The sequence below is a fragment of the Equus asinus genome, chromosome 3 (assembly GCF_041296235.1).
Source record: "Equus asinus isolate D_3611 breed Donkey chromosome 3, EquAss-T2T_v2, whole genome shotgun sequence".
In the NCBI taxonomy this organism is placed as follows: domain Eukaryota; kingdom Metazoa; phylum Chordata; class Mammalia; order Perissodactyla; family Equidae; genus Equus; species Equus asinus.
In genome coordinates, this window is record NC_091792.1 from 102,475,171 (window position 1) to 102,722,094 (window position 246,924).

The 246,924-nt window shown below is 38.4% G+C and overlaps 3 protein-coding genes and 1 pseudogene across 14 annotated transcripts; 2 read left to right on the top strand and 2 right to left on the bottom strand.

Moving 5' to 3' along the window:
• Nucleotides 1–19,102: 19,102 nt before the first annotated feature.
• Nucleotides 19,103–113,522, bottom strand: USO1 (USO1 vesicle transport factor). Of its 2 annotated transcripts, XM_044766152.2 has the most exons (25): nt 113,382–113,522; nt 88,554–88,640; nt 88,413–88,477; nt 81,247–81,323; nt 64,857–64,957; nt 64,338–64,440; nt 64,130–64,185; nt 59,309–59,429; nt 49,997–50,175; nt 45,717–45,857; nt 44,249–44,337; nt 43,697–43,851; nt 43,074–43,285; nt 41,625–41,645; nt 35,237–35,347; nt 34,795–34,913; nt 34,465–34,646; nt 34,060–34,181; nt 31,063–31,201; nt 29,666–29,829; nt 28,990–29,079; nt 26,258–26,356; nt 24,561–24,668; nt 20,687–20,902; nt 19,103–20,144 (listed from the first exon to the last, which is right to left on the bottom strand). In XM_044766152.2, the coding sequence occupies exons 1-25, from the start codon at nt 113,445–113,447 to the stop codon at nt 20,055–20,057; spliced, it is 2,913 nt and encodes a 970-aa protein (XP_044622087.2). In that variant the 5' UTR covers nt 113,448–113,522; the 3' UTR covers nt 19,103–20,054. The 2 variants fall into 2 exon arrangements, with proteins under 2 accessions (XP_044622087.2, XP_044622088.2); XM_044766153.2 differs by lacking the exon at nt 41,625–41,645.
• Nucleotides 113,523–113,635: 113 nt separating this feature from the next.
• Nucleotides 113,636–191,628, top strand: G3BP2 (G3BP stress granule assembly factor 2). 11 transcript variants are annotated; one of them, XM_070505635.1, is made up of 13 exons: nt 113,680–113,987; nt 150,429–150,588; nt 151,766–151,885; nt 173,721–173,839; nt 176,794–176,875; nt 177,670–177,843; nt 178,644–178,734; nt 179,439–179,541; nt 180,054–180,234; nt 185,726–185,828; nt 187,526–187,654; nt 188,220–188,338; nt 188,695–191,628. In XM_070505635.1, the coding sequence occupies exons 4-13, from the start codon at nt 173,745–173,747 to the stop codon at nt 188,965–188,967; spliced, it is 1,350 nt and encodes a 449-aa protein (XP_070361736.1). In that variant the 5' UTR covers nt 113,680–113,987; nt 150,429–150,588; nt 151,766–151,885; nt 173,721–173,744; the 3' UTR covers nt 188,968–191,628. The 11 variants fall into 11 exon arrangements, with proteins under 11 accessions (XP_070361732.1, XP_070361737.1, XP_070361736.1 ...); XM_070505629.1 differs by lacking the exon at nt 113,680–113,987 and adding an exon at nt 181,238–181,336 and having other exon boundaries at nt 150,472–150,588; XM_070505631.1 differs by lacking the exons at nt 150,429–150,588; nt 151,766–151,885 and adding an exon at nt 181,238–181,336 and having other exon boundaries at nt 113,636–113,987.
• LOC123284146 (translation machinery-associated protein 7-like) lies at nt 172,103–173,348 on the bottom strand (annotated as a pseudogene).
• A 12,063-nt stretch (nt 191,629–203,691) lies between the features above and the next one.
• On the top strand, nt 203,692–234,856 carry CDKL2 (cyclin dependent kinase like 2). The gene is made up of 14 exons (XM_014865129.3): nt 203,692–204,218; nt 206,458–206,656; nt 212,806–213,000; nt 215,252–215,430; nt 216,551–216,663; nt 217,888–218,027; nt 219,867–219,955; nt 221,810–221,945; nt 222,817–223,106; nt 223,702–223,795; nt 227,065–227,188; nt 227,423–227,529; nt 231,634–231,722; nt 232,738–234,856. Exons 2-13 carry the CDS (start codon nt 206,489–206,491, stop codon nt 231,697–231,699), a joined length of 1,701 nt encoding a protein of 566 aa, XP_014720615.1. The 5' UTR covers nt 203,692–204,218; nt 206,458–206,488; the 3' UTR covers nt 231,700–231,722; nt 232,738–234,856.
• Nucleotides 234,857–246,924: the final 12,068 nt, after the last annotated feature.

The following is a 246,924-nucleotide window of genomic DNA, read 5'->3' on the forward strand; positions in this document are numbered from 1 at the left end:
AATGAATTAAATATAATCCTTGATGCTTGTTCCTTTTATGTTTGTGTAAGAATCGTGATTATATTTTCAAAAATATCCTGTAATGGCACAGAGTACAATAAAATACAGATCCCTCTCCTCTTTCTGACAGATGAAGAGATAAGGGTTAAGTGGTGGAAAAGTTGGAACTGGATAGTTCAGCATTTCCTATTTCGTGGATTTGCTCACTAAACCCTCACTAGTGTCAAGACTGGGCGTGGCACTTCATGCTAGTCCAGAACATGGGGAGATTCAACAGGAAGTGCTTTGGGGACACCACAGGGCGTCTAAGGACATGGTGAGGCACCAGGGTTATCTGACACTCTCCATGCCAGTCTTTACCTCTTTTGGAGGCAGTATACCTCTTTGAGAATCTATGAAAACCTGGATCTTATACCTTCATGTGTACATTTTGCATAAAAGTTCAAGCAGACCCTCTAGAAATCCATGGACTTCTAGGATTCAGCCTTGCTGCCCTATAGAAAGACCCACTACTGTCCATGTCTCTACATGTGAAACAAGTTTTGCTCAAGTCAACCCCTCTCTCACTGTCTCAAGTGACCCATCAGGTACTCTCTTCCCAGCCTCCAGCCAGCATCCTGAGTGGCCTCAGCAAAGTCAGCTTCCTCGCTCTCTTTAAATGCCAAGAGTGAGGTATCTTAGAGCAGCCTGGCATATGGAATTTCTGCATGAGATTTCCTTCATTCAGACTTGTGAAGAGGAGGAAGGGAGAAAAGGAAGGAGGCAGAAAAAAGAGAGGCAGCCGTGGGGAACGGAGCATCCCTTGATGCTGACTTTCTTATGATGCTAGGACATCAGGGCAATGCCAATACATTAAATATTGTTACCCCCCACACACACACACCTCCCACCACATCCCAATGACCCAGAAAATATCACACTTCAATCTAACTCCCAGTTGAAATATCTTTCGAATTTCTTGTTCTTCACACAAACCACCTTCAATATCTATATCCTTTTGCCATTTATATATACTGGGCATTTTGTATTTATGAAGTAAAAGATAAATTATTGATATATATTGTGTACATGTCCTTGTAACTTTTTCTTTCCTTTTTACATTATGGCTATTTACAAAGGGATCCTATTCTATTTTAATCTATGGCACTGAATACGAAGCGTCTATAGTATCAAGTTATGGCATTTCCTCTAGGAAAAAAAGCTATAGTAATTGTGTGTCTGCTCCTTGTTGCGGTCCTGCTTCATTTTCTTCTCCCCCGAGCCCCCGACACTTTCTTTCTGCTTTTAAATTGCTTCTGGCCACCACTACATTCTTAGGAAAACAGCTTTTGGGGTCTTGATTGCCTGTGTTCACAACTGGGACACCTCAGTGAAAATGCAATCCTGGCCTCATAGAATATTAGAGTTGGAAAGGAACTTGCAGATAATATTTTCAATCTTTCTCCTACCAAGAACTTTTTTTTTGCCTCTTAGCTACAACCAGCTCTCCCTCCCCCAGAGGTTTGATGTTTTAAGAATTCTGTCAACCAACTGCATTTTGAATCTACTATTTCCTTCATTTTCTTCACTCTTCTTAACCAGATAATCTCTTACTGGACATGTTCAGTTTGGTTACTGGGACTGGCCTTAAAGTGTCATCAATTATGTTCCATAAATTCCTGTGCCAATCCATAGATGGAGCTTCTGATTGTCAGGAAACTGAATAAACACAAAACACAGAACACAACACACAACCACAACACCACTCCCCCTACTTCTCCCCACATCACAAACCAAAAAGTTGTTTGACTTTGAACTTCAGGTTGGGATCATTCAGGGCAGAGTCCAAAGGACCTAAGCCTGAACACCCTCCTGGGGCCATCACAGTATTGCAGGAGAGAGATGATATTTATAGGGGACCCAAGTTATCGACAAAATTAACATTACAATAAATACTACATTGTGGCATAGAATACAAAACTCGCATGAACTTTTAAGATGAAATGTGAGACTCTAGCATATTTTTGAGCTAGGCAATGGCTTTTTCGTTAGGCCTCTAGAAGAATGGCACTCACTTTTTGTTGATGGGTACCTGAGAAGAAAGTTTGGGATTTATCATCACAGTTTCAATTATTCACCTATTAATCACAACCAGCTTAGATGTCTGTAACATATCATCTGTCATTTTGTCAAGGTGGGAATTTTAATCATGTGTTGCTATATGTTGCTGGGTTTTGGAACAAACTACTAACCTACTGAGTCAGTCCAGCTGATCACCGAGCTTAGGCCTCTGGGCTCAGCAATGTTGTTCTCTGTTTCTCACCCATTCCATGGGAGAGACAATAAAATACAGGGTTGTGTGTGAATTTTAGGATTTGTACAAGTGATTTATTCAACATATGTTTATAGATCAATGGTATGACGATATAAGAATGATACAAAAAAAAAAAAGAACCAATTCTTGGTCTTTCCAAACAGGTAGATAGATAGACAGATCTGGATACACGTCTACTGTATATCTAGACCTAATGGCAAATAGGAGCATACATGCCACCACTGCCATTTGCCTGATCAGGATAGACATTGCTAAGCGATCTTGGTGTTCTTTCCTGCTGAGTCCATGTTTTAGTCTGCTCAGCTGCTATAAGAAAATACCATAGACTGGGTGGCTTAAACAGCAGGAATTTATTTCTCATAGTCTGAAGGCTGGGAAACTCAAGATCAAGGTGCCAGCCAGTCTGTTCCTGGCGAGGGCTCTCTTCTTGATTTACAGATGACTGTCTTCTTATTGTACCCTCACGTGGCAGAGAAAGAGGAAGCAAGCTCTCCGGTGTCTCTTGTTATGAGGACACTAATCTCATTCATGAAGACTCCACCCTCATGACCTGATTACCTCCCAAAGGCCCACCTCCAAATGCCATCGCCTTGGGGATTAGGATTTCAATATATGAATTTTAGGGGGACACAAATGCTCGGTTCATAGCAGCCCAGATATGACTTCAGGAACAAAGGACACCTGAGCCTCCTGTGTACCTTCCTCATTGTTTGGTATCAGAACCAGGAGCATATTATTTTAACCACTGATTTTGATAATATTACATCCAGAGCAATGCTTTCTATTTATAAATAATTTTTTATGAGATGCTTTTGTCATCATTATTCACTTAAGTTCATCCAAGGGACTGAAAACCTTTTAGAATATGACGAGATGTCACAAAGGACCACAATATGAAGATTTATGTGGAAATCCCATGAAGTTTGAAAAAGGAAATTTTAGCTAATATACACACACAAGTGAAAAGGTGTGTGTGTTGTAGAGGAGAAGACAAAAATCAAAGTCAAAATCTGGCTTTGTCCTTGAGGCCTGGCTGGGGGTGTAGGAGGGTGTCTGTGGTTGTTCTGTACATGGACTTGTAGACCACCTTTGACTGTCTCTGAGGTCCCAGAGGAGAAGGGAGCTGGGATGAGAAGGCTGAGGTTGGCACTGGCTGAAGAGCTGAAACAGATGCAAGACAAGAGATATGTGGGGCCATGGCTATGATAAAAAGGGGGGTGGTGACAGAGATGGCCTCTGGCCCTTGGCTTGCCCCAAGTCTGTTTGCAGGTTTCCCATTTTATCCAAGACATTGTACACCTTACCAGAGCCACTAACTTGGTGTAATATTTGAGTAGCTCTTCTCTAAGTTGTGAGTAATATGTATCCAGTTGGAAAGGAAGCAACAGACCAAAAGATAAAAGGGTCCTAAGACAACGTCATTCTTCTGTTTATAGAAAGGGGTGCTTGGTTTGTCGGACGAGAGCAGTGACAGCAGCCCTGGGTACAGAAGAAGCTACTATGTGCTTCAGATGCTGGTAAGTAATAGCATATTGCTTTCCTAAAAAAATTGTTACTTTGGGTCAGGATTTCTCGACAGCAGCACTATTGATTTTGGGGGCTGGATGATTCTTTGTTGTTGGGTTGCCCTGTGTAGTATAGCAGCATCCCTGGGCTGTCCCCTCTGGATGCCAACAGTACCCCTACTCCCCACGTATGACAACCAACAATGTCCCTAGACACTGCCAAACATCCCCTAGGGCAAAATTGCTCCTAATTTAGAATCCTTGCTTTAGCTAATTTAAGAGAAGTTCATATTTGACTTGCAGAAACTTAGTACAGTGGCAGCATTTGAGGGACTGGTAACCTTGGAGTGTGTGTGAATTCTTCACATCTCTGTGGATTGAACCTAGATAGTAATGTTTTGAATTGATTTTTTTTTTTTGCATATAATATTCTTCTGTCATACTAGAAAAATTCAGTATTGGGTTGAGTTTAGAAGACATAAAGTTGAAACTAACCATTTGAATTCCAATATTATCCTGAAGGAAATCCTAAAACTAAAAGAGCACCTATCACCAACAAAAAATTGGTCATTTAGGGCATAATGACTAGGATGTTTATAGGCTCTAACTCTTGCCTAAAAAGTTCACTGGCTTTCTTAGCAAGGAAAACAGAACTTGGGCTCAAAGAAAACTTTGCCCTACTCATGTTTGCCTGTGGCACTTAACTATTCTAACGGGGAACTGGTGATGATATATAGGTCAGCAGAGAGAAGGATATAAAAATACTAGGCCAAATGAGAGGATGTTGACCAGTCATGGGGTGTCTTTTTGGCACAGTTGGGCCTAAAAGAGTTCTTTGTTGAAAATGTCCTACCATTTTGTGTCACGTTGATAATAAAGGGGAAAAAAACACAAAATGACATAAAATATCTAGCCCACCTTAACTGTTTAGTCAAAGCACCAGCATGGACACGACTCAGGTGGTGGGTGGTAGTGGCCAGGACACAGCAGGGGTCTAAGGATGCTTCAGGACCTTTCTACCTGGGTACGCTGATATGGACCCATCTCCACAACTCCTTTCCCCAGGCTCTACGTGTGCATCTGAGAGGACAGATGGCATTCAAAATGTAGGCAAATCAGGCAAAAACCAAACCAGTTTCTTAGTTTAGCCCAACTTCAGCCACATCTACCTGTTGCATGTCACCCCAGTCTCAGGCTCCCACCTCATTTTATCCTCTGCAGGAGTCACGTGTACTTTCCCCCCACCCCCAACCCCCAAGAGCCCTTTCAGGCCAAAACTCTGTCAATTAGTGTGGAGCCGCCTGTGTGTTCCAGCCAAGAATGCTTTCTCTAACTTGGTCTCTCTGTTCCTCTACTTACAGCCAATTCACAGATTGAAAGGGAAACCAGAGAATGCTTTTCACAGGAAGGCAGCCGACTTGCTAGCTCTCTGGCCTTCCAGTGTTTTTGGAATGCCAGATATAATGAGACCCACTGCCAACCCAGTGACATGCATCCAGCTTCAGCCAGTGCCTGTCATTCCTAGACAAAGTCCGTCTACTCTGGCTCCTCCCTTGCTGGGGATCACAGCTCTGAGAGGCCCTGTCCTCGCACCCTCCACCCTGTCCAAGATACCAGAGAGAAATGGAGAGGCCTCTGTACCTGGGAACCTGGGGACCAACGTGGGTACGTCAGCCAGATTTTCCCCGACGGCCCGAGTTCTGACTACACCAGGCCTCCCCACAGCAGGAGCCCTTCACGGCCCCAGCTTCCCCACCTCCTCTGCAACCAAGGAGCCCCGAGGAGATGTGTAAGCTGAAGGGCTCAGTGCCCCCTTCTCTCGGGAGGAGACCCACACCCACAGCTTCCTGTGCTGCTGTCTGGGTGCAGAGAGCAACTTTCAGGGGAGGGGTTCAAAGCTCAGGTGGTCCCAGGCACCTCTGGCTTCAGCCCATGGTCAGCCACCCCTGGTGATGCATCCAGTGAACCTGACTATTTTCATTATGGGATGTACCTCAATCACCAACTCCTCTAGAAATGAGGTTTCTCTACAAAAAAGCTTCGACTCTGAGGCCGTTTCTGTTATCTAAAAATAAAACAGCACAACTTCTAAATCATCTCTCAACTGTTCAAGATTGTTTTTTAAAAAGTCAATTTTAGGCAAATTGGGAAGCCATAAGAATTTTCCACCTGTTGCCCTGTCCTGTATTTTTTTTCCCATTTTTTCCTGCACTGGGGATTGGAATCTCCTATTCTTAAATTATGGCTATCAAGACTGAAAAATTCCGATGCTGGTCATTTACACTTTGAATTCCTGCAGTCCTCTTCAGACTGTTGAGATAATCCTGATGTCATTGGTTTCCCACACTTGGGCTGTGGCTTCCAGAGTGACAGAGATAGCCCAGATTGTAACAAACAGGATAATTCTAAATCAGAAAATTTAAATAAAAAAAGTCCCTCAGAAAGGGACTGTCCTAGCAGAAAAATTTTAAAAATACACCAGTTTTCTTCACAGTGAAATCAAATAGATTCTCCCCTTCAAGTGGAAATAGCTTCGTCGACAAAGTGTCTTTAGCGAGTGAATTGCTAGAGATGATCGTGGAAGAGCGAGCGCAAATCGGAAACTAAAATTCTAGCCAAGCAGGCAGGTGCCTGTTATTGAAAAGCTTCAGCAACTACCCAATTTGATCAGTACAACTGATAGAGATTCAGTCAAAGCTTTTAGTGGTGTCTTGTGTGCAGTAAAAGAAATGAAGAACTTAGAGCTGACTCAAAAGGAGGAAGCTGACTGACTTAATGAAACAGAAGTTGATCTACCCTTAAAGTTGAAACTATCCTGTTTAGACAAAGTTGAAAGGACAAAGCATATGACGTGATAGGAACCTGTCTATGAACTGGTTGCACAAATCTTGAAATTGGAAGAAGAATGATGTTAAGCATAGCAAAAGAGATTATTTGGTTATTAAAGCTTAATATATGATCAAGTGGCATTTTGTGGACTTAGTGGAGTGGTGTGCTGGTGAATGTTTAACAACTGGCTCTCTGGGGGATAAAGTCCTGATTGTAGTTTTTGCCATGACATCACTAAACATGGGGTTGGGAAGAGTTGTGCAGAAGCACACCACTATACAGTGTTTCCTTGAAACAGATAGATAGAATAGGCATAAATATCCTCAAGACCGTGGGTAATATTAAAATATAGTAAAATAATTAGGAAGTGATGAGTTTTGAGTATTCATTACTTGTGCTTTTTTTTCTTTCTTCCTTTCTTTTTCTTTTTGGTGAGGAAGATTGGCCCTGAGCTAACAATCTTCCTCTTTTTACATGAGGAAGATTGTTGCTGAGCTAACATTTGTAGTAATCTTCTTCTATTTTGTATGTAGGACACTGCCATAGCATGGCTCAATGAGCAATGTGTAGATCTGTGCCTGGTATCTGAACCCATGAACCCTGGGCCACTGAAGCAGAGCGCAAACTCAACCACTACACCACTGGGCCAGCCCTTATTACCTGTGCTTTAAATACAGTTTATTTAATTCTAAGTTTAGATAATTCAGTTTTTAATAATGGCCGCATTTAAAAACCAGCTCACAAAATTCCTAAAATATTAACAACCAGCTCCAGCACACCACTCGGAATGAAGATTAAATCAGAAGACAAAAAGCAGACACAGGGAAATCTTGCAGTACCAGAATGAGTATATTACTGTATTTCTGGACATAGCACAGAAACATTAAGAAAAGTTGTAAAATGAAAGGATAAATTGAAAACCTGGTGATCACAACTGTAACGTACCACAGGGACATTTCTACCCTGTGGGAAAGCATGTATATTGATAAAGAATCCAGAAGAGAAAGGAAAAGGAAATAGACAGATGGGGCTGTCATCACCAAAGCATATGCTAGAACAGGATGAAGAAATAGGAGAAAAGGAAGAAAAACATGCAACTGGGAGAAAACAGAGCAACCTGGGGGATTTATCTGGCCCCTCTCTGGTTTGGAATAATTCCTTGTACTTTAGAGTCTTAGACATCATAAAAGCTCTTGTAGTAAGAAACAAAATTTAGAAATGTAAGTTAACTCACTTGCTTTATAGACTTGCTGACTTTTAAGAGTTTTGAGAGGAGAAAATTTAAAAGCCATAGGGACAGGAGTGAGGGAAACAAATTACTTTTTTCTTACACTGTAATCTTCTACTCAGAAAAATGGGTTAGCATTTGAAGGGGATCAGAATATGCCACCCCCAAATATGCTGCTTTGGTGTAAGGATTATTTTGAGCTGAAGGCAACTGAGAATCAACAACTATAAGAAGAGTTCTCTGCCTTCCCCTTGTTTGCTAAAAGCAGAGCATAGACTTCCCTTTGTGAAGCTGTCTCCCCACCGCACCAGGAAGAGAAGAGCCCTCTTAGCATCAGACACTGAGAGTCAACCCTGAGACGAGTTTACAGAAACAGACTTTATTAAAATAACCCTTGTCTTCCATTAGTTCTCCCACAAATTTCCTAGTCACTTCTCCACAATTTATTGTCCTTTGAACCCCAAATCCCCTTCTCTCTCAAAGGTAACTCAGTAGCTTTCCAAGCTTGCCTAAAGGCTTCCCTGTGCTTACTTGATGGCAGATGCACAGCCTATTGCTAATATCCATTCTCTTTCCATGGCAGATATCACTAATTGAGCAGGATATGTTTCCCACTGAGCAAAATGTGGTCTCACAATCTCAACTCAGTGTACCAAGTTGTCATAAAACGTGAAACCTACTTGCCAATTCTGGCCAAGGCAAGCCATCAAAAAGACCTTGAATAAGTGAAGATTGCTAAAAAATAAAAATGGAAGAAAAACTTCATGTGGTTATAAGAAATACACAGAAATCATCTAATCTACCACTGCAGAAAGTAATCAGCTGCTTAAAGCTAAACTTATGGCTTCGGGACTTCAAAACCAAAAGCTGCTGCTGCACTGATAGCAAAAAACTTCATCTAATATCCAAGGGCTTGGAAAAGATCCTAATGGTGGTTTTATCTCCATTTAAGGCAATTAGATAAGCAGGCCATTAACTGTAGGCTCAGCTTCTGTGTTTGTGCCCAACAGGAAACATTTGTATTTCAAGCCTTTAAAAAAAATTACCATCATTTAGACATAGTCGATAGATAATTGGTGAAGCCAGTGCAGTAATAAATGCTGAACAGGTAAACTTGCCTCATCTGTAATTCCTTAATAACAGAGACGGAGTTCAGTGTGCAGATATCCACAATGCAACAATCTTCTATCTCTTTCTAATACCCTTCTGACAGTAAGTACAACTTTTTATTCATGTAGATTTACTGTTGTCGCACAATTTGATATTTTAATTTAATCAGTTTGGGAAATTTTAATTATACAAAGTAGGAAGGATAGAAAATAGAGGGCAGGGGCCGGCCCCATGGCTGAGTGGTTAAGTTCGCACGCTCTGCTGTGGTGGCCCAGGGTTTCTCTGGTTCAGATCCTGGATGCGGACATGGCACCACTCATCAGGCCATGCTGAGGTGGCATCCCACATGCTACAACTAGAAGGAGCCACAACTAAAATATGCAACTGTGTACTAGGGGGATTTGGGGAGAAAAACCGGAAAAAAAAAGAAGGAAAACAGAGGGCAAAACCCAAAACTTTCAAGCTTTTTTAAAATGCAAAGAATGATAATCAGATTAGTTGCATGAGGACTCCATTGTTAGGTAATAGACAGTGGTAAAATTTTCAAAGACAGTGAAGACAATGGGTCTATTTTCATCCAAGAGCCCACAAATCACCTCTAAAAATGCTTTCAAATCAATTTGAACAAAGGCAACCTCCTTTCTGAAAGAAAACAAGAAAAAGAAAAAAAAGCCCATTTGGGCATCCAAATTATCACAGGAACATAGGCATTATCACACTAATATAAAGCAAATGAAAGTCAGAAAGAATGGGCGGAAGGGCTGTCCTCCAGTCCCTATCTCATTCCCTCCCCACCTCCACAGCCCGTGGGTTCACACCCTCCCGATTTAAGAAGCTGAAAAAGAATACACATTCCTGGAGTGGAGAATTGGCCCATCTTGGGTCAAGAGTGCAACGCTTAGTCCAATCAACTATAGCCAAGACAGAAGCATTTAGAAAAGGAAAGATAAGGTTTACTTACACAGAGTGCAAGGGAACAGGCTTCCCAAATCAAAACAAAAACAAAAACAAAACATGCAGGTATTTAAAGGAAAAGAAACTCACATTACCAAGGTTATGACTGCCACATTAGTCTGCTCGTGGTGGGAAAACAGCAGCTCTCCCACGTGATTATAATTTTCACAAAGGTTATGACATGTCTTTAGACATCAGCAGAGCAAAAATCAGGGATAGATAAGATTATGTGGATTACGGCGTCTAGGAAATGGTCAAGCCCTTATTGTTTTGGAGATGAGAACCAGTCAGGGTGACTCCAGCCTTTTTGGTTGAGCTCAGGGTACAAAGCTTTGCTCGTCCTGAATTTGATCTGTAAAGTGCTCAATCCCCCTGGAAGCAAGACGAAGTGTCAGCTTTTGCTTCTACAATTCGCAATCCACGCGTACAGCAGCCCACTCCACCTAAGGGAGGCAGATATAGGGCTGCTCTGAACTGGACAGACTTCCAGAAGAAAATGTTTACTGCTGCCTGGACATGCTAAGGCTGGTTAAGCCTAATTACAGAGCCGTAGAAGTCTACACTGCGGATTCCTAAGCCTTCACATTTGACCAGTACTTTATATAGAGCACTTTCATGCCTATTCATAGAGTCAACCCTCAAAACTCTGTGAAAAAAGAATACTAGTTAAAACTTATTCAGCACTTCCCGTATGTGCCATCCAGTCATTGAGCATTTACTAGGTGCTGGGGACTGTTCTAACGTATTCACATATATTAACTATTAATTCACTTAGTTCCCATAACATGCCTATGGACACAAGGTATGATTACTATCCTTATTTTACTGGTAATGCAACGGAAGCACACAGGGGTTGGGTAATTTGTCCAAAGTCACATAGCTTGAAAGTGGTGCAGTTGGAATCTGATCCCAAGTAGGCCAGCTCTGGAGTCTATGCTTTTAACTACTGTCCTACACAGCCTCTCCAGAAATGAGCGCTATTCCAATTTTACAGATGAAGAAATAATCAGTTCGAGAAATTAAGTAACTTGCTCAAGGTCACTAACAGAAGGATAAAGCTGAGATTTTAAATCAAGTCTTTTGATTTCAAGCCAGGTTCCTTTCAATAATAACATAGCAGCAGCAGTAACAACAGTTGACAATTACATACAGCTAACTACGTCCCATGCACTGTTAGAAACACTTAACATACATTAACTAATTTAATCCACAGCTCTATAGCATAGATACTATCGTTATTCCCATTTTACAGAGGAGGAAATTGAGGCACAGAGAGGTTAAATAACTTGCCCAAGGCCACACAGCTGGGAAATGGCAGAGTCAGGATTCAAACTCAGGCAGTCTGTCTCCAGAACCTAGACTCTTAACCATGACTTTACACTGCCTCTCCGTGCTCTACAATTGTCTTCTTCAGCAGGATCAGTAAGGGAAAGAAGGAAGGACACATTTACTGGTTACACTTTTATATACCGTGATTGCTAAAATCACTGCCCTTCCCTGTCAGGTCTGTCCTTGTGGAAAGATGATGCTTTGCATTGACATTAATTTGGCCTTGACTGACTTTGGTCATTGAAATGTGAATGGAAGTGATGCCACTTCTAAGCAGAAGTTCTAAGAGCCACTGCTGTCTCTTTCCCCTCTGCCACGAGACCTGCCTGTCCCAGACAGAAGCTGCTTCTTCAGAGTTGGTCTGGGAATGAAGATTTGGAGCAAAGCCACAGCCGACATACCAAGGATATGAACACAAACAAGAAGTACCCTTGGGTGTTGGGTGTTGTAAGCTATTGAAATTTGGGAGTCATCTGTTTCCATAGCATAACTCTGCCTAAGCAGACTTATGTGTATGTACTGAATATTTCATCTTCACAATAATCCTATTGGGTAGGTATAGTTAGCTCTAGGAAGAAACTAAGATTCACAGAGTTTCAGTCACATGCTCAGTGGTATGGACTGAATGTTTGTATCCCCCTAAATTCAGATATTGAAGCCCTAACCCCCAGTGTGATGGTATTTGGAGATGGGGCCTTTGGGAGGTAATTAGAGTTAGATGCAGTCCTGAGGGTGGGGCCCCCAGATGGGATTAGTGCCCTTATAAGAAGAGACACACCAGAGAGCTTCTCTCTCTCTGTCTCCACGTGCACATAAAGAAGAGGTTATGTGGAGCACACAGCAAGATGGCAGGTCTACAAGCCAAGAGAAGAGGCCCCAGAAGAAAGCCTACCTTTCTATCACCTTGATCTTGGACTTCCCAGCTTCTAGAACTGAGAAATAAAATTCTGTTTAAGCCACCCAGTCCACGGTATTTTATCACGGTAGCCTGAGTGAACTAAAACACTCAGAAATTTAAAAGTGTAGGGGGAAGGGTTTGGACTGAGGTCTGCCTACTCTTCCCACTACTTCAAGTATCACATCCATTTGCTCATCTACATTAAATTTGTAGGGTAAATGGGAAAACAAATCGACATCGGTGCTCACCAGTTATGGAACACAATGTTTCTAACGAGCTCAGTCTGCAGATGAATCACTGATTGCTATGAACCAACGAGTGGAAAGTAAACTGTTTAGGAAGACACTGATGTAATGTAAATGTAATGAACTTTCCACTAATCTTCAGACACTGCTAATTTTACAGAGCTTTAAACATGGTAGGCAATCACAAAAAATATGTTAAATGGAAACTACTTGGTAAGACAGCATTCAGAATATTTTTAAAACCATAAAATGTGCATTTCATATAAATCTGAAAATTATATTACAAATTGGGAAGATTGGTCACTTTGGTGCTTGGGTTATGTATGTAGTCTGTGATATAATTCGTGTCTAACATGAAAGAGTAGGACTTTTCGACACCAATCACTCTGTCTCAGCAAACAGCTATGGAGAACTAAGAAAAGGTTCTATTTTATCCTGTGCCTATGCCTTCTGTACACATGGTGGTGAGGGGAGCATTCCATATTTTCCTGGGTTGCCCTGTGAGAGGCAAGTGTTCCTGTGGTGTGGCACCAGGGAATGGACTGCCTCCAGCCACGTGTTGGGGAGGGACCCGTCCCAGGGTCAAGAGATTGACAGTTGCCATGACCATCTCTTGGAGCGGGACTCAGGGATCTTATTACCCCTGCCTCATTGGATTGCCTACTCAGTATCCCTCCACTAATGGCCCCTTACCCCTATCTTTCCATCTTAGCATGAACTTAATTTTGTTCAAATATTGCCCAACCCCACAAAGCTGTGTGCTCTAAGAGATGCTGCCCAGTCACTCACCACACCCCACGGGTCAAAGGCAATCAGTCAAGGCAATCACTGTGGTCTTACTTCCTTTGATGGTAATTGGTTTGCCAGTAAATGGGTCTGTGAGCCAATTCTGGCCACGAGACTGGAAGATACAAATTGAGTTAAAGATTGGAATACCAGTCCTTCTTCAAACACCATTCTGCCCCACATCAGCAGTAGTCACAGGTTTTGATTGTCAATCAATCTTGTAAGCTACAATAGACTTTATTCTAATACTTCATTTTTCAATTTTAGGAATACAAGACAGGAATACTGAGTGCACAGTACCTTCAGGCCATCAGGAGGCTCTGGGCCTACCCACATACACAGCTTCTTGGCCCCCATTACCCACCTGGGTCATGTATAGCTGCTAAGGAAGTTCAAGGTGCATGGGTTGACTTGATTGGTTTCTCACCAGTTGTCTATCTGGGTGCCACCTTACTGCTCTCCACATGCAGGTGCAGTTCCACAGATTGGAGATTTCACAGCAAACAAGGCAGATAGCTTCCAGCAAAAAGCCTTTCTCTCCAGCTTAACATGGTAATTGACAAGGAAACAGTGCTGTGAGAAGGCAGATCCAAGGTCACTTTCCCAGGTAGGCCTAAATGTCTTTGGCAACTCAGGCCTGATGTTAACCCTTATTCACAGGAAATTGGCTGGGAGCTTTAAGGAAAGGTTTCCAGGCCCTTAAAGGACACAGAAGATAAAGTCTCATTCCTCTGGACATCCTGAAGTTGATGCTTGGAACTACATTTTCCTGGTCCATTTAGTTTCTCAAGCTCCACTCTAAGACATCTATCTTCACAATTTCTCCACTCTCCTCAAAACTCTTCCCCAGTTCTTACTTTCAAATAATATCTTGCTTCTTATTTAACTGAGAAAATAGAAGTAGTAAGAGAGTACTTCTACATCCCCTTCACCACACACCAAACGATTTCCTTCTTTATCCGTACTCTCCACCTCTCCTCTTGTTACCATGGATACCTTGTCTACGCTCCACTCTAAGGCCAGCCCCTCAACCTGTGCTTTAGCTCATTCCCCACTCATCCATCCAAGAACATCACTTTAGCAACTGTAAACCCTCCTATTCTCAAGTTGACTATTCCCATCAGTGTATAGTCGTAGTATTTCCTACTTTAAAAATGTCTCTTACTTGACTTCACATCCTAGTCCAGCTATGGCCCATTTCTCTACTCCTCATTATAGCAAACATCTCAAAGGAGGTTTCTGTCTGTTGTCTTCAATTCTTCTAGTCTTACTTTTCTGAATTGAATGTAACTTGTAATGCAAGTGATCTTAAATGTTACTAATTCATAAACTCAATAAATTTTTTCCATTGAATATTGATAGTTACTATGACTCAAAATTATTAAATGGGGAGAAAGAGTACTTCAGTGTGAGAAATCCATCACTGAAATAGCAACATATTGGCTTACCTTTCAAATACGACCAAACAGATTAAAGAAATCCTCATGTTCAAACTTGAAGAAGTTGTTACTTCTTTGAACCTAATAACTATATATTTTCCCCATAACTGGTTTATTTACTTGCCCTGATACGGGAGGATTTGATTATGATTCAAGACAAATTAAAATATTATCTTTGCAACTCAAGTATATGCTTTGTCATTCTTTTGAACACTAGATGCTTAAGTATTTATCAACAAGAAAAATACTAATTATGCGAGATTAGAAAATTTAAAAGTTATTCAGACATGTGATGTATTAAATGAGGTAATTTACAATGCTTAAAATCTTACTACCTTTATTACATGTTTATTATATATCTTTATTAGCTATCTAATAGCTGCTTTAATAAGCAATCTCATCTGTCTGTGTTATAATTTCTCTTTAAAATACAAACTTGAAATTTTATGATGCTTTCCCAGGCACGAGCATGCTGAATTGTGGCAATAACCTGGTGAGGTCAGTAGGGTAGAAACATTCTTCCTTTTTTTTTTTTTTTTAGAGATGGAAAAGATAAAATGCTTGTGATAAAAATTAGGATATGAAAAGAAGATCCTGAAATCTTGCAGCAATCCAGAGGAATCTCCCAAGTCGAAACTGAAACAGATGTAGCAGTCCAAAAGTACACCTACACAAATACAGAATGGCTTCACAACCGCACCTGTGGAAAACAAGCCAGCCAAGGCGTCTGCAACGTTATACCGTCTCCTAAAAAGCTAACAAAATCTTGGAGTGAATTGAAAATACGACGTTTTTGTGCTTACCCAGCATTTACTGAGCATTGCACCAGCCTCGCTTTATATGGAGTAAGCAGCTGTCAGACAAGGAAACTATTCAGGACATAGAGGTGATTGCTCTTTCCATCAACTTGGGCACCACATACATTTTTATCCAAGGAACCACTAAGGAACACTTGAAGGAGCATGGAAGATTGCCTGGAGAGTAGACTCAGGGGATATATGTTTGCTGTTTAAGACTGCCTGACCGTGAAGGACTCAACTATGATCAATGAATAGGCCCACAGGAAAACTGATTTCATCCCAATATATAAAGGCAGAAATCTGTAATGGTAAAAATGACCAAAATTGGAAAGGAGATATGAGAAAGGAAAAAAAAGAGGTATATGTACCATACCATGGGGATGAGATATTTATTGCTGCATAATATTATCCCAAAACTCAGTGGCTTAAAACAACACTCACTTATCACCTCCCAGCCTCTGGGTTAGGATCCAGGCATAGCTTTGCTGGGTCCTCTGCCCAAGGTCTCTTACAAGGCTGCTAGCAAGGTGTCAGCCAGGGCTGCAGTCATCTCAAGGTTCCACTAGGGCAGGAACCACTTCCAAGCTTGCATAGTGGTTTTTGGACAGGATTAAGTTCTTTCTGTGCTGCTGGACCGAGGGCCTCAACTCCTAGCGAACTGTTGGTTGAAGGGTGCCTTCAGTTCCTTGCCACGTGGCCCTCTCCACCAGAGAAGTACTTGAAAGAGCTAGGGAAAGACTATCAGCAAATTGAAAGAAAATGGACAGATATGAGACCTCCTGAGGGGTTAAATTGTAGCAAGATAAATGAAAAAAGCTTTTTCAAACTAAAACTAGTCACAATTGCTTAGAGTGGACATGGAAAAAACCTACGTCTAGACAAAATGAGCTAATTTGCAAGAAGGGAAACCACATTTTAAGATAGACGTGTGTCATGCCTTACTGTTTTCCCCTCTGACTTAATTTTTATTTTGAAAAGTTATAGAAAATCCTGGTTTCTGAGTTGTAGACATAGAAAAATTCTAAGAATACCTTCTCTTTAGAGTTTCTGGTAGGGAAACAAGTCTCTAATCCACAAAAGGAGCAATTTGATAAAATAACTTGTGTTAAAAAAGAACCCTTTCAAATGACAGAATGTAACTGTTAACAAATACTTTCTTCAGATACTATCTTCTATTTGGTTAGCAAGGCAGAGTTCTCAAAAAACAGGTTTAATTAGGTTCATTAGTAAAGAACTAGTCTGCATCAACAAAATGCTTCGTTAAAGCAGGTTCAAAAAGAATTGTTTTCATTTTCCAAAAATGTAGTAAGAAATCAGTTTAAAGGTCATAGCTTTCTCAGTTTTCCCCTTAATTCCAAGGTGCAAATTTGCTCCAGAGTAAAGATTATTTCACTGTTCATTGAACAATTATGGTTCCTTCCCCACCACTGAACTGCCTAAAGGCTCAGTTCCTGGCTGTCTGCTTCCCATACTCACTCCCTGTAAGAACTTAGCCTGCTGGATGGACTTAAATGCCATCTATCTACTATTTTTTCTACCCCTAATGAGCTCCAAATTTCTATATCCATCTGCCTACTGACCATACCTACTTGTACAAATGCCTCTACTCAGGTCTCAGATTTAGCAAGCCTAAAAACACAACTCTAGCTCACCCCCAAACCTGCCTCTCTCACCATCTTCGACGCAGCAAACGGCACTCCCTTTCCCCAGGAGTTACTCCTCTTGCTCCCCTACTCCCCAGACGCAAGCAATTCAAGCCCTCTCAGGTCTACCCGTAAAACACATCCCCAATTCTGCCACTTCGGGCACCTCCACCTCTACAATGTACTCGGAACTACAACTGCTTTTGCTTAGATGATGGCAATAGCCTCCTACCTAGTCCCCTGGCTCTCTCTCAGCCTCCTCCAGATAGATAATTCCCGACATAGCAGAGAGAATAATGCATGAAATAGGAATCATATCTAATCACTCCTCTGGCTTCCCATCAAACTCAGAATAAAATGCAAACTCCTTTCCAGAAGCTACATAGCACTTGACATTGTCCTATGTACTTGTTCACTGTCCTTCACTCCTCCAGTATGTAAGTTATACGGGGACAGGACTTATTCTGGTCTTATTCACCACTTTATCCCCAGTGCCTATAACAGTACCCGGCACATCATACACTCAATAAACATTCACTGAATTAGTCAATGAATTTTGCTGTTACAGTCAAGATTTTTGTTACAATGAGCACTATGAGGCCCTTACCTGGCTGCAACAAAACTCAAACTTAAGGGTTTGATTTTCAACCAGCATAATTTCAGACTAGTAACTTAAAGCTTTAAACGTAAGCTGTTATTTTACCAAACCCTTCATAGTAACTTTGGGTGATTATCCTTTTCTTTCAGAGGTACTAGAGGTGGAAACCATACATGAATAAAACTTCAAATCAGAAGGACAAATATGTTTTTGCTTTATGATGATTGCTCCATTGTTGTAGCTCTCAATATGTGGAAACAGCCCTTAATGACAGGGCTGACAAATGAGCGGAGGGAAGAGCATGTGCAAAAGCAAAGTGAGTGAAAAAGCAGGATATACGCTGTACTAGCAAGTATCTTGGTATGGCTCTAAAATATACTTGAAGGGAGATAAAGCTAGAGAGCAGCAGAACACAGACTCTTATCCACCTGGCTAAGGCCTGCAAACAGTAGGCACCTACAATCTCTTTTGCTCATATTTGCACTTTAGAAGGCTTACTGTGGTGAACATGGAGATGGCAGAAGGGTCAGGTGGGGAGGCGACCACCAGACTGGAGGCAGAGAGACCAGCTGAGGCAGCTCCAGAAGCAATCCAGGCAAAAAACTACGGCTATGGTTAGGAAGATGGTTCTTTGGGCTCCAGGCTGGAATGTGCAGCTACAAGGCCTCCTCGTGTATTCTTCCAGGCCAGCCTGAGTGACTGAGTTTTGGCAAACCATCACTGATTTTGCAGATGTTTCCTTCTGAAGATCTGTGGTTTTCCATCATCTACGGAAGTCTTAATCTTACTCCTGACCCATTTTTCTTCATCCTTATAACACTAGCCTGAAATGAAGTCATTCACCAGTTGTTCATTACGTGGTGAACTTTAGGAAGACTTCACAGTCTGAGCTCGTCCAGTGACAGTCATGTGGTTCTCTGACGGCAAGTGCCACCTCGGAATGGTGGTGCAGTGGTGGGAAGATGCAGGGGTGCCGTGTGGCATTCACAGGTGCTCTGTAACACACAGCCATCTCCCTTTTCAAGATACGTGAGGACACTTCTCCTCTTTCAAAAGTTTGTGCCCCTAGTGGACTGTTCAAACTATTCCTGAAGCTAACCGGCAGATGAAATACATTATCCCCAACTCTTGTGTCTGGCCTTTAATAAACCTACTTCTTTTAATGGAAATCATTGCTAAGAACTTCAATGCTCAGTTTAGAAACATCCAAACCCTTCTCTAACCACTGCTTCTGCTCCAATTGGCCGCCTCCAATCTTCTGGAATCTTAATCATTAGTTTTGAATGATAAGATTGCTTTTAATATTCAGTTACTGTAATGTACTTTTAGTAAGAGAACTCCTCCACCACTTCCACTTGCCTCATCTTTTATTAAGAATAAAGTACTTTTTTCAAAATCTTAAAAAAAGGAAACATGACCAGGGATTAAGTGAACATAATATCTATTTTTATTACGAAAACATTAAATTTTGACAGACTGCTTCATTTGCTTTTTAAAAATCTACTATCTGACTTAAACGTATTCAGCAAAAATGCCAATAAATTATATAAATCATAGTTTGGGTCTTTTTAAAACTAGGAACATAATATGTTTTACGATACTCAATACTAAATCTGAGTTGTATGAGCTGTTAACTTGTAATTTGTTTTAATGTTTACCTTAAAATAAAACCAGAACCAACCACATGCTAAATTCACTGTTGCAAAAGTTTCTCAGGAACAGCCTCATCCTGACTGTATGTCAGTATCTTTCCGTTTCCTCACTGAGGTACCGAATGCAGCCATATCAGGCATCAAGGCACTCACTCTAAACTGCCCTACCCTGCACATCTTAGGAGTCACACTGAATGGAGGGCTGATGATGTATATTACCCCCAGCCCATGCCACCTTGCCTTTAAATAAATCCATTTCTTTAAAAGAAAATCATTAGCTAAGAATTCTAATACTGAATTTAGAAACGATGATTCCAATACACATTAAATCAAATGTGTTAGTACTTAAAGCCACAAATTCTGACAAGTGAAAATAACAGACACATACAGAACTTATGTAAACAACCAAGGAACTAAGGCAAATAGCACTGCCACCACATGCCTTAAAATGGTATATTTTTGGTGTCTGAAGCTATTTGCAAATTATATTTGGGGACAGTTCAGGAGAATTTCAATAAAAGATGTGTGTTCTACATAAAGTTAGAGTTTCAGGGTTTCCAATAGGGGTGGCATCATTTACAAAATACATCAATAGTCTTATTAGTGAATGTTTTCCACTTGATTTCGAAATCTTTATTTTCTGTGGAGGCAAACCAAAGCACTGTCTTAAGACTTCATCTTCAAAGTTACCACATAATCTCTATCATGCCTAGAGATTTTAAAGCTAGATATCATCCTGGTCCTTTCCATCATCTTCATTTTCCTCATCCTCATCATCCTGGTCTCCGGATTCAAGCTCATCCTCTTCTTCAACCTAAAGGGAAAATATACATTTAACACTATGAAGATTTGTTCACTTCACATTCAACACATGGCGATATACACTCTGTTGATAAATTCTTTATTCCAGTAATTATAAGCCATCTGATTTCCTTGATTTAATGCTCAAGGTTCCCTCTCATTTTTAATATGAGATGAGCTATATAGGTTAACTTGCTCACGGATAGTTATACCTCTCTGCACACAAACCTGAACCAAACATGGCAAAAGAGAATGGCACATTTGGATGGTGAGAGTAATCGATCATCATAGGAGCAATCAAATTAATTCACTTTCTAGGTTTAAAGCCCAAAAGAGAACAGTTAACATAGCTGGAAACTGTGCCTAATCCACGTTGTAAGTCAATTCACTGAACACCGTGAAAGCAGTGTAGACAATATCACATTCATGCACCTACACATCTATGCCTGTAATATAGATACATAGGCATAACATTTCCAGGCCACAGTACAAATTTTAAGAATATATTATAAAGAAACATAATATAAACCATGTTTGGAAACATTTCAATCTTACTGGATGACCAAGTTCCTTGAGTTTATTCGTTAGTGCAAGTATTTTCTGATCCTGATCAGCCAACAACACCAAGAGATCATCTTGTTCTTTCTTAGAATCTGTAATGTCCACCTGGAGCTTGTTTCTCTCATTTTGTAAAATGGCAATGGTACTGTTAGATGAATTCAGCTGCTCTTTAATAGCCGTTCTTTCCTCAGACAGAGCTTTAATTTCATTCTAGGAAAAAAAAGGTGAAAATCACTAATCTAAAATTAGTATTTACTTTCCTAGACTTTTTAACAAATGTGTTCTTTCTATGACAAATCACTGTACTTATTCAATATGAGGAGTTTTGGGCTGGGGGCCTGGATGGGAGGTTTAAAATACAAACACACATACACACGTACGCACACACATCCAGTAACATAAGAATTTATGTTAGGCTACCTAACCAAGATGGTTATATAGACATCCAAAAAATAGTTTTAATTAGCTATTCCTCAAAATATCCTAAGAGATAATACCATTTCAGGTAATGAGAGGAATAAATAAAGACACAAAACATTTTACAGCAGAAGCCTAGTTAGTGACAAAATTAGAACTCAATTAAAAAACATTTTTTTATCCTAACTTCATACATAGAATTACATGGGAAAGAAAAATACTTCAAATAAAATCCATGGCTTAACAATAAAATAATCTGAATTCTCAACAAAATATTAGCAAACTGAATACAATACATTAAAAGGATCATCCACCACAACCAAGTGGGATTTAGTCCAGGGAGGCAAGGATGGTTCAACACCCGCAAATCAATCAATGTGATACGCCACACTAACAAATTAAGGGGTAAAAATCATACAATTATCTCAATAGAGGCAGAAAAAGCATTTGACAAGATTCAACACCCATTTATGATAAAAATTCTCAATGAAATGGGTATAAAAGGAAAGTACTTCAACATAATAAAGGCTATAAATGACAAACCCAAAGCTAACATCATACTCAACAGTCAAAAACTAAAAGCTTTTCCTCTAAGATCAGGAACAAGACAAGGATGCCCACTCTTGCTACTTTTATTGAACACAGTACTGGAAGTCCTAGCCAGACTGACCAAGCCAGTCCAAAACCAGGCAGGAAAAAGAAATAAAATGCATCCTAACTGGAAAGGAAGAAGTAAAACTGTCACTATTTGTAGATTACATGATTTTATAGACAGTCACATGTTGTTTAACGATGAGGATACGTTCTGAGAAATGCATCATTAGGTGATTTCAGCATTGTATGAACATCACAGAGTGTACTTACACAAACCTAGACGATATAGCCTACTGCACACCTAGGCTATATGGTACTAATCTTATGGGACCACCGAAATACGTGATCCATCACTGACTGAAATGTTATGTAATGCACAACTGTACAGAAAACCCTAAAGACTTGACCAAAGAACTATTAGAAATAAATGAATACAGTTAAGTTGCAGGGTGCAAAATATATATACAAAAATCTGTTGCCTTTCTGTATACTAACAACAAAGTAGCAGAAAGAGAAATTAAGAACATAATCCCACTTACAATCACAACAAAAAGAACAAAATATCTAGAAATAAGTTTAACCAAGGAAGAGAAAAAAGTGTACACTGAAAACTATGAGATACTACTGAAAGAAATTAAAGATACAAAGAAACAGAAAGATATTCTGTGCTCAAGGACTGGAAGAATTAACATTGTTAAAATGTTCACGTTACCTAAAGCAATCTACAGATTCAATGTAATCCCTATAAAAATTCCAATAGCATTTTTCACAGGAACAGAACAAAAAGTTCTAAAATTTGTATGAACCAGAAAAGATCCCAAATAGCCAAAGAAATCCTGAGAAAAAAGAACAAAGCCAGAGGTATCACACTCTCTGATTTCACACTATATTACAAAGCTATAGTAACCAAAACAATATGGTATTGGCAGCACAACAGACATACAGATCAATGGAACAGAACTGAGAGCCCAGAAATAAACCCACTCATACATGGACAGCTAATTTATGACAAAGGAGCCAAGAACATACAATGGAGAAAGGAAAGTCTCTTCAATAAATGGTGTTGGGAAAACTGGACAGCCACATGCAAAAGAATGAAAGTAGACCATTATCTTACACCACATAAAAAAATTAACTCAAAATGGATTAAAGACTTGAATGTAAGACCTCAAACCATAAAACTCCTAGAAGAAAACTTAGTATGCTCTTTGACATCAGTCTTAGCAATATCTTTCTGGATATGTCTCCTCAAGCAAGGGCAACAAAAGCAAAAATAAACAAATGGGACTACATCAAACTAAAAAGCTTTTGCACAGCAAAGGAAACCATCAACAAAACAAAAAGACAACCTACCAACCAGGAGAAGACATTGTCAAATCATATATCCAATAAGGGGCTAATGTCTAAAGTATATAACTCATACAACTCAATAAAAACACCCCAAACAACCCGATTGAAAAATGGGCAGAGGATCTGAACAGACATTTTTGCAAAGAAGATACACAGATGGCCGACAGGCACATGAAAAGATGTTCAACATCACTAATTATTAGGGAAATGCAAATCAAAACCACAATGAGATATAATCTCACACCTGTTGGAATGGCTATTATCAAAAAGAGAAGAAATAACAAGTGTTGACGAGGATGTGGAGAAAAGGGAGTCCTTACACACTGTTAGTGGGAATGTAAATTGGTACAGCCACTATGGAAAACAACATAGAGATTCCTCAAAAAATTAAGAATAGAACTACCATATGATCCAGCTATTCTATTTCTGCGTATTTATTGGAAGAATATGAAAATACTGATTCAAAAAGATATATGTACACCTATGTTCACTGCCGCGTTATTTACAATAGCCGAGATATGGAAACAACCTAAGTGCCCATTGATGGATGAATGGATAAAGAAGATGTGGTGTATATATATACACACACACACATACACAAACACACAATGGAATACTACTCAGCCATGAAAAAAGATGAAATCTTGTTATTTGGAACAATATGTATAGACCATGAGGGTATTATGCCACATGAAATAAGTCTGATGGAGAAAGACAAATACCATATGATTGCACTCATATGCGGAACACACAAAAAACCCCAAAAAAACAAAAAAAACCCAAACTTATAGAAGTAGATCACAGATTGGTGGTTACCAGAGGGGAAGAGCATGGGGAGAGGGTGAAATGGGTAAAGAGAGTCAATTTTATGGTGATGGATGGAAAGCAGACTTTCAGAAGCGAGTATGCTCTAGTATACACAGATGTCAAATTACAACGTTCTACACCTGAAATTTAAATCATGTTTATAAACCAATGTTACCACAATAAAAAAAATTTTGACTACAATCTGAAGGGTACAATCACACATTATTTTCCTTTTTCGATGTCTTTTATTTTTATTACTGTTCCCTCATTCCTTTCTTTATGTTATTTATTCTCATTTCTCTGTCACATAATAGGCTGGCAGGATTTAACGTGCTTATGTTCCTTAGCCTTAGGGAAAGCCTACATGTGCCTGCGTATTAGCCAAATTTGTACTCATTTTTTATTGTGATTAGAGATGATTAGAAAACTTAACTATTTTCAATGATTTTTCCTTTCAAAGTACATTCATATACATTCTTATTTTATATAATTGATACCATTATTTGAAGTGGCATTTAAAAATCTCCATTTGTGTCATCTTTAATCATCAAAATAGGAATGCACATGTTGTGAGATAAAATTACACCCCATTAGCTTTCTTCATAAATCTAAGGATTTGAGAAATTAAATGAGAAACATCAAATTTCCTGGAGTTCATTTCATATAACATGCAACAAATAAAAATTTCACCAAAGCCAACCTTTAATTCTTTAGTCTCCTGTAATAATGCTGACAGTCTTCCTTCCACATCAGTAGTTTCTGTGGCCATTCCAGCTTCACTCTCTCCTGGTACAGGAACTGATTTTACCTGAAAGAAGAAATTGGAAAGAAATGCTTCTTTAAAGTTACAATCAATGACATCCCCACAGTGATTTATTTTCTTGCTATTTTGAAGTTTTATTTCCACTAAGAGACCACATACTTCCTTATTGTTTAGAGGCAGTGAGTGCTCTCCCTAGAAAGGTGAGCTCTCCCCTCAGCGGAGGAGGAGGCTGAGTCAGGAGTGGCGTGGCATCAGACCTCAGCAGAGTACAAGGCAGTCTGGGCTAAGCTGCCTCAAGGTCGGACCAAACAAGCAACCAATGAGACAATCTCACGTAGCTGCAACATAGCATTTAATAAGCAGAGAATATTTTTCAAAGCCTTTTCCTCATAAAATTTCTGTAAGTTAAGTCCACACTGTCATCTCAGAGAGACAGGTGGGGAAATTGAGCTGAATGCCATTAACTGCTGAAATGCAAGTATTTTCTTAAATGCTATGGGAAATATTCTTAAATCACAGTTTTTCCATCTTTCCCCACCTTTTTTCTACAAAATACCGAGAAGTGGGGTATTGATGTAACAAATACCTAAAAATGTGGAAGGGGCTTCGACATTGGTAGGGGCTAGAAGAGTTTTGAGGTGCATGTTAGACAAAGCCTAAAATGCCCTGAAGAGACTGTTGGTAGAAATACGGTCATCAGAGGCCATTCCGGTAAGGGCTCATAAAGGAAAGAGGAAAGCTGTAGAGAAAGCTTTCATGGCCTTAGAGAAAACATATCATGAACAGAATCTTGGTAGAAATATGGATGTTAAAGGTGGTTTTGGTGAGGTCTCAGATGGAAATGAGGAACATGTTACTGGAAAGGGGAAGAAAGGTGATCCTTGTTATAAAGTGGCAGAGAACTTGGCTAAATTGTGTTCTAGTGTTTTGTGAAAAGCAGAACTTATAAGTGATGAACTTGGATATTAAACTGAGGGGATTTCTAAACAAAGTGTTAAAGGTGTGGCCTGGTTTCCCCTTGCTGCTTATCGTAAAATGTGACAGAAAAGAGACAAATTGAAGAAGGAATGTTAAGCAAAGGGAGTCAGAACTTGAAGACTTAAAAATTCTCAGCCAATCCTATTGCAATAAATGATAAAGCATACTCTGGTGAAACATCAAGGGTGTGGCTGGACAACCATTTAGCAAGAAGTTACTTCTGTGACTCATGGACCCAATCAACCATCTCAGCAGAAGCTGGACTAGAGATGTGGTAATCCAGGAAGGATCCAGGAGAACCTTCTTGTCTGTTGGCTTAGACCCCTGTGAATTACATGGGCTACCAACAAGGTTTTTGAACAATTTTATACCAGCAGAAAATTTGCCAGCTTGGACTGAAGGGGACAGAGATGGGATGAAATACAAAACATCAGCAAAATGAACCATTAAGTAGCTGATTAAACAGATCTGGTGAGTCTGACTACAACATGGCTGCCACCACAGCCAAGAAGCCTATGTGACTAGAACGGCTAGTGAGTAACCTAAAGGGAAGGTGCTATCTGACAAATCTGCTTCTTTTCCCTAGTGGCTGAGAAATAACATCACAACCTCCTGCTTACTACCTTTCAGAAGAAAAAACAACACAGTTAACTTACAAATGCTTCTGTTTTCTGTAATAGTTCCTGCTTTTCTGTCTGTAGTTTGGTGATCTCCAGAGATTGTGAGTTTAACTGAGATTTTAATGTTACCAGTTCCTAAAAGACAAAAATAACTGAGTCATAACATTAAATAGCATTAATTTCATCAAGGAAATGTCTATTCTCAGGAAGAAATTAAATTATTTCTTTTCTTGGCGCTTCTCTCTAAAATTACAACTTTCAAGTTTTAAAATCTAATTCTAAAAAATTATTCTTGAACTTCAAGCTTAAAATGGAGAATTAGACACGTTTATCAAATACATTCAGCTCTGCTTCCTTCGAGATTCCATGTAAAAAATCATATAGGCAGGGAGAGAGGGAAAGAGGAAGGAAGGAAGAAAAAAGGGAGAAACCCACAAGGATGAAGAGAATAAGAGAAAAGAGCAATAAAATTGGGGAATTTGAGAAAGCAAGTGACACCGTAACTGACTCAGCACACCTGAGAAAGCTGAAACCTTAGCTGATCTCTGAGAAAGCCAAGCTGCTGCCTGACTTGCAATACAAAACTACCACAAGGCTTGGGTACCAGGCCCACCAGATGTCTCTGGAAGTGTGGGTAAAAATGGGATCTAAAACAGCAGGGCTGGTGGAAAGTCTGCTTAGGAACAGACCGCTGGATCCCATCCCAATCTCAGGCATCAGGCAACTCTTCCTCTGGGCCTGGCTGAAGACTAGAGGTTTATCACTTGGAAAGGGCAAAATAGGACATTTTTAGACGAGGGGCCACCAAACACAGATGAAAGTAGTAGTACTGCAATGAAAATAGAGTAATTAATCAAAAGTTTACATATTATTAATGTTGAAATTTCCAAACTTCTTACCCACTCTCCTCCAAAAAAGTACAAAGAAAAGCAATTCTAACAGTGATTTTCATCCAGGGGTGATCTCCCCCTCAATATGTGGCAATGTCTGGAGACACTGGTAAGTGGTGGGATGTCGTCATGCAAAAAGCTCTTTTGTTTCTTAAAATTTTCTATCATGGACATATGTGGCTTTTCTTTGTTTTGTTTTTTCAGTTATCAAAATGAGTTATGTAGACACTAAAATCATGGACCATTTTGTTTTTCTTTTTAAGGATTGGCACCTGGTCTAACAACTGTTGCCAATCTTTTTTTTTTTTTCCTGCTTGATCTCCCCAAACCCCTCCTGTACACAGTTGTATATCTTAGTTGCAGGTCCTTCTAGTTGTGGGATGCGGGACGCCGCCTCAATGTGGCCTGACGAGTGGTGCCATGTCTGCGCCCAGGATCCGAACCCTGGGCTGCTGGAGTGGAGCACGAGAACTTAACCACTCAGCCACGAAGCTGGCCTCGAGTTTTTCTTTTTATACAGTGTTTTACTGTACATTATTTTAAAAACCTGCCATTTAAAATATAACTAATTTTCTTCTATAAAAATATCTAACAAAAGATTCATTGGGAAACACAAAGAGAAAAATTTTTACTTGGGATTTACAAACCAAGGTTGTATATTAATAACTTAGTTCCTTTTAATTTTAATATAGCTCTAGTGTAGGTAGACTTAGTAAAACCCAAACAGCACACTAATCTTCCTCACAAGAACAAAACACTGTGGACGTATACAGGAGACTTGGTAAATCCTTAACAAAAACGATTAAAAAAAAAAAAGTTTGATTGTCGAATCTACTGGGGTGCACAGACATTATCCAAATAAGATATAGTTTCTCTGTGTGCACAGTCATTCTTCTCTCAGATGAGCCATGTCAGTGGGCCAGGACCAGCAGACTAGTGGAGGGAGAAAAGTCAGTCTTAGGTTGGTTAGGCCATCCACTTCTTTCTTTAATATTACTTTACTACTATTTTTTTAAGTAACAATGTTCCTTTTATAAGAAAGAAAGGAGAGAAGCATGGAAGGAAGGAAAAAGAAAGAAGGAAAGAAAGAAAATTTAAAAAGGAAAAAAACCAACCTGTTTAGGGATAATATACTAATGAGCGATCTGATACTTTTCTAGGTTTTTCTTCCAATTACTGCATTATTTAATTCTACATGTAAATAGTTCTTCTCTCTCTTTTTTAGCTCTTTTCTTGAACAAATACATTTAACTTTCTTCATTGGATAGATAAAGATAAATCTGGACTATCCAGTTTAATAGGAATTTATAAATATCACAAATTAACCAAGTGGAAAAAGTTTAATTTGCTTTTCTAGATATTATAAATTACTACAGCAGAAAAAGTTTATTTTGCTTTTTTAGCTAGTCATCTAATTGAGATATATACAAGTTTACCTCCTGTTTTTCCCTTTTCTAATTCTAAAATCCAACATTTTCCTGGACAGCATGGTTTAAACACTCAATACATTTAACTAAGCAATTATCATGGTCAATAGTATAAGAAAATTAGGCATAGATTTTATCTGTTCAATATTTGCAGCTTATAAATATATTTAAATTTTTCTTAATGGTTATTCACTGATGATCTACAAATAATGTGGGTAAGATGCTGAGATCTGTTAAAAGAACAGCATTGAATAATAAGAACACAATAAAACCAAAATACCCTTACTGTGTAATTAAAACAACTTCTGGATTTTCAAACGGCTGTCTTTACTACTAAATTTTGCTTACACCCAACAAAGTAGTTCTAGATTTATGGCACTGAAGGCCTATTATTCGACTATACATAATTAAAACAAGACAAAATAGAACTTGGATCAAGCTGGAAAGTTACCTGTTTTAATTCTGCAATTTGTTCAGAATCTCTAGCTGAAGCTGTCACTGAAGACTGTTCATTTGTGCCAGGTGATGTTTGGGTAGATCTCTATAAATAGCAAAGAAATAAACTATGAAATAATTTCAGCCTAAAGAGATAGGAAAAAACCAAAACAGAACTGTACACATATAAGCTATATCTTGTAGATTACAAAAAAAAAAAAAAAAAAAAGTCACATTGACATTTTAATTTTTATACTCAAGATAAAATTTCAAGATAGCACATATTGTCTACAACTTTTCCATAATTAATAAATTTATGCTTATACCAAGTAATTTATTAAATCTAAGCACTTAGCTGAGGTCATATGGAGAAAGAGCATAAAAGCAGGTATTTATTGAGAGATTTCCATGTCTTAAAAGAGCTTTATACAGAGCCTCATTTAATTCTCACAACAATGAAACAAATATGACCACCACCATTTTATAGATCAGGAAAAAAGTTTAAAGAGGTTAACTAAGCTTCTTAAATTCAATTAGCTAGGAAGCATTGAAACTTCAGTCAGTCTGACACCAAAGTTCATATTCTAAACCTTAATATGATATATTGGCTTAAGGGATCCCGAAAAATAAACAAGCAGGATAATGAGAATTACTCCTGATCTATTATTTAAAATTTTTAAACATTTACTTACCAAATTTTCAATTAAAGAGTCCTTTTCAGCCAGCTGGCTTTGTAAAAGTTCCTGATTACTTTTCAGTTCTTCTATCTCTTCTTGCAACCTACCAATTTCTTCTGGCTGAATGCCATTCATCTGAGCCCCATCATTGTAAGAACCTTGATGCGGATTGTCTTTTCCTATTAGGCATAAAATTTGAAAAGCCAGTAGGAAACTTAAGTTTTTCATTTTTTTGAATTACAAGATTCAAATATAAAAAAATACATAAAATTTCCTTAATTCAATTACTTTGGCAGCACTTTTGTAAACATATTACATCTTTGCAATATAGTGTATTGATAAAAATAGTGAACTGATGATACTTTCAGGGTTTCTGGGAAGAAAAACAGCATAGTCTTATTAAGACTAAATTGCATGGTTTGGTGATCTATAATTAAGAATTATATTAGTTTTAATTCTAATTCTGTCAATTAATGTAAGAGCAAATAAAATCCCTTTAAAAATTTTCACAAAGTAATAGCTTTCTATATGGCCTAAAATAACTGAGAAATCATTATCATAAACACAAGAAGTAACCGAGAGAATTTTTTCCTGAAAACTTCAGTCACCTTCATACAAATAAACTGTATTTCTAAGTGGCTAGCATTCCAGTCAAAAGCATTATTGGATGATACTATTTACAAGCATTTAAGCTCTTACCATGTGCCAGGCACAGAACTAGAATTTTATATATTTCATTTAATTCTCAGATGACACAGATGCTATTATCATCTCCATTTTGCAGATGAGGAAATGAAAAAGTTAGACCAGTCATTTTCAACTGGCTATACATCAGAATCACTTGGGGAGCTTGTAATAATTACTGATGCCCGGACCCAACCCCAATTAATTAAATCAGAAACTCCAGTGAGATCTCAGTATTGTGGTATTTTTTTTAAAAAAAACAACTTGGGGGGGCTGGCCTGGTGGTGCAGAGGTTAAGTGCGCACGTTCCGCCTCAGTGGCCCGGGGTTCACTAGTTCGAATCCCAGGTGCGGGCATGGCACCGCTTGGCATGCCATGCTGTGGTAGGCGTCCCACATATAAAGTAGAGGAAGATGGGCACAGATATTAGCTCAGAGCTAACCTTCCTCAAAAAAAAACACAAAAAACTATAAAAAATAAATAAATAAAACAAACAACAAAAAATAAATAAAAATAAAAAATAAAAAAACAACTCAGGAGATTCTAATGTGCAGCCAAGGTTGAGAATCAATGTCAGATAATCAATCAGATAATCCTCAACAGCAAAGAGCCTGGACTTCGAACTCTGATTAATTTAAGGTTAGAAAAAGACTAGTCCATAAGAATAATTTGTCTGATTTTTGTCCAGCTCTTGGGGACACTACAACAGAGATGCTAGCTATACTTACCTAACTGTACTTTAAGAAGGTTATACTGATCCTTGTGTTGCTGAATCTGAGAAGCTTGCTGTGTAACTGCTGTCTGGAGCTGTTCATTTTGACATTTTAAGGTAGAAATCTGCTGCTTTAATTCCTCAAGCTGCAGATCCTGTGAAAGAAAAATAATTCAAGTGTTTCAAGTTCCTATTAATTAGCTTTAAGATGAACAAATTAAAAATTAGAGATTATTTTCGGTCAGGATGTTAAAGTACTTAACAATTCCAAAATCATTCAATGATTAAGCAGTAATACATTAATATATGCACCAAGGCCAATTAACATGCAGCAGAAGTGTAAGATTTCAAGCAAGGCTCCATTAATAAGCACTACGGCATAGCCTGCAATCTCACTGCAATTATGAGGGTGAGGGGTAGGTGTGGGGGTGGAGGGGTGGGGACGACAACGTGGACCACGACTCCATTTTATGGTCCATCAAACTATTTAAGAAATTTACACCAAACTATTTAAGAAACTTAGTAAGTGTATGTAAAAATATCCATCTATATTACTTTTGATGTTAAAAGACAATTATATAACAGAACATTTAGAAGACTGAAAAAAGAGCTTCCAACTCTCACCACTCTAATATAACTAGTCGGAATTTGATCTATTTCTTAATTTTCTTCTAATTTTTTTCCAGGCCAAGTTTTTAAAACTTGTCATAATCATTCCATATATAATTTTGTAACCTTTACTATTTGATTATAATTCCCCATATTTCTACATACTTTCCACAATCATAATTTTTTAATGCTCATTTAAAATCTAATCAGTAGATGTAATATAATTTATATTTAAAAGCAACACTGAGGTTGTTTCCATTTTTCTAAATGATAAACGTCATTACAATAAATACTTTAGTTCATATAATTGTTCTCCTGAATCTTGGAGAATTTCCTAAGGATGGATTCTCAAATGTCATTCAAAGTATATAAACATTTTACTTTTTTTTTTTCTTCTGCTGAGGAAGATTAGCCCTGAGCTAACATCTGTGCCAATCTTCCTCCACTTTATATGTGGGCTGCCGCCACAGTGTGGCTGACATGTGGTGTAGGTCCACACCCAGCATCTGAACCTGGACGGCCGAAGTGGAGCATGTTGAACTTGACCACTATACCATGGGCTAGCCCCTATAAAGTTCCGGAAGCTTGCTGCCTGATTGTCAAATGGCATTTTAAATGGTGAGACTACTTAAAATTAACATTTCTAAAGATGAGTCATTATAGTAACTGTGTCAAATCACTCTTTGCTTCTTCCAAATCAACCGTATTTATCAGTCCCAAGTGTAGGCTGTAACATTATATTCCATATATTTATTTTTCATTGCTCCAAAAATATTACATTTTACCATCAGGAAATGACTGCATATTTGTGATAAGAGACAGATGAGAAATCTTAATAATGGGTAGCTTAATGATTTAAATTTGGATCATTCAAACATGAAGCTAACTTACTGATTTGCTTGTAAACTCAAAAGCTCAGACTGAATGCTAAATATACCACTACTTTTATTCTTTCTTAGAATTTCACTTTCAACAATACAGATTGTGGGGAAGAAAACAACACACAGGCCGTTCGTATTTAGAGGGTGCTGGCCAAGCTCTTGCTGGCCACCCCTGTGTCAAGCTGTGCATGAGGAGCAGGGGGTGGACGGCAGCACAGGGAAGGGGGTGCAACCTGCCCCACATGCACTGCCACCAGTGTGCTTTCTGTATGACATTGGCATTTTAGCAACCTCAATAATCTCATTTTCCAGATAATAATGCAGCGCTGTCTAGATTCCAATCAAAGTATATAACACAATGAGGAATGAGATGAGAGAAAAAAACCAAGAAATACATTTTGAAGGAACATAATGGAAGTTTTAAGGTGCTTAACACAATGCAAGTGTAGAGGTTCACTGGTATCCTGGAAAGAAAATGTCAATTGATGATTCTGAAAATGTAGTTTCAACTTAACTCATTGTCCACTCTAATAAATCAGCTCCTTCTCTTGTTCTGTCTAATTCGGTACCATCTATTCAGTGTGCAAGACAGAGATCTAAGGATCATATTTGACCCTTCCTACTCCCTCACAGTTGCATCCAGTCATGACCAAGTCCTGCCAGTTTTATCTTCTTTGGTTTCTACTCTCAGGCCTGTCCCCTCTACATCACCAGCACAGCTTTAGAGTCCCAGTAACACACATGTATTTGAATTCTGTCCCACCAATCACTGAGTGACCCTGGACAAGCTTAAATTCTCTAAGTCTCAGGTTCCTCATTTACTCTAAACTGAAGATATTAACTACTTTGTAGAGATAGTGTGAAAATTAAATGAGATAGTGTTTAACATGTGCTTAGTGAGCACCTAGAACACAGTAAACAAAAAATGGCAGCCATCATCATCACCACCATCAGTGCCCCAGTTTCCTCCCTAGCCCACCACGAATCTTCCTTCTTGGGCTCCCTCCCTCTAGCCTTGCCTCTCAAATTTCTCCTTTATTCAGCCACCAAGTGTTCTATGTACATGCCAGTAACACCTCTTGCCTCTCTTCTCTTTGTCTCCTTCTAGGAGCTTACTCCTAGTTATCCTTTTAGGACTCAGCTTCTCTGTTTTCTCCAAGCCCCTGGTCCTACCTGGCTAAATTAGGTGCCTCTCGGTGCTGCCACATACCTTTGATTACTTCTATCACTAGACTCAATGTTACAATATGAGTGTCACAATAATCTATGTATAAGTTTCTCCCCGCATGGGACTGTGACATGGGAACATGTCCGACTCATGTCTTTATCCACATCATCATGCACAATGCTTAGTAGATATTAAGCTCTCAGTTTGTTGAACATGCAGATGCTTCTGAACTATTTAGGAAAATAGTGAGTTTTATTTTCTGTATCCTCTTGCATTTGAAGTCCAGGAAAAATTCTTCCCTAAAGTAGAAAAGTATCAGTATATCATACAGTACACACAATTTATCAGTACATACTTGCTCTCGAATCATATTTTTGTAGTGAGTCACAATACTGTCATGCTGTTCTAATGTTTTCTTCACCTCTTCTTCTTTTTTATCTTCTTCACTAGACTTATAAATAGCTTTAGTTATCACACCTGTAAAAGAAAGCTCATTTAAAACTTATTTTAAACATTTAAAATATTATTTTATTATTAAATATTAATCAGTAAAACATATGGACTAACTACATGACAGATAGGAAATAATCTTTCCAATTTTACTGAACGCCAAAAGTCCTTCAATGGGCTATAGACCAAGAGCTGGGAAAAAACTCTTCTTTCAGGCTTATCATATGATCTGCATTATGTCCAGAACATACAAATATGATACAATCATAGGTACTTTCTAAGGAATATCAATATAACTTTTGTGTCTTACCTTCAAGTTCTTTTACCAGCTTCGTAAACTCATGGTCAAATATCATGTATTCTGGACTGGGAAAGTTTGGCTGGGGCTTCTGAGATGCTCTGGAATACAGCTCATGTTTGCTAATAAAGCCTAGTTTCTCTATGAAATTCTCTTTGCCAATCCTCTTCTCTATTAGTTGTTTTAGTTTTTCTCTACAGAGATAACCATATTGAGACACTTAAAAAAGTCATAACAAAACATAAGAGCTTGATCTACATTATACTTTGGCTGAAAAAGTTTATCTTTATCTCTTAATGACATCAGCAGGTCATTTTCCCTCAGTGCTTTCCCCTTACGTACTTCATGTAGCTCTCAAGAGAGTTATCATTGAAGTAAATCGTAATGCCCAACAGAAGGGCACATAAGCCTTGGACCAACTGCTCTTCTTCTCCAAGATTTTCTGCAATTTGTCCTGTAAGCTGAAATCTTTGTTAAGGAGACTAAAGGTTCATAATATCTAGAGTAGTTCTTCATTTTGCAATTTGAATTTGACACGTATTTCACATAAGAATTTCTACAAGAAATTCTCTATATAGGCCAAGCAGACATAAAACAAACAATGGTACACACATACATACACACACACATACATATACAGCTTAGGCAAGTATCATTACCACCTTAACAGTTTACAAAGTTGCAACACGGATAAAGAGAATTCAAATATTTGGAACACAGAGCTTCCTCTGAGAAGAAGACATAGCAAAGATAAATACATACGTTACTCAAACATAAAGGATACAAATGGAACATTGGCTGAATTGTGAAGAAAATGAGTTACTGCGATGGGACAGTTGCTTAGCCAGGTACAAAGCAACATTAGTAATCCAACTCTTGTCTGTATTTTGCTTCCCTGCAATAGATAAGTTGACAGAAATCTCATTTTATTTTTTTCAAACTTAAAGTTGCCTTAAGATCCCTCCCCATTTGTGTAAACAGAAATTTAACATCTTGTATAAAAGATGTGCCAGGAATCCAGATTCAAAAAATTGAACAAGAGAATGCATTCTTGTGTCCTCTATGTGCTCCATTTCCCAAAATGAACTGACAGCAGAAAGTAGAATTGATTCATGCTCATAAGCATATACTGTGTTATCTAAAATACTTTAGTGTAAAAATCTGGTCTGCTAAGGAAGAAATGTACGATATGGATGCTTAAAAAAATTTATCAATCCTAAAACACCTAATAATAACATAAAATTTTCATGGAAAATTTATCATGTTTTAATCAGAATTTTAAAAACAAATTTCTAATAAAAGGAAAAATTCTGCCTCCTTCAAAAAACATCAAGAAAAATACAAAGAAATAATCTCCTGAATTATTTAGTCAAATTCTATTAGAGAATATATTTTCTAACAAGAATAAACCATGTTACCAACTCAGTGACAACATGCCAGATGATGAGCAATCACAAACATAATGAAGGAGAAAAGATTTATTTAGGGGCCAGCCCCATGGCCTAGTGGTTAAGTTCAGTGCTGCTTTGGTGGCCTTGGTTCTGTTTGTTGGTGGCCATGCTTTGGCGATGACGCACATGAAAAATACAGGAAGGGGGCTGGCCCCGTGGCCGAGTGGTCAAGTTCATGTACTCTGCTTCCTCGGCCCAGGGTTTCGCTGGTCCGAATTCTGGGCATGGACATGGCACCGCTCATCAAGCCATGCTGAGGCGGCCTCCCACATGCCATAACCAGAAGGACCCACAACTAAAATATACAACTATGTACTGGGGGGATTTGGGGAGAAAAAGCAGAGGAAAAAAAAAAAAGAATGGCAACAGTTGTGAGCTCAGGTGCCAATGTTAAAAAAAAAAATAGAGGAAGACTGGCACAGACGTTAGCTCAGGGCAAATCTTCCTCCAGCAAAAAGAGGAAGATTGGCAACAGATGTTAGCTCAGGGTGAATCTTCCTCAGGAAAAAAAAATTATTCAAATTAGCTTAAGTGCCCCAAACCACTAACTATACTGCTGCCAAGTATAGTTAACCAATATTGAAAACTAACATGTCCATCAAAATTAGTTCCTAAACTTTAGCACAACACATTTATGTCTCCCATGTGGGGTATTCTCTTAGCTCATAATATTGCCACTGCCCATATTGTATTACATAACCTGTATTTTTGTTTAAGAAAAACAAAACTTGTTTGAAACAAAGTAATGGAAATTAGCACAGCAATGCATCACTTTGGGGGTAAATTCAGAAAATAGACGAAATACAATTATTCAAAGATCTAGACAAGGAATGGATTTAAAGTAACCATCACTGTGTTTGAAAAATTTCTACCACCCAGACTGTTCTAATTTCATGAACCTTGATGTAAATATCTTTGCCTTTCCATCATCTACTTTCAAGTATATTTAATATTTAATTAAACAAATTCAAACTAGAGCTCTTCCAATGATTTCCCAAGTAAGCATTAATTAGCATGAATTTAATTTTTACATGATGCATTATTTTTCCTTTTTCCTTGCCTCTATGTCATTACTGTGCCCACAATATATCTTCATGTGATCCAAGTAGATTGAAAAGTTAAAAAAACACACAATTATTCTCAATTGACTATGTGCTACAGAGAACTTAAAACTAATTACTCAAGTTATAAATGCAAATGTTTCATTGATTTCTCCTAGATATTATATATATATATATAAGAAGTTTATTATTACTTGGAATACCATTTGCAGGTACCAAATTTACCTAACCTGTATGTACAAAGGCATCCTATCAAAGCACTGGCTGATTGTTTGAGTAAACAAAAATGGAATTAGATTCAAATTTGAATCTTCTAGGATGCCCTTTGGGGTCTAACTGAAGGATAAGAAGAGCAAAGTCAAACAGTCTGGAACCTGTCAGAAAATAACAGGGTATACCCATTTAATATAGCCAACATAAAGTACTCAGCAATGAGCCCGATCAAAACTGTATGAAACCTACAGGAGGAAAATTGAAAAACACTGCTGAAGGGCACAAAAGTAGACATAAATCAACAGAAAGACCATGATCTTAGACAGAAAAACTCAAGATTACGAAGATATTAATTCTAAAGTTATAAAATTAATGTGATCCAAATAATAATACACTAACAGGCTTTTCTTTCCCTTGGACCTAAACAACTTGGTTCTCAAGTTCATATGGAAAAATAAACAAGCAAGAGTAACTAGGGAAACTGTTAAAAACGAAAAAGAGTAATGAGGTGATACTAGCTCTCGAACACAGGAATCAAGGGATAGAAAAGTCCAGAAATGCATCCATCTACAAATGGGAATCTAGGATATGAAAAAGATAGCATATAACCATCAGTGGGTTATAGATAGGCTTTAAAAATGTTGAGACAGCTAGATATCTATCTAAAAAAGATCAGAGGATCCATATCTCATAGATCATTGAAAAGAATGGAACAAAGATTTAAACGCAAAACATGAAACCAGAGAGTATGAGATGGAAATATGGGCAAATTCTTCAAAATCCTGAAGTAGGGAAGGCCTTTCTTAGTATGTTTTAAAATGCAGAAGCCATAAAAGAAAAGTCTGATACAAAAAAAGAAAAAATCCCAAACAAAATACCAAGGTCAAAAGACATTATCAGGAAAAATATTATTTGTAAATTATCACAGACAAGGGTTAAATTCCTTAATATAAAATGAGTTCCTATAAGAGAAGAAATGATTAACAACCCAATAGAAAAATGGGCAGATGATATGAAATATAAGAAAGGAGAGTTCACAGAAAAACTTCAAATGGTGTATAAACATGTAGAAAGCTATTCAACCTGTTAGTAAGAGAAATGCAAATTAAAACTCGCTGAGATAACATTTTTCACCACTCAAGAGAGTGGGCAAAAACACAAGTCTAACGACATGCTGTTGGTGAGGATCTGGGGAAACAGATAATCTAGTACACCGCAATCTTATTTCACTTTGCTAGTGGAAGTGCAAAATGGTGTTAAGTGAAAAAAACCCAAGGTGCAGAACAGTGGATATGCATAAGAAGCACCTGAAGACTACAGAAGAAACAAATAATAGGAGGCGGGGAACTAGGACATAGGTGGGGCCAAGACTTCTTATTGTATACTTTTTATATCATTTTGATTTCTAAAGCATGCATTACCCATTTCAAGTATATACATATATCTATATTTTGTGTGTGTGTGTATGTGGGTGTGTGTGAGGAACACTGGTCCTGAGCTAACATCTGTGCCAATCTTCCTCTATTTTACGTGGGATGCTGCCCCAGCACGGCTTGACAAGCAGGGCTAGGTCTGTGCCGGGGATCCAAACCTGTGAACCCCGGGCCATGGAAGCAGAGTGTGCAAACCTAACCACTACACCACCGGGCTGGCCCTAATATATACATATATTTTTAAAGGACTAAATTCTTAATTCTAAGAGTGGGCGTATGGTGTCAATGAATAGGACATTTGGTTGGGAATTAACCAAATCTTCTACTGTCCTACCTTGTACAAGTTCATTATGCTATGTGGGCCCCAGTTTCCTCATTTTGTAAACAGAAATGGTTAGGTTAAATGAGCTCAAACACAGAGGTTAAGAGGACAGGCTCTGAAGCCAGGATACCAGGATTTATATCCCAGTTCTAAAACTTGACAGACATGAAACCTTAGGCAACTTACTGAACTCTTCTTCATCCTTAAATAAGGGTAATAGTTAACACCTATTGCATAGAGTTGTGGAGTGGATTAAACAGGTTAATACATGTAAAGAACTAACAGTGAGCACATGGTACACAGTAAATGCTCTACAAATGTTATAAACTATTATCAGCCTTTCTAGCTCTGCAATTCTATGACTCTTTACAGGCGGCCTCTACTTTGCTGCATTAACAGAAATCCATGCACACTGAAAACATGCAAAGTGAGGACTGTATAACAATGCTCTTTTGTGCAGACTATATTAGTCTGATGTTCACCAAACCATGATTTATAACAGAGACAAACGGAAGATAATTAAATGCACAAAAATAAGGAGATGGTTAACTAACCTATGGTATATCCATTTGGTGAAATATTACTTAATCATATAAAGTGATGTTGATTTAGTGTTTAATATCATGGAAAATACCTATAAGAAAAGATGCAGAATACAAAAGGGAATCTAACATATGATCACTGCTTAACAGTATAGAAAAAAAAAAGTCTGGTAAAAAAAATTCCACCAGTACTTATCTTTGGGTAGTAGAATGTGGGAGGTTATTCTCTTTCTACTATTTTTCTAAATTTTCCAAAAATTTTTTAAAAAAAACTATTAGCAAGTACAAAAATGCTATAGTATTTGTCCAGTGTACCATCAAAAAATGTTAAGAATAAGATCAATCCAACAAAATCCTGATCAAGCTGCTCTCTCCCTCCAAAAAATAAAATTAGAAATTGGGCATTAAAGGCTATCAAAACATTCTGTCATTGCTTTCTGATCTTCTGACATTCTTTACAGATAAAACAGCCAGAGCAGGTAAAAGAAAGCTACACCCCACTTTCTAACTAAAACTATTCATTTCATTTATACATTTATGTACTTGTTTGTATGTTTGTTTATAGGTTTAAGTCAAGAAAAAGTACATCTCTCTTTCCAGCCCCCCAGAGTGTGTGAACTATTGAGGAGATTTGGAAAAACAAATGAATGCTGAAATTATAATTTCAGAGCATTCTGAGGGTTTAGTTACTAGAAATGACAGATTTGACAGGATGGAATAGATCCACAAACAAAATAATTGAAGCTGGATCATCTTATCTTTAACATAAGCTATTATGTTTTCTTCATTACATTTTCTAAATAAAAATCCCTCTTATTCCTACTTTGTGGATTTCAAGTTTAGTATTTTTGCATTGTTTACTAAAAAATATAAGAAACTAACACTTTAAACTTCTAGTGTTCAAGCATTAAAATGAGGTTCTAAAGATTACGATTAGATTCACTTTCTGGTGGTGGCCTCTGGGGATAAAGAATTAATAGGAAAGGGGCATGATGGAACTTTCTGGGATTCTGAATATGTTCTACATCTTGTTATAGAGGTATATTCAACCATCAAAAATCATGAGAATGAGGAGCCAGCCCCAGTGGCCTAGTGGTTAAGTTCAGCACACTCCACTTCAGTGGTCCGGGTTCGGTTCCTGGGTGTGAACCTACACCACTCTGTTAGCGGCCATGCTGTGCTGGCTGCCCACATACTAAAAAATAGAGTAAGACTGGCACAGACGTTAGCTCAGAGCCAATCTTCCTCAGCACAAAAAATAAATTAATTAATTTAAAAAATTAAAAAATCACCAAATTGAACACTTAGGTCTGTGCATTTTACTCTGTGTAAATTATACCTCCAAAAAAATTCCCTTTTAAATGACTGACTTGTATAGTTATAAAATACTTAATATAAAAAATTCTGCAGGTTAAACCTGCCAGTGTGTCCGTGCGTGAGTTATTAATGTGTTAAATCATGCTTATACATAAAGATACAATTCCTAACAGGACCTCAGTTATTACTACCGACACTGCACAGCTGAACTCATGCCCAAATACGAATATTAAAGTACACTCCTTTTTGCCAAACACTCCACAAAACCAAACCAAACACAAATCACACTCCCCCCTCTATACATCAAAAATGAATCCCCAATGGTAGTTGTAGCTTATGGATTACATCCAGAACACCCATAGTTAATTTAAAACCTTTCAAATTACAATATTATACTTAGTATTGTACATTTTCAGTAACCTAAGTATAATAAGTCATCACATTCTCTCGTATACTGATTAAGTAGAAACAAAATTCTTAACCCTAAATTTCACTACCATTTGAAATGGTTTCAGGGGAAATAAAGAAGCAAGCCTGGGTGAGAAAAACACAAAAAACCCAAACCAAGGAATTCTAGAAAGTGCAAGCATTCCCGGAGGAAGCACAAGTACAGCTTCAGATTCTCATTCCCGTAGTTCTTAGTAACACCACTACAAGGTCCCACGGAGAAAAAAGGCAGAGCCACTTACGAAAGAGACAGCTGCTGACACAGGAAAGTGTGAGTAGAATATAACTTCAAACAAGCAGTTAAAAAAAACAATCGGCAAAACCCAAGACAAAGAAAAGGCCTTGCTGTAGGAGGAAATGCCTAAGCTCAAACAAGTGATACATACCCGTCTGTCGATCTTATCGCCCTGCAAATTATACATTAAAAATTATTCATAAATATTACTGCTTCAGAAAAATTTAAATCTAGAAAAATCCCTCAAATACAAACCCAAGCCAATAATTTGGGAGAGGATAGCTCTACTCTTTTATTAAATAACAATGCATATACATTTTAGAGGAGAAAGGATAATTTTATAGTACTGTGATTAGAGTGGGAAGACATCGCTATCTTAAGGATTTCTCATTATGCATTAATCATAATTATAATGTTAGAGCCAAGTCTGTGGTCATGGTGATTACCAGCTGTGGTGACAACTGATTACTATTTGGCTTATGAAGAGCTGTTTTCAACAGACAGTAACATGAGAATGTCAAATATTCAATAAGTAAGGATATGAATATTTTTGGGTAGTTTTTTAAATCACTAAGAGATAAATGATAAATCAAAGACAAAATAAACTTTCAATAGAAGTAAACCAATTTTAAACAACAAAGGGAGTTTTAACTCCTTTTTCACTACAGTTAATTTTTAAGCTTTCATTTATAACTTCCTATGGATGACACTGATGTTTCTTTAAAAGCTCACAATAAGACAATTCAACGAGTGTGGCAAAATTAAGAGGAACACAGCACATTATCATGGGGAGGAGGTAGAATAATTCTAGTGGATAGAGCAATTTTAGATTTATCCACATTTTTCGCTGTCCCTGAGTGACTCCGAATGTCGACACCTTTATAGTTTTGCTAAAGCGTGAACTTGAATTGTTCAACAGCAAGGCTCATACATGTGGGCAAATCATCTAATAGTAAGTGACATTCCTAAACGCCTGAGCACCCACTCTTCAATGAAGCTTTCTTGTTCTCATTAGGAGTCTAAAGGAATGCAAACATTTTCAGTTATGTTTTTTTGCATCTTACTAGGTAAATTATATCCCTTGGCGTTTTGAGGATTTGAGAGCTCACAAACATCAGGGGTATACTGTTTAACTTATATAAGAAATAGACTTTGTTTTCCATCTTTGTTTTCTGAAAGGAAGACCAGTTGCTCTGGGAAGAGACAGACAGAGGTACACAGCTGTGAACCACTTTATTCTATTCCCTCTCGTAAACTGACTGAACTAAGCTTTGAGCAGAGAGAAAAAATGACACGCAAGAACACTGGCTGATTTAAAACGAAAAAGACAAAAACCACCTTTCTGCTCAGAACATGTGCTTCCATCATGACGTAGACCTTAGGTATTAACTATTTGGCAAAACCATTCTTGTAAGAGTATTTATTGCTTTCTCGCCACAAAACTGTTTCTGGTTACAATGAGCTAATGAGCAGATAAGTCCTTGTCTCTTTCCTTTTTCATCTGCATCTACGAAGGGCATCCTTAAATCTTTGTATCACTGACACAAAAACCTACAGCAGAAACTTTTCCCCCTTAGAGAAGTTTCACTCACTACTTTACCTGTGAAAGGATGTTCGTGCACTGTTGCAACAAAGAAACTGGAGGGTTGCCAATACTTGTAGCAAGTTGAACCCTGAGCAACTGTTCTTTTTGGGTGGCATTTTCTTGCAAAGCATGGGCAAGGGCCACAGCAGCACACCAGTTTGAAAGTGAATCAGTAGAAAACAAACCTCCGCATAATAATTGACCAGCTGAGACGGAATTACCTGTTGCTACAAAGATGGCAGAGAGATGACAAAAACATAAAAATTAATTACGCTGTTTTTCCACATACACAAAAAACAGTATGAAATACTATTTAAAAATCTGTTAACAGTATTAAGCAACACTTTCAAAAGTCTGCTTTTCAAAACAAAATAAACATGACAAAAAAGTACCTTGGAAGAAAAGTAGCAGAACAGAAATATTTGAATACTTTAGGCATCAAATTGATGGTGGCAATATTTTAGTAAATTATTACTTCAATTAAAAACTACATTTGTAAAGCAAATTCAAGAAAACGCCATACTTTAACTATTCTACTACATCTAGGGTCTTTTATCATTTATGATATATCTTACCATTAAAAGCTTGAAACACAATTATTTACTTTTTAAAACAGAAATTAGAACTACATTATTTACCATCAATGGTGGAAGGCAGAAGCGTTGACACAATTTCTCCTTGTCCTTTTTGGTTTTTATATAAGAAACACTGGAAACAATAGAGCACAGCACAGCGCAATACAAACGGCTGCCTTTCATTAACCATGGACATGAGAAGTACTACAATTGCCGGTCTGTTGCATTTAAAAAGAAAAAACAGAAAGAAACATTGCAACTCAAGTACGCAGATCAATAACTAGTCATTTTTGTTGACTGAAGAACCATAAGCAGAACACGAGCAAGTTCAGAATTTCCATCTCCGTTTCACAGAAAAGCTAACCGCAGCTGGGAGAGGCGCAGAGATTGCTTTCTTAGGGCACAGCTAAGGAGAACAGGGGACACTGGAGCCCAAATACTTCAGCTCCAAAGACCTCAAACTCTTCCAAAAATGCCAAGGTATTAATCTTGTCAGATAATTTCTAGTTTCAAAACACACAAGTGAACTTCTTAAAAGAGTAAGATGTGTATATGACATATACTAAAGTAAGTTGTTACTTCCTCAGAGGAATCTCACTATTTCCCCTTTCCTACCTTGGTGGGTTTGAAGGTGCATTTACAGAAGCAAAGTAGTCTTGGTTTACTTGGTAGCCTCGAATAACTTCTGATACAGTATTAATGGTCTGTTAAGGAATTAAAAAAAAAATTTAGAGAAAGTAAGTCAAGGAAGGAAATCTTTTTTCAAAAGAAGAAACTGTGATATCTTTCTGCTTTGTGCTTTTAAATGCCAAAAATTCAGACACCAAAAAAAATCGGTGACAACATTATAATATTGTAACACTTTCTCAAGATAACATTTTAAAACATTAAGTGTAAGCCTCCAATTAAAAATAACACGACCACACACATTTAAAATCTCAAAAAACTAAAATTAATACTATCTTCTGATAGAATCTGTTTCTAGAAAACAAGAAAAGTATGCTTTAAAATATAATCAGAGAACAAATTTAAAATGTAATAAATTAAAAATTCAACTTAAGGATTAAGCTAAAAAAACCTCCAAAAAAATACAATAAAAAGACAAACTAGATCCAGAAACTCTAAGAATCTATTAATAGAATTGCAGAAACAGAACAGAAATGAGGAAATTATCAAGGAATGCAAAAAACATCCTGAGAACTGAAGCACGTACGTCTCTGGCTTGAAACGGCCCAGTGAGTGCCAAAAACAATTGGGGGAAAAATGTCTCCAGTATAGCACAGTAAATTTCAGAAAACCAGAAATAAAAAAAAATCCCAAACATTTTCAGAGAGAAAAAGTAGGTTACATAAAAAAGGGTTAAGATTCAAAATGGCTTTAGATTTCTTAAAAGCAACACTGGAATAATGTTCCCAAAGGTGAGTGTTAATATTTCCAACTCTGAATTCTATACTTAGCCAAACACCAAATTAACTCTGAAGGTAGGGGAATGACATGAAAGAGCTAAAAACATTCTCTTGCCATTTACCCCTTTTCAGGAAGTTAAGTACAATAAGATAATGAACCAAGGGGAAGGGAAAAAGACATGGAATCCAGATAACTAAGGAATGGAAGTCATGAGAGAAAGAAAAGGAAATCCTAGGAGGATGGTGGCTGAAAGCTCCAGGACAAGAGACGTGTGGCAGAAGTAGAGAATAACCAGCCCACACTGGAGCAGGATGAGGGAAGTCGTCCAGAAAAAGGTCTGCGACGGAGAACGATGTGGTAAGCATATGATAGTACGATATGCATAAATACATAGAAAATCAGTAAAATGAACAAAAGAACACTATTATAACTCAAGAAAGAGAAAAGGATACTAAAAGAAAAGATAGAGGACTCTACTTGGGTTAGCAGATAGCCATAATACCTGGCAGCAGATAGGCATAATCATTATGCTAATTATATTTTTGTAGGATCAATAAGGAATTTAACACATAAAAATGGTAAACTATTACTGCTTTTTCCTTGGGCCGATACCTAATTCTTCCTAGGATTCCTGATTCCCCCTTGCACAGAGCAGCTCAGGCTTCCTCTGGTTTACCTCGGTCAGGATGTCAGCAGGAACGCCAGTAGCCATCAGGATGGTGCACAGCTGCTGCAACAGGCCGCACTGGAACATCGCTTTCTGGCAGCTGCTAGTAGCACCGGGAGGGTTGGTGGGAGATACCAGTACACGAATAAGCTGTGAGAGAAAGAGAAAATAAAATTTGTCTTTTAAAGATTTGAAAAATCTTGAGACAAATTTATCTGTATGAACTAGAAAATCCATGTGAAGGATTCGTTCACCTGTCAGCCAGATCTAGGTGCTCCTCCCTTCAGCTCTCAAGCCAAGAGTTCTGTTACAGTACATACATCATGCTAGATGCTTGTTTGCCTCCTTCAGGTGACTGTGAACTCCCACAGAGGAGAAACTGCCTTGCCCATTTTTGTATCCCAAACAGCAAGCACAGTATTTGTAGCACAGTTCACATTCAGGAAATGAATGAATGAATGAGTAACAGTAAACGGTAGATTTCCTATCAAAGCGAGGATGAACTACCCAACTATAGAGCAGGTCTGAAAGCAGAATGGCCTGAGGTGTGATAAATTCCTCCTAAACTGGAAATATTTAAAGAATAGGCTAAAACTAACAATTGCAGACATGGTAGAAGATCTGTGAATTAGGGAAGGGGTTGACCTCGCTGAATGTCAACACTAATTAAATCCCCAAGATTCTATGATCCTATGATCAGTCTGAACTTGAACATGAAATTTCAGAAACACAAAAGTCATCACAAACAAGTGTTCAGCAGTTACATCTTCAGAATAATTTTATCTATTTCTCGCATTTTAAAAACAAGTTATAGGTCTATGTGTCTACAAAATCTTATATATCAAGATCAAATGGGATATGTATGATATTTTATCAAGAGGGTTGATTAATAAATTGATGTCACTAGAGAGAGGCTTTAGGATTACACATTGGTTCCTGTCTTTGGACTTTTCTAGTCACACTTCTGTGAGGATTCTTTTAAAATTTATTCTCCTCCTATTCCTACTTAAAAAAAAATATATATATATATATTTAAAGCAAATACCAAGAGATATATGTCATTTCACTCATAAATATTTCTATATGCATCTCTGATAAGGATTTTAAAAAGCATAATCATCTTGGCATTATTAAACCTAACAAAATCAACAATAATTCCATAATACCATCTAATAGCAGTGGGACATCTTTACTGATAATGTAAATAAAGAAAAGAAATTATCAAATTTCTAGATGACAGAGAAGTAGAAAGGGTAGTTGAAGAAAGAGGGAAAACTTACTCTAAGGAAATAAAGGAAGCCCTAATAACAACATTCAAGTATGTAAAATAGCACAAGGAACAGACTTGTATTTTCCCAGAGAGCAAACCAAGGGGAAGTTTGTAGAAGTTATAACAAGGCAGATATTGACTCATTATATAGATTATGTTTTTAATAATTAGAACTACCCCACAACGAAAAGGATTCTCTCATAAAGCAATGAACTTTCTGAGTCACTGGCAGTATCTGTCCAAAAAATGGCATAGAGGGGATTCCTATAAGGACAGGATGTAGAACCAGTCATAAAACTATCATTCCAGGAAAAAATTAAAATATTTTAAGACTAAAAGTTTTCAAAAACATGCTCCCCCCAAATTTAATCTGCAAAACTAGAATGAAATATCCTCAAGCAGATCAATTTCAATTTTTAGTGGCTTAGAATTCAACCATGATTATAACTGCGATGATGCGTAATTCCAGTTAGGACGTATCTATCCAAACAGAAGTGTTTATCACCAGTTTTTTTTTGAGGAAGATTACCCATGAGCTAACTACTGCCAATCCTCCTCTGTTTGCTGAGGAAGCCTGGCCCCGCACTAACATCCATGCCCATCTTCCTCTGCTTTATACGTGGGACGCCTACCACAGCATGGCTTTTGCCAAGGGGTGCCACGTCCGCACCTGGGATCCGAACCGGGGAACCTTGGGACGCCGAGAAGCAGAACGTGCGAACTTAACCACTGTGCCACCAGGCTGGCCCCTATAACCATTTTTGATGCATTTTCATTTTCATAACAGAGAATTTGAAACACAAGCAACTTTAAATAAAGCTATAAAGAAAGAACACTCTAGTAGGTCAAAAAGAAGGAGAATCTGTGGCCTGTGAAGTCATGAATGCACCAACTACTCAATACTTGAAGTGGAGAATACATTAGAGTGAGTTAAACTCAGTTTGTTAATTTTGAAGTTTATGTTCTCCAAGATCAGTATCTGGTTAGTTTACTGACTTTTTAAAAGTACAGAATACTTAAAGAACCAACTTATTACATAACTAGAATACTGTATTTTTATGTTTATATGCAACACTCTATTCTACATGATTTTTGGTAAAAAACAGTCCTTTACTTTTTAAACAGTGACAGTTTCCTCAAAAATGATTCTTTACATAGTACCCTAAACTATAAAACATGAGTAGGCTCCTTAAGCACTTTTAAATAGTCTCTATATGGCAGGAAATATATAAGTTTTTACACATCAACAGATCCCTGCACTCTTTTTAATCACAATTTGAAAGGTACTTTGCTAAAGGAATTGCCTCTATTAAGAAAGCACTGTTGCGGGGCTGGCCCAGTGGCGCAGCCGTTAAGTGTGCACGTTCCGCTTCGGCAGCCCTGGGTTCACTGGTTCGGATCCCGGGTGCGGATATGGCACCGCTTGGCAAAAGCCATGCTGTGGCAGGCATCCCACATATAAAGTAGAGGAAGATGGGCATGGATGTTAGCTCAGGGCCAGTCTTCCTCAGCAAACAGAGGAGGATTGGCAGCAGTTAGCTCAGGGCTAATCTTCCTCAAAAAAGAAAAAAAGAAAGAAAGCACTGTTGGGCAAAGATATCAAGCTCACCACTTGGGACATTATTTCTAAAACATAATAAAGTCTTGAAATGTGTAATACTGACATGTGAAAACAGAAATGATGAAGTTGGGAGTATAAATAGAAAGATTTTGCCCACGTTCTTCTGTAACATATTTTCCTAACGGTTTTTAGGCATATTCTAAACAGGGTAACTATACAATTTATTATCCAAATTGGGACACTTTTGAAGCAAAAGAGGACACTAGCAGTAATTATAAAACGAATCCTGTCCTGGCAAACTGGGGCATATGGTCACCCTAACTATCAATCAATCTTACATAGGCAATCCTCAGGGCACTCAACAATATTCACACTCAAAGTACTAAAGGGATTAACCATCTAGTTTTGAGGAACACAACTTCAGAGACACAGGCACAATTCAGAGACATTCAAAGACCCACAAGAATCACTAGACAGTCAGTAAGTTAGGAGGTTGCTATACAAACTTTAGGGTTTGGAGAAGGAATTCAATAAAGGAATAAATAAGCAAAATACTTCAAAGGATTTCATAATTTTCCTTGATGCAGAAATCATTTGGGATCCTAGTGTCTTCACTTTTACTATCTATCACCACTAAGCTTTCACCATAAAGATTAAATAAAATCACAGGTGACTTGTCAATTTAACTTCTATTGGACTTAAAACTCATCTATTAATCTTTGGGGACAGGGACTTTATCATTCATTTCTTTTTTTTTTTTTAACATTTTTTTTTTAATTTTTTAATTTTTTCCTTTTTCTCCCCAAAGCCTCCCAGTACATAGTTGTATATTCTTAGTTGTGGGTCCCTCTAGTTGTGGCATGTGGGACGCTGCCTTAGCGTGGCTCGATGAGCGGTGCCATGTCCGCGCCCAGGATTCGAACCGACGAAACACTGGGCCACCTGCAGCAGAGCGCATGGACTTAACCACTCAGCCACGGGGCTGGCCCCTATCATTCATTTCTTAGCATTCAGTTCTTGGCTCTCAGTAAATGTTTACTGAATGAATTTATGTGTTGAACTTAACACTCTGAATATTAAACTTTATTATCAGAACCTCAATTGAAGAAAACATTTTAAAAATTCAAACAATCTATTATTCTTCGGTGTAAAAACCATCAGGAAACTCTGTTCAGATTTGCTTTAAAATAATCCAGTAGGGCAAGAGAGGGGAATAAAAGATAAAACAAAATTGCCAGATGTTAATAATTATTGAAGCTGAGTGATGGGGGTGTGTGTGTGTGGGGGGGGTGGTATATCTCTATCTCTCAGTATAACAGTATTATCTCTTTATTAAAAGCTTTTTTTAAGTCCATCTCAAAGCAACTGAACATGTCGGATTTGCCAAATGCAAGCACTTTTCTTTTCTTTGAAAGGATCACTGTGCGAACTCTCACCACATTTCTGAGTACAGTATACCTGCAGCATTAGGTGCAGATTAGTCACTTTCTGTGCAGACCAGCCAGAGTTTTCATCTCCAACTTCAAACCAAGGTTTCATACTTTGAATATATGAGCCTTCTTTAAAAAAATTTTGATTGGAATTGTTGTTTTTTAACAAGTTTTGGAGCAAAATCAGACAATCTTCTACTACTATACCTGGGGAAAGAACGTAAAATGAAAGTGTTAAGGCTGATAAAACCTGAAGAAAAATTCAATCTCCAAACATTTTAAAAACATAAATCTCCATGCTCAGCATCTCTTCAGTATGGCAAGGGAGAGAACCTGCTCGGACTCCTGACGGCCACAGGCCACAAATCTGCTCTATCGCAGGCCCCCAGTGATCTCTTAACTTCTATGCTCAACATACACTCACCTCAGTAACTCAGGTTTTTTCTTCAAATCTCAGATTAAACATCATTTCTTCAGGAACGATTACCAAGATACAATGACCAGGTTAGCACCACCAACTACATACTTTCACAGTAGCCTGCTCCTTTTGTTACTATGTGGCATCTGTCTTCTCTACCAGATTATAATTCATGGAAGGCAGGATTTGTGAATACCCTACGAGGATACAGTGACCTACGCTGTATCCTCAGCAGGCACAGAGACAAGATATCATGTGTATACACAGTGGGTCACTATTAAATATTTGTTGAATGTATCAATCTGTCTTATTTAATCTCTAAGAAACAGTCGACATTGTTGTCTCTATGTCTCTTCCTTGACACTTCCTCTTCCCTTGGTTTTTAAGACACTAACTACTCTCTCCTGATTTTCCCTACAGATCTCTGGCCACTCCTCAGGCTTCCTATTGTTTATGGTTCCTGTTCTGCCATTTGTCCTTTTCTCTGCTTACAGCACACCACTCTCCAGGGTAGTTTCATCCACACTACAGCTTACACTATTATCACAGCTGAGGCTTGATCTCTCCTTCACCGAGTGCTGGTTTAACCAATGGTCTCTTTCCTCTGTAAAGCACATGACTGACCCTGGATGCTCACAGCTAGTAGGTTCCTCTGTGTAGTACCCCACTTTTACTCCCATTGGTTGAGCTGTATGTTTACAAGAATCAATTGCTTTTTTTCTTTTTGATTAACAGACTTTATTTTTTACAGCAGCTTGAGGTTTACAGAAAAACCGAGCAACAAATAAAGGGAATTCCTATATACTCTCTCCCTCCCAGTTCCTCCTATTATTACTGTCTAGCATTAGCATTAGGTACATCTGTTATGACTGAGGAATGAACACTGATACATTATTAAATTCCACAGTTTACATCAGGGTTCGCTTTTTGTTGTTTGGGCTTTGGCATATGGGTTTTCACATACACATATATATATACGTAAAGTGTCACATCTACCATTACAGTATTGTACAGAATAGTTTCACTGCTCTAAAATCCTCTGTGTTCTATGTATTCATTCTTCTTTCCTACCACCCCCAAATCCCTGGCAACTACTGATCTTTTTACTCTCTCTCTATAGTTTTGCCTTTTCCAAACATCATATAGTTGGAATCATTGAGTATGTAGCCTTTGCAGACTGGCTTATTTTTTCCTTAGTAATAGCATTTAAGGTTACTCCGTGTCTTTTTGTGGCTTGATAATTTTTTATCATTGATTAATATTCCCCGTCTGGATGTATCACGTTCCGTTTATCCATTCACCTACTGAGGGACATCTTGGTTATTTCCAAGTTTTGGAAATTATGAATAAAGCAGCTATTAACATGTATGTGCAGGATTTTGTATGAATATAAGTTTTCCACTTATTTGTGTAAATACCATGGAGCATGATCGCTGGCTCATACAGTAAGAGAATGTTCAGTTTGGTAAGAAACTGCCAAACTGTCTTCCGAAGTGGTTGCACCATTTCGCATTCCCATCAGCAGTGAGTGAGCTTCTCTAGTTCTACATCTTTGTCTGCACTGGGTGCTGTCGTTGTTCTGGATTTTCGCCAATCTAGTGGTGTGTGGTGATAAATCATTATTTTAATTTGCATTTCCCTAATGATATATGATGTTGAACATCTTCTCATATGCTATTTGCCATCTGTATATTTTCTTTGGTGATGTGTCTATTCAGATCATCTGCCCATTTTTTAATTGGGTGGTTTGTTTACTTATTGTTGGATTTTAAAAGTCTTTGTATATTCTGGATACAAGTCTTTTTTCAGATATGTGTTTTGCAAATATTTTCTTCCAGTGTGTAGCCTATCTTTTCACTCTCTTAACAGTGTCTTCTGCAGAGAAATTTTCAATTTTAATGAAGCCTCACTTACCAATTTTCTTTCATGGATCATGTTTTGGTATTGTATCTAAGAGTAAATAACTTTTGTTCACAAATCTACCATGCTATTTGCACTGGTTATTAACTATTATGTAAACTGATAAAATAAGTATGACAACAGAGCTATTCTTATGAAAACTAAGTTTAAGTCTTTGGCAAAACTCAATGAACAGCTATTGTTACGTATGGATAATACAAGTCTAAAAAATAAGCCAAGTAATTATAAAAACCCAGAAAGGTCCTGCACTCCATTTTAAAGAAACCAAAATGCAAATCATACATGATGTATTATGGGTGTGATGTCTGCAAGAAAGATGATGAAAAACTCTTATCAGCAGACCCATATTTAAAGAAAAAGTTCTGGCCCTAACCCAAAAGATTAGTATATAAAATATACATTTAAAAAAATTTATTACATTTAACTTAAAATAAAATGTTTAGGGTGCACATTTTAAATACTTTTTAAGAATCTCTGATTTAACCAGTCCTGATCTCTCTGGATTAGAGGCTTCCTTACCTCATATTGCTGAACCATGTGGATCCTCTCCTCATGAGGAAGAACCACTATATTTGTCTCTTACGCAGGACCATAAATCTCCCTTAAATAAGATCTGCCATTAGGACCATTGGAAGGCCCTGGAGGAAACAGAATGTCAGAGCCCTCACTGTAACTGGAAGGCCTTCCTTCCAGTGTGCAAAATGAATTCTAGAGCCTTGAGGGCCACTATCAGTTACAAGGAACCACTGGAACTTGTCTTAGTAACCCTGAAGACTAGCTAAATTCCACCTTGCTTTAAAATCCCATTTTCTTTGGTCACCTCTGAAAATATGCACCTCTTTGGTCACCTGTGCTCTTCCATTTTCTTATCTTAGAACGTTTTGTACTTCCTCTCCCCTACTTAACCTCCTTCTAAATTTTTTTATGACGCTACCTCAAACTCCTAAATACTGCTTAATAAAACCTACTATCTCCTCAATTTGGTGGTCTAGGGGTTAAAATTGGGTTCTCTCATCACCATGGCCCAGATTCATTTCCCAGATAGGGAACCACACCACCTGCCTGTTGGTTGTCACACCGCGATGGCTGCATCTTGCTGTGATGCTGAAAGCTACACCACCAGTATTTCAAATTCCAGCAGGGTTACTCATAGTGGACAGGTTTCAGCAGAGCTTCTAGACTAGACAGGCTACAAAGAAGGACCTGGCTACCCACTGCCAAAAAAACTGGCATGAAAACTCTATGAACAGCAGCAGAGTGTGGTCTGATATAGTGCTGGAAGGTGAGAGGATGGCACAAAAAGACCAGGCATAGTTCTGCTCTGCAGTACAAAGGGTCTCCAGGAGTCAGAATCGACCTGATGGCACTAATAACAATACCCTCAATTACTTTATGAAATGTTCCTTTTCTTTAAACGTTCTCAAGTGAATGCAGTTCATGTTCTCAATCCCATCTACCTTAGAATCAGGATATGAAATCTACGATCCTCCCAGCCCAGTGTACTTTCCAGAGATCATAGTTCCTCTACCCTCTCCTAAAAATCTCCTGTTCCCTTGAGGCTCAGGTCACCTGGCTTATCATTTCTTACCACTCCTCATTGAAATTATGTAACAAATTCATGGTCACTACTCTTTGTTCCCCGAAAACATCACTGGCATCTTGCTCAAAGTCTTCTTTCTCTCTCCACATTTTGCTGTCACTCTTGATTTCAATTTCAACATGGACCTCTCAGTCCCAAGGGCCTCATCTTCAGAGAGAATTCTCACTCTATTACTAAAAACCTATCTTTCCAGTTCAAGTAATCTCAACATATCTGTTCTCTTGCTTCCTTGAGACTTTCAACTCATCAACAAGCCTTTTTTCTCCCTTTTTCAGGAACCCCCTCTATCTTTACTTCCTCTCCTATCCAGCTTAGATTATACAGATCTTCATTTTTTCCATTCTATAGATAATATGCTAAGCTCTCTTGTCTTACTGTCTTTTCATAGCACCTTCCTAGAAAAGGCCCAAGCCTGTGAAAAATGGCCTGCCTAGCACTTTTCCTACATCTGCACCCAGGCAGCTGACAAGCGATCTGCACTGCTGTAAAATTGTGGTGAACACCCTCAATGGGACCTTTATCCCTGCCTGGTAATCTTCCTAACTACCAGCTCTCCTATTCTCTAAAAGACTATTTTAACCTTCTCCCTAATTCTTAACTGTGTCCTCCTTCTTCTCTCCTAGCATATGACTCTGTCTTCAACTCAACTCCTTATCACCAAATCCGAGAAAGGACCTACATCTTTACCTGTGTCTTCCCATGTTATGACAGAAGATGTGCTGCTTCTCCAATCTTAAAAGCCAATTCCTACCTTTACTCTAGATTCCATTCCTTCCTCCTTTTTCAGGTATTACGTACTACTGGTTGATCATCCTCCCCAACTCCTCACTTTCTCTATTTGCTTAAATTGGTTGCTATCTCTCCTATTTTAAGAAAAAGCCCTCATAGATTAAAGGAGAATTATAATCTAATAATCTCCATAGACGTAGAAAAAAATATTTACTAAAATTCAAGATTCATTCATGATAAACACTCTTAGTAAAAATCAAACTTAATGGTAAAACATCAGCATTCTCATTAAACTCAGCAACTATTCAACACTGTACTAAAGATTCCAATTAGTGCAATAAGACAAAAAAGAAAAGCGGTATAAGATTTAAAAAGGAAAAGAAAAAGATCACTCTTCTTTGTAGAAAATATGACCATCTACACAGAAAGCCCAACTAGAACTAACGGTTTAATCAGGTGGTTGGATACAAGAGCCATATACAGAAATCAAGTAGTCACCAACTGAGAAGGTAATAGAAAAAGATCCCCTTCATATGGTAACAAAAACTGTAAGATCCCTAGGAATGAATCTAATAAAAAAAAGTCTAAGATTCTTTTGCTCAAAATTATAAAACATGACTGAAAGACATAAAAGAAGACCTGAATAAATTAAGAGATATACCTGGGTTCATGGATGGAAAAAGTCAACATGGTAAAAATGACAATTCTCCTTAAATTAATCTGTAAACTCAATATATTTCCAATCTAAATCCCAATGGGGATTTTCACAGAACTTAAATAGCAAACAAGTTTCACTCAAATAAAGGAACAAAAGGAAAAGGCCTATTACGACAATTCTGAAAGGGCCAAGACAGAAGATCTTTCCTATAATCTAATAGATAGGAGATTATTATGAAGCTTTATTAAGAGAGTGTGGTTGTAGCGAGGAGCTAGACAAACAGACTAATGAAGCAGAACAGAGAATGAAGAAACAGACCTCAAATACACAGAAATTTGATTACAAATTTCCTATCATCATTCGAATACAAAATCCACATTAACTGTAAAAGACAAAATTTTAAAGTCTTTAGTAGAAGAAAATGATGGAACCTCTCTTTACGACCTTGAGGAAGAGACAGATTTCTTATACAAGATACAAAAGCATAAACTATTAAAAAAACCAATATGTGATTATATTAAAATTTTACACTTTAATAGAAACACTATAACCAGACTAGGAGAACATAACTGAAACATGTATAATCAACAAAGGATTAGTATCCAGAATATACAAAGATCTCCCGGTAAGCAATGGAAAAGGAAAAATGATCTTCTACTAAAACGGGCAGAGGGGAAAAAAGACAAATAGACAAACACAGATGGTGAAAACACCCATGAAAATATGCTTAATTTAATTAGTTTAAGAAAGGAAATAATATTTCAATGAGATATCATCTCATCTCCATGAAATTGGCAAGCAAGGAGTGACAAGGACGTGAAGAAGCAGGAACTTAAAAACACTGCTAAGGGACGTACAGATTGATGAAAATCACTTAAAGAAGCCATTTGGCAATATCTGGTAAAGATGAAAAAAGTATGATTCTATTTGTAGGTATATAGTGTAGAGAAACTTCAAATACAAGTAGACATATAAAGACTGTTCACTATAACAGTTTATATTAGCAAAAACAGATACAAGCTAATTGTCAACTCAATAAGAAAATAAGAGATCACAGTGGATTTGTCCTACAGAATAATACATAGCACTTAAAATGAATAAACTAGAGTAACAAGTCTCAACATGGATAAATCTCAAAACAGAATGTTGACTAAAAACAGAAGGTTGTAAAGTTATATTCAGGATACTTTTTATCTAGTTTGAGAACATGCAGCATAATGCTATATAGTTTATGAATAAATATGAAGATGTGTGTGTACAAACACACAAATACATGTGAAAAGTATAAAAACATACATGAGAAGGAAAAACAACAAAATCAGAATATTATCATCTTAGAGAAGGAAAGTAGAGGAACACATTAGAATGGTTACACAAAGGACTTGTGTTTTATTTCTTAAAAAAAATCTAAAATGTGTAGGCAAAATGTAAGCATTTAATAGAATTGGACGGTAGGTACACAAGTGTTTGTTATGCTATTTTCCGTTTTCCGTATGTTTGAAATATTTAATATCAGTAAAAAATTTAAGAAGAGAAAAACCATTCCTCGTCAAACTGCACTTCCCGTTCACCTCTCTTCCCTGCCTCTTCTAAATTCCTGGCATGTGTTTTCTCTACTACTCTATTTCCTGCTTCTAACTCACTTCTCTGACACTGCAATCTGGACTCTGAGGCAACCACTTTACACAACTGCCCTCCCCAGGTCACCAAAGATGTCCATGTTCTAAATCCCATAGATACGTTTCTACCCTTAACTTGTCTGATATCTTAGCACCTTCTAGCAGTGCTACCCACTCCCCTGACCCTTCTAAAAGTGCGGTTCTCCTCTTGGCCCTCAGCCTGTTTCTCCTCAGTCTCTTTCACCAATACCTGCTCCTCTAGATCTCATCCCTTAACTACTGGTATACCTTAGGTTCCATCCTAGCACTTCCCTTCACTCACCATAAGGGACTCACCTAATCTTTTTTTAAAAAAATTATCATTTTTCCTTCTTCTCTCCTAAGCCCCCCAGTACATAGTTGTATATTTTAGTTGTGGGTCCTTCTAGTTGTAGTATGTGGGATGCCGCCTCAGCAGGGCCTGATGAGCGGTGCCATGTTCACACCCGAACTGGCAAAACCCTAGGCTGCCGAAGCGGAGTGCACGAACTTAACCACTCGGCCATGGGGCCAGTCCTGTCATCTAATCTTTCTTGTGAATCTAATTTTGTTTCATCTCTCATCTATAGTCTAAAGACTTTCAAATCTTCACCTCCAGCCTGGCCCTCCCTTCAAGATTAATATAGCCAACTCTCAACTGTACTACTATACTTGCAAATCCCAGTTCAGTGAGCGCAAATAGACTCATTTTCTCCTCTGCCCCTAGTGCTAGGCTTTTGGATCAACCTCTCATTAAAAACAACTAAAAACACTGAATTAAAATAAAAACAAAACCAAAAAGCCTTAGGAACAATAAAGAGTTGATAGTTTAGCAGGTTAAAACTGAAGAGAAAATGGATATTTGAAGAGGTAAACAAGTATAGAAGTACCTTTTGGCTGAGAGTACATTTCTTGATCTTGACAAACCTAAAACTTTCATTTTGACAGTCTCATGGGGCAGAGGGAAAATAAATCAAAGCCAAGGACATAAACAAGGTAGGGAAAGAATCTAATAGAGAACTCTCCACCTAATAAGCTGGGACTTCAAAGGGCTATATTCTCAGGGTGAGAATCCAAAAGTTAACTAGTTCTCACACATCTCACAGCCTGGGTTTGCAGTGCCTGAGTGGCCTAGGAAATCTCAAGACTTGAATCTGGATTAAGGTGATCCCAGATAAATTGCATCCCCAGGGCTTGGCAGAAACGAATATATGTTTTCTCTGAAAGAAATTACCTTCCTCCCAGGCTTCAAATTCCTATAAATAATTTCTGTTAAGTACAACACAACTTATAGTCAGAGATAATCATGCACACAAAAAACACTGTACCATGTGCAGGAACCAGCAGAGCAAAAGTACTAGCTCCACAAAGACTTAAAATATTGGAATTATCAGACAGAGACTATAAAATAATTGTTTCTTATGTTCAAAGAAATAAAAGACAAGTTGAGGGCCAGCCCCAGTGGCCTAGTGGTTAAGTTCAGTGCGTTCTTCTTCGGTGGCCTGGGTTTGGTTCCCAAGCACAGACCTACGCTACTTGTCTATCAGTTGCCATGCTGTGACAATGTCTCACACACAAAATAGAGGAAGAATGGGACAGATGCTGGCTCATAGCAAATCTTCCTCAGCAAAAAGAAGAGGATTCGCAACAGATGTTAGCTCAGGGTGAATCTTCTCAGCAAAAAAAAAAAAAAAAGAAAAGACAAGTTGAAAACATCTGCAGAGAAAAGAGAATTATAGAAAATTACATGGTAATTTTGCCAAAGAACCAAAGAGAACTTCTAGAAAGGAAAAATTAAAGAAACTCAACAGATGTATGTTAACTAAACTGATTGTGGTAAACATTTCACAATACATGTAAGTCAAATCATTATGCTCTATACTTTAAACTTAGTGCTATATGTCAACTATATCTCAATAAAACTGGAAAAAACTTCAATGAACACGTTTAATAGCAGATTAAATACAAATGAAAAGAGAATTGTAAAACAGAAAACAAGTCACAGGAAATAACCCAGAATAAAGCCTGGAAAGACAAAAAGATGGAAAACACAGAAGAGAAAGTAAGATGACAGAGTGAAAGTCAAATCAGATGACTGAGAATTAAATCTGCATTTAGGAAGATAAAATGTGGCAGAGCAGTATTTGAAGAAACATAGCTAAGACTTTCCAGAAATGATGAAAGATACCAATCCAGATTCCAGAAGCCTAACAAATATCAAACAGGATAAATAAAAAGGAATCCATACATAACACTCTATAGTGAAAGAAAGAATGTAAAGTAAGAGTCCTCATTTCTCCCTCCAATTGCATTCCCTCCAAGTTAACAATTCAGTGAGTAGGAAAGAATCTCTTCAAATCAGTCTCTTCATACTATACCTCCATCACTGTTCCCCTCCTCTGTAATAATGTCCAGTAGTCTCTCAAAAGCATTTTCAAAAGCAACAATTTTCTGGATTGCTCCATTGCTTCTTGTTAGTGCTTGTAGTAGTAAGACACCCTTATGGAGAAGAAAGATAATGTTTAGTGGAATACAACTTTACAAGACATTTTAAAATTACTTTAAAAACCACAGAATTTTAGAAGTGGCAGGAATTTCACAAGGCCAACTCCTTCATTTCATACATAGGGAAATCGAGACAGAGAAGGTGAGCAATTTGCCTCCCTAAGGTTGTAGATCTCAAAGGGACAGAGCCAAGACTAGAATCCATGTCTACCAATTCCTAATTCAGTTTTCCTTTCACCATATAATATAAATATATAATTCTTGCATATTCATCAATTGTTACATAGCTTTCACCACGGCCTAAGAGAGTTGAGCACAATTATATGTCTCAGGAATGCCTCTGTACATGCTTCACAATAGTAACAATTTGAAATTGTGAATTCAATAATATAAATCAACAAACATCATCACATTCTAGCATAGAAAGTTCAGATATTTTTGTAATTATCTGGCCCCCAAATTGCCAAAACTTGATTCTAAGTTGATAGAAAAAAGATGAGAAATCACGCCTCATGAATGGCATGTCCAGCATGAGACCTCACAGCAGACTCTGCTTCTGATTTTCAGTCTTCCCAGCTCTTGTTAAGCTGGATTTAGTTTATATATTCTGCAACCTCTTTATCATTCAAGAAAAACTCACTGTTACCCATTTCTACCTATTTCACTATCAAACACCAAGTATTTTACAAACCCCTAAGAGCCCAACAATACCATGATGGTCAAACAGATGGCAAATATTTCATGAAAAAAGCAGATATTACTTAGGAAGAAGAGGAATAGTAAACAGACAGTTCAAAAGTCCCAAAGAGGCAAATTATTTGTCAGTACTGGGCAGATAAGTATTCACATAAGACAAAATATGCCTATGGCCTTAGTGAGTTTGTTGTACTCATTTTCCTGTCAAGTCTCTACATTAAGATGAGAGAAAAAGGCAAAAGTGGTTATTTTTAGATGCCAAATTCTCCCACTTAATGCTGCCAACTTGAGTTTAACAGCTTAGAAAGGGAGGAAAGTGGAAAGAACACTGAAACTCTGAGTTAGATAAAGTGAGTTTTAAAAAGGGCTGTCCTACTTACTAGCTGTGTAACTTTAACCAAATTACATAAATTCTGAGTCCGAGTATACCCATGTGTAAAACAAGGATAATAACTTTGTCACAGGGTTTTTATGAGGATGAAAAGAGATAAAATAACTTCCATAGAACCTACTATATATGTATATATACACTACTTATATCTTAAGTTCTCAATACATGTTAGTTTCTTTTCCCTGACTATTAAGAGGTCTAATCAAACACATCTACTGAAACGCTATTAAAAACGAAAGTATACTCACTGGCCATTGAAAGTAAGTAGATATCAACTCCTTACTTTAAAAACTGGTGATTAAAGGGGCTTATTTTTTTATCTTGCCTTTCATGTATGAACTGTATTTCAGGGTAATAAAGTAGACTAGTTGATGAAGTAAAGTTCTTTGTGGAAGATTACAGCTTAATCAATGTGAGAGAACGAGAGAATTATAGAAATCATCAGTTAGCAATTCTTAAAAAAAATAACCGATTCGGGCAATGATCATTAATGGATGATCAAATGTAATGGAGGAATTTGATGTCAGGTTGATAGAGAACTTTGCAATAGAGGGATCTGGCTGTCACCTCCTGAATCAAACCCACTGATTACTAAAAGTGAAACAGTCAGATATTTCATCTTTCTTGATGTGTTGTAAAATTAAGTGCACTGTAACACCTAGGAAATATCCCAGCAAAAAGGTGAACCAGAACCTAATCAAGACCTTTAGAATAAGTTAACGGACATAACAACCAAATGTAATGAAAGAACTTTGCCTGGATCCTGATTTGAAGAAACCACCTGTAAAAGATATTTTTGAGATAACGGGGAAACCTGAATATGGAATAGTTATCTTATTTAAACTGAGGGCTAAGACATCATTGTTAATTCATTAAATGTGATAATGGCAATGCAGCTATATAAGGAAATGTCATATAAATATGACATGTATACTGAAGTACGTAATGGTGAAATTATATTGATTGTTTGATTGTTTTTAAATACTCCAGCCAAAAATAAAAAAGAGTGGTGAGGGGAGGGGTAAATGAAGAAAGTATAACAAAATCATGAAAACTGATGGGTTTAGGGACAAGTTTGTCTGTGTTCTCTCTATTTTGTGTTTACGTTTCTTATCATAAAAAATTAAAAATTAAAGAATGGAATTAAAGCCTGTCATCTAGAAGTATGCCAGTAGTTACTTCCTAGAGTTTTCTTAACCTTTTTGCTAATTTTTAAGCATTAAGTAACATAAATAAAAATGATAGTGTCAGTGCACCTATGATAAATGACCAACTAATTCTCTAAATCCAGGACAGAATCAATGATTCAAATATAAAACAAACTGGGGCTAAAAATCTTTGCCAATATGCTCCCACAGAGGCTAGTCAACATTGACAACTGTTATTAATAGTGCAATCAGGAAGTTGATTAAAAAGAAAGAAAAGAGAATTTTTAAAGAAGGATAAAGAAAGAAAAAGACACAACAGAGGGGGTGAAACAAGTAGTATATCATTCCAAGCAGTCAGAGAGAGCCATTAATTACTGCCAGAGGTGCCAGTTAGCTGCCTCTGACTGCTGCTGTCAACTGTGGTATACTATGGTGCTATATTACATAATGTTATGATAGTAAGAATCCATGAAAAAATTCAGATGAATAGGTTTACTGAAGCCAAAGAAAAGATGGCTGTAAAACATGCAAAAACCAAGAATCTAGATGTTACCACAAAAATTTAACTTAAATCCTAATCCTAAAACTAATCAAAAACAACATAAATCAAGACTAATTTTATTTATTTTATTTATCTCAGATGAAAGTTGAGAAAAAAAGGTTAGGAGCAGAAAAAAAGAAAGTAGAGAGAGAAAGGAAATGATATATTTAAGTACCAAGATAATGCAGTCATGCAAAAAAAATCATATCTGAAAACGAAAATAAATGGTAATGATACTAATGGCAATCCAGGAGGAGGGAACTTCTTTTTTTTAAATGATTTTTTTTTTTTTAAAGATTTTATTTTTCCTTTTTCTCCCCAAAGCCCCCCAGTACATAGTTGTATATTCTTCGTTGTGGGTCCTTCTAGTTGTGGCATGTGGGACGCTGCCTCAGCGTGGTCTGATGAGCAGTGCCATGTCCGCGCCCAGGATTCGAACCAACGAAACACTGGGCCGCCTGCAGCGGAGCACGCAAACTTAACCACTCGGCCACGGGGCCAGCCCCAGGAGGGAACTTCTTTATTAAATGGCTTGTAGGGTATCATCTTATTTATTTTTCAAAGATTGGTACCTGAGCTAACAACTGTTGCCAATGTTCTTTCCCCCACCCCTGCTTTTTTCTCCCCAAATCCCCCCAGTACATAGTTGTATATTTTAGTTGTGGGTCCTTCTAGTTGTGGCATGTGGGATGCCACCTCAACGTGGCCTACTGAGTGGTGCCATGTCCACACCCAGGATCCGAACCCTGGGCTGCTGAAGCAGGGTGCATGAACTTAACCACTTGGCTACAGGGCCGGCCCCATGGGTATCATCTTATTTAAACTGAGGGACGAGAGAAGAGGAGAATAACTTTAGGTTTAAGATACACAGTAATAGTTTAGTCAAAGAAAGATACTCAATATTCCTAGTAGATGGGTCCAATTTAAATAAGACAATTCTTAAAAGAATACTAAGGAATAAGAAATGTCCTCATAAATTACATTACTATTTTTTCACCACTTAGAATACTGTGCTGACATACATCTATGAAATTTTAAATACAAAGCTAAACAAACTACCTATGTGGAGCAGAAGTCAAGAGCACTTCAGTTTTGTCTCTGCTTTGCCACTAACCAGTTGTGAGCTAAGAGCAACCCAAATGGTATTTACCAGCACTGAGGATGGGTAAGAAAGGCACAGATCCACGTACCACAAATACCAAGATGAATAAGACATCACTAACAAAGGGCAAGTCACTTGGTTTCCATGAGTCTTGGACTTCTCAGTATAGATATGGAGAGTGAATTAGTTTGATATGAACTCCTATCTCTAGAATTTAATTAAAAAAAGATTTTTCCAATTGCTATCTAAAGTATTATAGTTTTGATCAAGTTGTAGATAACAGAGAAAAATATTCAAGCAACAAAACAGTATCACATCAATACAAAATATTCAAACTTATACACAAATATTAAAATAGAATGGAAAATAACTGCAGAGCAAATTGTACTCTATAGTTAAATAAAGATTACATGGAAAATCCTTTGAGACATATATTCAGTCAAATGAGGGTGAGTATTCCAAATGCAATGCTTTGTTAAATTTACAGTTAATGTCTAGGGATGTTTCCTCTACTCTTTCTGGAGGTAGAGTTTGGCGGCACTACAACCTTTCAGAAGAGGAGGGAAGAGATCCTAAACTTGTGGAAGGCACAAATTTGAACAGTAAAATCATTTGTCTAAGCCAAAATACTGGATAGGCAGGCAACAAATAATGTGTCCTTTTATATAACTTAAATATGTCTAAAAGATGGGCCATTACCCCAACTCTCCAAATCTAACCTCTTAGGACTCTGAATAAGAGTCAACAAAGATTTTATTTGCAAAGAGAAAAAAAGAGCAGCATTATTTTCAGACTTCTTTTTCAAGTTCAACTTACATCATTACGTATAACTTCCCTGGAATCTGCTAATAAGTCCATCAATCTTGAAACACCTAGAACACACAACCATGTGAAAAATACCGGCAGATAAAAACACAAATAGTGATTCGAATGTAAACAATTTAATAACACATTATGTCAGTCCCCCTATACAGGAAGGATCCTCTTTTAAATCAAACTGACCTAAGATAGATGAGTCACTTACCCATGGGACTGACTAAAATAATTTGCTGCACCTGAGGCCCTAGTTGCTTTAAAAGAGAAGTAAGAAGCTTCACACCAGGCCAGCGGACATGGAAATCAAACTCCTGCAATATAAGCATTTAAAATATTTAACATCTGTAATTCACATTTTTAAGAAAACCACCTTTTTTTTCAGTTAATAGTGGTACCAAAAACTACCAACAGAAAAACAGTTTAGCAAACTTAAAAGAGGTAATTTAAGAAAAGGAAAAAAAAAAAGAAAAGAGTTAATGTAAATTGATCAAGCTGATTAAACTGTTACTGATAGATAAAAAATATTTTGTAAAAACGGAAATAAGAAGCAAACAGTATCTTAACAGATTATAGAGTTCTTGAAACATGCATGTGAATCTCCTGGAATGATACAACAAATTTCACTACCTTGAAAAGGTATGTATATGTTGCTTCCTCAAGAACACCCAAAAAGGCAAGAAAAGAAGCTTATTAAGGGATGAGAAAAATAGCAAGGTTCTTTATTTACCTCCAATAAAGATAAAAGGAGAGTGACATTTTCTTGTTGTTTAATGAAAATTTCTGTAAACTGGCTTCCCAAATCCTCACTCTGTCTTGCGGAGTTTTCTTCTGTAATATTCAAAGATAAAGTACTTCAATATGATGCTGTTATTTTAAAGTATCCTTTTTGCTGAGGGAACTAAGCAAAAATGATTTAACTTTCTTGGACAGTGTGGCTGGTAGTGATATTACAATTATGCTGGAAAGACATAGCCTTAAAATAAATTCCAATGTCATTTAAATACATTTTTATTCTTTAAATGTTTAAAAATATTCAAAGAAAAGATATTTAGATTTTTACATTTTCTCAAGAATATTTTTAGGTTAAACTTCTGATTAGAGTATAAGGGAACTTATTGGGGTGCTGGTAATAGTGTATCTCAAATGTGATAGTTGGTTACACTACTGTATACATCTGCCCAAATGCACAGGACTATACAACCCTAAAGAATAAATTTTACTGTATGTAAATTATACCTCAGTTCCCCCCCCCCCATAACTGAACACATAGTCCTTGCTGACTGTTAGTGTTGCTGTGTTAAATAATTTAATTATAAAATTAAGCCAAACAACTGCAGATTCTTTAGTATGTATTTTTTAACTAACATATATATCCTATAATGCTATTTGGCAATAAAATCAGAATTTGACATTTAATTTTTCATTTATTCTTTAAAAATTTTTATGTTTGTCCTTAAGACTTAAAAGTCTTTAGGTTAAACTATTTGTTTCAATATACTTTGTCAAAAAAAATATAAAGGATCACTAAAACCTGAAGCAACAATTACCAAAGCAAATTATTATTTAAAATCTGCCTATAGTACTATAAACGGCAAATACACTACTCTCCATTCCCTCAGCCAAACCAGACACAGCTAATCCTTTTCGACATATTGCTGTAGGCAGTGAGTGTAAACGAACAGAGCTGGCAGTCAAGACCAAACTTAGTTATTATCCCTCAAATAGTTCTTTTTCAAATGTGAGATTTTAATACTAACATACTTTAGAAATGGAAAAAACCCAGCAGATGACAGGAAAAGCAAAGTAATCTTGAGAGAAATTAAAAAAGACCTAAATAAATATATATACTGTGTTCTTGTATGAGAAAGTGCAATATTGTTAAGATATCAGTTTTCCCCCAGATTCAACAGAATCCCAATCAAAATCTCAGTCAGCCTTTTTTGGTAGAAATTGACAAAGTGATTCTAAAATTGATATAGGAATGCAAAGAACCCAAAAAAACCCAAAACAATTTTGGAAAAGAACAAAGCCGGAGGACTTACACTACATAATTTCAACATTTATACAAAGCTACAGTAATCAAGACAGTGTCATGTAGACAAAAGGATAGCCAAATAGACCAATAGAACAGAAAGTCCAGAAATAGACACTTTAGCTCACAGACCTAATCGTAAGAGTTAACACTATAAAACTTTTAATCGAAAACGGGAGAAAATCTCAGTGATTTCAGGTTTGGCAACGTCTTCATAAATAGTAAACAAAAGCCTAAACTATAAAAGAAAAAAATTGATAAATTGGACTTAATCTAAATTTAGAACTTTGCTCTTCAAAATACATTAGGAAAATGAAAATGCAAGTCACAGACTGAGAGAAAATATTTGTGAAATATATATCATAAAAGACTTGTTTCTAGAATACATAAAGAATTCTTACAACTCAAGTATAAGAAGACAAACAACCCAATAAAAAATGGACCAAAGATTTGAATAAATGCTTCACTAAAGAAGAAAGATATATGGATGGCAAATAATCACACAAAAAGGTGTTCAATATCATTATTCATTATGAAAATACAAATTAAAAGTACCATAAGATACCATTTCACATCTACTAGAACAGCTAAAATTTGAAAAGACTGACCATATCAAGTACTGGAGAGGATGTGGAGGGACTGCAACTCTTATACAGCACCAGTGGGAATGCAAAATGATACAACTACTTGGAAAAATAGTTTGGCAGTTTCTAATAAAGTTCTACACACACCTACTATATCACTTAGCCATTGTATTCCTAGGAATTCACTCAAGAGAAATGAAAATCTACGTCCACACAAAGACTTGTACATGAATGTTTACAGAAGCTTTACTTGAACCAGCTAAAGACTGGAAACAACCTAAATGCCCACCCCCAGGGGAACGGATTAACCAATTGTTGTATATTCACACAACAGAATACTACTCCGTAATCAAAAAAATTGACTACTGATATACAACATGGATAAAACTCAAAATAATTATGCTAAGTGAATGAAGTTAGACCAAAAGGAGAGTGCATACTATATGATTTTATTTCTATAAAATTCTAGAAAAATGCAAAGTAATCTATTGTGACAAAAGCAGATCTGTGATTGAATGGGAGCTAGAAGGAGGAGGGATAGATTATAAACAAACACAAGGAAACTTCTGGATTATGTCCACTATTTTGGTGGTGGTGGTGATGGTTTCATGGGTTTAAACATACGTCAAAACTCATCAAACTGTACATTCATATATGTGCAGTTATTATATTTCAGTAAAGCTGGGGGGGTGGGGTGGGGAAGAAATCCAAGCAGCAATATCAAGTAAGTATTTGAAGACACAATTGAGCTTCAGTGGAGAGGTCTGGGTTGGGCAGATACATTCATGATCAAGAAATGATGTAGCATCGCTAATACAGATAAAGGTAATTTCTCTTTACATACAGAACAGCTAGGGTGTGGAGTAGTCAAATAGTTTCCTGAGAGGCAATACAGTTTTATGGAAGAAGCTCACAAAAGTTTTCGAGTCAGACAAATTAAACTCATATTTGTCCATTTAGTAGCCACATTACTTTGGACAGATAGCCTAATTATATCAAGCCTCAGTTTCGTTATTTGCAAAATAAGTACAATTCTTTCACATAGAGTTTTCTTTGAGGAAAGGCACAGTGCTTGGTAAATAATAAGTGCTCAATAGATAGTAATATCCGGCTCCTCATCATTCCTAAGACAGGGTTTCTCAACCTTGCCACTACTGACATTGATATTGTTGTGAGAGTCTCCCTCTGCATTGTAGGATGTCTAGCAGCATCCCTGGCCTTTACCCACAAGATGCTAGTTGTAATCCCTTACTTCCCCTCAGTTGTGACAACCAAAAATGTCTCCAGATGTTGTCAATTGTCCTTCAGGTGGTGAGAGGAGCCAAACCGCCCTCAGTTGAGAACCACAGTCCTAAGATTTACGACATAAACTATATCTATGTATATGTATTATCAAGGTTTTTAAGTTATACAGAACATAACAATCTTCTTTTGATGATTCTGAAAAAATTTCAGATTCTTGTAAGGTTACCATTAACGAGTATTATCACCAGGATGCAAAAGATGTAAAAAAAATCCCACCTATATATATACATGTATTCTATGATATTCCAAGAGACACGCTTGTCTGTAAACAAGCTCTGTTGATATTTTACCTTATATTTATGTCTTTCTCATAAAAATTACATGCAATGTACCAAAAAAGCAGTTATTTGAGTTTATGATTGTTTGAGTGCTAAAAATAAATGTTGCATATTTTTTAACATTAGCAAACTATTAATTTTTTGCCCTTTCAGTTTGATTTCTCAGATTAACGGTGGCTTCAGAATTGTTTATGAAAGCAGTCACTATTTCCACTCGAGGAAAAACAGGTAGAAGAGGGGATGAAGGGGTGAAAAAAACTACATTTGAAAGCTATCATCATGTTACTGCACAATCATTGATACGTCCAGAGTATTAAAGTGGCAGCGACTAATAGTACCCATTAGGAAGCTGAATACTCAAACATAACTAGAGTGCACTCAAGGGATATTCTCTCTCATGGATCTGCTTGAAGGATTTCCTGTTGTTCCTTTGGGAGCTGATAAAATTCGGTGCCCTGATTATTCACACACCTCTGAAAGTAAGATTTACATAGTAAACTGTGATTTTCAAAGCTCAAAGGTGAATTTATCTATGAATGGAGTTGAAAAAGAAACTTGAACCAGGTAAGTAGCAAGAACTGCACACCTCCCACATTTTTATTTGCAAGTTGACGTAATGATGGAAAGGAAAATTACCAAAAAACTGGAAAAGATGTGAGAATTTGAGAACTGATAAAATGTTTTGAAAATTTCCATCATTGGAATCAGTTATGAATAGGAGCCCCAATTCTCACAGTATGGTAAATGCCATGTATCCAATAAAACATCCTAAGATTCAGTGGGCTAATGAGCGTTTCTTGTTTTAAGCCACTCCAGAACCCTAACAAACCATGACTGTGTGGGAGATGGTACCAGGAACAAATATCTAGCCAAATTCTAATGAAATTCTATAGATAGAAAAGCAGATAAAGAAAACTGTAGAAAAAGCAGCTTACAGGGAACACGTGTCAAGTGAATAGCTCTCCAAATACACGCGAAATCTATGTTGAAAAGGCAAGTAACTTATAATCTCTCCCTAAGAATCATCTCCCTCTAGAAATCATGATCACAGCAATGTGATGACCTAATGATGAATGCTTTGTAGAACTATTTTCCATTTGCATATATTCATATTTGTTGCATCAGACAGCACTAGGGTATATAAATAATAAAATAATGCTTCTGAGGTGTTTATTGCATAATAGTTTTTATTTGAGTGGTATGGATATAGTATATAAACTCAAATAAAGGGGCAAGACAGTAATGTACGTCAGTGAAGGAGGCTGGGTGTAAGACAATAGGGGGGATGGAGAGTATATATGCCCAATCTAAGGGAAGCAGCTCTAGCAGACTGCTGCCATGTGGGAATAAAGGTCATCAGTCTTCAGGTTTTTTTTTCCCCCCTGTGGAAGATTTGCCTTGAGCTAACATCTGTTGCCAATCACCCTCTAGTTTTTTTATATGTGGGACACTGCCCCAGTGTGGCTGATGAATGGAATAGGTCCATGCCTGGGATGTGAACCCATAAACCCAGGCTGCTGAAGCGGACCACGTGGAACCTTAACCACTCAGCCACGAGGCTGGGCCCTTCAGTTTTGTTTTGTTTTTTTTTTAACTGAGCTGATACTGGTTTATAACGTTATATAAGTTTCATATGTACAACATTATAATTTGACTTCTGTATACACTACAGTGTGTTTACCACCAGAACTGAGTTTCCATCCATCACCATGAAATTGACCCCTTTACCCATTTCGTCCTCCTCTCACCCTCCTTCCCCTCTGGTAACCACCAATCTGTTCCCATATTTATGTGTTCCTTTTTGTTTTGTCGTGTTTGTTCCTTTATTAATTTGTTTATTTTTGAGAAAGATGAGCCCTAAGCTAACACCTGCTGCCAATCCTCCTCCTTTTCCTGAGGAAGACTGGCCCTGAGCTAACATCTTTGCCCATCTTCCTCTATTTATATGTTGGACGCCCCCACAGCATGGCTTGACAGGTGGTGTGTAGGTCTGCACCCGGGATCCAAACCGGTGAACCCTGGGCTGCTGAAGTGGAACATGCAAACTTAACTGCTATGCCACTGGGCTGGGCTCATATTATTTATTTTTTATATTCCACATACAAGTGAAATCATATGGTATTTGTCTCTCTCCCTCTGACTTATTTCACTTAGCATAATACCCTCAAGGTCCATCCATATTGCTGCAAATGGCAAGATTTCATCTTTTTTTATGTCTGAGTAATATTCTATTGTATATGTATACCACATCTTCTTTATCCATTCATCCATCAATGGGTTCCTAGGTTATTTCCATATCTTGGCTATTGTAAATAATATTGCAACAAACATAGGGGTGTGTATATCTTTTCAAATTAGTGTTTTCGTGTTCTTTGGATAAATACCCAGAAGTAGAATGGTTACATCATATGGTAGTTGTATTTTTAATCTCCATATTGTTTTCCATAGTGGCTGCACCAAATTACATTCCAACCAGAAGTGTAAGAGTGTTCTCTTTTCTCCACATCCTCTCTGTTATGTCTTTTAAGAACAGCCATTCTGATGGACATGAAGTGATATCTAACTGTGGTTTTGATTTGCATTTCCCTAATATTAGTGACGCTGAACATCTTTTCATGTGCCTGTTGGCCAACTGTGTATCTTCTTTGGAAAAATGTCTGTTTGGATCCTCTGCCAATTTTTTAATCAAGTTGTTTTGTCTGCTGTGTTCTATGAGTTCTTTATGTATTTTGGATATTAACCCCTTATTGGACACATGATTTGTAAATATCTTCTCCCAGTTGGTAGGTTGTCTTCTCATTTTGTTGCATGCAGAAGGTTTTTAGTCTGATGTAGTCCCATTTGTTTATTTTTTCTTTTGTTTCCATTGCCTGAAGAGACATATTCAAAAAGATACTGCTAAGACCAATGTCAAAGAATGTAATGCCTATATTTTCTTCTAGGAGTTTATGGTTTTAGGTCTTACATTGAAGTCTTTAGTCCATTTTGAGTTAGTTTTTGTGTATGGTGTAAGATAGTGGTCTACTTTCATTCTTTTGAATGCGGCTGTCCAGTTTTCCCAACACCACTTACTGAAGAGACTTTCCTTTCTCTGTTGTTTATTTGCTCCTTTGTGGAAAATTAGCTGTTCATAAATGTGTGGGTTTATTTCTGGGCTCTCAATTCTGTTCCACTGATCTGTGTGTGTGTTTTTCTGTCTGTACCACACTGTTTTGATTACCATTGATTTGTTGTATATTTTGAAATCCAGAAATGCAATACCTCCAGCTTTTTTTTCCGCAGGATTGCTTTGACTGTTCAGTCTTTTGTGGTTCCACATAAATTTCAGGATTCTTTGTTCTATTTGCATGAAAAATATTGTTCGGAATTTGATAGGGATTCCACTGAATTTGTAGATTGCTTTAAATAATAGGAACATTTTAACCATGTTAATTCTTCCAACCCATGAGCATGGTATATCTTTCCATTTCTTTGTGTCTTCAATTTCTTTCAACAGTGTCTCATAGTTTCCAGTGTATAGGTCATTCACCTCGTTGGGTAAGTTTATTCCCAGGTATTTTATTGTTTTTGTTGCAATTGTAAATGAGAGTGTATTCTTGATTTCTCTTTCTGCTAGTTCATTGTTAATGCATAGAAACGCAACTGCTTTTTTTGGTTGTACTCTGCAACTTTATTGTATTCGTTTATTATTTCTAATGGTTTTTTGGTGGATTCTTTAGGGTTTTCTACATAAAAACTCATGTCATCCATAAATAGTGACAGTTTTATTTCTTCCTTTCCAACCTGGATACATTTTATTTCTTTTTCTTGCCTAATTGCTCTGGCTAGGATTTCCAATACTATGTTGAATATGAGTTGTGAGAGTGGGCATCCTTATCTTGCTCCTGATCTTAGGAAGACAGCTTTCAGTTTTCACCAGTGAGTATGATGCTAGCTGTGGGTTGTCACATTTGGCCTTTGTTACATTGAGGTGTTTTTCTTCAATACTCATTTTATTGAGTTTTTATCATAAACAGACACTGAATTTTGTCAAATGTTTTCCCTGCATCTACTGAAATGGTCATGTGATTTTTATTCTTCATTTTGTTAATGTGCTGCATCACACCGATTTTTGGATGTTGAACCATCTTTGCATCCCTGGAATAAATCACACTTGATCATGGTATACAATCCTTTTAATGTATTGTTGTATTTGATTTGCTAATACAGCATGATTTGCACCTGTTTGTCAGCAATATTGGCTTGTAATTTTCATTTTTTGTTTTGTCCTTGTCTGGTTTTGTCTTTGTAAAATGAATTAGGAAGCGTCTCGTCCTCTTCAGTATTTTGGAAGAGTTTGGGAAGGGCAGGCATTAAATCTTCCCTGAATGTTTGGTAGAATTCACCACACAAACCATCTGGTCCTGGACTTTTATTTTTTGGGAGGTTTTTGATTACAGTTTCGCTCTCCTGACTCTAGTGATTGATCTTTCAGATTCTCTATTTCTTCTTGACTCAGTTTTGGAAGGCTGAATGATTCTAGAAATTTATCCATTTCTTCTAGGTTATCAACCTGTTGGCATGTAGCTTTTCACAGTATTCTATTATAATCCTTTCATTTTCTGTGGTATCCACTGTACTTTCTCCTCTTTCCTTTCTGTTTTCATTTATTTGAGCCTTCTCTCTTCTTTTCTTATAAAAGTCTAGCTAAAGGTTTGGCAATTTTGTTTATCCTTTCAAAGAACCAGAGCTTAGTTTCATCAACTGGTTTTTTTTTTTTTGTCTTTTTAGTCTCTATTTCATTTATTTCCACTGATTTTTATTATTTCCTTCCTTCTACTGATTTGGGGCTTCATATGTCCCTCTTTTACAGTTCCTTTAGGTGTATCTTAGATTGTTTATTGAGATTTTTCTTGTTTCTCCAAGTGGGCCTGTATTGCCACAAAATTCCCTCTCAGTACCACTTCTGCTGAATTCCATAGACTTTGATATGTTGTGTTTTCATTTTTATTTGCTTCAAGGTATTTTTGATTTCTCCTTTTATTTCTTCATTGATTCAACAGTTGTTCATTAGCATGTTGTTTAGTTTCCACATATCTGTGACTTTTCCAGCTTTCTTCTTGTAAGCTGATTTCTAGTTTGTTACCACTGTGGTCGGAAAAGATGCTTGATATGATTTCAGTATTCTTAAATTTACCGAGACTTGTTTTGTTTCCCAACATGTGGTCTATCTTTGAGAATGTTCCATCTGCTCTTGAGAAGAATGTGTATTTTATTGCTTTTGGATGGAATGTTCTCTCTCTATACCTATTAAGCCCAACTGGTCTAATGTTTCATTTAAGGCCAATATTTCCTTGTTGACTTTCAGTCTGATGATCTATCCACTGACATAATTGGGATGTCAAAGTCCCTTACTATTATTGTGTTGCTGTCAATGTCTCAGTTTAGGTCTGTTAATAATTGCTTTATATATTTTGATGCTCCTATGTTAGGCACACATATATTAATAAATTTCTTTTTGATGAATTGTCCCCTTTATCCTTACATAACATCCACCTTTATCTCGTTATCTTTTTATATTGGAGTCTATTTTGTATGGCAAAAGTATAGCTACACCTGCTTTCTCTTGGTTGCCATTTGCTTGGAGTATCACCTTCTAGCCCTTCACTTTAAGCCCATGTTTATCCTAGAGCTGAGATGGGTCTCCTGAACCCATATTATTGTACTGTTGGGTCTCATTTTTATTTCATCTGTGTCTCATTTTAGTTCATCTGTGTCTTTGGATTGGTGAATTTAATTCATTTACATTTAGGGTGATAATTGATACATGAGGAAAGAATACTGCCATTTTATCTTTTATTTTCTGGTTGCTCTATATTTCCATTGTTTCTTTTTCCTTGTGTTTCTGCCTGTCATTTCAGTTTGGTGGTTTTTTGTGATGTGTTTCTGAATTTCCTTTTTTATGTTTTGTGACTGTGTTCTGAATTTTTCTTTTTGTGATTACCATGAGGTTTGTATGAAAGGTCTCAGAAATAAGATAGTCCTTTTCCTGCTGGTACTGTCTTATCTTCATTTGCCTATGCAGGTTCCGTCCTTTTCCTCTTCCCCTTTTACGTTTCTGTTGTTCCAAATCATCCCTTTTTATGTTGTGAGTTTGTTATCAAATTGAAACAGCTATAGTTATTTTTGAAGCTTTTCATGCCTTTAATCTTTATGCTATAACTGTATAATAACCTATTCTGTTATAGAGTTGTAATTTTTTATTCTATTTATCACCTTACTCAAAGTTTTGTGTACTTTTGCCTTTTTGTTCAGGTATAAAGGCTCCTTCTAACATTTCTTGTAAGGCAGGTCTACCAGTGATGAACTCCCTCAGCTTCTGTTCATCTGAGAAAGCCTTTCATTCTCCTTCCTATCTGATGGATAACTTTGCTGGATAGGGTACTCTTGGCTGACAGTTTTCATCTTTCAATATTCTGAGCATATCATTCTATTTTCTCTTGGCCTGTAGAGTTTCCAGGGAATTCTGCTGACAGGCTAATGGGGGTTCTTTTGTGGGTTACTATCTTTTTTCCCCTGGCTATCTTTAAAATTCTTTCTTTATCACTGACATTTGACAGTTTTAATATAACGTGTCTTTTTGTGTTGGGATAATTAGTGTCCTATCAGTTTCACGGACTTATATATTCAGTTCCTTCTCCAGGCTTGGGAAGTTCTCAGCTATTACTTCTTTAATTAATCTCTTGCTCCCTTCTCCCTCTCCTCTCCTTCTTGGTACTTACTATCCTTATGTTACTTTATCTAATGGAGTTGGACAGTTCTTGTAGAGATTTTTCATTTTAAAAAAATCTTAGTTCTCTCTTCTCTTCTACCTGAATCATTTCTAGACTTCCATCTATGAGCTTGCTAATTTTCTCTTCCATTATTTCCAATGCTTTCTATTGCACTCTTAATCTCATGTATTGAGTTCTTCAGTTTCAGAATTTCTGTCTGGCTCTCTTTTAGAGTTTCAATCTCTTTGGTAAAGTATTCCTTCTGTTCATTAATTTTATTCCTAAGTTCACTGAACTGTCTTTCTGAGTTTTGTAGCTCACTGAGTTTCTTCATGACAGCTATTTTGAATCGTCTATCAGTTAGATCACAATCTTTCATGACTTTAAGTTTGGTTTCTGGAGAACCGTTATTTTCTTTTTGTGACACTGTGTTACCATAGTTTTCCATGGTGCTTGCTGCGTTGTTCCTCTGCCAGCATATCTGAAGTAGTGAAGACATTTCTTATTTAAGTAAAGCTTTGTTTACTTTGATTCTAACAGTTCAACAGATTGGTAATTAGAGGTCTTTTGTTTTTCAGTAGGTGGTACTATGACACAAGTTTTTGGCTTCTTTTCTTTGAGCTTCCTCTGGCTATATTTGAGAATTGGCACTTCCCACCCTCCACTGCCTCTGCCAGAGATGTCACAGTTGCCTTCCTTGTAGCTGTTTGTGACTCTGGAGTCACTAGTGTCTTGCTGCTGCTGGCTTCACTGCAACTGCTGGAGTCGCTTGCTAGGGGCACTGGAATGGGAGGTGCTTCTGCCACATCTGAGGCTGTTGGGTATGCAAGTACGGGGGGCTGGGGTTGTGGGCGCTGCAATGGCTGGAGTGACGCCGGGTTGTGGGTCCCACTGCCACCACCCAGTTCTCTGTGGCTGGGGATGCTGCTGCTACCAGGTTCCCTGGGGCTGCAGATCACAGCTACGGACTGGAATCATGGGCATCGCCTCCACTGTTGCCTGATTTTACCTCCTCTGTGTGTTCCAATCCATTAATCTTCAGATGTACAAATGTGTAGCTTTCTCCAGTGTCCTGGTGTGTTGGACAGAGGAAGCATTGTTGAGTTATGGATGTTTTAGTAGTTGTAGATGAAGGAGAGAGACAAAGGGAGAGTCTCATGTCGACATGTTGCTGACATCACTGTCCTCAGATTTTTTTAAAAAAGAGAAGTCTAAATCCAAAACGTGATGTGAAAGCTCTCAATTTGTAATACTGACAAATTATTTAAATTATTTAAAATATTAAGTGGGTCTAACAATCTTGCTTATAAGGCAGACAATGCTCTTGGGCTAAAAGCTGTGACTTCTAGAGAAAAGCTCAAAATAAAAGACAATGACATTTGGGAGAATATCAAAACTTGTAAGCTCATATAAAAAGGAAGGAGAAAAAAATGTATACAGGCTTGATGGATTCCTTCTGTGAAATACATATATATATATTTTTCGAGGAAGATTAGTTAGCCCTGAGCTAACATCTGCCAATCCTCCTCTTTTTTCTGACGGAGACTGGCCCTGAGCTAACATCCGTGCCCATCTTCCTCTAGTTTATATGTGGGACGCCTGCCACAGCATCGCTTGCCAAATGGTGCCATGTTCACACCCAGGATCCGAACCAGTGAACCCTGGGCTGCCGAAGTGGAACGTGCGTACTTAACCGCTGCGCCACTGGGCCAGCCCTGAAAAATCTTTTTAAATGTTGAAATATTTTTACATGGATTAATGCAGACAACTAAGCTGTGGGTTTAAGCCTTGGTTATTATTTCTCAAAATGCAGTACAGTGTGGCATGTTAATAGGAATCTGATGTAACTAAGCACCTGTGCACAAATGTACTTCAATTAAACAAAGCTTAACAGGTTTCTTTACTGAAGGATTCTCAGCACTTACTACAGTAGTGTAAATTTTGTGATGCTTCAGAGGGGGATATAGTATGTTACATTTATTTAACTATGGACTCCTTTTAATACAAAGAAATCTGGGACTTTTGTGCTACACTTTAAGGAATGCACATTTAACCCAAGAAAAAGTTTAATTCATTGTTTGCACTGAGCACAATGAATATATGCTATATGCTATACTTATTATAACATGTAAAAGTCAATGACCCTTTACTGTAAGGTAAATAAAAAAACAAAAGAAGAACTAAATGGTCTTTTGTTACTACAGTGAAAATAAACCTAAGACAGGTATATAAAATTAAAGATTACTTTTTAAAAAGCCCTTATATATCTCTGGAAACATTTCAGGCCTATTTAAATCACTGGTTTTAAACTAAATATGTGTATATACATTTATGCATATATATCTACAGTTGTATTTCTTCCAGAGGTATAAACAATATTCAAAAACATTTCTGGACCTTCTCTTTAGAACTCCACTTAAGTTCATAATCCATATTATGGAGGACAAAACTGCTTTATAGAAAGAGATGTTCTAATGACAGTAGTCCTAACTCAGAGTGAGAGAATATCAAATAATCTTCTTTTACACCATGGCCAATTAGTTAAACAAGTACACCTATGTTTTTTGACATTTGTCTGCATCCTCTATAAAGTAGTTATGTAAATTATAAGATTTAATAAAGAATCTAGTCAGAAAAATGGCCACAACTTATTACATCAGAAATCTATGGAATACTTAAAAAAATATACAGAATTTTTCAAAAAAAATACTGTTATCCTATTTACTAGATGATACTATAAGTTAGATGATCTCTTGGGCTTCCATTTTCTCATTTTTAGAAAAGAGAAAAATACCACCTAACTCACAGGCTGCTATGAAGATCAAATAAGATAATGGACATAAAAACACTGTAAATTTTAAAGCTCTAGACAAATAGGATGAAACAATAACAGAAATAACAATTACTGATCTGTACTACTCAACAAAGAAATAACTTCTTGTCACAAAAGTCAAGCCATAATGCTCGGGTATTTTCTGCTTTCAAACAAGGGGTTCAATGTCACAAGAGGTAATGCTATACACTTTAATAAGTTAGTTTCTTTTGTTAGTTTTTAGTTACATATAGACAACTTTGTTATGTGCCATTTTAAACCTACTTTACATAAGGATATTCTGTTCCTCATTTTAAACAGTTAAGGGTCTCAGGAAAAATGGTAAAATTAAATAAAACTTGGTTACTCTAATTATGAGGAAAAGAAATACCAATGTCAAATGTAACTGGAAGTTGAAACAGACTACAAGAAAAAAGAAAGACAATATTGGTGAGTTCTATGAATTAACATAAAAATGTCAACAACCAGACATTATTGTACATGATTTTAAAGGGACAATATCAACATATAAGTATTCTCCAAACTGGAATACCTTCCAGTTCTTATTGAATGTTGGTAAAATTTATATGTATAAATATGTGCGCGTACATATTCAAATATTATTTTTATTTTTTAAGATTTTATTTTTCCTTTTTCTTCGCAAAGCCCCCTGGTACATAGTTGTATATTTTAGTTGTGAGTCCTTCTAGTTGTGTGGCATGTGGGATGCCGCCTCAGCACAGCCTGACGAGCGGTGCCATGTCCGCGCCCAGGATCCGAACCTGCGAAACCCTGGGTAGCTGCAGCAGAGTGCGAGAACTTAACTACTTGGCCACAGGGCCGGCCCCTATTTTTATTTTTAAATTAACCACCTCAAAAATTTTTTTCCAGGAAGTACACAGAAAGTAATTTGAATAGATTGCCCTTTCAGAGAAAAATTTTTAATTTTGTTAAAAGACACACTAGAATATATTTTGTGTTCTGGACAACAGATTTAGTAGTAACAGAAATAATAAATAGCAACATAAGATTATCAAATATTCCTCTTTAAATAAGGAATTATTATACAGTGAAACAAATCTCAAGATTTTTTTACCAGCCAGATGAAACATCACTTGACAGTGTCCTTTTATATTATCAGAAATTATGCCTAAAAGCATCATGCATATGTAAACGCAATCTTTTACCTTCAACATCATCTGAAAAGGTAGACAAAAATAAATACATAAAAAGTGGGTGATAAAGACAACAGCTTCTTATGTAGTGGTGTTCACAATAAAATAAATAAGAGCTTAAAAATGTCAAATAAGCAATATAATCTCTTGGAAGAAGAGATTCATATTCATTTTACTCAAATACCTGAGATCCTAGAAGAGATATAGCATATGCTATATATTCAAGATTGAGACAGATTTATCAATAAGTTAAAGGTTTATAAAATATCTCCAAGGTAAAGAACTCTAAAATGAAGTTCATTATGTCAGCTAAGAATTACCTTTAGATGAAGCAGTAGAAGGAAAGTATCATTAATAGAACTGAAGGACATGCTTCTCAATATCTAGATTTTTTTTAAGGACTTTTCCAGGCTAAGTAAATTTTCAGAAGAAGGTTTAAGTTCCTATTTTAATCTTCCTAGAAAAAGTGATTCTACCACTGTTTCTCCAAAGAATCATTTTTCCTGTTTTATCCAAAGGATCAGTTTTTGGATGCTGAATTAAAAATAAAGAGCTGAAATATATACAGAGAAACAAAAAACTGGACTCTAAACGTGACTATATTATAAATTTAAAACAAAGGAAAACTGCCTAACTAAAAATTATTGCTGCTATATAATTTTTTGAAACAGAAAAATTATCTATTACAAACCAACTAGAAAAAGAGCTAAATTTCTCATCTGAAACAACTAAGAAAAAAAAGTTTTTCTTTAATGTGTTCTAACAAGTGTGTTGCACCTAATTTTCTCTTCTGAGAACTAACTAGGAAAACTAAGTATCTTTTTCTTCAAAGTGTGTTCTTATCTGTATTGTATTTAAGTATTGCTATGCTGACTGACAGCCTCTTTTTCCATGGGTACCAAATTATGTTTGTTAAAGATTTCTCACCCCTGAGAACTTAACAGTTAAATTTTAAGCTAGATATCAGAAAGAAATAAAATTTTAAGACAAGGATATTTAAATCTAGGAAACTGACTATTCAATACAACCCAGTTTCAAATGTTCCTATTACTGGTATTCCGTGAAGCTAATGTCTACATATATTTCTGCTCTGCTTTTATTTAAATAAAATATCTGGAAAGTCAATATCATCTACATTTCTTTATGATTTGTCTACTCAGTTTTGAAAGATTCTATAATTTCAGTTTTAATTAGACTTATAAAATACACAAATATGTCCATTCTTCAATTGTCCAGAATAATGAAACGACTGTCTCCCTAATGATATAAGGAACACACACTTCAACAGTATTATGAAATGCTACTCAATGCATGCTTTTACAATATGTAAAACACACATACAGACTTCCAGTCAAACACTTCATGTACCAACAATAAAATAAATTAAGTAAATGACAGACTACTTTTTAAGTACGCAAGTAATGTGAAACAAAAAAGAAAAAGAAGGATATACCAAAGAAATGTGTGATTTCAAACTGGTTCATATCATTTCACACTAAACAGACCTACGTTTTTTTTTCTTTTTTTTTTTTTTTTTTGCTGAGGAAGATTCACCCTGAGCTAACATCTGTCCCAATGTTTCCTCTATTTTATATGTTGGTTGCTGCCACAGCATGGCTGATAAGTGGTGTAGGTCCATGCCCGTGACCTGAACCTGCAAACCAGGGCCACTGAAGCAGAGTGTGCCAAACTTAACCACTACGCCAGGGCTGGTCCCCTAAACAGACTTAATGTAAAGAAAACTTTCTAAATTTAATACACTGTCCTTTAGAAATTAACATAAATCATATGTTCAAAGTTTAAGTATTAGGAAAAAACCTTCTACTTCATATTGCTCACCAGATAACATATAAATAAAATAGTTTGAATTTTCAATCAATAGCCAAAAATGACTATTTAATCCAGAGGTTGTTAATATTCATATTGCTTCACTAAAACCAAATACAAAGACAGGGAAAAATATTTTTTAAAGAAGAATCTCATTCTATCTCCAAATCACACACAAAGCAATCATCTTAAAGATATTTTCCGAAACTAAGCTTGTCTTTCCTTTACTGATAGGCAAAAGGTAAAAAAAAAAAACCTTATAAATTTGTAAAATAAACTCTAGATTAAAATCAGCAAAATTGGCACAATCCAGTTAATCTTATGTACAGAAAACACAGTAAAATAAACTTACCTACTTCTTCTTCTTCATCATTAGATATTATATTATATAATGTGTCCAAAGCATAACCTATTATTTCAGAATCCGAACTGAAAAAAAAAGAATTATTACACTTATACACTGCTAGTTAGAATGTAAACTGTTACGACCATTTTTAGACAGTTGTTTAGCAAGACTGAATAAAACATTAATTCCATTTCTAAAAACCTACTCTAAGAAAAAATTAGTGCAAACTGTAAAGAATGTGTAAAGTTTTATTTACAACAGAGAAAAATTAGAAGCAACCCAAATGTCTAATAATAAAAAAATAGTATGGTAAATCCATACATATAACAGCAATAAAAAATGTATTTTCAAATAATGTTTAAAGACATGGTGATTAAAACACCCCTGGATTTAATGCCAGTAGGAAAAAACTGAATATAAAAATTAATGTACAGAATGATCCCATCTAGCAAAAAATACATATACATTTGTGTGTGTGTCTATATATACTAACAAACAAACCTATAAATTTGTAAAATAAATTCAACTTTAAAATCAGCAAAATTAGTACAACCCAGGTTATTTTATGGGGGTGTGTGTACATATTTATATATATGTTTTGTGATACATACATATTTAATGTCTATATAATATATGTAATGCTGTAATATAATAGTGTTATCTCTAGTTGAACTACTAGGGTTTGTTTCCCTGTTCTATACTTAATTTTCTGAGAGAAAACAAAACAAAACAAAAAAACCCTTATGGTAAACACACACTATTTATAATATCAGAAAGCATAAGATTTTGTAGTTGCTGATAAGCAGACAAATTTTGAAAGCATGATGAGTGATGATGGCATTTAGAGTAAAAAGTAAGAGTGAGATACAGGTCACAAAGATTCAGTGAATACAAAAAAGAGATTAGGAGTGATAGATGAAAGCAAAGATGAGGGACAAAGTAGGTCACAACCACAGGATGTAAATCTCAAATGAAGTGGACTTTAAAAATTACTATTATTTATCATTCTGTTTTTGAGAGATTTTGAGGGGCATCTTTTAAGAGACTATTGAAAAACTAGGAATAGAAGGGAACTTCCTCAAAATGTTAAAGGGAATCTATGAAAATCCCACAACGAACTTTCTATGTAATAGTGAAAGACTGAATGCTTTACCCCTAAGATCAGGAACAAGATAGTGATGTCCTGTCTAGCCACCTCTATCCAGTACTAAACTGGGGGTTCTAGCTAGAGCAAGTAGGCAAGAAAAGGAAATAAAAGGCACACAGATTGGAAAGGAAGAAGTAAAACTACACCTATTCACAGATGACATGATCTTGTACATAGAAAATACTAAGGAATTCACTAAACAACTTTTAGAACTAGTAAACAAAGTCAGCAAAGTTGAAGGATACATGCTCAATAGAAAAAGTCAATTGTATTTCTGTCTATTAGCAACGAACAATCAGAAAGTAAAATTAAGACAATTTCATTTAAATAACATAAAAAAGATTAAAATACTCTGGAATAAATTTTACTGAAGAAGTACAAGACTTGTACACTGAAAACTACAAAACACTGTTGAAAGAAATTGCCCAAAACTCAAATAAATGAAAAGATATTCCGCGTTCATGAAGAGGAAGATGTAATATTGTTAACATGGTATTATACTCCAACTTGATTTACAGATTCAGACAATCCCTATAAAGATCCTAGTTGCCATTTCTGCAGAAATCGACAAGTTCATTGTAAATGTGTATGGGAATGCAAGAGATCCAGAATAGCCAAAACAATCTTGAAAAAGAACAAAGCTAAAGGATTCACATTTTCCTATTTCAATACTTACTACAAAATTATGGTAATCAAGACCGTACGGCACTGGCATAAGGACAGACATATAAATCAACAGAACAGAGAACCTAAAATTAAAGCCTAACATTTATTTCAGTGGATTTTTGGCAAGGATGCAAAGACCACTCAATGGGGAAAGACCAGTCTCTTCAACAACTGGTGCTGGGACAACTAGATCTCCACATGCAAAAGAATGAAGTTGGGGGGCTGGTCCCGTGGCCGAGTGGTTAAGTTCACTTGCTCCGCGGCAGGTGGCCCAGTGTTTCATTGGTTCGAATCCTGGGCGTGGACATGGTACTGCTCATCAAACCACGCTGAGGCAGTGTCCCACGTGCCACAACTAGAAGGACCCACAACGAAGAATATACAACTATGTACCAGAGGGCTTTGGGGAGAAAAAGGAAAAAAAATTAAATCTTTAAAGAAAAAAAAAAAAAAGAGAATGAAGTTGGCCTCCTACTTCACACCATATACAAAAATTAACTCAAAATGGATATAAGACCTAAATGTAAGGAGCTAAAGCTATAAAACTCCTAGAAGAGAACACATGCACAAATCTTCAAAACCTTGGATTAGGTAATGGTTTTGTAGATATGACACCAAATAAGCAAGAAAAAATAAAAATGTTGGACTTTGTCAAAATTAAAAACTTTTGTGTTTCAAAGACACTATCAAGAAAGTGAAAAAACAACCCAAAGAATGGGAGAAAATATTTATAAATCATATATCTCATAAGGGATTTGCATGCAGAATATAGACAATTCAATGATAAAAAGACAAGTAACCCAATTAAAAATGGGCAAAGGATTTGAGCAGAGCTCCAAAAAAGGTATAAAAATGGTCAATAAGTACATGAAAAGATGCTCAACATCATTAGTCATTAGGGAAATGCAAATCAAACTCACAATAAGATACCAAGTTACACCCACTAGGATAGCCATTTCATAAAAAAGGGACAATAACAAGTGTTGGTGAGGAGAAATTAGACCTTCATATACCGCTGGTGGAAATGTAAAATGGTACAGCCTCTGTGGAAAAGAGTTTGGCAAGTCCTCAAAAAGTGGAAGACAGAGCTACCACATGACCCAACAACTGCATTCCTATGTATAAAACACATGTTCATACAAAAACTAGTGTACACAAATGTCCACAGCAATATTATTCATGACAGCAGTATTATTCATGAAATATCCCAAACGTTCATCAACTGACAAATGGTTAAACAAAATGTGGTATATCCATACAATGGAATATTATTCAGTCATAAAAAGGGATGAAATACCAATACATGTTACAACATGGATGAACTCTGAAATATTATGCTAAGTGAAAGAAGCCAGACATAAAAGCCTCATATTTATGATTCCATTTATATGAAATGTCCAAAAGTCAAATCCATAGACACAGAAAGTAGATTAGTAGTTGCCAGGCACTGTGGGCAGCAGGGAATAGGGAATGAGAGCTAAGGTATACCAGATTTCTTTTGAAGTGATGAAATTTTCTGGAATTAGATAGTGGTGATGGTTCCACAACTTTGGAAATATACTAAACACACTGATGTGTACACTTTGAAAGGGTGAACTTTATGGTGTATAAATTGTATCTCCATTAAAAAAAAAACGAATCAGGTGTCAGGGTTTGAAAACATCAGTGAGAAATAGACAACTTTCAGGCCCTGAGCGTTGAACTTAGGAGAATGAGCAGTCTCTCCTCAAGATGGCCATAAGGGAAGCGGACCCATGGAGAGATGGAGAGTTTTAAGCTGTGCCAAGAAAGGGTACACAGCTCTCTGTGAGGCAGCCAAGGATGAAGGGGATTCAGTGGGAGGATTCTGAGGATGTTAGTTGGATAGGCCAGGAGAAGCAGCATAAAACAGTAATGAAGATGAGAAGCGGAAGGAGATGGCTGCAGAATATAAACCTTTTCATTCAATGAAGTTAAAAACACTTCCAGGATACTTCAGAAACGGAAGACAATAGATAAGTATTGGAGGCAAATGGAAAGGGAATTTAGCACAAGAAAGGGAATGAAACACACAAAGGCTCATAGCAATTTGGCTTTCTTGTCTAAGAGGCACAATAAAACACCCAGCACATGAGTGAAATCACATCATATTTGGCTTTCTCCATTTGACTTATTTCACTTAGCATAATACCCTCAAGGTCCATCCACGTTGTAAAAACAACAAACACACAGATAGATACAGAGAACAGATTAGTGGTTACCAGAGGAGAAGGGAGTTGGGGAAGGGAAAAGGGATAAAGGGGCACATTTGCACCGTGATGGATGGTAACTAGACTTTTGGTGGTAAATATGATGTAGTCTACACAGAAGTCGAAATATAATGATGTACATCTGAAATTTATATAATGTTATAAACCAATGTTACCTCGATAAAAAAACTAATTAAAAAAAAAGAGAAAACTCTTGCCCAGCAGCCTCTAAATGATAGAATGATTAGTTCACACATTCACAAGCCTATATGGTACACCCTATTTCTAATGTGCCTGGCAACATAGTAAATGTGCAATAAATGTTTTTAAAAATCTATTTCTTAACCTTTATATCAAGAGTATCTACACATTTATTTTCTGCTGTGCACTAAAAATGACAATACAGGCCACTTTACATAAGAGGTAGCATCTTTTTCCTTTTTTTTTGGTGAGGAAGATTGGCCCTGAGCTAACATCTGTGGTCAATCTTCCTCATTTTTTGCTTGAGGGAGATTGTTGCTAAGCTAACATCTGTGCCAATCTTCCTCTATTTTGTATGTGGGACGCCACCACAGGGTGGCTTCATGAGCAGTGTGTAGGTCTGCACCTGGGATCCGAACCCACAAATCCTGGGCTGCAGAAGCAGAGTGTGTCAACTTAGCCACTATGCCACCGGGCCAACCTTGCATCCTATTTTTCATATTGAGAAGTCAGTCATTTCATTATTAGCTTTATAAGACTCAGTGAGAAAATGTACATGTGGACTAAAGATACATGTTTTAAAAAAGAAAGATTACATGTTTGTATAATCATCACACTAAAGTTTTTTTAGTCTAGGATCCATTTTCTCTAACTTAGAATGTTGTTTAAAGCAGATAACTAACTTAGGTTACTGCATTAATTTTCTATTGATGCTGTAACAAATTACCACAAACTTAGTGGCTTAAGTAACACAAATATATTATCTTACAGTTCTGGAAGTGAGAAGTCTGAATGGGTCTAACAGGACTAAAATCAAGGTCTCGGTAGGGCTGCCTTCCTTTCTGTAGGCTCTAGGGGAAAATCTGTTTCCTTGCCTTTTCCAGTTCTGGATGGCACCCTTCCTTCATCTTCAAAGTCAGCAACAACAGGACAGGATCCTCTCATAGCACCTCATTCTGACCTCCTCTTTCTGCATTCCTGTACCACTGTTAAGGAACCTTGGGATGACACTGGGCCCACCTGGATAATCATAACCTCCTGGATAAGCGCAACCACCCCCTCTCAAAGTCCTTAACTGAATCACATCTGCAAAGTCCTTTTTGCCATCTAAGGTAACATTCACAGGTTGTGGTGATTAGGATGTGAACATCTTTGGAGGGGTCTTTATTCTGCCTACCAGGGTTACCTACTATGGTGTTAATAACAGAGACAGTCCTGACACATCCAATGCATTTATTCAAATGCATTACAATTAGTTAGCTTTGAAAGGTAGCCAGTGTGGGTTACGCTGTCTGAAAAGAAGAGGAAAGGTTCTAACTGGTATGAACAAGCAGCTGAGCATTGCTGAAATATAACTGAAAAAGAAGCTATGAGGTTAGACAGACAAGCAGTGCTGAAATCTTTAAAAAGCTTTTACACTTTGCTTTTGTTTGAGGAACTTGGATTTCATGCTGCACTGTGCTGGGGAAATGCATTAAATAGGTGAGCGATAAAGATTTACATTTCAGGCAGATAATTCTTGCAATGTACAGCCTGAATGGAAGGACAAAGAGATCAGAGGCAAAGAATACAATTTGGAGGTAGTGGTGATTTTAAACTATGCCCCAAAACTCTTTGATACAGTCCCCTTCATAGGGGTGGAACCTAATTCTCCTCCTCTTGTACAGGCTGTATTTATTAACTTAATTCTACCAAATAGAATGTGGTGGGATTGATGATATATGACTTCTGAGACTGAGTCCTAAAAAGCATTGTGCCTCTCTCTTTGTTTTCTCTCTAGGATTGCCTGCTCTGGGAGAAGCCAGTTGCCATATCATGAGGATGCCCAAACAGCCCTATGGAGAGAGCAACACGGTGAGGTACTGAGGCCTCTCTTGCAACAGCAATGTGAATGAGCAATCTTGGAATCAGATCCCCCAGTCCCAGTCAAGACTTCAGATGACTGCAGTACTGGCTGACATCTTGACTGCAACCTCATGAGAGACCCTGAGCCAGAATCACCCAGCTAAGCCACTTCTGAATTCCTGATCCACTGAAACTGCGAGATAATAAATATTGATTATTTTGAGCCACTAAGTTTTGAGGTGATATGTTATGCAGCAAAGGATAACTAAACAGAGGCTATGAAAAAGATTTAAGAGATTGATATTGGGAGCCAGAACTAAGGCCAACAAAGGAAATCAAGAAAAACTCATGGATTCCAGTTTTTTTGGTTTGGATGGGCAGAATGGCTTAAGGAGAGGGAGGAATTCGGCATGAATCTTCCAGTTGCCTGCTTGAACGGAAAGGTGCTATCAACTGGGATGAACTTGGATTAAAACACAGTTGTAGGGGAATGCCAGGTGGGGGATAATCAGGAACAGGACAACCAGAAATAAATTAACTTTTGAACATTTTGAATTTGAGATACCTGTGAGAGATCCTGACATGGTAGAAATGTTCATCGAGCAGCCAAAGCTTGTAAGATCTATTTAACTAGAGGTAAGATTTGAAAGCTAGCCATGCATAGTTGTTAACTAAAACCAAAGATGCAGATATAATCCCTTAAAGAGAAACTGAAAGAGCTAAAAATAGGCTGAGTGATCTTTCTCTTAAGATAAGCTCAGATTTAACACTTCATTCTATTAATACAGTTTATTTCTCCAAAAAAGGCAAGCTTGGATAACCGATATTAGCAATTGGATATTAGCTTGGACAACTTTATTTAGCAATTACTTCAGTCTATTTTTATATAACGGAAAATTCTCTACCCTCAGGGTTAGCACATGTGGTTTGCACCTAGTGTCCAATAAATATTTATTGAAATTACAAGTGAAAGTAAAAACTTAATAGCCTTAATATGTCAATTATTTCTGGAACAGTGACTCTAAGACAAATTAATTAAAATTTCAAGAAAAATTAGGGAGAAAAATAATTACATAGAGACTTACCGATCTGTTTGTAAAACATGGATAAGATGTTCCATAGCTTGAATACCCACTTCCAAGCGATATTTCTGCAAAAAAGAAAAATGTTATTAAAGTAACTAATACCCAAATTAATGAACTTACTAATGATAAAGTGTTACAGACCTTAGATAACGATTTGAGAGCACGCACGGCATTTCTTCGATCATCCAGTAAGGTAGATGAAGCTACTCTGTCACAAAGCTTTTGGATCTGTCACAGAAAAATGAAATAGCATTAACAGAATAAAAAGAACAAAAAAGAAACATGAAGTTTTCCCTTAAATTTATACCATCTAATTTTGTGGAAAAAACAACAAATACAATGTCATGGAAATGGTCTTTCACAAATCTAAATAATTACTTAGGTATATTATAATCTCATTACAGAGATCAAACAGATTTTCACAAAGACTTGAAATTGACTTGAAATCACAAAGACTTGATTAAGAGAAATCATTAGTAGAGCTAGAGCTTTCTAAACATGCCTATAATGACTGTCTGAACTAAGAGGTGAGCATAAGCCATAAGAGTTATGATAGAAGATGAGGAGTTATTTAAAAAATTTTTAATAATTGTTTACATCATGTTCTTACCCTATTTTTGCACTATATGTTTGAACAAGAAAAGTCAGAACTTTTAATCAAAATGTATATCAAAAGTTTTATGTATGCCTCAAAATCTACAAGAATGAAATGTTTCTATTATAAAAGCTTTTAATAAATTTGCAGGAATTAAAATTCAAATTGAACTTTAAAATAAACCTTAGAGTATTATGTACAACAAGAAAAAATTAGAAACAACTTAACTATCCAACAAAATAAGACAAACTAAACAGGGCCGGCCCCGTGGCTGAGTGGTTAAGTTCTCACACTCCGCTTTGGCGGTCCAGGGTTTCGCCAGTTCAAATCCTGGGCACAGACATGGCACCACTTGTCAAGCCATGCTGAGGTGGCGTCCCACATGCCACAACTAGAAGGACCCACAACTAAAAGTGCACAACTATGTACCAGGGCACTTCGGGAAAAAAAGGAAAAATAAAATCTTAAAAAAAGGGACAAAAAAACTAAATAAACTGGTACCTTCTTTGGTGGAATACTATGCAGCTACTGAAAAGAATTAACTGTACTGACATGAAAATACTAGGATTTAATAAAGAGTGAAAAAAACAAGAAACCTGTAAAACCCTATCTAAACTATGAGTCCACTGAAGCAAAAGCGCCAAACTGTGTGTATACATACAATTGCATTAAAAAAGAATTTGGAAACTTAAGACTAGCAAGCTTCTAGAAAAAAGCACAGGCGAAAATCCCTGTGACCTTTAATTATGCAAAGATTTCTCAGGTGCATACTAGGAGCCCCATCCACAAAAGAAAAACATAACAAACTGGACTTCATCACTTCTGCTCTTTAAAAGACATATTAAGAAAATGAGGGGCCGGCCCCGTGGCCAAGTGGTTAAGTTTGCACGCTCCGCTTTGGCGGTCCAGGGTTTTGCCAGTTCGAATCCAGGGCATGGACTTGGCACCGCTCATCAGGCCATACTGAGGCAGCATCCCACATGCCACAACTAGAAGGACCCACAACTAAAATATACAACTATGTACCAGGGAGATTTGGGGAGAAAAAGCAAAAAAAAAAAAAAAAAAGAAAATGAAAAGATAAGCCACAGATGAAAATATTTGGAAAACACAGAAAGAACAGTTTTTAAAACCACTATATTCAGGTCCTTTGTAGCTCTAACAGTCAGTTAATATTTTAAGTTATTATTCATTCTTTAATGACAGTTCTAAGATTCTACAAATAAAATATGGCATATCATTCAAACTTTTGCACCCTATGTATCTGAATTAACGGTGTTTAAATACATACACTGTTTCCCAAATTATGTTCTGCAGACTTCTAGTGTCTGAGAAGATATTAATAGATTTCCTATGATCACAGAAGCAGTGGGAAAAACAAGGTTATACAAAATTAAACACGTTTCTGCACTGCAGGATTCCTTAAAGTGCTTACTATACTGATTTGCATTTTTTATGCTGTAGATACACTACGATAATCAAGTTCGGCTTTACTTTTTGATTTTATTCACTCTAATTGCTCATGTTGAGAAATTATTTCTACCTTAAACTGTATTTACTTTCATAATAATTATACTGACTTTCCAAAACAGAAATAATTCAACTTTCTCATTATTAAATAACTGGTTGATATTTTTTCTATTACAATTTCTTTTTTTTTTAACATTGGAAAAACTACATAATTATCTTTTGAAAACATAAACCTCATTACTTTCATCTTAAAGAATCTTAGGCCAAATATACTTTTCCTAAGCATAAGTGCAATTTTGTCTACTTGGGTCTTATACACCTTTTGTTAATTTTTTTCTATAGCTGCTATCATGAATAGGAAATCTTTTGTAGGCATTTTCTGCTTTTTCCTAACGCTACACCTTAAGCACTGGTTCTAGATCTGTAATCCCATCTGCTTTGGAGTACTTAGTCCCAGTACCACGCAGGGCTTGAACTCCAGCCTCAAGTCCATCTTTGGTTAGCGTACAGAGAGACATGTGTCAAAATATGAACTTCCACGTCTGGAAGCTCTTCAATCACTATTTGTTGAATGTGAAAACATGAACGCTATCTGATGCTGGAGAAACTTAGCTTTAGGAATACTCAGGGAGGTGCCAGGCCGATGGCACAGTGGTTAAGTTCGCACATTCCACTTTGGCGGCCTGGGGTTCGCCAGTTCAAATCCTGGGTGCGGACCTATGCACTGCTTATCAAGCCATGCTGTGGTAGGCGTCCCACATATAAAGTAGAGGGAGATGGGCATGGATGTTAGCTCAGGGCCAGTCTTCCTCAGCAAAAAAGAAGCCGATTGGCAGCAGATATTAGCTCAGGGCTAATCTTCCTCAAAAAAAGGGAATACTCAGGGAGATGATCATAAGTCTAGAGTTTGGGGGTTTGCTTTGTTTCCATTTTCAGTCTTTTATTTTTCACTCTAACATGCTAACATTTAAGCCTTGTTATTTTTTTTCAAAAGCTGTGAGATATACACCAATAATCTCAGTCATTATGAAGATAAATACAAGTTAAAATAATGAGGTTATTTTTATCTATCAGACTCGCAAAAATTAAAAAGAAGAGTACCACATACTATATGATTCCATTTTTATAAAATAAAAAAACAGGCAAAACTTCTCTATGTTATTAGAAATCAGGATAGTGGTTACTCCTGGGGGCAGCCAGTGACAAAATGGAGCACAGAGGGGACTTCCGGGGTACTGGTAATGTTTTATTCCCTGATCTGGGTGCTGGTTAAATGGGTGTGTACAGGTTGTGATATTTACATACATGATGTGTACTTTTCTATGTACTTCAACAAAATGATTTTTAAAATAACTATCCAGGCTAGACAAAGAAACAGATTAATGAACTTGCTTATATTCTATCAAAGGGAAGGTAATCTAAGAAAGTGGCAATTTGGCAAAAACTATTACAACTTAAAAATGACCCTTTCAGCCAGGCATTCTTACTTCTATGAATTTATCCTTTAAAAACACACCCATCACTACACAATGTTACACACTAGAATGCTCTTTGTAGCAATATTTTTAATAGCTAAAAAGGAAATCTAGCTTTTGCCATGAAAGAATATAGTAAGAAGTGTGCAACCCAGAAGAGGACCCTCACCTGATCATGTTAGCACCCTGATCTCAGACTTTCAGCCTCCAGAACTGTAAGCAATAAATTTCTGCTGTTTATTGAAAAAATAATAAGGAAATCTAAATGCTCATTCATTAGAGAACAATTAACTAGCATATGGTAGACATACACTATGCAGTCGATCAAATGAATGAAGGAGATCCATATGTACTGACTGAAAAGATGTCCAAGATATATTAAGTGAAAAAAAGAAAACTGTAAATGGTATGCTTAGCATGAGAACATTTTTGTTTAAAACTATATCATTAATGAATTATGTGAAAATATAAGGAAAAAATTAAGACTATGTACCATACTATCTTTTAGTGGGTTGCTGGAAATGTTCATTTTCTACATTATTTCTGATGTTTGAATTTTGATAATAAACAGGTTTTTACCCTTATAAGCAGGAAAGAGCAATAATGGAATAAAGTGAAATGGTGTATGTTTTACTGAAATTTCTAGGATATTTTCATGACTGATTGAATTCATCTTTTAAAGAAGCTATCTTCACTCGGTTCATCAAAATAAGATGAAATCAGCTCTTAATTGATAAAAAATAAACTACCATAATAAAAATATCCTCAATTGGCTCCCTGTTGCCTACTGGATAAAGTCCAAATTTCTTAGACTAGAATGCACAGTCATTATACTCCATCTGTAAACACACATTGAATCCACATGTATTTGTTCTTGTGCTAACCAAAATAAGATACGGTCTCTGGCCACAAGGAGCTTGCAGAGGAAGACAGTTGTGTAAATAAAGTATAATAACAAGATAAAGGTATATAAGTACGTGATGAGTAAAGCAGGGGCACAAAAGAAAAAGTAGACAATTCTATCTGAAAGTGAAACTGCTATAAACTGAATGTTTATGTCCCCCCAAAATGCATATGCTGAAATCCTAACCCCCAAGGTGATGGTATTAGGAGGTGGAGCCTTTATGAGGTGATTAGGTCAAGAGGGTGGAATCCTCATGAATGGAATTAGTGTCCTTACCACAAAGACTACAGAGCTCCTTCATCCCTTCCACCATGAGAGGACTCAGTGAGAAGACGGCTGTGCATGAAACAAGAAGCGGGCCCTCAACAGACAAAGAACATGCCTGTGCCTTGGTCTTGGACTTCCTTGTTTAAGCCATCCAGTCTATGGTATTTTTGTTATAGCAGCCCAAACAGACTAACACAGATCCTGTCTAAGAATGGTATATTAACGATGTCACTCTTGCATCAAGAATTAAAGGATGAGTAGTTCATCAGACAATATGAGGAAGGAATTCCAGGCAGAGAAAATGACTTCTTACTTTATGATTGTTTACACATATTTTAACATAGAAAATGTCATTTCATATCTAGAATAAGAAAATTGGTCTAATTTGGGTTTTTCAATTTTATACATCTATGAACCAAAGCAATAATTTTTACATTACACACAAACATACATATACTTGTTCTATTAAAACAATACACCAAAAGAGACTTTCTAAAATATGAAAACTTGAGATCTCGTCAAGATGGCGGCGTAAATGGACTCCGAACTCATCTCCTCCCATGAACACAACAAGGTTACAACTATTTTTGGAAAAATTACCCTGGATAGAAAACTCAAAATTGGATAAAAAGAGCCCTCACAACAAGGGACAGTCCTGATGAAGGCAGAAGTGGCAAAAATTCCTTCTGGAGGGGAAAACAACCATCTTCAGGAGCAGTGGAGTTTCTCAACCAACCAGGCGGGAGCCACCCTAAGGTACGCAGCCCTCCCTGGAGAAGTGAGGTCCTGAGCAGGGGCCCGATACTGCTATAAGCATCCTTCAGACTCAGCACTACTGAGACGAGGGTCTTACTATCTGGCTTCGCTGGCTATTAACTGCAGCAGGAATACCCCCAGAAAAGCTATCAGACGAAAGCAGAAAACACCTGGGTCTTAAAGGGCCCACGCACAAATTCACCCGTCTCAGCAACCTAAAATCACCAGAAAGAAGGCTGACAGTCCTTTGGTGAAAAGAGACTCACCTGGTGGGCTCTGGGTGCATCTCAGTGAGAGAAGAGACCTCTCTGGAGACTGAGACTTTGGGGGTGGCCATTGTTGTGACCTGGTCCAGGCACGCTGACACAGACCCCAGCAGACCCCACTGGGGTTCTTCCCCTGGCCTGTTAGCCCAGGGGTCTGCCACAGCCACTAGAGCACACATTTAATCCAGTTCAGCCAGGGCAGGCAGCTGGCCCTAGGGACTGGCCCCACCCAACAGCAAGCTCTCAGGCTACTTGTCTGCCTGCACTGACTGGGTGCCTTGATCCTCTACAGGCAGGTGAATGTGTCTGCCTCTGTGGGGCAGGGCCTACGTGATGACCAGGTGAACTGTGGGGTGCAGTGGTGGAGAGGTGGGGGCCTCTGCAGTGCGGCATTGGGGTATGCTCCAGGGGGTTGGGAAGTGTGCCTGGACCAGGACTGTGCTGACAGTGTGTGTGGTCCTGTGGGGGCTGAGGCTTATCAGCGGCAGAAGACCTGTGCTTCACAAATAGCCATGACAAGGATCAGCCCCATCTTCCAAAACCTGAAACAATAGAGCGCTCCTGTGCCTAGGGCCAGCCCCACTCAGCTGCACTTCTAAGAGAACTGACAATAGCCTTGTAGGCCTGAGGCCTATAGCAATTGTAAGCCCCTGAGCCTAGCAACCAGCTACGCTGGGTACCTACCCAATTAACAGGAAATCTGTGTGGTGTTAAACCTTGTAGGGAACGGTGCTGAGGCTCCCCAAACTGGATTTATAAACAGCTGGCTAAGGAACGAAAGACTAGACTCCCTGGGTACCTGCATTAAGAGCAACCCTGCCAGAGCAGAAGGACACAAGTAGTCCACAAAGGGGTCACTCCTGGATCATCTGGACTAGTGACAAGACGGAAGCACACTGGTGGGCCTCAAAAGGCATCTCTTTCATAAGGTCAGTTCTCCCAGATCAGGAGACATAGCTGACTCACATAATACATAGATATAAGCACAGAGAAAGAGGCATAATGAGGAGACAAAGGAATACATTCCAAGCAAGGGAAGAGGACAAAACATCAGAAAAAGGACTAAATGAAACAGAAATAAGCGACCTACCCGACAAAGAGTTCAAACAAAATCTCATAAGGATGCTCACAGATATTGGGAGAAGGCTGGATGAATACAGTGAGCTCATCAACAAAGAACTGGAAAATATAAAATAGGAACAATCAGAAATGGAGAATACAATACTGCAAATGAAAAATTCACTAGAGGGTCTCAATAGGAGAGTAGAGAATAAGGAAGGACAGATCAGAAGCTAGACAAAAGACCAGAGGAAATCACCCAAGCTGAACAGAAAAAAGAATTAGACAGAATGAGAACAGTCTAAGGGAACTCTGGGACAATATCAAGCACACTAACATTCGTATTATAGGTATCCCAGAAAGAGAAGAGAGAGACAAAGGGGCAGAAAATTTACTTGAAGAAACAATAGATGAAAATTTTCCTAAGCTAAAGAAGGAAACAGACATCTAAGTAGAGAAGCACAGAGAGCTCCAAACAAGATAAGCCCAAAGAGGCCCACATCAAGACACATTACAACTAAAGTATCCAAAATTAAAGATAAAGAGAGAATCCTAAAAGTGGCAAGAGAAAGGCAAGAAGTGACACACAAAGGAAAGACCACAAGGCTATCAGCAGACTTCTCAGCCGAAACCCTACACGCGAGAAGAGAATAGCATGACATATTTAAAGTGCTAAAAGGAAAAAACCTACAGCTAAGAATACTCTATCCATCAAGATTGTCATTCAGAATGGAAGGAGAGATAAAGAGCTTCCCAGACAAGCAAAAATTAAAGGAGTTTATCACCAAGAAACCAGTTCTACAAGAAATGCTGAAGGGACTTATTTAAGTGGGAAAGCGATGACCACAAATAGGGATAAAAAAATTATCATAACCCCTCAAAACCAGGCAATAAAATCACTGGTAAAGGTAAAAATATAGTAAAGGTAGCAGATGAACCATCTGTGAAGATAATACGAAGGTTAAAAGACAAAAGTACTAAAATTACCTATTTCAATGATAAGAGGGTAATGGGTAGACAGACAGAAGAGATTAGATATGATTTAAAAAAAAAAATCTGGGAGGAGGGGAGTGAAAAAGTAGAGCTTTTAGAAAGAGGTCAAGCTAAAGAGTCCATCACTCAATATAGACTGTTATATACATAGAATATTATATAAGATCCTCATGGTAATCACAAATCAGGAACCTATAATAAGTAAGCAAATAAGTAAGACAAAAGATGTCAAACATAGTACTAAAGAAAGTCATCAAACCACAAGGGAAGAGAGCAAGAGAAAAAGAAAAGAACAGAGAACTACTAAAATACCCAGAAAAGAAAAAGCAACAAAATGGCAGTAAATACAAATTTATCAATAGCTACTTTAAATGTCAATGGACTGGGGCCGGCTTGGTGGCACAGCGGTTAAGTTCATATGTTCCGCTTTGGCAGCCTGGGGTGCACCAGTTCGGATCCCAGATGTGGACCTATGCACCGCTTGTGAAGCCGTGCTGTGGCAGGCATCCCATATAAAATAGAGGAAGATGGGCACAGATGTTAGCTCAGGGCCAGTTTTCCTCAGCAAAAAGAGAAGGATTGTTGGCAGATGTTAGCTTAGGGCTGATCTTCCTCAAAAAAATAAAAAACAAAAAAAATAAATGTCAATGGACTAAATGCTCCAATCAAAAGGCAAAGGGTGGCCAACTGGATAAAAAAACAAGACCCCTATATATGCTGCATACAAGAGACACACTTCAGACCTAAAGACACTCACAAACTGAAAGTGAAAAGAAAAGAAAGCGAGGGTAGCAATACTTTTATCAGACAAAATAGACTTTAAAACAAAAACTGTAACAAGAGACAAAGAAGGGCACTACATAAGGATAAAGGGAATAATCCAACAAGAAGCTATAACACTTGCAAATATCTAAACACCCAACATAGGAGTACCTAAATATACAAAGCAATTATTAACAAACATAAAAGGAGAAACAGTGACACAATAAAAGTAGGGGACTTTAACATTCCACTTACACCAATGCACAGATCATCCAAAAAGAAGTCCAATAAGAAAACAGGGGCCTTAAATGACACATTGGACCAGAGGGACTTGGTCGATATATATATAGAACATCCCATCCAAAAACCACAGAATACATGTTCTTTTCAAATGCACATGGAACATTCTCTAGGACTGATCAAATATTAGGCCACAAAACAAGTCTCAATAAATTTAAGAAGATCGAAATAATACCAAGCATCTTTTCTCACCACAAAGGTATGAAACTAGAAATCAACTACAGGAAGAAAACCAGAAAAGCCACAAAAATGTGGAGATTAAACAAAATGCTACTGAATAACAATTGGGTCAATGAAGAAATCAAAGGAGAAATCAAAAAAATCCTGGTGACAAATGAAAATGAAAATACGACATGCCAAATCTATGGGATACAGCAAAAGCAGTTCTAAGAGGGAAGTTTATAGCAATTCAGGACTACCTCAGCAAGGAAGAAAAATCCCAAATAAACAATCTAACAGCACATCTAAAGGTACTGGAAAAAGAAGAACAAACAAAGCCCAAAATCAGCAGAAGGAAGGAAATAATGAAAATCAGAGCAGAAATAAACAAAATAGAGACTAAAAAACCAATAGAAAAAAACTAATGAAACCAAGAGCAGGTTCTTTGAAAAGATAAACAAAACTGACAAACCCTTAGCTAGACTCACCAAGAAAAAAAGAGAAACCGCAAATAAATAAACTCAGAAATGAAAGAGGAGAAATTACAATGGACACCTCAGAAATAGAAAAGATAATAGGAGAACACTATGGAAAGCTATACGCCAACAAATTGGATAATCTAGAAGAAATGGATAAATTCTCAGGAACATACAACCTTCCAAAACTGGACCAAGAAGAAGTGGAGAATTTGAATAGACCAATCACCAGTAAGGAGATCAAAACAGCAATCAAAAACCTCCCGAAAAATACAAGTCAAGGACCAGATGGCTTCCCTGGTGAATTCTACCAAACATTCAAAGAAGATTTAATACTTATCCTTCTCAAACTCTTCCAAAAAATTGACTAGGAAGGGAGGCTTCCTAACTCATACTATGAAGCCAACATTATCCTGATATCAAAACCAGACAAGGACCACACAAAAAAAGAAAATTACAGGCCAACATCACTGATGAACATCAATGAAAAAATCCTCAACAAAATACTAGCAAAGTTAAGACAACAATACATTAAAAAGATCATACATCATGATCAAGTGGGTTTCATTCCAGGGATGCAGGAATGGTTCAACATCTGCATATCTATCAATGTGATACACCACATTAACAAAATGAAGAATAAAAATCACATGATCATCTCAAAAGATGCAGAGAAAGCATTTGACAAGATACAGCATACATTTATGATAAAAACTCTAAATAAAACGGGTATGGAAGGAAAATACTTCAACATAATCAAGGCCATAAATGACAAACCCACAGCAAATATCATTCTCAACAGAGAAAAACTGAAAGCTATCCCCCTAAGAACAGGAACCAAACAAGGATGCCCACTTTCACCACTCTTATTTAACATAGTATTGGAAATCCCAGCCAGAGCAATCAGGCAAGAAAAAGAAATAAAGGGGATCCATATTAGAAAAGAAGTAGTAAAACTGTCACTCTTTGCAGACAACATGATTTTATATATAGAAAACCCTAAATAATCCACTAAAAAACTTTTAGAAGTAATAAATGAATACAGTCAAGTTGCAGGATACAAAATCAACACACAAAAATCGGTTGCATTTCTATACACTAACAATGAAGTAGCAGAAAGAGAAATTAAGAATACAGTCCCATTTACAATTGCAACAAAAAGAATAGTATACCTAGGAATAAACTTAACCAAAGAGGTGAAAGATCTGTACACTGAAAAGTATAAAACATTGAAAGAAATCGAATAAGACTCAAAGAAATGGGAAGATATTCCATGCTCTTGGATTGGAAGAATTAACATCTTAAAATGTCCATACTTCCTAAAGCAATCTATAGATTCAACACAATCCCTATCAAAGTTCCAACAACATTTTTCACAGAAATAGAACAAAGAATCCTAAAATTTATATGGAACAACAAAAGACCCCGAACAGCCAAAGGATTCCTGAGAAAAAAGAACAAAGCTGGAGGTATCACATTCCCTGATTTCAAAATATACTGCAAAGCTATAGTAACCAAAACAGCATGGTACTGACACAAAAACAGACACACAGATCAATGGAACCGAATCAAGAGCCCAGAAATAAACCCACACATTTATGGACAGCAAATACTCGACAAGGGAGCCAAGAGCATACGATTGAGAGAGTCTCTTCAATAAATGAGGTTGGGAAAACTGGACAGCCACATGCAAAAGAATGAAAGTAGACCATTCCCTTATACCACGCACAAAAATCAACTCAAAATGGATTAAATACTTGAACGTAAGACCAGAAACCATGAAACTTCTAGAAGATGACATATGCAGTACGCTCTTTGACATCGCTCTTAGCAGCATATTTTCAGGTACCATATCTGACCGGGCAAGGGAACAAAAGAAAAAAATGAACAAATGGGACTACATCAAGCTAAAAAGCTTCTGCACAGCAAAGGAAACCATCAACAAAACGAAAAGACAATCTAACAATTGGGAGAAGATATTTGCAAACCACATATCAGATAAGGGGTTAACATCTAAAATATACAAAGAACTCAAACATCTCAACAACAAAAAAACCCAACAACCCAATTAAAAAATGGGCAAAAGATCTGAGCAGACTTCTCCAAAGAAGATATACAGATGGCCAACAGGCATATGAAAAGATGCTCAACATCATTAGCTATCAGGGAAATGCAAATCAAAACTACAATGAGGTATCACCTCACTCCGGTCAGAATGGCTATAATTAACAAGACAGGAAACAACAAGTGTTGGAGATGATGTGGAGAGAAGGGAACCCTTGTACACTGCTGCTGGGAGTGCAAACTGGTGCAGCCACTATGGAAAGCAGTATGGAGTATCCTCAGAAAATTAAGAATAGATCTACCATGTGATCCAGCTATTCCACTGCTGGGTATTTATCCAAAGAACTTGAAAATACAAATGCATAAAGATACATGCACCCCTATGTTCATCGTGGCATTATTCACAATAGCCAAGACTTGGAAGAAACCTAGGTGCCCATCAAGAGACGAATGGATAAAGAAGATGTGGCATATAGACACAATGGAATACTACTCAGCCATAAGAAATGATGAAATCTGGCCATTTGTAACAACATGGATGGACCTTGAGGGTATTATGCTAAGTGAAATAAGTCAGATGGAGAAAGTCAAATACTGTATGATCTCACTCATAAGTAGAAGATAAAAACAATGACAAACAAACACATAGCAACAGAGATTGGATTGGTGGTTACCATAGGAGAAGGGGAGACGGGGGAGGGCAAAAGGGGTGATTAGGCTCGCATGTGAGGTGGTGGATTATAATTAGTTTTTGGGTGGTGAACATGATATAATCTACACAGAATTTGAAATATATTACTATCTACATCTGAAAGCTATATAATGTTATAATCCAACGTTACTGCAATAAAAAATAAAATAAAATATGAAAACTTTCCCTTTTACAATAATCTGAAATGACTATTATTTCTTGAAATGGTGATTGATCTAAGATAATGTAGGGGGAAAAATAAGAATCTATTAAAGTGTTAGCTAAAAATAGATTTCTTTTCTAATGAGTTCAAAGTATCTGCTTCAACAGGCTCTGATTAATAAGCAAATCACTACTTTTTTTAGGTAGTTGCAAATGTACCTTAAAAATATTAAAATTAATCACAAAAGTGTACTGTTTAGGGGCTGGCCTCGTGGCCGAGTGGTTAAGTTCGCGCGCTCCGCTGCAGGCGGCCCAGTGTTTCGTCGGTTCGAATCCTGGGCGCGGACATGGCACTGCTCGTCAGACCACGCTGAGGCAGCGTCCCACATGCCACAACTAGAGGAACCCACAGCGAAGAATACACAACTATGTACCGGGGGGCTACACAACTATGTACCGGGGGGCTTCGGGGAGAAAAAGGAAAAAATAAAAATCTTTAAAAAAAAAAAAAAAAAAAAAAAAGTGTACTGTTTATACTTATAGAAATAAAATCTATTCATTAACAAGTTCAGGTAAACATGATTCAAGACTATTTTTAACAATATAAACATGTTTTTTAGCATTAAACTTGGGTTTTAATAGCAAGTACATATTCTTCGCAACTGGGGATTTTAATAGGAACTTTCTCTCTAGTGACTTAAGACAATTAAACTCAAGTCAGTTAATCATACGCTAAACCAATGAGAGCCAAAAGTGAATATAAGAACAACTTACTTATCCAGAACCATGACTGAGCTATTTCAGATATCTTCTGTCAGGCACCAAAGTGGTCTTTGCATTTTAGTGACTTCTGATAGAAATCTAAAACTAATTATAAGCTTCTCTCTCTTCTTAAAGAATATAATTATAAGCTTTCTAAGCATTTAAGCCTAAGTCCTCTCCAATATCATATATAGGGATGTCTTGGTGTTAAATGAAGTAATGAATATAAAAGTCTTTGCATAGGGGCCAGCCCCGTGGCCGAGAGGTTAAGTTCACGGGTTCTGCTTCAGCGGCGCGGGGTTTTGCCAGTTTGGATCCTGGGCACAGACACGGGATGTGCTCATCAAGCCATGCTGAGGTGGCGTCCCACGTGCCACAACTAGAAGGACCCACAACTAAAAATATACAACTATGTACCAGGGGCTTTGGGGAGAAAAAGGAAAAATAAAATCTAAAAAAAAACCCAAAAGGTCTTTCCATAGTACCTGGAACCTATAAATGCTCGATAAATGTTAACAAACTTTATTTTACCAAACTTCTTATGACTTCTTTGTACTATTATTCTACCCTATAGGGCTTTTGGCTGTCATTTCCATTATGTATGTTTCTAACAGATCATTCAAATTTTGCATATTTTAATTTGCTGAGTGAGAAATTTGATAATTAAGCTCGATAGTAATACGTCTACAATCAAAAATTACTCAGGCTTGAAATCGAGATTGAGTACATGGACTTTGCAATTTGTACTTTGCTACGTGAAAGCCTTATTACCTCCTGATAATATTCCAGATGGCTGAAGTTTCTGAGTAAGCGATCTCTCCATAATACAGTGCTATGTTGCTACTCTTTACAGACAAGTGAAACCAAATGAAAGGAAAACATATTATATATGTTCCAAACCTTACAAAGACTTAGCCATGTTTTAGGTCAAACACAGGTCTATATTTTTCAGTTGATATTTACCAAGCAAAAATTTTGTAACACAAGTACACTTAACTTATATTCAGAAATTGTGGCTCTTAAAGACCACTATTCCTTTATTCCTTACTTGAAAAAACAACTCAATGCAGTATAATTATGCCTTATTATCCATTCTCTCTTCCTTTTAGTTATTAGAACCCTCTGTGTTTTAGCTGGGCATCTGGCTGTCTACCTAGACTAACTTTACAAGCCTTTCTTGCAACTAGGCACAGAAAGTGACTATATTCTGGTCAATGAGTTTTTAGTACCTCCCAAATTATGTCCTTAAAAGGAAGCTATTTGTTCTTTATTCCTCTTTCTCCTTCTCTCAGCCTGGAACTTGAACCTGGTGGTAATGAGGCACCTTCAACAATATGAATAAGGGCAGCATCCTAGGGGATGGCAGACCGAGATAAAAAGCAGCACCTGAGCCCCTGGACCACCCTGTGGAGCAGAACTACCCTACCCTAGGCATTACCTTCTAATTGGACTTTTATTAGAGAAAGTAAAAAAGTTTTACCTTGGTTAGACCTTTGTTTTCTGGCCTTTGTTATACCAGCTGATCCAATACCTAAACTCATTTTACAGAAAAGGAAACTAAGGCTCAGAAACAAAGCAACGTACCCAAAAGTACACTGCCAGTTTGGTGGCACTGTCCAAGTTCTACCCGAGCTACAGACATCTCACTCCAAAGCCCACACTCCACTATCCTACGTTGCCTTCTATGCAGAGAAACCTGTCTGAGTACCTGTTGCAAACTATAGGGACTGTAAGATTTTTTTGGTAAATAGGGGGACATTGTAATGCAGTTCCTGCGAATAGGTTCCACTTGCACTACAGCCACTAAGGACCCTGAAAAGCCTGGATTTAACTGCCCCGCCAGGGTAGTCCCTTGTTCTAAGGGAGTTGGAGCTTTATTTTGGGAAAGCTATAATCAGAAGCTACCAAGTATTAAAAAAAAAAAAAATCAGCACATTATATAATACTTCAGAAAAACTAGAGGAATTAATATACTCGTTTTTACAATTAACCTGGCTGAGATAATAAGGACAAACTGGAGTGGAAAGAGATGAGAGAGAGAAAAAATAAGTCACCTCATTATAACAGACAAGGAAATTGATAAGTGTGATGAGGGAAATAATCGGGAAATGAGACAGTGACTGGGTAGAGAGTACCGCTTTAGTATAATACAGAAGAAATTAATGCAGTCTACTTTATTAAAAAGTCCGAAATGTTTGTCCCTAGGCCTTTTACCAAAGTACTCATTATCTCAGCATACTACCAAGGCACACTTCAGAGGACCATTCCATACACTTGAGAAAAGTACCCTTCCCAGAAAGTCACTGCCTGAAGAAACAGAGGTAAATACAGCCAAGATGCGCAAGGTAACAGAAGAGAAAATTGGTAACAACAAAAAAAGATACTTCAGACTATTTGTTTGAAACAGAAATTTATAAATATTTTTGAAAACCTCCCGGGAAAAAATCTATGTTCATTGATTAGTGGAAAGAAAAATTCCTATATCTACTGTTAAACTTTTAGAAAACCAAGTATCTGTGAATATAATTATTCCATTCTTATAAAGAAAATCATTTGTGTAATAAACATATTGGTAAATGCAAAGAAAACACTCTGGAAGGATACAGTACACTAAACTTCATTAGAGATTACCCTGGGAATGGAAAATCAGATCGTGAAGGGAGGAAGAAAGGGGCAATTTTAGACTATATACTGATCTGAATTATTTATAATAAGCATGTTTTCACTATTGCTTCAATATCTAAACAGAAAAATTTAAAGAAATTGCCCAAATATATAAGACCTTGCTTCTATTCTATTACCTGATATAACATATCCCTGATTGACTCACTGTTCAGCTACTTTCTGAACACAGCTGAATCTTGTTATTCATAGTAGTTAGGTTCTATAGTTACCATGAACACTGAATTAGAAGATACAGAACCACTGCACCTAAAGGAAATACATTTTCATCAATCATTCCAATACACAACCTTGTTTTCGTGTATTTCTGTTTAAAGACATCTTATTCAGTATATATCCCTGATTCATTAACACTGAACTCACAGCCGCCAGTACTATTACTCACGCCTAGGAGAAGCTTTATCTAACACACATATTTGCTCTGTAAGGCACATCATAGCCTTCTTCTGCTTAGGAACACCTTTAGAAGGCACTACTCTGGAGGCCAGTTTTAACACCAAAATCACCAATAACAAGCACAAAAATGCAAAAAAATATGACACTAAATGGACCCTGAAAAGGATACTGGTTTACAGTATGAGAGTTGAAACAAGAAGGCAGAGTATCTCTTTGTTTGACCTCAAGTAGGGACATGCACATCAGGCGACTCAAATTTTTTGCTACTCTGGTAATGTCCACAAATAACCACGAAAGGAAAGTGCTGTGTGTATTGATTTTGCGGTTACAAATAAGTTTTAGTGTGTGGGTGAATTTGCAAACATGGAATCAATGAATAATAAGGACTGACTGTACCTTAAACACAATCTTTCTAAGTCAGTTTCATCATGTGCAAGATGGAGGAATAAACTAGAAAACTCAAAGGCTACTTAACAGCCAAAACTTAGAACACATTAAAGGTGCTCAATTTTACCTAGTTTGTAATAATGTATTTACTTGCTACACTATCTGAAAAATCTATTTGGCCTACAGAGTGTTTAAAATAATTTTTAAGCCAACATTTCAAAATTGAAAGATTTCATATAAAAATCCAGATTTCTACCTTTTATTAAAAAAAAAATCAGCCTGATAGCTAACACTGTATTTCATACAATTTAAGAAGCCATTAATTATAATATCCACCAATTTTTTTTTTTAAAGATTTTATTTTTTTTCCTTTTTCTCCCCAAAGCCCCCTGGTACATAGTTGTATATTCTTCGTTGTGGCACGTGGGATGCTGCCTCAGCGTGGTTTGATGAGCAGTGCCATATCCGCACCCAGGATTCGAACCAATGAAACCATGGGCCACCTGCAGCAGAGTGCGGGAACTTAACCACTCGGCCACGGGGCCAGCCCCAATATCCACCAATTGTTTAATGTATCACTAATAAAAAAGAAATACTGCAAATTTCAATTACAAGATGCAACCTGGCTTCAGAGATGTTTAAATGCTAATGTATACCTCAGAATTGTTAAAATATGGCACTTACTATGTGCCAGCTCTGTTCTAAAGTTCCGTATATTTTTTTAAAGATTTTATTTTTTCCTTTTTCTCCCCAAAGCCCCCCAGTACATAGTTGTATATTCTTCGTTGTGGGTCCTTCTAGTTGTAGCATGTGGGACGCTGCCTCAGCGTGGTTTGATGAGCAGTGCCATGTCCGTGCCCAGGATTCGAACCAACGAAACACTGGGCCGCCTGCAGCGGAGCGCGCAGACTCAACCACTCAGCCACGGGGCCAGCCCCTAAAGTTCCGTATATTTTTAAGTTCATTTAATCTTCACAAAAACCCTGCATGATAGCCACTATTGCTATCCACATTTTAGACATGAAGAAACGAAGGTACAGGGGGTGAGTGACTTGTCCAAGTTCACAAAACTAGTAAGCAGTGGGAAGGATTCAGAGCCAAAGCAGTCTGAGTGCTTAACCATTATGTTAAACCTGCTCTCCGGGCCTGCATTTCCGGAGGGAACAACTGGCTGGAAGTGAGCATGAGCTACAATCTCAAGTCAGGATAAGCAGGTTCCAGTTTCATCCCAGACCTTGGCTCTCTTCTCTAACTGGATCTGTTTCATTGAATGATGAGGTTACCCGAGTGACACTTTTGGGATTTCAGTTTGTGACTCTTACATTAAACAACAGAATACTATAAACAAAATCAGTTCTAAAGAGGAAAAAATAAATTTGAGTAAAATTTTACCCAGAGTTAGTTTTATTTAGACGGATCAGAAAGGGGTGATAACAAGGAAAAACTCAAAAAGCAGTTTTCAACTAATTCATACTATGTTAACTATTAGGTATTAGATGCTCTCAGAGATAAATACAGTGATGGATTAGACGTGGATCCTGTTATCAAGATGCTTTTATAGTCTATTAAAAGAGAGTATAAAAAAAGTATAGTGTAATTAACAAAAGCAGCTGAAAATCTGGTATTTTAAATGTCTAACAAAGCAGCTTCACGTTTTAACACGTAAAGATCTCCGAGACATATCAATCAATGAAAAAGGTAAGCTACAGAACACTATAAACAGTGTACAATTTAGGAGAAAAAGGGATGAATATGCTGATACAAATATATAATTCTATACTGCACAGATGCATGATTATTCATAAAGGTCTGAAAGAATTTATATCAAACTAAGAATAGCAGTTATTCCTGGTAAGACAACTGAAATTGGAGACGGCAGTCAAAGAGGACTTAAACTTTACTAGCACTGTTTGCCATTTTGTGTAATAAAAAAAATGAAAAGGCAAATAATATATTATGCAGCTCACGCAGGTGATTATATATCAGAATTCTTCTGTTTCTTCAGTAATTGCTATGTGAGATTCACAATTCCACTTACCAAGAAAAATATGAAAAGGGTAAATAATCCCATGACAATTGGTAAATTGAGCATAATCAGGATTACAACCTAATAATCTGAATTTAACATTTGTTAGTTTTGCTAACCAACAGTGCCTTTTATTTTTATTCACTGATACACAAAGGAGATGAAAAAAGAAGCAATGGGAATAGGAGTGACTAGGAAAGAAAAAAATGAGACGAGTAATGAGAACATGAAAAGCCACTGAAAAGTAAAATGGAGGGAAAAAAAGGTAGCATAAAATTAGGATACTGAAGGTACATTTAAAACTTAAAGGACAGCTACATAATGTAGTTTGCAGTATTTTCTCACAACTCCTAATAGAAATCCATGGGTTTTTTTTAGTATTCAATAACTATTTAACTGACATGGAAAAATGAAGGACCGGAATGCCAATTTTAAAAAATCTAATTAAACCATTCCATCATTTATTCAACAAATTTTTTTTTTTGAGGAAGATTAGCCCTGAGCTAACTACTGCCAGTCCTCCTTTTTGCTGAGGAAGCCTGGCCCTGAGCTAACATCTGTGCCCATCTTCCTCTACTTTATATGTGGGATGCCTACCACAGCATGGCTTGCCAAGCAGTGCCAAGTCCGCCCCCGGGATCTGAACCGGTGAACCCCGGGCTGCCGGGAAGTGGAACATAAGCACTTAACCGCTGTGCCACTGGGCGGGCCCCTATTCAACAAATATTTATCAAGCACCTAATAATGACTTATTTGATGATATAACTTTGCCTTCATGAAGCTTAAAACATAGTTACACCATCCTTGGAGAGAACTTCCTTAACCATGACTGTTTACTGTAGGACTAAAATAATTCATGTTAAGCAATAGTTAATTCATGTATATTGTTTTAATGAAATAAAAAATATCACTGTTTTAGAATACAAAAAAGAGCCAGAAACTTGTTTTAAATTCAACTCTGAATCTGAGAAGATTTTACAAAAAAAGCAAAACCAAGTCTTATTTCAGTTGACCTAAATTATTATAATCTAAAAAAAAGTGTGAACATTAGAAAGTAAAACACCAGTCTCTTTGCAGATAAATCCAATGAATCTAACACGATCTATTTCCATTACAATTACCAATAAGTCAGCTAAGGTAATACACAGCTTCATTTATTCTCCATGCTTTCCAAAAGGACATCCTTTTAAGCAAGGCATTGTAAGGAAACTTGTCTACCAAATAACCTATCACAAATGCTACCATCTCAAATCTAACACTACAAAAGTTTTCAAATTAAAGGTGAGTAACTTTTCATACAAAGAATGTTTATGGCATTTCTGCCTAAGGTATAAAAATATAAGCATGCCTTTTCTATGATATCCATAACAGACAAAAAAAAAAGCCGTATAAGTAACAGAAGGTAAATACATAAAATGAGAGAGAAATGATATTTGCTATCAACAAAGTTATATAAGAAATTCTTGTATCCTCTCCTAAAAGATAATCAGATTCAAGAGTGATTACAATTACTTCTCAAACCATAAAGCATCAGGACTTAGTTTATGTTTTAGGTATTCAAGTGGGCAACACTTCACGAACTCCATAAAGCTGATGATAATAAAGGACTTCTAAAATGTAGCATTCCTTTAAGAAATATATCCTCTACAACAATTTTCCCAAAGTAAGTTCCTCAGAACACTAGACCCATAAGGTTTCCTGGAGGAAAAAAAAAGATCTGGTCTAATAAATCTGGCCAACACATTTTATATCTCCATCTTGAAAATATTTGAAAACATAACACAGTGTGCCTGCTTAATAAACCTTGTACAAATATTAGGTTTTTGTTTTGTTTTTGATCATCACACACACGCTTCTTTGGTAACAAAATTCCTTCAAGTACGTCTATGTATGTTCTTTGGAACATGCTTTGGTAATGCTAGGGTATGTAAAACTTAAACACTAAGGGTTTTTTTTTAAACTACCCTAAATTATCTACATAATTAACCTTCAAAAAAGAGCCATGTAGTTTTCAAGAGACACTACTTAAAAAAAAATGAGACATCTTTAGTAGGATATAAAAGTGATCAAAACACAAGTCATTATTATAGTTTTCTCTGACACTGTTATTCCAAGATAAGCCAAGAGAGAAAACACATACAAGTTACGGCACTGACCTGGTTATTAATGTAGAATATGAAACACGAATCCAAACAGAAGTTTCAGACTACACATTTATAGTAATGTGGTATAAAATGTGCTTAACCAAACCAAAACTACATCTAAATTTAACTGCACACTCCTTAATAACAATTTTTATTAAAAGAAAGTACAGCCGTGTCTATATTGTTAGCCCCTTTCCTTTTTAAGCCATCTGATCAAAGTCTAATCCAAAAAGAGATTCGTTAACAGCACAGGAATTCTGCACACTTTTTCTGAACTTTAGCAACTTTCATGCCTTGGGATACAACTTGAGAAGAGAAAATCCCCCTATGATTTATCATCAAATATAGTTAACACTTCTCTTGGGATTTTTCAAGAAACTAGTTTTAAAAAGAAAGTATTAATGGGGCCGGCTCTGTGGTGTAGTTGTTAAGTTCAGTGTGTTCAGCTTTGGTGGCCCAGGTTTGCGGGTTCAGATCCTGGGTGCAGACCTACACCACTTGTTAGCCATGCTGTGGTGGCGACCCATATACAAAATAGAGGAAGACTTGCACAGATGTTAGCTCAGGGCAAATCTTCCTCAAGCAAAAAAAAAATAAAAATAAAGAGTTGAAAAAGGGACCTTAATTTTTTTAAAAAAGGTATTAGTTGGAAGGTAGATGGAAAAGTAAGCACGTGTGAGCATTCAAAAGAATGAGTGCAATTTTTACTATAATTAGTGTTTATCTGCACCTAGCAAAATATCTCAAGGCTAAGAAGGTTTCAATCATCAGAAATCAGAGCCTTTCTTTACCTAAAGTAAAAAAGAAAAATCAAATTAAAAGGTATTTGACTCTAAAATACGAAAAGTTTGGTGTGGATAAAATTCCAGACTTAAAATACTCAGAACATTATAGAATTACTGACTATCATATGATACACATACAAATATTTGCTACTCTGCCTTTGCAGAACATCTTAATATCAATCCAAAGTCACTCTTAATTGAGAGTATGAAAAGCTAGGTACTATACAATCAATAATATAACTCACATATTTAGCAGATAAAATTGAGTAAGAAAAAGCAGGAAGGCAGCGAAGCACACTAAATCTGAAAAATTCCTCAAGTAAAAAGTGTGACATAGAGGCCGTCCCTGTGGCTGAGTGGTTGGGTTGGCACGCTCGGCTTTGGCGGCCCAGGGTTTCACTGGTTTGGATCCTGGGCGCCGACATGTCGGGCCATGCTGGGGTGGCATCCCGCATGCCATAGCTGGAGGGACCCACAACTAAAAAATATACAACTGTGTACTGGGGGGACTTGGGGAGAAAAAGCAGGGGAAAAAACAAAAGTTTGACATAATAGACTTCAACCATTTTTAGAACTTTGATTCTTACAGTCTTTAAAAAGTATTGTTTTAGCGCCTAGTAATTTGTAGGCTGCTATGATTACAGTCTGTGATTTCTTTCATATAACACTATCATTAATTCATTTAACAAATACTTATTGAGTACATACATATGTAAATACATATGAACCCAGCCGTAAACACACTTAAGAGACTAGAAGAGATGAGACATATATAAAAAGCCTAAGAAATGCACAATCTAATTAAAATGTGAAGATTGGTCAGAGGGAAAGAGACTATCTGCAGTTTGGCAGCGGAGAGAAGTAAGGGGTTCAGACTAGAGAAGGCAATGATGATGAAGTTGAAGGACAGGTAGACTAGACAGAGAAAAGAGCTTTCCATGGGAAAAAGATGAAAAACTACAACAAAGATAATTTAACTTTGCAGAAATGGAAACAATTACAAAATACTACATGATAATGTAGAAGTTAGAAGTTCCAAGCTCCGGCAACTCAAACATCCAGGTCAGAGCAAACCACCAATTAAAACACCTAATACTGTACCACACACTCTACTGGTGCTCTATCAATACTTCTAAATTAGTGGCCTATGACCTCTTATATCTGTCGTTCTTCCTAAGGGAATGAGATGGTGAAACAAATTTTATTCATGCTGTAACACAGAGTAAACTATTAATCCTCTTCAGAAGGCAAACCACTTTTCCAATTTTGAGTGTACATGCTCAAAGTTAGGCAAGAACAAGGACCCTCACTTTCAGTTTATATATACAGCATACACAAGTGATACTCAAGCTTTGATCTCAAATCATTACATAAAAACTATGCTGTTCCATTCACTATGGCAAGATCAAAGTGTTCGAGTCTCAGCTGTGCAATACTGTACAAATTGCTTTAGTGCTCTGTGCTTCAGTTTCCTAACTTGTAAAATGAGAAGGTTCCACCTGGATGGTCTGCAAATGGCCTTCCAGCTCTAAAACCCTAAACAGTACTCAATTAATTGTACACCATCTTTTCTACAGAAGTCATTGTTACAAGGCCAACTATAACCCCTCCCCCCAAAAAAGTGTATTCTTCCCCTAAAAACATGTAATAAAAACGCCCCTTTACTCAGCACATATTAAGCGCCAGGCTCTTTCTAGTTCTTATTTCACTTAGTCCTCATTACATCCATAAAAGCAAGCATTTTCCTTATTTTACTCATGGGGTATTAGCCATCTCTTGCCTGACTAATCCAATCAGGGGTGGAAGATAGGGATTCAAATCAAGATCTAAAGCCAAAGCAAGCTCTAATAAATCACACTTTAAAATTTGGTGCCTCAAACAAAAACATCAGACAGACAAAATAAATGAAGAAAGGCTGAAGAGGTGGACTGTGATAATGGTAATCTGGCGAGAGCATGGTCTTCTAATAGGGCAGCTTAGTTTGCCTTGTAGCATGTGGGAAAGGACAAGAGAAGCCAAATATCATGGGGCTGTGTGTGTGAAATCTCCTGATTTTCAAATGAAGGAAAACAGATTCACCAGCTTGCAACTTCTGCTTCAAACAGTTCTAAGCCAAATCTGTGAGGTTAATTTTAATAATATTATATAAATTTCCAAAATTCCCAGATAAGTATTAAAATATGGACACCAGCAATAAAGCCTTGAAGTAAGGCAAACCTGGACTGAATCCTGGCTCTATTACTAGTAGCGCGACCTTGGTCAAGTTACTTCACCTCTAAGCCTCATTTCTTCATTTGTAAAGTGAGGATACTATCACCTATCTTGAAGGGTGGTTAGGGATTAAAGGAGAATGTGGACTACAAAGAGCTCAGCACAGTACCTAGCACAAGGTAAGAGCTTGACAAAGGAAAGTTATCGTTACCCTTCAGGATGCCAGTAACATAAGATAGGATCTATGTTCACAGACATCCGTTATGTCTACGAATACTACCCAAAGTTTACCTTTAAAATGTCATATTTTGTCACTTTCCTGTAGTCCCCAAATTATTCTCAATTAAAAAGCTTATTTTAAAAAATGTCATACACACTCATTTTTAATAGACACTAATCAAACTTAAAAGTCAGTTTATCCTAAATCTAAAATCGAACCAACTATCAAATAGTGTTTTCAGTGGCTAACAATTTTTCTAAAGTGACACTGCAAAGCGTGTTACCAAGAGTTCAGCCTTCTGAATGGGGTGGGCGGAAAGGAAAGCGGGGGATGTGTCCCCAAAGCGGTTTGAGTGCGAGAGAGCACTACAACGTGCAAGCGAGTATCTCCCAAAGAGCATCTATTTGGGTGAGCCCGAAAAACGGAGTCTGAACTAGTAACACTTGGCAGAACGACCTTCCTCCAGTTGAAAAGACAAGAGCAGGTGGTTTTGAGCCCCAAACTTCGTTTTATTCTTAGCCACATGCTCTCATCAACAGCTGGGCTTTAAACCTTCTTGCAGTCTTCCCCAATTCCAGACCGCGAGAGAGGGCGCAGGACTTCAGGTTCCTGTCGGTCAGCGGCGACACAAGCGAAAGGGCAGGAGGGAGGGGCCCGAGGGGCGTGGGAGACAGGTCAGGCCACCTCTCCCTTCCCGGGCGGTACCACCCGCGGACCACCCTCCTCGCCAGGCCTGCCGGCTGCCGTGAGTGGGGCAGAGCCGCGGAGGTGGGGGCTGCGCTGGGGGCGTGAAGGAATAACTCGGGGATTTCAGGAGACGAAGGGAGGCCAAGGGGGAGGCGGCATGTGGACCCCCAGCCCACGGTGGGCGAGGGACATAACCTCCCGGCCCCCGAGTCCTCGGTCCGCGTTCCTGCCCGGACCCTTCCCAAGTCCCGGACCCGCCGCTCCTCTCACCGTCTCTGCTTCTGTGTGCTGGGGTCCGGTACTCTGACCCCCCATTACCCCGCGGAGGAAATTCATCTTGCCGCTCAGCCACCGGCTCTACCGGCCCCTTCGGGGAGAAAAAAGATAACTTCCCCTGCACTCCGCAGGGCCTGGCCTCCAAGCCCGCACTCTGAACTGCCTGGCCGCCGCCACCACTGCCTCTTACTCTGCGGCCGCTCCAGCCCCCTACGCCCGGAAACAGCCGCCGCCGCCAGTGGAGCTGCGCATGCGCGGGGACGTGGCATTACGTGGCGGCTCGAAGGGAGAAGGCAAAGGGGAAAAGTAGGGGAGAGGAGGCCCGTATCCCGGGTCCGCCCAAGCCCCGCCCACTGCGCAGACCCCCGCCCACTGCGCACGGACACGCCTTCTACTCCCGCCCTTCGTGGGTCGCTCCCGCTGGCCCCAAACACCCACGTGGTCGAAGCCCGGCCCTGCCGGCTGGAGGATCCGGTTAGGGTACGTGTTTTGGCTTGCAGGGTTTTTAATTGTCGCCGAGCGGGACTTACTGCGAGCTATCAAGTCCGGAGTCGTACTTGTTGAGTCGAAAGTGAAATTTTCCTTCGGCCGACTTGACAGGTAAGGATTTCCGGCCCTTGGGAGAGTTCGTTTGGTTTTGCGGGTTAGCAGTACCAGGTTGTGGCCTTCTGATCCTGGCAAATTGAATTTCTTTACAGGGCTTTGTTTGGTGGTTAGAAAAAGGGTGCTAGAGCCCCCTCATTCCACTGCCACTGGAGGGCGCATTTCTAAGCTCTTGCTCCTGAAACCTGCTGAAAGGAATTCCTAGATCTAAACACCAGGTAGACCGCTATTTGAAGTGGTGTGAGAAGGAAACCAACCGAACCCCGCTTTTAGCTTACTAGAGAAAATACGTTGACCTGCAGTGTCGGTTTGGCAGCTAGTAGCATAATGTTTTCTTATTAAATCTCAATCTCTGAATTTTCGGTACTTTTTTAAACATGAAAAATGTTTTTTCAAATCGATGTGCCTTTCGAAATGAGATTGCTACGTACACATGCTTCTGGAATAGTCTTGTAAATTTCTTGAGGCTGAACAGCGCAGGGTCTAGTTAGCTAACTAATTCATACACCTCTCCACTTGGATGCCCCACAGATCTCAGATTCAACATTTAAAATTGGACTCATCATCCTTCCTAGCCTCCCTTAAAGAAAAAAAAATCCTTAAGCTGCTTCTGTGTGCCTTGCCATGCTCAGTAGTACCACTAGCCAAATAATTGCCTAAGCTAGAAGGAGGAAGCTGGGAGGAATCTTAGACTCTGGATTTCACCCTCACATGTCCGGTGGTCGAGTCAAGTCCTATCATTTCTCTTTACTAATATTTCTCAAAAGGTCCTCTGCTCTTTATCCTCTCTTCCTCTATATTGTTTATGTTCTCACTTTTTACCAATATTACGGCAATAGCGTCTTAACTAGTTTGTCTGCATTCAAGCCCTGGCTTCCGTCCAGTCCAGTCCCCAGTCCACCTCACAACGACAAAACATCTGTGCATGTCAGTCCTCTTAAAAGCCTCCAGTGGTTCTCCATTCTCTCCATAACAAAATCCAGACTCCTTAGGTTGGTATACAGGCCTCTTATGTTCTGGCTCCTTCCTACTTTCCAGCTCCTGCCTCCCCCAGGTACTCTGGATATATGCCTGCGTATGCCTTTCCCTTCCCTCCTCTTCATCAAGGAAACTCCTGCTAGTTTTTAAAGACTTAACTGGCATCATCTGAAAGCTTTCCCTGAAATCCAGATACATACATATGTATTTGCTAGCACTTTACAGTTATTAATATGTGGTAAGTGCTCAATAAATGCTTGTTAAGGCAAACTGTTAAGGGCTGGACTATGTTACTCATTTTTGTATCTCTGTGTCTTAGCACTATCTCATAAAAGGTGATATGGATGGATAAATTAAGAAAACATTAAAGGATATATGAATAGTATGCTGAGAAAGAGGATCCTTTTTCATCTGTAAGGTGGAATTGTAGATAACATGTATCACAAAAACTATGGTGAAAGTTCCTTTCCTAGTGCCAAGGTTTTAAGCCTGGGCCACTTGGAGATTGGTGGGGATCATCCTGCCAAAAATACTGTGCACTAAGCATTGTCCTCTGCTTTAAAACTAGACACTTGACATTTTGCTTCAGACATTTTCCATGGGGGCATTTTGTTGCAGCCTAAAAAAAGTAACCAATAAATGCTCAGCATTTCTATTACCAAGTAATGTGTGCAAAGAACCTCACCCAGTCCCTAAGCCTCACCCCTGAGCCTCTCCTCACCTCCTCCCTGTGCCCTGCTCTACCCCATCATCAGAGATAAGGCTCTGGAGATGAAGTGGGGCTCATGGGTGTCTACTACATATATTATTTGGTAATAGAGAAAGTAGCGCCTTGACATTTTAGCAAAGTTGTTTTAAGACACCAGCCTTTTTTGAAATGCCCTGCTTTGTTTTAAATTTTGGTGAGTATTGTAGGTCACTAACAAAGTACCATGAGTTTTCCCTTCATTTGACCTATTTTCTTCCCTAATAGCATCCCCTGGACAGAAGGGACAATAGGCAGGAGGGATGGACACTTGGGTGCAGAGTGCGTGAGGGCGGAACCCCCAGACTTGCCCCTGACCTCACAGTCTTGCCTCTGTCCTGGTGTCTGGGAAGGGGTGGTGCTATTTGCTACTTCCAGATTCCAGAAGGGGCAGAGAGGGTACAGTGGCTAATTTGTCCCCCATTCGGGGTCTGAAGGAGAGTGGAGGCATCATCACTATGGAACAGCCATGAAATGGACTAATTTAAGAGAAAGGGGGTTACACGTGAATCCACTTCCACTGATTTTATAAAGAACAGTCAGGGACCATGCCTTGTTCCTATTTGTACCATTTAATCATCTAGCATCATTCCTTTAACATGATAGATGCTCAAGAACCATTTCTTAATCAAGGAAAGAGAAACCATGAAAAAATTGTGACTGTCTGACTTACGCCCTTATACTTCTTACTTTCATAAATCTAAACATTCAGGATAAGAATACCATGAGTCATTAAAATACACATAATCCAAAATTTTAACTTGAGTAAGAAAAAATTTTTCTTTTCTGAAACCAAACCTGACAACAGAGCAACTAACAAAATTCATTGGTTTGAAATCCATTTTTAAAATTGCTTCCTTACAATCCCCTAGTTCCATGGCCTTCTTTTCCCATCCTTTCTTACTTTCTAGTGGCAAACTCAGCAATGAAATATCATTGCACAAGATTGTTTTTTGCTTGGGGGTGCTGGTGGTGGGGTGGAGAATTATCTATACTTACTTAAGAGGACAAGTAGAGATGATAATTTGTGTTTCAAATACCTCATATACAGGGTTTTAAAGACCAGTTACTGGAAAATCAGTGTCCAAAAATATTATTGATACAGTTATGCCTTACTGTCTATTAACCAAACAACACATAGCAAAATAAATTGATAATGATGAAGCAGCAGTTGAAATTCGTAACCAATCAATAATAACATCAAACATACATTTGTGCTCCTTATTTGCTAGGCTCTGTCTATTCAAAGTGCTTTATATAAAATAACTTACTTAATCCTGGCAACAACCTTATAAGGTGGGTAGTGTTATTAGCCCCCTTTTACAAATGTTCGTGAAACAGGCACAGAGAGTAACTTGCCCGATGTCATACAGCTAGGAAGTGGCAGAGCTAGGACATAAATTGGCAATCTGACTCCAAAGCCTGTGCTCTTGTGTACTCTGCGCTCTGATTCTCTAGACTCGAGGCAGTGATCATGCATTACGTAGAAAGGTGGTCTGCACGCCTCTACATAATCCAGCCCCTCCGTTATCTCCCTGACCTCACCTCCTGCTCCATTCCCTCCACTCCAGCTACACTGGCTTCCTTGTGTTTCTGAAATTTGCTCTCCCCTCATGGCCTTTCCACTTGTTCTTTGCTGTATTTTGGATGCTCGCTAGTCCACCCACCCAGAAGAATGGCTTACTGCTTCATCTTATTCCAACCTGCTTGCATGTTGCTTAGGTCTCTCTTGACTGTTCTAGGTTGTGACCTCCCCATACTCCTTCTCCCTTTGCTCTGCTTATTTTTCTCTTTAGCATTTTCCAGTCTGATACATTGTTCTCCCATGTATATTATTTTCCCTTATTTCATTGGATCTAAGATGCCATCAGGTGCACCTCAGAGAGAGAAAAAAAACCAAAACTCTACCAATCGTAAGATTTCATTTACCAAAAGATGCGTCCCAATTTCAGGTTTCAAAAAATGTTCATCATAGGATTAATGGAATATAGTATACATTTTATATCTTTATCTTGTTTACTGTCTATTTCCAGGCCACCACCAGAAGGTAAACCCAGAAGGGCAGGGATTTTAGTCCTTTCGTAAATTGCTTTATCCTCAGTGCTTACCACAGTATTTGACACATAGTAACCACTTGGTAACTCTTTAATGGATGAATGAATTCCCCAAATGAGGAAATTCCCACTTTCAGCTTTTGTGCATGGGAGCAGAAATTCTGCAGTGTTGCTAAGCATCACATGGCAGCCAGACTTCCTCAACAGAGTCTGAATCAGGGCTCTCAGAAAATTTTATTAACTAATTTTAGTTTATGAATATTTTGTTCGCCTTTAAAGACCAACTTAGTAATTAACATTTAGTAATGTGTAAAGATAAACATCTGTGGAAGAAAGGACTTATATTTTTAGGATCAGATCATAGCCATTGGGAGAACCTTCTCAGCCTCCCAGGGGCCAGCTCACCTTGGTTTGAGATTCATTACTCTAATGCAGTGGTTTTCTTCACCTCCTCCTCCTCCTCTAACTCCTCCTTTTTTAAGACAAGTAATACATTCAATGGTTAAAATAAAAAGCACAAAAGGGTGTATTGCAAAATATCTCTACTATTCCTTGGCCACTCAGGCAATTAATGTAAACGATTCTTGTCTATCCTTCCATATATGCATATATATATATATATATATATATATATAATCCCTCTCTCTCTCCTTCTTTTTTAATAACACAAATAAATGTAGCACATTGTATACACTGTTCTACACCTTACTTTTTCCCATTTAATATATCTTGGAAATATATCTTGGAAATCTTCCATATAAGAAGAGGTATTCTTCATCCTTTCTTATTGTGTTCCATGAAGTGCTTTCCAAAATATTTTTTAAAGCCCTAGGAATTCCTTGGGAGGGGAGGATGCAAGAAAGAGGGTTCTAGGCCCCTATCCTGCTCCATTTGATCGATTTCATTTGTTTATACTTCCAATTTTATTTGAACAAAGATTCAGAGGCTAAGATGTTGGACAGCCACCTCTCCTAGGAGATGTGAAAAAATGTGACCCAGGCAAGCACTCAGCATAGCTGAGTAGTCTCACGTGCTCTAGAGTCCAGGGTTCAAATTCCTGCTCTACCAGTTTTGAAAGGAGCAATAGGAGTACCCTCCTCATGTGGTGGTTGTTAGGATTTTATGAATTAGATAGTAGCTTTAATGTGCTTAGTACTTTAGTACATGAAACATAGTAAGTACTCAATAAAGGTTAGAGTGGAGATCCAGATCATCTTTGGTATCTATCATCAATTGCTTAACAACTGAACGTTTAAAGATATAACCCTGTGGAGGCCGGCCCGGTGGCGCAGCAAAGTGCGCACGTTCTGCTTCAAAGGCCCGGGGTTCACCGGTTTGGATCCTGGGTGTGGACATGGCACCGCTTGGCAAGCCATGCTGTGGCAGGCATCCCACATATAAAGTAGAGGAAGGTGGGCATGGATGTTAGCTCAGGGCAAGTCTTCCTCAGCAAAAAGAGGAAGAATGGCAGCAGTTAACTCAGGGCTAATCTTCCTCAAAAAAAATAAATAAAGATATAACCATATAATAGTACTCAACTCAAAACTTTATTGGCTCATGTTACTGAAAAGTCTATTACTTCAGATATGGCTTAATCTAGGTCATCAAGGCAGTCTCCTCAAGAGCTGGGCTGTCACTGTTTCCGGACGCTGCGCTTTTTATTCGTTTCTTTCTCTGGCTCCATACAAGGGCAAGATAGCTGTCAGTACCTGCAGTCCTATAATCTCCCAGGTCCGAGTTCATCAAGGGAGACGCCTAACCTCTCTCCTTAGAGTTCCAGCAAAGGTCTCCCTAGGATTCATTGGATCTGATTGGTCATGTGCCCATGTATCAGGCCAATTCCTGTACTCCAGTATGTGAGGTGCTCTGATTGGCCTTGATTCACATGCCTACCTCTAAAACAAGCAGTGGGCATCCTCCCTTCATCTCAGAGCACATGGCATAAGAACAGGGGAATAGGGACTTTCTCAAAGGAAAGCTGGGATACTGTGCCAGCAGAAAACTTATCAGGATAGGAAAAACAATAGATGCTCGCTCTATCCCCTAATGGACTTGACTGCTTGCCAACTTTTATTGAAAAATATTTTTCCAGCAGTGCCACTAGCACATTGCTAACATCAGTTCTGTTGCTCTGCAAAAGGTTCAAAAGATCATGTTGCATTATTTAATAAAAGTAATTTTACATTGCTTTGTATTTACATCTGCAGGCAAAGCTGTATCTCCACCCTTTTGTAAAAAGGACAGTCCAGTGTGTTTCTATTCTTAAGAAAATACAATAAACAGAATTGCTTACTTATGAAATGCCTAAATTAGGAAATCCCATTTTCAGTTCCAAAGGACTTTTTATAAAACTATTTATTGGGGGACAGATTTATCAGATCCAGGCCCTGGCACTCGTGTCCCCTATGGAGAATTTGACTCTACATCCACTGCCCCCTGCCCCGCCGCCCCCCACCCCCACCTCCAGCTGAACAAGCAGGTCCTGAATAGCAAGGTTGGGGGTGAAGTTTTTACTGTTCCGTTCCACAGCTAGACTAAATCCTTTGATGTTCACATTACTGGCTGATGCCAAGATTTCATGGAAGCTTAGGGTGATTTCTTAAGGAGTCATTACCACCTTCACCAGCAATCCATGATCCCAGAGCAAGTTACAGCTGATCTATCTCATTTACCTGTGGCCCAAGTGACTCTGTGTGTGTGTGAGGTGGGGGGGGGGGGGGGGGGGGGCGTGGCCGGGGACTCTGTAGACTGTCTCTTTAGATCAGTGTACAGTCTGTCAAGGTAGTTTGGACCTCAGGCCAGCAGGATGGTAGTTGACCTGGACCAGAACTTTTCAAAGCTAGCCCACACCTCCGAGGTCCCCTATCTCCCCCATTCCAGCTCTTTAGTGAAGTTGACTATAAGGTGCCAATGGCTGTGATTGGGGAACACACTACACAGATAATTGGGGTGGACTCAGTAACTTGCAGATAGTAGGTGGAGGGTCCAGAACTAGGCAGGTGGTTTGAGAAAAGAAGAGAGATCTGGCTGTGGACATAATTCTCTGCCAGAAGCTCAGGAGTCTGTGGGAGAGGAATGGAAGATGATGTCATGAGCACAGAGAGGCAAAGGAAGGAAGTCTTCTCTTTGGCCTGACTGTTCCCTGATGCTGCCTTGCCCAGGGCCTCACAAGTACCACACTTGTTGTGGGTAGTATAAAGAGCTGTAGGAGCTCCAGCTTGCTCTCCCCACTACCCTCTCCCCACCTCCAATACCCACCTACACACCTGGCATTTCTAGGGCAGGGCCACAGTCTGTGAGACCCAAAGTGACCCAGACTCAAGTCTTAAAACTGCTCCCTCTCTCCCAGGTTTGTGACTAGTGACCCTTAATAATAGCTCGGAATCCAAGGTCTTAATAGCTCTTTGCCACAGCCAGTCTCCTCCCTGCGAGGGCGCCGCTATCTAGGTCTGGTTCTAGTATCTGGGTCAGAGCAAAAGGACCACACTGGAATTTTGGTACTTAGTTCATAGTATAATAAATATCAAGATCTTTGTTTTTTAAAAGCTCAAAATTCATACCATATAAAACAAATCAATGAAACTATGTATTTAACATGTTTCATTTTAACATAAATTAATGATTTCAAGCTCTGCCGTGTCCTTCAACTTCAGAAGAGCTGCATGTCTGATGGGTTGGTCCAGGCCAGGTTAAGTGCCTTTCTACATCTTTCGCTCTTTTGCCTGGAGCTTTTAGAACCTTGGCCTCTGGGTAGCTGCTCAGCTCTGGCCCGAGGCTCGGGCTCCCTGTTTTTTATCTTTCCCTGCCAGTCTGGGAAGGATGGTCCTCCCTGTGGGCTAACCCCTGCCTTACCCTGCAGAATGAACCATATTCTGTTCATAGAGCTTTCCTCATGGGATCCATGCTCTGCCCCTCCCTCTTTGTAGGGGGATGGGGGTGTGGAGAGATAGAGTTCCTAGAGCTGATTGATAAAGAGAGGCGGGTTAGAGGGGCTTCTATGAAGGAAAGAAGAGGCAAAGAAGAGGAAGGGGAGAGACTCGCAAGAGAGATCCAAGAAACTGAATGAAACTGCTGACTAATATCTGCAGCTAGAGTATTACACCCACATAAATACAGTTTTTTTTCAGTACTTAAAAATAGCTCGGTATAACAGAATACTGAAAACAGATGTGCTTGGTTTCTTGAAGTACTGATTCAGCAAACATTTGAGTCTCTGTCCTCTGCGCCAGGCCCTGCTGTAGGTTCTCTCCTGCGTGTGTCTCACTCTGGAGTCTAGAAATTCGTATTCCTGTTTCATAGAGAGAGAAGCCCAGGCTTTAGCATGATATAGACCAGAAGGCATGTTTTGTTTACAAACCTAGACAGACCTGAGTTTTCATTCTAGTCTTGCCACTTTGGGACTGTAGCCTTGGGCAAATCACTTAACTTTGCTGTATCAGTTGTGATTACCATGCCTTGCAACAGAAAACCAGAGTGTCTTAGACGAATTAGGAGGCAGGCAGTACAGGACTGATACAGAGGCTCTAAGATGCCATCTGGGATCTAAGCTGGAATCTCTGCTCAGCCATCCTTGGCTTGAGGCTTTCATCTTTGTGGTTACAAGCTGGGTGCTTCATCTCCAGCATTGCATCATTGTTCTGGAAAGGAAGAAGGACAAAGGTGAAGGGAAAAAGTTCTCTATCAATTGATACCCATTCCCCCTGTCTTTTACCCTTTTAACTTTATTTTGAACTAATTTCAGAATTGCAGGTTGCAAAAATTGTACAAAGAATTCCCATATGATGTCCACCAAGATCCCTCAAATGTTAAGATTTTTACCCCAATTACCTTATAATTTTTTTCTCTCTAAATAAATACATTTTTTTCTCTGAACCATCTGGAGAAGAATTTATAGGCATGATGGTCCTTTACCTGTCAAATACTTCAGTGTCTAATCCCTAACAACAAAAACATTTTCTTAAATAACAGTGCAATGATCAAACCCAGGAAATTCACACTGATAACGTTACAATGATCTGATCTACAGACCTTATTCAAATTTTGCCAGTAGTCCCACTAATTTCCTTTTTGGGGAAAAACAATTTTCTGGTCCGGTATCCAATCCAGGTTTACACATTGCATTTAGATGTTATGTCTCTTCAGTCACCTTTAATCTGGAACAGTTCCTCTGTATTTCTTTGTCTTTCATGATTTTGGTAGGTAAGTTACTTTGTAGAATGTCCCTCAGTTGGGGTTTGTCTGATCTTGCTTCTTGGTTAGGTTCAGATTGTGCGTCTTTGACATCTTGGCATCTTTGGCAGGAATATCATAGAAGTGCTGTCCTTCTCACAGTGTATTATCTGGAGAGGCACCTAAGATCAATTTGTCCCATTATTAGTGATATTAATTTTGATCATTTATTTAAGGTATTGTTCGCCAAACTTCTCCACTGTACACTTAACTACCTTTCTCTTTGTAATGAATAAGTATCATTTGGGGGACGTGTTTTAATACCGAAAAATATCCTATTTCTCATCAAACTTTCACTCGCCAGTGTTAGCATCCATTGATATTCTTGCCTGAATCAGTGGTGGTTGCCAGTCTGCCTTTTGTATAAAGAGCTGTCCAGAAACCTCCATCTTTCAACTTACACCTATTATGTTAAGAACTGTGTCCCACTTTAGCTGCAAGAGTGCCTGGGAAATGCATTATTACATTGTTTTGGTATGGACATATTGCTACCCCCAATGAAATTGGGGTTCTCTTAAGAAAGGAGAATAAAAACTGGGTAAGCAACTTGCCAGCCCAATAGCATCGTTGTAAGGATTATATTAAATAATGTTTGTAAAACATCTACCAAGGAGCCTCTAACACGGTTGATACTTAAAAGTATCCCTCCCCAACCTGTGGGAACTGGGTTTTGCTTTTTTTGATTACTTAGGGTTGCACAGCTAGTAAATGGCAGAATAGGTTGGCAAACCCTGGTCTAGTCACCACACCATAGTTTCCTCCATAGTTTCCTGTTACTGATTTTAGAAATTCTAGATCCTCTTAAATCTTTTGGAACCTTTTGAGCCATACAACTAAAACTACCTCTGTACTGTATTAATCTACACAACTGTTTGTGGAATCGTCCTATTTACTAGATGAAGACAGCATTATATATATATATTAGATAAGAACTTGATTCAAATTTCTTTTTATTTGAGCATGTTCACCTCCATGTACTAGTACAAGGCACTTTTTCTCTTTTGGGGCGATGGCTGTTAATTCCCCCAGGGATCATAATCTGGAAAGACCTGGGAGGATAAAATGGTCAGAGGATAATGGCATTTACTCAGCCTTATAATAAACACAACTGTGTGTTTTATTGATTCTTTGCAGTTTTTGAAATATTTAACAGAGATAAAGAATTGTAAAAATCTCTCATCTCCTGCCAATGATAAGAATTGGAATTTTAAAATTCCCTTGTCACAGAATCAGTATGAAAAACATGAAATTTTAATACCAACTGGCAGCAAAATCTCGCTTGATTTAACTGAGAATTTTACACTGAGCATCATCAAATAATAATATCAGTACAAGACAGAGATAAAAAATGATGGTAGAAAAGCAATGAATCAGGAAATAAAATTATATATACTGAATGATCATAGCTAAGTTTAGAATATATGCATAGGAAGAAGCCTAGAAGGAAATGTGGTAAGATGTGAATTTAGAGTGGTTATATTTTGGTAGAAGGATCTGGGTGATGTTTTCTTCTTTCAACTGTTCCATAATTTCCACTGGATAATTTTTTTTTTTAACAGCCATGCTGCTTGTTAAAAAAAAATAACAACAAACTTAGGAAAGATATTAAATAGAAATAGTTTTGAAAGCGAAACATCTAGAGCCCTGACAAACCTATTAGTTTGCTTGGGAGGAGAGGCCCAAGAGGCCCTATGTTGCAGCTGATGCCTGAACCTGAATTTCATATTTTCTACTTTGGTACCATCTGTTTTCCTCCCTCCCTTCCTTTCCTTTTTCTTTTCTCTTTTCCTGTAACTATAAGGTAGGCAAAGAGATTAATTATAAGAAAGAGACAGTTTTATATAGTAGAAAGAACATTAGACTTTAAAGCCGGACAGACTTGAATTTGAACCCTGGCATCATCATTTATTCATTCAACAAACATTAATTGAGCAGCTACTATGCCATGCACTGTGCTAATGACTGGAGATTCAGCAATGATTAAAAACAGACAAAAATGCCTGCCTTTGTGAAACTTACATTCTAGTTGGGGAGAACAGTATGATTTAAGAGGTGCTGAAAAGACCATTGGATCAAAAACTATCTGCCCAACCCAGCTGGTTACAATGCATAAAAGAATGCCATGAAGGACTTAGCCTTTTGGGTCAACAAACATCTTCTCTTAAAATGCAAATATCGGGGGCTGGCCCCGTGGCCGAGTGGTTAAGTTCTCGCGCTCCGCTGCAGGCGGCCCAGTGTTTTGTTGGTTCGAATCCTGGGTGCGGACATGGCACTGCCTATCAAACCACGCTGAGGCAGCATCCCACATGCCACAACTAGAAGGACCCACAATGAAGAATACACAACTATGTACCGGGGGGCTTTGGGGAGAACAAGGGAAAAAAATAATAAAAATAAAAATCTTTTAAAAAAAAAGTGCAAATATCAATGGACAGAGTACAGCATCCTTAGGCTTGAGAGTCCTTTCTATTTAGTGTGAATAAATTCTCTCATATACCTCAGGAGCTAAGGAGAGCCTTGCTTTGCAAGTGTAAACATTTTAATTGAAGAGATGACCATTAGTTACTATCCAGGAAGGGTAGACGTCAGTGGGTTTCAGAGCAGGCAGCCTGGGGGGCCTGTGGCAAGAGGTGACTTAGGAAGGGCAAGAAAGATGCAAAAAGGACAGTGGTAAGATTCTGAGAACAAATTTCACCCATAACATATGAGTTTGTCTTGGGGAAAGATCCAGAAGTCTTCCCGGGTTTAGGGACCACCCTTCCTCCTTCCCTTCATAGCCAAGTTTTTTGAAAGAATGCCTTGGAACCTGGACATTCCTGAGAGATAGATATATCTGTGGCCTTCCCAAATCGCTCACATTGTCAAATACTCCTACAGTGTATCATCTCTCTCACAAAATGTGTGATACAAATAAATACATAAATAAATAAGTAAATAAATTTTTTAAAAAGGAGTAGGATGGGGCCGGCCCAGTGGCACAGCGGTTAAGTGCGCACATTCCACTTCGGTGGCCCAGGGTTTGCCAGTTCGGATCCTGGATGCAGACATGGCACCGCTTGGCAAGCCATGCTATGGCAGGCATCCCACATATAAAGTAGAGGAAGATGGGAACAGATGTTAGCTCAGGGCCAGTCTTCCTCAGCAAAAAGAGGAGGATTGGCAGCAGTTAGCTCAGGGCTAATCTTCCTCAAAAAAACAAAAAGGAGTAAGAGTTGATAACAGCCCCATTGAGGTGTAAACGCAGGCCCTCTGCTCATTCAGTAACTTGCCTCTTGCTCACATTTTTAAATAACAGTTCACTGTCTGTCACAGATCTCTGGGTCTCTGGAAATAACAAAATTCCAAATATGTAGATGCTGAGGTTTTACTGTCTGTACTTGCATCTCTACATCCTACATCCTCGCTCTGTTCACCCTTCACCTCAACTGCAGTGGTGCCTCTATTCCTTTATTCTGAAATTGCATTACTTAAGGTTGTGAAGAAGTTCTGTGAGAGTCGAGGGCTCCTCCTATTTAAAGGAACAGAAAGTCTTGCAAAAGAACTCAGGTCAAAGAAGGGTCCATTGTAAGGACAGAGAGGAATCTTCAAGGAAATCTTCAGGAAATACAGCCCGGCTTCATGAGAACTGGAGAGTCAACATGCAGGTACTGTGGAGGGTGTGTGTATATGTGTACATGTGTATCTATCTGTCTATCCGTGTCAGGCTTCATAGTCTCTTGTCTGTGCTTTTTTTGGTGAGTCTGCTCCATTCTCTTCTCTCTGAGACCCGCTTTCTCTGCCAACTTACGGCTTCTCTACTGCCAAGCTTGCAAGTGGATTTGGCTTGCCACTGCCCGGACCCCAGCCCAAACTCAACATAACCTCACAGCTCAGCTCCCTGTAACTGACTCAGGATGACTCTGGGAATCTGATTGGCTCAGCTTGGGTCATGTGTCCATCCTGGTCCAGTTAGAAACTGTGTTTAATAAATGCTGCTCTTTATTGTTGCCTGTGTTCTCTTATCTTGGCTTACAGAGTGTAAGAGGGTGGGAGAACAGGAGATTTGGTGTATCCTGTTGTGAAGACCCTTTGGAATATTCAGTTTTACCTGAAGGTAGTGGTAGTATTATTTCCTAATGACGACAACAATTACTACCAACAATTTCTTGTGCTAACACTTTACATATAGTGTCTTCATGAACTGTCTCAACTTCTTTACTTTCATCCCCTTTATGCAAGAGGAAACTATTGAAGGAGAGAGGTTATGTAACTTGCTGAAGGTCACAAAGCTCCATGACTGGGATTTGATCTGAGATTTCTCTGACTTCAGAGCCTGTGCCTGCTCTTGCTTTTCCATGCTGATCCCTGGTCGTGTCATTGGCTGCTCCTGACAACGGCCATAGCTTAACCCTCGTACTTAGTTCCTCCAACTAAGCTGTTCCACTTTGGAGAAGTAGATAATTGGTGAGAAGGGGAACACTAACCAATGGTTTATAGAGGTCCACCCAGGCACAATGTTTCCAAGTTGTCTCCAGTCAGTGACAAAGCTGTGATCTTGCCAGAAAATATGGAGACAAGAAGAGGCTGCCCTTTTGGTTTCTCATGTTGAATCATCCACCAACTCAAGAAGTTGTCCAAATACACACTACACTTTGCCATTTATATAAGCTATTGATAATGTTCAATGATAGTGTAGTGCTTAGCACCTGGCACAGTACCTGGTATGTGGTAGGATGTTGAATAAGCTTTTTTTTCCTGAACTAGCAAACTTAGCTTATATCTTCTCATAAAATTGAAGCCAGGGGTCATCAGTGCTAGTTGGTTATTACTCAAGTGTCTTAGCCAATTTGAGCCACTATAACAGAATACCATAGACTGGGTGGCTTATAAACAGCAAATTTATTTCTCACAGTTCTGGAGTCTAGAGGCCCAAGATCACGGCACTGGCAGATTCCATGTCTGAGGAGGACCCTCATCCTGGTTCATGGACTGCCGTCTTGCCGTGTCCTCACATGGCAGAAGGGACAAGGGAAGTTTCTTGGGCTTCCTTTATAAGGGCACTAATCCCATTGGAGCCCTCAAGACCTGATCACCTCCCAAAGGCCACACCTAAAGTGCCGTCACATTGAACAGGTTAGCAATCCTTGGAATAGATGATTCTGTAAAAAGTGACACGTTTTAAGTAAAAATAAGTCACAGACCTTCAAATTTTAAACTTAAAGAAGAAGATCCCAGTGTAGAGAGCCAAATGGACCATAATACCATCATTCTGTTCCCCAAGATGTACCTTCTCAGGTTTCTCACAAATTTCTGCTGCCATCAGCACGTTGGCCTCTAGGAGGCACTGTTTCCCCTCCAAGTCTGTGGACCAGTCAGCGGCTGTGAATCAAGTCTGCAGCGGAGCCAAACTAAAGCTGGGTTCTATCTGCTAGGAGACACCACAGGGAAATGAACACTGAGAGTGAGAGTGATGTCAATGTAGATAATCTGTTTTATAGGGAGAGTTGACTGATCCCAAGCTTGTGGCTCACTGGCGGTCCTATCTTTCTAGCTCCAGGACTGTTGATGCAGATTGGACCCAACAAGTCATTTACTGGACTTGTTGCTAGGGGCTGGGGTGAAAACAATGCAAGTTTCTTTCTCAGAGCCAAGTCTAGTCAGGGAGAGGGGGAGTCACCTAGATTCCTCAAGCCCAGGCCAAGAGCGGGGGCAAGGGAGAGGTCCTGACAGCCTTTCTTCAACCCACCCTCACAGTGCCTGGTTCTGGTTTGAAATTGAGGATACTCCCTTTAGACAACACCCATCCCCCAGCAGGGGGTAGCCATTTCAGCACGCAGCAGGGGGTAACTGATTCTGTCGAAGCACATACTTGTAATAGAGGGTCCATCTGTTAAATGTACATTTGAATTCACTTTGAGAGAAATTTCTATTTTATGTATACACTGGCTGAAAAGCAACTGTTAATACAGCTAAGAAAACCAACTAGCTAATTCGTTCAATTAGGATTATGTTTACATTTTTATTCTCAAGATTCAATATTTAATATTGAATAATAGATTCTACTTTCATTAAACCCAATTCTGCTCCAAATAAATGTCATAAAGTTCGAAAAATACAAGTTTGTTTTAATTTTATAAAATTTATATTTGACAAGAGTGAGGCCCAGTCAACATTCTAAGTTTTGTTTTTGTTTTTTTTTTAAAGATTGGCACCTGAGCTAACAACTGTTGCCAATCTTCTTCTTTTTTTTTTCTGCTTTATCTCTCCAAAACGCCCCCATACATATTTGTATATCTTAGTTGCAGGTCCTTCTAGTTGAGGCATGTGGGACACCACCTCAACGTGGCCTGGTGAGCAGTGCCATGTCCGCGCCCTGGATCCGAACAGGCAAAACCCTGGGCCGCCGCAGCGGAGCGCGCGAACTTAACCACTTGGCCATGGGGCCAGCCCCTGAGTTGATTTGTTAAACCATAAGATTATAATTAAACTAACCAATAATGATTCTTGATAGAAGAAATGTGAATGGCAGCCTCATTCATCCATTTGATAATTGTCCTAAATGGTATAGATATTATCTGGCGTCCATTCCTTTGCCCATCCCTGGATGTGAATGTGGAGGACTGGAGAGTCACATGGCATGCACATACCTGTCTTTTATTATGCTCTTCTCCCATCAAACACCTTTCCATGTTTATGTTTTTCCCCTTCCCTTTAGCTGTTAAGATTGTTAGCTTTCAGGTCCCTTTCCACTCTGATCTGCTGCTTGTGATCTAATGTGGACCTTTAGTAGTGGCCACCTTTTATTGAGCGCTCACTGTGGTCCAGGCATTGTTCTTAGGACTGGCATGTAGAAGCGAACAGAATCCTCATAAATACCCTGTAGGGTAGGCACTATCCTTATGCCCATTCTGTGATCATTTGGCCAAAGTCACACAGCTAGTAAGAGGCAGAGCTTGGCATTCAAATCCAGTCTGGCTCCAGAGTCTACAACACTATACAAGAATATACAATCCTGGGGCCGGCCCCGTGGCCGAGTGGTTAAGTTCTCACGCTCCGCTGCAGGTGGCCCAGTGTTTCATTGGTTTGAATCCTGGGCGCGGACATGGCACCGCTTGTTAGCCCACGCTGAGGCAGTGTCCCACATGCCACAACTAGAAGGACCCACAACGAAGAATATACAACTATGTACCAGGGGGCTTTGGGGAGGGAAAAAAAGGGAAAAAAATAAAATCTTTAAAAATTTATATATACACAATCCTGCCTCAATATCCGGTTTTATTAGAATAGCTTAAGTTCAAGAGTAATAGGATCTTAGTATGAGTTTCCGTAGAACTCACCTGTGAATTATATCGTGTTACGTATGTAACCTCTCTGAGACTTTTTCCTCATCTATAAAATGGAAATAGTAATAGAACCGACCTGATAGGACTGCTGTGAGGATTAAATGAGTGAAGTGTGTGTATTTATGTATATATGTGTATCTATGTGCAGAACCTAAGCAGTGCCTCGCATATAGCAAGTGCTCTTTATTCTAAGCATATTCCTGTGCTCAGTAAATGATAGCTATTATTGCTTTTACCCATGAGTTTTTTTGTTTTGTTTTTTTAGGAAGATTAGCCCTGAGCTAACATCTGCTGCCAATCCTCCTCTTTTTGCTGAGGAAGTCTGGCCCTCAGCTAAGATCCGTGCCCATCTTCCTCTACTTTATATGTGGGACGCCTACCACGGCATGGCTTGCCAAGCGGTACCCTGTCCACACCTGGGATCCGAACTGGCGAACCCTGGGCTACTAAAGTGGAATGTGTGCACTTAACCATTGAACCACCGGGCCAGCCCCATACCCATGAGTTTTAAGGACAGTAAACTTTCTGATACCTAATGGGGTGTAGATACTGAGAAGCCTTTATACCTGTTCCTCCTTCACAGCGCTCTTCCACAGAGCTTGTTCACCCCTCCTGCCTCTTTTTAAGGACCCTGCCAGTGCTCATTTAAGAGCTCCTGTAAGTGGCTGTAGAAGAACCTTTCCAGGGTTCCGGGGGCTTTCTGCTCCTCAGCCTCGGGGCCACCTTCCCTCCTACTGTTCCTTTCTTCCCAGCCTGCCTTCCCCGCCCTCCACTCTTTCTGAGGGGAGCCGGGCCCCCCAGGCCTAATGCTGGGTGGAATGTGCCCTCTGGCTGTTCTGACCAACACAGGCCTTTCATTTTTTAAATAAGCTTTACGGGTAATCACTACAAGTAAACAGACTGGAGACAACCCACAGGAAAATCCATAAGAAAGTACAAAGGTGACTAAATTTGGCTCTAGTTTATAATTCCTGACCTTTGTTGAAATGGTAAAATAGAATCCATGTCGGGCTCTGCCTCTGTGCTTTTACTTTTGAGACTTAAAAATGCTTTACCTTAGGCTTCTGCCTCTTGCTGTCTCAGGGTGGGCCTTTACCTCCTAGGGAGGCTGAAGGTGCTGCCCAGGCTTTTGTGTGGTGTCCTGTTTCCTCAAGTGGGTGATTTGCATCTCTGAGGAGCTCCAGGTGGGGACATCAGGCAGTTAGTGTATCCGAGACCCTCTCCTTTCTGGGGATTATCCCCTCTGGGCATTTCCTCCCCAAGGAATCTTAGGAGATCTCTGGGCAGGGCTAGAGGTAAAAAAATAAAAATAACTATTCATAGAAAAATTACAAAGGGCTATGCATGTTCCCTAAGATCCAAAATTTATTTGTCAAGAGAAGCATTTACTCTGAGATGGACAAGAGACGTTGCCGTAAAATGAAATTATGTTTACGTTAAAATGATCTTTTAATTAAATTCATGATAAGAAAACAAGGGGCCGGCCCAGTGGTGCAGCAGTTAAGTGCGTGTGTTCCGCTTCGGCGGCCCGGGGTTCGCCAGTTCGGATCCTGCGTGCGGACATGGCACCTCTTGGCAAAGCCATGCTGTGGCAGGCATCCCACATATAAAGTAGAAGAAGATGGGCACGGATCTTAGCTGAGGGCCAGACTTCCTCAGCAAAAAGAGGAGGATTGGCAGCAGATGTTAGCTCAGGGCTAATCTTCCTCCAAGAAAAAAAAGAAAAGAAAACAAAATGACCTTGAAAACACCTTTTGAATCAAATGAATAACAGAAGAAGGGAAGAAATTATGAACGAAAGGTAAATTATTATGCCAGCTGCCTAAGATATTTCAGTTGCAGGCATTCTTGACCTTCTGTCTTTCTCACACTCCCTCCCTTGTTCTTGCTGTAGTCTGTGTATTTTTAAGAAGAAAACCTCATCTGGTTTCTCTTAGCTAACACACCTCAGTACCTCCCCCATTGCCCTCAGGATAAAATTCACAATATTTGATTTATAACAGCCTTTCAGACCTCAAAATTTGCCCTGTCTCCCCGCCATCCCCCAGTCCTCTGCTCTTCCCCACTGCCTGTTTTAAACTCCAGCTTCACTAAACTGCTTTCAGTTCCTAAATGTTCTGACCTCCAGGAGTTTTCCTCTGCTTACCCTCCACGTGGACCACTTCCCGTCCACAAAATTGGCTCCTCCTCGTCTTTCAGTTTTCAATTTAGAAGAAACCTCTCCCACCCACCTGAATCTGGTGCTCCCATATGTCTCTCTCACAGATCTTATTGCACTGTGTTTAACTCGCCTGCTTGCTAATCTCTATATACCCAGTTAAGCAGAGCTCAGTCTTCAGGAGGCCAAGAACCCTGTTTTTGTCTGTTTCACAGGCTTACACAGAGTTTTGTGTTTGGCCCTTGTAGACACTTAGTAAATAGTTGTTGAATGAAAGGATGAGGGGTAGAACCAGTGTAAGTTGCATAACTGGTAAGTGCCGTGGATGAGAGGACCGAGAGGTGGATCTTGTGGGCTGCTGGCTGCTCCCTGATACCGAGTCAGGTCTACTGAGTGCTGTCAGAGTCTGGTCCTCATGAGTGGTCCATAAACTGCTTGAAACCCTGGGAAATTGGCTTCTGCTAACCGAACCTTGTACCACCTTCAAGTTTGCTCATTTGTTAATGTGTCAGAAGTGTTAACTGTCAGGAGGAAGAGACTTCTTGTCAGCATTTTCTCTCCCCGCCGGAAGTTACAGGGAAGCCAGATTACAATCAGAAGGTTGCTTCTGGGAGCCTCCTTCCTTTCTTCCTTCCCCCAGTAAACATTTATTTATTAAGCACCTGCTCTGGGTTGGAACAAAAGAATGTAAGTGGTTTTAATCACTGTCCTTCAGGAAGTTTAGGAGACTCTTCTTCCTGCTGTGGAGACCATACTGTGTTCTGGTGTAGTGGCCAAGTGGCCCTAGCCCTGGATAATGCAGGAATCTCCCCAAGATTGTGTCCTGGGCTCCTTTATTTTAATCCTTTCAAAGTTAACCGACTGGCCTTCTCACTGGCTCCTTCTTCTCTAGATATATTTGCATATTCAGACTGGTTATGGTCCAGGTTTACCTCACTCACGGCGGCATCTGGGAATCTCTTCCAGGTCACATGCCATATCTCTGCTCTGTCTGATGCCAATCTTACTTCCAAACTCCAGGGTGGGCAGGATGGGCAGGGGCATTTAGGGCAGTAATTACCTGGCTTGTGGTTTCCATCTACAATGCTGCTAATATAACCATACGTAATGCTTACTCTTACAGCAGGGCACATATGAAGATTTCACATTCAGCATTTGCAAAGCAATATTGGAGATACTAGATCATAAGGTTGTCAGGGAGGAAATACTACTCTCTTAGGTTTAGTCGTTGGGGGCCTTTGAATTAAACTGACAAAAGACATTAGCAAGAGAAGAATCAGAATTTAATGATGTATTTATATTAATGCACATACAGCAGTTCATGGAAAACATGACTCAAAGGGGCAGTTAAAATTTGGAGCTTCTATACCATCATTAAGATTGGGGGGGACGGGATGGGGAGAGGGCATTTACAGGAAAACAAAAGACTTTTTAATAAGGGAAGGGGAAAAGGAGAAAGGGCATTTATGGAAAAACAAGTGAGTTTTTGGAAAGATAAATGGGATCTTAGGATTATAGGTGGGAGATAGGAGAGTTTTTGTGACAGTGTCTGGTTGTGGTATGGAGACTTCACCACATCTCTGGTGATAGGAATCAATCTCCTCTGGTTGATTTATGACAATTGGGTTCTTTTGGGAGGCTCTGCTTTTAGCAGATAAGAGATTTCAGGAACTCAAATGCCTTCTGCTCAAAATAATTTTTATGCCTCAGTGGTATATTCTGGACCCCTTCATGTTCTATCTGTCTTCCTCTAGATTATTCCAGTGGGTAGAAGATAATTGGGTGCAAGTGTTCTCCAAAATTATATCAGTACATATTTGTATTTGAGCCCAGAAACCTTCAAACAAGTGGCTAGAATATAAAACAAATATAAACAAACACAGTGACTAGGATATTATTTACTGGATCCAGACGACACTGTTGTTGCAAGCATAAAATATTGCTTGCTCAACAAGATTCCTTTTAGCAAATTAAGGGGGATAAGAAAAAGATTTTATTCAAACCAAATGGTTTAAAATTATTTAATCTTTTCCTGTTTTTAAGGGGGCATTAAACTCTAATAGTATATTTTCACCACCGTATTTTTTAATATTAAAAAAAATCTCACTCTTTCAAGAAATGTTTATTGTACCAGCACTATTTTATATGCTGGGAGTTTTGTTTTATGCCTGATTTTGTGATATGCCAAAGATGGACAAGGAAACTAAATACAGGATTAAAAAGACTGAGAGCTTGCTACCCCAAGGGAAAAGAAGCGAACAAAAACTCTGATGAAGTAGCCATCAAAAGAGAAAGGAAAAAATAGAGGTTTTGGCCTAGCAGCCCAACTCCTGAAAGGTTAGAGTTGATAAATTATGGCTCAAGCTGGAGAAAAGAGACATATTCAGTACCTACAAAATAATGCAGCAGAACTTATCTTTGTGGGAAGTAGGACACAGAATAAATTTCCTTGGTGTCCGTTGGGTTGACCAAAACAGAAAGAGTAACGAGAGTAATGGAACCTGGAAACTGAAAGAGTAATGAGGCTTTCTAGAACAGTGGTGCCAGGTTAGAGAACTTTGACCTGAGCTGGAAAGGGCTGAATTTAGAGAATACAGGGCTGAAGAGATAAGCTGTTGTAAAAATAATATGCTTTCTGAGCAGTTGTCATTTAATATACCATATGCTTTCCATACACTTTCTAATTTAATTCTTACAACAATCCAATTAAGTACTAGTATTATTTCAACTTTACTGAAGAAGAAACAAATCGTGTAACTCTTCTTTTATTGATGGGCATTTTCGTTATTTCCTGGTTTTTTCTATGCAGAATTAAACATATCATATGTCTTAAGTACTTGTGTTTTTATGTATGTTGATTTCTGTGCATATTTTAGGAGACAACGCAAGATTACTTTTCCATATTTGCTGTGATTATAACTAGAAAAAACACACATATGAAAACTGATGCTGGCTCGGCGAGCAGAGGAGTTGAAACAAAGATTTCTTGGACTCTCAAGGTCTGGTAGCAGTGCTCCTTTATTCAGAGAATAGCATGGGGACAGGACCCATGGGCAGTGAAGAGCTGCAAATATGGGTTGAGGGTAGGGCTAAATTTAAAGCATAGGTATGTGAGTTATCTCTTTACAAGACAAAGGAAAGATTATGTAAAAAATCGTTAAAATGGTATCAGTGTAGGTGGGATGTGGTTATTGGGAGGTGCTATAACTTTAGATAAGAATCAGATCGGATCAGGTCAGCATGTCCTGTGCTTCCCAGAGGATGATATAGATCGGTATGTAGAGCAGGACGCCTTGGCCTTCTCTTCCTGGGGGAGCCTCGATCCTCATCAAAAACCTGGAAGAAAATAAAAGGGCTAACAGTATTTGTATTCTGTGGTATTAGGGTATTATGGCTGATATATTTCTGCTTCCCATTTTCTACATTTTTGTATTGAGTATGTATTACTTAAAATGAAAAGAATAAGTAAATTTTTGAATAAATGATATGGTGTAGATTATCGTAATGTAGCCTCACAGCTTAGGAAGATGGTCTTGGAATCTTTCCTAAAAGCAATAACTACAAAGGAAAACATTATCTCAATATAAGCCATGACACAGACAGATGAAATCTGAAATATATTAGTTGAAATATATATTGAAATCTGAAATATGCTGTGGTTCATAAACTAATTGGCATCAAATCTTATAAACACTTTATAAGACATGTAAAAAAGACCAATATTGGGGCCGGCCGAGTGGGTAAGTTTGCGAGCTCCACTTTGGTGGCCAGGGTTTCGCTGGTTCGAATCCTGGGTGCGGACATGGCACCGCTCGTCAGGCCATGCTGAGGTGGCATCCCACATGCCACAACTGAAAGGATCCACAACTAAAATGTACAACTATGTACTGGAGGGACTTGGGGAGAAAAAAGCAGGAAAAGAAAAAACAAAGATTGGCAACAGTTGTTAGCTCAGGTGCCAATCTTTAAAAAAAAGAAAAAAAGACCAATATTATAGAATGCTGGCTGGGTAGTTCAATTTATAGGAGAAGATGAGAAATGAAAGTTGGAGAGCCGGGTTGAAGTGGTGAACAGGAAGGGCACAGGCTTTAGAGTCAGCTACTTATGGATGCGTGGTTTTGAACAAGTTGCCTAACTTCTCTCAGACTCCGTTTTCTCTCCTGTAAATGGAAATAATTTCCACCATGCAGATCTGTGCTGAAAATGGATTAACAGCCAGTTGGAGTGGGTTCAAAAAGGGTGAAAGAGGAATTAGAGACAGCAAGTACAGATAACTCTTTTGAGGAGTTTCAGTCTTAAAGGGAAGCAGAGAGGGGCTGGCCCAGTGGTGCAGCAGTTAAGTGCGCACATTCTGCTTCGGCGGCCTGGGGTTTGCTGGTTCAGATCCAGGTTGTGGACATGGCACCACTTGGCAAGCCATGTTGAGGTAGGCGTCCCACATATAAAGTAGAGGAAGATGGGCACGGATGTCAGCTCAGGGCCAGTCTTCCTCAGCAAAATGAGGAGGATTGGCAGCAGATGTTAGCTCAGGGCTAATCTTCCTCAAAAAAATAAAAAGAGAAGCAGAGAAATGGGGTGGTGGCTAGAGGGGAAGTTTGTTACTATTTTAAAGCATGTTTATATGCTGATGGGAATGATCTAGTGGCGAGAGAGAAATTGGTCATGATGGAGAACTGCAGGAGTGATGTTCTTGGGTAGGTAGGAGGACAGGGTTGGCCTTAGGAAGGAGCATGGTATATGGAAAGCGGCAGGTAGAACAGAGGTGTGTGTGGGTGCAGATGCTGATACATGCAGAGGTGGGAGAGTGAAAGTGTCTTGATTGCTCTTGACTGTGTTATGGGATTAAGTCCCTTCCTCCAGCAAACAGCAGGACCAAAGGGAATGCAGTGGGAGAGTCTGTGGGCAGAAGTGGGGAAACTTGAGGAGAGCAGAGAAGCTGTGACATAGTTGTCTAGGGGACTAAGTTGATAGGAAATGTGACATAATTGCTGTGGTGGTGGAGGCAGGGTCGCTGAGGGCCCACTGGAAATCAGTAGGCAAGAATGTAAAGTGAGATCAGATGGCACTGTAGTGTGTTTTCCTCCAGGCAGTGGCTGGGCTAAAGTCAAGGTGTCAGCAGGGCTGCTTCCTTCTGGAGGCTCTGAGGGAGAACTGGTCTCCTTGCCTTGAGGGTTTCTAGAGGCCACCTGCATTTCCTGGCTCCTGGTCCCTTCCTCCATCTTCAAAGCCAGCCACATAATGTCGTGGAATCTCCACTCACTCTGCTTCCTTTGTCACGTCGCCTTCTCTTGTCTCTAACATTGACACTCTTCCCACCCTCTCATGAGGACCCTTGTGATTACTTTGGGCCCACCCAGATAATCTGGGATAATATCCCCATCCCAGAATCCTTAATCACATCTGCAAAGTCCCTTTTTGCCATGTAAAGTTACATATTCACAAGTCTTGGGATTAGGACATGAACATCCTTGGGGGGCCATTGTTCTATCTTCCATAATTAGGGAAGTTGAATATGTTTTCATATGATTATTAGCTTTTTGTATTTCTTCTTTTGTGAATTACCCATTCCTGACATTTTTTCTATTAGCTGTTATCTTCATAATTCATTTGTAAGAACTCCTTCTCTCTTAAGGATATAAACCCTAACAGTGCAGCATTTTGCATATTTCCTCCCAGTTTATTTTGTTTACAAGATATTATCTAACTTACAAAAGCACACTACTTTTTAAATCTTTATCTTGTGGAAAATGTCAAACAAATAAAAGTAGAGAGATTAGTATGTTAAATCTCCTCATATTCATCACCAAGCTTAAGTAATTATCGACTCAATGCTAATCTTATTTTATCTATACCCTTACCCACTTCCCCTAAATTATGTATTATTTTGAAGCAAATCCCAGACATCATATCATTTCATACATAAATATTTTAGCAAAATACATTAATATCATGATTTAAATTTTATTAAATTATTCTTTCTGAGGTTTCTGTTTTTGATGACAGGTACAAAAAAAGCCCAATTCACTTGTCTTTTTAAAGAGGATGAAAATGAAGTCTGAATATTAGTTTTTGCACCTTTTAAGGAAATCATGTTTCTTTTTTCTTTAAACTGTTATTAGGAATGACCATTTTCTGACTGCTTAAACAAGTATATCTGAGCACCTATCATGTGGAAATGCTGTGAATTTAGCTTCATGTTACCCTTGAGTACACGTGAACAGGGGACTGTATAAAAGGATTACAATTATAAAATTAGCAGGCTGCCCACTGGTGTCCGCAGCACTCCTGACTTAGTCCTCTTTCCGTGACGACACTGACGATTAGGAACAACTGCTAGAAGGCTGGCAATTGTCTGTCATGCTGCATCATTTAGACATTTAAATGTGTTCTTTTTTGTTTTTTTGCCAAGGCCACTGGGCACTCTGTGAAAGTAAAAGCAAACATGCAAAACGAAGGGAGGAACATCTCCCCTCCTTCAGAGTCAGTCTGCTGCTTGGTAACCCCTCGCTGTTCCCAAAGGGATGAGCCCCAACGTCCTTTAACACAGCCCACACTGTGATGGACTGTTGGCAACCACAGATGGAATTAGAGGGCAGTTGTCTTCTGCTTTGAAAAAGAAGAAATATAACAAGTACACTTTATTACTGGGGACTAGGTAAGAATAGGGGATCCAGGTGATTTCTTAGAGTTCCAGACATAAAGGGGGCAGCAGGGCAGGAGTTCAGTATGTGATTGTCATAGCCTAGCAACTCCACAGCCAAAATAAACACAACCCAGACCTTACCACCATAAATACCAACAGATTTGTTTGGCGTCCTCCAAGCCCCTACTCTTAACCCCTTGCAATCTGGTTTCACTCCTTTCTGTGAAAACTCTTTGAAGGTTACCAGCCAGATCCTGGACATTATTTCAGTCTCTGTCCTGTGTGTCATTTCTTCAGTAAGTGACTATTAATGGCCCCTGTCTTTAAACTTCTTGCTCTCTTAGCTTGTGATGCTAAATGATTCTATTCTGCTCAGGTTTTTTCTTTGTGAATCTTTGGCTATTATGGTAGCTGCTTCCTATCCCTTCAGCCCTTAAACATGGCTCCTCTGTAGGCTTTGATAGAAACCTAAGCTTCTCTCTTAGCACTCAGTCCTCAGTGTCAACTCTCTTGCTCCCAAATCTCTATTTCAAGCCTAACTTCTTCCCTGAGCTCCCGACCCATGTTTCTGGCTAAATTCTGGGGATGTCCAGGTTGACTCTGCTCACCTCAGACTTTTTAGCTCAGTTCCTACCTTGAACTTTAGGCCCTGGACCCTATTGCCCATCACCTCCAGGCTCGGACTCTCCTAGTTCAGGAGATGGCATGGCAGCAACTGAGAAGGGATCACAACTTGCCGAATCTTAGAACTGAGTCTGATTGCTATAAATCAGGCAGGCCTAAATTGAGCCTGTGTGGTACCTGAGTGGCTGCAGTCACACCACATTCCCTCCTGGGGACCTGGATGCTGCTCGTCTTTTCTTCCCAAGAACTCTCTTCCTCTAGGTCTGAAGCCTGTTTTGCTGAGGCCCTGAAATGTTGATTAGTTTCAGCATGTGCCCTCCCAGACAATCAAATCCTGCTTTGTTTTCTTATTTTCTCAGCCCCACTACTGCTGTGTCCCAACCTTCACTGGCAGAGTCTTCTGGGTATGGGCCTTGTGCAATAGGGCCATTCTCCTGGACATTCACAAGGTCTTGACTGTTACCTTCTCAAAGTCCTGCCTTCTTCTGTGTCCTGCTGCCCCTAACTTCCTTCATGCCTTTATTACTTCATGCTCAAAATTACTCAAAATCTCTTCAACTGTTATTTCTGGAATGCTGCCTCACACTTCAGCTCATCCTGCTTTCTAGTATCATCTTAAATCCTTCCTGGAACTTGGTGAAGTTTAAAGACATACTTACCTCTAAAGTAGATTTTTTTCAGTTATTAATTTTATTAGCATTCTTTTCTTTTTATTATTTATTCTCAACTATGTATCATGTGAAAGGTTGGAGGGCCCAGCTTTGCTAGTGTCCCATAAAGTCAGGCAAGCATTCTTTTGGTATATATGCTAGCTAAAGTTGTAGCTAAAACATTTTCAGACATTCACCTTGATTATGTTGCTACATGGGAAAATGCCTTCAGGTACCTTTCACCCCAGGCCATAGTCCACACAGATCGGTGTTCTATTGGAAGCCTTCCACAGTTACTCTCTTTATTATTATTTTTTCTCCAGCTTTATTGAGATATAATTGACATATAACATTGTGTAAATTTAAGGTGTACAATGTGATATTTAACTTCAGTTTTATTATTAGGGGGACTGTCTGTCCTCTTCTTCCTTTCTCCTTCCCTCTGAGTCTAATTCGTTCATTGACTAAATAATTATTGAACACCCAGTTCAGGAAAGGTCTGCCTCTCTAGCAGGGGTTGAATCCTCAGACACGTGGAGAGTCAGTCCAGTTAATAAAGAGGTGAAGCAGGTGGTGGTGGAGGCTGCAGAGAACTGGAGAGGATGCCCCATCACAAGGGAGCAGCAGCTACTGATCTGCCCCATTGTTATCATGTGGAATGTGGGTCCAGTGTTGTCAAATCATCTTTTAAAGAGAAGCTGGACATCTGGATTTTCATGTGAAATCTCCCAACTTTAAATGTTAGCAACCAATTCAAAAACCTTTTAAACATGGTGAGGGCTAACAGAACAACTGTGAGCTGGACTTGGCTGCGAGCTCCCAGTTTGCATCCTCTGCTCCCTGGAAACCCCTCGGAACCCCTCCATGTGCCCTGACTCCTTGTGCTTTCATGGCTTTTTCTTTGGTTCTTCATGTCCCATTATCTGGACTGCCCAACCCCCATTCTCTGCATTGATCGTAATCCTAACTCCTACCCGATCTTTAAGATCCAACTCAAAGTCTGCTGTGTGGCATGCTTGGCTGGTCAGCAGCAATAAAGATACAGCAATAGAGGAAGCCAAAATCAGAAATGAGTTGACAGGTGGTCTAGATGCCAAATCCTGGGAGGACAGCCAAGGAGGGATCAGATTCCCAATCTACAAATCCAAGGAACAGGGAACCAGAGGACAAGAAGTTCAGTAACTTGGGTTAAGAAGTCTGAGCAAGTATTAAGCACAGGACACTGAAGATCAGAGTGGAACTTGATAATAGTCATAGGACAGCAGCTTTTTAAAAAAATAAAATTCTCCAGGGGCCAGCCTCGTGGCCTAGTGGTTAAGTTTGGCACGCTCTGTTTCAGTGGCTCAGGTTCGGTTTCCAGGCATGGACCACAGCATGGCTGCTGATGAGCGGTGACCCACATACAAAATAGAGGAAGACTGGCACAGATGTTAGCTCAGGGCGAATCTTCCTCAGGAAAAAAAAACCAATTCTCCAGTTTTTGAAGGGAAAGAGAAAAGGAAGGACAACTGACATTTTAAACAAACCCACTATGTGCTAGGTATGTCTCAAAGTCATGCCTGAAGTTCAGAGAGATCAAATAGCTTATTTATGTCACACAGCTAATGAATGGCAGGGTGAGAATTTAGATTTTCAGTTCTTTGTGAAAACCACTATACCAATGGTTCTCATTTTGGCTGCATATTAGAATCACCTGGGAAGTATGTGTTTGTCTGTTTCGTCAATATCAGTGTATCCAGAGTTTGGTACCTGGGGAGCTTTAAAAAAATTAAGATGCCTAGGTGGCACTCCATACCATTAAGTAGAATCTCGAGGGCTGGGACTCAGGCATCAATAGTTTTCAAAGTTCCCCAGTGATATCAATGTACAGCCAAGGTTGAGAACCACTACCTACTTCCCACAATGCTGAGCAGTGCTCCCAGAGTAAAGGTAAGAAATGAGTAATAAACAGGTAGAGGTCGAGGAGGCCACTGGAACTCGAGTCATGTTATTTTGATTAGCCCCTTCTTCAAGTGGAAATGTACATCTGTACTCATTCACAAACAGATACCCAGTCTGGGAGTCTAGGGAGTAAACACACATGGACCAGTCAAGGGGACTGAGCAATGAAGAGTACCAAATAATAGTTCTTCAAATGTTGGTTTTTGTTTTCATTTTTTAAAAGTGTATAATTCAGTGGTTTTTATTATATTCACAGAGTTGTGCTCTCATCTCCACAGTCAATTTTCTTTTTCTCCTGAAAGCCCCCCAGTACATAGTTGTATATTCTAGTTGTGATGTGCCTCTGGCTGTGCTATGTGGGACGCCACCTCAGCATGGCCTGTTGAGCGGTGCCATGTCCATGCCCAGGATTTGAACCAGCGAAACCCTGGGCTGCTGAAGCAGAACGTGTGAACTTAACCACTCATCCACAGGGCCGGCCCCTCCACAGTCAATTTTAAAACATTTTCATCACCCCAAAAAGAAACTCTGTACCCTTTAGCTGTCAACCTTCAGCCCTAAGCAACCACTAATTTACTGTCCTTCTGTATAGATTTACCTCTTTTGGACGCAAATGTTGGTTTTTTTGTGTGTGTGTGTATGTGAGGAAGATTGTCCCTGAGTTAACATCTTTGCCAATCTTCCTCTATTTTATGTGGCATGCTGCCACAGCATGGCTTGATGAGTGCTGTGTAGGTCCACTCCTGGGATCCCAATCTGTGAACCTCAGGCTACCAAAGGGGAGCGTATGAACTTAACCACTATGCCACCAAGCTAGCCCCTAGTGGGACCAAGTGTTGGTTTTTAATCCCGCTGTTTCATTGATGCAGGGCCTACGATGATCTTTGTTATTTTTATTTGTTTTTGATTTTTTATTGAAACACAACATATGTACAAGGAAAGAAGCATAAACCATAAGTGTACAGCTCACTAAAGTTTTGTAAACTGAACTCACCCCTAACCAGCAGTGGGATCAAGAAACCAAACCTTATGGGCGTCTCAAAAGCTTCCTTTGTGCCCTCCTTCTTCAAGGGGAAGCACTCTTCTGAATTCTATAAGCATAGATTAGTTTGGCCTCCTTTTGAGCTTTGTACCAATGGAATTATAGAATATGGTCTTTTTTATCTCTGGCTTCTTTACTCAACATTATGTTTGTGAGATTCATCCATATTATTGCCTGTAGCCCTGACAATCTTTTGATGTAAAATTCACCCAGTTTCCTTCAGAATAAATTATTTGGAAAGGTTCATTGTACCTCTAAAATTCTTCAGATGAGTATTGAATAAGCCACCTCCCTTGGTCAGTATGAAAATAACTCGTTCCTGAAGGATTTGTTTGGGAATTTAAATTCCAGAAGACTGACACTTTTGAGGACAAATGATAGCACCTCGGTCTTACAGAGCTAGTTGGACAAGTCATTAAACTTGAACTGAGGGCCAGCCTGGCGGCGCAGTGGTTAAGTTCACATGTTCTGCTTCGGTGGCCCAGGGTCACCAGTTCGGATCCCAGGTGTGGACATGGCACCACTTGTCAAGCCATGCTGTGGCAGGCATCCCACATGTAAAGTAGAGGCAGATGGGCATGGATGTTAGCTCAGGGCCAGTCTTCCTCAGCAAAAAGAGGAGGCTTGGCAACAGATATTAGCTCAGGGCTAATCTTCCTCAAAAAAAAGAAAGAAAGAAACTCAAACTGAATAAACTTGAATGTTTATAAACATTTCACAAATATAAGAGACTGAATTTTTATCTAGGTCTTTCTTCCTGGGATCTTTTCATTTGGTATGTCTTTGGGAACTGCTTATGACTTTCCCTCCTATTTAAAATTTTCTTTCTCTTTTATATCTAATAGTATTCAAAACTGTAGACCAACCCCTTTCTTTGCCTAGGAATGTTTAAGTGTAAGACCAAACATACAGCTAGTGATGAAGTAGTGTTTTTATAGCTACAAGTGTTAGAAAGTGCCATATAATTTACTCCTAGTTTTCTTAGCAATTTCTTCTCTCCCTGCACACTCAAACAAGCTAGTGGATTGCTTGCTAAACATGGTACAGTACTTTGCACAGAAATTTGTTCTCTGTGGAATTTCTTTTTATGGACCAACAAGGTTTGCTTTTCAGAAGGAAGCACAAGGAAGACCTTTGTGAACCAGGGCTTTCCTATTGTATTTGAACATTCAGGTGCCTTGGGGAGGCTTTGAAAGGGGGAGGGGGTGCAGGTCTTGTGCTGTGCTCTCTTCCCCAAAGTCAGTCTCACCGAGCAACTGGGGTATGAGGTCAGTATCTTGGTTTGAGGCCAACCAGATCAGAAGCATTGAAAACAGAGGCTCTGTGACGTTTCAAACACACACAACAAACATGATAACCAATAAATGTGCTTCCTTCCCTGTGCCCATAAAATTAGCCAAGATGTTTAGTCCTCAGACCAGAAATCTCAAAAATAATTTGAAAAGTGCATCCCTAAGCAAACAGTCAGGGAGAAACCAATCACTTCTACAGGTTTCTATGACTCAGTGTTGCTCCAGCTTCCTCTGTGATTCCCTTAAGATCTCACATTTTATAATAAAGGTCATCAGACCCCTGCCTGTTCCAAGGGAGAAAAAAAAAAGGACCGCTTTTAAGTGCTTAACAACTGTTATGTTTTCTCAGTTTGCAGAGAAAAATAGAGAGGAAATGGGGAGTTTGTTCATGGAAATTAAGCACAGCTCTTCCAAGACATGTCTTGTCGTCTTTGCTCATCACAGAAATAGATGTTCTGTGATGAAAGTGCTTGCACAAATATTTTTTCTAAGATTTGTATACAGTGGGAAAGCTTGAAGAAAACTTTTCTTTAAATGTCATTTACCTCCCATCCCCACTATCTGAGCTATCATGCCCATTCTTGAACTTGATGTTGTAGTAACACCAAACTGCTCACAAGTCGCTGCCACTGCCCCTGCCCCTTTGCTCTTGCCGTTCGTTCCTTCTGCCTGAACTAGCTGTTGTCAACTCTTGCACTTTATTCACTGCCTCATTCTTAACTTCACCTTCAAGACTCAGCTCAGGTGTCATGTCCTCCAGCAGTTATGACCCTCTAGTTTGACGTCATTGCCCCTGCTCTGTTCTCACTGCACCCTGGACGTATCTCTGCCTTAAACCTTATTGTGTTACATGATATTAAAATTCTTTTTTGCATGTGTCTCACATTAGCATATACACTCCTTGAAAGCAAATTATTAATAAAAATGATTAATTATATGATCCTCCTTTCATTTTTCTTTTAAAAGTCATATTAGCCCATTTCCAAACTTTACGTTTAGTTAAATAATCCTTAATGGAAAACAAATGGAGCTTTGTGAAATGTATACTATCATTATTTTGTCTACTATTAAACAGAAAAGAAATAATTTAGATGAAGGTTCTAACTTGAAAGGTCCTTAAGCACACTGTTGATGCTGAGCAAATATGACCTGGAATATCCATTTAAAAACACGGTCTCATTCCTTGCTTTTGCTGTGTGTGTGTTTCCTTTCCTTCCTTTATTAGCCCCTTACTGTTCTCTGTTACACTAGATTTTCTTTTTATTTCCAAAGAGCAGCTCCTTGCTTATGACGTTTACTGTCACTTTATAGATGTGGGTTTCTAAGACTACCCCAAAGGAGACAGTTTGTTTCCTCTTTCAGGACCGTGTCTGAAAACCATGTACCTGTCGCCCAGTGAAGGCTGATGTCCGGGCCTTGACCATATGGCCTAACAGTAATCATGACCGTTTGTATGATGCTGCACGGGTCAGGCCATATGCGGCAGTTCTTTAGAGGTAGGAACTGCACCTGTGCCCTTGTACAGATGAGGAAACAGAGAACTTAATAACTTGCCAGCATCGAACAAGTTTTAAATGCAGAGCTGGGATTAAGAACCAAACTCTGCCAGGGGCTGGCCCTGTGTCCGAGTGGTTGAGTTTGCGTGCTCCGCTTCGGCAGCCCAGGGTTTCGCTGGTTCAGATACTGGGCGCGGACGTGCCACCACTCAACAAGCCATGCTGAGGCAGCGTCCCATATGCCACAACTAGAAGAACCCACAACTAAAAATACACAACTATGTACCGGGGGGCTTTGGGAGAAAAAGGAAAAATGAAATTCTTTAAAAAAAAAAACAAACTCTGCCAGATTCTAGAATCTATGCTTCAAAAAAGATTTTTTTAATTGTTTATTTTGAAATAATTATAGATTAATAGGAAGTTGCAAAGAAAATGTATGGGGAGGTCCTGTGCAACCTTCACCCCATCTCCCCCAGTTTGACATCCTGCATAACCTATGGTACAACATCAAAACCAGGAAGTCGGGGGCACACCTGGTGGCGCAGTAGTTAAGTTCGAACCTTCCGCTTCAGTGGCCCGGGGTTTGCCGGCCCAGATCCCAGGTGTGGACGTGCCACTGCCTGGCAAAGCCATGCTGTGGTAGGCGTCCCACATATGAAGTAGAGAAAGATAGGCACGAATGTTAGCTCAGGGCCAGGCTTCCTCAGGAAAAAGAGGAGGATTGGCAGCAGTTAGCTCAGGGCTAATCTTCCTCAAAAAAAAAGAAGACAAGAAGTAGTTTAGCATCTCATAGGCATGGTAAACTGAGGCCATTGATTAGCACCGAATTTTAGTTAAATATGACTTTTGAATGGAAATAGCATTCTTTATACTATAAAGCTTTCATTTTAATAAATCATTATTACCATGATATACACTGAAGAAAAGTATGGTTTAGATTATTATTTTTTAACTTTTTAGGATATAGATGCATTTTAGAAAGCAATGAAATATGGACCTTTTCAGCAAAAAAAAGACATAGACACACATATATACAAAATGTTTATGGTTTCAAAAACATTATCTCCACCCCCCAAAAATGTGCATACACCTCAGGTTAAAAACTTCTGGTTTAGAGCAACATTTAAGGAAATACATTTACTTAAATCTGGAAGCTCTTTAACAATCCTTTTTAGTGCTTTTTAATCTTTTCCCAACTCTGCTTATAGAAAAGCCCCCCAAACTCTCTTATTACTCTTTTACTTAAGGGACTGAAATTTCCTTGGATTTTCTACAGCTCTTGGTTGCTTAGAGAAAAAAACCCTGCTTCCAACATTATTGCCCCTGTGAACACTCTTTATCTGGGACTGCTTTCTTGTGCACAAAAGGCCTTTGGTCAATAACTTTCAGTTGACTTTCCCTTTTTAGGTCACCACCAAGAACTTGGGTACTTTGGGGTCATGGCTGTGGAGGGAGGGCTGAGGTCTGGGATCTCTGAAGCTGGGCTAGATATGATAATGTAAGTGGCAGCTCCTGTCAGTTTTGAGCCAGCTGCCACGAGGCAGGAAACGCATTTCCACAGCCGGGGCTCGTCCAGAGAGGGTGAGTCAACAAGACATAGGTCAGAGCGGCAGTCCGGAAGGAGGAGGGTACAAATATAAAAAAAGCCAGGCTTATGGTCTAACCAGAAGAGTAGGACAAGTCTTGATTCTGAGGAAGATTCTTGCCTTAGTCATAAACCTCTTATACGCTTCCTGCCGAGGTAGAGCTCAGAGAAGTATTCTGCTGCTGTGGAGCCAGACTTCACGTAGCCTAGAACTTACGAGGAAGTGGTTACACCTGGAAATGTGTGGGTGGAAAATAAGGGCTGATGCTGACACTTTGCATGAGGGATTGGCTGTGTTCTGCTCTCAACTGGCCAAGGTAGAAGAAAGCCAAAGTGCTTTCACAGTGTGTCAACTGTGTAATTTTTTATGATGATCTTTTTCCAATCAAAAGTTTCACAACTGCTCTACCATCTTTTAAGTTTTCCGTCTACTGATGAATGCTTTATATTTTGCATACAGTTGGCTTTTCACTACTGTGAATAGTTTTACAGCCTGGTTGCTAAAAGAGACTAATGACATAAATTTGCTTTCAAAGAATTGCATCCTTTTCCTCCTCCTTCTGAATTTGACTATTTATGAGACAGCCTTATGCCATGGTTACTCTGTATTGTCAAAGCAAGTGTTTGACCCAAGAGGAGAATGGAGAGTGGAAGGATGGAGGGTAGACCTGGGCTAGTGTCTGTTTATGACTTTATGTAGTGCCGTGCTGGGGCCCCCTGACGTTGAAGGTCTGCCTCTGTGTAACAACAGGAATCAGATCTGTATACCTACTCTGCCAGAAACTGTGCTAAACACTATAAATAATCCTCCCAGCAACCGTAAAGTTGGCTGTTTATCCATGAGGAAACTAAAGGTCAAAGTGAACTACCTGACTGGTGTCACAAAACTAGTTAGTGAAGAAAATAGGATTTGACCCCATGTGTTTCATACTCATAGATTTAAGTGGAGAATTTGCTCCTCAGCTCTGGCTTCTTGCAGTACAACCTTCCCCCTCCCCCCCATGAGGAAATCTGGCTCAGGGACACTGGTGGACACTAACTTAATCCGTCCAAGATTGATTAACGACCCACCAGAATGCCATTTCATAAAGGGCCATATGCCTTTCCAATAAACAGAATATCGGCTGACCAGGGCCCCCTCTGGTCAGAGTGCTTGGTGAGCATTAAATCAAAGAGGAGAGAATTGGGTAACCTCAAGGCATCTCATATCCAGACTGTAAGGCTTGAAGAATTAAACATGTCCTGTAGCCCAGTAGTGGCTAGAATGTTTATGTCTGCCAAATATAGACTACCCTGGACAGTGCGAGATAAACACTGGTGAAATTTTGCTTCTTTCCAAAGTCATTACTTTTTGCACTCCAGGCAACTCAGGGTAGGTAACCTCTCTTTTATTTACATTATAGCTGTTACACTTTCCAGGATTACTGTATCTCTTAGATCACTCAGCCTGAGGTGATCTTAGCTGTCATCATAGCTTCTGGAGCATTCGAATGGAATCCATTAGAATTTACAAACCATTATTTAGGGTGAGTTACTTTTGTAATCCTATAAACTCATTCATTGGGTGTTGCTTTTTATTTTCTTTTGAGGAAGATCGGCCCTGAGCTAACATCTGCGCCAATCTTCCTCTATTTTGTATGTGGGATGTGCCACAGCATAGCTTGATGAGTTCTCCTCGCCCACAAACCCCAGACCACCAAAGCAGAGTGTGTGAACTTAACCACCATGCCGCCAGGCCGGCCCCGGGGCGTTGATTTTTGATGAGATTTCTGTCTCTAAATTCTGACGAAGTGATCTTCTTAGAGTTTGCAACTTTTATTCTCTCAAGCCCTGGTAGCGTTTAGAATCTCCTCTTCTTGAAGACTTTAATAGATATGATGAAAACAAGTTACATAGCTAAAATCCACCACCTATAGCAGTCACTCGTATTGTTACATTTTACACTTAACAACAAATGGGCCGGCCATGCAAATATTTTATGCACATTTCTGGATTTGTGATATATTTCACATACAACAATCAAATGGAGAGGAAGAGCATGTCTTTAGACCCTAAACTGTCCCAGTCTCACAAAGATAATGGATGAAAAGATTTCAGGAGAAATTAACATCTGATTCTTCCTTCAGGCCATAATAGCCTTTCTCTCCTGCTCTAAAAGGAATGAATTCATCTTACTCTTGGGAGCAGGTTTCTCTTTGCATCAGAAAGCTTTGTAAAGAAGCCAGCTGCACCCGAGAGATCCCTGAAATTCTCAAGTAACGCATTTTAAATTAGGAAGGCTTGCCCCAAGGCTACGGAGGTTGTCACTTGGCAGTGGGATATGGTATAGTGGCAAGAGCCTGGGGTCTCCTTTTAAATTGGCCACTTTTAGCTGTGTGCAGCCTGCCTACTTTGCCAATTGTTTGTGAAACTGAAATGAGATAATGAGTTTGAAAGTGTTTTGAAAACTAAAGTGCTATACAAATGTAAGTTGTTACTTCAGAGCAAAGCAGTGAGCAGTGAGAAAGGAATCAGTTGAAAGCACCTGTCGCATATTCTTTCTCAAGCACCAAACATTAAGTGCTGATCTTTATTGAGCATTTACCATGTGCCAGGCATGGTTATACATGTTTTACATATGTTAACTCGTCTAATCTTCACCGTACCCTAATAAAGTAGATATTTGTCCTCATTTTACAGCTAAGAAACAGTGAAGCACAGAAAAGTTAAGCATCCTGCCTCAGGTGATATACCTAATAAGTGATGAGATGAAGCCGGGTTGCAGATCCAGACAGCGTGGCTCCAGAACCCAGAACCACACTGCTGGCAGCATAATCCTTACCAACTGAACTCGTAGCAGGTCCAAGCTATTTGTTATGCATGTCTCAAAAGGTTAAATGTTATATAAGTCTTGACAGGTTAAAATTGTGATGAATAAAGACACTTTACAAGAAAAAGGAGTATCCTTTAAGGATTTGGATTTGACTCCCTTCCAATGCCCAGTCTTCATATTTTGGGGTCCTACATAAACCTTACTCATATGGGGTGTGTGGCCCTTAAACATGCATGTAAAGTCATCCCTTACACACCTACTTCATCAGCAAATTGGTGGTGATGGAGTTGGTTGATCCTTTAAGATCCAGTAAGGTTGAAAATGGTCAAATGAGAGGGTGTAGAGGAAAAGCATTGTAAACTAAAATGTCAAACAAGTGTTTTATGCTTAAATCTATAATAGAGATCAGAAATCAGTTAATATACATCTAGTAATTTTACTCTTTTTTAAAATGCCCCTGCTAATGGTGATCAGATCTGATTCTTAAGATAAAAATTTATTGGTCACCCCATGATAACGTCTGGCAGCATCTTTTCTTCATCAACATCAGTTGTTAAATCAGATTTTTATCTGATTTGTCTGGTTTCTCCTTTATTCATTTCATTTCTTTTGTTTTAGCATTTATATCTTCTGATGGCTTGATTTGGTGCTTCTAGTCAGATGATATAAATGTTTATTTATATGTTATCAGAGAGAAAGGAAACAGAAGTGAGAGAACGAAAGGCTAAAACCTTCCCTTCCCTCAGGCACTAAGGCAATCCTTTAATTGTTTAATAAATTTTTTTATTGTGAAAGTAACACATGACGATGGAAAAGTAGGTACAGAAAAACACCAAGCCAACCAAAAAGATGAAACATGTTCCTACTTAACAGAAAATTCAGTACTATATTTTTTATTTAAGATTGTATCATAAATATGTTTGATGTAAGATTGAAACATAAATAGATAACATAAAAATGTATTCTTAAATATTTAAATTTATAGTTTTAGATGTAGATGTGTCAATAATATTTGTCATAGTTTATTTAACCATTCACTATTATTGGATATTGCCTCCAGCTTGGTTTTTTTTTTTTTTTGAGGAAGGTTAGCCCTTGAGCTAACATCTGCTGCCAATCCTCCTCTTTTTCCTGAGGAAGACTGGCCCTGAGCTAACATCCATGCCCATCTTCCTCTGCTTTATATGTGGGATGCCTACCACAGCATGGACCACCAAGCAGTGCCATGTCTGCACCTGGCATCTGAGCCGGCAAACCCCAGGCTGCCGAAGTGGAATGTGTGCACTTGACTGCTGCGCCACTGGGCCAGCCCCCAGATCAGAAGGTATTGAATGAAGTAGCTAGTATATTATTATATATAAGCATATGAATAGAAAAACATTTGGAAGAACATTCACCAAAGTGCTATATTCGCCTTCTCAGTGAATATTGCCTATGTCTCTTTTGTTACCCAGACAAAACCAGCAAAGCATCCTATCCTAGACTTTTCCCTTCCTCCCCATATCTAGTTAATTATCACACGTTTTGACATCTGTGTACTTCTCAAATTTCTTTTCTCCTTGCCACTGTCTTCTCTTAGGCCCTTGTTACATTTTGTTCTTTTTGACTTTTTGAAAAGATAAATTAGTTCATTTTTATGTGCCAAATAATGTAAAATTAAAATGTATAATGCACAAGAGCTAACTTGGTGGGGCTTCCACTGGCCAAATTGAGGACAATGTGAGCATGAAAATAAATGTCGATAATCATGGATTATAAAATAGGAATCCATGAGTTCACACTGATATAAATAAAAGAAGAAAAAAATAAATGGGAAAGAAGGAAAGGTCCTCCTTATTATAGAATTGCAGGTAATAAATCCACAAAGAATGATGGAATCAGAAAAATCACAATTTGGCAGCCACCATAACAAAAACTAATTGGGCCAAGAATCATGAATGGATGCTCAAACTGGTGGGTAAAAGTATGATGAGAAATGAGATATGTACATAGTCTCAAAGTACAACAAGATACTTACTAATTATAAAGGGAAAATAGTATCTGTACAGTGAAGAATCCTGGCGGACGCTGCCTTAACCAAGTGTTGAAAGCTAACATGACAGTAATGGGATAAATGGACATCATGTGTCTCCTGATATGATGCACTGAGAAGGAGAGAAGAGTCCTTCTCTGGTATTTTTGCCAAAAACACATAATCTAGTTCTAAATATAAGGAATACATCAGAGGTTAGTAAATTCAGAGGCATTCTTCAAAATAATTATCCTGTACTCTTTAAAAATATCAAGGTTGTGAAAGAAAAAGAAAGACTGGGGAACTACTTTAGACTACAGAAGACTTAAGGTGACATGATAGCTAAATGAATTTGTAATCCTGAATTGTATCCTGGACCAGAAAAACTTTTTTTTTTCCCCTTTTGCTATAAAGGATATTAGCTGGACAGCTGACCAAATTTGAATGTCTATAGATTATAATACTGTATAAATGTTAATTCCTGATTTTGATAATTGTCGTTATACAAGAGAATGTTCTTGTCTTTGAAGAAATATACACTGAAGTGTTTAGGGGTAAAGGGGACCCCATGTCAGAACAAAATTTAAACTAGAGTTTCTTTCAGATGCTCTTTAATGGGTAGAGGTCACATGACAATCTACCAGTTTTCTGACAGACTATCTATGATGACCACTTACAGGTTTCTTTGAAAATCCTAGATCTGTTCATTCAGTAGCCACCATTGAGTGTGAAGGTAGCAAGCATAGTAGTAGGCACAGGATGAGGCAAAAACAGTTGAAATGTAGTGTCCTCAGGGAATTGACGACCTACGGGAGATGAGCCAGAGAGAGAAAATTAATGAGAATGATAAAACAAATGTAGTAAATATTAACATATGAGGAATGTAGGTGAAGGGCAAATCATTTACTATTTTTGCAGCTTTTCAGGATGTATGGAATTATTTCAATAAAAAGTTAAAAATGCATTGTAAAAACTACTAGAAAGAGAAAAAGAAATTAAAAGACAGTAAAAGATTATTTCAATAGACTAAAGTTTTATAGACAATTTACAAACCTTGTATATATATATTAGGCCACAAAGAAAAAATCTCAACAAATTCCACAAAGCACAGAAATGTACATGCCACACTCACAGACTACAAGCAGTAAAACAAGTAAAAATAAAAAGTTTAAATTTAAAAATCCAAACTGTTTAGACATTCTCAACTCTCTAAACAATAACTGAATCAAAGAAATCTAAACTACTTCCAAACTATTTAGAATACCAAGGTAGTGAATAAAACCTATGGAATGTGGCCTAAACTATAAGCAACGGAAAATATCTGCAGTGTTAAAAACTACTATTATTAATCAAGAAAGAATAAAAATAAATCATATACTATTCTAGAAGTTAGGGCAAAAATATCAAAAATACTAGAAGCCCTTGAGAAAGACTGTTGTGCCTCCCTCTGTGTTTTCACGATGGTCACTTCAGCCACTTGATGGAGCAGCTTAGGGAGCACTTTCAATGTTCCAGTACCAGGTGCTGGATTGGAGAGGCAAACAGGAGTTCTTCCCTCGTGGAACTTACACTGTGTGCGTGTGTGCACGCACGTGGCATGCGCGGTTGCACGTGCACGCACACATCAGGGAAAATATCAGATATTTTAAACTACAAGTTTAAATTCAAATTATAAATGAAAAAATTCAATCAATGTTATGAAGAAGGACAGCATGCTCGTCAGTATCCCTAGTGTAGGAGCACTTAGCAGTATTCTATTGTCATTGTCTCCCTACTGTCTTTCTTTGACTCTCCCTATTTTCTGTGTCTCCTTGTCTTTTTCTGTTTTTCTCTCTTTCCTCTTGCTCTCCCTATCTGCCTCCCTCTTCCACTTCCCTGAAGACACTATGTTTCAATTATTTTTGCCTCAACCTGAGCCTACTGCTCCGCTTGATAGATTGGCACTCAATGGTGGCTACTGAATGAATGAATCCAGGAGTTTTAAAGAATCCTGTAAGCTATTAGTAAGTGGATGCTCTGCCAGACAACCTGTAGATTAGCATTTGACTTGTATTTATAAAAAACAATGTAGAAGAGAACCTAGGAACTATGTAATATATAGAGAATACAAGATAACCACAGAACACAGCTTAGACAGCTGGTAGACTATTTAAGCAGTATTAATTGCAATTCTAAGAAGGGTGGTTTGTGTAAGGAAAATCGTAGCTAACTTACCTTTAGAATGGTTGAGTGAGAAATTTGAGTGTAAGTGCTTGGGGAGATCAGCAGATACAGTTTACTTTGATTTTCCACAGATTTTTGATAAAGGTTCACATCCAAGGCCCACACTGGGGTGGGAATGTAATTGGAGTGTCAAAGGTAGGGCTGAGGTGTATAAGAGGAAAAGTAGGAAGAGAGATGCAAGTAACAGGTAAGGACTTGTTCAGGTAGGCCTTGTAGGCTCCGGTAAGGACTTGGGATTTCATTGCCTTGCCTTTGGAAGGTTTTGAGAATGTCTTCTGATTTACAGCTGTAAGGGATCTAGTTGCTGTGAGGACAGACTATAGTAGAATAAGAGTGGAAGCATGGGGACCAACTAGAAGGCTGTTGCAGTAGGTGATGGTGGCCTGGATACAATAATAGCAGTAAAGTGATGAGAAGTGCTTAATTCAGAATAAATGTTGAAGGTAGAGGGAACAGAAATTTACTGATGATTGGCTGTGTGGTGTGAGAAAAAGAGAGTCAAGGGTGACTTACAGGTTTTTGGCTTGAGCCACTGGAATGAATACAATTCCATATTGGTCTTCCTGCCTTACAGTCTGTTCGGGAGGAGGTGTGTCATGGAGGTTATCTTTGAAGGGCAGGGAGATTAGTTAGGAGGCTACTGCAGTCATTCTGGAAAGATGAAAGGGGCTTGAATCTGGGCAGAGGCTGTAAGTATGGAGAGTCATTCAGAGGGCACAGACGAGAGAGATTTAGGAAGTAAAAATAACCACTTAGGAAAACAGTTTAGGATTTTTTACTAAAACTGAATCTTTTCTCCCAGTAACTCCACTTATTGGTATAGACCAGGGATTGCCTGAGGCCTGTTTTTGTATAATCCTAGAACTAAGCTAAGAATATTTCTTGTACTTTTAAAGGATTAAAAAAAGGGGAGAGATGGGATATGTAATAGAGACCATTCATGGCCTTCAAGACCTAAAATATTTACTGTGTGGTCCTTTTCAGTGTAAGTTTGCCAACATGCTTTGGCAGCTCGGGGTTTGCTGGTTTGGATCCCAGGTATGGACCCACCCATTGCTTATAAAGCCATGCTATGGCAGGTGTCTCACATATAAAGTAGAGGAGGATGGGCACAGACATTAGCTCAAGGAAAATCTTCCTCAGCAAAAAGAGGAGGATTGGTGGCGGATGTTAGCTCAGGGCTAATCTTCCTCAAGAAAAATAAAATAAAATAAAGTGTGGTTTCTAGGGCCAGCCTGGTGGCATAGTGGTTAAGTTTGGAGCCCTCCACTTCAGCAGCCGAGTAGGTTCAAGGATTCGGATCCTGGCCACTGGACCTACACCACTCATCAAGCCATGCTGTGGCAGAGTCCCACATACAAAATAGAGGAAGATTGGCAACAGATGTTAGCTCAGGGCCAATCTTCCTCACACACACAATTCTCAGACCTTAACACAGACTTGCTGAATCAGAGTGGGATTTCTGAGGACCACTGCTCTAGAGATTTTTTGTATTTGTGCACCAGGAGACATGGTGAAGAGTAACAGCACTGTGCATAAGAGCCCCAAACTGGAAACAACTGAAATGTCAATCAACAGTAGAGGAGATAAATAAATTATGGCAATTAATACAATAAGAGTATTTTATAGCTTGTGGTTAAGGGCATGGAGTGTGAAGGCAGACTGCTTATGTTTGAATCCCAGCTCCACCAAATAGTAGCAGTGTGACCTTGGGCAAGTTACTTAACTCTCTAAGTCTCAGTTTCCTCATCTGTAAAATGCATAAAAATAGTAACTACTATATAGGGTCATTGTGAAAGCTTAACAATTACTTAAAATAAAAGAGTGCCTGGTACATAAGTACCAGATTTAAAGAGCAATCTGCCTGTAATGTATTATGATGCTTTAAGGAAAAACATGTCAAAGTTCATTTCATAAAAGTGATAGTCTGCCCATATATTTTGCATATAACAAAATGAGTGGGGCCGGCCCAGTGGCACAGCAGGTAAGTGTGCACGTCCCGCTTCGGTGGCCAGGGGTTCACTGGTTCTGATCCTGGGTGTGGACATGGCACCACTTAGCAAGCCATGTTGTGTTAGGAGTCCCACATATAAAGTAGAGGAAGATGGGAACGGATGTTAGCTCAGGGCCAGTCTTCCTCAGCAAAAAGAGGAGGATTGGCAGCAGATGTTAGCTCAGGGCTAGTCTTCCTCAAAAAAAAAAAAAAAAAAAAAAGACTAAGCAACCTAAGGTAAAAACAATGTAAATTTTGGAGGTTGAAACCTTGGCATTGCCTCCACAAACCTCAGCTTTCACATAGGAAAAATACCTTCAAATTGCTCTTATGGCATTACGAAGAAAACTGATGAAATGTGTATGTATATATGCCATACTATGTTTGGTACATAGGCATTCAATAAATGTGTTTTTTTAATTTCCCTTTCGTTTGTTTCACCATTTCCTCAGCCTTTTCTCCCAAAATTCCTCTGCTGTTTTGATATTCTCTGAGAAACATTGCGAGAACTAAGGTGCAAAGTGGCTTCCTTGACTGTACGATTTGGCTTTTTCCATGAATCAAGGTCAGGAGAGGCAGTGTCTAGTGTTTTCCCAGCCCTGCCCCGGGGCCAAGCCTGGGCCTAGATCTAGGACAGGGCTGTAATCCTGGTATCTCCTGGGATTTCAGCTCTCAGCTGCCTTAGTATGTTAAATGCTTAGTATGTACTTAGCAATACCTAAATACAGAACGGGCACACAATGAAATAGATTCTTTTCCCTTCTGTGCTGGCCACGGCCTATTTTTCCTACATCCCAGGGCCTAGGCCTTAGTAAGCCCCGTAATATATATTATTTTGAGGTGTTAGGATGAATGTAACCTTCTCAGTGGAGCTAAAAACCTCCATTTCCTAGGATGGGTTAATAAACAACATAGATGAGTTTAGGGTGCAAACCGCTGAAACCGCTGGCTGCATTTTATGCTTGTCTGCAGCAGCAACCTGCAGACACCTCGTTCAGAGAGAAAATTACTAAATCTCCCCCTTGGTTAATATTCATAATCAAAGGAACCAGACATATCCGTCTCCAAAGACAGAGCCAAAGACAGCGCCGCAGCGAAGAGGCTCCCGTTCAGGCACGATCTTGAAGGGCGGCCGGAGGAGTAGGAAGGCAGCCTCCTTGTGACGTAAAATCAGCGGACTCTCGCCCCGGCTTTAGGCCGGTTCCGGTTCCCCGGCTTTCCGGGCGCGAGAATACGTGAGCGCGGCGGCGTTCTGCGCGTGCTCCGCACAGGGACGCCAGAAGGTTGGGTCCAATTCGCGAAGGAGATGCGTGATTGGCCGAAGCCGTGCTGGGGGGTTCCCCAGGCCTTTCGGCAGGGGTAAAACAATAAGAGGGGGCGGTGGCAAAGGGGGTGGGACGTCTGTGTTCCTTGTCGCTCGCCGCAGCGCTTGGCGCCCGGGAAGAGGTGGTTGTAGGGGAAACGACCTAGCGGCTTTCCGGCTTCCGAGGCTTGAGGTTCAGCAGAGGGGGGGGCGGCGAGCGAGAAGGATCCGCGGCAGCCGGGCCTCGGCGACTCTCCTGCTGACCTCCGCGCGACGTACCCGCCGCCGCTGTTGGTTGGAGGTGTGTACGGGGGCCGGGAAGGGAGGTCGATGTGGTGGTCGGAAGGGGACATTCCCTTCGCGCCCCGCGGCTCGAGGCAACCGTCGTGTGAGCCCCGGTGTCAGAGGTGTTGCGGCAGAGAGAGACATTGTTCTTGCCGGCTGTCTGCGCTGCCGTGTGTGCGTGAGAGAAGCCGAGCCTTTCCTCTCAGGTGAGGGATGGGAGGCCGCGTGGGAAGGGAAGTGACCGGCCCGCGTTGGGTGGACTGAGGACTACGAGGGCACAGGTGGGGCAGGGGTCTGTTGGGGATGAGGTGGCGAGCCGGGAAAGAGGACGCGGCAGCTCCCAAAGGTGCGCTCGTGGAGGCTTAGTATGGGGCGTGGGGAATGGGCTTTCTGAAGGGGACGTTTTAGGTGGGCAGCCCACCAGCCTCATCCGACTCATCTGCGGCTCTTATTCCCGGTTCTCTGGGAGCGGAGAGGCTGTCGCCGCCCCGCCCGTGGGGGAGGGGAAAAGAGGCTGTGTCGGCGGTGGCAGAAGCGACGCAGATGCGAAAGTAGCGGCCTCCGGGCACCATTTCTGTGCACGGAAACACAATCCGGGTTTGAAGGTAGACGCCGCTAGGCTCCGCGGTCTTGCTCGCCTCGGGTTTATCCCGAACGTGCTCAGAAACCGGGGTTATGTATAACGTGCACCGTCTTCGTGTCCTTTTTGTGCGGACGTTGCCTTATTGACCCAGGAGTAGAAAAGATGTTTGAGTGTTTTGGGGAGTGGGTTTTTTCCTCTTCCTCTACTTTGTTGGGTGGGGAGTGGGGGGTAGCGGGGCAGAAAGGATAGTCAAGAGGAGGAACATAGGCTTCCCTAAATGGTGTCGATTTTGTTAGTCGAATATGATCGAATTTTACCTGCTTCTCTAAAAGCAGATTTCCTAAGATGGCCCTGTGCTGCTTTGGGGCGAATATGGATTTGCATCAACAATTTTCCGCATAGATCAATTGTTTTCCCCCAAGGTATACCTAGTTTCTTAACAGATTTGGGGAGGGGGGTGGGGGGGAGGTGCCTTTGCTCTCTTTAAAACAAAACACCACTACCACCACCCACGTGCAGCAAAGCTGGAATAATAGCAGAGTTGTTAGTTGTTTCCCACTCCTCCCATATGATTGTTGTGATATTAACTTGCGTTAAAATACTGTTTTTTTAGATTTAGGGCCCCACACTTCGTGCTAGTCTTCCAAATGTTAGCGTTGCCTGTACCTGGATCTGTGAACCATTAACTGCAGTTTGGGCGCCCTGCATGCTGGAGGGGACGAAGATGGGAACTCCTTGTCCAGCTCCATATTTGGAAGTTAATATAGCTTAAGGCATGTGAACAAAGTTTCACAGTAAATATTTGGCCCTGTTAGAATCCAGTGGTCCTTTTGATATCTAAAATTTCTGGTCTTAAAAATTAGACCGTAGGATTACTTTGAATTTCTTCTAACTGAAGTATGTATTGTTTCTTTGGTGATAATTGCCTTCTAGTTTTCTTAAATTTTTGGCATTAGTCATGTGTATCCTTGTGTTATGGTTTAATCTCCAGAGGCTATTTAATCCTGAAAGGTTATCAAGGAATTGTAGGGAGGATAAGGACTTCAAATAGATTGCTTACTATGTAAGAACTGTTATGGCTCAAGCTGTTGAATATTTGAGGTTGAAATATTGGTCACTGATGAACAAGTATTGAGAGTAGAGAGACCCAGAATGCTTGTGGGGTGGTTGGGGATCAGAAGTACAGAAGGAAGAAGAAAATAAGTCCAATAATTTGATAGTCGAATTGAGTGTTCAGTTAAGCAGCTGAGCAGTTAACTTGTCAAAAGACAGCTCTTGAGTTTTGAGTGGTATTGGCACTGTTGGTAACAAGAAATATGCATTATCCGTATTTCCCTTATGCGAGGTCAAATGTGAAAATTTTGATATCAGTTACTGAAAATCTATGAGTACTAATAGTGTCTTTAGATTCTTAACAGCTTCTTTATCCTGCAGAATTACTGCTATTGATTAACCATTATCAGGATTGAAAATTCTTTCCTAGGTTGCTTTAAATACGGTTTTTCCCCCACATTTTATGCTGAGTGGGTATGGAGGTAGGGAATGACCCTTTTTCAAGGCTAGTTTTAGTTGGTACAAACTTAAGGGTTGTTTCTGAACTTAAATTCAGTGGTGTTTAATTGACAAACATAATTTAGTTGATCTCCACTGGTAGACTCTTAAGAGCTGATAGAACAAATTGGTTATTTTCCCAGAATTCTGGACTGGCGTCAGAAGCAATAGAATCAGTTTCTTGATTGCTGTGCCTCAGCTTATTTTTATCTTTTAATTTCTAGAGATTTTACCCTATTTTGATATACCATTGTAGGTATGTTGGGACGACTGTCTTGGATTTCCTATTACATTACTGTTTTCTTCTTTTGGCTTCTCCCAACAGTATCAAATATGCTAACAGTTGGACTTTAAAAGTTTTTTATATTTTTGTATCCCTGGCTGTTCTTCCAAAGCACTTGTTCTTAACCCAAGTGTAATGAAAACATCACTAGAGACAGGAGACCTGATTTCAAACCCTCTCATAACTATAACTGAGGGACCTTGAACTTTCCTTAGGCTCCCTGAACATCAGTTTCCTTTTCTGTAAATGAAGCTAATAGCCTATCTATTTCAAGGAGATAAAGGAACGGGTAGGTTACTTGTTAAACTTTAAAGCATAGTATAAATACATGGTTTTATTTTTGTGAGACAGCATGTCCATTTCTTAATGTTTGGTTACTGTTAATAGTTGCTAAACTTCAAAACTTGCCTCCATACCTTTGGGCTTTGAGGAAAGAAAAGGCTTGATCTACAACTAAGTTTTATCGTTTATTTCTACCACTGATTCTTAGATATTGTTTGTGACACTTTGGTCTGCCACATCAGAGATTGAAGGTTGCTGCTCTAAAGAGAGATGCATTGCTGTTTTGATTGGTAAAGTCATTTTTAACAAAGAATTTCAGAAAGTTTTAATATGAGTGTACCTGTTGAGAATGGGTGTAGTCTGTGGCTCAGTGAGAAAAGCCCTGGGCCTGACTAGTGTGAGCCCCTCTGAGTAATGGGCTGTAGAGGGGACAGGGAGTAAATATCCTATAGTAGAGATAAGCTGTGTACAAGCATAGACAAATTGGTAACATAGTTTCTTTCTAGTAAAGAGAACTGCATCCTGTTACTAAAGATCTTATTCTTTTTATAAGAAGCAAGATATAGTATATATAACTTTACAGTGCCAAAAAATTATTTCTGTAGATTTTTTTCTAAATGTCGTTTTCTTTTGCTTTCCTGACCTTTTTTTTTTTTTTGTAAGATGACACAGTGTCTTGATTTCTCAGCTCTTTTCATTTAGGTCATTTTCTCCAGCATTGAAATAGCCACCAAAGTGTGACATGAAATTTCATGTCAGTGATTTGCGATGAGTGAAATTTTTTTCCCCCAGAACTACTTAAGCAAAGACACCACTGTTCTTATCACTTGTTATAGATGGTGATCTGGACATTCCAGGCTCCTCCCCTAGAGTGAATTTTTGATTGTGCACTTTGATGCTTATATGTAGTGGTGGTGGTGGTGGTTGTAGCCAGGTGTTTGAAGTTATCAGTTTTAATTCACTTTTATGATATGTAGGTCTAGGCATTTTATCACTGTATGGATAATGGAGAAGTTCCTTTAATAAGAATGGAGATGCCATTTCGGCGATCTCTGAGATTAAAGAGAATTGATGGAATACAAAATCATCTTCCTTGTATTACTGTGTCTTTTCTATTGTAATCTCCTCTGGTAAATATTTTGCTACAGTAGATATAAAATATTAGCTTCATTTTTTTTACCCAGTTTTTTTACATTGCTTTCACATTATTGAAGTCATACCTTAGTTGCAAATTTTATATTATGTTTTTCTGTGTTTTTTCCTATGGTTTTATATAGTCTTTGACAATATTTTAATGACTGCATATGAACAGATGTTTCACAGTTGGGGTTCAGTTTATTGTATTTTTGTTTTTAAGATCATTGATATCAGGTTTTCAGAAAAAATAGTACTATATCAAGTAAGCGTATCAAATGTTTTTAAATTACCTTTTGGAAACATTAAAGTTGGAGAGTACACCTTAGGTTCTAGGCAGTAAATTTTTCATTATTACTCTTTCTCTGTAGCCGCTCATTTAATATTCCAGCGTGGGATCTTTACTAGTTTATTTCCCTCATCTCAGCCTTCTCAGTCCTCTCTTCAATTAGTTGATAATATTTAAGCACACTCAGACTTTAACCATAAATTGTCACTAATGTAGGCGTGTCAGAAATTAGTTTTTTGTTTTACTAGTAGTGCTAAATGCGTTTTCACTTGCAACCTTTATTCTAGATCCATGTTTCCTAACCAGTATCATGAATCTGTTATCAGAAACTAAATGAAAATTTAAAAATTATGAAGTTTAATATATGCTCTTTGCAATACTCAGACAATATTGTAAGTATCTTACCAGTGGTATTAAAAGTTGGTATATAGCTTTCCTTCTTTTTTTCTTCCCTGGACCTATAACACCTATATTTCTTTTTCTGTCATGCCTGTTTTAAGTAATAGGACTGGTAGTATTATTCTACAGTTTGGTTATTACTTTTGCAGACAGTATTTCTTGTCTACATTTATAACTTGCCTGTTGTTCCCCCTCTTTTTTTTTTTTTTTTTGTGAGGAAAATTGGCTTTGAGCTAACATCTGTGCCAGTCTTTCCTCTATTTTACGTGGGATGCCACCACAGCATGGCTTGAGTAGTGGTGCTAGGTCTGTGCCCAGGATCCGAACATGTGAACCCTGGGCCGCTGAAGGAGAGGGCACAAACTTAACCGATACTCCACTGAGCCAGCCCCTGTTTTTTTCCTATTTTTAATGAGTACATAGTGCTGTATTTTATAGCTGTGGCAAATTTATTAAGCCATTTCCCCCTTGATGGACATGTTTAGACTGATTTTTTTTTTTCTTTTCTGGCAATGGACAACTTTGGACATACATCTTTGTGCAGTTGTGCATACATTTATTTCTCTGCAATGTATCTTTTTTATTTTTATTTTTTAAAGATTGGCACCTGAGCTAACAACTGTTGCCATTCTTTCTTTTTTTCTTCCCTGCTTTTTCTCCCCAAATCCCCCCACTACTTAGTTGTATATTTTTAGTTGTGGGTTCCTCTATTGTGGCATGTGGAATGCCGCCTCAGCATGGCTTGGTGAGCGGTGCCATGTCTCTGCCCAGGATCCGAACCGGGGAAACCCTGGGCCGCCGAAGTGGAGTGCAAGAACTTAACCACTCGGCCACCGGCTGGCCCCTGTAATGTATCTTTGAAGTGGGATTACTGGTTATGTGTTCATTTAATTAGTTTGATTAAAACTGCAAAATTACATCTCCAAAAGGTTATAACAAGTTATATTTCCAACCCTGTGTGTGAAGGAGCCTGTTTTTCCCATGCCCTTAACAACACAGGATATTATCATTTTCATTTTTATTAATTTAGGTGAAAGATGGCAACTTTGAATTTTTTTTTCTTTTCTTTTCTGAGGAACTTTAGCTCTGAGCTAACATCTGTGCTGATCCTCCTCTGTTTTTTTGTATGTGGGACACTGCCACAGCATGGGTGGTGAGTGGAGTAAGCCTGTACCTGAGATTCGAACTCACAAACCTGAGCCACTGAAGTGGAGCACGTGGAGCTTTAACCACTCTGCCACGGAGCCGGATCCAAATTGCCCCTTTTTTGAACTGTTGAATATTTTTGATTTCAGGGTGCTGTGTTTCCCTTATAAATGCTTGGTATGTGGTAGCTTCTCCATAATGTTTATGAGGTGACTGACATAATGGAGCATAATTGTATTGGTAGATTTTAAAAATTGAGAAATAATTTACAAACAGTAAAAACCACTCTTCATGTGCACAGTTCTGTGACTTTGGACAGACATATAACTGTAGTCATGAAACTGCTACTACGTTCAAGATATAAGGTATTTCCATCATCCCCGAAGTTCCTTCCAATTCCTTTATAGTTGTTTCTCTTCTACCTCGAGCCCTTGGTCTGATTTAGCCCTATAATTTTGCATTGTACAGTGTCATAGCAATGCAATCACATAGTGTTGACTTTAGCTTTGAATACTGCATTTGAAGCTCATCCATGCTGTTCCATTTATCAGTCAATTCTTTTTACTGCTCATTTACCAGAGTTTGTTTGTTCATTCACCTGGCTAATGGTCATTTTGTTGTTTGCAGTTTTTGTACTTTTATTAATAAAGCTGCTGTAAACAATATACGGGTCTTTATGTGGACATATGCTTCATTTCTCTTGGGCAGTTATGTAGGCGTGTGATTGCTGGGTAGTATGGGACATGCATGTTTAATTTTAATTTTAAACTGCCATACTGTTTTCCAAAGTGGCTATATCATTTTGTTGTTCCTATTTTTACCACCCTTGGTAGCAGATAGTATTTTTAGATTTTTAACATTAGCCATTATTGTAGGTGTTTAGTGATGTGTCATTGTGGTTTTAATTTGCATTTTTCTTATGATTAGTGATGCTGGGCATCTTTTCATGTTTGTCATCTGTATGTCTTGGTGTGGAGTGTATATTCTCATCTTTTGTCCATTTTTAAATTGGATTTCTTGTTTTCTTATTAAGTTTTGAGAGATCTGTATTTTCTGGATATGTCCTTTATCAGATGTGTATTCTACAAATATTTTCTTCAATACTGTGGCTTGTGCTTTCTTTTTCTTAGTGATACCTTTAAATGAGCAGAAGTTTTACATTTTGATGAAAGTCCAGTTTGTCACCTTTTTCTTTTATTCTTTTTGTGTCTTATCTAAAATCTATTTATTTATTTATTTTGAGGAAGACTGGCCCTGAGCTAACATCCGTGCCCATCTTCTACTTTATATGCTGGACGCCTGCCACAGCATGGCTTAACAAGCAGCAGTGCATAGGTCCGCACCTGGGATCCGAACCAGACTGGCGAACCCTGGGCCGCCAAAGCGGAACGTAGGAACTTAACCCCTGCGCCACCGGGCTGGCCCCCTAAAATCTTTATTTAACCTAAGGTTACCAAGATTTTTTCCTGTGTTTCTTCTAGAAGCCTACAGTTTTAGGTTTCACTGTTAGGCCTGTGGTCCATTTCAAGGAAATTTCTGTACGTGGTGCAAAGTATGAGTCCACTTTCTTTTTGCTTTTAACGTATGGATGTCAAGTTATTCCAAAATCATTTTGTTAAAAAAACAAAATTACTGTAGTACCTTTGAAAATAAGTTGACTATGTTATGTGGGTCTATTGGGGTTTTTTTGTTTGTTTTTTTGAGGAAGATTAGCCCTGAACTAATGTCTGCTGCCACTCCTCCTTTTTGCTGAGGAAGACTTGCCCTGAGCTAACGTCCGTGCCCATCTTCCTCTACTTTATATGTGAGATGCCTACTACAGCATGGCTGTGTGAAGCCGTGCCGTGTCCACACCCGGGATCCAAACTGGTGAACCCCAGGCCACCGAATCAAAACGTATGAACTTAACTGCTGTGCCACTGGGCCGGCCCCCTATGTGGGTCTATTATAATGCTAGATTTTGGAAATTCATCTCTAAAAGTTCTTAAAATTATTTGCTAAAACTGCTGTACTTGGTTTGTTTCGACCTTTAGTTAATCTCAAAAGTCTCTTAACTTTATATTACAGGAATAGTGTGTGTTCGTGTAAATGGATGTGTACCCATATGTTCGTTTACATATAAATAAGCAAAGCTATGTAGAAGATTGACTTTTAAAATATTTTGAAATTGCATAGTAGATGATTTAATTGCTTAATCTTTTGATTAGTATTGCCGCATAGCAGTTTTATTCATTAACTTTTGAAGTATCTTTGTATTTTAATAGGTTGCTTCTCTTTTTTTAGGAGGTCTTTATTTTTTAAAGATTTATTTTTTCCTTTTTCTCCCCAAAGCCCACCCACCAGTACATAGTTGTATATTCTTCGTTGTGGATCCTTCTAGTTGTGGCATGTGGGATGCCGCCTCAGTGTGGTTTGATGAGCAGTGCCATGTCCACGCCCAGGATTCAAACCAACAAAACATTGGGCCGCCTGCAGTGGAGCGCGCGAACTTAACCACTCGGCCACGGGGCCAGCCCCTTAGGAGGTCTTTAGTATCACAGATTCATTCAATTTTTTTTTTAATCCTGTTATGTGCAAAGTAATGGTAGATGCTGTGAAGAATGTCTCTTGAGCATCTCCTGGATGCATAACACTGCCAGGCGAATGCTCAGTATTAGCACAGAGGAGTCTTGCAAACAGGAGGGAGAGGTGCCTATGCATATGTAAGTATATTGCCAGGACTAAGTGCATTAATAGAGCTAAAGAAGAGATAACGCAATAGTAAGAAGAAGAAATGGTTAATTCTGCCTGGGAGACCTAGCTAGGAAAACCGGGTAGAATTGGAATAAGATCTTGAGTAGGTTTTTGAAGAGTGGTGAGGGGAAAGATTTAATGGTGTCAGGTTTTGAGGAGGCAGTCATCCCCCCAAATTTTTCTCTTTTTAGCTCTGGCTTGGAATATTCACTTCCTCATTTTCTACACATCAGATTTCTGCTCCTGGTTCAAGAGATACGTTCTTTGTGGTAGGGCTGTAGCATTTCTCACATAAGATAATTGTGTTTAAGGAGTCCATCTCTCACTGGACTTTAGATTTATTTGGAGCAGCAGATTGAGTCTATGATATTCACCATTGTTTTTTCTTGCATAGTTTCTGGCACATATATAGTAGGCATTTCAGTAAATTTTGAATGAATTTGTGTTGTCCCACCCATTCATCCAACTGTTGAATGAAGTAAGAGAGGAATAGAGAATGAAAATTGCAGGTTCAGGGAATGATGGTGAGTGGTATAGTATTCTTAGAGCATAGAATTTGCTACAGAGGTGAGAAATGTAATGGGAGATAAACATTTGAAAGGTTGCTTAGGACCTCCAGTGTTAAGTCTGGCTTTCTGTGCAGGGCATTATACTTCAAATGGAAAGCAGGTGTTTGGATTCTATTGTATCCTACATAGGTATGATACATAACCTTGCAAGACTTTTGAGGAAGAATTAAAGGACCTGAATTAAATGGGAGTGGAAAGGATGGGACAAATTCCAAGAGACTTTTTGAGTTGTCAGGATTTCAGTTTGAAGCTTAAAGAAGGAAAGTCACTTAGAGCTGAGCTTTCAAGCAAAGATCGATGGTAGCACCATTAACAGAAATAAGGAAACTATTTTCTCTGTATGGGGGTGATGGGTATATTGGGTTACCTATGAGATGATTTGTGTTTATTCAGCAAGAGGTTAAAAGTGTAAAGTTTGAGTTCATGAACACGCACAGTAGAGACTATATACAAATTTAGGCAGATAAGAGAGCCGAAGCCATTAGACTATCTGAAACTGCCAGATTAGAAGACAAGACCTTGAGGACTTCTGCATTTTGGTGAGAAGGAAAGTTGTTTAGTTGTAGAAATCTAGAAGCATTGGGAGGAGGAGGTCAACAGTGATAGTGTGGACAGGTAGAAGGCTGAGAAGTCATTGGATTTTTTAGAATTGTGACTTTCCAGAGAATTACGTTTAAGGGAGAACTCATTATATTTGAGAGAGGAGTAGAGAAGAGGAAAATTAAGACAAATGCACAATTAGTAATTTAAGGCAGAATATGATTAATAAAATGCCCAAAGTACTTAGAGAATTCAGAGGAAAGATAATTATATTCTATTAAGGAATCAGGAAAGATTTTCAGGGGGACAGATTTTAGTTGAGTCCAAGTAAATGCGTACGGTTGTTAGCATTACAGATAGGAAGGTTTGGAATGAGTACAGTCATGCTCTGGCTGTATAATGATGTTTTGGTCAACAGTGGGCCTCATGGATGATTATGGTCCTATAGGATTAGTACCATATAGCCTAGATATGCAGTAGGCTATACCATCTAAGTTTATGTAAGTACACTCCGTGATGTTCTGCCTAACAATGCATTTCTCAGAACATGTCCCCATCATTAAGTGACGACACATGACTGTATTGGAGTAGGAGTCAAAGGTCCTAGTACTTGTTCATAGACTTCTAGAATCGTAGCCTTGGAGCAACCTTAGTCTAACTTTGAACATACGACTATTTTACTGTATTTCTGCTAAATAATTCAGTTACTCTCTGGAATAAATACCTGCAATGAGTGGCCATTCGTGATGTAGCTCTATTCTAGCTATTCTTGCATGATATTAAATCTAAATCTACCTTCCTGTAATTTCCATTCACTGTTCCAACTAGTATTTAACTTGTGCAAAGTAGAACAGAACTGTCAGCTTATTTTAGACATTAAACTTATATTAATGTTGCCTGAGATTCTTTGCTTCGGCGGAAGCCCCATTATACTAGTGATTCACGGAACTTCTAACTAAAAAGTAAACAGAAAATTTAAGTACGTAACTAAAAGCTAAAGTTTTGGTGAAGGAAGGAAAAGTGGGTGATAACTTTGGTTGATAACAGTTTTCTTAAAAAATAGTTACTATGAAATTGAGGAAATGTGAGCAAATTGTAGGGTATGAAGCCCAGTGGGACTTTCTTTTCTATCTTTTTTGTGTATATGTGTTACTTTCTTCCTCTCTTCCACTGCCCTCTCAATGGGTATTAAGAGATTCAGAAAAATGGTGACAGTTTATGTAGAGCAGTTTCCCGTGAGAGCTGGAGTAGATGTGCTTCAGGAATTCATCTAGGCAAGTGAAGAGGAAACATTTTAAGAAATAGGAATGAATAAAAGGATATTGATGGGGCCTGCCCCGTGGCCGAGTGGTTAAGTTCGTGCTCTGCTTTGGCAGACATGGCACTGCTAAACAAGCCATGCTGAGGCGATGTCCCACATAGTGCAACTAGAAGGACGACCTACAACTAGAATATATAACTCTGTACTGGGGGGCTTTGGGGAGAAGAAGCAGAAAAAGAAACAGAAGATTGGCAACAGAAGTTAGCTCAAGTGCCAGTCTTTAAAAAAAAAAAAAAAGTAAAAGTCGGGGACCGTCCTGGTGGCGCAGTGGTTAAGTTTACATGTTTCACTTCGGCAGCCTGGGGTTCACCAGTTCAGATCCCAGGGGCAGACCTACACAGCACTTGTCAAACCATGCTGTGGCAGGCATCCCACGTATAAAGTAGAGGAAGATGAGCATGGAATGTTAGCTCAGGGCTAATCTTCCTCCCAAAAAAGCCCAAATAAGTAAAAAGAAAAAAATTAAATTAAAAAGAAATTAATTTAAATTGAATTAAAAAAAGAAAAAGAAAAGGTATATTGATGAACATACACAGGGATTTTTAGCGAGGTGGACAGAGTTGGAGAGTAGAATGATCTCTGAAGTAGTTGGGACTCTGTAAATAGTGAGGGAAGCCAGGTGTAATCATCTTGGTATCTGGATGAATAAATGGATTGATATTGTTTTTAATTGACAAGGAAAAGAATAAATTTTACATTGTTCATCCCAATATGGGATCAGTCTCCACATTTTCCAGTATTAATGGGGGAAAGTGGGGTTTAACACATAGAATTTCACTTTTCTCTAAAAAATGTGAGATGATAATTGCTTTTTTCTTGGAAGGAGCTAGAGGCTAACAAGCTTTTGAAGATTCTTTTTGTTTATAAGTATCCTTTAATCTTGGCTGTCTTTGTTGAGCTGTATATAGTCTTGTAGGCTTGACCAGAGATCTCTTCTCAATTTGAAAATCAGAAAATCAAGATAAAAAGGTCATGAGTTTTTCATGGTCTTAGTTAAAATCTTTTTTCTCATTCCCGTGTTCTAAGGGTTTTTTTTGTTTTGATAAATTTTGTTAAAGAAATGAAAGGACCCGAATCTCAGGAATTGCTTACCTGTGAGTTGAGTGCTTTGCTGTGAATAATAAAATGGCATAATTCTTCTTGTAATCACATTTATTCTGAGTGTGTAATTTGGCTCTTTTGTTCTTTCAACCTTCTTATATACACTGACTGTGTGTGAATTATAAATGCAAATTTTATATTACTCATTTTTCCAAGTCTTATTTTCCACAACTACCCAAACTGCCTTTTTTGGTGGTTCATCTATAATTTATTCCTAATGCTACTTTGATGCATTCCTTATTTACTGAACTCTTAATTTTTCTACTCTAGCAGAGAAGATGGGCAGGATGGCAGTTGTTTGTGTAGAACACACAAATTAGCCTGGCATTAAGAAAATAGATAGCAGTGAGGTTGCTTCTTTCCCCCCCTCTAATACCTTTACAGTCACACATGTTAGGTGATTTCGTTGTGCAAACATTGTAGAGTGTGCTTACACACACCTAGATGGTGTAACCTACTACACACCTAGGCTATGTGGGTACTAATCTCATGGGACCTCTGTAGTTGGCTAAAATGTCGTTAACATGGTGCATGACTGTACTTTCTAGTTGATATGGTTGATTTCCATCCATCAGTTACGTTTTAGCCCTCTGAATTCTGTGTCACTTTAAATCAGAGTTATGGTAAAAAAGTAATTGATCTGTGATTATATTTGTCAGTATAATTTAATTGAAACACCATCCTCTGAGTAACATCATTTGGTTTTAGCATTTCCTGTGGGAGCCTCCCTGTACCTTAAAAAGGTGAACTCTGCATAGCCTCTTACGTATAGCTACTTGTTTAGGCTTTTTATATTAACATTGCTTTATCTCATTCACCATTTGAAGTTCACTTTTCGCGTTACCTCCTTTGAATAAATAATAATTTATTGAACAATAGTCGAGTAAAAGTTACCTCCACTGCCTGTCTCCCTTGCCTGGCTCTCTGTCTACATTGGTGATATCATAGCCATAATACTTCAGTGACTTGTATAGGCACTGGGCAATTTGAAGCCTCTCTTGAACTTTGTTGGAATAACTCTTTAGTGTATTTTGACTTTTCTTTGTATTGAGAGTATATTTGTTACCTTTTTTTACTTTAGTTATATGTAAGTGACAAAAATGGTAGGTGAATGTGTATTTTGTAAACAAGATGGGAGATTTGGTATGAATAAAATGTGTCACCGTAGAAAATCTGGAAATATGGAAGAGAAATAAGAAAAAACGAGAATCCCGAAACCCAGAAACAATCCTAATAGCATTTATGTCATTAACCCTTTGAACAAAACTATTTTGTACACAATTGTTTTATTCAGAGTGTAAGTTAGTATCATCCCATGTCTTAGTATTACTTTAACAACAGTTGTTACAGTATTAAAGTGTGTATAATTTCCACATTTTAGTTATTTTATAAAATTTTAGTAGAAAAGTCTGCTGTTCTTCACCCTTCCCCATCTTTCAAGATAATAATACTGTGTTGCTTAAGTTTATTACTTTGAATGTAGCAAATGAGTCCTTTTATGCATTAGAGTGTGTTCGATCCTTGTTGTTGGAAGTTTTTTGATTTAGGGAAAACTAATGGTACCTGAAATGACAGTATCTGATTCTGCTTTGTAAGTTAACTTTTTTTTATTGAGTTGGTTTAATTGTAGGTGGTACATAATTCAAGGTAGAACGAAGACTGAAGAGCAGGTTGTCAGGATTCTAGGCTGGGTTTGTTGTGATCTCACAGCTAAGAAGAAATAGCTGAGTGAAAAGAATTGAACACATAAGCCACGATACGAATTTTTCCTTATTTTACAAAATTTATTCTTAAATATACAACAAGCTGCAAGACAACACTTCCTTCTAGCTATAAGTGGCAACAGATTAGTTATGGCAGAGAATCCAGATGTTTAAACAGGAATGGAAGTAAGGGTCACCATTGCCTCAGGCACAAGGGACAGCTTACTTTCTGCCATATTTTTTAATTCCACCTGTGGCCAGAGGACCCTTCCCCGTGGCCTTCACTTTTAGCTCCTCCGGCTTCTGCTCCTCTCTGTTTCTGTGTGGAAGCCTCGTCTTCCTCTTCCATCTCCTTGGCCTGCTTGGGTTCTTCACGGGCTGCTTCTTGCCACTGCCCCTTCCCCAGACCCTGCCAGTAGAAGCAGTGATTAACTATTCTTGAAAGCAAGTGAGGCATTATATAAAAATTTAAACATCTTTTGGGGGGACGTTGTAGACTGAGAGTTTCAGGACAGCTGCAAAAGGAAATACAGGAAACCGAATAGAGCATTATGTAAAAGTTGAATTGGAGTCACTAGAATTGTATAAAGCTATAGGCTTATCTGTAGGCTCCACTATGGTTGGTACCTGATTTTTGTTAAAAACAGTATGACAGTTGTAGTGGTTAGGTTGGGCTGTCTTTGCCTATAAAATTTTTTGTTTAAAGGAAACCTACACTGAAATTTGTTACACAGGAATTTAAACTGCTTCCTGATTTGCCCAGTAGATGCACACTTAGATATAAACAAGTAATATTCAAATTTTCTTTTTTTCCCTCCCCTTTCTCCAGTTTCTAATGTTATAATTTTGACTGTTCTAAAGGCTGTAAACCTGTAAATCATGTACTGTAAATGGTGAGAGGTTGTGTGTCCATTTTAATTTTGTACTTGTTTTTCTTGGCCTTACCTTTGAGATTTCCGTTCAGAGGTACTTTATCCATAGCACCTCTAACCCATTCTGCTCCCTGTTTGTTTATATTCCATGACAGATTATAAAATCCCTGAGGGCTAGAGTCTTATCTTTTTCAACAGGTTATCCCGTTTACTATAAACAGTATCTGGAATGTAGTTAGATGTTTCATTAATAGAAAGATTGGAAAGACGTACACCAAGTATAAAAGACTATTATTTCTGAGTACTGAAGTTATTGGTGATTTTTAATGGTAATCATTGTCATTTCGAAAATAGTAAAATTAATCCCTAGAAGGAGAGAGAATGCAAAGACCACCTACCTTTTCCCTGTGATAAGTGTAATCCCCAAGTCCTGATTTGTGCCCTCTGCCTGGTTCTTAAAAATCATTGGAATCCAAGAACAGAGGAGGTAATGGTCCTTAAAGGAAAAAGGTACTGTGAATGGAAAGACTTGGTTATGGTGTTTGGAGTGGAGTCCGAGGCAGCTCTGGACTCTGGGGAATAAGAAAGAGAACTGTGCTACTTCCCTCCGTATTGAGGGACAGGGAGGTCAAGAAATAAGAGACGGTGGGGGGGGTGCAAATGTTAGAGATCACCAGTAGTTGTTGGGAATTGATTATTTTGCTGTTTGCAAACTACTGTTTAATAAATGGTGTTAATTTTCTTTATTCCCATTTGTATGGCTAAGAAAATTTACTTCATGGAAGATGACACAAAAATGACTTTTTAATAGCTATTATTCTTGTGTTTGCTCCCTTAGCATTTGACATTGTGCAGCAAAGAAATGGTTATGGAGAAGCCCAGTCCGCTGCTTGTAGGGCGGGAGTTTGTGAGGCAATATTATACCTTGCTGAATAAAGCTCCGGAATATTTACACAGGTAAATTTGAAGTGGATTATTTAGTATTTTTATTCAGTTTCTTTTCTGTAATATGAGTACATATATTTTGTCTTTCTTATCTCATGTCCTGACAGTATCCCATTATATAACACATTCACGTCTATACACACACGTAATACAGTTACGTACTCTCGTATTCTGTATTTCATTAAAAAACAAAAACCTTGGTTTTATGGGTTTTCAGTCTGCAATTTGAAATCACAGGCTTAAGTCATCTTCCTAAGTTCTCTATAGCAATGTTAGGAAAATGAATCAGTTAAGTGATTAGACTTGTGGAATTTCCTCTGATTGATATACAAAATAATAGTCCTTGGTAAAACAGCAACAGTAGCCTTATTTACTATTTTGGCAAGAGTTGGACATCTGTAAGCCTATTTTTTCTAGAGATTGAAAGGAAGTTGATTTATATTTTGAATAGTATTTATAATTTTTGTTATTCCTGGTGTATTTTAGCAAGTGGAAGGTGAGTGAGACTTCTGTAAGGATTAGGCTTTGTAAGTATGTGTTGTTGAACACCCTAGCCAATTGAGTTAAGGATAAATTTATTGCCACTTAATGTGAGAAAGGCTCTTAAAAAGACGTACATTCTTTTATATATAGGTACTCTTTATAAGCATGCTGGGCATTCTAAAGTTATGTTTTGTAATATGCCCTACATTGTTAAACATGTGTGTAATATTCTCTGTGTCACTCTAGGAGGATTTTGTTTGTTTGTTTGTTTTGAGGAAGATTAACCCTGAGCTAACATCTGCTGCCAATCCTCCTCTTTTTGCTGAGGAAGACTGGCCCTGAGCTACCATCGGTGCCCATCTTCCTCTGCTTTATATGTGGGACCCCTACCACAGCATGGCTTGACAAGCAGTGGGTAGGTCTGCACCCAGGATCCGAACCAGCGAACCTGGGCCACTGAAGCAGAACGTGCAAACTTAACTGCTGTGCCACCAGGCCAGCCCCAAGGAGGCTTTTTTTAAATATATATAGCTAATACCTCCCAACCATGAAAGCAAAACAAAACAAAATGAATACCTGTACACTTTTCTAATTATAAGAAGAAAGACATTCTTGTTGACAGTGTTATGTGAGAGAGTTTGCAGGGGAGAATCTAATTAATAGGGCATTATGTGAAATTTAATCCCTTTTTTCTTTTTTTTGTAAGGAGGATTGGCCCTGAGCTAACATCTGTGCCAATCTTCTCCTGTTTTATGTGGGGCGCTGCCACAGTGTGGCTTGATGAGCTGTGTTGTGTTAGGTCCCTGCCTGGGATCCGAACCTGTGAACTCCCAGCCGCTGAAGCAGTGTGTGCAAACTTAACTCCTACACCACCAGGCCGGTCCTGAAATTTCGTCTTTTCACAATGTGTATGCTAACATTTTTAGCGTTTTTTTTTAACAAGGAAATTTTTTTTGTAATGACCAAAAAAAGTAAAATTAAAACAGTAAGCCTTTCCACCATCATTTCAAATAATACAGCCAACTTCTATTTTATACTTATGTAACCAATTTCCCTATTAATGAAAATTTAGTTTGTAGTTTTTCACTTGTTAACGCTGTAATGAATATCCTCACACATGCATTTTTGTGTAGCTTTCTAGTTATTTTCTTAGGGTAAGTTCCTAGAAGTAGAATTGTTAATTCAAAGGTACAATCATTAGTGGTTTTTCTCACACATACTTACAGCCAGATTGTCCTCCAGAAAAATGATAGCACTTTACATGCTTACCAGTAGCACATGAGAGAAAGTGGTAAAGTAGTGTAAACTTAAAAATATGAGTAGTGGTTAAAAGCATGGACTCTGGGGGCTGGCCCGGTGGTGTAGTGGTTGAGTTCATGCACTCCACTTTGGCACCCTGGGGTTTTCTGGTTTCCCATCCAGGCATGGACCTAGCACCACTCGTCAAGCCACGCTGTGGCAGCATCCTACATAAAATAGAGGAAGATTGGTATAGATGTTAGCTTAGGGCCAATTGTCCTCACACACACACACAAAACGCATGGAGTTTGGAGCCAAACTGTCTGGGTTCATGTCTTAGCTACCCCACTTGATGGGTAGGGTGACCTTAAGGGAGTTAGTTTACCCTCCTCTGAACCTCAATTTCCTCGTTCAGATAACAGTGCTTTATGTTATGAGGTTGTTGAGAGGGTTGAACGAATCCATATATATAATGCAGTGAGAACATTGCTTGGCATAGAGGATAGAGCAAGTCACACATGTTTTATTACGATAGAGCTGAGTTCTCTTTATGAAGAAACTAACTTTGCATGTTTGATAACCTTAACTTGGAAAGATTAATTCTAATTGCTTTAGGTAATGCCAGAGAAACAGTAATTTATCATGTATTTAAGAGCAGTGTAAAAATTAATAGGAAATTAGATGCTGAAATACTGTAGATTTTTTTACTTGTCTCTGAATTGTTTCAGTTATTTAAAATCTAACTAAACTGTTTTAATCTGTGCCTTTGGAATTAGTAATCGTTTGGAACTCTGAATAGAATGTTAAACAGCATCTTGAGTCTCAAACAAATCTAGATGACTGCGTTTCTGTATCTGAAGGGGAAAAAATGGGTCAATTACTATGGCATCAGTATTTAGAATGTATTTTGAACAACATCTTATTCTTCCACTTAAAAATATAGATGTGATAAGAATTAGATGAGAATAGCTAATGATTTGAGTGTACATTTAGTGTCCTAGGCACACTAAGGATTGTGTGTCATTACTCATTTAACCCTTGCAACAGCCCTGTGGAGTAGTTACTGTTCTGTTTTATAACCAAGGAAATTGAATTTAAAGACCGTAAGTAACTTGGTTAAGATTATGCAACTAACGAGTGACAGAGCTGGACCTGGAAACTGGGTCCATTTGACATCAGAATTCTGCTGCCTCTTAGACTTCTCTTGACAGTTGAATGTTAATCATTATCAATGGTTTTTACAGGTTTTATGGCAGGAATTCTTCCTACGTTCATGGTGGAGTAGATGCTAGTGGAAAGCCCCAGGAGGCTGTTTATGGCCAAAATGTAAGTATCAATTTCATACACATTTTAGTTTTTTCTTCCTTTTTGCATTAAGATAGAGATTTGAAAAAAGCCTTGTTGTGTCCATGGATTTCTTCTTGAATGTGATTATTAGTTGTAACTAGAATTTATGTCATAATAATTGTCAAATGTGCTTTGAGTTCTTATAAACGTCCGTTTTGTATGAAACACAGTATTATGGGGATGGATACAAAGAAGGTGGGATGTTTTATATCCCTGATGTATTTTATACATGAACCAGTTCAGACTTGGTATTAAGTTTATACAAATGTGGGCTAAACCTTGTGTTACAGGAATGCACAGAAGTATATGCTTGTTAGGAATTTGTAGAGGATGTGGAACCTCAGCTCTATTCTAAATTACAGGATTTGGCCTTACCAAACAAGAGGAAATTGAAAGTAGAAGAAATGGCATCAGCAAACACACAGTAAAGTAAAACTAGGTGTGAGGTCAAGTAGTTGTCAACACAGTTGTGTGAGTGACTAAATACTTAGTACAGAATAGTGGGAGAAAGCTCTACAAAGCGATATTACTGCATGGGTATGAGAAGGCCATTGTGATTTCTTGTATAGAGAAGTGACATGTTGAAAATAGTGGTTTAGGAATATCTGTCTGACAATAATGCATAGCATGGTGGAGTGGACTCAAATAGAGCAGAAAGATTAAGTAGTTAATATTCTAGAGTTGTGAGGAAATCTGTGAAGGTCTGTGGTATTGTATAGGTACTTACATTATCACAAGAGTTTGTTTTCCCCCCGCTTCTTTTCCTGATAAAGGATATACACCACAAAGTATTATCTCTGAACTTCAGTGAATGTCATACTAAAATTCGTCATGTGGATGCTCATGCAACCTTGAGTGATGGAGTAGTTGTCCAGGTCATGGGTTTGCTTTCTAACAGCGGACAGCCAGAGAGGAAGTTTATGCAAACCTTTGTTTTGGCTCCTGAAGTAAGTTTTCATTTCAAGTAATTTTCATTCACATAATTTTATTTGGCTGTTAATTAGTTGCTTGAAGTGTCCAAAGAGTTTCTTCTTACAGGTTTAGATATGCATATAGCTATTTTTGAGAAATTTGTGTTGGACCTGTTGATATAATTTATTTGAGCTTTGTCTATGTGTGCACTTTGGCTATTTAAAAGTAAAAGTCAGATACTGGTACAAATGTGTAAATAGATGATTAAGATTAGAGAAATAATAGAAAGAGCATATTGTATTTCATAGGTTCCATACTAAACAAGATGGAAAACTTCCTTTTGTTACTTGGTCTTTGTTCTCTTATATTGAGTAGCCATTTCTTGAGTTCCATTGTTTTTTTTTTTTTTTTGAGGTAGATCAGCCCTGAGCTAACATCTGCTGCCAATTCTCCTCTTTTTGCTGAGGAAGACTGGCCCTGAGCTAACATCCATGCCCATCTTCCTCTGCTTTATATGTGGGATGCCTGCCACAGCACGGCTTGATGAGCAGTGCCACATCCATACCCGGGATCCAAACTGGTGGACCCCGGGCCACTGAAGCGGAACGTGCGCACTTAACTGCTGTGCCACTGTGCCGGCCCCTTGCCTTCCAGTATTCTTTGAGTGATCTCTTAATTTACTTGATATTTACGTAGTATATTTAACTTTGGAGAATTATGTTGTCTTATGTCTGTAATATTAAAATAGAAATTGTGTATGCTATATAGTTTGCTCTTTTATGTAATGCCACATTTATGGGAATTTATGGAATATTTGAATGTTGTTTTTCTGTAGGGATCTGTTCCAAATAAGTTTTATGTTCACAATGATATGTTTCGTTATGAAGATGAAGTATTTGGTGATTCTGAACCAGAACTTGATGAAGGTGAGGTTAACTTTCAAGATAGAACGGTTCCGTCAGTACTCTTAAGGACATGAAAAGTATGAAACTTACAAAAATTTGCCTCTGTTTTAACTGTCAAATCCCCTTTTCTACTTTTTGTTCCTTTGTTTTTTGTTATAAAAGAAAGAGACGTTTATTATGTGAAGATACGTAAAAATCAGACGTAGAAAGTGAAAAAATTTCTCTCAACCTCCTCCTCTATAGATAACCAAGAGTTTGGTGCCTTTTATAATTTTGTGGAATCTTATACTTGCCAATACTAATTTTTATAAAAATAGAATTATGCTGGCTCGAAGCTTGCCTTTTTTCACTTAATATATCTTTCTTGGCTGTCAGTTTTTGGCTATACCATAATTATTTCATTGATCTTCCATTGATAGCAGTTTTTTTCCTTTATCACTATTCTATTGAATAGATGTGACAAAGAAACTGAGTTAGGGGTTTAATATCATTTATTTTCTATTCTTTTCTTACTAATAGACCTTTTTTAAAATAGAGTAAGTACCAAACTTTATCTTGCTCTTCAGTTTTTTAAGAGAACAGGGAAATATTGCAGTTGAATGCCTTTGAAGAAATAGACCAATTTGTTTTTACTACCATATCACTTCCTTAAATATTAAAAATATGTCTATCGAATTATTTGTTAAGCCTCTTAAAAAGAGTTGTGGTTTATTATGTATTGTCAGAATCAGAAGATGAAGTAGAAGAGGAACAAGAAGAAAGGCAACCATCTCCAGAACCTGTGCAAGAAAATGCTAACAGTGGCTACTACGAAGCTCACCCTGTGACGTAAGAATAAGATGGGCAAGGCCAGCTTTGGTCTAAACTATAATGTACCTGTACAGTGGTTCTTGTTCCTAGAATTATTACTGGAAGTAAATTTTTGATAAAGCTACCTATCAGGCCAGTATTTGAGTACTTACTATGTATATCCAAGAAATTTGGAAAGAATTGTTTTATTCAAAAATTGGACATGGTTTGGCCCAAGACAGTAATCACTTAGTGAATAATGCAAAGTGTTTGGGACAACATAGAGAGTGAATATTTTATTTTTATAAATATGAAGCTTGTTTATAGTTAGTAATAAAGTAAACATTTTTAGTGTTCCAGTTTTAAAATTGTGGGCTTAAGGAAATGCTGCTTCTTGAGAGTATTATTCCCTTCTGCCTTCTAGTTCTTATTGGACTTGGCTTCAAAATAGCTTATTACTAGTTATGCCTGTTGGATTAGAGAAGTACTGAATTTTATTTGAACTGATCATTTCGCTCATACTGAAAAATGAACAAAATACTTTATTGTAGTAATGGCATAGAGGAGCCTTTAGAAGAATCCTCTCATGAACCTGAACCTGAGCCAGAATCTGAAACAAAGACTGAAGAGTTGAAACCACAAGTGGAGGAGAAGAACTTAGAAGAATTAGAGGAAAAGTCTACTTCTCCTCCTCCAGCTGAACCTGTTTCTCTGCCACAAGAACCACCAAAGGTTAGATCAGAGGAACTCTTGAGACCTGTAACACCACACTTTAATATTTGGTGCCATTAATGAAGCATGATCTTTGTTCTGTTATATTCAATTGTTTAATATAGTAAACTATGCTTTTTTTATGTATATGGAAGAAGCTGTGGGGTTTTTTGTAATCCTGAGGAATTTCATTGTATTCCCTCCCCCACACACACACAAAGAAAATACCCCTAAGAGTGAAATTTAAGGTAAATCCTTGTCTGTATGCGGTGTTTAGTATCTTATGTGAAATTATTCGAGTCCATGTATAAAACTGAGAGTTGCTCTTTCATTTTGTATTGAGTCCTCTGCACACAGATGCAACAGGAGTCATGCAATTTCCCAACTTAAGCAAGTTGGCCTTGTATTAAAAGAACAGATACCTGTTATTTCTGGTTTAAATGGAAACAGTTTCCTTACTACACCAATTAAACTATCTTGGAAAGATGAGTGACACCCATAGTGTATCATTTAAGCCTACCTAAAACATCTTTTATCTTTCTGTAAAGTAGAAGGTTAAAGTGTATTTGAGTAGTGAGAGGAGGAGATTTCCTTGTTCAATTTGTGAATGTCTGTTAAAGTTTCCAGCTAGTTCTCTCTTCTTTCCTATCCTTCCCCTCTCCCCTTAACACCATCACACACCCAGTTTCCCCCAAAGAGGGAAAGAAATTGGTTCTATTAGGCTCTTAGTTTTCTAGCATGTGTAGTTGTTAGTGGTTTTGTTTGCCACTTGCTCATCTACTTAGAGCATAAAGCTCGTGGATTTATTTAGTAGTTCAGATGAAAGAGTCAAACAATCTTGCCTAATGAGATTTTGAAAGTTGGCACATAGACTGGCATGTGTGTGTGTGCCTTTCTTTTAGGAGTCCTCTAATGTAGAGCAATAGTTTAGAAATGAAAAGAATATATATATTTGGAAGTTTCCCTATAGGAATGTTGGTGGTTTTCCGTGATTAGTAGTCTAGGTTTGTTGCATTTCCTGCAGGCTTTCTCCTGGGCTTCAGTGACCAGTAAAAACCTGCCTCCTAGTGGTACTGTTTCTTCCTCTGGAATTCCACCCCATGTTAAAGCACCAGTCTCACAGGTAACCAATCTGTGAACACATTGGATTGTATCCTTGTTACATTGCCAATTGCTTTATCTTTAAACTTTTTTAAATGAGTCAATCAGAAATTATGGATTTAAATATACCAAGAAAATGGTATTAAATGTCACTACACACATTTTAAGTGCCAAATCTCCATTCATCATCTACATAGGTGGTATTTGGGGTTTGGGTGTGTGGAATACAGATTAAGTTGGTTTCACCAATATATAACTGTCATTTAAAAGGCTTCTTAAAATAACAAAAAAAAATGTTCTTTTTTGAAAAGTTAGAAATTTTATTTAGCAAAAACACCTTAGGGAACTAATTTGGAAAGGCACAAAGTAGTGTGGCGTTATAAAGGATCATTGATTTAAAAAAATACAAAGCTTTAAAACATACACTGCCTTAGCTCTCAGTCTATAAGTGGTTCACACTGTTTAATTGAAGCCTGTACCAACTTATGACTGTAGTGTTCGCCTTAACTGATCATTCTAGTATTCTGCTTTTTGTCTGTTTGTCATCTTACCCATTTCAGAGCTTTCAAAAACATTGAAAATAGGACACTGGCTACCTAATATGTTTATTAGGTATAATTGAGAATTAACTAAACTCTAAATTTATAGGCATAGTTAAAGGGTGTCTAATTTTTTCCCCTGTATTTTGCATCAAACTTCATTAGAAAATTTATGTTTAAAATTTTTAGTGCACATAAAATTATCTGTATACACCTCTTATATGCTCTAAACAGTGAAACTTTTAGGTTTTAAACATGGGTAGTAATTATGATAGTTTTTCTGGTGTTGGTACACATTATCAGCTACGTAATAGTAAGATACGTGGCCTCATGATACCTGTTTTTTTCAGTTAGATATTGAGGAAATGTTGAATGATTACCTCACATTACAAACCAGAATTCTGTCTTAATGAAGCGAATTAATTTGCTAAATATTGATTAATTCAGCCCATCTGAAGACCTCATAAGTGACTTCTGGATTTTCTTTTGAAATGCTTGATTTCTTATTACATTTACATTTGGAATCCTTTGGACTGTTAGTTCATTTCACAGAGTTGTCTACATTTATTTTAAACTGACTGCTAGTTAAAATATTAGGGCTGGCCCACTGGTGCAGTGGTTAAGTGCGCATGTTCCGCTTTGGCAGCCCGGGGTTCGCTGGTTCAGATCCCGGGTGCGGACATGGCACTGCTTGGCAAGCCATGCTCTGGCAGGCATCCCACATATATATAAAGTAGAGGCAGATGGACATGGATGTTAGCTCAGGGCTAATCTTCCTCAAAAAAAATAAATAAGTTAAAAAGTTAAAATAGCTAATGCTTATTATGACTTCAGTATGTGCCAGGCATTGTGTAAAGCACTTGATATTCATTCTCATATAATCCTCACAACCACTGTGTGAGGGTGGTTACTATCATTATTCCCATTTCACAGATAGGTTCATGGAGGCCTAGAGTACCTCACCTAAGGTCGGACAGCTATTTAAGTAGTAGGGCAGACAGCTATGTAAGTAGTAGGGCTGGACTTGGAATTTGTGCAATTAGACACCAGAATCCATATGTGACTCATACAAACCCGTAGGTTTGTTTAGCCCTCTGGAGGGGAATGTGTCTCTGTTTACATCAAAGAATACTACTACTATGTTTAAGGCATTTCTAAATTACGTTACATTAAATCCTAATCTCTTGCTCAGGAAAAAACAAACTTTTTAAAAAAATTTTTGAAGTTATGGTTTTCAGTTGTAGGAGACTAGATTGTATTTCCCAACCCACACCCTTATTAAAACAAAATTTTCAAATGTTTATAATGTAAACTTTAAAAGAACTTTCTCATCTCTTTAGGCTGTATTTAGAATGGATTCATCATTTCCCCGCTTGATTTAATAAACATTTCAATTTCATTTCGTTGACTTTGGTGTAGTATCCATTTTCTTAACACTTCTAGCATAGATTATTAATAGAAATAAGTCTAATTTCTAGGGTATTAGTAGGCATTAATTTAGAAGTAAGTAAGTTAATTTCTTGGTGAAAAGATTTTGTCTGGAAATTGATTAGTTTATCCAGTAGCTTATGTTCAGTTGAAGGACTTTATTAATTGTGGTTTTATCTGCCGTGTTGACTTGATTTGATGGTTTTATTTTTATTTCATATTCTGTTTGATCTTCGTTTCTGGGATTTGTCACGTTGAGCATACTTTCTGTTGCATAGAATTAATTTGAAGGCCTCAATGTGGTATATTAGCCATTTTGTCTCATTGGAGTAAATAGTTTCAATCATGAAATTGCACCTGAAGAATTATGAGTGCACAGCTGGCTTAGTTGACATATATTAATCAGTTACTGAAAGGAATATTATATTTTTGGTCATTTTTATTACATTGGTATCATCTACTAAAAGGTTACTAAATCAGTGTATGAATTATTTGTAAGATGTAAATTATTTAATTTTTTTTTCGTTTTAAGTCCTTTAAGGATAGTGAAGAACTTTTCTATTTTGCCACTTGTAGTTATTTTCGTGTCGGTAATCTGTTTTGAAAAGAATTTGAATCAGTCCACCATGGCATCTCAAGTTCTTTGATAACGTTTGGATTGAATGAGGCTTTTGTAAGATTTTTAAATTAAAAGGTACAATGGCTGTTTATGTTAATTTCCTATATGCACTAGCTTCATCAAACTTTGTTAAAGTACATCTATTCTTTAATTCTGTTTTGTAATACTAGTGAAGTAAGTTGTGTTTTTAGGCCCCCTTAGTTGAAATTTCTACATACCTGCCTTTTTCAGGCATCACATTTTGGGTCAAATTATCATGTAGTGTTAAAACTCCAAATACAGATAGCATTGGTGTCAGGGCTGTAACTTAGGTCCTTTTGTCAGGCGTAGAACATTCTTCTACGTGTTTTTGGTTAGAGAACTAGAAATGTGATTTAATTTTAAATGAACCAATAATTACTGAACATCTCTGTTGGCACTGTGCCTGGTTCTTTGGGTGGTATAGAAATGAATTAAGATATAGTCCTTATAGGAATAAATAACATATAAATGGAAAAACTGAAGAGGCTTAAAATTTTTATATTCTTTAACTAGCAAAATTCTAGAACATAGGAAGCAACTTCATCTTGAGGAAAATGGGAACTCCACATGGAAGAAGACAGTTTGGGAAGAGACAGGCATATCTGTTAAAAACTGCTATCATAGGAATTAATATACCTTTTAGTTAAAGTGGGTAAAATCATTTATAATGAATTGTCATTTTTGAAAGGATTGTAACTCTTTGTATCAAAATTTGTCTTTGCAAATTATAATATCTCAATTATCTAAATGATGAAAGAGTTTGAGCTACTGCCTGGACTGAGGTCCTCAGAGATGATCAGCCATTAAGACAAGACTGACATTACTAGCTTTCTGATTTGAGGACATGTTCTTCATATCCTGCTGAGTGTTTCAGCATCCTTTGAAGGTGCATGTATTTTGTTTCTTCCTTGGACCATAAATATTTGGGCAATGGACAGCCTAAAGAGGTTGGGAATACTGAAAATGCCATTGTATTAAGGAAAAGGTAATGGCTGGTGCAGATTTGTTTTGTTTTAAAAATAGTTACTGTAATTTTATGTGTTTAATTCAGCAGTTAGCATAAACTTTTGGAAGACATCTTAATATGTCCTGTTACTCCCCCCACTATCCTGCAAGAAGCAGTTAAGGAGAATTATTGGGGTCAGTTCTTAAATAAATGCACATCTTTCCCTTAAGGAAGAACAATAGGGAGCTCAAGGACTTCTGACTATTTGAGATGATATATACTCATTCCTATCATGTTTTTTTATGTGCATTTTAACTTAAAGGTATTTTTAGGTGGTAGAGTAAGCTAAATTGTATGTCTTGCACTATCAAAATAATGATTTTTAAGATGTATTTATGGGGTAGAGTTTAGAAGATATTGCTGAGCAATATTACTTTTGAAGGGCAGCAAGCTAGATAGAAAGTATGTGTCATACAGTCTTGTCTTTATAAGATAAAGGTGGCTTTTTATTTTGTATATGTATTTACATGGAGTGGCTCATCTTGCATTTTTCCAGCAGTACCTTTTAGGCCATCTCAATGTGGATGTAATTTTATTGAAAAAATGTGCTTGTATAAAGCAGCTTTTTGTGAGTTATATAGCCTTGAGTGGGAAAACAAAACTTACCCTACAGTCCTAGATTGGTACAGAATATCTTTATAAAAATTTATTTTTCACATACATAGGATAGTATGTTAAAAACATTATAAACTTAAAAGTACGACCATGCCTGCTAGTAGCTTGTTGGTAGTTGCTTTAGTTGGTTTTTCTCCTGTGGAATGTGTTTCTTTATAAGGTGTCTTTTCCCTTGTATTTTAGCCGAGAGTTGAAGCTAAACCAGAAGTTCAGTCTCAGCCACCTCGTGTTCGTGAACAACGACCTAGAGAACGACCTGGTTTCCCTCCCAGAGGACCAAGACCAGGTGAGTGAGTCCCCTCTGTAACCTTTAACACTTGAAGAGTTAGAAAAGACTGAATTTAAAAGAAAAACCAAACTATAATGTGTTTTATACACAGACAGTTTTAGTACCAAATTTCTTAAAGGTTTAACCTGCTAAAATATAGTCTGGGGCAAAACAACTAACTTTTAGGGGATATTAGTTGACATGCCATAGAGACAAGTTTTTTGAAGGTGTAGGAGAATTTTGAGACAAATTTTATTTGGTTATTGTCACTGATTCTAAGAATTCAAAACCCAGCTGCCAATAACCTACTCTCTTACTTAGCCCTCTTATCTCTTCACAGATAAACAATAAGCACACCCTGATTCTTTTTATTTTGATTGTGTTAGGTGTTAAGTAAGTCGCCATGATTTTTGAGTTGTTTACATTGTTAGCTAATATGTTGTAGCATTTGTTTGAATTCTGGAAGTATGTTCAGATTGCTTTTGGGAGGAGGTAGGAGATAGTATACATCAAATTTAGAAAATGTAATTTTTCCCACAAAAGTGAAATAAGTGATATGTTATTAAACCAGAAGTCATGGGTACTGGGGTTCATCCTAGCTCTGCCAATAACTGAGTTTATGATCTTGAATGAGACCCTTAAATTATGAGCTTCTGTTAACGCTGTTCAGTTACTACACAAATTTTTCTTTTTCTTTTCTTTCTTTCCTCTTTTTTTGAGGAAGACTGGCCCTGAGCTAACATCTGTGCCCATCTTCCTCTGCTTTGTATGTGGGGTGCCTACCACAGCATGGCTTGCCAGGTGGTGCCATGTCTGCACCCAGGATCCAAACCGGCAAACCCTGGGCTGCTGAAGTGGAATGTGTGAACTTAACCACTGTGCCACCAGGCTGGCCCCTACACAGATTTTTCTTGTGTGACACCTTACTTATATGCCTTGCTGTCTTATTTACATTATTGGGAGGATCAAATAATATTTTATATCGATGTATGTGAGCACCCTATTATGTAGAAAGGCTATACAAGTGAGATATTATTACTATTAAATTTACTTAGGCCTTTAATTTCGTACAACCAAAGATTTAATAATTGGTGAATTTCAAAATACTAAACAGGGGCTTACCCCGTGGCCAAGTGGTTAAGTTGGCACGCTCTGCTTCAGCAGCCCAGGGTTTGCCAGTTTAGATCCTGGATGCAGACCTACACACCGCTCGTCAAGCCATGCTGTGGCGGCATCCCACATAGAAGAACGGGAATGACCTGCAACTGTGTACTGAGGCTTTGGGGAGGGGGAAAAAGAAGAAGGTTGGCAACAGATGTTAGCACTGGGCAAGTCTTCCCAAAAAAATACTAAACAAATATTTAGTACAAAAATAGCACTCTATCTGAGATGTGTTTGGTTCCTGGGTAGACGGCGAGAGTTTGGTTTAAGGAGGAATTCTTGTACCACTAATATTTGACTTTCATATAATCAGACCAGTAGATCTGGAAGAAGGGACCTAGCAGTCTAGTCAGTACCCTCATTCTACACTTTGGGATCATGTCGTTTTCTAACTAATGAACTAATATTAGGCACTTCTACCTCTGTTCAAGGAGCTTGCTATCTTATTAAACTAAAACAGGAGTATCAGTATTAAGTGATTTTTACCTTTATTGCTTTAAACTAGTTTTTATATGATGATGTCAACTTTAATAGCTGCTTTATTCCTTTCTTAGGCAGAGGAGATATTGAACAGAATGAATCTGACAACCGTAGAATAATTCGCTATCCAGACAGTCATCAACTTTTTGTCGGTAACTTGCCACATGATATTGATGAAAATGAACTGAAAGAGTTCTTCATGAGTACGTGATTTATTTTGCTTTGTTGTAAAATTAAGCAGGAGGAGAATAGAGCTTTTTTTCATAGAGTAACTAGAATTTTTTTTAACGTTTCTCTCTCTATATACTGTGTATGTCTTCAGATACCAGTCACCTTAATTGACCAGAAGGGAGTAGAAGGTTATATCAAATGTTTCCTAGGGACTGTACTTAGTGTTGACTGGCCTGGTTTTGTAGAGGTTAGAAGAAAGCTGGATGAATAGGTCTTAAATTTGGAGATGGGATTCATTTGGCAAATACAAGTCAGAAATAGAAAATATCCTGTCTTTCTAAAACTATGCCCTGACTTTCCTCTGAAACGACAGATAAAGCTGCAGAAGGGTAACAAAACAAGCAGATAGGCTAGTTGTTAGCATCTTTTATGAACAACCTATATGAGTGAATGTATCTTCGTTGTCACTGGATGTAGCAGCTTGCAACTTTTATTTTGAAATGGATCAAGGAAATTAAGGTTATTTATCCTGAACAATTAAAGCCACAAAGTATTCTGTTAAAATATTTAACCTTGGTGTAATGTATGTTTTCACAGGTTTTGGAAACGTTGTGGAACTTCGCATCAATACCAAGGGTGTTGGGGGAAAGCTTCCAAATTTTGGTTTTGTGGTTTTTGATGACTCTGAACCAGTTCAGAGAATCTTAATTGCAAAAGTAAGTGATTCAAAGAACATAATTCAAGACTTTATTATTCTTGTTGCATATAATAGTAATTTGGTGCATTTTAAAACCGTAGAAAACCTTTTTTAAATGGTAAAGATAAAAATAGTTCACTATGAAATGGTATTTATGCAAAGAATAAAGATTTGTTAGTAGTATTAAAGTCTGAGATGCGGATCATTTTAAATTTATTTATTCTGGTAAAGAAGGTTGGAGTAGATTGCATATTAAGAATTGCATGAAAGTTTTTTTTGTTTCTTAGGATTTTCATACTTCTTAATGTATGCAAGGTAATATATTATTATTGCTGTCTAATCTGCCGGTGTAAATCTCTCTCTCCACTTTTAAAGCCAATTATGTTTCGAGGGGAAGTACGTTTAAATGTGGAAGAGAAAAAAACAAGAGCTGCAAGAGAGCGAGAAACCAGAGGTGGTGGTGATGATCGCAGGGATATTAGGCGCAATGATCGAGGTCCTGGAGGTCCACGTGGAATAGTGGGTGGTGGAATGATGCGTGACCGGGATGGAAGAGGACCTCCTCCAAGAGGTGGCATGGCACAGAAACTTGGCTCTGGAAGAGGAACCGGGCAAATGGAAGGCCGCTTCACAGGACAGCGTCGCTGAAGCTCCACTGTTGGCAAAGTCTCGGCAGTGGTACATTATTCATCGTGTTTGCATTCTTGTTAATTTTTTTTGGCTTTGGAATGTGACACAGCCTTTTTGATCATTTCTTTGATGTGAAAAGCATCTTTTGGTTACCAGTTAAATTGAGGTGGACATTATTTCCCCAGTTTCACAACAGGATTCACATTGTTAATTTATAAATCTAGACTTGGAGAATTAAGGACTGAGAAATGACCATATCTTAAACTGTCTACAGCAAAATGAACTTAAAAGGACATGCCCAACTGAATTCAGGTCCTATGAGTCAAAAAATCCTCTGCTGCACATTTTGTTTAAGTGTTACTGTTTCTGCCTGTTAATGTTGGAAACACAAATAGTGCAATTTGTGCAATTGGAGAATCTTGCCTTTTTTCTTGGCTCCCCCCAAAAATCCAAACCAACAGAAACTTGTTATGCACTCATCAAAATGCACTAATGGGTACTCTGAACTCATTAATATTGACATCTGCAACAAGAGGCAACAGGGGAAAAAAATCTTTCATCTTTTTTTCCGGTAGAGAATAGTTTGTGAAATGATGAGGGCATTTTATCTGCTTGCTGTGACCAGCGTGTATACACATAAACCTTAACAAGACTACAAGTATATTCCAGAAGGAAATCATTTAGTTATGAACTAAATAACAAAAATCAGAACTTCAGATGCTATGGTCTTGAATATTAGACCAGATTTAGTAGCTCCATATCTAAGGTTTTTCTACCTGCCCCTCTACAGTACAGGGATGGCTGGCTGCTCAACACACTCCTCCTCCCCTTTTTCCTTTCTTTAAGCTGTGTACAGTGAAAATTGTCTTTACTGTATTTTTGTTCTCTGGTAATGTAATAAGCATGATGGTGCCTTCTATTAATACATCATTCCAGTCTTGCTGGTAATTTTGTACAGTATAGTGTATGAATTGCTGTGCTGCAAAGCCAAACAGCTGCAAAATGTTGAAAAATCATTGAAGTGCATAAAAATTGCAGTATCTTTAAAATCGGTAAAATTGACTAGCATATTATTTATCTTGTTCTTCAGTTAACAACTTTGTGTTCCTTGTGGGACGGAGTCTTGTGTGTTTGGGAGGGAGAGAGAGAGGAAGTCAGTTTTTTGAGTAAATCTCTTGTTGACTTTTCTCTTAGCATGAATGTGAACGTTGAAGTGTTATCACTTCAGAGGTGCTTGGAAAAGTCAGTCAACTTGGTGTACGTTTTTAGTAACATTTTAAAAGCAGTCAGATTCTGTAAAGGCAAGTAAACCTGGAAGTGAGGATACTGCAATTTTCAGAGAAAAGAACAGCAGCTCTTAAGTGTTTGCATTTTCTATTTGGGGGGCAGGGAACTGTCATTCGTTTTGCACAATTCTTGAACTGATGTCAGCACCCGAGTGGCTCTGAATTTAAGTCTGGGACGACATCTTTTATTTTTACATGAATCTCTTAAACAATTCTGTGAGCAAAGTTTGTAGCTGCTGGATTGTCTGTCTTTATAGCAAGTTCCAGTAAACCGCAAGTATGACAAAGGATATCCAATTTTATTCCTGGAGCATTCAGTACATGCCAGTTTCTGATGTTTCAGGCTAGGAGTGGGGTAAATAAGTGTGACCACTTAAAGCTGCTTGTTAGCATGGAAGACTTCTCCATTCTATCGTAGTAAAAACAAACAAAAAATGCACTTGACATAGTAGCAGACTGCTTCTGAATTGTGGAACTGTTTGCTATTTAGTAAACTAGCAAATGATGCACATATTCTGTTTTTCATGTACTGGGCAATATAAGTAAAATTAAATCTGTCCTTTTTTGGTTCTTGAATGAGGTCTTCCATGTTTGAGGAAAAGTCTTGCACTATTGCATATATTTTGGGGACACAGATTTCTCAGTTTCCATTTGGGGGGGCTTAAGAATTTTTTTTTTTCCTGTTTGAAACACTTTTACACTTTCTGATGTATAGTACTTGAAGTTCTTACCAGAAAATTACTTTGCAGTTTTGAAGCCTTTATTCAAACTACTTTCAAATAAGTGATTTATTATTGTCAGTGTTTTATTTTTTATAGCATATTTTCCCTCTACTCCTTTATTTCTTTCTCCTTCCCATTTTATATATAGAGAGAATTTCCAGTCCAACATATTGCCCTGCCGCCCATGAAAACTGTTCTGGCACCAAAAGCAATGACAAATGTTAAGTGTAATAGAAAATTAGAGCAGAAGAGCCATTCAGCTTCAGTCTTTACATACCATGAATAAGACATTAAAAAACATCACATGGAGAAGTTTACATGGTGATTGTTCACCTGCAGTACTGTGGACTTTTAACATTTTGTCCCCTTTTCAGTGAACCAGAGTAAAAATATTCATCTACCATTACTGTTATTTGCTGATTTTTTTTTTTTTTTTTTTTTTTTGATGGTAATGTTCTATCCTAATGACACTATTGCAACCAAATTGGCTTTACCATCTTGGCTTTAGTAGGTATAGAAGACAATGGATTACCATCTTTATTGCTGTAATGTGTTAAGCATTATATGCTAGTAGAATCTAGTTTAATTGTTTCAGGTGGAAAGTATTCTTTGAGTTTCCATTTTGAATGTGTTTGGACTAAACAAACAATAAACTACTGATGTCTGCAGCATTTTATATCTATGTCCCTAATTTAATCTATAAGTTTGTGTTCCAAAATATTTTCTCCCAATTGCATTTCATACAACCTAAGTAAAAATAAGGAATTGTTCTATAACCATCTGCTTGTCATTAATGTATGAAAAAGTAAAACATTTAATTAAGACTTGAACATTGTTACAGATCCATTCCAGTTCAGTTAGATAGCTGGTATACAAGTTAAAGAATGTTAGAACAGGGTAATAAATAGTAAGGAAGGTGAGAATGATCTAAAGCAGGCTAGTAAACATTTATTTTTTTAAAAGTTGAGTTTTCCAAAGGATTGCTACCTCATCTCAGAAGGAAAGGAGAAAGGGGATAGGAAGATTGAGGTTGTCTGAAGTTATGGACATGACCCATTCAGAAATTGGAACATATTTATCAAGCTCTAAAAGAATATTAAAGGAGAAATAATCATGTAGTCATATTTATGAATATATAATGAAGTCCTAAGGCACATATAATTTCAGAACTTGAGACTTCCTTCATTAAAGGGGATGGTATAAATCACTTTTTCCTGATATATTCGTAATACTGTTTATGGAGATTCCTTAAATCAGTCTTTACAAATTTGTGCATAACTCTGGCTGTGAAAAAACATTTTTTAGAGGGATAAAATGTATATGCCACACTGTATTGAACACAAATAAATTTGAAGGAGCCAATTATTTGGTCTAGGAAATTTTTATGGAACAAAATATTTGAAAATTTTAGCCATACAAGATTCTTCATGTCCATTATGGTATGTAATATAGTCTTTGTAGCAAGTGAATGAAAATTTAGCGGGTAGATGTTCATATTTTCCCTTTAAATTAGGACAACTTGTTCATTATAGTTTATATTTTAACTACAGATGACTAAAGACCCTTGATTTTTTTTTTTCCTTCTGTGTTCCTGACTTTTCTGATTATTTAGTAATAGACTGTTTTAATCAATTTGATGCCACAGTTCTAAATTATTTAAAATTACTGGACAAATAATCTATTACATTGTCAAAGAAGTTTCCCTTTGTGATAGATCTCAGTAGGTTCATATAAAGAATAATTGTTTAAAGTCACTTATCATTAAGTCAGGTAATTCCTAAGTAATCAAGTTTCTGGGTGATTTTGACAAATAGAGACTGCAATCTTCAAATCTGTTTATGTAGATATATATACACATTATGTTTAACGTGCTTCAGAATTAACAGAGAACAAAGTCTGTTTATAGCATTACCAAATAAATACTGGGCAAAATACTATAAATGCTGAATTAAAGATTTACAGAAATATTACTATTCTATTAGTTTCCAAATTAAGTGATCATTTTGTCTCTGATTTCTGTTTTGATAAAGCTGGCTGCTGACTTGGAATGCTTTCACTTATGTGGCATTAAGAGTATTCTTATAACTGCTTCTGTTTTCTGTACGTGCTCTGATCCCCTCATAACCTCTCCCGTACTTTTGTCTTCAGTCTCTTCTTTCCCCACAAACTTTCTCTGGGTGGTTCCAGTGAGGCCAGGCACTACCTTAGCTTCAATATACTGTCCATTCAGTGGATTTCATGCAGTGTAATGGTCAAGAGGAGGGCTTTGGAAACTGCCTGGGCTTGAATGGAACTCCAACCGTCAGTGGTTACCCTTTTTCTGTGCTGCTGTTTCCTCATTTGCAAAATGAGGTGCGTGATTATGACCAGAAGTTAATATATAAAGCACCTAAAACAATGTAGTGGGCCCTCAGCAAGTATTCGCTGTTACTGTTTTTGACTCAACTGCATTTCTGCTGTCTACCTATCCTGTGTTCCTAACGTCTTTTTTTAAAATCCTTTTTGCCATGTCCCCTTTTGAAGTTCTAGATAATTCACAATTCAGAAGTCCAAAACAGTGTGTGATCTCTTTCTAAGTGACTATGTATAACTGACTAATAATGAACATCTCTATTTTTCTGACCTATTTAACCTAGAAATGTTTGAAGTCTTACCTGTTCTCAATATTTTCTCTTTGTCTCCCTCCTCCTATCCATTTTTCAGGCTGCAAGAAGACTTGTTCATGTTATTTTGATTAACTTCCACCAGCTCACTCAGTTCATTAACTGTTGAGCTTCTCAGTGCCAGACACTGTTCTATGTGCTGTTGATAAGTGGTGAATTAAACAAGATTCCCTGCTCTCAGGTTAAAAAGGACTGAAACTGGAGAGAGTGAGTGCGTACATGTTTAAGAAGGTAGCTGGGGGCAGACCATTAAGGACCTTGTTAGCCTTAAGGATGTTGCTCTTTATCCCAAGAGCAATGGGAAGTCTAAGGTTTTGGCAAGTGGGGGAGAGGTAATTATGTTTTACAGTGTCTCTGGTTACAGAGTAAACAAATGGAAGGAGTTCAGTAATGAATAAAACAAGTAAAAGGATGCTGCAGTATTTCCGTCAAGAGCTGTGATATAGAGTGGTGGTACTAGCTTGTACCAGAGTGTACTAGAGTGGTGGTGTTAGAAATCTGAAGAATTTGAAAGACTTAATGGGGGTAAATTGGCCAGGTCTTGGTGACAGGCAGAGTTGATATCAAAGAAGAATTCGAAGTTTCACTCTTGCATGATTGGAGAAATAAACACGAGGAGAAACAAGCTTTCATGGTAGGGGCAGGAGTGCTAGTGAAACCCTCTTGGGTTTTGATGTAAAGTAGACCTGAAAATATCAGCCTATCTAGGAGAGTTTGCATTTTTGGCTTGTGTCTTCTATTTCAAAAACAGTATAGGAAATGGTAAAGTTTATGTGTATTTTACCACAATAAAAAATACATGCTGTGTACGTTATGGAAAATGCACATAATCCAGAAGAATGAACTCCTATAATCTAACCCATAGATGGTGCCTATAAATAAACCTTGATGTGTGTGTTTTCCATTATACTATTAAACATTGTTTTAATGAAGACAAACCATTTAACAATGTTTATCAAGTGTTTATTGAGCACCTGTGCCAGACACTGTTCTTCACGTTGAGGATATATGAGAGAGTACGCCAAGTTCAGTGGTCTCCTCAAGCTTATTTTACTTGACAATGGAGAAGAGTAGTTGTAAATGCTGGGCATATCATTAAAATAAGATGATGGTAAAAGCAACTGAGTGGCACCTTTAGAGGTGTTCCCCAGTCACCCATTCTGGAGTTAACATGGAACATAGGAGCTCTCCAGCCAGAAGGACCAGCTAATTGGAAAATTAGAAAAATTTGGAGGGTAATGAGAAGAGGCTGGCAGAGGTGGAGCTGGGTCAACGATGGAAGGCAAAATGGTAAGAGGTGGGGTAGGGGGGATATAGGAACTAGACCATGTAATCTAAGCCAGAGTAAGGAGGGTTTTTTTTTTCCTAATTGTAATAGGAAGCCATTAAAGAAAATTAAGCATGAGAGTGTTATAATAATGCTATGTAGAGGATAGATGGTTAGGAGGACAAGCATGGAAGCAGGAAAACTAGGACACTGGTGTAGGGGTTCAAGACTATTACATCTGAGGGAGGGAAATAGATGGAATTTATTTTTTGGCAGCTGAATTGAGGCGTCTTGAATTGAGAATGACTCAAGTTCTGAATATTTAGCAGATACAAATCAATGAGAAGCAGACACTTTAAAATAGTGTAACCAGTAAAATAGTTATCTTTACACCCATTTTCATCTCTAAAATGAATTTTAGACTATATTTGAGGATATACTATGAATCACACTGCTGGTCGCTTTACATCTGATTTCATATTTAGGCAAGCTAAGTGTAGTTATCTGTTTTACAGCCAAAGAGACAGGCTCAGAAGATATAGTCACACTAGTATGAAATTATTTGAAATACTAGGTTAGCCAAAAGTGTTGATCTGCTTTGAAGAATGAGGTATTTAATTTTAGAAAATGGATTTTAAACACCAGAAATTTAAACTTTGAATGTGCATTGCATTTTTATCCTGGCTTTACGTTAGAAAATTGTAAAATCGCAGCCTCCGCATTAGCCAGCGGAAAATTATGGATCCCTTAATCAAGAACTGCTTTTGGGAAGCACGGCGTTAAGTAATGAGGCAGAGTAGAGACTTGGAACAGAAATCAAATAGCTGTCAAAATACTGTGAGTCTCTGAGCTGAGAAAAAGAATTTTTGGCGGCTTGTCATTTTACACATTACATCTTTTAATCTGATAACCCTATTAAAGTTTTAAACTTTTGTTTTTAAAGAGGTGAAATAAAGTTTGGAGAGGTAAAAACAAGGCTGCCTGCCATATGGTGATGAGGATAATGACTTTTGGAATAGAAAACAGATATGAGAGACATTTTAATGGATGGTGACTTATCAGGAGTGACTTAGAGTGATGTGTCAAAGCAGGCACTTAAACATAAGTGAAAGAAGGGAGAAAGACTTGTATGGCAGTCAGTGAATATTTGTTAGCATCTATCATGTTCCCGGAACCTTTCTAGGTGCTGGCTAGCAATGCAGCAGGTATGGCCTACCATCAGGAAACTCGTATTTTTTGAGGGAGAGAGGCAACAAATGAAGTAATTTCAGTCCTGATTAGTCCTGGGCACAGTACAGCTCATTTATTGTAACAGTGACTCTATCAGGAGGAGTACTGTTTATTTTACAGAAGGGTTAACTCAGGCCAGTGGGGTTAGCTACTTTTCTAAGACCATGTGGCTAATAGAGGGTAGAAGTAGTAGAGAATGTAATAGAGACTGGAGATGGGGCTGTTCCTCATTGCTGAGGGTGGTAATGAAAGGCCTGTGGAGAAGTACATTTGAGATCAGAAATGAGGAGAAGGTAGCCTTGAGAAGATCTGGAGGAAGAGCATACCAAGTAGAAGGAAGAACCAGTGCAGAGGCCCTGTGTTTGGGAGGAGCTTGGTGTATTCAAAGGCAATAAGGCCAGTGTGGCCATAACAGTAAGCAGATGATATCAAGAGGTAGGGAAGAGCTGGGGCTGGCCCAGTGGCATAGTGGTTAAGTTCGCACCCTCCACTTTGGCAGCCCGGGGTTCTTGGGTTTGGATCCCGGGTGTGGACCTACACTGCTCATCAAGCCATGCTGTGGTGGCATCCTGCATACAAAATAGAGGAAGATTGGCACAGACATTAGCTCAGGGACAATTTTCCTCACCAACAAAAAAGAGGGAAGAGCTAAATTGAGGGTGGCCTTGTAGTTTGGATTTTACTCTTACACTGGGATTGTCGGGATCTGAACAGGGAAGTGATGTGACATGAATTACTGAGGAGCCTGTCAGGAAGAGACGAGGAGGTGGTAGCTTGGATTAGGGTTGTAGCAGTGAAGATGGTGACAAATGGTCAGCTAATAAGAAATTTTGGAGCTAGAACTTAGAAGATGTGATTGTGGATTGAACTTTGAATGTGAGGGAAAGAATATTCAAGGATGACTCCTAGGATTTCAATGCAAATTGGGTGGAAGGCAGTACTCTGTTGAGATGGAGGAGCACGAGTGGGTTGTGGAGGGAAAATCACCAGTTCTTTTTCAGCCATTTTTAGTTTCATATGCCAGTTAGATGTCCAAGAAGAAATGTTAGGTGGTATGATTTTGGAATTCTGAGAGCTCAGTGCTGTGAGTGGTCAGTATAGGTCTTTGCAGCTATTGGATTAGATGAGCTCACCTGGGAAGGGAATGTACAGAAGAGGCTGTAACTGAGGCCTTAGATACTCCCAAATTTAGGATTCTAGTACAATAGAAGCATGCAAAGAAAACTGAGGGAGACAATCTATGTCAAGTATTGGTGTCATGGAAAGCTCAGGGGTTGTTTTGTTTTGTTTTGTTTTGCTTTTTGAGGAAGATTAGCCCTGAGCTAACATCTGCTGCCAATCGTCCTCTTTTTGCTGGGGAAGACTGGCCCAGAGCCAACATCCATGCCCATCTTCCTCTACTTTATATGTGGGATGCCTACCACAGCATGGCTTACTGAGCTGCACTATGTCCGTACCCGGGATCAGAACCCGCGAACCCTGGGCTGCTGAATTGGAACGTGTGAACTTAACCGCTGTGCCACCGGGCCTGCCCAAAAGCTCAGTTTTAAGAGTTTATTTCAGAAGGAAAGAATAGGCAGTTGTGTCAACTGCTGCTGAGAGGTCAAATAAGGTAGTGAATGAATTAGGGTGGGCTAACTGCTATAGTAAATAGACCCCAAAATGTCTAATGGCTCAAACACAATAGTTTTTTTCCCCCTTCATTTAAAAAATAGGAGAGTGGTGGTGAAGAGGCCAGTGGTCTGACCCTCCCTCACTTAGTCATTTAGGGACACAGATGAGTGAAGGCTCTCTCTACCAACTTCAATGTGTGGCTTCATCTCCATTATAGCCAGCTGAAAGGGAAAAGGAACATGGAGGTTCCTGAGCAGAGATTTTTATGGGCCAGGACTGGGAATGGTACACATCTCATCTTCCATTGGCTTGAGTTCAATCACATGGCCACCCCTAACTACAATGGAGTTTGCAGAAAATAAACAAGCCATACCTACAGGGAAAAGGAACCAACTTATGTGAGTAGCTAGTAATCTGCCACTGATGGCTTTGGCAGGACGTAGGTCATAGTGACTTTTGGGAAGAACTATTTCAGTCATGTGATAATGATGAAAGCCTGAGAGAGAGCTGGAGGTAAGAGATGAACAGACTTTTCTGTAGTGTTGCTATGAAGATGAACAGAGGAATGGAGTAGAGGCTAGAGGGAAATGGGACATCAAGACAGACTTTAGGGGACAGCCTGGTGGCGCAGCAGTTAAGTTTGCATGTTCCACTTCGGTGGCCCAGGTTTCACCAGTTTGGATCCTGGGTGCGGCCCTACACACCACTTGTCAAGCCATGCTGTGGCAGGCGTCCCACATATAAAGTAGAGGAAGACGGGCACGGATGTTAGCTCAGGGCCAGTCTTCCTCAGCAAAAAGAGGAGGCTAGTGGCAGATGTTAGCTCAGGGCAATCTTCCTCAAAAAAAAAAAAAAAAAGAGGCATGTTACCAGTGCAACAAATGTATATTATTTTTAACATTTGAGAAATGGATTTCCAGGTTCACAGTGTTATGATATATATAGGTTAGATGTGTTGATGACTGGCAGATCAAAATACAGTGTATGTTGAACTTGGCAAAATAAGTGATAGACTGTACTTTAGGTTTCCAAATGTAATTGTGTTAGTCATTTTTAAATGTAGTAATGAGGTCATTGAATCAACTACTTGGCTGAGAACAGAATTCTCTCTTCTATGGCAAGTGTCCTTGCATCAAAGAACCAGAACTCCAAAGTGAATCAGTCCATTTTCTTAATAGAATGGTGGAATATATTCATAGCTGCATGCTCTACAATAAACTGAAAATAAAGAAGTCTGAAGATTTTATGGCCCTTCCGTTCACTTGGTGACTCAATTGAAGTGATGCCAAAAACCCGTGATTAATCAGTATCTCATGGGACCTAAGTGACAGGTGTTTTTTTGGAAAGAAACTGACCTAAGCACATTGTTTTGTGACATCAAGATAGGTGGAGAATGATTGTTGCCAAGAGTCATTTAACAGAGATGATTGCTAATGTGAGGAAGAGAATTGGGCTATTCTAAGCTAAAAAAAGAAAAAGATTTCTGGGGAGGCTATTTCTTATCCTCCTGTAGTCTGCTTTTTAAATTGAGATATAATTCACATACATAAAACTCACCCTTTTAAAGTGTACAATTCAGCGGTTTTTAGTATATTTACAAAGTTGTGTAACCATCACCAATATCTAATTCCAGAACGTTTTCATTACCCTAAAAAGAAACCCCATACCCATTGGTAGTCCCTCATTCCCATCTCCCCCTCAGTCCCTGGTAACCACTAATTTACTTTCTGTCTCTGTGGATTGGCCTATGCTGGACACTTTATATAAATGGAATCATAACGTGGCTTTTTGTGTCTGGCTTCCTTCACTTAACATGTTTTCAAGATTCATCCATGTTGTAGGATGTATCAGTACTTCATTCCTTTTTATGGCTGAATAAGTTGATAGACATTTGAGTTTCACCTTCTGGTTGTTATGAATATCAATGCTACTATGAACATTTGTGTTCAGGTTTTTTTTTTTTTTTTTTTAAAGATTTTATTTTTTTCCTTTTTCTCCCCAAAGCCCCCCAGTACATAGTTGTGTATTCTTCGGTGTGGGTTCTTCTAGTTGTGGCATGTGGGACGCTGCCTCAGCGTGGTCTGATGAGCAGTGCCATGTCCGCGCCCAGGACTCGAACCAACGAAACACTGGGCCGCCTGCAGCGGAGCGCGCAAACTTAACCACTCGGCCACGGGGCCAGCCCCTGTGTTCAGGTTTTTTGTGTGAACATAGGTTTTCATTTTTCTTGGGTATATACCTAGGAGTGGAATTTCTGGGACATATGGTCCTTGGTCTCTTGATCTTGGTTTCTTGGCCATTTCTCAAGCTCTGTCTTGTTGCTAATCTCATGTACTCGCACAACTGTTTTCTTTAAACTTTTACAACATTTTCACTTTCTTTAGTGATTAAAATGTCCTCAACCTCTTCTGTTGTCCCACTTGGGTAGTTCGTGTTAAGATTTTTCACAAAAAGCTCATGACTTTTCATACTGTCACCTTAAGTTTCTTTGAACTCAACTCCAATGACATTTTTCGCTAACCTTCAGCTACCCAAAGGAAAAGCCAAACTTTCTACTCTTTGATCATCATCATCATGTGCCATTTCCAAGATCTTAAATTCACAAATTGTTTTCTTTGACAGTGACTTTTTTTCCTCCTATTTCCCTCCCATTAAACTTACCCTTCATGCCTGCAATGACCTCCACTCCCTCAGTGCCTCTGTATTTTCTGTTTATTAACTAAGTTCTGTCATAATTTGTCTTCCTATCTAGCTGCAACCCATGGCAAGCCATTTCAGTGGTGCTTTCTCTATCATCCTTGATTTTTTCCAATATATATATCTCAAAAAATCTCTTATTTAAGAAAAATTTTTATTGAGGTAACATTGGTCTATAACATTATATAAATCATCCTTGATTTCTTAACTCCTTTATTTAATCTCCTTGCACTACAATTCTCTAAGAGGTAGTTTACATATCATCTATCTTCTCCATTCTTGCCCCTGGGGATGCCAAGTCCTATGAAACAAGTCGGCTGGTTTCCCTGTAAATTCATGATGTCCAGGCTCAAGTGAGCATGTTTTATTATTTTGTATTCCTTTCATATCAAAATGAGTTGATTCATACTACCTATTTCAAATAATTTCTGCTTTCAAATCCTTGAGCCTCAATCTCACCATTATCTTTTTCTGAAAAAAATGAAGTTATTTTTCTGAGACGATCTAGGCCAGCTGATGTGTCTGTCCTACACTTTTCTCAGTTTTTCCTCTTTTCTCTAAACCTCTTCAAGGGTAAACCCTTCTCATACTTTATTACCTTCACTACCTGTTCTTGATTTTTCATTAATTATTCCTTTTCTTGCCTCTTTAAAGCCTCTCTCTCTGTTGTTTTTCTCTACAAAGATTTCTCTGCTTAAAAAGAGAAAATAGGAGCTGCCTGGTGGTGCAGAGGTTAAGTTCACACTTTCTGCTTCAGTGGCCCACGGTTCGCTGGTTTGGATCCCGGGCGCAGACCTACACACTACTTGTTAAGCCATGCTGTGGCAGGCATCCCACATATAAAGTAGAGGAAGATGGGCACAGACATTAGCTCAGGGCCAGTCTTCCTCAGCAAAAAGGGGAGGATTGGTGGCAGATGTTAGCTCAGGGCTAATCTTCCTAAAAAAGAAAAGAAACAGTAACTCAATCCTGCTTCTACCTAATGCTACCTCCTCTTCAGCAAACATGTAATGGCTTTACCCAGGATACGTAATTCTTGAACACCTTATGTATCCTTTACAGTTGGCTTTCAAACTCAATTCTTTTTGAAATTGTTTTCTCAAGCATTACTTGTTCACCACATCTAGTATATTTATTCTTTATCCTTTTGGTTCCCTGTGGGATATAAACAGGTTGTTTAAGCTTCAGGGCCTCTTGCTTAAAGTGGCCTTTAAAATGTTTATGTTTGAATATTTTCGTAAAGTTGCAAAAGTAAAATATTTTTGCATTCTTGTTCTCAAGCTTCAGGCCCAACAAACCTGGATTTGTCACTTTACACTGTAGTCCTCCTTATCTGGTTTCACTTTACACAGTTTCAGTTACCTGCAGTCAACTGTGGTCTGAAAATATTAATTGGCAAATTCCAGAAATAAACAGTTCATAAATTTTAAGTTGTGCAGCCATTCTGAGTAGCATGATGAAATCTCAGGCCACCGTCCTCAGTCCTGCTTGGGATGTGAATCATCCCTTTGTCCAGCGTATCCACATTGTATACGATAACTGCCAGTTAGTCACTTAGTAGCCATCTCGGTTATCAGATCACTGTCTCAATATCACGGTGTTGTGTTCAAGTAACCCTTATTTTACTTAATAATGGCCCCAAGTGTCAGAGTAGTAATGCTGGCAATTCAGAGATGCCAAAGACAACCTGTAAAGTGCTTCCTTTAAGTGAAAAGGTGAAAGTTCTTGACCTAATAAGGAAAGAAAAAAAAATCATATGCGGAGGTTGCTAAGAACAAATCTATCCGTGAATTTGTGAAGAAGGAAAAAGAAATTTTTTGCTAGTTTTGCTATTGCACCTCAAATCTGTTATGTATAGGAAAAAACATAGTATATGTAGGGTTTGGTACTATCTGTGGTTTCAGGCATCTACTGGGGGTCTTGGGACACATCCCCTATGGATAAGGGGGGACTATTGTAAAAGGGGAGCTGCCCCTCCTATAAAAGTAGTTTATTACATTCTTTTCTAGCCTATAGAGGTAACAAAGCAGGGCTGGGCTCCCTCCAACTCGGTCACAGCTAAGCATAGAGCTAATTGCCACATTAAGAGTTACATCTTGGATTGACCAAAGAATTATATTCTTTCTATACCCAAGTCCCAGGTCTGTTCCTCATCACTACAGGTGCAGGAACTAGATTTTAAGCAGTTTTGACCAAGGTGGTCAAGCACTGGAAGATTAATTCATGCTAACAAAACTCACAAAAGATTATTTATAAACCAGAATATTTATTTCTTAGTATACAAGAAGGAAATAATACCTTAATATTGCCTGTGGGTATAAATATCTGCTATCCAGGACACTCTCCTAACTGGATCAAGGTATTATAGAGACCAAATACGATTATAAAACTTCGTTTTCATATTTAATGTGAAGATAACTGAGTGCTTAAGGCCTCCTCACGGCTGAGGTATGGCCTAAATCCCAAATTCCTTGATAATGAGGAAAGCCCTCTTTCTTGTGTGACTTCAGCAATGTGCATGATTCTGATCTACCAGTCTTACCTGGTCATGGATGGAGTTGTCTGTGCCTTAAACGTCGCACCCCACCAGCTGCACCCTACTTGGCTACCAGAAGCCAATATTGTGCAACTCTTCTAGTCCCCCAACCGTCCTTGCTCTTTTCCTTACTTAATTCATGTCCTCTCTTCTCCTTCCGTTACCTCCACTCAAAACGTTTCCCTCACTTTCAGTGCCCAGGCTGTCCACCTCCTTTCTAACGTCTGTTCTGTCATTTACCTACTTTCACCTTGCCTCGCCTACTAGTCATCACCTCCTGGACTGTCATCTCCTACCTGGGGCAGACTAGAGCCACCGCCCAGACCGGAAAGGAAGCGCGGAACCGCGGTCGGGCCCGGACCTTCCCGGGGGAGGGCGCCCGGGCGTCGCTCCCCGCCCCAGCAGGGGAAGTTGGGAGGAGCGCTGCGTCCCGTTCTTTGCATGGTCTCCCCCTTTTATTTTCTCCCAATCCTACAAAAGCACCAAGGCTTTTACCCTCTCCGTGAGCACCATCATCCCCTTTTGCCCTCCGTTGCGAAGAGAGATCTCCCAACCGAGGCAGAAAGGTACCCCATCACTTGAGAAAGTAGGCGAGTGTGAACGCCGGCGTCTGCGCATCCGTGAACACTACCTGGGCCGAGCCCCAGCTGCAGGGGCAGGGTGGTGAGCGCTAAGCCAATCATAGCTCTTGACAACAGGGCTCAGCCAATCAGAACACGGCAGGCTTGGCGCACTTGGCGTGGCCCGGGCGGGGGAGGACCCGCCCCCTTGCAGCTGAGAGGCCAACGCCTTCGCCCAGGGCTGGCTGGAGCCGAGCAGGTGCCCCGACTCCCGGGACCGAGCACCTTCCGAGGCGGGGGGCGGTGCCCTCCTACTCCGGCTAATTTCTCTACAGGCCTTGGCCTTAACAGGTGTTGGTGCCTGCCGTGGACGCATTCTGACCTGGGCCATCTCTCTCTCTGGAGACTTTGTGCCTATGGTTGGGGAGCGAGTGAGGTCGTTGCCTTGACGACGACAGCATGCCCCGTGGTCCTCCTGAGCGTGAGCTTGCGGGGGGCCGAGGCCAGTCTGCCTCCCTGCCTGCTTCACCCAGGACCCGTGACCGTGTCTGCAGAAGAAATCGGAAGCGCGCTGGAACTGCCAGTTTGCTAGCCAGCGTATTTTAGACCTGCAAGCGAGATGCATTTCACCTCAAATTTGTTTCCAAGTTGAAAACCTTTGGGTCTTTCCACGCGAAAGGATTTTAAAGAAACAGTAAGTGTAACGCTTTTAAAAGCTTCTCTTATCTCATTCTTTTATCTATACTACATTTCAGCCTGTCTTTATCAAAATAAAAAATTAGTATTATTTTTATTATCTAAATTGTTGGTATTAGAACAGTATGCTTACATGGCACACGTCCAGACATACCGCATTGCCAGTTGGCCAGGCTTCTTTTTAGTTTGTGTTATCCTTACATTCAGGAGTAGAAGGCATGAAAAGTTATAGTTTATGAGTAACTGTTTCAGGAAACCAGAGGCTTTTTAAGCTGTGATACTTAAAGGTATTTGTGGGCAGGGCCACTTGAAAAAGCAGGTGTGTTCAATGTGCTGCGACCTAATGTGAAGCTGGTATGCAGAATTAACTTGGAGTAGTCAACTTGCATAAGTGTTAGCTTGTGATATGCTTCAGAGTGTCTTAAACATGCTTAAGGTAGTTTTAATTTGGTTCACTTTGCATTTTCAAATAGTGAGGACACCATTTGCAAAATGTTTTAAAATGATCCAGGTTATAGATTCCAACTATTTTTGGCCTTGGCATAGTAAACCTAAGGTCTACTCCTTAATAAAATATGCTGTCTTAATGGAAGGAAAAAAAATTAAGGAAAGGAGAGAGAGAATTACACCGAAAACTTTTTTCAAGCACACACTTTATTTAAAAATAGTTAATAGATGTTAAGTGAAAGGTGAAATGTCAAATGTATGGAAAATTAGTGTCGAGGACACTGCTCTATGAAGAGTTTATAGTAGAACCCACCTTCACAGCTGGTAGTAAAATAATGAAATAATTGGACTTGGTATTGACTGAGATTTATTTTCATTTCCCCCCCCCCCCCACAAAGATCAGTCTTCTGGTTTTCAAAGTATATCTATGTTAAAAAAAAAAGTATAAATAAAACTGTAAATTATTAAATGTAAACTGCTGAAATTGTATACATTGAATTATCACAGTTTGCTAGAACAAAGAGGATATTTCTTTTGTCTTTGTCATCAGTGTACCAATAGGGAAGCAAGTAAAACATCACAATTCGCAATCTGGATAAATTAATTTTCAATTGCCGTATGTACACAATTAATGTAACAGGCGAGGATTTTTTTTTCTCTTTCCAAGTTTTATGAATGAGTGTTTTTATGTTGTCAAGTTAAAAAAAATTCAACCCTAAATCATCATTTGAATATATAGTTACCAAAAGACTATTTTTCTCCCAAAATGTTTAGAATCATATTGGGATTAAGAGCAATATTTTTTAATCTTTGCTCTGGAATTTAATTTCAAAATCAGATTTAAAAAATAAATTTAACTTTGAAGTTGTAGCTTATTAACTTTTATATTTCATGACAATCAAACCTTATGAATTAAAATCTATCTGTACTTGGACTGAAAAGTTTTTTTCTGTACCAAAATACATAGTGGAATGATTGCTGGACCTTCATCAATCATTAGTAAAGTAAAAAAGATTTTATTAAGATTGTCTTTATCCAGAAAACGTCATATAATGGGATATAAAATCATTCTAAACACAAAATTCAATGATCGTACTTATAGTGAGTAATCATTAAATAAAAGGAATTTTGAAATACTGTATTTGGTACTACTAATAATTAATTTTAAAACATCTGCTTATACACTGTGATTTCATAGTTGTTACTTTGTAAGTTCAATATAGGAATTTAATTACTATAGTAAGAAAAGTAAAGAAATACAGTTTATCAAGGTTTCTTAGTGTTAACTTGGTAAGTGATCGTTTTGTGAACAAATATTTTTCCCAAGTGAGTAGAAAGTGCATAAAGATTTTCAGCTTTGATCTTTTAAATCTGATGTAAAAAAATAAATTTATTCTTCACTAAAATGAAATTCACTTGTGCCTTTTTCACCTTTGAACGAAAAGGAATTGTGTTTTTCTAAAGTGAGCTGTAGTTGTTTTGCATGATTTTTCAAGTATTGCTTTATCTTAATTAAAAATATATTAAATATCATTAACGTGACATTTAGTAATTTAAATTCAAAGTTAATGGCTTCAACTGCATTTGCCTGTCTATTAAGAATGTATGTGAATATTTTGAAAACATAGCTTAGATGTGAAAACAATAAGGAATTGTGAGTCAGTTCAGGACAGCCATCGACACAGGGACTGCTCTAATATGGAAAACAAGTGAGGAAGAATTAATTTGCTGGGAGGGTAGAGGGAATGAATATACTCAACTTTATTAACTCTGTGTTTGGGTTTCCACAGCAAGAAAATTTCCTACTGGTTTTGAATTAAAATGGAAAAATATGAGAACCTGGGATTGGTTGGAGAAGGGAGCTACGGAATGGTGATGAAGTGTAGGAATAAAGATAGTGGAAGAATTGTGGCCATCAAGAAGTTCTTAGAAAGTGATGATGACAAAATGGTTAAAAAAATTGCTATGCGAGAAATCAAGTTACTAAAGGTGGGTGAATACATATATTGAGTTGAAAGAAAATGAGTTGTTTCTTGATCAAGATTACATTTTTAGAAAAAAAATTAGTTTTTATATTTGTTTTATTTCCATAGTAAGGTTTAAAATGTAAATTTCTTCTTTTCTGGCAATAAACAAATAAAATGATTACATATGCATATTCATTTATCTTATGAATATAAACATTTTAAAAGTATTTGTTGCTTCTCCTGTATCTATCTGCCTATCTGTCTACCTGCCCATCTGTGTATCTATCTATCTGTCTGTCTGTTATCTGTGTTGGGGGTCCCAAAGACCACCCCCAGGTTTGACGATTCACCAGGAGGACTCCCAGCAATCAGCATATAGTTGTACTTGTGGCTATGATTTATTACAGTGAGAGGATGTATAGCAAAATCAGCAGAGGGAAAAGGCACATAGAGCACATGCAGAGGAAACCTGTCACAAGCTTCCAAGAATCCTCTTCCAGTGGAGTCATGCAGGATGCACTTATTTCCTCCAGCAATGAGTTTGTGACAACACATGTGAAGTATTGTCTACCAAGGAAATTCCTTGGAAATTCAGTGCCCAGCTTTGTTATTGAGGGCTGGTCATGTAGGTAGCCTCTAGCAGGCTTTTACCAAAATTCCAGACTCCCAGAAGAAATACAGGTATTTGGCATAAATAATATTATTTGCACAGTCAGCCACTTGATCAGTTCTGGAATTGAAGGGAACCCTCCTGAAATCCAAGTTCCCAGGTCAGAGCCAACAGATTACTTTGCAGGTAGAATATCAGTCTCAGGCCTACTATGTTAACTCTCTTTCTTTAATCAATCTCACCAGAGGTTTATCAATTTTATTTATTTTTAGAAAGAACCAACTTTTGGCTTTGTTGATCTTCTCTATTGTATATTTCTTTTCTATTTCATTGATTTTTGTTCTTTAGTATTACATTCTTTCTACTTATTTAGGGTTTATTTTGCAGCTCTTTTCCCTAACCTGTTGAGATAGATGCTTACTTCTTAATTTCCAGCCTTTTTTTTTTCCCCTCATATATGCATTTAAGGCTGAAAATTTCCTTTTAAGAAAAGCTTGGTATGTATCCCAGATTTTCTTTTCTTTTTTTTTTTTTTGGTGAGGAAGATTGGCCCTGAGCTAACATCTGTTGCCAATCTTCCTCTTTTTGCATGAGGAAGATTGTTGCTGAGCTAGCATCTGTGCCAGTCTTCCTCTATTTTGTATGTGGGATGCTGCCACAGCATGACTTGATGAATGATGTATAGGTCTGTGCCTGGGATCCGAACCCATGAACCCTGGGCCACCAAAGTGGAGTGCATGAACTTAACCACTATGCCACTGGGTGGGCCTGTGAATCCCAGAAATTTTGATTAGCAGTTCAAAATACTTTCTCATTTCTCTTAATTTCCAAACATGGGGGAATTTTCTAGGTTTCCCTCCTTGGTTATTTACTTTTGACACAATTGCCCTATGATCTGAGTTTACACTATGTAAGATTTTAATCCTTTGAAATTCTTGAAATTTGCTTTGTGGTTCAGAATATGTCAACAACAACAACAACAAAATTCCTTGTGTGCTTGAAAAGTATTCCATTAAGTCAGGTTTGTTGATTTTGTTATTTGGATGTTCTAAATCTTCTAAATTCTGACTGATTTTTTTTTGTATGCTTGTTCTATCCAGTACTGAGAAGAAATATGTTAAAGTCTTCCTCTGTGGTTAGTGATTTGTCTGTTTTTCATTGTAGTTCAGTTAATGTTTAACTTTATAAACAGGAAGGCCATTTAGTGTATCAAATTTATAATTATTATATCAATGTTGAATCAAATCTTTTATGGTCATGAAATAACTCTTTTTATTATAGTGGATGTTTTGTCTGAAAGTATGTTTTGTCTGAAACTAATGAGGCTACACTAGTTTAATTTTGTTAGTGTTTGCATTGTATATCTTTTTCCACCTTTTTACTTTCAATTTTTCACAATCCTTGTTTAGATATGTCTCTTGTGAACATTGTATAGTTACATTTTGTTTTGTACCCTGCTTTACGATCTCTGCCTTTTAATTAGAACATTTAGTCTATTTACGTGTAGTGTAATTTCTGATATATTTGGGTATAAATCTACCATCTTAATATGTGCTGTATGTCTTACTAGTTCTGTATTTCTTTTCCTTTTCTTTCTTTGGATTGATTACACTTATCATCCCTCTAATAATTTGAAAATTATACATTGTGTTTCTATCTTTTTAGTGGTTACCCGAGACATTTGTTAAAGTCCAACATTATCCAATACTTTTATCCTTCTTCCAGACAATATAAAAAACTTCACAATACTTATCTCTAGTTATTCCCTTCCATCTTATATGCTGACATTGTCATATATTAATCCTTACAAATATTTTTAAACACCACAAGATGTAATTATTGTTCAATGTTCATTTAGGTTTATATTTAGCACTTTCTTTGTTCTTCCTGCTTTTCTGCATCTCAGATCATTTATCAGGATCTCTTCTCTTCTTCCTGAAATATATTATTTAGTTTCCTTTTGTGAGGGTCTACTGTAGACAAAACATTTCAATTTTAGTTTGTGTGAAAATGCCTTTATTTTGCTATCATTCCTGAAAGATATTTTTGCTGTAAATGGAATTTTAAGTTGGCAGTTATTTTTTCCAACAATGTGAAGATAGCATTGTTTTGTCCTCTAGCTTCCATTGAGGCTCTTGAGAAGTCAGGTGTCAGTCCAATTGCTGCTCTTTTCTAAGTTTACTTTTTATGTCTGGATTTCTTTTTCTCTCAACTTTTTGTTGACATAGGATATACATGGAAAAAAGTGTATTATCATAAGGATACATCTTTATGGATTTTAAAAAACTGAACAACCCCATGTAACCATCCTGTAAGTCAAGAAAGAACACATTAAAATCACCTCAGAAGCCGCCTTATCCCTTCTCCAGTCACTACTGCTTTCCTTCTCCACCCAGGTCACAACTGTCCTGATTCCAAACAGCATAAGTTAGTTTTGTTTTCTGGCCACTTAAGTTTTTCTCTTTGATTTGTTTTCTTGCACTTTCACTATGATGTGTCTAGTGTGGATATCTTTTAATTTATCTTGCTTCATTGGGTCTTCGTGAATCTATGATTTCTATTATTAATTCTGGAAAATTCTCACTTATTATTTCTTCAAATATTATTTCAACTCATTCCCTTTCTCCTCTGTTTTTGGCCAGTTAACATATACTGAATCTTCTCACTGAATCCTCTGTCTCCCCCCTGTTTTTCTTTCCATCTATTTGTCTCTCTGTGCACTGTTCTGAATAGTTTATTCTGACCCATCATTTAGTTCACTAATTTTCTCCTCCGTATGTCATTAATCTCCATCACTGAGTTGTTAATTTTGGGTGTTGTATTTTTAAATGATTTCTTATTATGAAATATAGCCCACATATAGACAGTGCAAAAAAACTGTAATTATAGCTCAATGAGTTATTGGAAAGCAAGCATTCATGGAACCACATCCAGGTCAAGAAATAAAACATTGCCAACAACCCCTTTCTTGCACCGTCCCAGTCACTAACTCTTCCCGCTCCTTCAAGGTAAATGCTATTACTTGCATGTTAATCATTGCCTTGAATTTTTTTTACGTTTACCAAGTAAACATGCATTCCTGAGCACTATAGTTTGGTTTTATCTATTATTTTCTTAAAAAAGCTTTCTTCCACTCTCTTAATGTTATCTTTTAGTAAACAGAAGTTGCTTATGTCAGTGTAGTTTAATTTTCCATCTTTCCTTTTATGGTTGATGCCATTTATATCTGGCTTAAAAAGGTTTTCCCTATCTAGAGATTAAGATATTCTTCTATATGATCATCTTTTTAATTGCTGCATTTTTTTTCATTGTATGGCTATACCTTAATTTGTTTAACCAGTAATGTATTTGGAAAGTGCTTTATGGTCCAATCTGGAATCTTTTATTTTAATAGGTGAGTTTAGCCATTTGTAGTTGTGATGGAACAGTTAAGTTTGGTCTTAGTTTTCATTTTTTTCCCCTCTAGAGTCAGCATGGCTTAGTGGTTAAGAATAAGAAATCTAAATATTTCACATATAAATCAGGTACAGGTCTGAGTGTTTTTATAGGGCAGAGGTTATGGACATGAAAGAGGAACTGAACAAAAATGAACTGTTTTCGGGAAAACACAGAGGCCACAATTCCTGGGTTCTAATCTTGCCTCTATCATTTATTTCTCTGTGAGCTTGGACAAGTTACTTAACCTCTCTGTGCTTTAGTTTCCTCATCTATAAAACAGGATAATAATTGTACCTATTTTTTGTAGAATTTTTGTGCTTAGAATAGTGCCTGGAACACAGTAAGCATTATGTAAGGATTAGTTATTATTATGTATAATATTATGTTATTTTATTACTTCTTTAAAAATATCTTTCTGTGTAGTCTCTGAATTCTTTTTAAAATATTGGATATGTTTCCTTTGGTAATTTGGAAAGGTTTTATTTTATACTATTTATTACCTTTATAACTATAACATTATATAATATACTTAATCCTTTATAAATTATTATATTTCTATTTCCTTCTCTCTCCCACTACCCACCACCTGATTTTAGAAGATATCTTATTTGTGTTAGTGTTTACATTAAATCTGTAAATATAATTAGACCTTGTAATTTAAAAGATTTTATTTTTCCTTTTTCTCCCCAAAGCCCCCCGGTACATAGTTGTGTATTCTTCGTTGTGGGTTCTTCTAGTTGTGGCATGTGGGACGCTGCCTCAGCGTGGTCTGACAAGCAGTGCCATGTCCGCGCCCAGGACTCGAACCAACGAAACACTGGGCCGCCTGCAGCGGAGCGCACGAACTTAACCACTCGGCCACGGGGCCAGCCCCTAGACCTTGTAATTTAAAATTTCATGTCAAAATATAATTTTAACCCGTTGACAAGAAATCAGCATACATATACTCTTATCTTGTTTGCAGCTTCTCTTTTTTCTCCTCAATCTGTCAGTAATGTCATTTGTGCATTGTTGGGTTTTTAGTATCCTATTTTAATATCCTATTTCTATTTTGTAACCATCATGCCCACATTTGTGCTATAAGACTTAGTTCTGCACTAATAGATTCCTTGCTCATGTTCAAAATTTTTTCTCTGTTGTCTTTTACTTGAATGACAATTTCTTTGGGTATAAAGTTCCTGGATCCTTGAGGATTTTGATGGCTATATGCCAGTGCTTTCTTTCCCTTTAAAGGTGAGAACATTTTCTGGTGAATATTCATCTGCTATTTGCATTTCCTTATCCTTTCTACCTCTTTTCTTATAGTATCTTTGAATCCTGGATTGGTTCCTTTTTTATTGTTTGTTATCTTGTAACAAAGTGAACCCTTCCTGGACCAGCTATTTGTGGGAGGTTCATCTGAGGGAGAAGTCGTGATCTTGTTGCAGGCTAGTAGGAGTCCACCATGGTTCAAGTGATGCTCCTTACAACACAGACCTGAGTGTGGGATTGACTTCTGTTATCCTAGTTTCTCTGAAACTTGTATTTGCAGGTCTGTTCATAATGAATGGTTTTGCCTTCCATTCGGCGTCGCCAACAGATTGCTTCTAGCAGATCAGTTTCTGTGTGGTTGTTCAGGCCCCTCCTCTGCTGTTCCTCGGTGCCATTCAGTTCTAGCGATGCTTTCACTGACGGTCCATGAGCCCTGTTCCCATTGCATCAAAGAAGCTTTGTCTGTTTGTGTTTCCTTTTCAGGGTATGTCACCAACTTTGGAAAACTCTGCTCTGCCAGCTTTGTACCCACACATGATCCCTTGGTATCTTTCTACACTCCTGTTTGACCTTGACTACATGTGGCAGTCCCACCTCATTTGTTGTGGGTGGGGTTATAGATCCTCCTTAGAGTCATTGAAGATGGAGCTACATTTTTTTTTTTCTTTCATTGGCTTCATTGTGTTCTCTGAGAGGAGAATGGAGCAGTGTGGTCTTTTGACTATAATTTAAAAACTAGAATATACTTTTACAATTTATACTTTATGCATTTTATTTATGTGTTTTTCTTATGCTAAGATCTATTTTAGATTGTGACTAATTGCTAATAATTTGGTCTTGTAAAAACTATTTTGCATTTTTTTTTGTAACAGCAACTGAGGCATGAAAATCTGGTGAATCTGTTGGAAGTGTGTAAGAAAAAAAAGCGATGGTACCTAGTCTTTGAATTTGTTGATCATACAATTCTTGATGACTTGGAACTCTTTCCAAATGGACTAGACTACCAACTAGTTCAAAAGTATTTGTTTCAGATTATTAATGGAATTGGATTTTGTCACAGTCACAATGTAAGTATTTAGTTTAAATAGTTATTTTGCCAGTGATTGACTCTCCAGATACAGTTAATTTGAGATACTTGTTTAAACTGAAGTTTGGACCAGTAAAGTAATTGAAATGAACTATGTTACTTTGATATTGCCAATTTTCACATATTATAATACGTGTATTCTTTCCCCAAACATTTTATTATGAAAATTTTAGGCCATATTGAAAAATCAAAAGAGTGTACAGTGAACAACCATATACCTACTACTTGGATTCTATACTTGTTAACATTTTCTATATTTGCTTTATGACATATTTATTCATCTATTTATCCTTATCAATCTGTCTATTCATTTATGCATCTGAAAGTAAGTTGCAGACATCAGAACTATACTTCAACTCTAAATACTTCAACTATGCATATCATTAACTAGAGTTTAATATTTGTTTTCTGTTTTTTTGGGGGGTATTTTTGAGGTAACATTTACTGAGTGAAATGCACAGATTTAACTAATGAGTTTTGACAAATGCATACACCCAAGCATCCATGTATGTGTTAGTTCAGATTCTTTGCCTAGTTGTGAAATGTGAAAATCCCTGTTCTCACCCTGTTGTCTACCACAATAATTTTATATTCTTCGAGTATCATGTAAAGGCACCTCTAGGTAAAATGATACTTATAAAGTATAAAGTGAATAACTCAACACATTGATTCTGCCAGTTTTACAAAATGTTTTAAATGACTTTTTTGTGTGCTTGTAAAAGTAATAAATGCTAATGGGAGGTGTGGGGCTGGCCCTGTGACCTCGCCATGAGATGTCTAGGATGTAATAGGAGTTGGTAGCCTTTGCAAAATGCTCAGCAGTGCAGATTGCCATTTAGGATGCTAGTCCTCTGAAAGAGTTTAAAATAAATGTTTTAGATTTTTCGAAATACAATTTACCTGTTTTAGAGAGCTAGACCTAGTAGTTTGCTTTGCCTAGCTGTAGAACTTTTAGTATTGTCCCTTTCTTCTTCAATGGTATCTCCTTTAGAAATCTTAACCACTGACCTTTGTTTTAGCCTATTTACACTTCTAATTGCCTGATGAATGCCTTCGCTTGGGTGCACAGCAATCCACCTAAAAACCCATATGGCTAAAACAAAACTACTAATTATTCCATCAAAACTAATTTTTTGTAGACTTTTCTATTTTTAGTAATGGAACCACCACTGTTTTAGATTCCCAGGTTTAAATAAAATATCTGAGATTATTTCCTCAGTTCTGTTGATTCTTGATTTAAAATATTTCTAAACTCTCTCTCTTCCTTTCCATTCCTCTGAGCACCAGCCTAGTTTAGGCCCTTATCACCTCATAGTTGTCCCACTGCTCTTCTTCCTGCCTCGAGTCCCGCTCTCTGATTTAGCTTGTTTATGGCCAACATCTTCTTTGAACACTGTATTGGTCATGTCACTTCCATGGGTTCCCATGGCCTTGACACAAGCTCATACTTCCCAGACTAGCAGTGAAGGCAACATTCCTCCCTCGTACATAACCCCTACTCTAGCAGAAGCATTTCTCCAGAGTCTCCTGACCTATTCCCATCTTCACTCTTTTGCCCTCCTTGTTGCCTTCACTTGGATTGCCCTTCCATTTCTACATTTATCCCAGTTATACTTAGTATTAACAATCTATCTTAGAACCCATCCCTTTCATAAAAATTTTCCTTGACCACCCCAGTCTTCAATGATAGCTTTACTCTCTTAGTCTTGAGAGCAGTCATTAACAGAACAATTGATTTAGTCAGTAATAATATATGTTTCATCCAATATCTTTGATTGTTTAAATAAAATTTCAGGCATAAAGGTTCTTTCTTGCCCAACTAGGTGCCAGGTTCTTTAAAGCCAGGAAAAATTTTATATGCTTTTTTAAAAAAAAATTTTGAGGAAGATTAGCCCTGAGCTAACATCTGCCACCAATCCTCTTTTTGCTGAGGAAGACTGGCCCTGAGCTAACATCCATGCCCATCTTCCTCTGCTTTATATGTGGGACACCTACCACAGCATGGTTTGCCAAGTGGTGCCATTCTGCACCCGGGATCTGAACCAGCGAACCCTGGGCCACCAAAGCGGAATGTAGGCACTTAACTGTTGCGCCACTGGGCCGGCCCCTTATATGCTTTTATTTGCATTGATTATGGGACAAAAACAATGTGCTACGCATGGCAGGTGCTCAAAAAATAATTTGCTTAACTTGAGGTGCCAATATATGTCATACTTTGCTTTTTGTCTTAGATCATACACAGGGATATAAAGCCTGAGAACATATTAGTCTCCCAGTCTGGTGTTGTCAAGTTATGTGATTTTGGATTTGCGCGAACATTGGCAGCTCCTGGAGAGGTTTATACTGATTATGTGGCAACCCGATGGTACAGAGCTCCAGAGCTATTGGTTGGTGATGTCAAGTATGGCAAGTAAGACGTGAGCAAGGCGGGGTGGGGAGAGGGCCAATTTAACTGTCTCTTCTTGATAAAATGGAATATGTTTCTAATATAATAAAAGACCCCTCTAACACTGAAAGGAAGATTTGAATTTAGGGAACTTTGGAAAGTGATTTGTAATCATTTTTGGTGCTTCTCCTTTAAACATTCTTGTGAAACAAGTTGGGGTGAGTATACTTATTTTAAAGGTAGGGAAATCAAGGTGAGTAAGTGGCTTGTTTCTTACAGTGGACTGGAAATAGATATATTTATCACTATTAAGAGAGTTAACATTGATTGGGTAAGTCTGACACTGTTGGAGAGAGGTGAGGCGGAGTGGGCAAGGGTGGGGGTAGGACATAACTGAGTGTGGATTTTTAAACATAGAGTCTTCATGAGTGAACTCTTCAAAAAAGAAGGACTAACTTTAACTGCTTTGGATAGAAATCTCCCTAATATATTTTCTACAGTTTTTCTATTTGTAGAGTATACACCATTTAATATTTTCTTGACTAAGTTCTCATTTTATTGCCATACTGATCTTTTGTACCATTTTATAATTCAGCTATGATCTTAAGCAATTTCAAGGTAGTTGACCTATGCTAATGACACTATCATATTCTTCTTTAAGTTCTTGTGACTAACTTTTAGGACAGTTTTTCTATTTTCTCCCTGTTAGCTTTCAGTTCTGCTTGTTGTTACTGTTTGTGTCCCCAACAGCCACTTCCTTCTCATGTGCTGTTTTCAGTGTATGGTGGGATAGACGGATCAACCTTGTTAGAATTATGTGTAAACAAAGAATGAATAGGTTCTGAATGGAAATCCAAAAGGTTTATTTCCAGAGTAAAGTCACATAATAACTGTTTTGACTTTTCAGAAGACTTTTCCTTTTATGTCACGTGACTGAAGTTTCTGGAAATCTGGCATGTAAAATTGGGGGTTACTTTAAGTTTATAGTACTTTAAGTTTATAGAGAAATGTATTTTTACGAGTACTTTAAGGCTTACTACTACTTTCTCAATACCAAGAATGCCAATAGTAATATGCAGAACAGAGTCAGTGACAGTAAACGTATTAGGATGCCAGATTTTACACAAAATTGATTTTCTTTCAGGGCTGTTGATGTGTGGGCCATTGGCTGTCTGGTAACTGAAATGCTCATGGGGGAGCCCCTCTTTCCTGGAGATTCTGATATTGATCAGCTATATCATATTATGGTGTGTTTAGGTAAGATAATACATCTGCATTTTAAATATTAGAGGTTTTTTCCTATGTTTTTGTTTGCTTGCACTGATTTCACAAGCTGTTGATATGTTAAAGATGATATGTGTTTTAAGTGGAGGTAGGGAACAAATAGGAAAACCTCATGTGTCTGTCTATCTATCTCTGTCTGTATCTCTCTCTCTCTCTATCCATTCATTCATTCTCAGTCTGGCTTTGGTCTATCTGACATATGGTCTTAATCATTACCCCCCTCCTACCCTCCCCTCAAAGAAAAGAGTAAAGGCTGTACATTTTCTCTGCGCTTTTGCATTCAACAAATCAATGTAGAGAGGATGTAAATGATCACTTATCTTTGGGTCAGCAAGCATTTGGTGTAATACTACTGTTGCCCTCATCCTCACCTTCAGATTGAGAGACACAGAGACTTCCAAGGTAGTTAAATCTTGCTGCAAATCTGACTTTTGTTCTTCGTGCTTTGGACAGTGTGAAAACTAGACTATAAAAGTCTTTTTACATTTGTTGAAATATCAACCTCCTGTTGGGAGACAGAGCTTGGAAAATGGACATAATGGGAAATACTTGGGGGTTATTTAACTATTAGATTTAAGTTTCCAGATTAGAAATTCAATAAACAATACAATGGTTTCTTACAGCAGAATTTTCATATATATTTTATTAAATTAGGTTTTAAAGTTGAGAAAAAGGATGAAAGTGTTCAAATCAGACCTTAGATTCAAGTATAAAATCAGTTGACCAAAAATTAAATTCTTAAAGGGTGGAACTGATTTATATAGATTAACCATATAACTATATGACTATTGACTGACCATATGACTATTAATATTTTCGTTGTTTTGGTCAGCATTCTTTGCTTTGTTTTTAGAAATGGAGTGGTGGTACTTACGTCTAAAAAATTATAAACTGTTCTTTACCTGTCCTTTTCCTCTGCTCCCTCAAGTCTTCAGTTCTATGTATACAACTGAAATTTTCTAAATGAGTATGTCAAGATAACAATGTTAATTTCCTTGAGTTGACTTTTGTCAAAACCCCTGTAAAAGACTGCCCGGTGCCACGACAATAAGAGCACTGTGTGGCTCATTTTCCTGCTAAGAGAGCCCCAATTCCATAAGCGGTGTTCTCCTCTTTTCTCTACTCCACATCCCCTGTCTCTTTGTCCTTTCTGTTATGATGTATAATGACAGAGATCTGTGCTCTTCTCACTTCCAGGTAATCTAATTCCAAGACATCAGGAGCTGTTTTATAAGAATCCTGCGTTTGCTGGAGTAAGGTTGCCTGAAATCAAGGAAACAGAACCTCTTGAAAGACGCTATCCCAAGCTCTCTGAAGTTGTGATAGATTTAGCAAAGGTTATCACACTTTTTCTGTTCACCTTCTGATGGGGAATTTACATTTCGGAGACTTGGTTTTCTCTTCTTTTTTTCTTCTCTAGTTGATCTTTTAGGTCAACATGTTACCCCGATGATTTTAATCTTTGTACATTAAGAAAGGGTTTAAATAATTTGGCAGGGGTGGGGGATTTCAGAGATAAAGGCCTAAAAATTTTACTTGTTTTAGGAAACCATTTAGTGTTATCTAGCCTGTTTTAAGTATGAAAACATCCTCATAACGCTATGTTTTTAATGTTTACCATTTAAAATGCAAGCCTTGTGTAACTAGAAAAGAGAAGAAAAGTAGGATAAGAAAAGAAAAAGAATGGTAGGGAAGTCGGAAAATATTAAAGTGTGGGGCATAGGACCATGACCTATAGTGATCGTTAAAGGGGCTTTTGCCTCATCGCTGGATTCGCTGAAGCTAATTCACAAACGGTCATCGCCTTTGCCTTGTATTTGAAGGAGATCTTAGGAAGATTCTCACTGGATCAAATTGTCTCTAAAAGTGGGCCTTTTGGAATTATTAGCTCAAAAAAATTCTTATTAGTTAGGATTGTCCTAAAGTATTGATAAAATAAGTATCTGTAAAACACTGGGATCACATAACATTTACCCAAGGTATTTTTTACTTTTTAATTCTTTAAATAACTTATTTAAAAAAATAGTTTCATAAGCTTGTAACTAATTATAACAAGTTCTTAGAATAATACATTTCCACTTTTCTACGTAATCTAACAGATGAAAATATTTTTCGTTGAGATTAGCTTTATGATCTTCTGTGAAGAGATTTAAAGGGAATAAATGCATAACTATCATCTGCCTTGTGTCCCTTCTAGTAGAATCCAGTACCTTTCTAAACATTTTATTATAGAGATTTTCAAACATAGAAAAGAAAGTAGAAAGAATAATAGTATAATGAACCCTCACGTACTTGTATCTAGCTTCAACAATTAACAGCCTTTTGACAATCTTTCATCTATCCAGACCCTCGTCAACTTTTTTTTGAGGGGGGGTGTTTTGAAGCAAATTTCAGATGTTGTATTATTTCTCTTGTAAATAACTTTATTTATAGAACTTTTCTTGTTCATTTAAAGCTACTTATTGAGTCCCTTTTATTTTTACTGGCATTGAGTAGTTCTGATTAATCAGAACAAGACTTGCACTAAACTAAAATCATCTGTGCAAAGTATCTAGCACAATAGTAAGCACCAAGTAGATCCGTTCCCCTCCAATCTGCAAGGGCTTTAAATTTTAAAAATTCACAATAATTCCTTAATATCATAAAACATCTAATCAATGCTCAAAGTTTCATTTATTTTCTCATACTTTCTTTTCATAGTTTGAATTAGGATCCACATGAAGTCTATAGATTGCAATTGGTTGATATGTCTTTTAAGATTCTTAATTTATAAGCTCCTCTTCATCTCTTTCTTTTTTGTTTAAACCTTGCCATTTATTTGTTGAAGAAACTAGGTTGTTTGTCCCTTAGAATTTGCTACATAGAATAGTTTAATATGTTCCCCTGTGTCCTGCATTTCTTATAAACTCATAGTAGAACTGGAGCTTGGCAAGACTACTTCATAAGAGGTTGGTGTATTTCCATCTGGAGACCCTGAATATCTGGTGGTCTTTCTTTTGGTGATATTAGCAACCATTGGTGGTCATTGTCTAGATTTTTGCTTTATTCTTTATCATTTATTACAGATGTTTAAAATTCATTGACATGAAAGAGGAATTTTCTATTTTTCTGTTTAAAAATTTAAATGTAGGCAGCTTTTCTTTGATATGAACTGTATGTATTCCTTGGTTTTCCAGAAATGCTTACATATTGACCCAGACAAAAGGCCCTTCTGTGCTGAGCTCCTGCACCATGATTTCTTTCATATGGATGGATTTGCTGAGAGGTATAATACTGACTCGTGTTTTCTAGGTCACACCACCACCTAGGGTTAAAGTAAGGCCTCCATAACAGTACCAAACAGTATTTCTCTTATTTCCCTACCCACTTGCTTTTACAGGATGTCAAATATTTACCTACCTCCATTCACCCTTAGCAATAACACAATTCCTAGGAGTGGTCCCCTGCATTCAGGAAATTAAGCCTCTTGGTTTTCATGAAGCAGTCACTTCACGCTTTTCTTTCTGTTTTCCTGTGGTGACATCTACCACTCAGGTCACTGATTTCTATGTTGATACGAGCTGTGTGATGCATCATCCTGGGTGCTGATGCATTTGCAAAAGTGCCATCTCCTGTTGCTGCCGAACTCGTACCACACCCAGTCCTGTGACACTGCTGACACGTTGAGACCTTGATGTGCCAAACCTGTGGTTGCCAGACCTGCTGGCATGGTCTCTCGTGCTGTTCCAGCTGCTGGTATTAGTGCAGCTGACAAAACAAAAAATGGTGAGATGAGTGGCAATGACATTGCTTTATATTTTTGCAAATCTATTTAATATCTAGCTTAATAAAAGACAGCTGGATTCTCATATTTGCTTCTGCATTCGATTAGCTGTGAATGCGGAACTTGTTTTGGTTGCTTTGGTTGTAGTATGTGAGGAAACTCTGGCCTCACACAAATGTATAGTTGGAAAATGAAAGAGTATTTTGATAGCCCTTTTAGATAATTGTGGTTATTCTTTGACTTTATACCAAAAACTGATACTGTACCAAAACTTGACAGTGGTAGTTTCTTAAAGATTGATTGCGTTGTGGAATCTGAATCTGTATCAGTGAACTTTTCGTACCCTTTACATCAAAATCCATTGGTTTATCTTGCACTTTGACTAGATCTGTAACCCATGCATGCTTTTGTAACATCATGCATTCGTCATTTGGAAAATACAGTTTTGCTGTTATGCAGATCTTTAAAATGTTGATACATTTCATTATACAATATCAAAAAGTCACATTGTCTCTCATCAGAAAAGTCTTTAAGTATTGGGAATCTGCTAAGCTCACAGTAGTAGATACAAGTTTAACAGAATTCTAATTTTGCGTAAAAATTTGAATTTTATCACTGACACAATATTATCAGTTGTTTTCCTTGAGGTGACAAGCTCCTTTGTTCATTTTTTAAAAAGAAAATGTCTGCCGAGCAGCCCAAGTCTGAGTAACCATAGTTTTTCCTGTCGCTCTTTCTTTCAAGTAAAAAGTCATTTCGTGGAAAGTGGCTGCTTTAGTGTGTATCTCAAACAGTCACACAAGTCCTTTGCTTGGGAAAACCATTGCACCTTAGTCTCAAACAGAGGCACTGATTGCGTATTTCCATTTTGTCACAGAATGTGAAAAAAGACGTGTTCAAGGGTTGAGATTTAATAAAATTAATACTGTTTTTACTGCTTCATTAGAGACATTCTTAAACGAAACTTCCTTTTTTTTTTTTTACCATGAGGAATGCAATGACTGCTGGTACGGTTTGGTGCCGCTGCTTATTCTTGGTAAGGCGCCAGCAGTTTTACCCGCCTTTGCGTTTATAGCATCAGCGCAGATGTTAACCTGCTGAAAAAGAAGTCCTCTTCGTATTAAGATAAGAATAGCTGTGACCTTTTGAACCTCCTGAAAGGTTCTCAGGGATACCAAGGGGTCTACGGGCCCCCTTTTGAGAACTACTAATCTATGCTATAATTTTTCTCATTTTAAATAACACAGTCTAGTTTAATACTCAATTTTTCAAAATAAATATCTTGAAAACCAATTTTTTTCTAGATTTATCTGTCACACACAATTTTATTTTATTGACAAATGTATTTTTATGTAGGTTTTCTCAGGAGCTACAGTTAAAAGTACAGAAAGATGCCAGAAATATTCCTTTATCTAAAAAACCCCAAAATAGAAAGAAGGAAAAGGAAAAAGATGATTCCTTAGGTGGAGAGAGAAAAACACTTGTGGTACAGGTAAATGTCCATGTTTAATGTGTATTAAGTTAAAATTTAGTATGTCTTTAAATTTTGGGAGGAAAAAATGAAAATTAAAAAAAACTTTTCTGAGTGGTGAACAAGTTGTGAACTTTTAGCTGAGTTGTAAAAATATATCTTCTCTGTAGCTGTTACCTGTTTAAAAAAAATCTTTATGTGACGTGTATTGAGTGCCAACTGTGTGCCAGACTGCGCACCAGACCGTACAATAGGGTTTGTCAGGAAATCACACTCATCTAAGAACATTTAGACATATGTCTGCACACCCACGTGGAAACACATGGACACAAACTCGCCATTGTTTTCCCTTGAGTTATAGGAGAGAAAATGATCATTTTTAGAATTTCACATAAAGCAGAACATTTTAAAATTGAGATTCGGGTATTTAATTTATTTGAAGTTTACTTTTCCTGGTAACTTATCAGAATCTGTTCTTAGTAAGGTAATTCAAATCCACTACCAACCCACTCCCGTTTTCTCAAGTAAACCAAAAGAAGAAAGGGGTCTCCATTTTGTGTTTCCTAACTCTAAATATATAAGAACAAAAGTGGGCATGGTTGATTACTCTTGTATGTTTTTTTCCACCGAAATAGATATAAATTCGATACATATGTATGTTATATAAATCTGATTTATATATCAGAGCTAGTGTGACTTGCATTTCCATTTGAAATAAATGTCTGAACAAGAATCCTGGGTTTAATTTTAATTCCATAGGTAGAATAAAGAAAAGAGCACAAAAAGTGTTATCTGTGGAATTCTGGTTTAGTTGACAAGTACTTTATAGGAAGAGGTGATTTTTCATTCTCCTCAGATCATTAATGTTATTAACATTTTTATTAATGGCCAGGATACCAACGCTGATCCCAAAATTAAGGATTCTAAAGTATTTAAAATAAAAGGCTCAAAAATTGATGGAGAAAAAGTCAGTCGAGCTTCAAATGCCAGCTGTCTCCATGACAATGGGCAGAGCCACAACCGAACAGTGCCTTCAACAAGCCTCAGAGACTGCAACGATAGCGGTGTGGATCGCACCAGGAATCCAGGCGTGGCAATTCCCCCACTTACGCACAATCTTTCTGCAGTGCCTCCCAGTGTCACTTCTGGAATGGGGACTGTTCCAGGAGTTCAGAGTTACAGGTATAGAATTAGGGAAATAAGAACAAATTGTTGTTTAAGGATACATTTGCACAATGCAAGTGTTTGTCAGTTCAGCCACATCGTATTACTCTCAGGCTTCTGGATTCTATTCATTCTTGCCAGATTGCTGTTTGAAAAGACTTTTTGGCCTATGTGATAAAAATGATTAGCATTTGATCAAAAATTTCACGTGAGTCCCAAGAAAGTAGGGTTGCATTGTTTAAGGTGAAGAGCCTATAGCTATTTAGTCTAACAACGTGAAAGGCGGTTGTCGTAATAAAAGAGAGAGTTGGTTTTGAGGGTCTGCTGCTGCATGGTATGGCTGTGGGAATTTAGTGGTACAAAGAAGCTCCTTTTGGGAATTTTGCTGAAAGGAAGGTAATTTATTTGGGTGGAGTTGGGGGCTTGGTGGGAGGCAGGAAGGAAGTAGTAAAGGACTGAATATGTCCCCAGATCTCTGTGCATTGCGTGTTTAAGAAGAGGCTTTAGATTTTGATTAAACTGCATGTCACTTGGTGCTATGTCATTTGGTTTTGTGGTTGAAAAAATAATTACTGCTGGTTCTAACTTAAACTTTTTGTTGTTGTTATTACAGGGTGGATGAGAAAACCAAGAAGTATTGCATTCCATTCGTTAAACCAAATAAACATTCTCCATCAGGCATTTATAATATTAATGTGACCACATCAGTAAGTGAACTGTTCTCGGTGGTAGAAGAGCAAGCGTTAGTCACTTCCAGACCTTCGTTAATGTTGAAGATGATAGTGAAGAACTGAGAATTTCACTTGGAGACGTATCATAAAGTGGAACCTTAATTATGCATATATATCATCCCAGCCTGTCATAGTCATAAATGTGAAAGTCTTAAAGTTTAGATAAGTTTTATTATAAGTCTGGAAGTTTAAATATAAGATGTTATTATTAAAATATGTTTCAATTTTTTCGGTAATGATAAATTTTCTAAACCTAATGTTTGGTGTGATCAGTTCTTTTTTAGAGTAGATGAGAAGATAAATTGTCTTATCTCACCCATACCAGATTTTTGGTGAAAGTATTCTATTTATTCATTTAACAAATATTTATTGATTATCTATTATGTGTAAGACACTGGAATGCGTAAGTCAATCTTTCTCTTCAAGGAGCTCGTGGTCTCGTAGAGGATAACAAATTGAAACATAGTGTCAGGTTGTAATAGAAGCAGGTAGCAGGTTCAGAGGAGCATTATTATGCTCAACATAGTTACCAGAATGCTTCTTTTTAAAATTAAGTTAAATCATCATCATTCTTCCACTCAGAACTCCCTCCGTTGGCTTCTCATCTCTGAGTAAAGACCAAAGTCCTTACAGGGCCTATAAGTCCCTGAAAAACTCACTCCTCCACCCTCTATCACACCCTGGGCAACTGTCATTCCTGAATCCGTCTATTCCAACCGCACCTATTTCCCTATTATTCCTGGAACGTGGCCAGACATGCTGCCACGTTTGGGCTTTTGCACCTGCTGTTTCCTCTGCTTAAAACATTCTTTCCCTAGATAACTCCCAAAATTTTGATTTTCTCCTCCTTGGCTTACGTCAAGCCTCCTTGTGAGGTCTTCCCTAATATTAAAACTCATTTTGTCTCCCATTACTCTCTATCCCCTCTCCTTGCTTATGTTTTTTCCATTGCATAAACCTGACATCCTCTATATTCTCTTATTTACATATTGTCTGTCTCCCTCAACTTGAATGTAAGCCTCTAAGGCAGGGGTTTGTATTTAGTTTTCCTCACTGCTCTTCGCCACCTAGAATGGGGTCTAGCACATTGAAGTTGCTTAAGAAATGTGGCAAATGAATTCTGCCAGGGAGAGGGAGGTATGGACATATCCCCAAAGGAACACTTTTCTCACTGATTTCGCTTCTCTACCTTTCTCTTTATCCTCGGAGCTGAAAAATATAGTCTTCTTTCATATCTCTTATGATTTGGACATTGGGTTTGTTCTTCTTTTAATTTTTCTTATCCTACAATTTCTGTACCCTTAGTACTTTCCTTTTTGATACATCTTACTGATTTCTTTGTGGATGTTTGTGTTTTACATTCCTGGTCTGCTTTGGAAGATTATTTTGATCAGCAAGGCTTTTCAGAGTAGCTGGCTCAATACCATTTCGCTGGAATTGATATCAGCCTTCCTTCAGGCATTGCGTAATCAATGCTGGCTGATGATTTAAGATCTTATTTCCGTTTATCTTTCTTTGCAAGAGGCCATCAAGAAAGGAGGTAAAGATTAGCGGGGAGAAGACCCACTGGAGTCTTTTCCTCATGAAAATTAATGGAGACAGAGCTAAGCCTAAACTTCATCGGCTTCTGGGTTGAAGATCAGTACCCTCGCCCGTGCTTCATGCCCCAATTCTGAGATATGAATAAATATGGTATTATAAACACCTCTTATGTATTTTATTTTTCACTCTTTGAATATGTAAATCTAGTATTTCGAACTCATCACTTATTTATTTTTGTACTTGTAGATAGTTTTTGTGAACTATTTTTTGTGAATTATTTTATTTTATAGCTGATTTGAACCAAGAGCCTTAGCACTTGTTCTATGAAAAGAACAAGCAGAAACGTCTATAAAAAAGAAACTCACCACAGGACTCCTGAAACTTGCTGGGAGGCAGAGTGGCATGATGCACAAGTGTTAAAGTTGAGGCATCACAGAACCTAGTTGGCTTAATGCTGTCATTATATGTGTGTGTATTTAGTTATACATACATATGTGTGTATATACTCATACGTATATATGATTTCATTATACATATGTTTTTTTAAATTTTAGCAAGTCACATAATCTCTACATATCATCTGTTTTGAAAATATGGAAAAGAATATAGTGTTTCTGTGATTCTTAAATGAAACAGATCGGGAAAATGTCAAATTCATAAAGTGCAGAATCGAAGTGCCACTACTATCCTGTACTTCATTTTTTTTTTTTTAGACTTTATCAAATAATAGTACTAAGAAAAATTAGGAAAATAAGTGAAGTATAATTCTGAATAAACTGTATTCCTAGGAAGATGGTATCATGTGCTAACCCTGAGGAACAAGACAAGGACAAATATAGAAAAATGAGTAACAAGATTATGTTGGGGAAGCAAAAAACAAGCTAGGAGACGTGATTTACACAAGACGAGCTGTTCAAAATTGAGGTGGCCAAGAGCAACCATATGCTGAAAAGCCCAGTGAGTTCACAAGGCCTGACCTTGCTGGCCTGGTGGACCAGGACAATGATGCCCATCTCTTAACCTTTTACTGCCTGCCAAGACTTACACTGAAGGTTGGCAGGGGGAGAAGGAGAAACTCATAGCAACCAAGTAGTCCACTTGCCAGCAATTTTAATAAATTTAATGAGGAAAGGTTTGAAATAATTGGGTAAAATTGTTGTGTGTTTGTGTGTTTCTGTTTTAGGAATGTTTTATTTTCTGGCCTTCAAGGAATACATTTCTTTTCTCTTAGACGAGGAGATGCCAACAGTCCTCTTTTCTTTTCTTTTTTTTTTTTTAAAGATTTTATTCTTTTCCTTTTTCTCCCCAAAGCCCCCCGGTACATAGCTGTATATTCTTCGTTGTGGGTCCTTCTAGTTGTGGCATGTGGGACGCTGCCTCAGCGTGGTTTGATGAGCAGTGCCATGTTCGCGCCCAGGATTTGAACCAACGAAACACTGGGCCGCCTGCAGTGGAGCGCGCAAACTTGACCACTCGGCCACGGGGCCAGCCCCTCTTTTCTTTTTTTTTTTAATTGAGGTATAATTGACATGTAATGTTATATCAGTTTCAAGGTTTTGTGTGTTATTAATGTTCTTCAAATTTTACATTATTCCAGCCCTTCAATTCCATAAATTTTAGGATATGAACATAGTTATAGAAGGGAGCAAGCCTAGCTTACCTAGAAGCTAATTCATTTGTGTCAACCATTCTGATGATATTAGGTCACTAATGAAAAGAGCCTACTTCAGGCAAATAAGAAAAGAAGGGAATACTCAAAGACAGATGTCCGTTTACCTGAACTGAACTATAATCATCTCCCTGAACTAAGAGCCTTGGAAGGCATCGGTATGTTTATAATGCTTTTGCTTTTTATCCCTTTTGTTTACATTATTTAAAATGTATGTTAAATAAACTAACAGAATATTAAAAATAAAAATTCATAGTAACTTTACATATTTAAGTAAGTAAATATGTACAGACATGTACAATAAGTGTGTACTGGGGGACAGATATAGAATGTGAAAAACTAACAAAAATGTCTTAATTTTTTCACGGTGTTTATGGTTATTTTTTATCTAGCTCGAAATTCCAGGTTAATAAGGAAAGAGAATAAAAACCTCTCAGAATCTCGAATGCCTTCCCTAGCTGCTGTTGACCTGCATGCCCCCTGTGTTGCATTACATCAGGTACAGAAACACGCTTTGTAGGTTGGATGGAACTCGGGTCTCTCTCATCCTTCCCATGAAAGTATTTTAGAGAGAGTTTGCTCTTAAAGATTGGGCAGTTTATTGGTGGGATCTATAAAATTTTGCCTGTTAAATTTTGTTTTCTCTCTCATTGCCCTTACTACCATTATTACATATATATTTATATAAATGTTCCCCAGCTTATAGTAATCAGTTTTTTTATATATTAAAAATGCGTGTGTGTGTAGCCTAACTATGGCTTTTATATAACTATATGTTTTGTGGTAGTTTATGGTATTTCATTGCATTAACCCCAGAGTTATAACCTATCTTTCAAAGAGTGAAACTCTGAAATTGTTTTTATTCTTTTAAATTGTACTGTCTACTTGGTGCTTTTTCCCCAAGACAATCCACTCCATCTGTGCTACAGATTTGCTATTCCTTATGGTCATCTTTCTCTATAATTTCTCTTACCTCTTCAGAATATTTGTTTCTGCTACTTTTCTATCAACACTAGTCACATCACTCATGTTTACATTAAGAAAACTGGCAGACTTTTTAATCAGCTGAGCCAACCCTAGCCAGCCACAAGCTTTGGATATGTATCATTGTACTTTCCCTTTACTTCTTCAAACAGATTTCTCACCTTTGCTTGATGCTAGGCAACTTTTGTTTTGGAATTTAATTCTCTATCCTCTTTATTAAAGCATTTCCATTTCATAGAGACCATTCATATGTTGCCTCCTTATCTGTGTGGATGCTTTTTCCTACTGTTACTCCTTAAATAATTTTGTAGAGCTCTACAAACAAGGGCAATAGTGTTGAGGATAACAAATTACAGAGGCAGATACTGAGAAAAAAGTTTATTGACTGCTGTTGCTTTGTCTTATCTCTTGCCAACAATTTCTGTAGCAATGTAATCAAAAGTAAACAAATTCCTGTTGTGTGAAGGTTAATCACTGGCACAAATTTTACATTTGGGAACCACAGAGTCTCAGTAAATTCCCTGTATACTTCTAAATTAAATTTGTGGATTTTAAAGGTGCAGAATTTTTCACTTGCTCTTTGTAAGTGCAGTTTGTTCAAAACCACTTTTCAGGGCTGACATAACCAAATCTAGTTTCATGCAATGAAACTAGAAAGCCTTTCTTTCACTACCTTCACACTTCCTCAATATTTTTATTTGTTGTTCTGAACTAATCCTTTTATATTTATAAACTGGTTCTGCATTTTCACTCTCAATTTAGTTGTTCAATTTCCAGTTGTCTTTAAAATACAGTAAAGGAGAAAGTAGGTGTAGCGCAAAACACAAATTAACACCAAAACAACACGAGTGTATGTGCGGAAAATCCGAATGGAAAAAGAAGTGACAAGACTGAGAGCAAAAGGCCTTCTGGCAGAAGCTGTGACCTGTAATTCCACCCTCTTCAAAGCCAGTGACAGCGGTTGAATCCTTCTCACTCTCTGACTATCTCCCTCTGCCTCCCCTCTCTGACTCACTCGCCTGCTTTTAAGCATGCATGGGATTACATCAGGCCACCAGGAGAATCTCTCTGTCTCAGGGTTAGCTGATTAGTAACATTGATTCCATGCGCAACATCCCCTCACAGCAGTAGGTAGATTAGTTTGCCTAACCAGGCACAGGAATCTTAGGGGGATATCTTTAAAATTCTGCCTACTGCTGAATATTTAGGCCATTAACATTTAACGTGGTTATTTATATGTTTGGTTCTAGCTCTGTTCTGTTTTCCCTTTCCAGTCTTCTTTTGAATGTTTTTAGTATTGGATTTTTGGAAATATCTCTTTTCATTTTTATTTTTAAGTGGTTGCTCTAGGGATTATAATATGCATAACTTATCTTTCACGGTCTACCTAGAGTAAATACTGTACCACGTATAAAATGTAGAAATCTTGCAAACATATTCCCCCCCAACCTAAACTTTGTCAGAGTTATATGTATTTTATTTACGTACATTGAAAACCCCACTACATAATGCCAAACTTTTTGCTTTAAACAGTTATAAATATTTTAAACAATTTATGAGGATTAGCTCATCTTCTATATTTATCTAACTACTCACTATTTCTGTTGTTCCTCCTTATTTCTTAAAGATTGCAGTTTTATTTTCTGGTATCATTTTCATTCAGCCTAAAAAACTTCCCTTAGGCATTTCTTGCAGAGCAGAAATGATGGTGACAAACTTTAGTTTTTCTTCATTTGAGAATGACTTTATTTCGCCATCATTCCTGAAATATATTTTCACCGGATACAGAATTTGAGTTGGTAGGTTTTTGTTTTTGTTTTTAATTTTTCTCCTAGGACTATAAAGATATTATTCCTCTGTCTTCTGATCTCTATGATTTCTGGAGGGAAATCTCAGGCATTTGAATTGTTGTTCCCTGTATATATGATGTTTCATTTTTCTCTAACTTCTTTCAAAATTTCGTCTTTATCTTTTGGGTTCAGTAGTTTGAATATGATGTGTCTAAGCACAGTTTTCTTTGAGTGTATCCTATTTGGAGTTTGCTGAGCTTTTTGAATCCGTAAACTTATCTCTTTTACCAAATTTGGGAAGTTTTTGTTAATTATTTCCTCAAATATTTTTTTCTACCACAATCTCTTTCTCTTTTCCTTCTGAGATTCCAATGACATGTATGTTAGACCTTCTGCTATTTTCTCACAGATTCCTGGGACTCCGTTCACTTTCTTTAATCTTTTTTCTCTCTATTCTTCAGATGTGATAATTTCTATTGATCTGTCTTCAAGTTCTTTGACTCTTTACTTTGTCATTTCCATTCTGCTATTACTCCCATCCAGTGAGGTTTTTAAACTTCAGATACTGTATTTTTTAGTCCAAAAAATCCACTTGGTTCTTTATTAGAGCTTCTATTTCTCTACTAAGAATTCCTGTCCCTTCATTCATTTCAAGTATGTTTTCCTTTACCTCATGTAATGTAGGTATAATGGCTGCTTTAAAGTCTTTATATACACACAAACACACATATATAAGTATATGTTATATACATATTTATATATATACACATACATACTATACATAAATATACATAAATAGCTATGTATATACAGTTCTAACATCTGGGCCATCTCAGGACTGATATCTGTAGTTTGTCTTTTCTCTTGGGAATTGATCAACTTTCCTAGATCTTTTTGTGTCCAGTAGTTTTGAATTGTGTCTTGGACATCGTGAGGCTACATGTGTTATATTGTGTAGTCTCTGGGTCCTGCTGTAATCCCCTGGAGAATGTTGAAGTTTTTGTTTTAGGAAGCAGTCACCCAAGTTTCGTTCACACTGTAACTTCTGCCTTACCTTCCGTGACAGGTGGTCCAAATCTCGGTTCTCTAAGCCTTTGTTATCCTGGTTTGCATCTGTCCTGCAAGACTTGTGCGGGTGATTCAAATCTCAGTTCAGTTCTCTAAGCGTTTGCTGTGCTGGTTTGGAGCTCTCCCATGTTTGGAGCATGCGTCCTCAGGAATTGGACTGAGACTTCTGTGGGTTTACACACAGAAGTAGATGATGCCCTTCTGTAGTTCTTTTCCCTCCAGAATCCTCCCCCCCCCCCCACTTGCTTTCTGGCCTGCAGGGACCCTTTTTCCTGGTTTCTCTGGTTATAAAGATGGGGTTTCTGTCAGACTTTTAGCCTCTTGCACTTCCTCACTACTCTGAGACTAGGGCCTGTCCTTTGGGCAAAACCACAGGAGTGAAAAACAGACAAAATTGGAAACCTACCCCCACCTGAAGGGTCACATCTTCAAGTTTTGACTCTTCTCTCTTAATCCCCAATTTTTTGTATTTTTCCCAAAGGTTTTGTTTTGTTTCGTTTGTTCTTTTGGGGTTAAATAGGAGGAGTGGGTTGTAGTGGGTTGACCCTGCCCTGGCACATCAGAAGTATCTTTTAACAGATGTATCAACAAAGAGGTCAAAGAATAATGTCCCCTTACTTCATCCTCTTCTGTGCAAGCCACTTGAGCTATGAATAGTGCATTCTGAATGTCTGATATTTGAACAACAAGAATTGGGATTTTTGGGGAATGGGACTTTTACAATTACTGAGAATCTATAATGCTTGAATTTTAACTTATAGGTATTGGAATCTCCCCTGTCAGATGATTCGGAGGCTGATTTGCCTCGAGTGGAACACCAGCACTGAGTGTCGTTTTTGTTCTGAACTGGGTAGGTCTGATTTCTCATACTTAAAGCTGTGTAACCTTCATGGGAATTATTCTGTGGCTTGCTGAAGACATATCCTGCAACCCAAACATTCTGTAGCTATCGATTCCATGAGAACTCCTGATAGAGAAAGAGTTGTACGACTTGAAAAAACAGAAGTAGCATTTGTCTCTGTGATGAAATCCCTTTCCGTAGAGTTCAATCTCTTGCCCTTAAACTAATCTCCTGTATTTCATTGAATGCAGTAATGTGAATTTAGGGTGACAGGTGCTCCAGGAGGATGTAGACTTATCTCCATTATCAGTCATTTGCCCGTCAGTCTTGTAAAGCAAGAAAGATTAAATGATTGCTTGGTAATCTTTTTCCCCAATGAAGAGGGATCAGCACTATACCAGATATGTGATTGCCTTCCTTTGAAATATAACTTTTTAGTACTAAAAAAACAAAAATCAGACCTTTTTGAGTGATAATTTGCTAGGTGACATCAGACAAGTCATTCAATGTTTAACATCTCATTAACTCTGTAAAATGTGATGATAATAAAATCCCATATTCTCATACTGTATTGTTGGAATTAATCTGATAACCTCCACAAAGCCTCGTGAACATCCATGATGTCAAATGTGAATTTACTGTGAAGTGAACAAAGCTTAAGTTTCAATGCCTCATTTGTACATGTCCCTTCCAAGGCCTGGAAGAAGTCTTTGCAATGCATTCTTTATACATACAGTATAAACTGCAGGATCTATAAAACTTGGATCTATTTTGTCAAAATTAGTCATTTTTTTACATGAAAGGAGATGGTGTGTTACACCTGATAGTTTTGCTTGGTAATTATCCTAAAGATTGTCTTTAAAATCTTGTTTTTGATACATATGATCTAAGGTTTTCTTAGGCTATGTAATACCTATCAATATTATCAATATATACAATAGGAGAGAGCAAGTGAGATAGAAATCAATTTCTAGAAAGATTTCATGTAAAATGTTTGGTGGCATACGTCCCCCTGTACTTTTAGATGCTGCTCTTGCACTTGAGATGACATCCTCTTGCAACAAAAGTGGTGATATCCCAGAAGGAGAGATTCGTGGTTTTGGTCATTTACTTCTGAACTGCCTGCGTTTTCTGAGAAAGGCCTTGCAGAAGACGAAGGAAAGACACGACTTTCAAATGTTTCAAAGGAAGATTGAACAAGCGCCCCTCCCCAGCCCTTATCCCATCACCTTTCAGGTCCACTGATGCTATTTCAAGATAGTGATATTGTTCTTGTTATGAGAATGTGTATTTACTGTTAGTAGATTGTATTTTAAAAGTTACCCAAGAGTAAAAGTGAGTGAAAAAAAGGGAGAGAGAGAGAAACATTATAAAAGGTTATTTATGCATTGAACTTTGTGTGTTTTCTGTATAAATGTGTACATTTATGTAGGAGAGGGCTTGGTGGAAGTAGGTGATAAGAACTAGGATTGGTTGAAGAAAATGAAAAAACAAGAATCAGTAAGAGAAAATGTTTCCTTTACCCTATTGTAACTATAAAAACTCATTAAAAATCTTGCTTGTTTCTAGGCTTTAAGGAGATATGTGACTGCTCTCTATGGATAGACGTATGTCTGGTTTCTGTGATTATTGTTGATGTTTGATCAGTGTATTATGGGAATCTGGCCTCTTTGCTGATCTTCTAAGAACCACGCTAATGCAAATTTCGCAAAGAAACCTTTTATTTCCAATGACTTATACAACTCTGGCATTGGATAGCCCTCTGTTTTGTAAGATTCTGGTGCTAAGCTTCCTGTGTGCCCGAACATGACTGAAACAAGAGTGGTGAAGGAGAATTTTGTAGATATATTTGGAGTTGAGTACTGCGCTTCTCATTGAAAAAGAGGTATACATACAAAATTAGGAGACCGGAAGCAGGGTCACCAATTGATCAGAACTGATTCACTCTTCTCTGGGCCAGCTGCTACTGACTCCCCAGCTGAAGAGGCTTGAAGGAGGGCCTGTCCGCTGTTAAGGACTTCACTGCTGCCCACCGATAGTGTGAAGGTGATATTAGAACCCAGAGATGTTCCTCTCTCCTTGTTTCCTCAGACACTTAGCCTTCCCAAAAGCTTTTCACCAAGGTGCAAAATCATTTACCTACAGTCCACGCATCTTTTCTGATGCACTGGGCCACAACTTTTAGGTGGGAGGGCTAAGTCAATTTGACTCCAGGTTTTTGGTTCCTGGGTTTCCAGTTATGCTCTGCATTTATCATTTTAGAGAATGGTTGTTAAGGGGACCAGAATTTGTGTGGGGTTTTTTTGCCTTAACCAATTAACAGTGTGTTGTTTTTTCCAAAAGACATTGACTAGAACTTAGGCCAAGAATTTCACTAGCACTTTTCTCTATTACTCTGAGGAGCTTAATAATGAAATTCTGACCATCCACACTTGGGCCTCAAAAGAGTAGGACGTTCGGGAGTAGGCAAGGTGAGGAGGCTCCAGTGAAGAAGTCTAGAGGTGGTTCAATTACAGTTTGGGCTTGATTCTGAGGGTCTCTCTTTAACCCCTGACCAGGGATTTGACTAGCTTGGTATGGCTCACACACTGAACATAATTAGTGTATAGGCATTAAGAGGTTCCCATCAAAATGTTACTTTATTTTCACTTTGAAAAATATTACCAACAGACTCCACAGCATGGAAAGCAGGCAATACTTAAAAGCCAAGTGGTTCTCCAATTTATTTCAATGTTATTTTTATTTAAAGATCGGTGTGAAAGTATCACCTCAATGTCTGAGGGTTTAGGATCAGTTACCTTCTCAATTCTATATTTGCTTTTGGTATCTTTAGCCTAGCAAAACATTTTGTGAACTCTAGAATTAAGAAACTAAAAATTATTTACTTTGACACTTGAAGCTCACATTTGGTTAAAACCTTATCAGAACTACTTGAAAGAGAAGATTTTGCAAACTGGGGCTATAGATACTGAACCAAAATCATCCCTTTTTTTCAGTTTAAGTTTACTTTGTCTCTCCTTACAAGGATATGATTAAGCCACATATTAACAGGAAATATATGTATGTACTGGTAGGGAGAAATGGGCTTGCTGTGTGTATGTATGTTTTAAAATTAATAAATATTATATCTTACTGATCTCCATAAATGGTTTTTATTTGCATTTATTTAATTAAAGAGACTATAAATGATGTATGCAGTACTGTATGGTAATTAACAAATAGGTTTGAAATAATCTTTTTATTCTTTTTGGGAAACTTTGGATATGGGAGTGGCAAGTTAATTTCCTTACACAGCCAGTGACTCAAGCAGCCTGGTCATAAAGTAACGCACCTTGTGAAGACTACCTGGGAAGGTTGTGACAGACTCCGGCTTAGAACCTGGTTCTCCGGACTGAGAATCTCTTCTTTGGTTAGAATAGCTGACTTCCTATTGAATTGGGAACTTAGAAGGTGTATTTTCTTACGTGACTCTCTCATTATTGGTTCTTTTATCTTAGTTGTACTCCAAGATAAGGCTGGATTTGTACTGAACTGTCAGTCAGACTAGACTGAAAAATGTGGTTGGTTTGTTTTCAAAGCTGTCCTCTGTGCAACCAAACCACTGGCCGGGGATTAGAAACACCAGGTCCCTGTTCCTAAGGCATTAAGGCTGGTCCTAGTGAATTGGACTAAATGGATTTTTCTCTGTTGTTTTGTGTAAAGTGTTTTTGCATTAGAAATGAGCCCTTAGCACTCCTCTATGTGAATGAAAATTATGTTCGCACATTGCTTTTTAAAGGGTCTCATTTTTTCTCTTGATAGCTGTGACATAAAAGAACTTGAAAATGTAACTACATACAGCTTATGTTTCTTAACTTGTCCTTTTGAGAAGTACCTTACCACAAATCTTGACATTACTTCTGAGTAACTTGTGACCTAGAGCTTTGTGTTTATACGTGTTTGTGGCTATCTAATGTTGAATGTATTATACACTGAGAAATTTTCTTTAAGAAAAAAACCCATTTACAAAATGTCATTTTCCTTCACTTTCAATGAAATTTTATTCCTCCCTCCCCACCCCGCCGCCCCCCCCCCCCCCCCCCCCCCCCCCCCCCCCCCCCCGCATACTCTTGGTAAATGCATTCTTGTTCTGCTTTGCATGCAGGGTCATCTCCTGTAGGAGGGAGGAAGGTGCGAGCAAAATTTTGGAAAATGTATTATTGGTTAACATGAACTGAGAAAGAATCAGAGAAATGAAACCAAAATATCTCGATTAGACATTGAGACTAGGATGGGATCTCCTATCAGTCAAGAGAACAGGTTTTTCTGTCAGTTTATCTCCAGGCAGTTTTCTCCGTGCCTCAAGGTCTGGAAAGTCATCTCCGTTAATGTTGCTGCTAGAGATTAAACCTAGCCCTCACCCCGGGGCAACAGTGTGTCGTTGGTTACGGGGTCCCTCCTCAACCTGTCTTCGGCCCTCTTCCTTGGATCATCTCTCCTTTTGCTTACACCTACCTGTCTGTCTCCCCCACTATATTTTTTTAAGTAGAAAAGCTGTTTATTAAGTTGCTCCTAGACCCTCTAGGAGAGTCGGGGCCAGATTCTGAAGGCACACAGGCAAGCACGACAACCAGTGTCATGATCCCCAATAAATTGTCTGTGTCTCTAAAAATTGGGAACCATACCTTATTTATCTATTTCTGCTCCACACCGTCTAGCAGAGTGATTTCTATCTGACAACAGGAATAATAATCCTATGAAGGTACGAATCGTTAGTCATATTTTACAGGCAAGGTAGTAGGCTTAGAAAGTTTGTGGAATTTACTCCATATCACTCACTTAATAGATGATAGAGCCATACGTGTTTGTTGAAATAAATATATGGTCATGATTACTTAGATCTGGAATCAATTTAAAAAATTTTGTTTAGATAGTATAAACTTTGGGAGCTTAGCCTCCTGGAGCTACATGCGTCCTCATTCACTTACAGAGGAGGAAGTGTGTTTGCCCAGCCATCAAACAAGCTTCACTCCAATTAAGCCAAATTTGGATGCTGCTTCCCTGGAATCAAGCACTGTAGCCAGAGGAATGGTATGCACTGATTGGCCGGGCCTCTGTTAAATTCCTTTGTGTGGATTAACAGTGAGAATGAAAGGAAACAGGATTATGCTGATTGGTTTGGGCCAATGACAGCCTACTTGCAGAACCACCTGGCTTCTACACAGCTGAGCGGGTGTACATAGAATGGATGCTGGAGAAACAATCTCGTTGCTTGCAAGAGGGGGACATTGAAGCTGCAAAAGGTGTGCTTCATTTTAGATTTTGACTGAGTCCACCAAACTGTCCTCCAAAAATGCTGTACGATTTATATTCTTCACCAGCATATGAGAAAGTTTATTTCCCCATAACCGGACCATATTAGATGTTACTAGTAATTTCCATTTTTACCAATCTGATGGATGAAAGTTATGCTGCTTTTGTTTATATTTTCTTGATTACTACTGATGTTACATATATTTTCATATATGTTTTTCTTTTTATGTATTTATTGGTCATTTGGGTTTCTTCTGTGAAAAAAGGGTATTAAAGCTCTTTAAAAAAAGGTAAAGCAGATTTTTAGCTTGAGCATTGGAGATTTTCCTTTGTACATAGGTTTCCTACCTTCTGAAAAAAAAAGGCAAAGACCAGGTTCAGATAATATAGTTTGGCTCAAGCCATCTTGTAGCTCAAAACTTATTTTGTATTGGGAAATATAACCCAGCCAGAAGAATGTATTTTTCATTACGCTTGTCTTCTTAAGTAAGGTGGTGAGATCCCCTTGCTTCTGTTGGGTCTTGGGAGGAAATAAGTCAATGAGGGATAAGTACTTCTCCCTTCTAGGGTAGATGGATGAAGAAGTCAGTTCTGCTGGGAAGGACAGGAATTAAGGAGAGTTATGAAAGTCTGAGCTCAGGGGTTGCTGCAGCTGGCTTGACGTCCATTTCACTAGGATGACACCCTGCTTCTTTGGCTCTGCCCAGGTTTGCCAGTGCTGCCAAGACGTGATCCAGGAGGGGGCAGTAAAGCCCCACTCACAGTAAGCCATATCCTTCCGAAGAGGAAAAATGCTAAAATCTATGATGAATTTTACCTGAGGAGTATTATCTGTTCCTTTCGTGCATGCAATAAACCATCTTCTTTTTCCGTTTTCAAGGGCCCAATGTTAAGGAGTGCTTAATCTATTTGAACCACAGGGGTAGCAAAGGAGAGCAGAAATAGCCGGTCCATCAGGTGGAACCGCCGGTGGAGTGGCGTACCCTGGTGGACATTGACAGTTTAACACTCCAGTAGTCCAGTCCTGGGGTTTATGACGCTCAGTGGGAGCAGAAGAGACCCAATGCATGTGGTCTCTGTCTCTGTGATTGTGTCAGGGCTCCCCTAATGTCAGGTGGCTGGTGACTCAGAGGTCAGCAAGGCAGAACCAGTGGCTGGAGGAGGGCTTGGCTGATGGGAGCTTGGGGGCGGTGGAGGGGATCTGTGGACTTCGCTGAGAATCCTGAGTAAAAGAAAAATAAGTTGGGGAATTATGAAAGTAAACTTGCCTCACGACGATAAAATGTGAGCAGATGGGCAAACGCAGAGCAGCAGGAAGGCCAATCAGGCCACTTCTAAGAGTGCTAATCCAAGGAGGGCTCTGGACATCTTTGGAATTAATTCAAAATATAGTTTTCAAGCGTGATTTCTATATAAGCAGCAAGATGTAAGTCGATGCTCACAATGAACGGAAATTTGAAGATTAGTCCACACTGGCACTGGCTATTTTTCTTGATGATATTGGAATGCAGCATAGGGAGTTTGCATGGTACAGCCCCGGACACATTTCCAACCTTGATATCAGTCAGCTCACGTGTATGTTAAGTCAGCAGTTGGTCCACTGGAATTCTGAATTTGAAAAAGTACAGGGCATGTTGTTCAGGGGAAATAAGCTATCTATTTTGTGTCCAAAATTTAAGTCCTTACTATACCTCTTAACGTGTCGATTTAAAAAGAAATTACCAAAGAAAGCTGAAAAGGGACTATAGAAAAGGAGAAATACTTTACCAATATGGAAACAATTTTAAAACACATTTTGAATACAATTTTATTACTATGACTATATGAAATCTACCTCTATTCTGAAAGGATGAGGATGGATATCTAGTTTTCCAAGTGAATGAAACTGTGAAAGATATTCCCAAAGAAACTAAAGCGTTTATTGTGTGCAGAACATGTAATAAACCTCCTATGTGGAACATAGGCCAAGATGTATATACATTTTGTTGTCAGAAAGTCAGTTTCTCCTTGCCTGTTGAACAGATATTTAAAGAATAATGGTTTGAAGAGTCGTCTCAAATAATTAGCCTTCCCAGGACACCTGCATGTCTTGACCTGGCCTTGGAGGAAAGATTTTACAAAGAGGATTGGACTCAAGTTTTTAAAAAAGTGATAGATGCTGCTAATAAAAGCCTGAAAAATTGCAAAATTAAGTGAGCAATTAAATTGGAGGATTCTCTCTCTGCTTACCATTCTGACCTATTCTCTAAGAAACTACTGAAGAGAGAAATTTTATCTGCAGTAAAACAGAGAATGATTCATGTTAAAATTCCTGAAAGAACGTTGAAAACATGCGCTGGAGGCCACTGACTGCTCTATTTGAGAGGGGGGTAGGAACCTTAGCTTTCTCTCCTCCATAGAAGTTCTTTTTTTCTGGAGAAGATTTTAAAATCCTGAGACTTCCCCTGAGATGTGGGAGTTGATTGGGAAGCAAACAGGGTTAAATATCAGGAGGTTTAAAAGTTCGTTTATTTAACAAATATTTATTGAGTCCCCACTATATGCAGGTATTGTTTTAAGTCCTGGGGATAAAGGAGTGAACACAGTAGACACAAATCACTGCCTTTAAGGAGCTTCCTTTCTGATGTGAAAGATGAATAATAAACAAGATAACTAAGAATACACATAGAAAGATTGAATGTGATTCACGTTAGGAAGAAAAATAAAGCCAGGACGGGGAGAAGTGGGTCTGTGCCCGCACGTTTAGATAGGGTGGCCAGGGAAACTGAGAAGTGGCAGTTTTTGAATGTCTTGAAAGAAGTGAAGGAAGGACCCATGTGGATAATGTAGATACTGGGGGCAAGAGCGCTGTAGACAGAGGGACCAGCAAGGGCACAGGCCCTGAGGAGGGAGTGTCCTTGGTTCATTTGAGGAGCTGCGAGGAGGGCAGTGTGTCTGGAGTGGAGTGAGAAAGGATGAGAGTAGTATGAGATGAGGTCAGAGAGGAAGATGCTGGGGACGACGAGTGGGGGGCGGGGGCCCAGGTCGTGCAGGCCGCCAGAAGGACCTGTACATGTTTGCCAAGTGGTTTCCGATGTAATTGTTTGTGATGGTGCCTTCTGTATAAATCATTGAACTGCTACTGTCCAATTCATGCTTTTTTTTTTATGTACTTTTTTATTTATTTATTTATTTTTTTATTAATGTTATGATAGATTACAACCTTGTGAGATTTCAGTTGTACATTATTGTTAGTCATGTTGTGGGTACACCACTTCCCCCTTTGTGCCCTCCCCCCACCCCCCCTTTTCCCTGGTAACCACCGCCAATTCATGCTTTTCATAAATTCCCAATGTTGAAATTGTGAGAGGTATTTTCTGTTTGGAATGTATGTTTATCTCTTTTTGTGATTCTTTGGCTAGCCAACTTTATGAAGTATAGAGTTATATTGAAGGCTGTTGGAAAATTTCTGGCCCTAGTTGGAAAAGATGAATGCTTATTGGTACATATGTACTAAAAAATACGCCAAGTCTTCTGCTTGCTGTCGCAAGGTGATATTTCAGTGAAATATTGCTTTTTGCCCCCCAAGCTTTATTGAGACATAATTGACATAACATTGTGTAAGTTCAACCTGATTTGATCTATGTATATATTGCAAAATGATCATCACCAGAGCGTCAGCTAACACCTCCAGCCCATCACATAATTACCATTTCTTTTTTTGTCACGAGAACATTTAAGATATACTCTCTTAGCAACTTTCAAGTAGATAGTACAGTATTATTAACTATAATCACCATGCTGTACATTAGATCCCCAGAACTGGTTAACCTTTTAACTGGAAGTTTATACTCTTTGAGTAGCATCTCCCCATTTCCCCCACCCCTCCACCCTGGTAACCACTACTCTACTCTCTGTTTCTGTGCATTTGGCTTTTGTAGTTTCCACATATAAGTGATAGTATACAGTATTTGTCTTTCGCTGTCTGACTTCTCAGTGAAATATTGCTTAATACAAACTTGCTAGCTACCAGTCAATAGACTATTTGAATGCTTGTTTGATAAACAAAATCTATAATTAGCATACATTTACTGAATTCCTTTACACAGCAGCATTTTTAAATATAACTGATATTAATATAATTTATATATAACTTACATATAGTAAAATACATACATCTTAAGCATATAGCTTGATGAATTTTCATAAATGTATACACCTGTGCAACCACCACCCAGATCAAGATGTGGAATATTTCCAGGTCCCACAGGCTCCCTCTTGCCCCTACTCAGCCAATTACCCATCAAAACTCATCACTATTCTGGGCTGGCCCAGTGGCGCAGCAGTTAAGTTCTCACGTTATGCTTCGGTGGCCTGGGGTTTGTGGTTCGGATCCCGGGTGAGGACATGGCACTGCTTAGCAAGCCAGGCTGTGGTTGGTAGGCGTCCCACATATAAAGTAGAGGAAGGTGGGCATGGATGTTAGCTCAGGGGCAGTCTTCCTCAGCAAAAAGAGGAGGATTGGCAGCAGATGTTAGCTCAGGGCTAATCTTCCTTAAAAAAAAAAAAGAAAAAGTCAGATGTGCTCTGTGCTTGAAAAAGGAAAGTGGTGGTCTTCTTTACTTTTTCTTATGTATAAAAGTGCCTGAACATTGTAACCCCTGTTTTCTTTAGACTCAGAGCTTCCTCTAATCATGCAGCTCTTCTGGGAGTTTGTGGTTATGCTATCAAAATTGGATACCTCCTGTTATGGGCTGAATTTATCCCCTTCAAATTCATATCCCCTTCAAATTCATATCCCCTAATCCCCAGTGACTTAGAATGTGATTTAAGTCAAAATGAGGCCATTAGGGTGGTCCCTAGTCCAATCTGGTGTCCTTATTAAGAAGAGAAATTTTGGACACACAGACCCCAGAGGGGCACATGCACAGAGAAAAGACCGTGTGAAGAGGCAGCGAGAGGACGCCATATGGAAGCCGGGGAGGGCGGCCTCAGAGGAAAGCCACCCTGCTGACCCTCGATCTTGGGCGTCCAGCTTCCAGCACTGGGAGAAAATAAATTTCTATTGTTGGAGCCACCCTGTCTGTGGTGTTTTGTTATAGCAGTCCTATCAAACTAACACATCTCCTCAAATAATTTTCCAAATGCCATAAGGTAACAGTTATAAAATGTCAGCTCTTTCTTAATTTGTCGTTTTTAATCAGGCATTTAGCAAACTCCATTGTTTGCCCGGTAATTAAATGTGCAACAAAGCAACCATTCAGTAGCAGACCCCACGCAGCCTGCACATCCTTCCTCTCCTGGGTTGACTGTCCCTTGTTGCCGCCTGCTGCCCACAAAGCCCTGCAAGCGCTTCATGGCTGCCGAGGTGGACAGAGCCCTCTGTGAGGAACCGGCATCTAGGATGAGGATGCTGCTGTTTCCTGATTTTCCCAAAGTTGCTGCTGTTTGTCAGGGTGCCAGAGAAGGAATGAGTTCTGTGCAGAGGTGGGGAGAATGGCCTCCTTCTCCAATCTGTGCCACACTTTGTCACGTTGCCCCATCACAGCTCTGCCATGTTCAGAGGCTCCTAAAGTTTCTTTTAAAGACATTTGTATCAGCTTCTGGTGCTCACCACTGACTACCTGAATTCAATCCAACGGATGGAATGACACGCCATCTTATACCTTCTCTCTCTCCCTCTGAGACCCAAACTTCCAACCAAACTTTCCCTTTAATTAGGAGAATTAAAACTACCCAATTATGCAGCCGGCCCCGTGGCCGAGTGGTTGGGTTTGCATGCTCCGCTATGGGGGCTCAGGGTTTTGCTGGTTCAGATCTTGGGCATGGACAGACATGGCACTGCTCATCAGGCCATGCTGAGGCAGCATCCCACATGCCACAACTAGAAGGACCCACAACTGAAAAAATATGCAACTATGTATTGGGGGGCTTTGGGGAGAAAAAGGAAAAATAAAATCTTAAAAAAAAAAACTACCCAATTAAAAGCTACCTTTCCCTAAATATCAGTGAATGTTTGAGTCCCAGATCAACCAGACTAGATGCCCTGTAACTCTCATAACCAATGTGTGAATTGTTACAAGGTTATTGGTAGTGTGGGATGTAGGAATAGGATTTTATTTTTAACTTATCTTCAAAGCATAGATAAATTCAAGATTAATTTTTTGTAGTTTTCTCTTGGGTGTTTAGAACTCAAACCTTTATTTGTACTGTAAAGGGGAAGAAAAAGGGTTAGTAATTATGCCCATGATGCAACAGGACTAGTTTTTACCATATGGAGCAACATACAAGTCCTTTTTTTTTCTTTCGGTGAGGAAGATTGGCCCTGAGCTAACATCTGTTGCCAATCTTCCTCTTTTTGTTTGAGGAAGGTTATCACTGAGCTAACATCTGTGCCAATCTTCCTCTGTTTTGTAAGTAGGGTGCTGCTCAGCATGGCTTGATGAGTAGTGTGTAGGTCCGTTCCCAGGATCCGATCCCAGTCTTTTGGGGAGGGAGCAAAGTTTCTCTTACCCCGTTCCACCTCCTCCAAGGGGGGCTCCAGCCTCTCCACCCGCCATCATATGGCTGCATGGGTCTCTCAGACGTCTTTTGTGTTGTGTTTGGATGCCCTCTGTTGGAGCATGAATGTCTTTTTTGTGGTATGGTGGAGGAGAGAGATTGCCGGGAAAGCTCACTCTGCCATGATGCTGACTTCAGTCTCCAAAAGTTGGGTTTATAAAGCCTGACTTAACATATGACATTCCTTTAGAAATCATTGCATTTTCGCTTTGCTCAGAATTTTCAATCACAAAATATCTCAGCGAACAAAAATAGGAGAGACAAACCCAAGAGTACATCTAATCTCATCGTAAGCGAGATGAGTCCGAAATCTCAGATGTAAATACTTCTGAAGCCCACAATTTGGGCATTTGGAAATCTTTTCTGCATCTTTTACTGATCCCCAGCATGCACACCTTCACAGCTTCAAATGAACCACTTAGGAAGCTTGCAAAGCAGTAAAGGATGTTAATCTCCTGCTGATGCAAGTTTCAGACACCCATCTTTCAAGTGGCTGATATTCAGGTTTTCAGTTACACCTTTTCAGTCTTCTCCACCTTGCAGCAAAGCAAAACAATTTTGCTGCTTTCCCCCTGCACTTAGCAGAGTTCTAAGCAGTTGAGAAAGTTTCCAAGCAATTTTGTTGCTTCCAAGCAACAATTTAACTGGCATTAGCAATTTACTAGTATTAACTAGTATTTTCTTTGCCCAGGAGCTCTATTAAATTCCCCAGAGCTCTGCCTACTGGTCTTTTCTCCAGAGAATTCCCTTCCACCCACCCCTACCACCTCCACCCTCTGCAATATTTACCTAACCAAACTTCTCCCTTTCTCCACCTTTGCCCCTTCCTGTGCCACTGCCAAGCTGTGCCCACTCCAACAACCCTCACCTCAGCGTCCTCCCATTTGAATGCCCAGATTACTTTGAATTCTAATCAAGTAAAATTCAGGTTAGAAAAACGAATAGAGCAAGATGAATCAAAGATCACTATCTGTACCTCCACCTTTCTCTTCTCTTGGCAGTCTGCAGTGCAATTGGAACGCCCAAGCTAGACCTACCATTTCCAACACAGAGTCGGGCATGACCAATCTGTTCCCTCCCAGACTTTATACAACACAATGACCCCCTTCAATTGCCAGTCTGCTTCATCTAAATGTTCCCTTTGCCTAAGGCATTTCAAATGTGAACACACAGTTTATATCATCACGCTAAGAACTCCTCTGACCAATGCACAGGCAGGCAGGTGGGTGAGGGGGTCACTGGGCTCCATCTGCAAACTCCTTCTACAAACTCCTTCTGCAAGGCACGACTCTGCGTTGTGGCATCAACCTTATAATGTTTTACAGCTTATGAATCTTCTTGAAGCAAGGTTCATAGCACAGAACTAGTATAACAGGAAGCTCAATTTAGAAGATGCAGCTTCTGAAAACCTGCAGCCCAGAAAAGGAGAGGCGCCCGCTGGCATTCATGTGCCTCGGGGTTGGGGCTCCCGGGTCAGTCAGTCAATGCAGCACCTCTGCTGATGGCCCTGGAAGCATCTGCTTTGGACTTGTTAAGATTGCCACCTCATAAGTTTATCTGAAAACCTTAAATAGTGGCCTCCTGAATACAGGGCTTCCTGAGCGAGGGCTGGAAACATGACTTTGGAGAACTTCCTCCTATCTGGAAGGTGTCAAGTTAGGCTGGCTCTCTCGTTCAGGGTCTTCCCTCCTGCCCCACTATGATTCACACTGGCCAGGGGCTCCATGTCCCCTGGTGCCATCTGATGGCTCTGATGAACACTAGAGTAACAAACCACGGTCCATAAGGCGTTTTAGTAACTTTCAGCTGCTGCCATCCCTGCGGGCCACCCAAGGATGCACATTCAACCCCCACCCTCTCTACAGGCAAAGAACACCAACCCACCCCCAGAGTCTCGGCCTGGAGTGCCTCTCCTCCTTCCCAGTTACCAACAATACCCACTCCATCAGTGACTTGAGCAGCCGGCCCAGGCTGACCAGATGACCAGAAGCAATGTCATAAGTGAACGGATAACATGGAGAGAGTTAAGGGAGGAGGAGAGGCAGAGTGAGCTCACAGAAGAGGTTAGCCCTGAACCTGGAGGCAAAAAAGTCTGAGGGGGAGCAGCATCCACCTGGAACATAAAGCATGGACCAGTTTTGTTCAGAGACACACGAGCAACCTGCCTCGGCGGCCCCCGCCTGTCCGACACCTTGGGTGCCACACCAGTAACTGCTTAGGGTGGCACCTTACCTCCCAAATCACTCCTTAGACCACCCTCACCTCCCACCAGGGGGGTCTTGCCTCACATCCAGACCTGGGTTCCATCAGGCTGGGCCTGGCCTGGCCCCTGTCCCAGGCTGAACCAAAGTCATATACCACCCTGGGCCAGAGCGGTCAGCCCCACGAAACTGAGTTCAGTTTCCACAAGACCAGGACTCATTTCCAGGTTTGTTGACAACCTTTTGTCTGGAAAAAAAGGGGGCTGCTGGTATTGACATGCGCAAAGTCTGCTCTCCAACTCACCTGCAGCCCTGCACCCCACTGCCTTCCTTCCTGATCACTTCCTGGGCATCAACTGCCCAGTGTTGCCACGTCTCCTCCTCCTCCCGTCTCTCCCTGCCTCTCCCCTTCCACACACGCCAGGGCCAGGGCTATGGAGGCTGCTCAGCCCATGCAAGAGTGGTGCCCTCCCAGAGCCCAAATTCCCCTTCTCGGGCGAGCAGCTGAAACAACTTGGCCTGGAGTAGGGCTGTCCCCATCCTGGGTCACTGCAGGCACTTTAAACGCACCTTTCCTGGGATAGTTTTCTCAAGACCTCGCCTCTTTTTTAACCTTCCTTCTCTTTGTACCTCCACCTCTCATGTCTCATCTAACTCTGTCATCTCCCCATCTGTCCCCTGAGGCCCTAAATGGCCACTTCCTCCCCCACAAATAAAACCCAGAGGAGCCTCCCTGTCGCTAACACCTCTGTTGTTTTTAATAACGTCTTCTTACTCTCATTTTGAAATAATTTCAAACTACAGAAATATTACAAGAATAGTACACAAAAACTCCTGTATACCTTTCACCCAAATACATCAATTGTAAAAACATTTTGCCACGTTTGCTTTATTACTCTTCGTCCTTCCCTTCCCCTCACCACGTAGACACACTTTTTTCCCTGAATAGTTTGAGATTTATTTATAGAAATCATACTCTTTTACCTTCAAATACTTCAGATTTTTATGTGAGGACGGGCTCTTACATAATTATCAAATTCAGAAAATTTAACACTGATGTAAGACTATTATCTAACACGTGGTCCACATTAAAAATCCGCCAGTTGTCCCAACAGTGTCCTTACGGCTATCTCGTCCTCTCCTTCCTGCCTCCAGGAGCACATCCTACGTTTGGTTGT

What these genes read in the sequence shown, in the direction of transcription:
- USO1 (XM_044766152.2), bottom strand. Translation starts at nt 113,447, where the DNA reads ATGAATTTCCTCCGCGGGGTAATGGGGGGTCAGAGTACCGGACCCCAG. An exon ending in GGAGGGGAACAGTGATGGAG is followed by an intron (nt 50,176 to 59,308) that starts GTATAGTATGAA and finishes TTCTTTCCCCAG; the next exon opens with GTATAGTAGTAGAAGATTGT. An exon ending in CTGCTGACATCCTGACCGAG is followed by an intron (nt 44,338 to 45,716) that starts GTAAACCAGAGG and finishes ATTCCTTAACAG; the next exon opens with ACCATTAATACTGTATCAGA.
- G3BP2 (XM_070505638.1), top strand. An exon ending in TACGAAGCTCACCCTGTGAC is followed by an intron (nt 179,542 to 180,053) that starts GTAAGAATAAGA and finishes ACTTTATTGTAG; the next exon opens with TAATGGCATAGAGGAGCCTT. An exon ending in ACTGAAAGAGTTCTTCATGA is followed by an intron (nt 187,655 to 188,219) that starts GTACGTGATTTA and finishes ATGTTTTCACAG; the next exon opens with GTTTTGGAAACGTTGTGGAA.
- CDKL2 (XM_014865129.3), top strand. Translation starts at nt 206,489, where the DNA reads ATGGAAAAATATGAGAACCTGGGATTGGTTGGAGAAGGGAGCTACGGA. An exon ending in GATTTTGTCACAGTCACAAT is followed by an intron (nt 213,001 to 215,251) that starts GTAAGTATTTAG and finishes TTTTTGTCTTAG; the next exon opens with ATCATACACAGGGATATAAA. An exon ending in TCATATTATGGTGTGTTTAG is followed by an intron (nt 216,664 to 217,887) that starts GTAAGATAATAC and finishes TCTCACTTCCAG; the next exon opens with GTAATCTAATTCCAAGACAT.